This window comes from Homalodisca vitripennis, chromosome 1, assembly GCF_021130785.1.
Source record: "Homalodisca vitripennis isolate AUS2020 chromosome 1, UT_GWSS_2.1, whole genome shotgun sequence".
Taxonomy (NCBI): Eukaryota; Metazoa; Arthropoda; class Insecta; order Hemiptera; family Cicadellidae; genus Homalodisca; species Homalodisca vitripennis.
This window is the reverse complement of record NC_060207.1, coordinates 88,603,621-88,862,500: the sequence shown is the minus strand read 5'-3', so window position 1 is coordinate 88,862,500 and position 258,880 is coordinate 88,603,621. Positions and strand designations below refer to the sequence as shown.

Below are 258,880 nucleotides of genomic sequence, written 5' to 3'. Positions count from 1 at the left end.
GGATAGTCAATTTTAAAAGGAAAGTTATAAATACCTCAACAAAAGTTCATGTTGGGTACCTTTCTGTTTTAAATAATGAAAATTGTTCAACTGCAATGGCAAAATTCACTGCTAATCTATACAAAATGTTGTTTAATCTGCTATGTTCTCCATCAGTTACCGTAATACTGTTTTTCCACACTTTTTATACACGTTATGTTACTGTGAGGACTATTAATTTAAATTTGGGCACAGCGCTTTTTGCACATCTCTTCGTAACAATTTCAATTAATTAAGACCTTTCCCGTTTTTATCTTCAGAGATTCAAGTTTTTAGTCCTGTCAACAAAATACAAAGTTTTACTTATACTTAAGGTAAGATATATTAAGGAGCTTTCCTATGTATTTTAAAAATCTTAACGGAACAAAAACTACTAAAAATCATAACCTACAATCAACATCGATCACCATGATCATAGTCAATCAAGTGCTCTCTCATTCTGAATTATGCAATTTAAGAACAGTATTCATCTATTATGATTCGTTTAAACGATATCTACTAATTTGGGTAAGTTTGGTCGTAAAAATTAGTACTTTGTAGTACGCGACTGGTGTCATAAGTAGCATCTACGTTTTCCGGTTCACACAGACACATTGCTAACACAATTACATTCTTGATATACTGTATTTCAGCCTCGCTGTGGAGAGCCACCTTCAGTCAACAGATGTTAAGCCGAAACGTTGTAAACAATGTCTCGACGCTGTGATCTGGTTAGCTTAGTTATTTGATGGTACATATTTTGTAAGTCTTGTTATAAATTTTATTTTGTTTTTCTTTAAAGTTAAATGAAGTTAAATTAACGTTCTTTGAAGTAATTACAACCTTTGTTCGAGGGTAATGGTTTGGCGTTTATATTATATCGATTATGCGGGTTCAGGGGTGTTTCGCCAGAGAACTTTCTGCACATACGATGTGTGTTATAAACTCCTGTAATTATTTCATATGAATGCGTTTTCATTACTTGGTTTGAAAAGACAATTAAATACAATTTTGATGTATTTCGTACTCTTTTTAGTTCCTATATCGTGGCGCGGTAAATGGATATGTTGTAAATCTATTTGTATAGTGGCATAATTGTGAAGGATTAGGCTCTGTTAAACAGGTGTACATGTCACAGCAGTTACCGAGTAATGTCGCAATACTGTATATAGCGACAGAACCGCACCTGTAACATTTCTGTCTATTTAATACAAGGGCCTGAGTTCTGCAGAAACAGGTGATGGCTCTGAACCTCTGTGAGTATAGTTAGTCTGACATACTCGTATGCACGAGCAATGGCATGGCAGTAACCTCTCGCGCAGCGGTCTATATAACTGAGATTTACGCGACAGTAAGGTGCCATTGAACACTACGTGATACGTTCTCCTATCTACGTGGTGTGCTGTGAAATCTGGACCTGGTACTTTCACTGCTAAACCTGTGAACTCTTCGTCTCCTTGAAAAATACAATTTAAATCTTGAATTACTTTCTCCTCGCTGTGTTATAATCATCTTCAATCAGTAATGTTTTGGTTCAGCATCTTTTCACAGTAAGACCCAAAATATTTTTAGTTGCTCCCGACTTGAACATGATATCGTAAATAATAAAATTATATTGCTTATTTTTAGAGCTTTCCTACGCTAATTGTATGTTATCTTATGAAAAAAAAAAAAAATAGATTGATGTCAAATAATGCAGAGTTTTATTTTGATCACATTTAGTAAATATTTCGGTTTCCATGGTTATTTGATCATTATTATAATTATATTCTGCGGTAAGTTCTTAGTTGGAAAGAATTTCGATAATAATAATAATATGTTATGAGCCGAATAATATAATATACATAGCAGATACAATATTATAAACTCTTGGATAACTTTACGAAAAAAAAAAACAACGCCTAATTTTATCTGTACTTTTACTGCCTCCAGTATAAAAAATATTATATAATTTACAAAATGCTATTTTAACACTCCAATATTTATCTTTAATTATGAAGTTTGTTGATTAAATTTTATGTGTGTATGTAAAGTTGTAATTTTGAAATTAAAACGGCTTTTATGCATACTGGGGGCTGTTAGCAGTTACTATTATATTTAAAACAGTGATATTCTCTAACTTAATAAGGCGTTTTTCTTTGTAATTTTCAATAGATCGTTAGTGAAATATGTTTTTAATTCATTAAAAAATTTGGTTGTTTATTTGTTGTATTGTTATATTTTCTTTTTCACTTGGTTTAATAGTATATTATTTGTATATTTAGTATTTTATGTTGGTAAAATGCTGAATAAGTAATATATATCACTATAATGTACAACAGACCACCAAATGGCGGACTGCTGTCCGAATCCACACCGCCAACCTATTTTGTGCGGACCTTATGTTACCAATTCAAAACATTTTACATATATAACTTGAGTACGTTGTTTGATTTTCCTACCGTTCTTCCTACCGTAAGCGATTCAACAACGGATCGGTGCGGAGAGCGAGTAGTACGCACCGACGGACGTGACGACGCCACCCGCCTGCGCCTTCAGGCAGGCAATGTTTTGTTTTTATGTTGAGTAACGCAAGCCACGTGCGCTAAATACGTCTAACCTGGCTACGCTGGCTAACGTACCTTTTTTATGCAATGGAACTGATAAATAGTGGAAGTAGAAAATATACAGTTTTTTCCACAGTGAACCGATTGTATTGCTTCTCTGAACTGAGTTCAAGGAAAGTTATGATTTAGTTTTAACTACAATATACGAATAGGTATTTTCTAAAGCTTTATAGTACTACAGCAATAAGTACGTTAAAAAATTGAGAGTGAAGTCAGGCGACACTCACAGGAGTAAATGCATGCACATTAGTAGTCTAGCCTATCCTGGACTGGTAGCAGTTGTCATCTGTATGGTATTAACTTACCTCAGATACCGTGATGACTGTGGTACCCCATGATATCAGTGTCTAAGGGGTTCGGGCCTAGCCTCTGCTATAGGGTTGGCTTCGATCGTCTGAGAAGACGAGGAGTCATATAGATGACCAGTTGCATATTTGTCGCCATGTTTTATTTTAACACTTCAAGGTGTCATGGCAATTCTGAGTAAGAGCATAGTGTACAATTAAGATTGTTATCATAATCTAAATATATAGTGTGTTAATTAATACTATTTATTTGATTTGCTCACCCGAAATGAAACTGACACATCAACTGAATAGTTATAAAACAGTCATAAAAACCATAAATAATTAACCAATATAAATAAAAAGTTACGTATTTAATACAGCATGTCATATATAAATTAGTAGGCCTATTCATTTTATAAGATTCATCAGGAGGTATTCCGTAACAACACTTAAATTACAAGTATTGTTATTCTAAAATGTGGAAATTCAAAATACGCTTAAATCAGTATCATAAACAAATAAATGAATATGAAAAATAATAAAATGTTGGTATTTTGTATATATTCTGTATGTATTATATTATTTATTCCACAATATAAGATTATTTTTATAATTAGTATACAATAGCAACTTAAACAATTAGCAAACATTATATTGCAGATACACGTTGCTGCATTTCCCACAATATATATATGACGCAAGCCGAAGTTTAGAAAAGAATAAAATATACTATGTTAAAAATATTATACTCGTATTTATTTAATTTTGCATTATACATTATTGCTGTTTTCCATAAAGAACACAACCTTCTTGTAAGCTGTTATTTATTTACGAAAGTCATTACGTACTTGTAATATTTTAAAATCAAACAATATTATAAATCCACAAGCAAAGAGCAATTTTCATTGCACAAGCATACGAACTGGGTTTTCTTGAAATCGATAAAGAATTACATTCTCCCCTCAGAAAGAAATTGATCACGAGCCGCGCTAGGTTTTGTCCAGGTCGAAATGAAAGTGCATTAAAAGGGTAATGTATATAAAATGATAGTCTTTTCTCATATCATATTGTTTACTATAAACCAACCGTCAGCGACGTAATTGAACGTTTGATCAGCGTCAGCTAACCATACAAAGACCCCAAATGTGTCGACTTTTCAGTTTATTTATATACACTCCTCAAAACAATTAAAGGATCACTTTTTTAACAGAATGCACTCGGTTAACGGTTCGAAATTTTCTAATAATTTTTTTTTTTATTTCAAAGTCGGTGTTGAAAGTAAAATACATCGTATATGTTTTTTTATATGATATTTTATTTTAGGCTAGAACAGTAAACAAAGTTTAAAACCGCAAAATTAAAACGAAAACAACTCTCTTAATAAAGTACAAATGTAATAAGAAATGGTCTGGTCTTTTGAATCTCACTTTCAATACCTTGTATTGCCACCTCTAGCTGATATAACCGCAAGAACACGTTGTGGCATGGTTCTGATGAGTCGTCTGAGGCTATCTTGAGGTAACCGCTCCCATTCTTCTCGTAATGCCATTTCCAGCTCATCCAAAGTCCTGGGTTGGTTTGGGCGGCCCCGGATACTTCGTCCTAGTTGGTCCCAGACGTGCTCAATCGGGTTTAGGTCCGGACTGCAGGCTGGCCACTCCAGCAGTGGTATGTTGTGTTCGCCCAGGTACTCACGGACCAATCTTGCTGCATGTGGTCGAGCTCCGTCTTGCATAAATAAAAAAATTTTGACCTGCTTGCTCTGCTCTCGGACGAATATGAACGTCTAACACCTCGTCCACATAACGCTGGGCTGTCAAAGTACCGTTTCGGATTATGACAAGGTCTGTACGACCGTCCATTGTTATGCCACCCCACACTAATACTGAGCCCCCGCCAAACGGAACTCTGGGAGCTAGGCAACAGTTAATAAACCGTTCATTTCCTCTTCTCCACACTCGAACGCGGCCGTCATTACCAAAAATTGTAAATTTTGACTCGTCTGAGAACATTACCTTACGCCACTGTCTCAGCTGCCAACGCCTATGGTCTCTTGCAAACTGCAATCTGGCTCTCTTATGACGCACAGTCAATCTCGGCACTCGGGCAGGTCTCCTAGATCTCAATCCAGCTTCCCGGAGTCGATTTCTAACAGTCTGATCCGACACACGATTTTCCAGTCACCTGGCTTAGGTCGTTTTGAAGTTCTCTAGCAGTTAAAAATCGATTACGAAGTGCATTAACTCGTAAAAATCGATCTTCTATGTGCGTGGTAGATCTCGAGCGGCCTTGTCCTGGGCGTCTTTGAAGAGTTCCTAGCTCCTGATGTCGGTTCCATAATCTTGAAATTACTGATTGACTCACACCTAAGCGCCTACCCACTTCTCGTTGGGAAACTCCCACTTCTATCAAAAGTAACAGCTCTACTGACATCACTCTCAGACAAAAACCGTCTAACACCCGCCATAACAATAAAAACACACAGGCCTAACTATAGAAGTCTAATCCAGACTGAACGAGATCAACTTCTGACAAAACTGAGCCTGAACCTTTCCTTATCTCATTCTTGTTTGGACATGATATCGAAATAATCGCTCTTATCTTTTACTGAATTAGTCAGAAATAAACAAGAATTATTTATCTTTGCTACCGAGAGGTTCCTTTATCAGTGTGCAAAGTTCAAACATTCTTCTGTTATTAATACTTGTTTTACAAGACGCAATAAAAGTGATCCTTTAATTGTTTTGAGGTGTGTGTAGTTATCTGATGATGATATAACTATTCTTTGTGTCTGGCGGTTGGCTTTAAGAATATCAAAGGCGATAAAAAGTATGATTTGTGAAAAAAAAACTATCATTTCATATTTTTAACCCTTTTTATATCCTTTATTTTTGACATTCGCCAAAATTATTGCAGCTGATAATCAATTTCTTTCTTTAAAATATTCCTATATCGATTAAAAAACACACTTTGTGCGCTTATTCAGTGCGAATTGGCTCTCGGCTCCTAGTATATGGCAATGTATGATTTGATCTCTCTTCCTGTAATCCGATACTGTCCTATGGGAATTACAACTCTAATTAGACCTACATATTTACAAAAATTTGTATGAAATTTATAAAACCATCTTTTATGCATTTCTAATTAAATCTGTGAAAATATATATGTTACATATTTAAATATTTGGAAAAGTATGGAATAATCAACACTGAAAAATTTCTTTTAATGATTTACAACTGACTTTACTGTATGGTAAAAGTGAGATGAAAGCAATTTCAGAGAGATTTTGTAATTTTGGACTCGGTGGCAGTTTATAAACAGCGGAAAGCTTTTAGTGTGAACACCTAAGCGTACCAATGCAGCGTACTCTACTGGAATATTGATAAAACTCTGAAACTGTGGAACTGGGATTATGTAATGTTGGGTTCATATTTCAACTGTAGAGTAAAGGATATTTTATTTTATGTGACGTTGAACTAAAATGCATTAATATTGTGGTTAAGTTTTAATTGTCACCATTAAAGTCATCTGTAGATATTGGTACAGTAATCAAAATAAAAACAATTGGATGTGTTATCGTTTGAATAAGAAGATTTGTTTCTTCCAGCAAGCATAAATTATTATTCCTGTGATCTAAATTTAAAAATTGCTTAAATTAAGATATCCCATAACACCATGAAGTGTGGTGTGCCATATCACCGGATTTTCACGGAAATTGCCGGATTAGTAGGACAGAAAATTAGCTCCACGACATTTGTACTAAAAAATCTAAAAAATAACTAAAATTCTCCAACAAAATTGGTAATGAAATATTTTTATTGAAATCGTATTTGTGTAGCCTACAAAAATTATTTATATTTGACATTTAATTACTTCATATAATCATTGCTAAAGCTGAACCCACTCTTCATTTTCACTTTAAATGTTATTATTATTAGCCTTCTCTTTCGCTTTTTTTCGGCTGGGGACATCATTAGCTTCACGTATATTATATGTTGTTGAACGCTGATGTTGATGATGATGATACGAAGATTTACAACGGCAATCAAATAGACATGAGTAAACCAGCCGAATTGAGTACTATAGGAAGCGAACCGAGATGAAGTATTTAAGTATCTGTTCTGTAATCTGTGTTGTAAAAGGATGCAGCAAGTTCTTTACAACGGAAATTTAGCTTACGTTGTAAGGCTTAATGTTAAGTATGAATTATTTGTGACCATGGTAGGAGGCGAAGTAAAAGGCAAAAGTAACAGAATACAGCTGTGTTCATTAGGAAAGGCTCTAAATTTACATCAGCAGAAAGGGTTTGCTCAACAGATAAAAGAAAGTTTTAGAATAAAAGCATAGCCAGTTAAGAGCGTTTTATTTCTCAATTATAGTTTCAAAATATTTTCTGGTGAAGAATAATACGAATACCTTTTTTCATATAAAGTGTTTATCGCTTGACAACGTTTTCGCTCGTTTTTATTGGTTTATGTGACTTACAGTTAAAAACAAAACATAAAGTATTTCCTACAGAAATTTTAAGACTTATAGGCGTAATATTTGCTAACGATTTTATTTAATGTTTCAAAACGATTCTCAAGTACTTAATAAAAGTAGTACTTGGTTGCAGAGACAAGGTTCGAACCCCTTTAATCATTGAGTTCTTGGGATGGCACGTTATTTGAGGTAAGTTAATACCATAGATATATCAACTACTGCCATTTCAGGCTAAGAATGGACTACTATTGTGCATGCTTTTACTCTTGTGAATGTCACCCAACTTCTAGCTCATTTTCATTAATAGATTTCTCAACACAAAAAGAATTCTAATTCTAAGAAATCATGTAACCATTAGAAACATTTTATTTATATTTGTTAATTAATTATAACTGTTCACCATGTGTCTGTTTAATAACTGCTCAGTTATTGTATCACTTTCATTTCGGGTAGTTAAACAAAAAAGAGTAAAATAAATGGTATTAATACTAAACATATGGATTTTAAATTATTGAAAAATAGGAAAACGTTTTCTTTATCTTAACATCGAAAGAAAATTATTTTATAAACTTAAAAATACCAATACCTTAAAAACGTGATCAATACAATTATCCAATTAAGGCTAATCGTGTCACTAAAATGGCAAACTACGCTCTTACTCAAATATGCCATAACACAACGTACTCTCATCCATACCGGTCACCTGTATGACAAACACCTCGTCTTCTCAGACGCTCGAAACCTAGCCTGTTGCAGAGGCTAGGTCCGAACCCCTTAATCACTGAGATCATGGGGTGGCCCAGTCATCACGGTATCTGAGGTAAGTTAATACCATACAGATGACAATTACTACCAGTCCGGCCTAGGCTAGACTACTAATGTGCATGCATTTACTCCTGTGAGAGACGCTTGACTTCATCCTCAATTTTCTTAACGTACTTATTGATACAGTGTTATAAAGATTTTGCAAAATACGTACTCGTGTATAGTTGTTTAAACTAAATAAAATTGTTTATGAAATTCAGTTCAGAATCACTAAGTTATTAAATAAACTTTGCTTTACACATATTTGTTTGACGCCCGGGGCGGCACCTAGCGGACGAAAGGAGGCAACTTCGTCTTGGCCTGATAGTTCTTAATTTCTCCGATGGAGCGCTACAGTAAGTCACATGGACCGGCTGTTGCGGAGTTGTGTTTCAAACAAGTCGATGATTTAGAAAAGATAGATACGGTTGTAGAAATAGTACAAATCGTCTATATTAAATATATCATACAAATTATTCCTTTTTAAATATTGGTTCTAAGCCCAGGTATTTTTAGTTAGAGTGGCAGCTGAAGCCAAAACTTTTGAATTTTGAAAATTAATTTTAAGTTACCTAATATTTGTTACAGATAGTCAACACTTAATTGTATATTTATTATAAATATAATTTATATTGACTGTCTGGCGTTAGATTGTTTCTATAGCGGGAATCTATTGTCCGGATTAACATTAGTATGGCAGCTGAATCCAAAAGCTTTTGACGTTAAATTTTAATATAGGTAATATATAATTATTAATACACAAACCATACATCCAATAATTGTAAATAGACGTGTAGGGATTAAAAGAATTACCGCAACTAAAAATATTTTAAAATATCATTAACTTACTTAATAATCTTATATACGAGCGCAGAACTTTACTGATGTAGGCATTATATTGCATTTTTTGTTAATAATATATGTGATTTACTCTACGGTTGTATTGAATATAATATATTTGAATTTGGTAAATAAATAAAAAGATTTGTATAATTACATATCAGTAACATAGGTCTTAAAAATTGCTTACATTATTTTACAGCGATTTGAAAAGAAATATACTGATAACCATCTCCTAATTTATGGTTGTCACTGTTCTTGCAATATAAAAAATATGTAATAAATGTTTGTACAACAATTATAAACCGATGGTATTGGTAAATATGGGATAATATCTTCATGAAACGACTTCAGAATTTTCACTTTGACATTATTTCAGCATAATAATTTAAGTATTGGATCGGTCTGCCTTTCATTAAGGATCTAGAGGCTAGACCATATAGTTGGTTAGTGAAATAATGGAGCAGACCTCCTCATCACTGTTACAATTATTATTTGATTTAAAACTTGTAAATGCACTTCTCTTACTATCTAATAATCTTTTGTTTTAGATTATTATGCTTTCTTGTTTTGTGACCAACATTGATAATTGACCTACTTATCAGTCTTTCTGGCGAAATGGAGCTCTTTGTTAATGGTAACAGTTTTATCATAATATAAACATCTTGTAATAACCGATGAGAGGAATTAGTTCGTTCACATAAAAAATTGAAACTTCACATGCTAATTACGTTGTCATAAAAATTTAAATTATATATTATTACTGTCGCTGCAGATTTCAGTGAATAGTGAATAGTTTCATTAATTCATTCCAACATCGGAAATTTAAGTAAGAATCTGTTAAACAACAAATCTTCTAAAACCATATTATGAAGTGTCAGACCATTTACTTATTTTAAAACTCTTCATTTGAAACAGGAAGTTACGCATAAGAAGAGTTTGTTAAAGAAGTTCAGAATTACTTATATACAGAAAAAAAGGATAGTCTTGAAAGTGAAACCGAATTGTTGAACTAAACTTTATGAATAAATCATATTGATAAGAATAAATTGAAAGTTCCTCAACAAATAATTTTATTTTATTTTATTTAGGTATCCATACTATTGTGTCATAACCTTTCGTTACGTAAGACTCAAGCAATTTTAAAACATAAATTGTACATTGGACCATTTACAGTACCCTTTTGAAGTAATGAGTGAATGTATCTTCTTGAAATACGTACAATAAGGTAGAATTCAAATAGTTTTGCAATTATTTACTCTCATATTGTGAAAATAAGATTTTAAAAATTACAGATACTATTAAATGATCTAAATTAAATCTTATACATCAGAAACGTCATTGGAAATAATTGGCTTTCCGTAGGGTTCTAAGACTGGAAACAGTATTATTATGAGCTTGCTAAATATTCTAAATTATTCAAAACTTTGTCTTTGCTGATGACCCATCTGTTGAATGTCAAATACAACAAGACCAACTAAAAGTGGAAATATAACAAAATTAAAATTTACAAACTAAATCACAGTAATAGGCTTAACATAAAATATTACCAAACTAAAAGTACGGTAATTAAATGTTTTTGAGTGGTATGTATTCATACGTTTTGATTTATTATAGAGTTTATCAGTAAAAATTAATCTTTTGTTTGAACTATAATAGTCTGTGGCTCCAAGAAGAATGGAAATGTCTTAATAAAACAGGTTCTTATTTTATTACAAATTATTGAATACAGCAAAAAAATTTACCATTACAGTTCAAAATTTAATAAATTAAAAGTTTAAAAAGTTGATCTCATAGTTCTAAAAAATGGAATTTTACAAATAAAATTGTTATGAATTATTTTAATATACATTTTTGTTAAGGATTCGTCATTTAATAATTATCAACTACAAATATCAATCTAAATATTAAAATGTCAAGTCAAGCCAAAAATAAAAATTCAATACTTATCTTAAATACACTTAGACTAGAAGAAACAGCTTTATATCATCGAAATAAAATATTTACACTGAATAAATTAAATAGTTATTAAAACATGTATTGACAGCCCTAATTATCGGCATGGTACTGCCCGTCTATTTGAAAGTTTTCCTTTGTTGTGGATTTTTTACTGTTTGTTTGTATATATATATATATATATATATATATATATATATATATATATATATATATATATATAAAACCAATAACATAAAAAAAACTTATATAAAAACGTTGAACCTATCCAAATGCTTAAATATTCTGCTATAGCCAAATGTTCAAATACTTCAGTGAGTGGGTTTAAGACATAGGTACCATTGAAGTATATAGCCATGAATAGAAGTATTTTGTTATTCTAATACTCCGCTTTAAATAATTTAATTGTCAAGTGATTAGGAAATTTACATATTAATTGACCCTGTGGTTGTTTAATTACGGAAAAATCTATTAGCACATTTGCTTCCAGACCTAATGTTGTTCAGCTCAAGACTAGACCTGCGCATGTGTGTTATGATGCAATACTCTGATTAAAAAAAAAATATTTCTTTACAAGGGTGTGAAGTGCAAAAGTGTCACTAGAAGCTATTAAGATTATATCATTGAAACTAAGATTTACTTGTACTCGTGTGAATGCTGATCTAATCTTGCTTATCTTTTTGACCTTTATCGTGGAGCTTGCTGAGTTCGAGTGGATAAGGGTATCTTAAATCATACAGGAGGGAATAGCTACAGTATTGTAGAATGTATTCCTAAACTGTTACTAGCTCAGACAGGCCTTTGTAATCTATAAGGCTATATTCACAAACGAAATTACAGAATCATTAGAATATAGTATCGAACTACAAACATTTGGTTCGACATTCAATGTACAAACATTCAATGGTTGCCACGATTTAAAAAAAAAAAAATCAAAACCCCACCAAATTTGGTAAATTGGACATAAGATTTCATATAACCAAAGGTTTGGAAGCGAGCCAGGAATTCGTGACATCCTCACGATATTAGGACCTCCACAAATCAACGGTCCCAATGTCATTGTAAGACTGGGACAGTGCACTGTTGGGAGAGATGACGTGTTCAACCCACCACCTGATAACGACATTCTAGTCCGCCCACCTCTGTGCTGGTGCCCATGTCTGCGATCGTTGTCAGATATCAGGTACACGCAGATGAGCGCGCACAATTCGCCTCGACCTACCCCAACACAAAGAATGTCTCAAGAGGAATGTAAAACACACTCTCTTCCACCGAATAAGTCACCGGCTGTATCCGAGAATGGCAATTAATAACTACATTATTTCTAAATGCTATGCAAGTTGTCTTGATAATACTACCAGATTTAGATTGATAAGAAAAACTAAGCTAAGGGACACAAATTTCGAAACTTTATTAAGTACTATGATGTCCGATTCGACTATCAAGGGAATAAAATAAACAATATAGGCGAGGTTTTACGAGAAAATAAAAATAAAATGCAAGACATACAATTCAGCTTTTACACACCGTACCGATGACTCATACGGTATCGGATTATTGAGCGTGTCGGACAATAAATAGTCAACTACTGTATCAACCTGATTGTAGTTTACAATATCCTTGTTAAATACTCTGACACACTCGGACGTGTATGTAGCAACACTTGTCAGAGTAGCTAGATTACAATTTCACCACACGATGTGATGTTAGCAAGTTCATAATCACATTTGCAAGCACAGCGAGTCAAATACTGTATCGACCTGATTGTAATTTACAATATCCTTGTTGAATACTCTGACACACTCGGACGTGTATGTAGCAACACTTGTCAGAGTAGCTAGGTTACAATATCACCACACGATGTGATGTTAGCAAGTTCAGAATCACATTTGCAAGTACAGCGAGAGGGGAGGCGACCCGACACTAAGCCGCTTAGCTAATGGTGTCTCCGCATACTCCGGCATATCTTCAGCAACTCTCAGGGGCGAACCTGTCATCGGTCTTTGTAGTGCTTCCTTATCAAAGAGAATTTCAACCAACATTAAAGAACTCTTATAGTTGACTTGTCAGTTTAGCAGGATGCCAATCGGCTTTGTTTCGTTCCTCGGTTAGGCTGTTCTAAAAATGTCATTCTAAACTTGATGTTCAATTAACTACTTGTGTTTAGAAGGGCGTTGTGTGATCCCACTACAAGTTCGCGAAGAATATCTAAGCAACTTAATATCCAAACACTCGTGTTACACTTACACCGATTGTATCCATTTCATGTACAAAAAGTGCAACAACTTCAGCCAGGGGACCATGCTGCGCGTCTGCCATTCTGTGAATGGATTAAAACGCATCGCTGTATTATTTAAAGTATACTTTTTACTAACGAAGCTACATTTACTTGTGATGGTGTTAACAACACCAGGAGTTTCCATCAGTGGTCAGATAAGAATTCTCATGCTACAACGGACAATAATTTTCAGCGCAGATTTTCTGTCAATTTGTGACGCGGTATTGTAGATCAAGAACTAATTGGCCTTTTCATATTAGAGAACCGACTTGTAGCAGAAACATACATGGAATTTTTTAAGTAATGAATTGTTTACTTCTCTGGAAAATAAACCACTTTTAACACAAATGAATATACATTTTCAACACGATGGCGCACCACATACTGCTCATCGAGTTAGAGAATTTTTTAATGAACACTTTATATACAAACTGACTGGTACTGGAAGTTATTAACTGGCCACCAAGGTCTCCAGTCCTTACCCCACTAGACTATTGAACATGGGTTTGGATGAAAAGTGAAGTTTACAAAGTGAAAAGGTAATACACGAGATGAACTGATTACTTGAATCTTTGATGCTGCTTCCTTCATAAAGGAAAAGAAAGGTGTTATTACAACAGCGGCACGAATTATTCAGAAGCGTGTTAAGAAGTGTTTATAGACTGTAAAGGCGGAATTTTCGAACCTTATTGATAATATAATGAAATTAAGTATGTTTTAAGTATTATGATGGTAACTTTAACTTGTAGCCATTTATTTTCTTAAACGTTTATTATGATAATACAATATTGTTACTTTTTTTAGGGTAATGCAAATTTCATTATATCTGAAATTATTAATTTAGAAATTGTTTGCTTTGACTTTATTTACATAGATTTTCTTAGAATTAAATTGTCTACAAATTTGGTTCATGTATTTTATTTATTTTAACCATTTAATGAAATTAGAATACCTCAACTGTAAAAAACGTGTTTCTGATAGTACATATTTGTTTTTAAAGCAAATTGTTATACAAACTAAGTTACTTGCAGTTATGGTACTAGTTTATTAAAGTTTTTAGGTCAAAATTCATATGAAATGATCAAATATTTGTCTTAATTACCATTCTAATGGTTGAAGTCCGGTTTAAATAATTCCTCGTGCTAAGTGAAAATCTGGTCAAAATCTTTCGCTTAGCATTATCTCCCTAACGAAGCATTTTCAGACATACGTTTATACCAAATTTTTATCTTGTTTTTAATTCTACCATCACCTGTTAAAATTTTTTCCTTTTCTCCTGGACCACCCTGTATAGATTCTGGACAGATCTACATGCTTTAGAGGAAGGTAGGGAATGTTTCCTGACCTAATTATAACTATCACGTAAAACGAGATTCATTGTTACTGGCTAGTATGTAATATTAAAATATGTTCAAAAATGTTTCCTCAGTTCACTCTTCAACTTCTCAAGTGATATCTAATTTCTTACATTTGATGGTTCAACTTGAATAATCTTAGTTACTGTATAGTCTTGCATTTGCAGAAATATATATATATATATATATATATATATATATATATATATATATGTTTTTTAGTTCACAACGATACATCTGAATTATACTCTGTAAAAAGTTTAAAATAGTTCTGGTTTATAATATTTGTATTTGAAAAATTCAAAACCATAAAATAAACATCAAACGGATTTGATTCACTGACAACTTGTACCAATCGTTCCATGGGGGCTTGGACTATAGGCTTTAGTTGGGTCGTCTACAAAAGAGCACAAGTCACTGTACTTCCTGTGTCGTTGTCTGAGGTTCTGCACAATTCATTTCGAAGTAATGAGTAAACTCATTGAGTTCGATGATATATTTTGCGATCCTTCAAGGATTTTAAGGCGAATATTTGCTCCCTTGTATTATATTAGTATAGTAACAGAGAGAAAAACTACTATTTGGTATTGTTATATTAATAGAAGTAAAAAACTGTACACGTATTAAAATAAATAAGTGCATAACGCATTTTTATTATTTTTTCTGTGCATGAGTGACGGAATAAACTTCAAGATTCTGGTCAAATTTTATTAACATCGACTATTTGTATTCTTTTTTACTTTCATACGTCTGCTTTCTTTTTCTTTTAGAATAAGTCATACATTAATTTACTAGTGTGTGAATTATAAGATCAAACGACCCAAAATTCTTTACAAAATATGTACTACACAAAACCAGCCTCCGCCGACGGAGAAATGTATATGTATGATTTTGGAGCGGATTAGACTAAACAAACGTTTAATAAGTTTATAGAACAATTAATGGGTTAGGTTCAATGTTGTGGTCTTATCGTAAGTTCCATATAACACACATTAACCTGTAAAATAAAGAGGAGTGTACGAGTATAGAATTCAAGTAGGATAACGCTATCTTGTCCAGAAGAGGCAATGGCACAAATACTCATAAGTCCACCGATAACGAAAATTTGTGTAGCATCTACGTAGAACTAGACTACAACACAAAAGGTCGAGCTATAGTGAAACACTGTATAGCGACCATGTTAATAACACGGTCTTGGCTAGAATTGGCTACACTAAACAATTCTACTTATATTGTAACAGATAGTAAACTGCAGTTTTACCGAGGAGTTGCTATGATTTAAAATTATCGAAGTTGCTATGATTTTCAAACTGCTCTGATAGATTACCGTCAATAATACGAGGAAATTTTTTAATACTTATACCGAAGTACTTGTTCGTAATTAGCCTAGTACCTACTCTGATTTGCAAAGTATATATCAGTATTAGAGTTTGATTAGAAGTGTGATCGGTTATTACGTCGTGATCTCTTTGTATAGTTCATTGTACGAGTTGCTATCAAAGACTGCATTTCTCACTACGTTGAAATATTGTTAAAAAATTAAAATCTAGAGACTTATGGTCATATTAGTCGTTGATTGCTTAAGCATCAGTCAATTATGATACAAATCATACCACCCTTAGGTGTATAAGCAGAATTGCATAACTGGCAGTATCGATTTAGCATATTATGGCCCCTAACAGTGAGATCAAGAAGTTAACAATGTTTTTCAGTGTAAACGTGTATTGTAGTTACGGCGCCGGCCACGTGAGTTTTAAAAGTTTACGTATTTTGTTATTCCACCACAATCAAAATACGTAATATGAATAGCTAAATTACGCAGCCAGCTTCATATACAGTTTAAAACTGAAAACATATACAACATGCAATGATCGTTGGTTTTCATTTGACTTCAGTTCATATAACTATAGTGTATAATTACAAGGATAATGTTTAATTTAAAATATTTATATACTAGGTTATTATAAAAAATACAATTACGGAATCTTTCCGTCATTACTGATCTTGCCGCTATTGTCAGTTATTGTGGCTGGAACAATACTCGAGAACAATAGAAAACCGGGTGGAACAAAGCCTTTGTTCTTGTGTTTTCCAGCCAATTACCTCGAACAGAACTCTAGTTAAAGTTTGTGCATGTATAATTTCTTGCGCAGTTTTTCACTTCAATAACCTAGAAAGATTTAGTTCCTGTCTTAATCATTTTAAATTCAAATAACTTTTAAACTCTCTTATTACTTTGAACAGAACGTTGATACTAATATTGAAAACGGGTTGATTTAGTTTACGATTTCATACGTTTACGAATCAAACCTAATCGACATTTAGACGATAATATATGAAAAACCGATACATTAATTTCACTTTTTAATTTATCAAAGAAACTGAGCAGAGGAAATACTATTCAAACAGCATATTTCCATACTATTCTTGGATTTTCAACATTTATTATTTTTTTGTAATATACATTTAATTTAAAGCGTGTGAAACAGAATATGGTGGTAGCTAACAACACATACACTTTGAGTTTCATTAGGACATACGGTGTTCTGGGGATTCGTAAATGAACAATAAAATAGCGTTTTATTTGGATTACAATCAGTCTTTCACCTCTTTTGTTAACTTACATAACAGTATATTTTTTAACTTGCTTCTACAAAAACATACATGTTTCATAGTTATAAGTAATTTATTCAACAATCACACTTTGAATATGTTCTGTTCACTAACAATCATTAACAAGTTACTTAACTAAAAATCTGTACAGTAGCTGTACTTGACTGAGGGTTTATTTTTACGGCGCATTCTTTAGTGTAGGACCCCACGATATTCTCCGTTTGGGAGTTTCTCACTATGGTATTATTTCTCGTAATATTCTTGTCTGTAAAAAACATATCTACGATACTTCTCGTTGTGGAGATTCTAGTAGTTGTTATGATTTAGGTAAAAAAAAATACTATCTACTATTCTCGTTATCAATAAGGAGGCATATGTTAAACTTCGACTTGATACTCTATTGGCATTGGACATAATTTTGGCTGTCCGCATACTGTCTTTGGCGCTACCAACACATCAAGTGTATCACAAGCCTTTTTTTGTGAAAATCTAATTAATTTTTAAAGTGTCCTTCGTTCCAAAGTAAATTTTAGCCATTAACTCCTATGAAGCACAGAGCCATCACTCCCAAGGATAAATTATTTTCATCTTTTTTATAGTATATTATGTAAGTAAATTAAATTTAAAACGGTTATAATCAAAAGGATTTTAGAACAGCTTAATATTTTACAATATATTATGATGTACTTCTTCTATCTGTATCGATTTAGTTATTTTTGACTAAAATAATAATAACATTGGAGTGTAACTTGTATAGTAGATGTGACGTATATGACTAGTTCCACCAACTTCGTACGTTTAATGTGATGAAATATATTAAATGGTTTCTTGTGCACGATGTTAAAATCCTTGAAATGCGCTAGTTATTATTTAAAACGATGCAACTGGATCGTTTTTTATAGTTTTAACAGTTGTAACTAGAGCCCAGTAATATCGTACAAGTATTAAATTGTTGATACTTGTTGTAACGGAAGTACTGGGATAATTTTGTGAGAATTGGATGGTTGAAGAGAAGAATGTTCTTCAAAGAGCTTTATTGAGAAGATATTGAAAGCTTATCAAATATCTTACGGCCAGTCAGACTTGCGATGTAGCGGTTCCTAGGCAAGCTGGAATTCATCTGATCTGTGTGGGAGCAGTAGCAGGAGTTCTTGGTTCTCTGATTGGTACATATGACCATCCGGAGTGATTTAATAAAATTTGAAAATTAATAAAAAGTATAAGGAAGTTTGAGATTTAATAAAGTTTAAAATAATACAATAATATTGAAAATAAATTGAATTTTGAGAAGGTTACAGTTTTTATTTGAATATTATAATGTAGTTTCAAGTTGAATTTTATTATTTAAGAAAGAATCTCCCAAATTTTAGGACCAGTTAGTGGCTGTGAGCTTTCTGTGGCCTAGAGCTTGGAGAAAAATAAGTAAAAAGGGCAAAAACACTTGTTATGATTTTCTCAAGTAGTTAACAATGTAGACATTGGTTTACGTATTAATAATCTTCATTCCTCATTTTCTTGGAGGTTCAGTTTTGGAAAATATGAGTAGTTAGTATACTAAAGTTTGGTATACAACAATTGAGAAAATGTGTTTCAACAAGTCTAAAGGGGGTAAACGCAAACGAGACTCATAATACCCTTGTCTGGTCGAAGTATAGACCGGGCTAAGTTGACACTAAGGAGCTTAACTAATGGCAACTTGAGCTGCTACTGACTTACCGATTCTGTCACCAAGTCCACATAGCATCATCTTTACTGGCTTTATTAAGTTGGATACTTTGTATAACATAGCAGTCGGTTCGGTTATGACTATCTTACTTGCTGCGCTCCCTTTGTATGGTGGCTTTAGTCTGGAAATGCACTGTCTATGTAATTATAAGTTATAAATTCACGATATTCCATGAGTCGATTTAAGCAACGTAGTCTATCAGTGTAACAAAGTATTTGATCCAGTGAGAGCTGCTAATTCACTATTGGTTGGTGAAAAAGGAGAATAATACTTAGGTTGATTATTATTAGTGGCCATTTATACCAATAATTAAATACAAATCCATTCAGTTCAAAGTTTGTTCCAAGGAAGATAGTAGAAAGTTCTAGATGATCTCAGATGTCAGTATTATTTAGAAATTCGTAAGCTGGAGGAACCATAAAACCTAAAATATAATCATAAACTGTACGTTTTTTTGCTGAAATCATGATATATGTTTTCTTTACAGTAGCATGAATCAGATTTCTGTTACCTTTGACAATACATGCTACAAACTTTAAAGACCTTGTTGCTAAACCTATATAGAGGACAGAAAAGAGGAAACGTATTTTATGTAAGATAAACACGTCTTACAATTTTGTAAATATAAAATGACTGTGAGCAATTTTTCTCCCGTATTGATTGGCATTTTTCTATCGTTTGCTTTTTACTCTTTTCTCTCAAAAGTGTATTTTTTTTTATTTCGGGCTGGTATTCCACAAAAGAATCACAATTTTAGTGTTGCCTATTGGTAGCTATCAATACGTTAAACTAGCTACTTAGTTGTTTATCCCTTCAGTCGACGTGGTGATAATATAATACTTTTACCAAGAAACCTTTTAAAATAAGCAATAAATCACTTCTAAATATAAAAAGTTATAATGAGAAGTGCAATAAAATATTTGAGCCGGTTAGTTTAACAATAGCTCACAAAAACATCTGTATATAGTTCACAGTTACAACTATAGTAAAAAAAATCTAATATGCTTTAGTTGGCTTTCAGGTCTCAGCAACAATGTGAATAAAGAAAACAACTAGTGAGTAAGAATTACTAATCACTCGTCGCAATCAGATCAATCAATGGCTTGGAACCAAAATTAGTAAGCAGCATTAAATTTGGATTCTGTTTTTATTTATTTATAATTACTTTACAGTTTTAAAAGCATGTCTATGTTGTATACCTTCCTTATTTGCAAAGATTTTTCAACTCCTGTTGAGATAGTTACTTTGAAAATTATTTTTATCCGTCGTTGACGTACAAATACAATACAATAACGATAAACAATTATGATTCTGATGGTTTATAAGCCATATCACACGTCCATAGCGACAATAAATCAACCCCATCGTATAAAATTTACGAACGTATTCAAATTTGTGTCCTGATATTTACGTTATCTGATAGCTCTTCCACGGAGTACAATGATTTTTCGGCGCACTGAATTATTTCTTTCGCTGATTAATAATGATGAATTAAATGATAACTTATCTAGACTTCAATTAATAAATATAACCTAAAGGTTAGCGACTTTACAGTTTTCTTGTGATGTAATGCGTTATTCTAAACCCATGGAGTTCTGCTGCATCGTGCTTATAAAATCTCTTCGTGTGTCCGCAGTAAATGGAGCCCTTTGGAGGCTCTTAACGTCACGTTCGTTAACCTAAATCATTCCCAGTGGATACTCTTTGGTTTTACAAGAGAAACCCTGGTTACATAAAATGCTGTTTACGGTGCTAGGGAGCTTAGTAACTATCCAGAATCAACAACATCCATTTCTTGGACCTTTCAGATAGAGGAAACTTTGATTCATCTCAATGGGTGACTTGACATACCTACTCTGTTGGGTTGTTGTATTATCTTGTTTGAGTGGATATATGCAGTGGGCTTCGACTCTCTTGGCGTTTGGGAAGCATCGTGACACAGAGATCCCTTACTCTGACAGGACATGCGTGTTATCAGTCCGGCTGGTTGAGAAGCGAATTAAGGCACTGTAAATGAACTCATGGATTGCTGATGATGAAATTCTTTGCAGGTAAGGCTGGTGATAGTTTATTGACTCTATGACCAAACCTATCGTTCTATTTCTTATCTGCCACAAGTAGCAGCAACAGTACCGATTGTCTATCTGTTGGGGATTGAATGTTCTTTGCGGTGACAATACAAAGTCCAGAACTGGAGACATGCTTTTCAAGATATACGTGGCTCCCTCCTTAATCCTTATCCTCCTCAATCATCTAAGTTAAATTACTGATAATGCGAACGAATTTATTTTGCAACGCTAAAATATTTGAAAATATGAATTAGTTCAACTACTTATAGTATAATCACGTACCTACGAAATTTGAGGGGATGGGTTTATAGGATATTCCCGGAATATATTTAGTGTTACATTTTTGAAGATTTATAGGTTAAATATACTAGAGGGAAATTTAAACATATATATATATATATATATATATATATTTTAATATAATGGATCCAAGAACAAGAGTAAATTCTTGGAATATTTAGAATCATCGGACTTAACTTTGAATCTTTTACAAAATGTTTGTAATGTGGAGGCAACCATAATCATCATTAAAATAGCATATGGAAGGTTAGTCGATGAACTTGTAACTTGTAACGCAAGGAGAATCCACTTGTCCTGGAGAGAGATAAGAGCTGGCTATGTGGGCGAGACAGTTCCCAGTTATCTCGAAGAGGTCCTGATCTCACATGACACGGTCTGAGTGGGTAGACTATACCACAAGATGGAGAGTTATGTCACTTTAGTTAAGGCGGAGGTACAGTTACATGTTGCATAAAGGAACCATCAGAGAATTAAAAAATTCTTAAACTTTAAATGGACTTGCTTAAACTAATTTTTGCGTAAAACCACCTAAAATTAACATTTTATAGACACAATTGTGTTTAGTGAACAAGAAAGAGCTGAGGCTTGAAATTCGATTAAGCGGCAAAAATGGGCTTGTAGTCCTTCTAGATTATTTTTTATTGGCGTTGAATTTTTTTATCAGGATAAAAATGTTTTTACGTAAAGGTAACAGAATTTTTCGTCTACCTGAAATAGCTCTGCGACAGAAAAATCAATATCTCTAAGAAATACTCGAGAAAAACTTGTTTTTTTAAGATTATTTTTCCATCGTCAAACTTTAAACAAAGAGACCCCAGCGTAATCACTAACTATTGTGTGTATAGAGCTACCTGTGTTCACTTTGTCAGTTACATGAGCCAGATTTGAACTGTATATACTTGATGATTTTCGTGGCTCCTTAAATAATGTAATAGTATTTTTTTTAGCTTTGACTTTAAATTGTTGCAATAACAATAACTCAATGACGTTAGGTCAAGATCTACCAGTTGTAAATTATATGCAATATATTAAGAATAAAATTTAACATATTAATAACTCCTTTAATATAGCATGAACTCGACATTCTTATCTCTCCACTTTTACTGATTACGAAATAACCCTGACTTCCTTTAAACTTAAAAAAAGAACTAATTAATTAGCTGTTTACAATCTTCCAAGTGTCTGATAACAATCATTTGAACAACAATCATATCGACTTCTAAATGTGTCCTGAACGGTAAAGTAACAAATGTTGATTGACAAATGATGATTTTACCCTCATCTTAGCAAAAACATAACTTGGTACCATTTAAATTGTTAGGCTGATTTTTAAGTAATATAAAACAAAATTTAAAATTCCAGGAGGAGTAGAGAATTGAGAAAGCATATTCTATTTCTCAATATCCTCATATGCAAAGCATATTTTAAAATCTCTATAAAATAAGATAACATTTTTTAAAATATATTTAATTGACAACTTTAGCCACATCATCAATCGACCAATCTGTGCATTAATCTTTTATTTGTTGTCTTCGTCTACTGAAGAATATTTATTCAAATTTCTGTTCCATTTATCCAGTAGTCAAATTCATGTTCTAGCGTAGTTTCGTTATAGTTTGTTGGGCATATTATAATTCTTCTGTTAGTAAAAATATTGTTTCTTTCATTTGGTAAATATTTCTTAAGAGCTTTATAATAAAAGTGTTATTAGTCATATAAAAGTATTAAAATGTCATTTCACTTGCAAAAATATCCACTTCTTGAAAAGAATTTTCTCTGTAGGAAACTTGACAAAAAATCATGCATCGCGTCGCATTGTCTAAATTGTTTGTGCAACCAATTAACTAAATTATTACAACCTGGCCTAATCGTATTATTCTACGTGGCAAGGCAATGCTCGACAATGGCAGCTACTGTAGTAGTACACAAAGAATTTAAATTCCATTAAGAAGTAAAAGAAAAAAACACATCTTTTCTGTCTATTCTTACACAATAATAATAATAATAGTAACTTAGTACACTTTAAAGTGCACTCACTACACTAACTTTTACATGGAATACGTAGAAAAATATCACTCCCTAGAGAAAGAACAATGTCTACTTTAAATGGCTATCCAACCAAATATAACCAATCAGAAAGACAACAACACGGAGTTGCTCAAGGAATTTGCGCAATAATGGTTATAATAGCCGAAATTAGAAAGGAAAAACGATGAATAAAGTTCACCATGGAGGTAGAAACTGAAAAAGTTACGAAAAACAGAAAACAGTACTGAACAACTCTTTAATTTTCTCTAAATGTAGTTGGAAGACCTAACCTTCCAGCTTAACTCACGTCATGTTGATATCAGTGTTATCCCCTCCTCTTAACCTACCCCTTCTTAGTTTGATATTCCCCCAACCAGAAACCCCGATTCCTCCCGGTCCTCTAATTAGACTAATTGAGATATACCTAACCAAAAATTGAAAGACATTTTATGAAATACATGGTTTACGACACTCTAAACCTTATATTTGGATATAAAAATAGCCTATTTTAAGAAATTGTTAAGTGGTTTTGGATAGTTTAAAGTACGTTGGAAAAATAAACAAGCACAATGCAAGCAGCCCCGCTTTAGTAAGATAGTGGTGTGACTGTACTCTCGACGCCAACTTTCAGCTAGTCTACTGCGCATCCTCTCAGTGAGTAGGCCTACTACCGTACCGTCTAGTTCTAGCTCTAACACGTACATAGTGCATTGAGTTACGTGTTTGTTTTATTTGCTCTAGACTTTCGGAGAGTTGCGTCATTGTTTGTATTTCAGCTGTTCGTGAAGTGCCCTTTTACGTACTTGCTGTTCTTTGGGCGTTTTCGTGTTTAATAGTCAAATTGCGTCTTTACAGCGCAACTGATCATGCTTGACGTGCTCTGTTACGTATTTGGCTCCGTTCTCTTCTAATGTCAAATGGTCCAGTCAAATTAACAGTGTGCTGCACTTCAGGCTAGAGGAGCTTTTATATTGCATGACAGTGTCACCAGGGAGGTAGGTACTCATAACAACTGACTGTGTATATTAGCAGTCAAGTTATAGGTTGGCACTATGGGATAAGTGTAAGGTATTTCGCAATTATGGGGTCACCTCTGTGATAAAGGGCAATACGATTAAACTATTGTATTTCTGCAGATACACTCTGTAAGACATATATATATATATATACACATACACTATTTTACACCATAATAATCGCTCATTGTACTCTAAGCTATTAGATAGATTTAACATCTACAAAGATAGATGTATATTCATCAGCGCTCAAAAGAGCTTTAGTTATCAGGGCTTAAGCTATTAACTACACTTCCATTTAGCATAAGGTGTATGCCCTCTTCCAAGCTTAAGTGTAAAATTCAAAGGTATGACTGTATCGTAACCTTTTACATATATAGGATGTGTGCAATATAATTCATTTTAATCAATATACATTATATTTTACTTATTGACTTTGGAATTCACAATTCTGTTAATTGTCTGTCAAAAAATGAATCTTGATTCTGTTAATTTGGGTCTTTTTGATTTTTAAGATCAACCAATAAAGACCAGCAAAGTTCTGTTGGGTACTTAGCTACTATGTTGAATTGGTTTATTTTTAACGTAATACATGAGTTACATATTCCTTGTGTAACTCGCATTTGTGCTTCTTATAACTGGTCTTCATGCCACACTTATTTATATATGAATCTGTACAATGCTGGTTTTTGTTTTTGTTTACACTGTTAATGTTATGTTCAAGTTACAATGTTCTGTGCAGTTCTTTAGTGCTGTCATTTTTTAATATCTGTATTTGTAACAATGCATGGTTTTTATTTTTATAATTTGATTATCTATACAAAACACTAGCTTTTCATTAAATCTAAGAGTTGAACACTAATGTTTAGATTTTTTAACCCTTTCCGGGCCAGGCGGCAATATATTGCCGCCACAGATCGTGTCTGATAAGTGCCAGGCGGCAATATATTGCCGTCGGTGACATACGCGAAAAGCGCCAGGCCTTGATATTCGTCGTTTTCTTAAATAAATACGACGTCAAATGATTAAAGTTTTATGTTTTTTTATTCCCTGGTATATTTGTAGATAATTAATATGAATATAATTTTTATTTTGGAGGTCTATGCATTTTTATTTCGTATTTGTCACGTGACATTATCACCTGACTCGATCTATTGTTGTAAATTCTTTATGCTTTAGTGTAATCGTACTACTGTATTCTGGATTCTCCTTTATTATTTTATTTTGTGGTTGTAAATATTAGTAGTGTTAGTAGTTACGTGCTTAGCTATTGTGTGTAGTAGTTACAATGACTGACAATTTGCGATCTCACGGGAGTGAAATTGTAAGTAGCATATTTGTAAATAGAAAAAGTGTAAATAAATTTCAAGTAAAATTGTGTAAATATTTCTTGGTAAATAGTGTTTTAACTGTATTGAAACTGTTTATGGATCCTACAATCATCTGTTTACCGGTAAATCCATAATGTGAATATTTATTTTAAGTTTCTTGCAGTGTAAGAGTCAGTTGCTTTATCACTTGTTGCGAAGTACAATTATGCGTATTTATACAAAATGTGTCATAAAAAATTTATTTATGAGAGAAATAACACAAAATTTTGTATGGTTGTTCCTTTCTAAATGTACAATATAATAAAATAGCTTCCCACAGCAAAATTATTTTTCCTTTTTTAGTTTTTTACAAAAAAAAATAAAAAATAAAAAAATTTATGTAATCTATTAAAACACTATTTTTTTTTAAAATTTTAAATTACTTAAAACTACATCTATATATTTCTTGTTGATAGTATACATCTATACGAGTAATTTGGTGCAACTTTTAGGTCATTCTCTAATTGTTATGAAAAGTTATAAATTTTAATCTTAGAGACTGCAAAATCGCCAATTTTAGCCTGGCACTTTTGACTAGTCACAGGGGATATAACATGTGAAAAAATTTTGCAACATCTCATATTTGGTCCTGGCCCTGAAAGGGTTAAAGTATATTTTTATAATCTGAGAGATGTTATGGTAGGAAAGTTTGGTGCATGGGATAAATGAATTGTGGCAATCTATGAACATTGATTTTCTTTAATCAACATTTCGCTTAAGAAGAAGTCTACAAAATGTACACATGGCATACAATGTACAAGATACAATACAAACTACCCTATATCACAGATGTTTAGACTAAGAGTCACCAGATGATTAGAGACAGAAGGCAGAGACCAATCTTGGGTCTTTGGAAGCATAGTACGTGACAACCACGGAAAGCCAGGTCATCAACCTAAAACATTCTTACAGTCTCAACCCATCTTCGTTGACACTTTTTCACTGGATTTTTATGGAAAGGCCCCTTTTAATAATAATTTTAAAAGCACACATTTTATTTTTTTATTAATTTAAAAATCTCTGAACATGTTCATAGAAGCTTGAAGAAATTTAAAGAAGTTTACACTTTACTAAATGTTTTTATGAATATAATGGATTTGTATTCTACATTAAACAAATAAGTAAAAATAGTGTTAATCAGAATGTGTTGAAGGGGTCAATTAAACTAGGTTCTCACATAGAAAAATTTAGAGATGAAGGCTTTTAATCTTTAGACTATGATTTTTTGAATTGTATTTAAAATATTAAGAAATGAATAAATGAAATTAAAGCAGCTTTGGTGTATAGCTTTGTTAGCAAATATTAGATAAATTTAAGTTACTACTGTGTTTATGAGAGAAATTACTTCAGCTCTTTCAGTTCTTCTTTTAAATGTGAATGAAGAAAATGTCTTGTTTTACAAATTGTATTACTGGTCAAAAGTAGAGACAGATACCTGTGTCATTAATAATATGATCAATTCATTGCTATGTTTGGTGCAATATACATACTGAGTAGATACACCTGATCTTTTACATGGTAAACTAAAAAATATTTGACAGCTAAAATCTCAGAATAATAATGGCCTTCAGAAAAATAATAAATAACAATTATTTATTTCTAGAATTGTTTTTTTTTAAATCAATTTAAAAATAAAATATTCTTTACATTACAAATTATATTTTTATAATATTAGGAATTAAATTTTAATATTATCCACACAATAGTAAAAATAAAAATTTACTAGTCCTTTCCGTTTCATGCATATAATAATTTACATACATCTCTAAATAGTTTATTTATTATACTTATTTATAAACATTCTACTTATTCATAAGCTAAAAGGATTTCAGTTAAAACATTACTTATAATATTATTTGATATCCTAAAGCACACGTTTACCATCAGCACAGGTGGTACTACGGTAGTACATTTAATTTATTTACACTATCAGTTAATTATGTACAACAGATAATTACTGCAATTTCATTGGTTTAAAGTGTTATCAGAACAGTCTAAAAAACCAAATTTAGCATATTTGTATAACAAAAATAAATTTGAAATCGTTCTTCTGAAATTTAACGATAACTTTCCTTAAAATAATACATATAAAATATTTATTCCATGTTTTCCAATAAATAATCATCTGTAAAATGTTAATGTTAAATATTTACACTTGGTCATTTAAACTTTCAGCAAATACATTCTACAACCAAATTTTCCTACAAAATATATTGCAAGTATTACATTAAAATACTAGACAAAATAAGTAAATTTGAGTCACTCTATTTTTTCCAGCTTTTCTTTCTTGTTCCGTCATTTATTCAATGTATCTGGTGTAATACTGATAAGAACAGAATTTTAAACATAGTAAAATTCAAAATATTTAATCTATATTAATTAAACAATTTAAAGAAATTTGATGTGAGAAATACTTATATAAGCAAAATATAATTTTGCTGATTGTCAAGCACAAAAATACAATAGAAATCACAACAAACACAACAATATTAAATGTTGTGTAAAATTCAAATTTGTAAGGCGTTTTACTTTTTATCTGAATTAAAAAAAAGAAAAATTTGATTGGAAATAAAATAGAGCGTATGATTTACCTAAAGGTTATCACCCAAAGGTTTTTTCGTATAACCCTTGAATATTTGTACAAATGCAGTGAGTCCTAGCGTCTATTAAATCACGAGAGCGGTGCGTAGCCTAGAGTCTTCCGTTGCAGGAATAGATGGATTTCACGAAACGAGGGACGTTCTGCAGCCGTCCGCCTCCAGCACTCGGAGAGTAGGTCTGTGACATCCTTGGTAGTTGGGGGAGTGGGGGGACGAGGCAGGAAGCTGAAGGCCCCGGTATCCTGGTAAAGCTGCTCTAGATTCTCTACAACCTCTGAGTCTGTCAGAGTGTCGTAAGGTCGCTTCTGTGCTAGATGTAATATCTCCCACAGTGTAACACCAAATGACCAGACATCGCTCTTTGTTGTGTATTTGCCCTGAAACAAATTACTATATGTAAACCAAGACTGGAAATAAGCAATTAGGACGATTCTTAGTATATATTATATAGCTTATCATTTTGTTTAACACAAGCTACAGCTAGTCAGTTATACTTAGAGTACTGGCTATTATTTGGCATATAAATAGACTAGCTACCTCCATGGGATATCCAACATAGGAAATGGTAAATAATTTTGACAAGTTACGCAGACTTATGGTTAAGGGTACATAGAAGTGACAATAATTTGTTGCTGGACCATTGATTGTCACTGTACTGTTTTTTGGTCTTATTGAAAAAAACACAAAACTATTTTACAAAACAACAAACAATGACAGCAATATATTCAGATAACAATAAATACAAATGTCAGTATTAATAAAACTAAACTATCAACTTATACTTAAAGAAATTAATACACAAACATAGCTGTATAGCATAAGATAATTATTATATTGAATTGATTGTTACATAGCTTATTACTAACCCATTAAAAAAAAGAAGTAATGTTTACAACACATGTGCAAAGTGTTGTTTCACAGTAGGTCAACTAGTTGACAAAAGGCAGGTAATAGTTGATGTTTAATGAATCCTGTGACCTTGTATTCAATTCTTCCTCAGTCTATGGTTTTGTTTTACAAACTCTGTTTATAAGATGCCCCAGATAAAGAATTATAAAGTCAACAAGACAAGAATGAGAAAATTCAGTCTTATTTCTACTTTCGATCCATCTGTGTGGGTACTTAACAATTAAATAACAGTTATAACAGGATGAATTTGATTTATTTTGATTGTATAAATGTTTACTGATAAAAAAAATACAATAATTTGATCTCTTATGGTTCCAGCTCAAACATTATTAAGACCCTTTCCATCTGTTGGATGTGCAAATTAATCTCAACCCAGTACTGAAAATTGTATTTGAATTTGTTTAAAAATTGTATGGATTTTACATAATCTGAAAATACCATATATCTTGTTCAACATGGTATGTTGAAAAACGCACAACACTCATTGAATTTTCATTGTAGTGTCACTTTGTATGCTTTAAAACCACTTTTATATAAAGCGGTTTGCACAGTTTGATGAACAACACAATATTTTAATGTATATGATCTCACCATTACATTAGGATATTTAAAAAATAACTGAATACCTTCCATACAGATATCTTCATTTGTTTTAGTGAGTGGACAGCGATTCTAGGAGTATCAGACACGGTTACATGTATAAGAAAACTTACAACTGTAGATTTCAAAAACCATATTTAGGTTATGAAATGGATCATTGGATATGTTACAGGTTTCCTTGTACAACCTCATTAAGCCTCTCAAACTACAAATCCTCCAGATGATAATCTCTAATGTTCACTAAGCACAATAACAAAGTCAATTAAGCGAAGAACATGGTGAAAACCACAATAGCTGCAAATTACCTGAATGCTGTATTATGTGTGTCCACTGAAAAGTTAAAGAGCCTACAATTAATTACAGGTATCACAAATATATAACATCAAATTATAAAAAACCCACAATTAATGTTTAAAAAACTGTCTTTCTTATTCCTGTTGTGTTTGATGTGATTCCCTTTCTTTGGTTTATTTTGGAATTTGTTGATAACTTTTAAAATTTATTTATGCTACTACAGGATTTAATTCTAAAACTTTTTGTTTTTCTGTGCCAGCTCCATTAGAGTATTCCTGCATTCCCATACTACCCTTGACTCTAAAGAGTAAGTATTAAACATGTATTTAGGCATTCAGCAACTTATATTACATATTAATTATTTTTATCTCAAGCTAATCATTGATAATAGCTACTTTTCCATTTATTTTATAATGATTTTGGAAAGAAGTGAGAAAACTAAACTAGTACAACATAATTGCAAAACTAGTTTGGCAGTAGAAGTAACTAATAAATACTACTGGTAGAAGTAATGACTTCTTACTTTCTTCTGAAGAGTTATCAAAGCTACTTCTCCATATATGAATACCAGTCTCCTTTAATATTTGAAATACCATTTAAAGTTATTGCTTACCATATATATGGACTCCCACGCCATCCAACGGACTGGGAGTGCCATTCCTCCATCAAGCCTATAGTAGTCGTTGGTGTAAAGTTCATTGTCCGTACCAAAGTCAGATATTTTGATGAGGTACCCTTTTCCCACCAAACAGTTCCTGGGTAACAATAACAGAATTATACATGCATAATTAGAAAAAATAAAAACAAAAGTTACACATAAGTTTAAAACTTTCTAGCAATATTTTACTTGTATTCTATAGTAATTAAATAATGTACAAATTTATCTTATATTGACTAATAAAAATTTTAAATATAAATTTCAGAGATTTACTGAAACTGGAATAACACTGCTAAATTATAAATAAATTACAATTCTCCCGTTTTACTTTCAAATAAATTAAATTATTTTTAAGAATAAACTTGGAAAAATTAATATAATTTGAAATACAAGCACAAAATAAATAAACAATTATATTTAATTCAATACGCTCACAAATACACTAAAGCAAATTAAAATTACTAAAAACCTAAAAGAGTAAACTATTTCTTAATAGCATAGTAAATTAATGCTGTGTTATATTATAGCTCATTGACCAAACAAAAGAACCAGAGATTTCTAAATATAGCTGGACATTGAATATTATAAATAAAGTCTTATAACTAAATTAGTAGATTATGAAAGCAAGAAAATGGTTTTATTAATAGAAAAGAAATATTTATTAGGATCCTTTCAGTAGGATGTTGGCTCTGAAAGGGTTAATATGACTTTTATTATTAAAGCTAAAAACTGTAATTTTATGGAGAAGTTAATTTTAATCCATCTTCATGTTGTGTATACTTACATTTCTTGACTTACTGGAGTTTAAATGAGCAAGTCAGGTCAATAAAACGTGTGGATAGAGGTATATCCCATAAGCTAATCAATAACCTTGCTGTTACCATTTCTAAACTCACTCTTACTTCAATATTCACTACACACTTGATAAACAAAGGTTTAGTTACATAAACCAGCCCACAAGTCACCACTGAGTTATTTGTCACTGTTGTAAAACTTTGTATTTGTTATCACTCTGTGGCAGCTGTAATATAAACGACAAGCTGTACATTTGCCCAAATGTTATTGTATGTAAATGAATCAAAAAAAGGAAACTGGCAATAATTCACTACTGCATTAATGATGCATGACATTCCATTTGTTTCAGTATTCCATTTGGCAGGTTTAGAATGTCTGTGGGTGTCTGTTCAACTAATTAAGGAAGTGGGTTAGTTTTCTTTTTGTTTTATATAATATACTGAGTGAATATCATATTCATGTGGCATGCTAAAGCAGTGCAAAACTTAGTTACACGATTCATTGGTCATTAAAATTATCAATTAAAAGTAGTGTAATTTTTTTACAGATTTTTAGAAAGCATTCAAAAATTATGGCAAAATCCTGGGTAGAAACCAATTCTTCAACAAACATTATGTTACAATTTTATTTTACATTTGTTTTCTAGAGACAAGAAATCAGTTTTATTAATGTTGTTATATTGTGGAGAGTACAGACAGAGTAAAAAGGATTTGTTGTATTTTAATCATCTAGATTATTAGTTTGACTGATTAATTATCTGCCGGGAAGACAGTTATTGAATATCATTTTTGTTGAGTTTCAACAACTTCAACCACAGCATAACAATTCGAATATAATCCAATGTTTCTAATTTTATCTTATTTTTAAAGTTTCTTAAAACAAAGTAAATTTTATTACCTTGTTGCTAGATCTCTGTGCACAAAGTTGAGGGATTCCAAATATCTCATCCCAGAAGCTATCTGGCCAGCCATGTACAGCAGGCAGTTGTAGCTGTAATACACAGTTAATCAATTTAAAAAAATTTATCACCTTGTTTCAAATAAATGTATTATATTATAAGTGTTTGGGTTTTTGTTTAAAGTAACTACAAATTTAATTAACAATTGAATTCTTTACTTAAGAAATACTGTAATGTATGTTTACACATGTTGTTGAAGATTCAATTTTTTAAACTTATTTTCCATACTTAATGATCTATGGTTATGATTAAGTAATAATATAAGGACAAAATTACATATGTCTTTAATAGATGTATATAGAGTATTAATGAATATAATACTGAGTGGTGACCCTTATATACATCAGCACACTACAATCTCAAGTGCCAAAAGCGGGAATCAACCCAGTAATGGATTTCTAGCACTGTGCCTTTACTGTATTTGTCAAACCATTTCTGTAAAATACCACATAATAACCTGACTATCTTTCACAACTCTTAGTGGTGTGAAATTAGTATATATTATTATTGAATGTAAAATCCTATCTTGCTATCAGTAAAATACAATATTAGTGAATATATAAGTAGGGTATCATAATAATACTTATATTCAAAATTTTTTAGGCACTTATATACTTACTGCAGAATATTTGTTCATGGTAATCTTAGACATATTTAACTAAATTATAAAGTTTTATAAAACAATAATTTTTTAATCAGCAAATTAATGTGAAGAATGATTGTGAATACTTAAAGATAACTTATAAAGTTAGTTATAATCTCAGCCAATAATTTATGAGATAAAAAAGATTTGTGTATTTGGTGAAGTGAGGTCTTACAGACCCTGAAAAAGATATTTCTAAACCATGAGATTCAATATTAAATATAAATTTTAGTAAATAATGTGTTTAGATGTATTTTAGCTTTTAATTTTCTAAAAATAATAATTTTTGTTTGTTTTTGAGCACTTTTTGTAATACATTTTTGAAGGTACAGCTTAAAAAATACATATAGTCAAAAAAGCAATAATATACTTTTGTGTAGCTGAAATTAAACTCTATCTGTTCTATGGCACAGAAAATAGCTTTAAATCATTCTTTGAAAATAACAAAAGCTTTCACACCTATTAAGCTATGTACATATAATTGCATATTGTAATTTTCTGTGAGGCAGCATCTGTTTTCAATTATTATGTCTAATGAGTGTTATCTAAATGATTGTAAATGTAACTTTTCAAATGTAACACTTTATATTTTGCAACTAAGTTTCTCTACTGACATTCTTCTTAACTCAGTACTTTATTTGCGAATGACGTTTTGGCTGAAACTGCAGTAATAAATGTATAAGATTTGAGATTTTTTTTACAGAATATTAGTTTAATAAAGTTAACACTTTTCTTGTGTTATTCAATCTTATTAATGGACATGACTTAGCCATTAGCATTCTAAAATATCACCTGTTCACAATAAATTGATCGCACAGACAGTTTGAGAAATGAATTTGAAGCATTCAGAAACAGAATTATTCAAGGCATTAGCTTTTATTCAGTGATAAAGTAATTCAGTCCTATTTTTGAAGCACTAACTTTTTAAATCCTTCTTAATGAATGGGTGAAACTAACCAAATTCAGTCTGAACAGTCTGACCATTACTGGAATTATACCTATACAATAATTATTTATAACCTATTACAATTAAATAATTTTACGTTGGAAATAAAATCTAAAATATTAATTAATAAAAAAATGCATAGTACTATGTATTTTATATTGTACTGCATTGTCTTCCAACTACATTAATTCACATAATTTTTATCAATTTAAAATGTTTGATTGAGATGAGTCCAAAGATGTTAGGTAATATTTTATTTGGAAATGTGAGTAGCCTAACTATAGCTAGCTACCTTAGAGTTTTGATTCCTGGCAGACCAGTGGTGGGAGGTTCTGCCAGCCCGTGGTTCTGCAGGAACTGACAAAGATCTCCGTGGTCCAGATACTCCATGATGACACACAGAGGCTCTTCTTGTGAGCACAGACCCAGGACACGAGCCAAGTTATGATCTTCTAGAGCTGACAGGATACGCACATCTCGCTGGAAGTCCAATCTGTAAATAACAAAAATCATTGAGTAAATGAAAACCAACTGTTAAGTTTCCACCGTCTCTTTTCCATATAAAAAAAAATTTGTTTGACCACAACATTTTGCTAGGTTTAGTTGAAACAATTATTTACAATGATAAACATAAGGATTACAGACATTTAAACTGCTGTAAATCATATAGTATCTGAATTGTATTAGTGGTGTTTCCTTCAGAGGCGTCCATACGGGCTCTGATGCAGAATACCTGCCTATCAGTACAGACAGAAAAATATAAAAACCATAAATTATATTTATTTAATAAACTAACTATAAAATTAAAATAGAGTGAATTAAACCTAACAAAATCTCATTATTAAAACATTTGAAGTCAGTGCTTCCTTCACAGTTTTTTGCAGATGCTGTCAGAGTCACCCCAAAAAGGCTTTAATGTATGTCTAATGCCACGAGATCTCGAACAATAAGGATAAGGCAGCCACTATGCTGCTATCTATGTGAATGGAACTATGTGAGCGATTAGGTATAAACATCACAATAGTTGGTGTTAGTCCCTTAGTAGTAAAGTAAACTTCATGCCTAAACGCCTAAAATATAGTTTTTAATGACTTATTAAAACACTTCTCTCAATTCACACTTACAAGCTGCGTGTGAAAACCAAAGTACTGTTTTCAGAAATTATGCTTTTACAAACAAACCTTTGCTATGTATCTCTTTGGCTCTTTTAACACCATGTTCTTCTTAATGATAACATTGTTTCGTGCTTAACTTAGTGTTTAATAGTATGACACCAGAAGCTGAAAACAGATACTAATTCTTGAAGTGTCTTGCATTTTTTGACAACATATGATGACATAAAATACGTGATTCTCTAATCCTTTATAAGAGCAATGAATGCTTTATAAGAGTTGCTCTGACTTTCTAATGTTAACGTTTCATCCTATGGATGTTACTCTACAATCAGTTTATAGAAATCTGTCTATTGGAATCAACCACATTCAACATTTCTGGCAGATTTTTTGTATTTTCTCCAATCATGATTCCCAGTATCCAAAACTACCATAATCCAAAAATGTATATATAAGTATGTATGTGTGTGTATCTATGTAATATAACGGAAGCTTGTGAACACAATAACTGCCATACTTTTTAAATATCCAGTTTAAACTTGGGATAAAGGCAGAACTTGCACGTAGCTTGGATGAGTTCAATAGTCAATCTTAAACAATAAAGTTTTTAAGGTTCACATTCACATTCAAGCAAATATATTAACTTAACTAATTCCCAACCTAAACCCAAAATAATAAATTCTATAAGCACATTACATAATAATAGGTTACTTGTAATGTAACCAGGAATAGCAACAAATTAAATATTCCTCCCCATGCAACCTCTTTTTTCAAACATCACTGTTTTTATAATGCTGTAATTTTTTATAATTCTCTTCCTGTGGACCTTAAGAATGTAATTGATGTAATGGTCTTTAAGAGAACACTGAAGGCTTTTTTAATAGAAAAATGTTTCTACACCCTCAGTGAATTTATTGGAAATAAATAGTCTGTATGTATAAATATAAACTGTACTTGTATTTTTCTAATATTTATGACGCAATCCAATGCATGTTATATGTCTGATGGAAATAAAGGATATTTGATTTGACTTGTATTTTTAGCCAGTCTTAACCAAATAACATATTTCAAGATGGCGGCAATTCGCATTCAAGAAAAAATGTTAACTTGACTTATTCCCAATATAAGCCCAAAACAATAGGTATTTTTAATATACTTCGATTTTTAGATAAACAACTTACATTCTTTCACTTTTTTCATTATCTCGTATGTTGAAGAGATCACCATTCAATATTTGGAAAATGAATGTTAACATATCAGTTAATATACATTATAGGGCAATATAAAAAGTGTTTTGGAACTCTCGTCATTTATAATAAGGTTTGATTTTATAAGATTTTTATGTCTTGTAAGTTTAAAAGATAATGAGTGTAAAGTTTTTAAGTAGTATACAACACTGCAGGAATAATTGTGAGCTTGATAACTACCATGGTTTTTAATAGATTCAGACTTTACATGTTGTAGAGACAGTATTTTTACATAGCATTGTTGTGTTGAGCCAATCTCAACCTATAAAATGTATAAAAATGGTCAGAGTGGAGTCATTCACATTTGGGAAAATGTTTAACTCAACAAATTCCCATCATAAACCCAGAACAATAAATGTTTTAAATATTTTAAATGACTATAAACAACTTTTATCCTTGCAATTTTTTATATCTCTTAAGGTTCCAAGATGGTGGTTGTTATAAATAATAAGGGAAAATGTTTACAGCATAGTTTCAGAATAATTATTGTAACTATATACATTATTACAAAGAAATTTACATGATTAAAACAATTTTGTCTTTTAAGGTATTTAAGGTATTAAAGAAAACTGGGAAGAAGGGAAGAAGAGGCAATGGATAGAGAGATCTGGAGGCAGTGTGTTGGCGAGGCGAAGTACCACCTTGGGTACCAAGAGCCACGGCAGTAAGTAAGTAAGTAAGGTATTTAAGGTAGATTTTGAAGTTTCTAAATGTTTGAAAGTGTTACGAATATACTAACATTCCTTTGTTTGAAGTTTAAAAAAAAATTAAATCAAAGATTTAATCTGTAAGTTGAATATCTTACTTCTCTTTCTCAGTAGCATTGTGCAAGAGGAACTTGACAGCTACCAGGCGATTCCCCAGAGTGGTAGTGCTGCCATATTCTGATATACCATCTGCTTCTGCTATGTACACCTGCAACACCAATCCCAAGTAAGGCAGCTGACAACATGTATCTCAGTAACTAAGAAGTAAGCACATAAAATATCATTTCCAAATTATAATATTTAAAGGATCCATTAGTTCTCTTGACTCCTGATAGCAAAGAATTCATGAATGATAAGATAACCCTAGTGAATTTGGGTTAACACACATTAAGACACACAAAATCACAATTTTTCTGAAATGGATATAATGCATTTCTGGATGGGAAAATTTTATTTTAAATTTAATGCCCTTTAATATAACTTCCCTGAAGACAGAAAGAGTTTAAAAAATGATTTTGATCCTTCACATGGAATAACAGGCATTTAATTTAGGAAATATGGAAAAATTGTAATCAGGTCAAAATGAAAACGGTTAAAGATAAAATGTAAAATCTCCGCAGTACTGAATATATATGTACATGAGTAATAGCTCCAGGGAGTGAAATGTATTTAATAATTTTTTCATAAGGAAAAAAATTGTATTCTGGTTATAACATGTCTAGAAATTCTGTTTCAAATTCCTACTTCTCTTTGTGGAATAATCAAACAATTTATTTTCTCTTTTGCCTGTCTTCAGAAATGGTATTTTAAATTGATGTAACCAAAATTAAAGCTACCAAAACGTAAAAAGAAATATTTCAATTTAAAACCAAATACACATACAATGACAAGCTGTAGACTACTCATATTCGTTTAATTTCAAGTATGTATAAAACATTACTTTTTGAAGCTAAACAACATAAAGTGCAAATAGTTGACAAAATTAATAATGTCGAAAAAAAAGTTATTTTTTCTGTTGGTACTTTTACTTGTATAAGAGACCCGTAACATTAAGCTGTTAGGGGTAACGATAAAATGTGTATGGAAGGATGATATGGGTTGTGTACTCACTGTGCCGAAAGCTCCATCCCCAAGCTTAGAGAGCATTCGCAACCTATGACGTGGAAACTGCGGTACAGAGGAGTTCTGGAGGCGGCGTCGCAGAGCGGTCAGCACATCAGGAGCTGGAGCAGGGACGGGTGCGGGAGGTGATGGCTGCAAGAGTACAAATAGTATTAATATCAATATAAGGTACAGCTAAAATTTATGAAAACCAACAGAATAAAAATAACAGTAATAAACAAATCATCCAACAATGATAACACATATTGAATCTTTAAAAAGTTTTATTTAGCAAAAATATTTCTCTTCATACATTAAATGTTGCAGATATTACATTGTAAGATTTTTATTTTTAAATTTTTGAAAAACTAATGATTTTATTCTAAATATGAAGTCATTTTAGTTAATCCAAATAAATCAATGTAGTCTATTTATTGAAATCTCCCAAGTATTCAGAGCCAAAGACTGGGGTATTAATGGAGTACCAAACATGTACATGATCTTGATCATCTTTTAAGTACTAAAAAATATTGTATATATTTATGCTACATTTATTAATCGATTTTCGTTATTTAAAACAAATTCAAAAGGTAATTATTTGGCAAATTCCAAATAATCAATGGCTGTTTTGGAATTATTTTAAACACTTTATTAAAATTATTGTCAAGATGTTTGGTGAGTTTTGCTTGATTAATTTGTTCTTATCAGTTCTAAAGATACAAAATATGAAGAGTTCAAGAACTAGTTTGTTACTGATTCTCGGACTAGAGTCGATAAAAATAGTTTTTTTAATCACAGTGATCAATCGAAAGACCCCTCAGTCAATGAATGTTTCATTAGGGATTAATGTCCTAAAGCATTGTCAGAGCAGACTGTCCTGAGGGCTCCGGACGAGGGGCTAGGATAGGTCGTTCTGACTGACAGCTAGAGCTCTTGGCGACCCGAGCAAACACAAATAATGTTAGCAGTAGGCTACGGCCCGGCAGCTGCTCACACAGAGGGTGTACATTGCCTCTGTACAAACATTAAACGATGGCAGGTACAGGTAAAACACCCATCAACGTCCGTCCGTCCTTCTCGCGGCTTAGAGCTACTAGAGTAGAATATACAAAACAGTTTTATCTGAATCTCTGGACACTGGCAAAGAATTGGAAAGTCACAAACACGATGGTGTGCCTAGGATTTGGCAAATGAGGAATTATTGCCGGTGAAGAGCATAAAAACAGATTTCAGTGAGGTACAAGTAAAGGTCTGGCTAGAGGTTAAGTTAAAACAGCTATTGTGTAGCGAGTAGTGCAGAGCTATAATTTTAAAACTATTAAAACAGAAAGGTATGGAAAATCGAGAATAATTACTCTATAAGTACTACATATTGTAGTCTATATTTTTTTAAAACCAGAGTATCACTACATTTATATCATCACAAGATAAACCGAAACAAAACAACTTTAAAAGTTTTAAAGTGCTTTGTGATGTAATCTGTGATGAAATGTAGTCTTGTGAAATCCTCATTGCACTAGTTCATAGTTAGTTATCATTGTTGTTTGTTGTGAATAAATCTTTCATTCTACGTAAGGATCGAATTCAGGTTGAACAAAATACACTTGTACGTGTATTTTCAATCGATTTACTGGTTGCAGCCTACCAAAAGAAATTAAAAGTATTAAAAAAGGAAATCTTTATAAAACTACCTTCTCTGAACTAACTTAAAAATAAAAATAAACAGTTTTACTACACTTGAATAATATAGTAAACTTTTGGCATTGCAACGATCCAAAAAAGCTACTACAAGCAAATCGTATTGAATATGCATACAGTGAAACTTGTACACTACCGTAGTTACAGTTAAAGACTGCTTAATGAAACTAACGGGTTTGTAAGCCAATTATTACTATAAATAGATACAGATCCAAGGGTGATATCTTACACGAGATAAGGGAAAATGTTAAACAAAAAGCTCGCGTTGAGGAAAGACACAAAATAATACTATTGTATGAGCTCCTCTCTCCGACAACGCGAGACAGCGGAGAGAGGTCGGGGTGTCACGTCGCTATCGAGTCGTCTGCATGCCGCATGCCGTGTCGAGATGCAACCAATTTGTACCAATCAGTCGTCTCTTTTTGGCGGTGACGTTGGGGGGGGGGGGAGGAGAGGGGCTCTATTTCAATCTGTCTATTTCAGCCTCCCCTCTTCTTTCCCCGTCTCTATCACACACACACGTTCAGCGGTTGTATCGTCTCATCCGTCATTTCTTTGATAAACACCGTCCGTCAGCATGTTTCATTTTAAACTCCCCTCGGTTTCCAATGAAATAACGCCGTCAAACAAAGCCAGGCCGGTTTATTTGTGTCGTGGCAGCCGTGCCTAGTGACAACACCACGGAGACGACAGCAGCACGCGTGTATACTCGCGGGACCGCGGCAGTGAGTCTGAGTGCTGAGCAGGGATTTGTCATTAACCCGTTAAGAACAGTGATAGTTACCGATGTCTTGAGTGGAGTACTCCGAATGTGGGCATGTTGGTGTTACAGCTTCCATACCTGGTGCCACGGACACAATGATATACAGGGATTTGTCATTAACCCGTTAAGAACAGTGATAGTTACCGATGTCTTGAGTGGAGTACTCCGAATGTGGGCATGTTGGTGTTACAGCTTCCATACCTGGTGCCACGGACACAATGATATACAGGGATTTGTCATTAACCCGTTAAGAACAGTGATAGTTACCGATGTCTTGAGTGGAGTACTCCGAATGTGGGCATGTTGGTGTTACAGCTTCCATACCTGGTGCCACGGACACAATGATATACAGGGATTTGTCATTAACCCGTTAAGAACAGTGATAGTTACCGATGTCTTGAGTGGAGTACTCCGAATGTGGGCATGTTGGTGTTACAGCTTCCATACCTGGTGCCACGGACACAATGATATACAGGGATTTGTCATTAACCCGTTAAGAACAGTGATAGTTACCGATGTCTTGAGTGGAGTACTCCGAATGTGGGCATGTTGGTGTTACAGCTTCCATACCTGGTGCCACGGACACAATGATATACAGGGATTTGTCATTAACCCGTTAAGAACAGTGATAGTTACCGATGTCTTGAGTGGAGTACTCCGAATGTGGGCATGTTGGTGTTACAGCTTCCATACCTGGTGCCACGGACACAATGATATACAGGGATTTGTCTCAGTTATTTAGTTCAATGATACTTACCGAAATTATTCCGTACAACAAAGTGTTCAAAAGTTATATCCGTTGACAGTTTAAGAGATTTCTAATCCTAGTTGAGGGGAATAGGAGAATATGCATATAAAGAAACTCTATTTTGGGATATCCTGAATACGAGCTACAAGATACCTATTTGGTATCTTTGGTAACTTCGACGGTAAAACGTTTAAGTACCAAAAGATAGTCGTAATGAATGCCGCATAAATAATGGTACACTTGCATATTTTAGTATGGAAAAGTACGTGCTATACGAGATTATCATCTAATCTAGTGCATTATGAATGGTAAAACCAATAATAATATATTAACAACTTTAGACTTTCAATTATGTCTAAGCATAGCTTAACCAAAATCAAACCTAGAAAATTGCACTTACTTTCTTGTTGGTCTTACAGTCGTCCTTGATGTTCCTCACCAGACCGATGGCGTAAAGGTTTTCCGCAGGGACCACTGGGGGGTGGGGTATCACGGTGGGTGTAGGCGAAGACTTGCCCAAGGGTAGGGTTCCCACTTCTGGCACTGCGTAATCGTGAGAGGCATCTAAACAGAGATAACAACGGTTGTTTAAGGTATCAGGAGAATATGGACGAACCGAGGAGAGACTGCGGGTCCACAGTAAGTGTGGGCGAGAACTTGGCCAGTGATATGGTTTCTACCTAAGGAACTGTGTCTTTTAGACAAAAGTAATATAGGTATAGGTTGTTTAAGGTATCACGAGTGTATGCATAATGTTTATCTGCTAGTTGATTATATTTTTAAATTTATCTATTTATACAATGTTACAATAAATTATTATAACATAAGTAATCTCGCCCAGTAGCCTATAATATAAACGAAGTCAGCCGTCGTTTTCAGGTATCCCACTCAGTGATCTCATGCTTATGGCAAAGATACCGAGAAACGGGAAACTACACAAGAAGACCCGGGAAAGGTCGTTGCAGAAGCATTACTTGAATGAGGATCGATTCATACGCTTGTAAGAATACAAACTTCGTCAAACTGCAGCATCTGCAATACGTGCTGCTTGTGCCACGATTTGTAACAGTTTGGTTGAAGTTGGACTGTATTCCAGATACCCTGTAAGAGTAACATGATTGAAAAGGAGACGTAAAATTTCCAGAAATGCATTTTAAATCTAAACTATAGGCAAATAGTGTTCTTCAAATTCACTCTATACACAAGTGATGATGGTAGAAATAGGGTGTGGAGACGTGTTAACGAGAAATTTGGCTCCTGTACACCCTTATGTCTCTTTTGGAGGTGGGTCACTCATGGTGTGTAAAGGAATTGCTTCCGTGAGAATAGTGCACTGGATGTTATAGAGCACGTGCTGGAGGTAGAGAATTCATTTTGATGTAGGATGGAGGACGCCCTCATATCGTGAATGTGGTTCATAACGATGATGTCAGCTGACTTGAACTGCCTTGTGTAGCTCAGATTTGAATGTCATTCAACAATTATGGGACCTGCTGGGACAAAAGCATAAAGATGCAACCTATTATATCTCAAGGTATATAGGAGCTGGAAATAGAAATAAGAGAAGAATGAGATATCATTCCACAACAAAACATTGCACGCCTCACAAGGAGTATAATTATACAAAATACGAAAATGTTAAATTTGTCACACAAAACATTTAACAAAACAAACATATTTTTCTCGTTTCTCGTTTTTTATTCAATTTTCTCTTCAGTTTAATTATTATGTTTTTAAAATAGCCTGATTTTGCTTTATGTGCTTTCTATTCCGCTTTCCCCCACGCGTTCAGGGAATAGATAAATTAATATAAGTAAATCAGGTTAATACAAGCACATAAGGTAGAATTCAGTCGTTCTTCTATTGTTTTTGGCCTTGTGTATGTTGTAAAAATGTTCGTTTAGCAAAAATTAAATTTTTGCGTCCCTCATTACCTGGCCGAGAATGGGAATAGAACTGGAATGGAAGGTGTAGAGTGAGACGGAGTAAATAAAATGAAAAGTCTGCGCGAACGCAAATGTTTGTGAAAAGAGATAATGGACGGTGATGAATGGGTTTATTTACTCTAACGAGACACTTGAATTAATGAGTTTTTTACGTTTTCACTTTTTCACTAGTGACATTTTCCAGCACTATCCCATCTTTCGTTGTATGTCTTGGCTGTGGCTGAAGTAAGGCGATGTTTTTCAACTAACCATTAGTTGAGTCTCTTTTGAATGATCAAATAAATCTAACAAATAGATCTAACAGGATGTGTAAGATATTGAACAATAATTTGTTTCTGCTTTTAAATTACACATAAACGCTAATTTAAATACCGATATTCGTTTTAATAGGTGGTAATAACTGAAATAATCAAAATTAATTAATCGTGATTCAAAATGACCTGATATAGATCAATATTTGTAAGAGTTTCATGACATAGTTGAATACAAAGTTTTGCTTTACAGCAAATAATAAGATAAGACTGAGATGTCCACACATATTTTTCGCTGTATTTATAATTATAGAGTTGTAAATTAAATGTGCCACAGATGAGGAGGAGGTACCGCAAATATTTATTAATTTATTATATAATCTAATTAGTCACATTATGAAACTATCAGGACTGGGAATTTGAAATAAAATGGTAATACATTTTATGAATTAAAATCAAACAAACATAGATAGTTTTGATAATTTTATGTTACTAAATTTGAAATAAACGCAAAAATAGAGATTATACATATTTTTTCAACTACCTGTTGGCAGAAGAACATAGACCATCTTGAACTTTTCAAGAGAAAGATGGCTTTGGGAATGAATACGAAGCTATTAACTTGTATTACGTGGTAATATGATACTTGTCACTGCTGTGCAAGATAAGATATCGCAATGGTCTGCTAAAGAAGTGAAAGGCGGTGTGTCCTTAACGATGTCTCTGGAGTAATTTCTAATTTTGGCTCCAAAAGCTTAAACAATTTTATAAAACAGAAATTTCTATAATTATAATATTAAGGACATTGTACTATTATAATATTGTCTACTTTTCCGATCTAAAGGTAACATTTGGAACGTTGATTTAACACCAACGCTTAAGGTATAATTTTTTTACTACGAATGTGAGTAGACGAAATGTAAACTTGAACTGACCAGTAGGTAGTCCCTTGACAGAGTCGACGACGACGGCGGAGTAGCTGTAGTAGGGCGCGTATCGCAGCGCCTGGTAGGGCTCCTGATATCCCGAGTCTACCAGCAGTGCTGTGTCTATCCCCTGATGACTGCGGTCAGCGGTACCACAACTGCTGTCTGACCCCGGCAGAGCCGCCTTGGCTGCCAGTGGGCTCGCGAACCCCTTGCGCTGCCTGTGTCTGCTCACTATCAGGAATATAGCGACTGCTAGCAGGATGATTACTGCCAGTAGCGCCCCAACAGTTACTGCCATCAGCGAGTTTTCTTCCGGCTTTGCTGTGAATACTGGTTAACAGACAAGAAAGGTTAGATCCTAGTACTAGTACATTAAAAAACGTACAAGTTCAAAAACAAATAAGACATAAATGAAGATTGTACTGGATGTCCGTCTATGATACAACACAATTCACACAATGCTTATGTCGAATGAAAACACGCAACATCAGACTCTAGTCTGGAAGCCAGCAGTGTTATCTAATTCAAATGAATAGAACTTTTATTTACGATTTCCCTTATTTTCCTTTATGTCTGTATAACAAAATGTTAGTATTTATAAGGTGGTTTACAAACCATGTGCCAGTCTTCTGTTTTCTAATATCCTTGTTGTTGGTTTGCCGTGGTTTCAAACATAGTCTTGGTTTATTATTATAGATCATAGCCTGTTATTGTTCCATCATTGGGTTTAAAGGAATTTTAAAGTTTTAGTTCTTAGACTTACGTGGCCGATGTCATGATTAACATGAGTTTTCGGGTTCACATAACGACGAAAAAGGTTGTTTACACATTTATCAAACTGAACATCTGTTGACTGATGATGACTCTCCACAGGAAAGCCCTAATAATTCAGGAATTTAATTGTGTAAGCAGTGCGTCGACGAGGTGTGAAACTTAGATGCTAGTCATTTTAAAAGTTAAAACTTTGTCGAATTCAGTTATGGAACAATAAAATGCCCCGAGACCTGACTATGAACCAACTATATGTTCAAACCCGTAGTAATCCAGCAAAAAGGAAACAAGAACAGAAGACTGATATTTAATTTCTTTTAGCATAGGAAATTTCAGACATCCAGATTCCACGCATCGAAATTATGTACGAGGCAGCAAGATAATCTAACTGTCTAATGTTCCCTACGTAGTACAGTGCTGTTAGATATATCTTCACAGCGACCCCTAAAGGGCCCCATACACCTGCGAGTCTGGCTCGCGAGCCTGGCTCACCGAGCCTAGCTCGCGAGCCGGACCCGCTGATTATTCACCATACACCTACGTATCTTGCTCGCCCAGTTGCAAACATGAGTTTTTTCGAAGAATGTTGCAGCTGCGGTTATAGTGTTAGATGAGCTAGGTGTATTTAAGAAGAAACGGAAGAAAAGGGTAATGTGGTCACTAAAGAATTGGTTACTAAATAGAAAGAGAATTAGCCACATGAATTTATTGAATTTTGTTAGGAATGATAGTCGCCAAGACTATCAGAACTATTTAAGGATGTCAGCTGAAAGTTTTGACATATTATTGGACAAGGTTCAACCGCTTATAACAAAAAAGACACTATACTGCGAAACGCTATATCACCAGAGGAACGCCTCACTGCTACTCTCCGTTTTCTGGCTACCGGACGGTCTACATAATAAATGCTATCGGCAAATTTCGATACTCTTCAATAAATGTTGTTAAAAAATCAGGGCTCATAAATAACTTGGAGTCAGCCATGTTAACTCAAAACAAACAAAACACCTTACCCTTGGCCGAACGAGTAGTGCGTAACGTTTGGCCTACAGTAGTGAAAACGGAATGAACAGATTTTTCGGTGGTGGGGGCACGAGTCCCCATACACTGGCGAACTGATACTCGAGCCGAGCCGAGCCGAGCCGCACGGCAAGCAGTGGCGGATCCGGCTCGGCTCGCCTGAATTTGACTCGGGTCGGCTCTTTATTGTCCATACACTGACGGATTTGGTCCATTTCTAGGCGAGTCGAGCCAGGCTCGCGAGCCAGACTCGCAGGTGTATGGGGCCCTTAACATTTTCAGTGCCAGTGGTGTCCACGTCCATACGGACAAGAAGGGTTTTCTACATCCTTCATCAAACAACTTATTAAAGTTGACTCTGAGATGTAAATTTTGTTGGCAATTTATATTACCTCCTATTTGTATTCTATTCATAACCTACAGACTTACCAGGCTTGTTGATGTTGGGGCGCACCTCCTTCTCCAGGTGGACATCGCTCTGGACCTGGATGTCGGGAACAGGGTCCGTTTCGGGAGTGAAGTTTCCAGATGCAATATCTGTGACAAAAGTGAGAATAAAACGTTTACACATGTTCAAATATTAAATTTTAGAGAATTTCACAATGTCACAAACATTCCTAAACCCACATATGCAATTTATTGTCGGTGCCTATATTAGTCAACAACATTAACATTGCTGCGTTTATTATAAGACCAGGCTCATTGTCAGCTTCATTTTCTACAATAACGGTTCTTGGCGTTATTAACGTTATATGTTTTATTTTCTATTACTTATGTAATATAACTTTTGTGTTTGAATAGTTATTTATCCCAAATATTTCGCATAACAAATTAATTTAGTTAATTAGTGTTAACATGGGATTCATATTCGTATCTACGCTCCTGATATTTTAAAATGCTCCGAATGAATAAAATGAATTTTTTAATAATTCCGATAATTTTAAGTTAGTTTGTAAAGGATATGCATTTTTAAAACATTATTAAATTGAAAAAAAAAAATCCGATTTGCGTTGTTAAATTTCTTGGACAACAAGTTATAGGCTAACGCTTGTAATTTTCTATTGTATCTTGCATTTATTATTTTTCAAATTCGTCTAAATTTTATCATCCTCATGGAAATTCGTAGTATTTGTATTTAGCTATGCTGTATGATATTAAAAATGGAACATTTATCGGACATCCATGCGTCCATGTCCGAGCAATATTATCGCCCATGCATCATACTCGAGGGGGATACCTGACGACATACCTGTGCGAACTGTACGTTGGTAATGTATGCACCCCTTCATAGCCACCCGTCCGGATACCGACACACGTCACGTTCCCGGTACCGCTATTGCCGAATATTGGTACCGCCATGCAAGTACAGTCTGTTCTCGTGTTACAGTATACGCTTCAATATTGACGGCGGATTGACGATATATAGTGTACAACAGCGGGATCAGGGGTAGACTGTGTTTGGTCTCCGGGGCTCGTGACTGTAGCTTAGAACATTCTTAAATTATCGGTATGAATACTGATGGTGAATAATAATGTGGTAATGTATTTATTCGTATAACTTAATAACAGAAACATGTCTGTACTCGCACTCCCGTGTATAGCGAACATGGTGAAGGTGATGTTTTGTTTTATTCAGGTTTACCAACTTTACAATATATAACAAATTAATTAAAGTTGTGAAATTACCTTATTGCTATTGATATCCTCGAGTCCTTTTTATTAGTATAAATCGATCCATTCTTCACTGTTAGAGAGGTTAATGTAAGAAAATTAAAAAAAAAAAAAAATATACTAGCTGTTAACCGCGGTTTCAAACACAATTATCAAAATCGAAGGGCTGAGCCTTCTTAGTGAGAGCATTCGATGTAATATGAGCCCTATGCCTTTTTCAAACAGAAGTATACATATCAGGTACATATATTTCGGCATCCATGCATGGTTGAGACTTTAAAAAGTTAAATAAAGTTTGACTGGTTCTGGTTTGCGTTTTGTTGTATGAACATAAAGTTTATATATACGACTCGAAAACCTAATTTGATCCAAAAGTGCCAACTTCCGTCGATTTAAATTCACTTTCTGTATAAGGTATTTCTAACTCCCATATTTAAGTTTACCTTATATTATATACTCCATAGTTGTTAAAAAAAAACCCAACCTCGATCAAAAAGCGCCTACTTTTATTAACAATACGTAAACCGATTATGCTCATGTGGCATTGATCTAATGAATAATTATCTGACTGTTGTAGTAATTTTAGGATTATAAATGTTGTAAATATGCAATTTTACATAAAGGGTTTATACGATGGTTGTGATGAAGTAAGCAAATTTGTAAAAGAGATAACTAACTGAACATGGTGGTGTACATTAGATATCGGCATGTCGAGTGGGGTGGCGCGGCGGCGCGGCGCGCGGCGGAACTGTCAATATTAGCAGAGAATGTGCACGTTCATGTGGGTGTGTGTACGTGTATGTGGATGAGCATGTTTGCCCCGACAGAACAATGCCCGACTGGCCAGGTATGCGGGGATATTACACATTCCAAAAGCAGAGTCCCGGAGATGACAGAATTGCTGCCCCTTCAACCATGTTACCCAAAAGTACTCTATCTACACAAGGGCGCATTCCGCTAAAATGACAACTTTGTACCGACACATTCCATTGTGCTTTTAAACGCCATTTCAACGCGGTTCCTAAAGGGTTTAAACAGGTATCTGTTATATTTTTGTATTGAAGCAATATTGGTTATTTAATACTGATAGTATACAATTCCTAGTTTTTATCAAGGGGACATTCCGTTGATTATTTCGTAATGTTGTAAAGTTTTGTAAACCAGGTCGATTATAAATTTTGTTTATTGTTTCCTTGTCGATACTGTACTATCCTCATTATACTCGTTCGTTACATTATACAATATTCAATACAGTATTTTACAGACACACGGTAATTCACGATAAACTTTATAAAACTCTATACTTTTATTTTATAACTACTGATTTTTCTCGATCTATACAGAATATTCTATAAGATATTTACTTCTTTAAATGTTACTTTTTTTAATAATACACAACTGTCATGTCAAAGTACGATGCTCAGAAAATTATGTACATATGTATGTATATATATATATATATATATACTATTTATATATATATATATATATATATATATATATATATTATATATACAGGGTGTATATTATGTCTGGAAACAACCCAAATATATCCTTTAATAATTTAAATATAAATTTGAAACCTCTTACAATCGTGATAGAGATTGGGCATCTACTTTTTGGAAAACAATGTTTTGTTATGTCACACCAACGGGGGACGTCCTGCCGAGGGTATCGTGAATATTCTTAATGGAAGCCTATACCTTGTGATACATAATTTTAAAGGTAATAGCTTACTGAATTTGAATGCCACAAACCGCATCTAAGGAATTATTCTATCAGAAAATAGAGCATTTTTAGTATTGAGAATTTACTGATGTTCAACAATGTAATTTTAAAACATGGTTCTTGCCACAAAATGTGTTACACTAATTTTTTAGCATTTTTTTAAATTTGTTCAATTAAATAAAACAAAAAATTTCATTTTAAGCTGGTTCTATTAGCACAAATTTGCCAGTTTTTATTACAGTACAATTATGGAAATACTTATGTTATTGATTTCTTATTACAAATAAAAAATAATGTATGCTGTTAGAAAAGTCTTACAACAAACATTTTACCTGCATTTGGTGTCAAAGCAATTGTTCGAACTGTGTTCCTTCTACGGTTTGACAATGAGCCAATCTTGTGTAAAATGATTCGACAGAGTTGCCTAACATTTCTTCAGTTATCAAAGCAATCTCCTCTATAATCCTGTTTCTTAGGTCTTCCAAATTATGAGGCTTTCTTCTATAAACATTGGATTTTAAATGACCCCCATAGGAAATAATCGATTGTTGACAAATCCGGAGATCTTAGGAGGCCATTCGATTTCTCCTCTTCGGCCAATCCATTTATGAGGAAAACTTAAATCTAAATACTCTCTTACCTGTCTCCCATAATGGGGTGGAGCACCATCCTGCTGAAACCATACATTATCAAAGTATTCTCCTGATGCAATTTGAATATAGCTGGGAATTATTTCATTTTGGAGCATATTGTAGTAAAGTTCGGCATTTAAATTTCCATTGATGAAAAAGGGGTCTCCAAACAATTTTGTTACCTAAAATTCCACACCATACGTTCAGTTTTTGTGGTTGCTGTGAATGGGACTCAGTAATCCAATGTGGGTTTTCACTAGCCCAGTAACGGCAATTGTGCCTGTTAACATTTGCCATTTAGGAAAAAAGTTGCCTCATCAGAAAATAGTATGTTGGTCAGAAAATCTCTATTGTCATCACATTTGCGCATCACAAGTTCACAAAAACTCAACTCTTCTGTCGTAATCATCCTCACTTAACTGTTGGGAATAAATGAACTTTAAATGGTTTGTATTTATTAATTTTCAAAAATCTTACTCACAGACATAGGGTGCATATCATGTTGCTGTGCAGCTTTTCTGAGCGATTGTATCCACGTCTTCAATAAATGTTTGCAAAAACATCTAGTGCATGTTCTTCATCTGTTGCAGATTGTATCCTACCCGTACTTTGGCCGATTACGTACACTCCCTGTCATTTCAAAACGCTCAATAGTTTTTGATATTGTTGAAAACACTTATGGGATTGCTTTCTGGGAAAGTGTCATTAAAACAAATTACAAACTTCCCGATAAGATCTTTGACGATCGCCATATCCTCGCATCATCAACAGAGTAATTCGTTCTCTTTCAGACAATTCCATTAAAATGCCAAATAAAAACTGAACTACTGTAATTAGATAACTTGTTGACAGCAATGCTTCAGAGACACTGATTAACTCGACAGGAATGATATGACCTTTGTCCATTTGTAATTCCCAAGCTTAGACCTGTCTAGTGAAAGCTCCATGCTCAACAAACTGAAACCTGTAGACCAGATGATTAATAACACAATAATGTTTCTCATAGGCTAGTGACCTTTGTCTCTTTCAACCTTCCTGCTGACTGGGAAAACACCAAGTACAGATTCATAAGTAATCAGAGAAAGTGACTCATAAGTTTTATTCATTGTAATAAAAAAACTGGTAAATTTGTTTACTAATGAAACCAGCTTAAAAATAAATTGTTTATTTTATTATAATTGAACATTTAAAAAATGCTAAAAAATTAGTGTAACACATTTTGTGGCAAGAACCATGTTAAAATTACATTGTTGAACATCAGTAAATTTTCAATACTAAAAATGCTCTATTTTCTGATAGAATAATTCCTTTGAGATGCGGATTGTGGCATTCAATTCAGTAAGCTATTACCTTTAAAATTATGTATCACAAGGTATAGGCTTCCATTAAGAATATTCACGATACCCTCGGCAGGACGTCCCCCGTTGGTGTGACATAACAAAACATTGTTTCCAAAAAAGTAGATGCCCAATCTCTATCACGATTGTAAGAGGTTTCAAATTTATATTTAAATTATTAAATGATATATTTGGGTGTTTCCAGGAAATAATATACACCCTGTATATATATATATATATATATATTGGTTATATTGGTTTTTCTGAATTAAATGACTACATTGAAAAAAACTGACCTTTTGAACCTCGTCCTATAGAAATAATATAAAACCTCTACTGGAATTGCTTATTAACTACGTATATTAAAAAAAGACCAAGTGATAGATTTTCCGTTATTTATTTGAGCGTCTCTTCTAGCATAATTAAGTAACATATGATTGTTAGATTATTGAGTTTTCCTCTGAAAGGGGATGGTTATAACCAATCCCAGTTATTCAAGAATATAACTTGAATAAAAGAACTATAAAAATGACCTACATTTTATAATTCTTTTATTCAAATTATATTCTTGAATAATTGGGATTGGTTATAACCATCCCCTTTCAGAGGAAAACTCAATAATCTAACAATCATATGTTACTTAATTATGCTAGAAGAGACGCTCAAATAAATAACGGAAAATCTATCACCTGATCTTTTTTTTTAATAAGCGTAATAATCTTATTTTACAGACACACAGTAATTCACGATACACTTGATAAAACTCTATCCTTTTATTTTATAACTACTGAATTTTCTCGATCTATACAGAATATTCTATAAGTATTTACTTATTTAAATGTTTTTTTTTTTTTTAATAATACACAGCTGTCATGTCAAAGTATGATGTTCAGAAAATTATGTACATATGTATATATATATATATATATATATATATATATATATATATATATTGGTTATATTGGTTTTTCTGAATTAAATGACTACATTGAAAATCACAAGAACCAATGTCGATGAAATAAACTTTTGATTTTAGGAAACCTTTCAATATCAAGGCTATCTTCTTCAGACAAATCACACACAATTGACTTGTCTAATGGCCTTCTATTAGAGGTAAGAATTTGTAGGTCCACTATAATTTAGATTCGACTCCCGGTGCTCATGTGAATGACTAATTTTAATTTTATAGACGAACTAAGCTCATGTCCATGACTTTCACCATGCCTATTTCGAAGTCTGTTGGTCTGTAAAGCGATTGCTCATTAAGATTGGGTCGAGAAACGAATCGTTCGGGTTCAAAGTGTCCGGGACAGCGGACCACAACTTTTTACCAAATACACGAGGGAGAAGTCGTAAGCTTGAGAACTTCAAATTTTGACGGACGGTTTTAAACTTAAGAATAGTTCAAATGATGCTTGATTGAATGGAATTTGCTTCTCTTTAATTTCTAGTTTAGGACTATGTTAATTCGTTCGTTTTAAAACCAGTAACTTCCTCGCAACAAGAATACGAAAGGTAGACGTCACAATGCCCAATGCTGAGTAGTCATAGATTGTTGTTGTTTAAGTACAGTGATGAAACCGAATTAAAATTACTCAAATATTTTGATGCAGTATGCTTTGGCGGATCCGTCTTTATATACGAGCCTGAACATGATCTGTAAAAGAGAGAATGGCCATATCATTTGAAGAAACTAACTCAAGAGTTATTAGAAATCCTACATTGAGTAGTTATATGCAGAGAACTGGCCATGAACAAATATCGTGTTGATGTTTGCTATAAGGTGGATGCATCGTTATAGAAGAGGGCGAAGAAATCTAAAATGGGTTTAAAAAGAGAATACGACATTATCATAGAAACTCAGGACGTATTGGAGGTCCTATGGAGGATAATTTATATGCAGAGAAAGTGGCAATGTACAAATATCGTGCCTTTGTTAGCTATATGGTCGATGTGACTTTATAGAAGAGACTAAAGAAGTCAAACGTGATTTGTAAAAGAGAAAATAATTGTGTCATCGACATTCGGTAGATATTGGAGATCCTGTGTAGTTTAGTTTACATGCAGTAAAATTGGCTAAGTACAAATGTAACCAGGGACTTTTAGGTTCAGCTGGTGGCATACATATGGCATCCTTACAAGTTTGTAACATATTACTAAGAAGATGTTCGCTACGGCAATGATAATCAACGATTAACGTATTGTCAAACGTGAGTAATATTCGTAGATACTGAACCACGCACTTTAAACTTGCGGTGGAAGTATCAGATACAGGTATGTAGCAAGTGAACACACCTGGTGCGAAAGTGAAACTGAGTGCAGATGCCCCGCTGACCAAAACACGAGAATTAATGCCTGAAAGGGACCAGTCGCAAATTACCTGTCAGATTGAGATAATATCACGTGACCACAGTGATTTGGCCAGATGTGAAATGCGGCTGGGAAATGATATTAGACTGAACGAGTATTGCCATATAACCCTGTCTGGGCTTGGTTTCTGACGACGGCTATACGTACCACATATAGCATCATACCACTTCGTCATATTTTGTGATACATATGGTTGCCTCGATCATAACTGCCTTGTAGCCTGCCACCTATTATTACCGAAGTATTCCAGAAACTTAGTTACTTCGATTACTTACCAGTAAACTGTCACGTGACTCTATCCTATGTATTGAAGAAATGCTCTTTCTTCTTCATACACACTCATTTCGAATAGTAGTCATTCACATTGCATGACGTCATACAAATGACGAAAGAACAATAGCGAGACGTGTCAGTATCTCAGAGTAAGTAACAATATAACCAATATCGTCGAGTGTAAGAGGGCGGGGGAGATACGATTAAAGCATCTGGTGGCTGGATGAGAGGGTGCATTTTTAACAACGAAGACGATGAAGATAAGCACGGCGCGGCGTCAGCAGTCGGCACCAGTACTGCATTATACATCACGAGGTCGCGGCCACGTGCTGCTGAGTTACCATCCACCAATCAGCAGTCTATAGTGTTGATTATTGGATCTCATTTTCTACTGATTAAAATGTATCGAATGTTTTTAATTTATCTTAGTAAGAAATCTTGTTATTGAAAGTGATTGTCTATATATTTTTAACATTTTGTTACAAATCAGTATAAAAGTGTGTGTACGTAGGCTTCAAGAACTCCGTATGGGATATTATGGATCTGTCCTGAAACCAGCTTTTTAATGTTCTTGTATTGTTATGTAATTTATAGAAATCTGCCTATTAAAATCACCCTCATAATAAATTACCGGAAGATTGTTTTTGCCGATTACGACTCTCAGGCCAAAAAACCACTATGACTAAATATCCCTTCCTGTGCATTCAGAAGAAATTTTCACAATATTTGGATGTATTTCCAAACATTAAATAGAAGATGCATTGTTATTATTAAAGGTTAATTTGTTCAACGCTTATGGTTCGATTAGTCTTAAATGAAAGGAACACAGAATTTTGGAAATTATTTTATTATCTGTCGCATAGGTAGGACACTACATGGGAGAAGTCGAACCTACTATAAAGTCTTCAGGTATAAAACTTAATAAATAAGGTCAAGCAAGCACGAATGAATATTTGGCGATGAACTGGTTATTCGCACCACACAAGGTGAGATACTGGATTTTACACCTGAAGAAGAGGTTAAAGTCCAATCCTAGAAACGTAGTGTTCTGTCCTTGTATCATATAACAATGGTAAGTGTCCGAAATCTTGTTTCCTTCAAAAATAGCCAACGCCAATAATAACGCTTACTCTGTAGTGATTAAAATGTTAATAGAATATTTTCAAACGTTATAATTATAATTATGAACATATCGGTTGCTTCTAAAAATAGACTTAATTTAATTGTAATTATTTATAAATAATGATTATAAATTTAATGTATTTCCTTCTATTGCTCCAATGTTGTTGTATAATCCTCAAACCGTTGTAGAATGCAGAAATTACGTAATGTAATATATAGTTATAATGACATGGACAAAAACTGAAAAGTGCTTTAGGAATCTCAGTTATTAATACAGTCAATAACGTTGAGCAAAAATATAACAAATAATTAATAATTCAATGACGAAGTCGAGTAAGGGAAATATTAAACCGTTATTATATTTATTCCACTCTCGATTTGAAGGAAGATTTCGGTCTCTAAATAAAAGATATTCTAAACTGCCTAATCCAACGATCAAGATGTTTACGTCAAGAGGAGGTACGAGACGAGGGTAGTGAGAAGTTGATCCAGAGCGGACACAAGTCTGGAGTCGCTGTAGCCTGTCACTGGAGTGTAGCTGGAGCTGGAGCTAGAGATTGTAGGGATTACCCTGTCAACGCAAGGGAAGAGTTGCAGATTGCACGTCACAGCGTCAGCCAGGATTATATCGTGTGGCCGTGGCAGGGTCGTCTCCAATTCTCCAATATGTACGAGTACACCTCAGTTATACGCTGTTGTACTCGACAAAATAATTACACATTTTCGTTAGATAACACATTCCTGTGTCAGAATACACAGCACGATATAGGAATATGGTACAACTTGTTAAACTCCAACCTCTGACAAAATGGAATATTTACGGAATGTTCTTTTCGCTGTTTCACTGAGTGGATTGTAAAATTAGAAGTGTGTATCATCACAGTGACAATTCAAAATCCTATGGAAGTATGGAAATAAAAGGACAAATTTTTCTACACTTATAAATTCCCTTTCGGTGAACTTTAATCCTTTAAATACCAAGCTATTATACTTAACCATATTTACATATGGCTATTTGTCTAAACATGCAATTTCCCCAGATTGGAGTAAACAATACATATAATATCAGTCTCAGTAATAACGTTTTAGCTATTTCTTCTCATGACCATCAGGCAATTTCTAGTATTTATATAGCGATTGTGATGGGGCCCTGATGTCTTCTTTAGCTAGTAACATCTTGATGGGTAGACTGCGATTTAATTACCAAGAATAGTACTTAGTTTGTATGAATGTACGATTCGGTATCTCACGTATCCGTTTCAAGCGGTAAACGGCGCTCTAATGTATTTCACAACAGACTTACATAATACATATCAGTGAACGCAGCCAGACAACCCTCTCACGGTAAAGAGTGTCAACTCCAAGGCTCGAAATGTCACTCACCCTTCCATGGCTTTCAACGCGTGTACAACCCCCAATAATCCACACTGACGGAATACTTTATCAGAGGAGTATGTTATGAGCAAACAAAAATTCTCCGAGCGCACGCAGGTGAGACATCCCCTCCGTTCCACGGCCGAAGTGATTAAAGCACCTGCTTGCTCAAGCGAGGGGTGCATTTTTAACAACGATGAAGATAGTAGCAAGCGTCAACGGAAGGGCTTGCATTATACATCAGCAAGCCACGTGCTGCTCTGATTGCTGCTGATTGCCACCATTGTCTAATTACCCGGCTCAGCTTCTGACAGCAAAGAGAATCGCAGCGCTGAAGACAGGTAATTATAAATCCCCTGCCGCCAAGAATAAGAAACATACTTACATTGTGTTTTCAGTGAACCCTCTGTAATGTCTGCCATATAGCTTAGATCAATGTTTTAAGTTTGTTAGAGCTTTCATCCTTAAGAAACGAAATCTTTTAATCAATAGCTTTAAGTAAATAGACCTTTTGAAATAACGTTTTCAATAATTCGATAGGTATTGCGTTAAAATAAGTACAATTCATACAATTTGTATATGCATTTTGTTTCTTTTAGAAAAAAAGTTAAATATCTATAACAGTAACGGTAATTTAAAACCAAGGTAATATTTAGTTTCGATATTTAAAATCGACGATAAAATAGCAATTTATGTACAAAATATTTGAGAAAAGTTTGTAGGATAAGTGTTTATACAAATTGTATCGTATATCTGATTGATATAATAAATACGTAACAATGGGTTAAAACTTTCTTCGCTGTTCGTGCTTTGGAAATAATGGAATCATTTAATGATATACGACTATTAGTTAGTGAATTATTAATTTTCATTGAAGTAATAATTTTAAAATTTGGTATAATTTGCCGAATGAAATCTTTTAAAATGTGCCGGGGACTAGTGGGCTGTCTTGTTGAACCTACTAACGGTTTATGGACTAAATTATTACCGATTATCCTCTCAGGCTGAACAATCGTAAGTAAAATTAGTTTACTGAGGAAGTAAAGGAATTGTTGAAAGAAAAGTCTTATCTTCATAAAAACAACTAATTAACAAAATGAACGTTATTATCGTTATCTTAATGCTTGTACGGTTTCACCATACAGACGCATGAAGAAGGTTTTAATATTATATCGTCAATCATAACACAGCGTGCACGAAAATGTAGCTTGAACTTCACGAAACGACAAATGTGGTTGTAAATCTTCAATGTTCTCTGGCTAGCTACTACTGTTACACAATGTCAAAGATACTCACCAGATTCGAAGGTAACCTCGCTGATCATGATCCAGCGGGCAGCAAAATGCAGCTGTAGTTTCACGAAGCGACCGATGCGGTGGTGAAGCTTCACCGTGACGTTGCGGGAGTTCTCGAAGATACGATCCTCCATGTACGTATAGGTTATGGGATCTCCGACGTAGTGACGCCCTCCTACGCTAAACATAACCACCGCCTCGTCGAACACCTAGAACCGAAAAGAGATTACATAATGTATGTTCAAGGTACGACATCCTTCACTAGTGCTGTAAGATACGCGTAATTACTAGAACTCAAAACCACTTTCACTACTGCTAAAATAGCTTGTGTACAAATGCTTCACAAGAACAGGTTATATAGTTTATCTTTAAGTTCTATTTTACAAATTTGAGCGCCGACGTTTACATAGCTCATATGGTTGAAATGTTGTTCGGTTATATTGAATTTAGACCTAATTGAAATAAATGTCATTATCTTTACGATGAACTTAAAAGGAAATATTCATTGTTGTAAGCAGATTCAGCTCGACGGATTGTATTGACCGGGTGAGGTGGAGACAGGATGTCTAGGACGGGTCGGTGCGTGACGGGCATCTATATCTCAGGAGGAATCGTACTGAGCCCCACAACAAAAACATTACTGTCCCAGTACAGACCATCCGTCATTCACGAAGCAAACGTTACTGCCGCATTCACGATGATGTTACAAGAAATAATATTAGTTTGTTCACAAATTCAACTTTTAACGCTATTGTCACTGGGTTCGTACTGTCTTCTGGTATCATAAAAGTATAGAATAAATATAAATGAACCGGCTACTGTAGTGTTTGTTGAACTATACTGCGTTGTTACAGATACAGTACGAACAAACTTTTCAAAAATGAAAAAACATCTTTTCAGACCAAATGTGAATGAAAGGGGGGGGGTATTCTCAATTTAGAAAACACATTTTTAAGATAATTTTACTTTTACATGAAACAGTTTTTCTTTAACTGTTTTTCAACATATTCTCCCCCATTGTTCAGGCTCTTGTAACGGGTGACCAGCTTATCTAATCCTCCCGTAAACGCAGTCATATCTATTACATTTGAAGCGTAGTCAACATATTTTGAAGAACTTACCGCTAAGTTAACGTATCATATTCGGAAACAGATGGTATTCAGAGGATGCTAGGTCTGGCCTGTAAATCAGGAAAGTGAACTATTCCCACCTGACTGTTCAATTAGCTTTTGAGAATTTTTGGAACGTGTGAGAGCATTTTAGCATTCAGCGAGAACACAACTTGTACATAAACAGTTCATATAATCTCATTCATGGTTTCGCAATTTCTGAAACTTGTGAAGATCCACGTGAAAGCTTTTTACTGTGTTAATGTGTTTGTCTTCTTAGATTTTCTCATTTGCTCTCCTAAATAAATCATCATCATTCACAACAGAAGACCTCTAGCTTCGAATTTCGTCGTGGATATTTGCCGGGTTGTACTGACCAACACATTTCGCATTCCATCATTGCACTTTATCTATAAATATCCGTCCGATAAATTTGGGTTCCGACGATAAAACTTGGATCCAAAAGCAGTCTGCAAGATTGTCAAGATACCGAATCTGATGGAAACTATAACAAACACTATCTACCTGCAGATTCTTATTAACTTTAGAGGACCTCCAGCTTCGAGTTTCGTCAAGAACATTTGCCGGGTTGTACTGACCAACACATTTCGCATTCCATCATTGCACTTTATCTATAAATATCCGTCCGATAAATTTGGGTTCCGACGATAAAACTTGGATCCAAAAGCAGTCTGCAAGATTGTCAAGATACCGAATCTGATGGAAACTATAACAAACACTATCTACCTGCAGATTCTTATTAACTTTAGAGGACCTCCAGCTTCGAGTTTCGTCATGGACATTTGCCGGGTTGAACTGCCCAACACATTTCGCATTCCATCATTGCACTTTCTCTATAAATGTCCGTCCGATAAATCTGGGTTCCCTCGATAAAACTTGGATCCAAAAACAGTCTGCAAGATTGTCAAGATACCGAACCTGGTGGAAACTATAACAAACACTATCTACCTGCAGATTCTTATTAACTTCAAGTAAGAAGAAATACCACGACAACTTGTCTGATTTTAACATAACAGAAGACATCAACGTTATCTTTGATAGTTTTAAAGCAAAGAAGTTTGTAGATAAAATTTCGTTCCTCTTGCTAACGCTAAACGATGTTTGTAAGTTCAAGACAACTTGTTTACGAAGTCTTCTATCTCTTTAAACTTGTCTAACTTTCCTCCAGTAAACGATAGACTGTCTTTAGGGAATCACACATTGTAACACTCCGTAGTTAGAATATGTTTTCAGTCCGTTACACAAGTCATGAATAACTAACTAAATGTGCTATAACATAACATAATATAACTAAACAAAATTGTAATAGGACCTTTTTAACAGAAGCCACTCAACAAAGTAATCAGAATTTCTATTTTAGAAATGTTGGCAATAATAATGTTAAACTGGTTTTACTGCAATTTGTCGAAAAATAAACTTTAAATAAAGTTTTAACACGGTTGAGGCAATTTTACTTTAAAATGTCGAGTGTTATTTAAAGGGATTAAATACACGAATCTTGACGCTCTTTGATAGTAAGCAACACATCACATTAAGGTAGCTAATGTATTTGTAAGGTAAACATACAGATCAAATCAAAGTGCCACTTAAGAAGTTAGAAGCGCCACAAGTTAAGATGTTTTCGCCGGTTCAAAGTTCGAGACTAGAAGCGTAAACAGCCTTGATGTCTCTACAGAGCGAGCTGACTATCGTCGTACCCTTTACTTTCTCACAGGTTAGTGAATCTTGTGTGTTATTTTTTCGTACACTTTGATGAATATAACGAGTCATTTAAAAGAATTACTGTTTGTACACAAGATATTAAAAGGATGTAATGATATCTTTATATTTATTATATCTCTATGTATATCGTCTGAGCTGGAGCGATGTGAAAACACAAGAAAGTATCAATAATAGAATCCATCATTAACCAAAAATTTAAATCCAGAAATAATTTTCAATTTATCATTATTGCCTGATCCTTAGGGAAGGGGACAGACCATATCTTGAGAGGCTAGAAAATTCCATTCTTCTCTATCTGTGTGGCTGTTTATTTATGTGATACATCTAGAAATAACCTACAGATACAATCTGCATAAATCTTCATTTGATATTCATGCAAACAACATCGGATTCGATGATGATGCATGCCACCCCATGGGATTTGACTGAGCATTAGCAAACATATTAACACTGAAGAGTAATCATGATGGCTAACAAAATATCGCAGAATAAATAAATTTATACACAAATTGAGTACAATTATAAACCTTTAACATGTGACATAGTAACACATTTACCCTAACTATTCGTAAGATATCTCGAGAAAGCTGTGACCTGCAGAATTTAATTTGAATGAAACTTCATTTTTTCATAGACAAGAATGAGTTCTGTGATGGTGGATGTCCAACCATGGGATTTGGCTGAGCGTCATTGAAGTCTATCACTCAAAACCAATTTATTTTTGTTTGCCTAGTGTCATCTCGTGTTTGTTGTCTCGTGTCGCTATGAAATTTCCGAGGAAAGTCTGTAGCGACACGTGGTGTGGCATGTTCCTACCAGGTGTTATGTTTTCTATGAAATTTCCGAGGAAAGTCTGTAGCGACACGTGGTGTGGCATGTTCCTACCAGGTGTTATGTTTTAATGATACGAGAATGAAGTCACATAATCAGGTCAGATGGCATTGCTCGTGTAATACTTCACACTAATTTATATCACTAACCCAGAATGGATTAGTTTATCTTTAGTAAAGTATTCAAAAATAGGTTAACCTTTTGCGTATTTTCCGAGTAATCGCCAGTAAGCTTACTTCGTTCGTAATCCTTCCTGATTTGCGACCTCGTATACCCTTTATTGACAAACATAAATTTAGCACCGCGATTCTAATCTTTACTGTCCTGAATCAGAAGTTAACAGACTTTTCATCTCATTCAAGCAAACCAAGAATGTGTGTACAATTATATAATAAACCAAACAAAATTACGATCTTAAAATGTTGATTCTAACATGAAAACAAGAAATTAGTCAGTTGCTTTATTTTTCGTGTAACATATAATATGAGAAGATTAATAGACTTTTTCCCTTACCTGGACATCTCTGAGGAATTGGTTGTTACAGAAGATATGGACCGCCGTGAACTCTCGGACTTGGTCGAACTCGAACTTTATCTCGACCGGCTGTCCGTTCCTCGTGTCATTTCTCCAGCCGACCCATCCCTGGCCTGGAACATAGGATCGAACCATCAGCTGATTGGGGAAACAAGTCATCGTCATCCTAGAGTGCCTGGGAGGGGTCGAGATCACCCCTCCGGGCGTAATGAAATGGGCTGCGGGAGGTGAGCAGCACCGCGCCGGGCAGTTATGCTAATGAAAAGGTGCAGAGGGTCAATAAATGGACGCAGCGACCCTGGGGATGAAAGCAGGGGCAAAGTAATTAATTACTTTTAGAAAATACAAAGTATCTGTCCAGGATGTGGAGTTTAAATATTCCTTCCAAACGCTGAAATGAATATTTCCTTCGTTTGAAAGACCGTAGTCGTTTATTAATTAACTATCATTAATCGCATTTTTATTATTTAATCAAAATCGGCTTAAAAATAGGCACTGTTAGTAATATTTATTCCGTCCAAAAATAAACTTGATTAAAGCACTTTGTCTTTTACTAGGTGAAATGTGATAAGAAATAAGGAGATACCCTTAGGAAAATAATTTAATTATTTAATTAGCCTTGTATACAATTTTGCTTTACAACGTGGGTAATAAACTTTTGTAGTCGTAGTGTCATTCCATTTAGACTTCTCTGAAACCTAGGCACATGATTCTGCAAAGAGGAAAAACAAGAACAAGATTTTAAATCCTTTTCTTTAAAACTTTGGAGATCCAGCATATATTCAGAAAAAGTAATACAGCTCAAATCACCTCTCTCATAATCGTAGAAGCCCATCTTAAAGTTGTCCGGACCGACTCTGCCGTCAGTAAGCTGCCCCAGACCGCGCTCTAGCTCCCCGTCCCAGTGACCATCGTACGTAGCGTCGTAGAACTCCCAGGTCGTGCCCCTCTTGTCACCCTGGGGCATGGAGTAGCTCACCACTCCGTCTGCAACGTGAAAGGAATGTCAAAATTACTCACATTTGCATCTATTATATCGGTGAATTGCTCTATAATATTAACATTAAAGAATATAAAAAAGGGACGATAATAACCAGTAAAAAGGTTCATTGACAAAATCAAATAAAAGTAGAATATTGTAATATGTATCTAAAACTATTTGAGAGTAAAATACCTTTCCAATAACATCCGTAGATCTCGACCCTCATGCACACGGTACGCCGGTGATAACTGTACGGCAGAAAGCGGATTCGGGACGCCCAAATAGGAGGGTCGAGTTCCCGCCTTGCTTCTAAGTAGGTGTTACTGTTGCCTTCGATCACCTGTGAACAAAAGTCGGATATCTTTGCATGAAAATAAGTCGGAAGAAATTAACCATTAATATTCAGTTGGGCTTGTAATTGACACAAAAAGATAGTACGCCTTGTAAGAAATAGTAAATTTAATGTAAGAGTTGTCTGTAAAGCTAAATAGACCCCTCACGTGTTCCTCAAAGACAGTAATCGTAGTATACGATAAAATTTAATAAGCGATATTGAGTATTCGGGCTTATTTACTATGTGGGCAAAATAATACAAAGGGCAATTTTTTTATAGATATGTTCGATTGTGATATAAATATTTACAAAATTAATTTTATTACAAATTATTTTATGGGAGGAATTAAACCAAACGTATGTACAGATAATAACAATTACGATTAGGATAGATTTCGGAATAGGAAGTCTCAGTTGCTGTAACATTCCTACGGTACAGGAGGTGTGAGCTAGGGTACGTACATTAGATGACAAATACATGATGTCCGGCGTGTACAATTGTTGGCACGCCTATTCACTATTCAGCCTAGTGAAAGGTGCATTGAGCTCAACTTTTGAGGATAAAAGCCTCATTATTATCTGAACACGCCGACATAAAGGGCTCGCTCGCTATAGACTAGGAATATGAACCGAGTTTCCGCTCCTTAACCCTTCCGCAGCCGCTTTCAACCCTTTGTGCCGTCTTGAGTTCCTTGGGAATATTGAGGGAGGGAAAGAATTGTGGGCGGAGTGTCATAAACGATTCACGTATCTGTGAAGAACACACTGGTGTCTCTTTATCAACACTAAGCCACACACACACACACACACATATGAACAACAAACAATATATCAAACACATGAACTTTTGTTGATGTCCAAATACATGTTGATAAAACTACTTTAATTTTATTGTTTTAATGTATTTATTTAGGAAACTAAGTTTCAAACCTCACTCACATTCAAGGTTGTTGAATTCGTCAGGGAAGAGTAACATTTAATAATAACATAAATACATCTTTATAGCAACATTAAAACAAGGGCCTTGTCTGAAAATATTATATCGTAACAAACATTACATACTCTTTATAAAATGGGCAGTGGTTAAATACCAGCCTATGGGGATATGTGTTGTCAAAGTAGGTTTCTGTAAATTGTTCAAACGATCTAAGTAAAGCAAAATTTTGATGAACAAATTGAAATGTGGTTTATTACCGGAGAATGGATGTAAATGCATTTTTTTTTTGAACTAGATATTTGTCAATTGTTTAACAAACATAGCATTAAGGATTCAAGTTTCCTTGTAAATGATGAATAAAATATAAAAAATATAATTAACGATTTGTGAATATTATTTTCAACTACTCTAAAAATTGCTTCAATATTTTTAACTACTAGTACAATAATCTCAACTAATGACCGCTAGCAACACAATTCTTAATTAAATGCTACCATTTCTTGGCACAACATATTCAACATTTTAAAATATTCAATATTTCTTCAACCGCTCACTCACAATTTTCAGTAAAGATATTGTTAGAACCATAATTAATTACTATAATACAATAGTTTAACAGTCACTAACACTGTAAAAATAAAGACAATGCTCACAGTTGTTTTGAATTTTCTGAAACAACAATATGCTACCGTATTGGACAATAGACATAGCACCTTAAAATGAATTCTAAATTACTTTATAAAAAACGTGTTGTTGACTTTTTATGGTCTTTTTATCTATATCTACTTTGTTTACCATTAATTCTTTAAAATAATTCTAATAATGTGATAAAAGTTGTACATTAGTATTCGTGAGTTTCTTGTCGAGCTATGTAACGGTAAAGTGTTGTAATTTAGGCGCGGTCATGTCATTATACTCCTAATATAAACGACGTAATATATGTATAACATTTGCTATGGAGTATTTACCCTAGCCTATTTGATTATTCGGATTAAACTTTAAAAATTTTCTAAATAATATGTAATAATACAGAATTTTTATTTATATTTAGTTAATTTTCAGTCTACGTAATGTATTCCATTAAATGTGCTTTAAACTGTTTTTTAAGGTCGTTCAACTGGATGCCAATAACTGTAGTTCTGTAAATTATGTATGCCACTTTAATTAAACAGTACATAAATTTGAATTGCACTGTAAGGATTATTATGAACTTGTTAGCAGCAACTCGAAGCCTGATAACTGGGACAGATTTAGTTATTTTACTGACCTCCTCCCCCTTGAGGTCCCGGTAGCGCACCCATTTGCCCAACTTGGGCCGCCAGTACTCCAGTAGGTAGGCTTCGGCAAACTCCTGGCCCTGCCCGTTCCCGAATCGACCTTGGGTCTCCACAGCAGTAAGAACATGGACCTTGTGTAGATCTATCTCCAGCCATTCCGTGGGCTCGGTCGTCACTTGGTGTTTGGGGCACCACGCACCGCCGTGACTGTCTGTCCGCACCCTGCACATACATGGACAGTGGAACAAGGTGGAGCAACAATACCGTGAGTTTAGCAGTCACTTTGCAATTGAAGCACCACGCACCGCCGTAACTGTCTGTCCGCACCCTGCACATACATGGACAGTGAAACAAGTTGGAGCAACAATACCCTGAGTTCAGCATTCACTTCGCGATTGAAGCACCACGCACCACCGTGACTGTCTGTCCGCACCCTGCACATACATGGACAGTGGAACAAGGTGGAGCAACAATACCGTGAGTTCAGCTGTCACTTTGCGATTGAAGCACCACGCACCGCCGCGCGCCGTGACTGTAACCGCAAACTGCACATACTCACACACATGGGCAGTGGGCAGAAGAGGCAATTGTAGGAGTCATTTACTTCAGCTAAGACTAAAATTTATGAATTTTTAACCGGATAAAAATGTTCAGCTGAGTTATTTTGAGACGAAAACGTGATAAATAATTAAAGAAACCGAGGTATGAAAAGAAATATACATGAGATCAGCATTGCTGCAACATCATTAAAATTTATATACATTCAGTTCTTGTGAAACCCTTTCGTTTCGAGTGGAGGAATCGTGCATTTAACGTGGAATTAATGTAAAAATCTGCCGTGAGATCATCGCAGAGAAAGAGAGAGGCAGGAAATTAAAAAGGCAGATAGAATACGGACAGCATCTCTCGGCGTCTTCACATTTCTCATTCAATAAACGCGCCAAGACAATCTTTCTGATCTGATTATAAAAACTCTCCTTAACGTTCGGGTTATCAATAAAAGAAAGAGTTAAACTTATCTGCCACCTCTTAGCTGCGTATTATGTATTCAGTGCTACCCTCGGAGCTGTGATTTATTTTTACTTTAACACTTCCTCTTGTTCGAAAATAGCTAAGGACATTTATTATTACAATAGCTTTCTTACATTCATTCTTTTATTGTAATTGGCCATTGCGTCTTAAGGATAACATGGACAATTTTCACTAGACCATAATAGATACGTGAGTGACAATAGCGTTATCGCATACTTTTTATAATTAACTAGCTGACCCGGCGAACTTTGTCCCGCCTTAAAGGCAATATCACATGATCACATTTTTTTACTTTTTAAATTAGGATAATTGTAAATAAAAAAATATAATTATTCAATGATTCTTTATTTGCCATTTATTGTAGCACCTTGTGATAAACTACATTTTTTGTTTTTTTATTAGGCGCGAAAACAAATAACGCGTATGGTCTTCCGACCCGTGGACATGCCACATTTAATTGGCCATGGGAAAAACATGGATGTTTGAGATTAAGACCACAAACTTTCAACGATTGGCCTTGTGACTTATTTACAGTCATGACGGATCGGAAATTGAAACCGTTTAAACTCAAATGGCATGTCGGGTGGGATCATCGGGATCCTCGGAATGAGAATTTCCTCACCTTTGAGTATTGTGGTGTAAATCAAATTGTTCATCAATTTACTTACCACCAAACTTGTTCCGTTGCACAGTTTTGGTTCGAAGCATGATTACTACAGAACCAATATTTAGTTGTAAATTGTGCCAGGTACATCCAAGGAGTTTAAATATTCAATTGGATAGTTGGTGGCATCATCTTCATTTGTTACACAGTCAACAGATTTGAAAGAATGCAGTGTACCAATGATCTCATTCTGAATTATGTAGTTTAATTCATCTACATCTTTATTCTTAGCTGCCAAAATTGCTCGCTCACTCAACCATTCATTATTTTTGAGGTTAGTAATGATGTTTGGGAATACTTTGTTGATGAGTTCGTCTTTCGATGAGACAAAGTTACAGATATTCCGAGGAAATGAAATCAATCCGCTCGATTCGTCGACAGGTACTCGACCATTACCGATAGTCAACAATTATTCAGAGAAATCTTCAACAGAAACAACAAGCAACTGAAACTGCAATGTTGGATCTTGCACGAACAGTGGCTAAAACTACTGACATGAGGAATGTCTTACCAGTTCCACCATGTAAATATAAACCACTGTTTCCATCATCAATTGCCTTCATTAATGTATCATAAACTTCCTTTTGTTGGGGGTTCATCAGGGGCACATTTGTTTGAACTACTAAATCTAATTCCTGGTGATCATATTCACGTTCCCATTCCAATTCTCGATTAAATGCGTCATTCATTTTACGATTTGGCGCTGGCATTCCTAACCTGACTAATAAACTACCACACATGAGATAACTCATGTCTTCGATCAAGAGTAAGGCCCGATTATGTATCTCCTCATTCATTTTAAGATCGGAATTTATTGAACTGACACGAATTTGATGTAAAATATCTTCTGCCATATTATCCTTGTATTTGTGCCACAGGTTAGATGGATCGATGGAAAGCATGTCGAAATGATGATAGCAAATAATGTACGTATCTGACTTGGAGATGCAGAGATAACTGCTTTGAATTGTAAAAAATTAAAATTTGATTTGTATTATCTGGATAGTAAAGTCTATGCTTAACAGTGATTGCAGAAACAGTAGAAACAAAATTTGCTGTTTTTCTTAAGCTTACTCTATGCTTTAAAACTATAAATGTAAAGAAATTTAAAATGGTAATTAAATGATATAAACATATATTTCTTTTGTTGCATTATATATGTTTACAAAGAACAGCTGATTCAATTTGAACAGGCCGTTTCACTTAATAACATATGTTTGCTGTAATGCATTTCTTACGGGTATTTCCGTAACTTTTAGAGACCAGTGGGGCGGAATCCTGAATCGGGAACGGGATAAAAAGTATCCTATGTGTTTCTCCCAGTTCTTAGCTACCTCCCTACAAATTTTCAGCCAAATCGGATCAGCCGTTCTTGACTTATAAATAGTGTAACTAACACGACTTTCTTTTATATATATAGATATCAGAAATGAAACGTGAAAAGAAATATAAAACCAAACCTATTTAAAATTAAAGTAAAATTTATATAGCTGTAACAGTTCCAAACACACTTGAAACTGGAAAACAACTAGTGGCTTTTATAATAAAATATATTTAACTGGTTAGAACTTAAAAAGGCTAAATATTCCTAAGTCTTTAGTATTACTAGAGACTAAGTTATTCTCTCGAGTGCTGGAGCGGGAGATTTTTATTTAAATAAAAGTTACTTGTTGCAAGTATTGTGTACAATTGTCTCTCTGTATCAGAGGAGGTGACAATTTCATTACAAAAAACTCTGACTTTGCAGGATCTGTAAGTCTTACCTGCCGAACTGAGGGCCGACGTTACCGGAGTCGAAGGAGCTGCTGGCGGAGATGTCGGAGTTGGGAATCGCCCCGGACTCCATGCCTAGTGGCTGGATACATTGAGCTGGAACACAACCATTCCTAATGTCAGTAGAATATACACGGAAGTTCTCTGTTATCTTTAACAATGTGTTACTTAAGTGAGCCAGATGTGTTGCTAACAATTGGTGAGAGATCGTACTCAAAAAAGAGAACAGTTTTACCTAATAAATAATGTGCCTCTTATTAAATGGTACTAAACATGATGTAATAACGTGGTTTAAGGGAAGTCGGAAATAATCTTTATTTTCTTATTTTCGCTTCAGCGTTTCTTCGTTCCATAATTCTAAGTTACTTAGTTATATAAACCACCATAAAAGCGACTGCCAGAAACCAAGAGCCGCCTGTACAAGAGGCCGTTTTCATTTTAGTTCCATAAGAAACTTTAAGCACATTTAATCTCTAATTTTGTAGTTGTAGAATAATGGGAAATGGCTCAATTACGTATAAATAAACTTAATATATCCAAAACATTTTAGCTGTTTTCTTAATTATTTAAGAACATATTATATCGATTTATGTCGACTATTCAGAATTTTTTAAACTAAACGCCTATCTTAGATATATTAAAAAAATGTAAATAAGGAAGATTTGACCTCACAAGTGAAGAGATAAGAAAAGGATACAACCCGCACTGTAAGGAAAGGGTGACAAAGACTACAGCTGTGGACAAGGACGGGATCACGTTTGACTCCAACAATAACAATAAAAGTCCTTGATTACGAACAATGGTTCATTATTAAAGAGAGGCCTGAAGAGAATATTAATCTGATGTCAAACGGGGATGTATTATTTAGAAGAAATGTTAAAATAACACAGTTAATGTATTGATTATATTATCGTACCGTCTTCACACAAAACATATATAATAAGGTAAACATTTACTCATATACTTTTCTTCATGTACCTTTTTTTAAACTTTCTACTTTGTAAAACTTGCATTTTCCACAATTTAAAAAAGTTAAGGTAAGGATATCTCTTGGTTTGGTTGCCTTTTTATTTCTTGTACACTAAAAACAAAATTTATTATACCTACTACGTTTTTAAATGTGTATTTGGTCAAAATATAGCGTAATATTGAATTTGAGAATAAGTGAAGACATGTTTTAAGAATAATGCTATCTTTACTTCACAGCATTTCTAGAATACGATCGTACCAACAGACAGAAAAAGGTGAGGTTCACTAACATTTTAAATAATATATATACACTATTTTTAAATAAGCCCATTAATATTAAGTATATGTAAAGATAACCATTCCTAAAAGGAAATGTTGTAAAAAATATCCGTTACTTTTAGTGTACAGGATAATAAAGATCTATTAGACATAGAATTTATCAAATTTGCTTTCAATGTCTCTATATATGTTAGTAAATGTTTATTCCATTAACATATTGAAATATATCAATGAACTGTGCTGAAAATATAATAACGTCGAAATAAAACAATAACTCAAACAATAATACTTAGTACAGTAAATAAAAAAAGAAACGAGAACTGACGGATCAGTAGAACCATTATGTAAGTAAGATACTAAGATTTTGCCATTGCCTGTCAATACAAATAAATAAGAGATACAGATACATTCAACGAATAGTAAATAGCAAACCAGTAGGACAGGAGGAGGAAGTACCAGCATTATGTATGTCCATCTCGTTATTAAGTTTACTTCGTAGGATGTTAACAAAAATCAAACATAATACAGTAACTATCAATCCTAAGTTCCAAGCATAATGTTGATTTCACCATAAACATATACTTTTAATTTACAATTCAGTATAATATAGAATACAAGGGACTTAGTCGAGATACAAATTAAGAATCACTAAGTTAAATAAACTCCAAATATATGAGTGATTAACAGTAGTTTTCTAACTATAAGATGGTAGATAACACGTTATTTTCGAAAACGTATTTCATTTGGATTTTTCAGTGTCGACTATATTATGTAATGAGAATACGATTACAACAGAGTGTAGAAACAAGTGACAGCTAGTAAACAGATCCGGCATTGGTGACGTCATCCAGGGACAACAACCGCCTCAACACATTAGGAACTGCGCCCGCACTGATTTGTGAGCTTTGAATTACATTTGGATTCGCGCCCAGATCTGAACATTAGGGTAAAGGCGACAGCGAGAGTCTTGGGCGTGCCGGGACACATCTCGAGCGCGCGTCATCACCCTCCCGCCGGGGCGCGGGCAACAGGTCGTGGGGTGTGCAGTAGCCCCTGAATAATAAACGACTTGAAAGTTTTCTTGTAGCAGATCATTTAAATGTAAAACTAAGACTGATTTTTCTGCTCAGATCATTTTCATTGTACAAACGGACAAGACATTTCAAACTTAGTTCCTTATTCTATGTTGTAATATTTTTGCTGTCAAACATAACAAAATAAAACTAGAAATAGCAACACAAGAGCTGACCATACAGCGCATCGTCTACTTACGCAATCCTGGTGTACTGCAAAAATCTTCATATGCTATTATTATGATGGCTACTGATTTATAACCAGTTTAACAAAATCTCCATCGCCAAAAACGAATTTTAAGCAAAGGGAAGTTACGTAGAATATATGAACATATGCATACCTTGAAAATAACCCTATGTCAAGTAAACAATATGTCTATGTTTTTCTTGTAGTTGTACTACGAAAATACAGTCAGTATATTATGCAGATTTATACTCGCATGTACCGATAGTTTGAGTCCAAAGCTGTCGAATATATATATATATATATATATATATATAATATATATATATATATATATATATATATTCAACATTGATTCAAAAATATCCATACATTCAAAAGCATACATATATTAAAAATATCCAATAGGAAACCGGTAGCAAAGGTTTCAACAGTAAGTATATTATTAGTTACATATATGTCTGTACTACTTATCAGGATGAATACATGTGTTTAATATTAATATGCATATGTTTATATTATTTGTTTAAGTCAATATAAAAAATCACATTACACATACAAGACATACACATACACTTTTATATTTGGTCATGAACTATGATATGTTTATAACTTTTTATATTGTTGGACTCAATTAAAACGCATTGATATGGAATAAAAAGAAAAAAAAATAATCCATTTTAATGTGATGTTCTGCATTACTCATGTTAAAATATCCAAGTTGTAACAGTGTTCCTTCGCTAAGTAATAAACGTTTAAGATCTCAGATGGTGTACGCCGGGAGATGATTTTGTCGGGGATAATCATCCTGAGATGATCATCAATTCCTATTTGGGAAGATTGACCATCTCCTTCAACGATTACTGAGAATTATTGTGCAAAATTCCCAATTAGGAGGTAAGTGGAAGACTCGAACCCGCGTCCTCTAACTAGGCCGGTTAATGAACAGCCAGGGAGCCGCGAGACACTCGTACTCCGCTATTACCACAGGTTAATGCCGGCAGGTGTGGCGCCCTGATAACGAGGTACTTTTCCCTCTTTTTACACCACAGTTGGCATAACTGGCCTGCTTAATATACGGACAGTCTCTCATTAAATAGTGGTTGCTTATCATCCGCATCTCCTTAGACGCTGTCAGATCTCTTTGTGGAGCTGCCGAGTTTCGGAACCGTTCTCAAACACGGTTCTTGTCTTCTGGCTGAACTCATTCCTTATGGGGAGTCTGGTTTATACAATACTTACGGAAATATCAGTATTAATAAGTGGACGGAAAGTTTTAATTAATGGCATTATCATTACATTAAGCCAAGCCGCTCATAGTGAAATACTCCTCCTCTGATAGGAGTTACTCCTTCCTATGTTTCATTGTTTCCTTTGCCACTGGGATTTAAGGAACGGTCAATCTGTTGCTCCTTTCTATGTTTCATTGTTTCCTTTATCACTGGGATTTAAGGAACGGTCAATCTGTTACTCCTTCCTATGTTTCGTTGTTTCCTTTGTCAATGGGATTTAAGGAACAATCAATCTGAGTTTATAGTGGGATAACAGGACACCTATCACAATTTTAAATAATTGTAGAAGTACAAGATGTAGCAGGATTTAAGGACTATAGTAATCAATCTGAGATCATAGCGGGACTACACAGGGCTCTTATATTCATTCTAAAATATTATGCATCTGATCATTGCCTGAGACATGAAGAAGTATAGGATGTAGCAAGATTTAAGGACTAGATTAATGAATCTGAGATCATAGTTGGACTGCAAATGATACTTAATTTCATTATATATAGACATTTTTCTTTACATTCATCTGATCATTGCCTGTAGTTTGAAAGTTTGGAAAAAGCAGCAGTATGAGGTATAGTTAATTTGAGATCATAGTAAGACTACACTGGGATCTCACACTATTTAACATAACTAGTTATCTGATCATTGCCTGTAGTTTGAAAGTTTGGAAAAAGCAGCAGTATGAGGAATAGTTAATTTGAGATCATAGTAAGACAACACTGGGATCTCACACTATTTAACATAAATAGTTATCTGATTATTGCCTGTAGTTTGAAAGTTTGGAAAAAGCAGCAGTATGAGGAATAGTTAATTTGAGATCATAGTAAGACTACACTGGGATCTCACACTATTTAACATAAATAGTTATCTGATTATTGCCTGTAGTTTGAAAGTTTGGAAAAAGCAGCAGTATGAGGAATAGTTAATTTGAGATCATAGTAAGACTACACTGGGATCTCACACTATTTAACATAAATAGTTATCTGCCAGTGTGTAAGGTGCTGCCAGTGTTAGCCTATTATCAAGTATCAAGCATGGGTTTTGATGGTAAAAACAAAGAATAACTTATTCTGAAAGTTTTTACAAACAGGTAAAATACCAAATTTCAATTAATATAATGAAGGTTTGTTTACCTGTATCAAGAGCTGCCGACTGCGTTGTCAAGACAAGGAAGAGCAGCGCAAGGGCTGACCACATGGCGCATCGTCTACACCATCCCGTCTGTAACAGAGGAACATTGTCAGAGGACTGGACAGAGGAACAGTGAAACAGTCTGATAAAGCTCAAATATAGTGTCACTAACATTATACAACGGAGAACAGCACAAGAGATCAACGAAGCTCTAATCATCTTTATTATACCGTCTTTAACAAGAGGAGTGGTCTGACTAACGAATGTCGGTGAAAGCGTTTGAAATATCACCAAGGGTACCATTGAAAATGTTATAATACGATAATTGAGATGCATAATTTACAAATATTGCTATTATGAAGACAGAACTTGTAAAATATATTATACAATTCAGTGACGATAACACATTTCTTAAACGCAGTATTATAATCGTGTTGTGTACGTGTTATCAATATGTTTATCGTAATGAAGAACAAGGATAAAGGGTTTACAGTGAAATCCAAAACTGTCTTTTAGAATAATATATGTTTAAAAAGAATAATTTAGATTGTTTGACTGTAAATAATGACAGATTATACTGTGAACCTAAGAAGAGAATTGCCTGAAGTTCAATATTTCTCTTGATGGAATAATGTTTCTTGGCGGGTTTCAGTATTATTACTTTAAAAAATATGCAATTGCTTCAAACCATTATAAAAACTTGATAAGTCCAACATTTTTAGTGATCTAGATATAAAACATTCATGCCCATGAAAAATATTGTTCACAAGAGATACCGGGTTAAATTTTAAATTAGTGTAAGACTACAGTATTGAAATATCCATGGTGTAAAAATTAATTTCCTAATTGCAATAAATATTGACATAAACTGAATTCTTTTATGGTACAACAGAAATCTTTAAAATCTCGTGAGCAATGAGCCCTACGTAACAGGACAAGTGTGATATGCTTCTAAAGGGTTACATCAATACCATCTACTAACACTACTAACAGACCGTTACACAATAACGAAATTCACTGTTCACTGATTAAATATTCTCTTTGTTACTATCCCTTGTTATTGTTGCTTTTTATTTTTTTTCTATGGCGTTTGCATTGACAAAGAATCTACTTAGAAGGACATTAGTAGGACATGTGTCTGCACAATATAAGGGACTAGATATTTACTGCCTCTATTTAATCATATAGTATTATTGCCCATTGCGATCAAAGAGTTAACAGAGCTTCTAATCCGTTAAATGCTTATGTAAGATTTTTGCAATTTGCGAAGTATGTTGTAGAATTATACTATTACTGTTGTGCAGAGTAAATTTTGTAGGTAAAAATAGTAAAATATTCCGTGGCCGAGGTTTTATGTGTGTACATACAAAATAATCCCACACACACATCAAATGTTTATTTAAGCTATATCCAATGGTCTGAACAAAAAAAAACATCATCAGTAACCGATAGTCCTGAAAGTAACACACGAAACAAAATGAAGGAAAGTATGTCGCGGAGATTGCTGATTCTCATCGGTGTAGAGACGAATTAGTCTGGTCTGGAATTTGCAAATTGGCGAGGATGGTCGGTGATTGCCGAGGATGTAATGAGGCAGATTAGAGACTAACCCCGCCACGAGGTGTCGCTGATAGCCGATCTTCATTAATGAGAGCACTCGTTATTTCGGTCCTCAGTCATTAAAAATTTGCATTAATCGCTTCTAAACATGCTGTTAATTTCAACGATAAAGGCGCAAACATATTGTTACTAGATTTGATCGCATGTTAAACGCATATGTTGCAAATAATTTATAAGGTATAAATATGTCAGTGTCTAGCCCTAGGCCTATTGAGCTGTGATGATGAAATTGTTTTTAAACATAATTGAGACGAAGGTTAATAATAATATTAAGTTAACTCTGTAGTGACACTCACGTGTTATTCGGTACTACCTAAAATTACACGTTTTATAGAAAAATTAATACTTAATGAAATAACATTGCTAGACGTACTTACTTTACTTTATTTAAGTTAATTTTCTTTAAACATTTTTTTGTACTTTTCATTGTGTGGTTAAATTATACAATAATACGACTATAGATTTATCAATAGACGTATACGTTTGTTTGGAGCAATTACTATCACTATAAATATTCCATTAAGTACTATATACCACATGTAATGAAATATACATATCAACAATTTTCCACGTCCTGTATTGAACTTGCTATCAAACTTGCCATATAAATTATGAATGGTGCAAACTGTATAAGCAATAAACCACTATTTATTATGGTAAAATAAAATAATTATTTTAGAAAATTTTACAAAAATTCTGGTCCTTATACTACGTTTGACATAATTTTGGTGCTCAACTACTGGCACTAAGTACTTTGGTGATGAGTCTCAGTTTGATAACGCAGGAATTAAAATTTAACTTAAACAACTAAAATAGAATAATCAGCCTTGTTTCAATGACATATGTAATATTCAGATAATGCATTTACATTGACGTAATTTTGAATAAATATCAACAGAAATTATTAACAATGCAAATTTACAAGTATGAACTAGCAAAGCATGCTCATAGATTATATGAACATCTAGTGAAAATATACTATTTCAAGTAATTCTAAACGGAGTGTTGAAGAAATAATAGTTTAACGAAATTGTGTTACAATATTATAACCGTTACACTGGGACCACCACAGGTAGTTCGGCGTCCACTGACGTCTCACAATCGATATAGGGCCAGGGCAAGGTCATAGGTCACGTCACTGAAGCTTGTGTTGCCATACTCATGTCCACAGTGTAGAGGCCTACTCCAGATAATCCTATAGATAAGCTTTTAAGATTAAATTAAGCATAATATAGCATTTATCTTATGTAAAAGATATATAAAGTTGATGGTTTTATCGTTCAGTGTGGTTCATATTACTCGTACATAAAGATAAGAACATACACGGTCAAACATCGGAAGCACATAACTGACAGCTCAGAGTGTTAGAATAATTGATTCCAGGTCGCCATTCACTCATTATCAATTTAATATGGTGTATAGATTAACTTCAACAAAAGCCTTATGATTTTTTAACACATTAACACAGGGCAGATTTAAACTTCTATTTCAGATTCAAAATGTCCATTTCACTTTTGGGCAAAATAACGATGGCAAATGTTTAAAATCCTGTTACTGTTTCAAACAGTTCATCACCAATCATAATGTTTAGACAATGAAATCAGTGGTGCAAGGTTAGGTAAAGTCATTCTCATAATCAGGGACTTGGACTTTTGTACAAAAAAATAAAATAAACACGTTTCAACTAATGCGACAAATTACAAAGTACCATTTTTACAGTAGTGTTTTTTTATAATTTAAATATTATGTTATACTTCATATTGAATTTTATCGACAAACCAAGTAGAAAAAAATTGAATTCGCAAAATTGTAGTATGGCATTTCTAACGTTTTAATACCATTTTCGTTATATTTATAGCACAATACTTTATTATTATTATAATAAAGTATTATATTCGTAGCGTAATAATACATTAATTATTACGCTACGAGTAGGCTATATTATTATTATCGCTTGATTAAACTACGAGCAAAGTATTTTTACTACCAATTAATATTTTTCTCACAAACCTTAAGTTAGACTATAAAACAAGCCTATACTTTCTGTAAGTAGTAATTCTGTTCTGTGTTATATAGTAAACCATTATTAAAATAATTGCACACGAAATTCTTATTAATTAAAATCATACAAAAAATGACTAAAATAATAATTACGTAAAATGTGTCAGAATGAAAATATCTATTTTCCTTATATGTATTATTCATACAGGAAATACGGTTAGGCGACTAATGCTAATACGGACCTGAGATGAAATATGGAGCCATATATTTGTTTGTGCGGGCGATATACAAGAGCGGGAGGAACAAACAAATACATAAACTGCACACTGGACCAATATCGTAATGTATCTATCCCAACACTCTCCGTTGTCTTTGACTTGCTGCTACCGCATTACTGGTTACATGCCTCCCCCCCCCCCTACACCCGCCTAGTGGTTGGATAGCATACTATATTCTTAGGAACAGTGTACCTATTATTGTTAAACATTTTACACCCAAGAAACTACCGATTTCTTTTCTCAATCAAATCCATCTCAGGCTATTAACTAAATATGATAATTTGGACCGAAATGAAAAAAAAAACGGGCTCTAGACGAAGAACAAACTAACACCATACATTTTTTTTTTAAATATATCGACTTTTACATTATTGCTAATTACAGTAGTGATATTTAAACCAACATTAGAAATCACTTAATGTCTGGCTTCCAATTTAGAGTTAAAAAATGGCTCAAATCTATAAATGAAAAAATTACACACCGTCCTTATTCAAGTTTTCAGTTACAACAACTGGACGTTCTAGGTTACTTACTTTCTTGGCACTGAAAGCTGATGTCTCACCAATAATGGTTCACCAAGGCATTATATTAAATTAGAATACAAATCAATTTTAAAATAGAAAATCTGTTTATTCTGCAATCAAATTACTAACAACAAAGAATAAACGCCATATCCAGAACATTCAGACTTGAAGTATTATAATTTTACTTCAAATCAGACTAACAATTCAAAATATAAATAACGAGTTCATGATAGTAAATTTGAATTTGCAAATAATGTTAAGCAAAAAGCACAGCCATATTTGCGTTCTGCAAAGATTTATGGGGGGAAGCTATAAAACAGATTTACAGCAGTTTCAAAGGGTTCGGTCGAAGCCAAAATATATTCTTATATATTCAGGTTTCACAGTTTGCTTTGAAGAAGAAAACATTTCCGTTCCCTCAGTGATTATCCAGTGAGTTATAATTAAAGGATAAATCAACGCCACGCGCGTGGGGTATGCCGGAACCTCAGCCGCCAAGAGCAACACTGTCAGCTTGAGTCGCGGCCAAAACCAACGGGTTGTCTTCTCAAGTAGCTCCTTTACAGAAACTAAATTAATAAGAACTTTCACAAATGTATTTAAGTTCTTTCACTCTTAACTGTTAATAATTTAATGTATTTATAGCCTCAACTTTCGTTACAAGTTTAATTCAAAACAATCTAGACATTGGAAAACTAATGAAACGACATTGACAACAGAATGTAGAGTTATGTAAATCATGTGGAGAACATATAAATACATCGGTTATATACGACTTCAAAGATTTCATGGTTTTTGATTTTGTTAGACTTTGGAAAATAGCATACTGTTAATACACAAGACATTAAAAATAAATATTTTCATATAAGATACAATCTTTTCTAAATCTGAAATACAATGAGTAGGCTTGACACGATTCTTTAATTTAAATCCATTGCAATTAAATTTTCAAGTTAGCACTTACATAATTTATTCTTTCCACTATTCTAGAAAATGAGTATGGTTAATTTATTCATGGGTTTCCATAATCATGAAAAGTAGTTCTGATGCTAATCCTTATATTAACCTGGGAATATTATAAGTATGGGAAAAAGCAAAAAGATGGTGAACCATAGAGAACAGGTTACAATGAGGTATAAGATTTACTTAAGTTATGCTTTCCAAACAATTGACTGAAGTATAGTCTCATATTCGGAGAGTATCACAAACCCCACTCCTCCAACCACCCCACCATCACCATCATCTTTGACGAGTGAATGTTTACGGGGAAGGTATAAGCGAGTCCTTTGGGAACGGCACTCTATATATATATTTATTTTCTTCCACCTTTCTTATTCTTTCAGAGTTCCTCAGTTTCGATAGGCTTCTCTGTCTGAGTTTCATATTGGTAATATTGGAAGTTTCATCCTATACCTTAAACTTATGTATAACCTATACAAATATGGCAGAGGAGAACTTATCAATCTGTATTATGCATGTATTGGAGTGATTACGAATGCCTTGTTTACTTTCGTTACCATATAGATTCAACAATCGTTTAATTAAGGTTAGGCCAATTACTAGATACATACAGTTTACCATTTAGGTACTGGTTGATGGTATTGACTAATAACCAATTTATGAGCTCAATTCTCAATTATCATTGTCACCGGTAATGCTTTACGGCGGTCAATGTTGCCTTAAAAAGATAAGAAAAAACGTTACGTATTATAGCCTCACATTTAGGATTTGCACAAAGAAAATGAGTAATGTACAAAGAACAACCAGTTCTTGTTCTGTGGAAAGAAAGTAGTACCAGAAGGTATAGGTAAATGTAGTTACTGATGAGGCCATTGCGTGTAAACAAGCTCTTCACCCCCTCCCCCACACCCCCCTCAACAGACATGAAGGGAAATGGAATCAAGCCCTTCCCGCCGCATGCGGTCGCTGTGTTTCTCCCTCTATCTTCAGGCCACCTGGGGAACCTACTTGTGGTGGAGAAATGAGAATTGAAATCATAATGGGATGAATGCTATAAACATATAATGGAACTTCATAATTAATTATTGGTTAACAGATAATTACACTATGTTTATAATGATTTTCATTACAATACAATGTTTCTGTGTGAATCTTATATGTACATGGATTAATTACTATTTAACAAATTTATGTAGAAAAAGACCGATTTCATATACAGATTTACATAATTATTTTATTACAGATTCACATAGCCAAAATATTGACGTAGTCTTCCTTATTTATCACTAATACTTTAATACCTTCCAGATAGAGTACAGGTCGCGGGCAGTGTAAATACTGAATTGGAAATCAGGAACTACACACAAAGTTATCGCTATAACTGTGTATGCGATAGGTTATAAAGTAAAAATAAATCCATTGTGTGTGTGTGTGTGTGTGTGTGTGTGTGTGTGTGTGTGTGTGTGTGTGTGTGTGTGTGTGTGTGTGTGTGTGTGTGTGTGTTGTGTGTTGGTGTGTGTGTGTGTGTGTGTGTGTGTGTGTGTGTGTGTGTGTGTGTGTGTGTGTGTGTGTGTGTGTGTGTGTGTGTGTGTGTGTGTGTGTGTGTGTGTGTGTGTGTAAAGGTTAAACTAATGTGCGTTTATAGGCTGGGCGTTTAGCGTAGCCTCCCCCGCGAGTTACTGATGAACGAAATCTCATCTTTGTCTGTCTGTACGCTTGCTTGATAAGTGTCAAACGAGTTGACAGAGAGGGTTGAAGTTTGGGTAAAACTCTACCTCTGCCAACTCTACATCGCTATTGAAAATGGCAAACATTGGTCGTGATCGGAGTCTTGATGTCTACTTGTTAAAAAGCAACTGATTACATTGTTCTTGTGGATAAGTAAGTTGGTAACGATAAAACACAGTACAAACAGTTTAGTAAACTGAGTATATTGTAAATTTTATTGTTTTTCTATAACTTATCAACACACTTGCACACGACACCTTCTTTGTTGGGCTAATTGATCTGATACAAGGCTTCACCAATTTAGTATAAGCTGCAACGCATCTTCATAGCAAGCTAAACAGAGAGTATGGTACGCATTTATTGTAATTCGTTACACTTCATTGGAATTATTGTATGAATTTATTTTTAATTAAAGTATGAATTTATATAAACACAAATCTGCTACAGGAACATGCAACCCAGTATCAAGTTCCATCAACCTTGGCTTTCCACATGAATGACACTGAAAGGCTCACATATACAAAAAAGAGACGAATCAGTGACTTAAATTAGAATTCAATAGTAATAAAGCCTAGTCAAGAAACCATTTGGGGGGGGGGGTTCAGACAGCTGATATTTTTTCCGTATTGGACAGAGAGTAAGGCCATTTTCTTCCTTAAGAAGTACAATCAACCCGTTAAAATTGGGACCCCTTTAACTTCGTCTCTGGCTATATCGATATCCTTGGTTATATCGATAAAATTTAGCAATTGCGCACATTACATACATTATATAAATACTATTTTTGAATGTATAATATTAACAAAATTAAAAGCATTGTCCTCGTTCTAGCAGTTTCAATAAACAACAATGGCTAAAAGAGGTGTGTTAAAAGGGAGGTTTAATGTACTGATACTCCCCTCCCCACACTGGTTTTGTTAACTCAGATCATGCTACAGAAAACAATAAACGTAGCAAACGTTGCCAAGAATTAACTTGCCTCCCTTTATAAAAACCTTCCCTTTGAAAGCATAAGGTGGAAAACTTATCGTTATACCATACTGTAGACCACAATCAGAACCAGAACCACAAGATGTTTATCATTAACAGTTTCCGTCGATAGATTTGATTGGATAACTAAAGTGATTAATAACTAAAGTTATAAACGAATAAAAACGAAATACAAAATAACATTGACATCTTTTATCAATCATGCCTTATTATATTAAGCGAATTGTATTCAACAAAATATACTAATGTATAAGACAGATATAAGGAAAATAAAGATTTGGGAAATATTAATTCAGGGCTGAATGCGATTTCTTGTAAAACTTAGTCCTTGAATTTTTTTACAAACCTATGATTTTGCACGCTGGCAGTTGCAAACATCCATCAGAATAATATTTTTACATTAACTATTGAAGGTTCCTCGTTATATCATAGTGTTTATTAAAGATCTATTCTATTGTTGTTAGTACGAATACATTTTCATCGCTAATTTAATCAGGAAAACAAATAAATTATATCAAATTCGTGTTTACACCAAAATGCAAGAGACTACTTTTAATATAAATATTGATGTTACGTATCGGCTTTCTTTTTACAATTCAATCTGCCGCGAGGGCAAATCATGAGATATGTCTTTGTTTCTCGGAATGTAACGGATTGAAGTTCTAAGATAATATGAGTAGTTTTTCTATCTGTCCTCAAAATCATGTTTACTAAAGACTTTAAAATCTTTGTTATTTTTATCTAACTGGTAACAAGTAAGCGTAATACTAAATTTTGTATTGTGTAATATAAATGACTGTAATTTAAATTTAACTTGATAAATTACCAGTAAACACTTTTATTTTATGCCTTGAAGCCATTCTTTAAGTTTGGTAACGAAAATTTTAGATAAAACTCGAAAGGTTGCATATATATCTATTGCACCACGAATCCCTGGTGGAAGCGTGATAATTAACTAATGACGGAAACTTCGACATCATCTTTGAAAGTAAAACGCCGTGGAATAATCCACCGTTTATTTTAAATTCGGGGATTTTGATATAAAACTTTACTCAAACTAGTTACATTCTAATTTTTGTTGAAAAGTTGCATCCAATTAAAATAAAGAATAATAATAAGTAAGTGCAGGAGATACAGCTATCATGGAAAACAGAATTTATACTTTATTATTTTAGATTGTTATAAAAGATAGCAGAATAAGAACGGAGTTGAGGCTAATGAGTCGAAACTCGCTGATCGAGAAATAATGAGCCTCGGTGACCTAGTTCCCTGCACCTTGATATAAACATAATGATTCCCCGGCAATATACTACAATGATCTGCTAGAAGAGTATTCAACAATTCACCTCTCTGCCGTATACAATAGATCTCGCTAATGAGCTACACCGATCAACCGAACCTGCGTCGTAATATTTAACTCATCTTGGGGCAATGTACAACCCCAAACATTGATTGATTACTTAGATGTAAGGTAATATTGGGATTCAGTAACTCACAATTGATGTGATATGATGGATTATACAAATCTTAATAATAAAATCAATGTCTAATATATAAAGAGATTAAAACATATTCCTTGAAATATTATGTTTAACTGTCAGCAAGCGTGACATTTTATGTACACTTCTAGCTGTACAAGTCAAATGTTATAATGTTTAACGTAAAACCTTTTAAATAACTTGCTCAGATTTTTTCCTTTTTTACTGATTCAAAGTACTCAATAGTGGTGAGTTTTGTAACGAATTACCTAACAAGCTTTTGGAAAATATTTTTAAAGACCTTTCAAATGATCTGATTTTTGAATACATGAAAATCACTTAAATGTGCAGAATATTACATGTACTCTATACCTTAGGTAACAAACGTACTTTAGGATGCTTAACAATTTCCCTGGGCTTAGAGTAAATTCATAGCATTTTCAGATTTAAAGTAACACAGGTTATTTTATACTCTACAAACCAACAACGGTTTAGGAAATTTACAGATTTTCTGGCTTTCAAATAAATAAATAAATAAATATATATATAATATATATATATATATATATATATATAAACTGCATATGTATAGCACCAAAGGCATGTTTATGCCGTACGTATGTACTATAAATAACAAAGAAAAACACTATGTTTACGGTTTTCTTTATAAAAGGTAGCTTATTGAGAACTAGAATAAAATAATAAGCTGTATAAACAAGTATGGTTTTAAGTAAAAATTGGAGATATTTAACTGGAATTTTAAAATTAAAGAAAATTATAGAATCTTAAAGTTTAACTAAATCATATACTCCCTGCACTATTTGTTTTAATATTTAATTTCACAGTCGAAAGAATTAGTGATTCATGATTCTATGAACTAAATGTAAAATGTATAATAGTTATAAACTCTTTCAGTTACTTTGATCGTTCACAGGGCATGCACATTGATTTTTTTACATCACGAATAGGCTGTAGAATACGATAATTGCCTTTCAATAATATGCTAAGGATGTGACTGGCCTGTATATTAAGCTTATATTACTCCTTGAGTTTACTATGGTAACTAGATCTTAAACAAGTACTAGCACGAGGAATTACTCTAACCTTTACACCAAAGGCCAACAAATACATAGTTATTTATGTTGAATATATTGTACGGTGAGCTCGAAGGAGGGGTTGTTCTTTTATAATCGAATAAAGAATTATTGTTGGAGCTGATACGTTTCGTGATATGATAATCGCGTGTAAATAAAGGCTTTCGCCTTACGTCGCGTCGCCAAGCGGGATAACTTCCCATTCCGTTGGGACACGACGTGTTATAGCGTCACGCTAACCTGGGCAGCTTATATAGGTTCATACCACAATGGCGTACTATTCCTTCTTATACAACTGTGTGGGGTATACAAAACTTAACATCTGTACCAAATACTAACATAATAGCCGTCATAATGCATTAAAATCTAACAAAATTATCCACACAATTGTAATGAAGGTATTAAAGGATTTAATCATTAACATATTTAAATCATAAATAAAAACATGTAATCAACACTAAAGGAGATGTAGGAAAATATAGTTTGGTGGAGATATGGCATGTACATATAATTTTTAAATACTTATAATGCACATTTTCTTTGTGAGAAAAGAAATATCTGTACTTAGTTTAACATTTAATATTGCTGTGATAAAATATAAATATCGTGTATACAACTTATATATGTACTACTTGTAATTATACATTCAACAGATTGGAACTAAAAACGCATTATATCTGCCTCATCTGAATATCAACAACAATGAATAGAGAGTCTCGTTTACTCACTTTATATAGATGACTTATTTGATTTATTTTACATTCCCGAATCTGGAAAAGGGCTCTGTTAAGTGAAACTTTTCGGTTTTAAGTTTAACCAATTCCCGTTGTTTATACGGATTATGGAAGAGAAGATTTAAGAGGGGCAGAGTTTGGCAGGGCGCCTGCCAGAGCGTATTGTTTTACTGAACTTCTGCGTTTCAAGTAACAAAACATGTTAGGGGGAGGTTGGAGGATTCTCCACCCCCTCACCTGACTCATAGACATATGATACAATAACATGTACCACCGCACCAACAATGTCAAAAATAACAGTTTTAATGATTTTATTTTGTACGTAGACAATTAGGTTGGGTTATGAAATATTTGTGTAGATGATAATTTAATAAACTACAAGATGTTTGTAAACTCTTTATATTTAAATTATACTTAAGTGCTAGTGTCATAAACATTTCCGAATAAGTAGTATCGAAAAGATACTAACATAGTAATCATTAATCAAGAAAGACCAATTCAGCAAAACTATATTCCAAAAGTATTTAGTATATATTCAATTCTTTCTGAAAACCACATGTACAACAAATATTGCAAAAGTTCTCCAGTTTTAATTACACACTAATATTCTCAATATATTTCCTTAAGGCAAGCATTTCCGGAAATACTCCAAAACGTTTTGTATCTTTCAGTACTAAATAATTTTCACAGTGCATTTTCACTTTTTCTTTAGGTCAGAAGTGTACGGAAAATATATTTTAAAATAATTTCTAGTTTTTTACCCCTCAGTAACGTTTCTATTATACTTTAACTTTGTCAGGAATTGCAGAATTAAGCATGTATTTAAAAATGTTTTTCAGCTCCCATATCTTAATATATTTTCGCTTTTCAGGAAAGGTACATCAATATTTACGGCAAATATTCTCAAAAGATCTCCAGCTTTCACCATTTACTAATGTTTTCAGTATTGTTTCACTTTTTCAGGAAAAGTAGAAAATTACAGCAAATATTTCAAAACGTTTTCAGTTCCATCACTCAGTAAGTTCTCAGTCAGTACATTTTAACTTCTTTCAGGAGGGGCTGAAGTTTACAACAAATAAATTCGTCCAACGCACAACAGAGGTGAAAGAATAATGTCCCTTTTGTCCGGAGTCCGTTTTAATTAAAAGGTGAATTAACAAGGCTGATAATGGCCAGAGAGATAGCGGCGGGGAGGGTTGCAATCTACACACAGATGGAAATGTTTCACGTTTATTTGTGAAAAACGTTCGAGTAATTAATACAATGGAGACCTTCTTTCGTGGGTATGCGTATATTCACCAAAATTCCTTGTTATTAAACCAACAACGTCGACGTTTTAATACCAAAGATATTACTTTTTAAACTAATTACCGCACTTGCATTACGTGCATAAAATAACAAATGTAAAATGTGATCTAACCATCACTAGACGACAAAAGTAATTACTTTACTTGCGTCGGAATTATGTTATTAAAGCAAGTTTTATCACATGTTACTTGATTAGCGAAATCCCGAGTATACCTGTATTACTATCACGGAGTAGAAATCAGGTTTATGTCAAGACAATTTTTAATGATCATGCCAATAGATGGTATAAGTGATTGTACGTTAAACAGTACAAACCTAATGCATCACAACTAAAATAATTACACTTGAAAGTTTAAAAATGTCCTACAGCCAAATCAGATGACAGTTTAAAATGCGAGACACAAGATACATGCATTGAAGTGAGAATGTTCAGTAATTTAACATGTTCATAAAGCTCCCTGAGTATTTATATTGTTGATGCTGACAATGCAGGACATCGTGGCAGTCATCGATCCAGGTTATAACTAAAACCTAATTTCCAGTTGACAACCGCGGCAATACGTTGCTCACATAATTAAATAGTTGAAATATTTCGGTCTCGCTGTGGTGAGCCATGTTTGGCCATCGGATTTATGTATTGATTTAACAATCAATACATAAATTATATTAAGCCAAATACGAAATACGAATTCAAGTGTTGAGTGTAAATAAAGCAGGCTACAAAATGAAGAAATATTTTTGATTCAGTTATAACAATAGAATTCATTTATTGACTTGAATACAATGATATCTGGATTAAAACTATAGAATCGGTCTACACTACAAGTGGTTGAGGGTTAAACATTGTACGCAATTATAACAACAAAATTGTAATTTAGATTAAAATATACGTTCACGGCTTTTTAGCAACAAATATCTCTCTCGGGGTCCGGTCCCGTGTTATGCAGTTGCTAAAGATTAAAAACTATCGAACTAGAGATAACTTCTAATTGTAGAAAAATTGTGATAAAGAAACCGTATTGATCACTGTTGGTCATTGATCGATGGTTGAGGAAGCTTCAGCCAATCACGATCACACTCTGGTCCTGTCGACTCACGTTTACAAACGGATGCGTATTATTGGCAGTTTCGGTTTAGGGTATATTGACTGAATATGGCTCTCCACAGTGTCACCAAGGCTGAAATATTTCAAGAATTCAACGTGTATTTAATACTTGGGCACATTGTTGAGGGGGGGGGGAGTAAAATTTGGTGTTAGTTAAATTACAATGTTATTCGGCTTAAGACAATTGGACTTGCTGAGGCAAGTATAATTGATCTTAACTATGTCTTCATTCGTTCATACAGCCTTTTGATAAGGAGTAGCCAACTAACATCCATAACGTAGATGTAGTGATACAGAAATATAATTCATTTCAGCTTAAATTTCAAGCAACGTAATACAAAGTTTAATGACAAACAAACATGTTTTCTCCGTCTGAATTAGAAGTTAGACGATTTTCGTCCCGCAAACGAAAATCCACCTCCCCTTGTAGTAGTTCGGGATTTAAGACCAGGGAAGCGGTGGGAATGTCTCAGGAGACGACGGAAGTGTAATAAATTTGACGCACAGACTCTACCTCTTGATATAGACTTACGCTATGGAAGCTGTAGAGGTAAACTCAACATGTTAAAAAAATTACTGCCTAACCGTAAATGAAAACATTACATAAATACACTTTGAAGCATGTTTTAGGTAAACTGAAAATCCAAAATAAGCAATCTCCTGATCTTTAAGACTAATTTACTCATAACACAATAAACTACAAAACTGTAATAATTGGAAATATTTAGTAATTGTTAGTTAAACAAAATGATGACAAAAGAAGATGGGTGGAATATGGCATTCTTTACAAACCAATGCTAACTATAACTAAGCTCATGCCTAAGAGATTGCTCGTAAGGAAATCTAAGCGTAATTTGAGAACAAATAATTAACTCACATTTAGTACATATGGAATTTACGCAAATGTCTATAGTAACGTTGAAATTTCTAAAAGACATGATGTTATTTTTTAAAATTCCTAAACATGATTAATCTAATTTCTAAAATACTTGTTTTTTAATTATAAATGATTAATTTTTTTAATTTTTTAGGTTTACGCAGGTGGTATCATGACTATGATTAAAACTTTTAGATTTAAAAATGTTAAAATATTGTAAACACAATTAATTACAATTTTTCAATGCTTTGGCCGGTTTGAATAAAGTTTTAATCACAATCAACTTCGTCTCTGGCCAGACTCATTGCGAACGGATATGTTGTAAATTACTGTATATTGTTAACATTATTTTCGTGTTAATTAGATATGGTAACGATATTGCCGTAGATTTATGAGAGAACCCTCATTTTAAATTTAGTATACTCAATAAGTATCGAAGATGTTTTTAGATTTTCATATTTGTATTGGTGGTTCAGAGAAAAATCTCATTATTTTTTAACTGTATAGTTTAATACTCAAAAAGTATACACTCTACAAGAAAAACTAAACAGAGTTTGGGTGCGTATTTGTCATACCTTTAAACTTAGACATCTTTTATAAGTATTTTATATACGACAAAAAAAGGGCGTAGACATGTTTGTAATTTAACACTGTTCTTACGTGGTATATAGCTCTGTATTCTCGTCCTGAACTCCCTTGGGTTCCTTATGATGTGAGATAGAGTATTAAACTACGTATTGCCAGTACTGGAAAATAGTCCTTCGTCCTCCTTAGTCCACAGTAAGGGATGTTTATATTTTGGTTCCAATGAGCATGGGTGTGCTCTTTTGGTGGATAGATAGTCTTCATGATCTTGACATGTAAAAAACTTAGATACACGTAATGACTCGTAATAGCTTAAGGCGGTTGTTATTCTTAATTATATTTTCTGCAGAAGATTTTTTTCTAAAAGATGAATTTTTAATGTCCTATCTTTTTAATGTCTAGTCATTCTTTGCATGTGAGAAAGATAGCCCAGTTTTGGACATTCGTCAATTTTTGTTGAGTGAAAAGTTAGGAATACGTCAATCTATATTTCAGACGTTGAAGTGAAGACCAGATCTGACCCAATATAAAAGATTAAGGAGATTTTAAGTTGCAGTTCCCATGAATCACTTAATAGATTCCTTGAGACAAAACAAAGCGAGTTAATCATTGGCGTGATTGAACTGAAACCTAATAAATCAACGAACCACTGAGAATCACGATTGCTACTGGGTGTCCCCACCCCGTCCCCAGATGTCCAAGATGAGACTGACGCCGACCCCAGACAACCAGGACGGCACTGGGGTGAGGGTGGGTGTGAGTGTGGTGCCACCGCTACTAGTCAACAGTAAGCACCGTATTTATGGACCATACCGTCTGCAGCTCAGCACTTCCTTTAATTGGTGCACTCATCACTAATTTCACTCTTTCGATAGTACAGCACGACCACAACACTAAAAAACGTGCTGAGAAGTTCTAAACAGTCGCAGCCTATATTGCACGTTACCAAGCTGTTTTAATATTACGATAAAAAACAATTAATATTATTCATAAGACTCACTGCTTCGCAAGAATGCGCGTGATCCGTCTTACCTGTAACAGAAATTGTTAAATGAATTATGATATTAAATTCCTGGCGTCAGGGGGACGAACACAATGAGAACAATGTTAACACTAATTCCAGTGACGACATTAAATCTCGTCATACGCATATTATATTGTTAATTTTGAAATCAATTAAAACTGAAGTAAATATATTTGTATGAGAACTTATGAATGGATATCTAAAGTAACTGTTTGTAAGAGAAGCCACCCCATATAAAAGAATTCAATTTTGAGGGTGATAAATAATAGGCGGCCCTTTCTCTCACCCCGTATGTCATATGTTCAGCTGTCAAGGGTCACACACGGCTTGTCCGGACGCACAGAAGGGGAAACTTTTGTATCACACCCCGTCACTCAAGAATGAATTCCAGACATATCTTGGGATTAGATTTCGATTGTACCCACTGGAAGCGATGATGGAATAAAAATAATGTTACGTTCATCCTTTTGATATGCACTTAGTTCGCATGTGCCGACGGTACACTACACTAGTGGATATATATTTTCAAAACTAATCTTTATCTTTCCCCCATTTCCTAGGCTGAATACAATTTTAAGTCCTACGAAAACAGTTACTGTTTTTATACTCTTCACTATTAGATGGTATCCACGGTTTTTAGTCTACCACAACCCTATTTTATTCAACTCCTCAATTTTCACACGCAGTGACAGCAAGCTCCATATACGGCATTAGTTAAAACTTTTGTGAGTAATATTTGAAATAGTAATTGTTTTTTTAATTGTGGTAATTTTAACCATCAATTTTTCCTTTGCTGTAAATTTAGTACGAGGTCTAAAATTGTGTCAACTTGAAAACAAAAAAATGTATTAATTTATATGTATAAATTTATGACACATGCTAAGAACTGTACACAAAAAACTATCTGAACTCGTATTACATCAAATTTACTTTGAAAACGTTTGAGTACCAAGTCTGTTTTATCCTGTTGAGACGCAGAAACTATGTCAGACATGGAACACAGTATGGCGGTATCCAGATACACCCCCTGCATACCTCCACGTGTCTGAGTGGCAGGACTCATCCCAGGACCTCCTCGGCTGACAGGAATAAATATGACATTTGAGCCGACATCCCTGTCTGCCCGCATGGAGCTGTGCCACAGCCTGTCAGCCGTTCAACAGGATATGCATAAAGCATATTATAGGGATTATTTACCATACAATATAACAGGTTAATAGCGATCTCTTTGTTACAAGAGCTACAATTTTTGAAACTATCTGATATGACAAAGCTGATTGCCCAACAGAAGCCTACTTTGCAATTTTGAGTTATTAACCATTTAGTAAAAATCACTAAATTTACTATAGGCTAAACAACAATAATTATATTACATTTACACTTTATATTATTTAGCGCAAATAATTACCATAAAAAATATAACTTGCGTAGGGACAAGCACCATGGATTCAAATTTCTAGTGTCTTAATAGGTCAAATTCCTTCTTGTACATTTTCGTTTTACGTCCATCATTACAAAATTTGAAAAATAGACATTTATTCTTATTCAATATATAAAAGAATACACCGTTTTCTATTACCAAACAAATAATAATAAACAAGTGCAAATTATAATAGAACAGGTACTAACTAAAAATAGTATCATTTTATAAAGATATAATTTTGTCAAAGATACAATTTATTTGTTAAAAGATACCATTAATATTTTTATATTTTTCTGTTATATTCTTTAAGAAAATGATTTTAAAGGAAATGCTCAGTTTCCTAGAATTGTAGCCTATTTAGTAATTAGCGACCGACCAATCAAGCTGATACAATTAAACAACTTTAGGATTTCGTGCCTTAAATATTACCTATAAAATTTAAAGAACCAGGTTTCATTGTAAGTTCTTTTGTTTTTTCCTCTCAAATAGCGGAATGGTGTTTGTGTTCTACCGTGAAAGGGCTCTAAACTTAAAGCCGGGTTACTAATTACATATTCATATGAACTTTTACTAACACATCTCCTTCCTCATGTTACGGGCCAAGGTCATGACTTATATCCGTAGGGAATAGTCCTAACATGCGGTCCCCGATCTAATTATGGCATAATTAATAGGACACGACCTCAAGTCCTATCTAGAAACCATGTAGTAGACACATTTTAGTGTACGGCGTGAACACAGCGGACTAAACGAAGGTGAAATGGAGCTGAACTCAACATTCGCATCGAAAGAGAATGTAATAGTGCTAATTTGTGTCATAAGTATACTTTACCTTAGTTGTTAAATTATTTTACGTAATTGCAATTTGAGAACGAACTTATATCGCAGAGTAAAATGTTATAATATATAAAGATAGTTAAACATTCGATTGAACCACTGCTGACTTTATATATTCCAAACTCAATTAACTTGTATACTGTAATTTTGAATGTATTTGAAAAGTATTTCCATTTAAGACGTGTCTGTGTTTCTCTCACGTAAATTTTGAAAAGAATATTCTTAATAGTCTTACGCAATAATCAAAATAGTAACTAACTAATATAAACGATTTGTTAAAGAAATCTCGATGGTTGGTGATAACCAAGGACGTCTCATAAATACGTAGCTTTTAGCAACGAAGATTTTAAAGCGGAAGTTTATTTGTTTATAAAAGTAAACAAGCATGAAATTTATGGCTATAAAATAGTTTAGAGATCAATGTATATCGAATTCAACAGAGAATGTATCACATGAAATCAACAAGTTTCTTCGCAGCCAAATTCAGTAAGCGGCATCATGAAAACGACCTGAGTTTGATTGTCAGTGAGTTTGATCGAGGAATTGTGAGTGAGTACATGGGCGTTGGGCCCTTTGTTATTGTAACATTGTACGGTGACAAAGGTTTGATTTGCATTTATTATTAGTTGCAAGGGGTGCAGTACAAAGAGACCTCCTGGGATTTTCATTGGGAGTCAGAATCAGGAGTTAACCCTCGGGGTTACATCTAGCAAAGCGGTATCGCTGTAACCGACTGTGATTGGGTGTTATTTATAAACAATGTTTAGCGTAGACCTAAACTAAGTGATGTTTACTCATCCGTAACATGTTCTTTATTCTGCAATCGCAGCGTGTTTAATTTTTATCCTTTACAGTCTCCAGCACATAATGGTTGCTTTTATTTAGGTCGTAACATAAGTGTCAAAAGGTCTTAAGACGCAAAGTTAAGCGTACACAAAAAAATTAAAGACTAAAATGTAGGACGATGAGCATAGTCTAATTCGAAAACAACAAATTATACGACAAAACCAACCATATATCTGTAAGTCAAAACTAGCGAAAATTAACCCAATCAATGTCCCAAGGAACCTACATAATACATGTCGCACAAAAGTAAGAGACAGAGTGTTAAATGTTTATGACGTACAACGGTGGAAAATATCCTTTCAAATTAACAAAATTTAAACAGAGGATGGAGGTAATATCAGATCCACCAAGATACCTGCGTGAGCTCGGTTCATTGAGCTACCGAGGTTAGACTTACTTAACGCACTCTGAAACAGCTAACTCAAGCCTTCGTGTGAGTATTAGAACAGTTCATTAGTGTGGCTAAGTTTATAGATTATGTGTGACGGCTTTGATATAGATAAGCCCACTAAAATAGATAAAGATAAGCACCTCGCATAAACTGACTATATGGAGGGGAAACTCAAAATCTAGATCTACGAGTAACCGACGTGAAGAATCGGGGATGGATAGTTTTTGTGGTTCCAACAGAAGACCAGTTTGTAAAATATGTGGCACCAGTTATAAATATCCCGCCCTCGACTCACCCCAATACGTCACGTCAGTCTAGATGAGGGGTGACTTATCTTTCACATCTAACACATAATCAACATAACAATTTGTGGCATCAGGGGTTTAATTGCACAGCTTTTTCTTTTGAATTTGGTATTAATTCAGTAGAAATCATAATTCAAGGTAAGTTACAAATGTCTTTTATCTTATAAGGTATGAGTTTTTTGAATAAGTTAAAACTCATTGAAATTACTAGTAGTTATAGAACCGGTATGTATGGGTTTAGATTAAATCGTAAAAACTAGAATAAGCTAGACTGATATTTATTTACTACAATCTTAAATATCTTTTAGTCCAATTTATTTTTTTACTATCATATTTCTGATGTAAAGAGTACAGTACATAAATACAAATAAAAGGTGAGAGATATACTAATTAACGGTAAAACTCACGCACTGGGCTCTAGGATTTATAAATTTTAATTCGTATTTATACGAGGTAGGAAGGAATACGCCACACCACGTTTCGCGTAACAGGCTTCGTTGAGGTTTCTTGCAAACTTTCAAACATAGATAATTTCATTCTCGAGATGTCCTGGGGGCAGATAGCAAGTGATACAATCATACAGAAAGAACACTTTTATATCTCTGCTATACAACAATGTTGCCTATTTAGTGATAGATGCAGCTCAACCTAATTCCAAGGTTAAACATGCACCATCATAGAACTCACTCTTGTCTATGTAGAAATTAAGTAAAGTTGATGCAGGATTTAAAGTCTACGGATAAAATCTTTCTCGAGATATCTACCACACGATACATTCACATTTTTTTCATTAAGTTAGATATCTTAGTTGTGTTTAAATAATTAGAGTTGTGGTGACCTAGGAAGGGTACTACAACGCAAGAGTGTGCTGAAATCAAATTTTCTCCCTGATTTGTAACATTTGCTTTCTACTTTATTATTTTTTCTTTTTTACTTTATGAATAAAAATTTCACATGCTAAAATCTTACACGATTGTATTCAGTTTTTTACAAATGTTTTATGCTGCTATTTCCCCGTTTCCACCATGGTTGCCTAAAAAGACCAATTAAAAATACTCGCTAACGATAAGCCCAAACATTTAAAAATTTTAATTGCGTATTAAGTGTTGGTCGATATAAAATAGTAATTATCAAAGGATAAAAGGTTTCCGCCAATTTTCCATCGTTAATGTTACACAATACACACGTAGAACACTACTTTTCGACGATTCGAATCCATCCCCTTCTTCAGGTTCTAAAACATCTCGTAAACAAAGCGCAAGGTTAAGTATAACCAAAAATTAAAAATTCAATCTGGATCTTTAGGTATATGCTTGAGTATTGTATGTAAAACTTGTTCTGTTGTCAAATACGACTTGTTTAAGTTCATCACCACATATTGACTATTTACAATTTTTATTTGTGCTAACAATATATTTTTGGACTCCTGAAGAATATTCCACCCTCGAAACGTAGCGATCTATTTTAGTAAAATTACAGATGGCAAATGTCCAAAAACCTGTTATCCTTTATAATCATCCATCATTAACAATAAAATTCAAACAAAGAAGTATTTACCAGTTTTCATACAACAAATGAATAACAAATAATATTAAATTAGAAAGGCAGAAACTAATACGAATATATAATTAAGGTTGTAGAACACGACGAGATAAAGCTTGAAGACAACGCAGGACAGAAGTCTATAACTCCGTGTGGGGTCTGTTTCAAATTGATCCAATTGATCCAACTGTTCCAATCGGATAAAGACAATGCAGTCTCTGAGCTTTAAATCCTCCCCCATGCTTTATCCCGTTACCCTTCGCTTAATCTGTCTGCATCCTATTTGTTTCTTTCTTCTAGGTAACGCGATTAACTTTACAATTGAGCTCTAAATAATTATTCGATAAACACGCAGTACAATGATATATGTAAGAACTGCTGCCTGTGACGGAGTCTAATACGACTACAAATACTACCGTATCACAATGCTCATCCACTGATGAATACACTCACATCACACACATTAAAAATTAAAGCCTTGGAAGTATCCTAAATGTGGTAGGCGAGCCTTTTATGCTCAACCAAAATATAAATAGGTCATTACAAGCTGAATAGAGAACCCCCTAAACGTATGTGTAAGACTAATTGTATTTAGCTGTATCATGAATATAAAACTGCGAAAATTAAAATTGAAACCCCTAAAAAGAGCATTTACTTTCAACTTTAGTGGTGAAAGAATCCTGTGAACTTTTGTGTAGAGTTGAAATTATCAATAATAACTAGACCACGAGCTTCGAAGGGTGTATATGATATTTAAGATGATTTTAACGACAGTCGTAACCATTTACAATTGCCGAGAACTAAACGTCCTGCTATGATATTTTGCATGAAATTTCATGTATATATAGGAAACATACAAATAGCGCTGTGTAGCGGGTACAACGGTTCTCGTAAGATATCCAGATCAAGCAACGTCAAGCGTGGCTGCTGCTTGGATGGGTGACCGCTGAGCGATCCTGTCCTTGCAAGCAGCCCGCCTGCCCGGCCATTGGTGGTGGTTCGGAAATCACCTTTAAACCATTTTTCCCCAGGTTAAGTGCTAGAGAGGGCTTCTTAGCCCTAACTTCGCCTGGTAAAATAAGACATCTTTACTTTACAACATCGAGTTCGATGACGGATGATGGCGCATGTTCCTCAACGGGATCGTCAGTGAAGCCGTAAAATATCTCTAAAACAGAAAAAGTTAGGCTAGAATGCATAACCTTGCATGCATAACCTGAACTCACTGAATATCCGTCTGTGTGGTTTAGCTGAACGTTTGCGAATACTATTATGAACGTCATTCTATGCTATTAGTCAGGTAAATGACTCTACAACGAATAGAGCTAGAGGCTTGAAATTTGGATGAAACATCATTTCTACACAGTCATTACCGATGTCCCTTCAGTGGATGTCACTGATCTGGTCAGGATGTCATTGAGGATGCACTCATTGTCTTAACAGTAGGTAGCCAGGGAACTGAAGAATAGAACTTTTAGTTTGTAGTAAAATCAAGACAGCTTTTCGGACAATGGGATGAACATTAGCACAACCTTGTACGTAACAAGTGGTTGGCGTACTCCTATCTTTTCATTACTAGAAATTGATAATGGGTTGACTAGAGAGTTTATGCCTTAATCAGGTTCGTGTGTTGTAATACACTTCCAATAATTGTGTAAAAATATCACAAACACAAACGGCCGGTACAGTGCCACATACGTGTTCTATGTGGAGCTGTTCACTCACGGTCTGATTGAAAACAGACTGAAGTAGAAAACAGGTTACATTTGCATTTATCGTTGGTCTCAAACAGGATCCTGCAAGCAAGGGTAGAATTATCCCTCACTGTTGCGCGCTTACCTAGCAAGGGGAGAGAGGGGCAACGATTAGTTATTGTTCTCGATGTTCAAGAAGGTTTACAGACGTGAGTCTCATGTAAATGTATTTCTTATTGTACATTAGAATATTTACCAAGTTATAACATTCGAGTTGAGTGGTTCTTTTCCACGATTTGATATTTATATAAATCAATGCACGCCAGTCTAGAAAATGATACTATTTATATCAACGTTTTTTTAAAGGCTGAGAAGCGGAGCAGTTAATTTCGCACTTTATGACCCATAGTTTTAATGGACATTACGGTACTACTTAATGACGCTAAGGTTCAGTCTACTGTAAATACACACTGATTCTATTACCCATTTATCTCATGTACAGTGTCTCGGGTGTATCCCTATAATGGTTTTACATATCCCGTCAACTCGGGTGGAATCTCCGCTCTCCTATCTCGTTACAGAACTCAGCCACAACAGTTATATTAACCAATTTCATAATCACTAATCTTGACCTCACTAAAATTTAACCAAGAAAAGAAGAATGTTAGAGACAATTTCAAATACTAAACTGCCACTATTAAGTCTACATTGTATTGTATCATTACTCGTTAACTATCAAAGATGTCGTTCACTAAATATATTATAATATATTATATTATTACACACGTTGATTAAAGGAAGGGTGTCTAGTTAAACAGGGAAGGGAACCACTGTAAGATACCCAGGGTCCAGGTGACAACCGCTGGACTGTCACATTGACTCGGCATAAAGTACGTTACTTCATAATTCTTGTAAAAACTAGGCCGAGATTCTTATTTCTGCATTCACTTCTAGATTATTCACTACATTCCAATTAATGCCTCAATAGACTTTACTAGAGCAGCCCCAGTTTTAGACAGTTCATCTTTCTCTTGTACAGGCTAAACACCAGATATTCACAGAACATATTCCTCGGAATTTAAATTCGTATAAGTCAACATTATTATTTATTTAGTTTGTGTACTAATGGCAAGTGATCGCTCATCAATAACAACAATAACTAGTCATTAATAACATTTGTATTTGCTAAAAATTATTGAAAATCATACATTATTGGTTTATTTTTATCTTTTATATACAATTAACCAATTTGCTCAGACTATAAAGTATTTCTCAGCTTTAAGAAATTCATACACAATATTAGTTTGTGCTGCACATTGAGAAGATATCTGACACAATATTACGAGAACTTGAATTAAGCTTAAAAGAGATTTAAGATGTGGAAGGTTTTGAAGAAACGTGAACCCAAACGAACCAAACTCGGGGGGGCAGTGGGATCCAGGTCTTGTTACCCAAGACCTTACTTAAGCTTTAAGGCTGTCCCACGGGAACAGAGGGGAAGTCGGGATATAAATTTGATTATCCCTTCCGCACCGCAGACCTCAAGAAAACTATGTCTCTAACACTACGGTGAGCTTTGATAATACTGTTGTAGTTGGTTGACTTTTTGGTTCAGTTGTTTGGGTTAATATGTATACATTAACCCAAACAATTGAACCAAATGAAATACCATCATGAAACCATAATGAAAAATTAATATATGTAAACTTTATTTATAATCAGAAAACGTGTCGTTTTAGCACAGAAACGGTAGATTGTATCATGAACAGTGATAATTAAAAAGACATAATGATAACGTTCTGACGATTCTTGACAGTTGTGAATGACCGTTTTATCAGATAACTTCTGAAGGCTGCACTAATAAATTAAGACTTACTCGTTTAATGCCTTTCGTGTTTTGGTAGAATTGTTTTACTCACCTGAAACAAAAAAACGCACTTTAGTATCATGTACAAGTAACATGTTAAAGCTCAATGAAAGAAAAGCATCACATTAAACGCCATGTATTGAACAGCAACGCAGTATCACGGGCAGAAGAAAGGTCACGTCTCCTCTAGTCCTTAAAACAATCTAATCAGTAAATCTGATAAGACGGAGAACAACCGGCCGAGAAGGTCGATCGTGACCGTGGTAGCAAATAACGGATCTACAGCTCTCGTCCGTTCTGTTCCGAATATATGCGTTAAAACATGTAAGTTCTTAGATAGTGTTATTTAATAATTTCAAACGATATTTATTTATAGGATTGAGTCAAACCATTTAATGCTTAAGTTAATGTTTATTATTTACAATGTATGGTTTGAAAACGAGTTTACGGACAGTCGCAGTTTGTCCAAAATGTTATAAACACACCAAAACTGGATTAGAGAAAACAAAATACCAGGGAAGTGACCAACTGCAGAACATACAAAATGCACAAAATTATTTACATAAACATTCATTACAAAAATCACATTTCATCCGTAACACAGTATGTTTTTATACCAGTGCTGTAATAGTGATTCTTACAGCAATACAATATTGTTAAAGATGATTGCAGAACAAAATATTCTGCCTCACTCCATATTTGAAAAATAATGCCTTTTATTGATATAAATAATACCGGATTATGTTACTTTATGCAGACACAAAGTAACTTTGCCTCTTTAAGGAACAATACACAACCAGTGTTGTGCAATTATGACTATTAGAAAAGATTGTAGCTGTTAAAGCTGTAGTAGAAATAATTATTATAACCAACGAATGTGTATTTAGAATATAGGCAAAGATGAGTGAAATTTATATAGAAATATAGGATTCTCGTGACCTTTGTGCATAGGGTGCTTTGTGCAGTCCAACTTCTCTCCTAGGGTGAACAAGGGCGACAATATTTTCGCTTGATATATACACATTTAAGATGTTATGTTGATGATAAGGAAGATGAATGTTATAGTAAAAATATACAGGGCTTGTAGGATTGAAAATATGTTAGTCGCTCTACTTGGAAGCTTTCTGAAAAAAAGATGGGGTTTAAATGACAGAACCAAAGTTAAAAGGTTCAAATTTAGATTTTTATCAGCAATAAAATCTTTCAGTGAGATTAAGTAAGGTAAATTATATTAAATTAAATGATGTAAGTTACATTACACACCTTCTGAGTTAGAGTACCAGAGTCAATATATTAAAAGGTTCGATTGGGGCAAAGAGAATCTCGTTGATTCATTTGTGCTTTTGATCAATTCGATCACTAATTTAGACAATGAAGCTGAGTTAGTCTAATTAAGAATCAAACCTAATCTACGTAGCGTGTTTCATATCTGTAGTCTCACAATGTGATGTTCTCGAGAAACATGTTGTATTATTTTCTAAGTGGTAATCAATGTTATTTAACATAACATATGCGCCAATAATTCTTCGACCAGTAACTCTGCAATGTGCGTTAGATCCCAAGGAGTTGTAAAAGGAAACATATACCGACATACCGCGCATTAGGCCACTGTTTGTTTTCCCCTACCTTAGCACAGGTATCAGGTAAAACAATAACTGTCTTGGAAAACGTATAAAGTACGGAGTTTTCCCCTAAAAAGTGAGGTGTAGATCTCATTTCCCCAGTGTCGTAACTTCGGTGTTGGAACGACCTCGAGATCCGAGACCAGAGCAAGACGTCCCCTGGGGCTAGGAGGGTAAGAGAGGGTGAGGAGCGGGGTAACGAGTTTTATAAACAGACAACTATTCAGTTAATATTGGATACATTAAAACATACTTGTGATTAAATCTAATGAAGACAAAAACGATAGAGCGTGTGCTGTCATGGCTAAAAGAAGATAATACATTATTCGATCTTTACGTTAAAGAATTATTTTAATGTATTTTCATGACCATTGAACCTACAGTTAAGAAGTATTTCGGATTAGTTTGATTTTTAAATAAAATCCTAGCCAACTTCCAGTTTATATGATCATTGTCATATTGCGAGCATAAAGCTAGGGGTTAACAAACTATTAACATAAACTACAACTATATTTTAGTAAATGTCGTAAACACACAGTACAGTAGTAAAAAGGTAGAGATGGAAATAACAGGCGCTTTTCACACATTGAGTCAAAAAATGTTGTTTAATTTATCCTGGAGAAGATAGGTCGTTTCGTCTTATTTGGCTGAAAGTTATGGTGTAAAGTGATGCAACCAGCAAATAATAGTATTATTACATTACACAGAATAATAAAATCTTAGAGTTCTGATAAGGGAAGCTTTCCCCATAATTAGTAAAAATGTGTTTCTCAATATCCACCCAAACATTTCCCAAACGTTTTAAATAGCAATAATTTAAAATCTCGTCACGCCACCAACTGGTGCTCGGTAATCATCGTGATTTTCAGAACCTCACATACGGGTGAAAGTAAATGACAGGTATCAGGCCGCATCATCATTGTCGGAAAGATATTCACTTCTCGTCACGTCTCACGCAAGTTTCTAGACAATCGAATCCCGAATCTGATAAGAATCACAAAATAGAGTTCAGCGAGTGAGGGGCTCGTGACCTGGTGTCGTGACGTCACATGAATCGATATCAATCAACTCCTGCAGACCCGCCTCTGGTAAAAATACTCTCATTTACTGCAAGAGGAAATTTTAGTAAACTTCTGAAAAACAATAAATTCAAAATTAATTAGAAATTGCATAGTCTGGCAAATATAATTATTTACTGCCATAGATTCGTACGCTTTATTTATGAGTTAGTACTTTAGTATATAGTAAAGTTAGGCAGTTAGCAGCTTCAAACTCATTTCTTAATAGAATTAAACTATAACATGGGAGTTCGGTAATCCTTCATAAAAAAATATTCCTAGCGTACATGATACCTAGGAATAGCGTAATGGTATTTCATGTGGGGTTTCCTAGGATCTTAATAGTAAATTGTGCATTTTAGTGAATTAGAATCAAGGCGTACCGTTACAGTTTCAGACTAACCGAGCAAGAAGTAACATAAGCGTCATGTTTCTTTATATTATGTACTTCTGAGATTTCAGAAAATGTAATAAAAACCTACATTCAACAGTTAGATCACAATTTCAAAATGAACGTATAATTAATTCCAGACCCATTAGTTTTTTACCGCATTTAAAATAATATTTTATTAAATGTATATACAAAGATCGTTACTCGATCTATTAAATCCACCAAAAAGTAACGGAAGACAGATATAGAAAAGAACTTTCCCATTATACTAGCACTAATAGGATTAAGAGGTGTTCTATCACAAGCTACCAATTCCTTCATATTTACTAATGCCTCAAATCAATTTTTTAGCTCATCATAATTTACCGGATTGATTCTTTAAAACCAAAGTAGTTAAGAGTAAAAGGTATTTATTATTCAGAGGTTCGAAACCCGGCTCAGTAACGCAGCGTGGCGCCGCGCCCGACTCGATGCCTCCCCTCAACCAATAATACATGCAAATCCCAAATCATATTGCTGTCTCAGCACTCCGTACCCTCCCCTGATCAAAAGGGCCCAGACAACTCTCAACTGTGGTATGCTACTACTGTCGCGCAGCCAATCATATATATCCCCCCCCCCCTAGTAGCGAACTGTTCCTATCGATACTTATACTATTGATGGCGTAGTAAAACCGGAAAAATCCGCAAAGTAAAGGTTGAGAAATATTATAGGTCTGAAGAATGACACTTTTCGTTTCACACGTAGGGGCATATCAGAGTTTCTGGTGTTGCCGATAACAACAAGCGCATAAACATCCAACCACTGCAAGAACACAGCGATACGAGTTTATCTTGTTTGGTCAAAAATGCGACAAGAATTTGTACAGCTACGATTGACAGTTATTACCACACTACTGGTTGGTTACCCACGTCCTGCTAGGGTGCCACAACCCTGCCGCCTCATACATCATAATGTGTCCTCATCAATTAGCCTCTTGCCTCGTCCCTACCTGATACCTTTAACTTCACCCCTTCTCGCTCAATCTACCCTTTCGGGCTTCCCTCCCATCTCCAGAAATCCACTGTTCACATTTCTTGGAGGTAAACTACAAACTAGCCACTGGAATTATTGACTTATCTTCAGTTGTTAAAACCAAGAGGGTATCTTACTGTACATAATTTGCCCTATAAAGAGTTTCGATTCTTCTTTTTTAATATAAACCGGTATTTAATTAGAAGTGAATAGGAAATGAGTTCTATTTATCTCTATTGAATATTGTAATATGTTAACTAGTTAGAAGACTATGAAGGTCAACACGACTCTAACTTATTAACTTTACCGATATGTAGAAAATATAAAAAAGTCCTACACAGTGCACGCTTATTTCCATTATGAAAATAATTGAAATTGAAATAATTTAGTTTACTGAGGGGCCAAGGCAAGTTAGTAAGCGATAGAAGAGGCGTGGCTTAACACATGGACATCAGTACACGTGCCCCAAGTTACCACACAAATGTTTTCGCGAGGTTGATCCACACGTGTTCAGAAAGAAACAGGACCGCCGAGGTAGGGGGTACTCACGATACTAAACGAGACGCGTTTTTAGGGACCTTTCATTTGGCAGAGAGGTCTCACAGATGCTTAAAATTAGTTACTTATTGCGTACAGAGAGTAACGAAAGAATATGTTATAAAACAAGTAGAAACTAAATATTACTATAAAATAATTTTTTATTGAATTATATAGTTTATAACTATACTAGTGTTCCATTCCAAGAATAAAATTGTATTTTGATGTAAAATCAAATCACGAAAGGAAACTTCGTTGTTAGATAATTTATTAAGAATATTTTTATAACGGATATCAAAATAAGAGTACCGAATATGAACGGGCATCGAACTAGTGGTCATTTTTATGAGTGTTGTGGAACATTTATTTATTTTCATGCAAGAGGTTACAAGATAATTAATTTTAACGTAAATTTATACAATTACAAATGTATTCAGTTAAATTATAGCAGTTCAGGAAGCTCAATAAACTTTCTTAATACAGTTATGTGTTTATCATGCACTGTAGCAATATTGCAGTCCCAATCTCTTCCAGAAAACAAATAAAAACGATGTAATTGTAATAAACATTTGAAAAGCATCGCGAAGGTAATTTTCTGAGATGGTGAAGTCTGGACGCGGAATACCGCAAACGACAGTTGCAGACCCCTTCATGTTCCCTCTGCAATAACTTGGATTATCATTATTTATATCCACCTGCCAGCTTCTATGATAGAACTACTTTTCTTAAACGTCACCAAAAGGGCATCTTGAAATATTAATCCACCAAGGCTGTCTAAATAATACTTGTTATCTCAGCAGTTTAGTCTTAAATATCTTGTATTTTTACGTATTGAAGTGTTTGAGAGTTATCCTTAAGAGATACTGGATACCGATCCTACAGTCGGTAATAAGTGAGATGACATTTCAATGTATATATAAATAATATGTAATTTTTTATTCTCACTACCAAAATGGTTTACTTTTTTCTACTTAGAATTTTTGTCACCATTACTAGTACGAAGCAAACAGAACGAATTGAGCTTCAGACAATGTTTCACCTAGTTTAATGATATTGTAAATAAGATACATAACGTTTTCTCCATTTATGCCATATTTTAATACTCTTCCGCAGCTGTCCGATTGAGCAAAAGTTGTTGTGAAAAAAATTTCTAACAACCATTTACAACTAAATTTTTGTTAGCAGTAACTCACATATGAGAGTAGATTTTATGAACGCTGAAACTGAAAGTTTTGTGAGTGAAATTTCGTTCGTTTTTTTATCTTGCTACTTAAATAATATAAAGAATTTATTATTTTTTATATAAAACCAAACCAAAATTATTAACGGAATTTTTGCATTTTAAAATTCCTATTTTAAACATTAGAGGATAACTTTAACATGGGTAAAATAAAATTATCATTTTTATTTCTGAGAATTAAATCAATTCATAATGCTTTCACAAACAAGTATTGGGCTTCAAATTAAGAACTTAAAAAACCATTACATTCTTTTAAAGAGATGGGGCCTAATTTAAATAAAGTGTATAAATAGGTGTATATTTTTCTAAAACGTAAGTTCCTTCTTTTATGTACAATATTGGTATTTAATATACAACATTCAAATTAAATATCGGAGTATTCAAACTAATGGAATAATTAATATCGTACTTTTTAGATTTCAACTGGCTTAGAGATGAACTAGCCATTATTCTATACATCAATTGTAGAAACATTATGTTAAGGTGAAACGTTTTAAACAGAAGGTTCTTAACTTCCAAGCAGTTTTTATAGCTTCATTAAAACACTTTTTGGAACGAAAATAAATTAATGATCGCTACGACAGGCTTTGAGTCACAAGTGGCAAAAAGAGTGAGAGGTGAGAAATGAAACGTTAAAAACGTAATAACCAGGGAGGATGAATAAAGCGTGAGCCTAAATAGACACGCGAGAGACGGCGAGCCGAGCCCAACTTCAAACAACTCTCCCCATTTATCACGGGTACAAACAATATTCCCACTGTTTGTCGGTTTGTGTCACTCTGGAATTATTTTTGTTTTAGCCACTTCGAGCGCACCTGCAACGTTCATTTTGGTTTTGCCTCAGAAACTTTCTACTTTCCTTATGTTCTTCGGTTGTAATCCATTAATAAGCACGTCACACGATCGAGCTTCACACAGTAGAAGAAAACTTTCATCACAGCTTTTTACACGTGCTCGTGAGTTTTGCTAGTTGCGTTTTTATGAGTAGTCTTCACAGTAATGTATATCCAAGCTTTGATCTTTAAGGATGTATTATTTAGATCTGTACTTAAATACACCACCAGCCTCCGTAAAAATTTACCATATAAGCTGAAAATAGAATATGATTATTTATAAATGTACTTTGAATATATAAGATGATCTCAGATGTACTCATATGAATTTTAAGTCAAAAAGAATAACTGTAGCACGTTTTCTTCCAATCTACTTTTTATTACTATAATGTACCTGTTCGAGTAAGAAACCTTGTTCCTTTAGGGCTTTATAACATTCATTTATTTAAACAAATACGATAACTTATGTAAATAATACAAATAAATAGTTAGAAACTTTCTTGAGTTAAAATTTTCAGAAAGAATGCCATAATAGTACTAATCTGTAAAGTGAAATAATTATTGGATACGCATATTGCGCATTCCAAGGGATATACTTTATGCTAGATCTTACAAACGCATAGTTGTGCTCCCTGTTGTAGTACGTGCTTAATGGAGGCTGGGGCAGTACATTCAGTACTTGTATTACATAATATTTTAACAGCCCTGTTGGAACGATTTACTAACGGACGGTGACAATAAATAATGAATATAAGTAAATACTGGATATCAGATGGTCCAGGAATGTCGGCCCACTATGAAATATAACTTCTTTTCGCTAAATATTTTGACTTCTTATAAAAAATACCATAAATAAAGATTACATAAACTTTTGTTCCAAAACTTATTTAAGGTGGATAAAGCTTGTTTTTCACCTTTAGAAAAATGTTTTAAAAAATTCTAGTTTTATTTTAGGTTAAGAATGTTTTTATAGTACATTGTTAAAAGTACTAAAAAGTTAAATAACGTGTTAGTTAAGAAAACTAGTTTAATATACAACTGTCCTGTCTGCAGGACCTCATACTATAAGAAAGGAAATATACACGAATTCTTACAGGTAAGTTTTATGTTAGACATAGGGTGTTTGGCTCTGTTGTTAGAATTCTAATTTAACTACGAATAAGTTTGCCTTTATTAAGTTTCTCTATTTTTGAATAGACAGTTAAAATATAGATTATCTGGCACAAGTACAAAGAGTTTACAGAAAACTTCGTCATGATTCGTCATGGTGTGGCGCCGACAGCGTGGCTAACTGAACAGTTAAAGCATACAACAAAGGAAGGAGAGATAATGAGCAAAAATAGTGGGAAATAAAACTATTTCTCAGAAAGAGGCTAGGATTTGAAAACATAAAAGATTAGATGTTCTTTAAGTAAAGGTGTATTTATACATTGTTCGTTTTTATCGAGAGTAAATTAATTTTGAAAAGTGTACTAATACCTTGGATATTCTTGACATAGCTTGCTTTTACATGACACTTGGTTGGTTTTCACTATAAATGTTAATTCTCCGCATGTAGTATGTAGTACTTGACTACACGCACACGTCTGTGTTCAATTCTTAGTCTGATTCTTTTTATTTATTGACAGTAATGAATTCTATTTTTCCTTTGAATTTTGTTAATACTTGCCATTACAGTTATCTCTTTTATACTATGTTATCAGTACTATATTAGAAGTGTGGATATTAATTCTTCCTGTATTATAACATTTTGTAAGTTTTGGTTGAAAAATAACACGAATGATATATCCCGGTAAGGAAACTGAATATCTGTACAGTTATTCTATATAATAGTATAATAGTGAATAGCTCGTGAAGAATCGTGTCACAGCTCACGACATAAGACGGGAAGCACAAGGGGATGTTTTCGCCCTTATAACCAATAATGGATGCAAATCCAATCATACAATGCCGCCGCGCGCTCAACAAATAGGGTCGCCTCGTATTCAGATGTACTCCCCTTATAGGCTCTCAACGTGGCGAAAAATATCGTCAAAAATAAAACAGTAGTAAACATGTAAGCATCCCAACTGGACGAATTCCCCAATAAAATAATTGTGAAAATATAAACGACAATTCCGATCATTAATTTTGAATTTATAAAAAATGAAAAAAAAAATATTTTTACTTGATCAACATATGATGAACTGTCATATACACGGGTGGGAAATGTACCATCTATGCACATCCGAAAACCGGATTCAACGCGAATCTCACATACAAGGTGAAAGATTTGGTAGTTAACTAACATCTCAAGGCAGATTTATATTTTGTGCACAGTTCAGACCACTGCTGTCGAGTTGTTAAATATAGGTCCCAAGTAAAGGTACCGTACTCAAGAACACATTTGTCCGTTTAGCTGCATATGAAACCTTACGTATCTGTATGGACTTTTGATCTACCGGCACTTTTAAGTTCTTCCGAGCACAAGAGATTGTCAAAGACCCAATGACAACTTAGAAGTGCTAGTGCTAGTGTATACTGTTTCTCCAATACGACGAGGAAGGCATAATTTTTCACATGGGCAAAGCCTACCGTCTTCTATTCAGATATTTCCTGAATCGTTCTTTAAATTTTTCAAATCGATATTACACTAGCATACACGGACCTATTAGTTTTATTGTACATTTATGTACTATTTGCAGTTAAACCGATTGCTTTCGTTGTTAGAGCTTGCGTGGGAAATACGCAAATTAATACATGCTTGTTATTAACTATTAAGAAATGTTGAATAAATCTCAACAGTTCTTTTAAAATATTAATTTGTTGAGAAAAGTTTGTTTATAGAAAATATATAAATAAACAACAAACCGTAATTAACAAAAACATATTCATCATTTTCCACAACAAGTATGAAATGTCTGTCAGATTCTGTTACTAATTTCAAACATAAACAATAATTAGTAAACAATAACCTTTATATAGGATAAAAATTTCAGATTCGCTCCAAAATTTCACTTCAGGATACAATCTCATTACGAAATACAAAATAATTGCATGTAATCCTTATAGTATCAATGGTAAATACGGATATTTCATTCTTTTTAGGGTAGATAAAACAAATGAAAAAGTAATCTTGTACGTAAAACGAAGGGTATAGCCACTGACGAGAAGGAACAAACGATACCCAATACATTTCATAATAACTCACACAATTAATCTCACATCTAAACAACACATAACATGCTTGGTTGCTTGTGTCCACCGTGTTCTGTCTCACCACCTGCTACCCTACTCCCACTAGTAGCAGACACACTGCTTACATACGAGTTGTCTCACATGAGTGTAAAAGTAATCTTGTACGTAAAACGAAGGGTATGGTCACTGACGAGAAGGAGCAAACGATACCCAACACGTTTTAGAATAGCTCACACCATTAATCTCACATCTAAACAACACATAACATGCTTGGTTGCTTGTGTCCACCGTGTTCTGTCTCACCACCTGCTACCCTACTCCCACTAGTAGCAGACACACTGCTTACATACGAGTTGTCTCACATGAGTGTAAAAGTAATCTTGTACGTAAAACGAAGGGTATGGTCACTGACGAGAAGGAGCAAACGATACCCAACACGTTTTAGAATAGCTCACACCATTAATCTCACATCTAAACAACACATAACATGCTTGGTTGCTTGTGTCCACCGTGTTCTGTCTCACCACCTGCTACCCTACTCCCACTAGTAGCAGACACACTGCTTACATACGAGTTGTCTCACATGAGTGTAAAAGTAATCTTGTACGTAAAACGAAGGGTATGGTCACTGACGAGAAGGAGCAAACGATACCCAACACGTTTTAGAATAGCTCACACCATTAATCTCACATCTAAACAACACATAACATGCTTGGTTGCTTGTGTCAACCGTGTACTGTCTCACCACCTGCTACCCTACTCCCACTAGTAGCAGACACACTGCTTACGCAACATCATACGTAGTGATCATTGTGACTTTTACAGTACATACATGAATTATAGCTAGTATATAACTAGTATATTATGATATAATACATATTTTAGTTTAAGGGAGTAACTTTGTTATAATTATTTACTGTATGAATTAATGCATGTCTGTGTTATAGTGAAATACATTTACAATTACATGATTTTTAAGTTATTCATAAGAAAATTATTTTTATTAATAACAAAATGTTCCATTCATTATAGTCATTTTTATGTACACTGTACATCCTTATATTCAATCGCCTTTGTTTTGTCCTGATCATAACACACGATTAAATAGATTGAAAGTGTTTCCATTTATTTTATAAACATTTTGTATAGTTTTCCTTCCTTCGGAAGGGATATCTTAATGTACTATAATACAAATTTAGTTTTAAAATATGAAAAATATGTCAACCGAAAATCGATTATAACTGTATAAAGTTCATGATTTATCACATATTTGAAAAGTGCATAGGTATACATGAAAAATATATATATATAAGCTATAAAGGTTTATAAATAAGATAATCAAGAAAATTGATTTATTACCTCATGTTTAGCCATAAAAATATTCTTGCCAATAAATTAAATATTGTTTAATAAACTGAAATACTTTAATTGATGAGGGAACTCCTATATATCTTTTTATTACAGTGAACCAAGAATAAGTTTCATAATGTTTTAAAACATAATAATATTATTAGGAAAGTTTAAAAACTACAAAAGGAATAAACATTTATGGCGGTTCGAAACATGTACCTGAATATTATTAGATTCTTGAAGTGATAAGATGTTAAAATCTTTTGAAATGTATTCGTTCTGAAATCTTAATTTTCTTATTTGAGGAAATATATATACTCAATCTGCTTTAATATCCTAAGTAGAAATAAGAATAACGAAAATACTTACTAAAATTAGAAAAAATATGAGATGACTTAGTTGTCTTTTGATTACTCAAATAAAAGTGAATTTTCCTAAAATATCCTTAAAGAAGATCAACGGAGTCTTAATTATTCATCAATATTATAATTTCTACTATTGGTGGATGGTGGAAGGGGGTTAAATTAATATTTCATAAAACAAACTTTGGAAAGGAATAATTAATCTCGAAATGAATCACCTTTTGTGGGGTGAGAGATAAATAGCGCTGGAGCAGGCTAGGCAGGGGGAGGGTGGGAGGTTCAGAAGACGGAATGTAAGGGTTGGAAGAGAGGGCCCATGGTGAGTTAGAGGGAAAACGTGACCGCTGAGCGAGCTAGGTGAGGCGATTGTTTATTGAATTATATCGGTGTGACAGTCCCACCTAGTGATTAGTTAGGTGGACTTACAACCGGGTCGGAGCCCATTCATAACGGCGACGTCTATGAGTCGCCATTCCATTATTGCAGGACAAGGGTTCCAAGAAACAATTTATTGGTGATATATTACAAGGTTCTTTCTGTCGTTATTTGTACCCATACATCTGAATATCCTTTTATTTAATTAATGCTAATTAATCTAACACAATCTTATCAATAGGTGCTTCATAAAAGTTGAAACATACTATATGTTGTGTAATAAACATGTGGAAGATTATATTTAGGCATTTTATAGATTTCATCCTTTCCTTCAAAATTGAAGACTTTGTAGTTTAAATTTAAAATGTCGGTTCATAAAATTAGTGTGTGTCAACAAAAATGGCCAAAATGATACACAATAACAACATGCACCTGTGTATTACGTATGATTGGTTATCCACTTTATGTGTGAAATATGGATTTTACTTCTTGCAGTTGAAGCCTCAAGGTTTATTTGAGAGCAAAACTCAAAGGCCAACAAAGGCGGCCGATGTGAAGGCTTACTTCACACAGCCTGAGGCTGAGCCTTGATTGTGTACTTTGAACCCCCCCCCCCTCCCACTCACTTCGCCCTTATCCACAACGCTGCTAACTTTGAATACAAACACTGCCAAATACCACTTCACTCCTCGGTGATTTACTTGGGGGAAATAATAACATGGTGAAAATTTTCGATCTGAAACACGAATTGGCGTTTATTATAAACTAGCAGTTAACCGCGTCATTGCACGCGATGTATTATTAAACAAAAGGTACGTAATATGCATACCCTTTTTATTGCATATTACATTCATTCTTCCTGAAAATAAGTGAAGATCACTCGAAGATTTTTCTAATCTTCTGATCCATTCGAGAATAATTGAAATTCCAGGTCAAAGAATAATGTTTTGGAACCATGGAGTTAAGGAGTGAAATAGTTTTAATGGCTACAAATGAAATTCACAAATTTCTCCATAACATTCCATAGTATTTGAACGAATACAACAATTTCGATTATGATAATTCAAATTGCTTTAACAACACTTGAACTATTTTAGGCTACAATAGAGAAATTCTTATCTTATCCTTAGTAATCTTAGTAAGAGCACTTACGATATAATATGATGGAAATCTATGAGAATCAGAATATTATTTCGATGTTCATAGTTAAGGGAAGTTAAACAAAACTGCCAATGGTTCTTATTTAAGGTTTAGGGCGTGGATAAATTTCTTAATAAATAATATTAATTTCTGTCTGGATAAATAAAAATCTTATTTAAGCTTTCCCGATTTGAATAAATTATATTTCAAATGCTATAGTACAGGATGCTTTAGAAAGCCTATTTTATTAAGAAATTATCTAATTTTGGCCTTTGCTGTTAATGTTCCTAATAATTTTAAAACCTTCTTAATTTTGTCTGCACAGTAGACTGTTTTAAGCCCTTATCGTTAGTCTGACAATCAGTACAATATCCATTTAATTGACAGTTCAGCTGTCCAAGTAATGGAGTATATGTGTCACAGATGTAATAAAATCAGTTATAGATTTTAAGTTATAGAAACAACGGTAAATTGGCATATTTAATCATACACATAAGTAATTTTAGGCCTTTTGTAAAATCTTCAAAGTAGTTTTAGTCACTTTGTAGAATTACTCGAAGTCCTCCGTAAAACCTTGGCAGTTTATAAAAATCTCAAAATCTGTTCTACCTGGGATAAATTTTACCGAACCAATCCTTAACCTAAACAAGCTGATCCATCTAATTCTTAGTGAAATTAATATATCTCACTTATTCTAATCGACTTCACCCAAGATAACTTAATTAATTTTCCTTGATAATGGACAGTCTAAACAGAGGATACTTGGAATTATATGTTTTTTATAGGAAGGCAATCCACGTACTGCAACTTTTCACCTGAATATCAAACTGTAATATTAAGCATATAATGACAAAGTTTGGTTGAACAGTGAGCGTCGCACCTAATTACACCCGGATTTGATGCAATGGCTCTTCAAAGGGTTATCAATCCAATTGAGGTAGAGACAAGGCGGAGACATAAGCAGCTCGAGGACATCCAGAGGTACCAATTAGCCCGGACCTAACAGGGTTAGACAATTAGCCCTAGCCACCACCTGAGTCTACGTAGTGACGTCATCCCCTCCCCCTCGGCCTCCCAGGTGTGTCAACATCATCGCGTATACACTGTTCCAACGTAATTATTCATCCCCGGGAGAGCAAATTTACTTTTCACGAGAGAATGAGCTGTGTGCGGCTCACCGGTGTGAGATGGGGGATTGTGGTTGCCTTTAGACATTAAAGCTCTTATAGTCCACATTCATAGAAATTGCCAAAATACGAGCTTCAACATGTTACGTAATATTACACTAGTGGATGTCCTAGAGTACTAGAAAAACAATTATGGTACTCAATTTGAGACTTTCCTTGTATGAAAAACCTCAATATGTCATAATACTAGTGAATTTTTATGATTTATAAGAGCATTAGTATGAGAATATGTTACACATCCACTCAAAAAATATTTTAAGATTAAAACCTGATCATAGAATTCTCACTTTCTGAGTTCATAAACTTGCAATACTTAGTGTTTCTGCACAATATAGCACGAAATGTAAAATAATGCACGTATGTATCCCATATGAATGAAGTACAAGTGTAGAATGAACAATATATTCTGTAGACGTGTTATGGCCTGAGTACACAAGCCAACTAGGTAGGATTGCAAACTGAAAACGTACAGTCTAAAGAAGAATACATTTCATGTACTAAAAATTTGTTTTATTATATCTCTGAGAACGAATGATTTAAATTGGATTGGCAAAATATATGGACTTTAGTTCCGTAATGACTTTAGAACATGTAAAACTTTACATTTAAATAGACCAATACAATTTGTTTATGTAGCGTTGTGTAAATGGCTTAATACAGGCAAGTATGTATTAATCAGAAAATCGAACCCGAGACCTCACCGATCCTAACTATAATGACTGAGTGTATGATGGAGGGGAGACGGTAGCGAGAGACCTCCTCACGGTGATGGAAATAGGCCGGTGATTAATGTAGAGCTAATCAGGGTGACTGGAGCCGGAGTTTTGGTGACACTCGCCTCTCCACCCTCCAGCGGCCTTGCTGCGGCTAATGAGGGAATGACCGGGATAAATCAGCCGGCGACCAGACCGGAAGTGTAAATAAGCCGCGGTGGCTTGCGTCTCGGTGGGTCGACTGTCTGACCGGCCTTGTTATGCCAGTTCAACAAGCTGGAGTTCTGCCGGGGTCTGACGGCAAATTACTTAACTACAGATTTATGATAATTTAAGCGATGTGTCAGTTTTAAACTGGTAAGAGATAAGTATTATTATAAATCACGATTAGCATTTGTTTCCAAAAAGGTCATTTCCCTATAACCACGCGAACTTTTAGAATAAAGGAAAATACTTTTGATAGAAAGTGAGGTTACATTGACCACGACATCTAAAGAATTTTTGTCTAATGGACTTGAAATAAATGTCACGACGCAGTGTAATCTTTTAATAATAATATGCACGATTTGTTAAAAGTACATTTCTTGTACCAAGTTTACTACGCGTGTCTATGAAGGTTTGCAGATTTGGCAGCTGTTTGAGTTCCGAATTAGCGACCACAAAGGGTCGAAGTGCAGCACAATCAAGTCGCCCACGGCCACTACCTCATTGCTGTTACCGGCAGTTCGATCTGCCATTGCCTGTACAGTTATTTGAAGGTTTCAACAATAGGACAGCACGGTCTCCCAGTGTAAAAGTCTCAACCTGCCTTGTAACATTTGAAGGCTCTGCAGAAAGCTCTGCTGCTGTCTGTCAGTGCTCGTATTCCTGCTCGTAATGGTAGTCATGTTCTTTGTTCCATGGTAGTAACCTATGTTACGTTCAATTTCTATAAACAGGATAGCATGGTAAATTATGAATGAATCCTGCGTAAAAACCTTACAAATAGTCACTGTAATTGCTTTTTAAAATTTACTGTTTCGTTGTGTTGTCATCGGCTACTACACACGCCAGCTCAGACATAATAATAAAATAAAATAAAACTAGAAATAAACAGAACATAAATAAATTGTTGAAAATACAGAAGCAGTACGTTGATGTAATTCAACAGAATACGTGATTTCGGCAGAGAAACTGTTTAATCTCTGCTGAAATTACATTATTGATGATAGATAGTTTGAAAGATTAGTTGGATTATGGACATTTGACACGATTTTGTTTTAACTGAAATACAATGTTTCGAGATCTGGTATTCCTCTTTTCTTTGTGTATCAATTTCTAAAATAGAAAGTTCAAAATGTAAGAAATAAACAAGAAGTATGGTGAGAAATACAAAAAATGCACATCTAAAAACCAAATTTATACATAAGATCCTGCACCTTACGTCAGAAGCACAGATGATAAACCTCAAGACTCATGCGTACTGCTGCAGGTACATGATGAATCTCGGGTAGGCTCTGCAACGTTTTCATTGTCAACTTTGCTTGGTTTTTTACGTTATATATTTGTTTACGCTGCTTTTTTATTTGTCGAAACTTCATTTTTGGGATTTAAAATTAATATTTGGTCCTGAAAACGTCAATAAGTTTTGTAAACTAACTGTTTCAAATTGTCTGTATTCCTCCAAGTTTATTTAAACTTAATTTGGATATTGTATTTCCAAAGTAAGTAAATAAAATGTGTTCACCAACTATTTATTGAAAGTATAAATCATCGCGTTGGTTTAAAATATATTCCGGTATTTGACAATGCGGTATTTGAATACCGTACAAACAAGACACGGCTCATTGACTATTAGATATTTTGACTATTAGATATTGGAGAACGTGAGTGAAACAGTGATTCTACTATACTGAGTGATATAGGGATGAAATACGTCAATATGTTGTTAGTTACCGACACGCCCGAGTGAGTTACGTCAGGCCGGAGACCGAACATAAGACGCGACATGCATGTGAGTTACAACCTCGCTCTAGACACTACGGATGTCACGTTTAAGAAATTCGTCGTAATTTACTAGTTCAGTTCAACGTGGATAGGGTTGTTGTTGATAAGTGGTTTACTACAACTGAATGTAGTGTGCTGACTAACAAAAAAATATAATGCTCGGCTGCTAACTGAATATATTTTAACTCTCTGACATTCGGTTCGTACTCATATTGGTGTCATTCAATAAGTTTACCTAAGGTAATAAATATTGTAGTTGGGTAGTTTTGATTGCTTGAGGCCAGGTGTAAAGAGTAAATATAATTCATATATACTTTCTCATGTGGATCGAGAGTTAATTTTTTGCCTAGGAAAAGGATCTTGGAGCATGTTAAGTTACCTGGAGCATCGTCTATTCGGATTAGTGTAGTTGCTTTGTTTTTATAATTAAACCAACACCTTACTACTTTAAAATAAAACCTAGAAGAGAAATCAGTTAATTGCTTATAAATACTAATTTAAATTAAATATTAAATATTTATAAATTATGAACTGCGTTTTGTCTGTTAGTGACGACCGGTCGTGACTACTGTAAACTACACGCAAATGAGGAATAATACAACAACCGCTCTCCTAGGGAGGGTGGGGCAAAGAATATTTATCATCATTTGGGCAGTGAAGATTCACCATTGCCAGACAGTCAATACACAAAAGTTCAGTGAAACCGAAAATACCTTAGCGTGACCGTACTATAATCGTTAAATAGTAACAAGGCTACTCAGGGCCACTATTACTATTTGAACTCTGAGCAACACAATTATGAAATACAGTATAGTCTAATACTTATTTCATATGGAATTGTCTAAGCAAACTGATCAAATAGATAATCATTCAAAGTGACCAGGTACGACAGGTTCATTACGCGATTGAACGAAATCTGCGTTACATTAAGGCATTGCCACACACAGTTCTTGCTTGTGGCAGACTCAAGGAGACAATATTATATAACTATGAATATGGACAAAACATTCAACCACATCTTCTTTTTCTTCATACTATTTCTTCAGACAGTAAAATTAAAAATAGAAAAACATTATTAACTCCATTTTATCCCAAGTAAATAAATACATGCTTGTTTCAAATATCAATATTAGGACGGAAATATATTACTGAGACACAGGTGCATGCGAGTAAGGAAGTGACAGTGACAAATGCTAGTTTCCACTCAGGTTTAAGGAGTAAGTTAGTGTAACGCGCAAGAACACTGAAATTACAATAAGTTACAGCACTATAATTTCATTTGCCAGAACACCAACTTCATTTAAATATCATTATTTATTAATGAGGAATAATCTGGCTATAATTATTTGTCATGGAGTATCTACACCAGAGGATTCAGTAAATAAGTTATAAATGTATTTTATTAGTCCAACCATGGTACAAAATCAAACGAAGCCCACCAACAAAAGCATTAGTTCTTATGACTTTCAAATATACCCGGTTTATTTAATAATTTATTTATTATGTGTTTCTCTATTTGTAATCATGGTCACCAATAATACCAATGTACAGATGCGATGCAGTTTAAAACTTTGTTGACTCCAAAATCAATAGAGTGGTTCCTTACATAAGAGGAAGCTATATCCCACGTGTCAAGTCCCTAAGATCATTCTATCAATAGGTATTGTACAAACGGACAGATAACAACACGTGCTTAAGAAACACCGGTCTCGTTCTTAATAATACACAGATATTCTTTCAGAATGTTTAGTTTTCGTAAGGTAAAGATAACCGATGGTCACAAGTTCTGTTACAAATTAACCAATGGTAGTATCTAGAACCGTTCTAAGAAGAGTTTGTAGAGATACTGTATTGAGTAAACGTAGAGACAACGACACGATTATAATAAGGACCTCTCACTTCCTTATGAATGTATAAATAAAATTAAGATAGTTATAGAATAGTAACTGATTAGTAATGTAGTCGGGCTTGGCAAAAATGGAATGAATAGCTATTGCTACCTTGATACGATTCCCCAGTGTTCCGACGTGTAACGGGGGAGGAAATATGAAATTGCGTGGTACAGACACGGGAGGCTAATGGAAATAAATATGTGTATATAATAATAATAACTGATTAGTTAATATAGTCGTAGGCTTTAACGAGAATTGGAATTAATAGCTATTGCTAACCTTGATACGATCCCCAGTGTTCCGACGTGTAACGGGGGAGGAAATATGGAAATTGCGTGGTACAGACACGGGAGGATAATGGAAATAAATATGTATGTAGGATAATAACCGATTAGTAATTTAGTCTTAGGCTTAACGAGAATTGGAAATTAATAGCTATTGCTAACTTGATACGATCCCCCAGTGTTCCGACGTGTAACGGGGGAGGAAATATGGAATTGCGTGGTGTAGACACGGGAGGATAATGGAAATAAATATGTGTATATAATAATAATAACTGATTAGTTAATATAGTCGTAGGCTTAACGAGAATTGGAATTAATAGCTATTGCTACCTTAAAACGATCCCCCAGTGTTCCGACGTGTAACGGGGGAGGAAATATGGAATTGCGTGGTTTAGACACGGGAGGATAATGGAAATAAATATGTGTATATAATAATAATAACTGATTAGTTAATATAGTCGTAGGCTTAACGAGAATTGGAATTAATAGCTATTGCTACCTTGATACGATTCCCCAGTGTTCCGACGTGTAACGGGGGAGGAAATATGAAATTGCGTGGTGCAGACACGGGAGGCTAATGGAAATAAAGATGAAGGTGAGACGCAGACGAGGATGAGCTCTAATTGATGTGGCGCACATTATGATACATGAGGCAGGCGGCAGTTCCGCCCTCAGCCAATAATAAATGGTAATCCACTGGATGCTGCTGAAGCAATATCAAGGGTCCCATAAAGACCCTCTGTGGGACCCCAGATCTGTGTTTTATTGTAAACCTAACCTTAGTTTTGCGCTTTTATAATTGAGCTGTGTTTTATAAAAGCTCATATTTTATACATTTTAGCTGTTTTTAGTTGTTTTTATGGATATTAACAATAAAAAATAGTTAAGTAATTTCATTTTTATTAAGTACTACAATAATTGACGTTATATTATTATACAATTCAAGTGTCATAAAATATAATTACTGTTCTGTACAAGAACAAAACTGATTATTTTAATACTAGTTATTTGTTTGCTAAGTTTTTGGATGCGAGGTATTTTTTCTTGCATACCAAGTATTTTGAAAGACAAATAAAAATTCCATTGAATTCCAATTGAATGCTTAAAATTAATAAGCAAAGTATTACTAACGATAGTAAGCCGATGTCTATATCAATTGGATTGATATTTCTACTAAAAGTTGGTAGACATTTAATTTCCTCATAAAAAATAAAATCAACTATTTAGCTTTGGCTGTAAATTAATATTAACATGGTACAGAGTAGTAATTCCAATTCAAAATATTTATTTAAAACACACGTCTGATACTTAGAAAAAAATGGAGAGGTTAAAAATATTTTGAAGGTTTTACGCTTGTTGGTCCTAATGTGTTATTCACTGAATTCATTCTTATCGCGTAATCTTAAATCTTTCCTTGAAGGAACTAACAGTAGGGATGAGCATCGTATTTGTACAAAAGTGTCTATACAAGTGCGTTTAAACAACAAATCTAAAATAAATTAATTTATGAGGACTCAAAAATAAAGTCATGTTCATGCCCCAACCGATAATGTGTTACCTCTGCTCGAATATTCTATATACGCCACTGCTAGATAGTACCACATTTTGTGCTTTCATAGTTTAGCAGTTTATGGTTAATTTTTAATTAAGAAAACACGAGACATAAAGACGCCTTTAGAGGAAGTGAGAGGGAGGATAATGTTTAATATTTAAAATAATACAAATACTGTCCACAGTTTTCATATCTATGTTCTGTCTGTTGTGAGTTTCGTCCCAGAAATGAACTTAGTTGCTAATCTAACCTTCAGGGAAAGTTATACAAGTCTTTATTAGATATGTTTCATACACACTATACACAAGAGCACAGTTTGATTAATAAATGAAATTTCTAATTTCCACGTTAAAGTGTGCGAGTATTGTACAGTGTACACTCAGCTGCTCACGATGTTATTAGTCTCATTTCCTAAGTTTCGCGGCACCATCTGCATAATCTGACCATTTGTTACCGCCATTCGCTCGCTGGTGAGCGGCTCTCTGCTTTCTAGATCATGGAAATTAGCCTCATCACCTGTGCACATTCTCTTAACATCCTAAATCATCACCGAGGTTCGTTTTCCATCATATCCTTAAATTATCAATACCAAAAGACTTGACTTTGTTGTCAATACATACAACTAATAAAAGAACTCAGGAGTGAAAATTACAAATGATGTTTACGTACTCGTACTCTAAAGCAACGCTTTTAAAACGCTTTCGAGGAATGAAAATAAATCCAGGGAGTAAAAACTAACAGAACCGTATCTTTTATAGTCATCCTACTATTACGACTTTCTGCATGAAAATCAACACACTTGAAAAGCTGTAATGTTGCTTTATAACGCACTTTTAATAGCAATAAAGTGCTCATCTGAAACTCAAATATATCTACATTGAAATGTTGAAATCGAATTCTTATTATCTAACCTTAAAATAAAATAAAAAACATGAAGTTGCTTCAGAACACGTGTTAAGTAAAGGGCAAGCACGTGCTGAGAAAACAACCGAATTCTAAAGAGAATTCATGAAACTATTAATTAAACTCAGTCCAGAATGCTTTTACTCGAAATGTTCAGTGTTAGACGATCCAAGGTAAATTAAATCATCGTGATTGTCAATTCATTATGAGCTAACACGTTCATGGATTAAAAATGTAACAAAATTAAACAATACATTAAATCCAAGCACAACTTGCTAAGCAGTTACAAAACACAGATCTCCTTCGTAATAAAATGAACGGGTTAGGTTTTATAGAAATATGTAGTAATTGTTAAACCCTATAATAATCACAATAAACAATTAAATAAACATAAAGAACTCTTACATTTTGTTTTTTATGGTTATACTATTCGGTTGTTGTAGATTCACAATGTACATAAATGTAAATTGAGATAGCTTATATGGTTGTTGAAAATCACAAAAAGTCCTCAATTCATTTCTAGAAGTTCAAAGCAATATAAAGTAGGGAGTTGGAGTGGGCACGCTGAGTTTCCCGTATGGCCGCTTCAAGTTTCATTTCAAGTTGAGCTTTGTTATTGCGGGAGTCCTGCTTCCTCTCGCTCCCCCGACCCTTGTGGGCAAACACGGCCATCTGTTAGCTTTCCAGTCAGTCCAAGTCGTCTCTGGCAGCCGAATGGTATCGTTACAGTTTTGCACTAAGCGACTCGAGTTCGAATACTAGTTCTGGCATAGCATTATTATATGATATATCAGTAGTCTGGTGTTTTACAATGTCGGAATTAACACAAGTGTATAGAATTTGAGCTGCATTGAGTTTATATACAATGTAAGAGTTTATATTTATATGTTTACCAGCTATTAGATAATTTCAATAATACGAGTACTTCTTGTTCTCTCCTTGCATTTATCTCTGTACGGGGTCGCTCCCTTAAAAATATTTTGCCACTCATCGCAGTTTTGAGCCAATCTGGAGATAGCCCAACATCTTCATGCTATCGGCAATGGTTCTAACTCAGGAGAGAGTAAAATCAGCACTGCGATCTTTGTAATATCTGAATTAAAAAAGAAAAGAAAACATGTGCCTTACAATTTAACAGTGACAAATCAGTTTTAAGTACGCAGTTTAAGTTTAATAGAAAACTAACGAAAATAATGAAAATAATGACACTATTCCCGAGTGTTCCTTGAATTTCAACAGGAATGAGTAGATTTGTAAGCTAGAAACTACTGGCCGAGACATGATCGCCAGAGTTGCGTACAAGGAGGCGTTGTGTGGACGGGAATTATACACATCCGGTCAACTCGGTAGGCTGAGCAGTGTTAGTATATCTCTCGTCACCGTTCTTGCTCCGTGTACATTAATTGTTTGGTGAATGTGCAGAATGTTTGATGTGAACAACTCAACCCTGTACAACCGTCATATCGCCAGAGTTGCGTACAAGGAGGCGTTGTGTGGACGGGAATTATACACATCCGGTCAACTCGGTAGGCTGAGCAGTGTTAGTATATCTCTCGTCACCGTTCTTGCTCCGTGTACATTAAATTGTTTGGTGAATGTGCAGAATGTTTGATGTGAACAACTCAACCCTGTACAACCGTCATATCGCCAGAGTTGCGTACAAGGAGGCGTTGTGTGGACGGGAATTATACACATCCGGTCAACTCGGTAGGCTGAGCAGTGTTAGTATATCTCTCGTCACCGTTCTTGCTCCGTGTACATAAATTGTTTGGTGAATGTGCAGAATGTTTGATGTGAACAACTCAACCCTGTACAACCGTCATATCGCCAGAGTTGCGTACAAGGAGGCGTTGTGTGGACGGGAATTATACACATCCGGTCAACTCGGTAGGCTGAGCAGTGTTAGTATATCTCTCGTCACCGTTCTTGCTCCGTGTACATAAATTGTTTGGTGAATGTGCAGAATGTTTGATGTGAACAACTCAACCCTGTACAACCGTCATATCGCCAGAGTTGCGTACAAGGAGGCGTTGTGTGGACGGGAATTATACACATCCGGTCAACTCGGTAGGCTGAGCAGTGTTAGTATATCTCTCGTCACCGTTCTTGCTCCGTGTACATTAATTGTTTGGTGAATGTGCAGAATGTTTGATGTGAACAACTCAACCCTATACAACCGTCATATCGCCAGAGTTGCGTACAAGGAGGCGTTGTGTGGACGGGAATTATACACATCCGGTCAACTCGGTAGGCTGAGCAGTGTTAGTATATCTCTCGTCACCGTTCTTGCTCCGTGTACATTAATTGTTTGGTGAATGTGCAGAATGTTTGATGTGAACAACTCAACCCTATACAACCGTCATATCGCCAGAGTTGCGTACAAGGAGGCGTTGTGTGGACGGGAATTATACACATCCGGTCAACTCGGTAGGCTGAGCAGTGTTAGTATATCTCTCGTCACCGTTCTTGCTCCGTGTACATTAATTGTTTGGTGAATGTGCAGAATGTTTGATGTGAACAACTCAACCCTATACAACCGTCATATCGCCAGAGTTGCGTACAAGGAGGCGTTGTGTGGACGGGAATTATACACATCCGGTCAACTCGGTAGGCTGAGCAGTGTTAGTATATCTCTCGTCACCGTTCTTGCTCCGTGTACATTAATTGTTTGGTGAATGTGCAGAATGTTTGATGTGAACAACTCAACCCTATACAACCGTCATATCGCCAGAGTTGCGTACAAGGAGGCGTTGTGTGGACGGGAATTATACACATCCGGTCAACTCGGTAGGCTGAGCAGTGTTAGTATATCTCTCGTCACCGTTCTTGCTCCGTGTACATTAATTGTTTGGTGAATGTGCAGAATGTTTGATGTGAACAACTCAACCCTATACAACCGTCATATCGCCAGAGTTGCGTACAAGGAGGCGTTGTGTGGACGGGAATTATACACATCCGGTCAACTCGGTAGGCTGAGCAGTGTTAGTATATCTCTCGTCACCGTTCTTGCTCCGTGTACATTAATTGTTTGGTGAATGTGCAGAATGATTGATGTGAACAACTCAACCCTATACAACCGTCAGTCAATAGTTAGAGACTTTCCATTTGGTGTTCCAATGTTGTGTTAATACATAATTAAACGAATTTTTCGAGTGCTTTCTATGAGGAGAATCTGTGATGCTTACAAACTGAAAGGTGTAGGAAAATTGGAATTTGATTTAAATAGAAAACCATCTTAATTTTAAATTACTACATAATGATATAACCAAACTTATTTACATTGTCACATATATTACGTATACGTTGAATGAATCTTAGAAGCATCCAAAATGTTTACGCGAGGAATTGCGATCTATGAAAAAATCAACGCAATGTCGTGAATACATTTATCTTGACACCATCGAATCAGTTGTTGTAGGTTTAAAATTAACCGAAAGTAATAAATACGGTTATTACTGGTATACAAGTTAAATAACCGTCTTTATTGTCATGGAAATGTCTACTTACAGTACATTCTTGTCAAGGAACTTATCAGTATGTTGTGATTGTGACACAAATTTGAATTATTCTGCAGCAGTAGTAGATTTGGGGGCAAACGTTAATCATGTATTTGCTCAAATAATAACAGTTTATCTCAGGAGAGGAAATATTTAAAATGGTGTGTTTAATTACTAACAATTGTTACAAATTATATTGCGTTCGACAACGTCATTGACAAATACCGTCCAAGCGTTCGTCATGTGTTAGGCAAGGGTATCCCCTAGTGCTATTATCAAATTACACAGTCGAGTGCCGGTGACAAAGGTTTATTGTTTCCCGCGTCCGCGGCAGTCACCGCAACCTTTAACAATGGTCTCCCGCGCCTGCGGGCAACTCGCGCTGTGGTGCGGAGGGACCACGGGAGTCTGCCACTTATTGCGTTAAAGCAGTCAGATGTTGAGGGAACAATTGGATCATCTCCCCGCAAACCGGGGCCCGAGGCGATGCCCCGCAAGGCAGTGCTGCTGTGCGTTTACATCGCTTGTCAATTTCGACTAAATTGAATGATGTAGACGTTGTTTGTCAGATTGTTTAGATTTTACTGCTTATAATGAGAATTTAATTTTCATAACAATTTTACCCATTATTATTGTAAGTAATGTTCTAACATCTATACATAATTTGTTAAAACCGGTAAAGACTTATGGCGCTCTCTGCGTCCGTTTACAATAATGCCACGCGCATTTAATTAAATCCAAACAAATTACGGTTTTATCATGTGTATTCAGTTTATTCGTTTATTGATGGACTTTAGGAATAATAATAATACAAGTTGAATTATGTATATAAAGCAATAATAAAAAATCATTGTTCTTGTAGATGATACGATATTTTCTCAATATTTGTCAACTTTTACCAATTCCAAGGACAGCTCTTGAAAGACATACGCCTGCAATATAAACTGAAAGATCTAGCAAGACGAACCCCAAGCGGTAGTTTAATTTCGGCGGCTAAATTCGGCTCTGATGGCCGAGTGTTGACCGCACTTCCGCGGCTAGACGTGACTTCCGGTCTGTCCACGTCCAGGGGAGGGGGACGCTACTTGTCTCTCATCGTGTCAGACAGTTTTAGCAGCCAGGATGTCACATGTCACCGTGGTGATGGATTCTCGGTGATTGATACTCGGTGGTCCATTGTAAAGTGAGGAAGGATGCGAAATCTTACTAGAGAATATTGATTGGTCGTTGGTAGTTGTGGGGTGGTGATGTAAAACAGTTACTCCAAGGCCTCAGTGTCAGCAGATTCAAGGTGATGATAGTGGTCTGGTAAATTCTCAACATGCCATGAGTTAGACAAAGACACTATAAATGTCCAGATGGTAGAACGTGCCACGCAGTACACAATTGTTTCTCTGTTCAGTACACAATGGGAAACAAAATTGTTTCTCTCATGGCTCATTAGTTTGTTTAGCTGGAAGTTTTATTGAATCAATATTCTTGACTAAAACCAAATTAACGAGTAATGGCAGGCACTTACTGCAAAAATGTAACAAGCAAAAAATAGGGACAAATAAGCAAACATACGCGCAAACTGAGTTTTAATGAAATTTTGTTTATAAAATTCAGTCAAAAACTTAATTAGATGTAGCTCATTCCAGTTTTTTATATGAAATACACACAATTATACGTTCAGAAAAATAACGAGCTAATGGCACGCTATTTAGTTTCGCCTCTTTTCTTAATTAATTTTAGTAAAATAATTTATTTTACATTTACTATTCCATTTAAGGATTTGAATTGCAGTAATTAGTTGTGTACAGATACTACTGAACCATATAGCACTCTTAAACAGATTCTAGAACACATGTCAACCTTGAGTTATTTCACCAGGAATATCTAGAAGATGTGTTATTTCCATAAATATTTGGGAGTTAATTATTACTGCAACGAAAATCTGAGACATGTCTTTTAATGCTACGTATATATGAGGGTTTATGTGTGTCACTACTACGAATATCTAAGAGCGAATGTGTATTTAATTTATACGAATATACGAGAGAAAAGGTGCATGATTTCTAAGAAATCTTAAAAGTATGTATTACCATTTTTTAATAATACCTTGTGTGTATTTTCTATTAAGATTAAATTAAATACGAGTTCATAATAAGAGCATCATAATTTAATAAATGAAATGCAAACAAATGGGCAAAGTTTGACCAAACAAAAGTATACTTGTAGAACTACAAAGATCCTTGGAAGTCAGAGAGCATTATGTGGTGTATTACTTAAGAAGTCAGAACATAACACGTTTAGGATAGTCACTCCTCCCCTCACTCGTACAGCGTCGCGACGCCGGACATTAGGATAATGAGGGGGAGGGAGGGAGGTCAAAGGGTCCGCTACTATCTGCACCTCCCCCATCCCCCTACACTCCCAACACTTCACTTACAACACTAGGGTAGTGACCAAGATTCAATTTCCCGCCAACCGCTAATGTCATAACGAACAAGAACAGTCGACAGCTCGCTGGACCTTGAAGTAGCTCTCTTACCTGTTCTACCTCTCAAGGCGTGTTCCTACTAGATGTTCTTAGGACGTAAATCTCCTTCCCCAGTATAGATTTAATTAGAGTGGTAACAGAATTCAAAATAATTCTGTAAACATATGATCTAGTACTTAATACAGTTTATTAATTCACAACCTAACCGGTGGTGTGTATCTGTCTGTAAAATAAGAATTAGTGAGAAGATATTTTATCTTTAGTATCACACGAACAAGACACGATATGACGCAACGAATCGATCGAAACTCATTGTGTTTGCAATATACGTATACGAGTATAGTTCGCCGTGTAGCGAGATCTAATTGCAGTTATACTGTACATTAAAATGGCTACAGTAAAAAATGTTCCACTTCAAAAAAGCTTCTGACCCTAAAATAAATTTCGTATATAGCATTTCTTCTCTATCCCTTCAGTTTCCTGATTTTTATATTAGAAAGAGAGTGTACGTTGTAATCACCCAATGGTTTTACTGCAAGTGCGAAATAAAAGAATATAGTTTTACAACATTAAACACGCTGTAAAATACCAAAAAAGTACAAACAGTTATCTAAGTTCATTCAATATTATAAAGCTAAAGAATATCAATAAAAAGCAACAACACATAATGTATAAATTATGTGTAGCTAAATTATTAAGATACATTGAAACATTATAAAAGATTAAAACCTTACTAAAAGAGCTGTAACAAATATTAAATAGCCCAACTCAAGCTTGGCGATGAGCTTCTCCCTCATTTTGTAGCAATACTGTACAGTTCATGGAAATATGAAGAATATAAATTTTGTATTCAGGTCTTTTCCAATAAAGATTCCACTGCTAAAAACATCTTATCAAATGAACAATAACTTTCTCAGAATAGATTTTTTAATGATTAGTATTTACTGAAGTTTTGTTACAAATGTTAATGATTTATTCTACAAAAAAAACAAAAACAAACTAAACTTTCTAAAATCCTTTTCATTCTGCCAATATACTTCTGTAGACGAGTACCAAATTTCAGAATTGTATTACAACTGTGAGCTTTACAGCAAATATAATGAAACACGGCGAATCAAAATTGAATGCCAGTTTTTGGCATTTTGTTATGTAGTTTCACAAATATCAGGCGAGGTTCAGGTTCAACTCTATAATGGCTCTTATATCAATGTTTTCACATTCGCCCAATGTATTTATTTATTGGGTCTGTGGGTTGCATACAACAACCAAGCAATGTTATTTTTGGACGTAAGGGACATTAGAGGTTAGTTTCACCGAAGGGAGATTGTTATAGCACTCCAGGTATGGTGGCTGGTATTCAGGGGCTGGATACAAGCACTGAAAGGTAAAATAGCGGGACACTATAGAGGTTGGAATCATGGGAGGAAGCCTGTTACAGTATTTTTGGGAATCGTGATTGTTAAAGGGAACATACAATGAAGGAACGTTGAACTCTTTTTTTGGGCGATCGGGACATTAAGGGTTGGTATCCCGGAAGCGGCACTATCTGACAGGTTCCCGGGTATGGCTAACGTGGGGTGTTGTGTGGAAGCGCCGGGGAGGGGGTGGGGGAGATTCAATATCCCGTCAACATATCAGTTGACCGATAATATACAGGAGCGTTAGACGCTCCTAGGGCGTTATACTACATACAGTACTGTCACCTATAATACACTATACTATACTATACTATACTTTACTATCTCTACAACACGAATAGTAATTATTTGGGTACAACAATAGTTTTCAAAACTGAAATCCAAACTGTGTTGAAATTGTTGAAATAATTTGAAGTTGAAATTCATATTCAAATTCAAAATATTAATACGTAATAAAAAATATATTGTATTAATGGATGTAATATTTAATTCCTATACGTGCGCGCACACACACGCACGCACACACAACCAAAAATTAACTTTATCAAGAGAGAAATAATTTTTGTCATGGAAAAATTTAAGTTAAACAACAATGCATTTTGTTTCAAAGGTTCTAAATATTATATTTTCATTTTCAAATAAGCATTTTTATTCAACAATGTTCTCTATATTTTGTAAAATTATTTGAAATGCATCCTATGTTAACAAACAACTCCTTTATATCATGATAAAGTTCTTACGGTGTTTCGTACTTTTTTGTTATCATGATGTCTTTCTAGCTTTAGTTGCCAAAGAGACGTATAAAAGCTTAAATTATGAAAATTTTATATCTATTACTGTGAATATTTTTTATCATTCTAAATCGCCTCTGTCACTTTTACTGGCTAGCCAGAAAATACAAAAACACTGTTAAATTTTAAAAAGATATACTGAAATATTTTGTATATATAATATGATTTTCAATTCAAGCGGACATTAAACTTACAAAGCAAGGTGCATTTCCTTTTACTACTACGATGAATACTTTAATTTACATTACAACCAGTTGAATTATAGGGCCTTCAATTTCATCACTGATGTACTCAATGCGATCCATCTGGAGAATCAATGAACCTGGGAAGGTAAAAATACATAAAAGATTATTCGTAATTTCTTAACATTTACTCATAAACTGACGCAGGATGTCTTCCAATTGAATAGGAAGAGGAATATCGCAGTAATTATGTAAATTATATAAGGACGGTAATATCCCCTCATTCCCACCATTCACAATCATCGAGTTCTGGGATATACTGATTTGCCTAGTCAGGATCTGTCTTAAGTTTATGAATGTATGCGAATATTGAGTTAAGATTTATTTCACGTTCCGATCAATGCAGTGCCTCAAATCTGAAACCATTGTATATTTGCACTGTATCAACCAACCCTTTCTATCATAGCTACGTTAAATGTGTATATGTGTATTTAAGCTTAGTTATTTTAAAATGTGGAAGTAAAAATAACATACAAAAGAATTATCCGCTCAAAATAACACTCTTCGTATAAATGTGATATCAACAAAGTAATTTAATATTAAAATGTGTAATTTATAAAAAAATACACATTATGTATTATGCGTAACTGTGTTTCCACTTCAGGTCGTCTCTCATGAAGACTTCAAATAACTCTCCTTCCTTTCTTTTTGGGAGTTTTGCCCCCAAAATGTTTTTGTTTGACTTTAAAGACTCACGATTCGTCTGAAGGGTTCTCAAGAAGTTCAAGAAGAATGGAAAAGTTTCGGTTCCTGCCGTAGCTGTTCAGCTATAACGTGGTTAGCTGCCGCCCTATCGGTGGCGGTGTCGCAGGCAGCGCGTCGCGACGTCGTACATTAGTTGGGGAGTTGGCAGGGGAGGGGGACGTCAAAGGAAGTCCGGCCACTATCAGCGCCGCTGGTGAGAGGGGGTGGTGGGGGTCCAAATTCAATTTCCTGATTCAACCTCCCTCTAAACCCCCCTTACCGTTCCTGCTGGCCACTAATATGATAACATGGAGATTACCCAGAAGCTGTCGGTCCAGTTCTAGAAACGTTATTGTTGACAAAGAGCGGGAACGTGTTCTCATTAAATAGATTCTGGAACTCGTAAAATTTGTTTGCAACGATTTGAAGATTAAGAGTTATAATTCCTATTCAGAGCATTATAAATCATATTTGAACTCGGACAGGTATCATTACCACATTTTCATAAGAATCTCTCCTTTCCGATGAAAATTCCTTGAATAGAACATATCACGAGAAGAAGCTGGAACTCCAGACATAAACTTAAAACTATAAAATAGGAATTGTGGTATATTTGGAAAAAAGTGGAAATACGAATATATAGCGAAGGATTTAGGAGGGGAAAATACAACACTTCCTTTCCGTTAAAAAGAGAGCACTAATTTTCATGAATCTTGAAAAAAAAAATTTAATGAAATATACGATATTATTGTATTATTTGATTACAAAAAAATATAATACCTTAAGAATATTAAAAGAGAATGTTTCTTGAGCATTGCCTTTTTGGATTCTATTAATTCGGCAATGAACTTCAAATCAACGATTTTTGTACGCTAAGAAATAAAACTATGTTTTGCCAAAAGGTTAAAAAGACAATATAGAACACTCGTGAATACAAATTTCAATGATTTCTGTTGTCTTTAAATCTTTACTAATAAATCTTTGTTACCTATTCACATGTGAAAATTATGAACTACAGTTCTTATATATAAGCAATATTCATATTAAAGAAGAAGGTCATACTAGTTAAATTGGTGTATACTATAAGAAAACTGCTTGTGATACGTAGCATGACTGTACTCAGGGGGTAAGGTCCCGCGTATGAGAACATTGGCATAAATTAATTGAATGGCAATTTTAGAGATAAAAACAATACAAACAACAAAATACAATTTAGAATTGTTGAAGCTTTACGACCTTCCGCATCATCCAATTTGCGGAGTTACGATCTTCTTACACACACACAATGTTCGTCCTGTTACGGAAAGACCTATAATATTGATCTGAAATTAATTATGAAGAAAATAATTTGTTATGGAATCACTTCCTCATATTATCGACCACAAATGAAAACTGAAATGCTCAAACGAATTCTTTCTTTCTTTGTGTTTAATTAAAATTGATGTATAATGAAGGACTGGTTTATTTAGACAGCGTGAACCGTACAGAAGGGCCTAGACGTCGGGATATCTGTAATGAGGCGAGAAGCGGTCATCTTGGGACAAGGAAGGACTGATAGTAGAGGTCACCGGCTGCCTTATCTCCGGGACACGGCTGAAGACAGGCTGACACTAATCATTCCACTAATTAAATATAAAGCAGTCTGGCACTTTGTTGAAGCAAGCGTTGCTCATAACACGGAATTCCTCTATGTTTTCCTCCAATATCGGTAAATTACAACATCTTAGGATTTTGATCACGAAAACATTTAAAGAAATTATTTATTTAGAAACATTTTATATATATAGGTACAATATTACGCTGCTTCGTGAAAAAAACATAAAATGAGCTTAATGCTTAACAGATTAAATTATACATCACGAGGTTAATTCTTCGACTCCATAAAGGTTCATTATACACTATTGTTTATGACGGTTTTTTGAGATAATCATCACTACAGTCTGGTCCTTATGTGGAATTAGGGCTATTGACGAACAATATTGATAAAAACCAACTGTCAGAAATAAGTGAACCATCTGTGTATGCTACATTAAAGAAAATTAAAAAATTCCGAAAATGCCACCAGTAATTTTGAGATAGTTTACCATTTACCAGCGCAATAAAAAATACATATCTTGAATTCAAAATATTAATTCTTCAGTGACATTAGATCAGCCTTTCTTCTTAGATTCAACCGAAATTCATAGAAAACGAAAATTCAATGTATATATCTATCTATATAAAAATCTAGCTCGTGTCATCAACAATAAATTCTCTCTCCATTGTTGAGAAATCCTGCTTCAGGTCCTGAGCCGGAAGAAGTCCTGGTCTTCCTCTCACAAAGAACCAACAGGCAGAAACATGCCCACTTTGTGCCTATGATGTTTGTGCGGCTCAGACCAGTTCTGATGCTGTCCAGCTCTGAAGGAATCCATTGTTGAGAAATCCTGCTTCAGGTCCTGAGCCGGAAGAAGTCCTGGTCTTCCTCTCACAAAGAACCAACAGGCAGAAACATGCCCACTTTGTGCCTATGATGTTTGTGCGGCTCAGACCAGTTCTGATGCTGTCCAGCTCTGAAGGAATCCATTGTTGAGAAATCCTGCTTCAGGTCCTGAGCCGGAAGAAGTCCTGGTCTTCCTCTCACAAAGAACCAACAGGCAGAAACATGCCCACTTTGTGCCTATGATGTTTGTGCGGCTCAGACCAGTTCTGATGCTGTCCAGCTCTGAAGGAATCCATTGTTGAGAAATCCTGCTTCAGGTCCTGAGCCGGAAGAAGTCCTGGTCTTCCTCTCACAAAGAACCAACAGGCAGAAACATGCCCACTTTGTGCCTATGATGTTTGTGCGGCTCAGACCAGTTCTGATGCTGTCCAGCTCTGAAGGAATCCATTGTTGTTTTTTTTGCCACTTTCTCCCCCACTTAATGTGATTTACTTTGAAGGGCGCGGAAATAAGGGAGCCAACCTCCCATCGTACAGACGCTACCAATTCTCGACTCCGCACTTGTCAATCGAGGATGTTTGTCTCCTGGTGCGTGTAGAACATTCGTGATCGTGAAAATAATTTTAAGCCGAGTTTGAAAAATAGAATTTCAAGAGACACCCTGTGATTCAATTGACTCAACAAAACAAAAGAATTCAAAACAGTGAAAATACATGAGAAAAACACGTTTCATGATTCCATATGTTCTTGTAGTGGCTAGCCGTGTTTGCTAGCCATAGCATTCCATGGTTACCTGGGAGTATGGTATTATTTCAGGAGCATATCCAATTTGCATTGTTAAAGCATACAGCCTGGTTATTCTTGAAATAGACAGAGACATCTCAACTTTGAAAGAAATTGACCATCAGCCGTACTAGTTTAGACGGAAGTCGAAGTGAGAGAATCACATTCAGATCATATTTTTCTTAGCTTGACTCATTTAAAACCAACCGTCAGGGACGTAAACAAATGTTAAATCAATGCTAGTTAATCATATACATAGCATCTAGTTGTCTGAAATAGACGACTTACAGCATCTTTATATACTTGTCTGGCAGTGGTATAATTATTAATGTGTCTGTTGGTCGGTTTTAATTGTGTCGATTACAGAAAATATAATTTACGAAATAATTATATTTGCTTTTTTGAACCCTTTTGATACTCCTATTCGATACCCTCACAAAAACATTTGCTCGGTTAACGATAGATTTCTCTTTCTTGGCGAATCTCTATCAACTTCAAGAAACCCCAGGCTACGTGCTTATACAAAGCTAATCGGTTCTCGGCTCCCGCCTACATTGAATCCATCCAACAAGTAGCGTGAGAGTAAACCGAATTATTATCTAAATGCTATTAGACCAATAATTGCGTGGTTTAAAATCCTCGTTAAATTGTAATCTCTTAGTTACCCTGAGCGATGGGGCATTATCTTTTACCCTTCTAGTCAAGCAACTCCAGACTCTACCAATTAGGCTATCCAGTCACTACTACATGCAGTGCACTTTTCTGAAAGGCAATGTTCCTTTAAACAAATATTTTCAAACTGCTCTTTGTCGAGGGTGTGGAAGTAGTTAGTATGTACTCATTCGATGGCAGTGAATTCAATTACCAAACACCCACCACATTGTGGTAAGGTGGTTCAATATTTTTAATTACAGAAACGCTTACACAATCGCTATTACTTCAATTAATTTGTCCCCTGGTCACACCCTTCCCACTCAGCCAACGTGTATAACGCGTGGCACGCACGGCCCGCCTGTCTGCTCCATCATCATTTCTTCTAGAGTTAATTAGTGTAGACGAATTTGTACGCTTTTGAGATTAAAAAAGCTTCCAAGGGGCGTGAAGAGACATCGGTGGGCGTCATATTCGGGAACGGCAATTATCCCCCTCGGTACAAACCTGTGAATACAGTTGGCTACTTACAGCCTGTCTCAAACAGTTATCACAACCATCTTATACATCTTGTTGAATTATACTCCTAAAGTTTGACTTCAAACATTAACTACGACCATCCAATTATAACCTGATATTTTTTGTAATGAATAGTGGTCTTTTTAACATGTTACTAATAACTCAATATTAAATGAAATAGAATATTTCCAAAGTTTTGTAATCGTTCATTGATTCAAGAAAACAGCAACACTACATTTCGAGATCTGCAATCTGATCTCTTCCTCACGTGGAAAACTAAACTAACACATAACTACTATCTACACCATCTAGGATTATCTGTTTTAAATAAGTTTTGTGTTGACTTGTTAATATATATGAGAGTTCATATGACTTTTCCGGCCTCTAGCCCTTTAGACTTTACATGTGTTCAGAATCATTCGTGCAAACTCCAGAATAACAAACACCACACCGTCTACGCCGATTTAAAAAGTATGAAACAGCCTAATACTTCTATGACATGTCGATCTATGAAGTAAGGAATACATGAATAATCCTCAATTTGGCTGAATTGTCATTTAATTTTTATTATACATTCCTAAAATAAAAATTAAGCTAGTTTGAAAATTATTATTTTTTACCGTCTCAACAGAAAGATAGGCTATATTGAACAATGCTACGATCTGTAATGAAATGGTATGAAACATGAGCCTACTGATATTTAAAATAACTTAAAAAGTCTAAGATATAGAATTTACAATGGTCCTCAAAATTAAATCTGGCCTAACCGAAAGGGACATTTATTTTATGGCCATATATTAAAAATTAAGCAGTACCTAAGTCAATATTAAGATTCTAAATCTAGAATATCCCTAGATTATGGGCACTAAAAACAAACAAAAACAATTAGAAAAGTGGGAGGTTGAAATTTTAAATTCAATTTTGCAGGTAAAATAATTTGACTTTTTAGGCTACTGTACACGTATATATTAAAACCTTAAAATGTTTTAAATTACATATTACTACTAAAACTCTATTTATGGTATTATGTTTCTTTTAATTAATACTTTCACTACAGCCATGTACTGAGGCATATATTACCGACTATGAGACTTCCCGGGTATACTGGCGGCCATCTTGATTTTAATATATACTTAAGGACGATGTAAAACTTAACTTTTATGACCTTATTTTTAGCCGTAGAATTATGGAAGATATCTCCTTTTAAAGGTCGTTTTACTTCAGCCCGCTTGATGCGATCGCGTTCGTGTAAAATATTGTAGGTTACAACGAAAATAATAAGATTTTATGATTGTATGGATCTAACGGGACAATAACACAATTGTCATCAATCAATAAGGAAGCATGCAATTCTGGATACTGTGAAATAAAGATTTATCAATGACATCCATGCTGGTGAACTTTTGGCAGAAGAACAATAAAAGCAGACCGGTTGTATTAATCACTCTACGAGAGAAATGGGGGAAAAGACGAGGGAAAAAGTGTCAAGGTATACGTTACAAACAAACACATTCCCCACGCCACACAATAGCAGAGTTGCCAAACCCGGCTTTTTGTATGTCTGGGAGCCCGAAGGTAGAGGACGCCGCACATTTGATGGGACATTTGGCGTACGTCCAGCCCTTTCTCTTCCGTTGGCCTTTCGAAAGACAATATACCACATAAAAAGGCAAAATATCGTACACCGGCCGGATTCATCCTGGCCCTGGCTGAGAAATTACAAGGCTAGCGTTACAAGGGGACGGGTTTTCAGAATTTAAAATTATGAGCTGTATTACTCAAGCTCTCAAACGAAGCATGACATGGGTATGTATATACAAAGTTGTATGATTGAGTAGGAAATATGAAATCAAATAGGAAACAAATAGCAGTTAGGGGGCAAATACAATAGAAAATTCAGAAAAATCTAAAAGGGTTTTGTTTACAGGTTCATTGTGTGGATTTATTTGGTGTATGAGGTGTCTACGATGATGATTCCAGTAGTCATAATACATTTGAACTGTCAACATAAAGAAAGGAAACGAATTATCTTTAGCAAATATGTGTTTTCATTCTTATTTGCACGTAAAATCTCCACTTGATTAAGTAGGTGTTTCATGTCACTTGAATGTTATGATAATCAGATCTTCCTTGTAAATAAACTAATGCACTCTAATAATATAAATACCCTGAAAGCTAAGTTAAGAATCTATAATTTTATACATAAAGAAATAAAGTACAACGTGTAAAATTTTAAGCCTATATATATATATATATATATATATATATATATATATATATATATATATATATATATACACACACACATAACATATATATTTAAATGTAGCCACCAACCAAACATACGGTTTAATACCATTGTATTATAGTGCAAATATTACCAGATGATTATCATGTTACGTTATTTGTAATCGTTTAAATAAAGCACTTTTCTTCTTCTATAGGCCAATTTGTTTTCAACATAATCGTGCAGACAGTAAATAGGCTGAACCAGCCACCTTAATGAAAGGCTTTACCAGCGCTCAGGCAACATTGTATGTTATATTTTGAGAAGCGTTGTTATTACAACAAAACTTGGGGTTTTGTAGTGTTGCCGAACACAAATTATAAAATCCACGGTTGTGTTTGGTGTGAGAATAATACTTTCGCGGTTCACGGCTCAGACAACTTTATGATGAGGTGAAGCTGAAGAAGAGTTTTAGAGTCGGCTGTAGTGAAGTCTTACCTTATAAGACCAATGTTGAACCTCGATCACTTTTACGTCCTTATATTTGGTCATAAAATCATTGTTGATGAATCGTTTTTAACATATGATGAAATACACCCAAACGCCGTTTAATGTTTTTGTCAAATGTACACTTTGTTAGTGTTTAAACAATACAGTAGTAAAAAGTTAGAGTTTTTTTTTGTTTTTTATGAAAACTCCATAAATATATCGAACAATTTAAAAACGCGTTTGGATTCGTGTTCATTATATATTTAAAATGAGACATTTCCCTCATTTTATAACCAAAGAAAATTTTTTGAGGTTTAACATTAATATCTTATGGAACTTAAGTCAAGATGGCCGCTAGAACACCCGGCTCTTAAGCAATTATTCACAGGTTAAATATTAATATAGAGAATTACTACTGCATATTCAGAGTGATAACGTGTCTAATGCTGACACTGGATGATTGACTGGCAGGGGTGTACCTGCTTTTAATTTTAAATGTCATGTTTTCGTTCTCTGTTCCATCCGATAACAATAATAATTACCAAGCGAAACACAATTCCACGAAAACGCAAAGCTAACGTATCAGTATTCCAGTATTCTCGCCGTAATTCCTATCCACAAAGAGATTAATTTAAATAAACAAGTGAGTTTCGATTTTGTGGAGCACGCACCGCTCGCGACAGTGGTGCGGACACGCACTGCGTATAACACAATGCGTTGCCATGGCTACGATAAATAACAACGAACCCTGTATAGTGTCTGTGTACTGTGTGGTCGAATTCCAGGCAATACATTAAGTTTGCCTTCACCCTACTATTGTTAGTATTAGTTATTCTGGTGCAGCGAACGCTCTTGTTCCGTATTAGCATGGCAGACAAAACGCTAAAATCGTGTAGACGTTTATTACTAAACACTACAGATCATCACTATAGATTATCACTGAGGATGGGATCAAGTACACAGAACGCTCGTATTCGTTGTTATCGTGCCAGACGAAACACTGAAATCGTGTAGACGTTTAGTGATAAACACTACAGATAATCAATACAATATAGATTATCACTCAAGATGGGATCAAATACAGAGAACGCTCGTGTTTGTGGATATCATGCCAAATGAAACACTGGAATCATGTAGACGTTTAGGACTTGACACTACAGGCCATCAACACAACTTATTGGTTATCACTGAGGATGACTCTCCACAGTGAAACCGAAATATATCAGAGTTTGAATTCTTTAGCAATGTTTCGGCGCGATTGGAAAACTGATATGGTAGTCATGAAGCCGACGGCATATGCCAAAGAGCAAAGATGATCGACTTTGCCACATCGTTAGTTGAATACTCGGTCAGCTTCGGCAGAGTGATGCAATAAAAAACCATAAAACAAGGATTCCAAATGTTTTTAAATTTAAAGCGAAATTAAAGCGACACCAAAAGCCATACACAGGTCATAAGTCATATATATTGCCTGTAAGAGATGAGATATTTACCTGCAGTAAAACATAGATAGTTAAAGCCAAAAGAGTACTTATTTACCAAACAAAAATAGCGCTAAGATGTTTTCTCTATAATATCGAAAATTCAGCTAAGGAGTAGCTAACAACGTGCTTGACTTGATTATCTTGCAATAACCGCTACGCCAAGTAGATTACAACACTGGCCACCCAATATGGAGTAAATTGAAGTATAAAGTACGGAGTATATTAAAGTCTAAGTCTAAGAAATTCACAACAGAATAATAAGGCTAGCCAGAAAACTTGTCAATTCGTTATGATCTCGTGAGAACATACAAATTGTGTTTTACAACCGTATTACAATCTGAGTGACATCAGAAAACTTTCCAGACTTTGAAGCTACTAACTGATCTCGTAATATCATGTCCTCTGATTATTAATAAAATGGACATGTACCATTAGTTAAACAGAATCCATACATCTTGGTACCAAACTCTTCGTTTCTTATAGTTTTGCAGTTATTTCTTGACAATGTGCATCGTGAATGTTCAGTTTACTTCCATTTCACTTTCTCAGACGTAAATCTGATACTGTCACAGACTTGCGTCCTGGACCTTGAGGTCCACGTCCTTCTGAAGAGTTCCGGCAAGACTGTACCAGTAGAGTACGGTATTTACAATTATGTTTCAATTGTTGCTGTTAAATAAACCTGCATACTTGAATGTGTGATGAGCAAGGCGAGGCTGCCTGAAGGCCAAGGTGAGGAGCAAGTAACTCCCAACATCACATGATACCCATAATATTATCGAATATTTATAAAGAGGACGTTACCTTTTAATCTTTTTACATACAATCTGCATTGGTATGTTTGTTTCCCTGTTTCAGACATTCATACAAAATATTATCAAAGCGATGTTTTCTTGTTTTTATTAGATCTCCACACGTAAACCTATTACTTGACGAAGAAAAGAACAAGACTGATGGAGTGAAATGTTATCCTGTCTAATGTAAATTGCGAGATCACTCATGTCTTTAGAACCTGTGCACAATGTTGCTACGAATCGTGTATTGCTGAATTATCGGATTATTGCAGTTATATTTACCCCTTGTAGATGCACTAATATCATACCTATGTTTATTGAATTGTATACGCAATAAAATTGTAAGATTTACTATAGGTTTACTGGTCGCTCCTTATTAATTTAATCAATTCTCCTCGAAAACCATAGAGGTTACAAAAACATTTAATTTCTAATTAAAATATTATAGTTTTATTTTTTTTCTAAAATATAAAACACCGATTTAGGCTAATAGTGTGGCAGTGTAAAAACATTCGATTTTAGCGAAAGAGCTGTCGATATTAAAATAAGAAATTCCAACAGGTATTAGTTAATTACATTGTTCATTTTTATTATTACTCTTAATAACTCAAGGTGTACATAAACGGGAAGTACTGTGTCCTCAATGACTGCAGACAGACAATTTTGCTGAATTGAGTCAAAAATGTGTATACATCAACACCAACTGGGCTATAGCAAATTTAAAAAAAAAGATAATTTGCAATTAGGTTTAATAATTAAATACACATAGATTTTGAATGGTTTGAATTTGTTTAGCTTACTTAAGTTTAGCGAGTTTTAGTAGCAAAGACATAGAATACAACATTAAAACCCCTATTTATGTCAACCAGTAAAATGCTTTTGACTCGTGCATAATTTGGAATCAAATTCACATAGACTAGATTCGTAATCTTATTTTATTATTGTTACTTTGCTATGTATATGGTGTTTGGAAGACTAACGATCTAATACGATCTTCTAATATAAATACTTAAAGGCAGATCCTTTCAATGTTTTCCATGCAAATTACAATTCTCATTGTTATAATATTTGAGTGTCAACTAGGTAGCCTATATAACAAAGAAACTAGTACTTTATCATATTGTATTCCTATTATGTTTCCATTTGAAAAACCATAAAATACTTTAAAACACTAATATTTCCTCACTACAATATTTATTATTTATGTAAACCCAATAGTACAGATATATGTAATTAATGTTCAATGCTTGTACAGCAGGGTTACACGGACGGTATGCTGGCGCCGCCGCATCGTAACGCGTATACCGCAGTCGACGTCTTATAATTAAGCTTACTGTAAGATTTACTGATTTTAGCTTCATAAAGCTTTTACGACAAGACAAACATATAGATATCATTTGTTGTGTGCCTATTTTACATGCCAAACGATATAATGTGAAAGCGTGATTCAGTATAATGTTCGTCAATACATTCACTGTTTTTATTTCCTTATACGTGATGACAATTAAGGACATAATTAATTACTGGGTCATTACAAGGCCTTTGCGCATTTTTATCGGAGTAATTTCGTATGCTGTAGCATGCGATTCTTCTGTGGTTATATCTGAGGGGCAATATTGCAACTGACACTTTTAATGTCCAATCACTGAGTAAATTATTAATCAACTTTTCATTCGAAGAGAGTTATGTTAAAATGATATGTCGAATTATGAATATGCATTTATATATTAAGAGTGAACTCTACGTAAATGTACTTATCCAAAAGAGAAATTTGTAAACTCACCAAGAAACAAAAATCCTGAAGAAAGATCAATCCAGTTGATGACAGTGGAATCACAAAATAAAAACCAAACACAACGAGTTCCTTGACGTATTCGAGAAAACGTGACACAACCAAACACGACAACCCACCCGTGCGACGGCCGCGGCGCTACTGAAAATTTACATCAGGAGCGGAGAGGGAGCGGGAGCGGGTGTGTGCGTGTGCGTGTGTGGAGGGGCGGTGAAGAGGCAGGCTCTAGTTGTGGCGTGGGAGGGGGCAACAATAATCTCGCAAATCACATCAACCTATTCGGCAGACTCCATACACGACTAAAACAGTTACAGTAGTTATTGTGTTTCCCGACAGAGAGCACAATTCCAGAGCGCAATGTTTCGTGAATAATGAATTGCCTTTTCACTTTTCACCCTGAAAAGGTTTAATTAATTAATGCGTTTCGGCCGAAGTAATTGTTATCTCCCGTTTGTTGTGGTACGCTTTTGTGCAGGATTGCATTTTTCATTGCATGCAATCTATTTCACCCCCGTGATTTCAAAGCGTTGGTGAGCTTGATTTTAGATTTTTAATTAATTTCCCGTGTTATAGGAGTACACAGGTATTTAAACATGGAAACTTGTCTGGCTGTGTTAAGAGTTTAGCAGATTGCAATCTATTGATTAATATTAATATAGTGTAAGAAACAGTATCAATAGAACTGTATTTTATGAATTTATACTCAAAGACCCGAATGATTAATAGGTGAGACTCTGGAGAATCAAAAAAATTGCCCACATTTATAATTTGACGGGCCTCCGAGGTTGAAAGGTTATCACAACAGTTACAGACAACGGTTCAAGGTCAGCCCAACCACACCAAGCCTGTCAAAAATTCATTTTATATTAGTAGAAAAGAAGTTATGATTTTCAAAATATATCTTTCATCAAATTTTATAACGGAGTTCACTATGAAAATTAATATGCTCATATTTTAATCGAATTATGTAACCTCTAAGCTTATATATTTGAAGAAGCATTTACCTCTGATCTCGAAATCGGAAAAATAATACCAATTCATAAAAAGTGTCAGCTCCTATGCTTGTTTAGATCTGTGTGAAACATACTTTTGATGCAAAAGCGTTTTCTTTGGTATGTACAGTTTAGAAATTTTCTGTGACACGAATTAAGCTTTCGATGTGGTTGGCAGATCATCAAATTATTCTGTGCAAAATTATGAGAACACTAGTTCACGTTAAGGTACGCCGGAGTACCACAGGGCACAGTTTTCCGGCCACTTATATCTCACAGGAAAAATCTGTATATTTTATATTTATATTTGTAATATTAATTGATTACAATCGAAATCCTTCTTTTTTTTTTGAAAACATGTTATATAAACTTGTAGTCCTTAGCTGAAAGTTACTGGACTAAAACCTTATATAATGCTTGTACAGAAAGACTGTAAAAATTATAATTGTGTCAATAAATAGTTTTATTACTAAAGCGTTCACATCGCTAAATATTTGAACTTTGTTAACAAAACTAATTTTGAAATCAACGCTCACTTATAATGTCATGAAATAGTTGTACATTAATTAATGGATATTCCTTAATTAGTGGTCAGTTTAATACAGTTAACATTGAAACATGAAATTGATCATAAAGTTAATTAGTATTGCCAGACGAGTAAACGGTTCACGATACGCCTGATGGTACCACACAATGCGTAAGATGATTAATTTTCATAATACGCTACTATAACTGTATTTGTACCATCAGAGATGTAAGTCACCTTGTACAACTATGGAAGGCTCAAAAGACGAATTCTAGACGGATATATGATATAAAATTATTGAGCATTATTTTAGGTAGTGGTTCAGTTTTCAGGTGTTATTTTAACATTAGGTATGATTTTTCCTTCTAGGGACACAAATTGATACGTAATGTAAGGATAGTAACAGGAGATGTGAGGAACGAAGGGAAGGCTGTGTGGGAAGGACGATTATAATTCTGACCTGTGCAGAAACTGTAGCTGTGATAGAAATGTACTACACAAGAAATCTGTATAGTACAGTAAATACAAACTGTGACATAGCAGAACATGGAAAAAACTAAAAGCCAAGCAGTTGTCATATCTCTTGTATTTAGGGTACAGCTGCGGCGAGAAAGAATTCTGAGATGTAGGATGACAATTGTGTGGAAGTATCTGGAGTTTAATTCGTGGGTCTCTATGACACTGATAATCGTAGATGTCAAGTTTCCGGTACGTTTAAAGGACAGCTACGACAAAAAAGGGTTCTGAAATCCATTGTCACACTGTGTAGAAGTGTTCTTTGGTTCTCAATATAAGTATTTGATATCTTTTACATGGGTGATAACTTATTTCGTAAAATACTGCTGCATATAATTATATAAATTTTATTGAAATATTAAGATCAAAAGAATTGCATATTATATCTTTTCTTTAGTATACGTTACAAATGAAATGTATAAACGAATATAGTACGAACTAAAAATCTGAAAATAAGAATTGTTTCTAGTCAAATGTTTAAAGAATTAAATAAACTGGTTACAGGCTTAATTAACAACATGTAATAGGAAAAGGAGATAAATCATATGAATATGTTGACATTTCTTTTATATATGATACAGTAGCCTATTTATTCCCGAAATTGATGTCAATAATTGCATTTTAACATATGAAGATTTCCACTGTGGAAAATTTTGAAAGACTTTATAATCTGCAATTTAGATTGTCAAAGTCGCTAAAAATATTTCACTTTTATATCTCAATATATTTTATCATGTAACCATAGCCATATTAAATTATTAAACATATCTAAGGAAAATACATAAAATATGACATTCTTTACATTTAAAATTAACAATTAAAAAAAATCTGATCACTTTATTTGAACTATTATTATGCTGGACAAATTATGACATGGAATTCAATGATTAAGTTAACAAATCGAGGTTCATCGGTCCATGATAAAATGTATATTTCGTGATAACATTTTATCTAAATCGGAAACAGAAAAATAAATTAGTACAAATTCCATTTTAAGTCACAACATGAAATATCTGTTCTTCTGTCATATCTGAAGGTAGACATTTAACTCTATATTTAAAGGTCATGTGATTAAGAATGCGATAGTTACGTCTCTTTTTAATTTGTACATGGTTGCAAACCTCACTTAGAGGTTCTTTCACAGCCATATGTAGAATGAGACTCGCCCGATAGTCGTGCAAACAGTCCAGCAGGTGCGGCCAGACTTCATTAACAACAATATTGGCAAGGCGACTGTCTGGGCTACCCATATCTCACTGCCGGCATTCATTTTCTTAATGAACCCATTGGTTATTTAAAGGACAGAGACCATTTATTAGATAGGAATGGCAAATTGCTGTTTGGTTTCTTGTTACCCGGTCTAGATTCAATTGTCGAAACATCAAAATTGAAAAAAGTAATAAAACCTAGTTTTAGAAGCCTGGCGATGTATTTCTTTACTTTATTGTAACAAAACAGGACATTCACAATTACCATGTAACTGTACAAACTGTTAAAAAAACTAATTTGAGTCCTACTTTTTTCCGGTGTCCACACGCCAAAACCGCACAATACTGCTTGAAAAACTACAGAGAGTAAATAATCACAACAACTAATCTCTGAGGAAACCAATTGACAACAAACAATAATAAACATATAAAAGTCAACAATGAAACTTAGAAAACTATAATATGTCGATACCTATACAAATAATAAATAAAAATAATAGCAATTTAGATCCCAAATTTGTTAGAAAACAATAAATTTCACCTTTTTTAAAGGAACTATCTGCGATCTCAAAAAGGACATCACTATCAGACCCATCCAATAACATTAAATTGTATCACCACATCAGAGGGAAGAATGTGGTTGGCTATGTGCGTGAATACTAAAAGTGAAAAGGCACTTGTATCTACTACAAATGTTTGGAACACGATCACAGAGAGCCTCCAAACCAGACTCAACGTCCGCCTGACCCCACAGCAGGCTCCAAAGGTACATCTGATCCATTACTCATCTCCTCAGTACAAGATTCTCCGACCCAAACTTCTCCAACAACTTGCTACATGGAACCAAATAAGTATAAATATTGGAGCACATGCAATATAAGTACCCAGGAAAGCGCTTTTCAAACATTTCCTCATGTATTAAATGTACAGGACTCCACGCAATGATAGCACTTTCTAGCCTAGACTTGACTAAAGGTGTATACAATAAAACTTGAATATAAATGTTTTAGAAACTCGCCCCTTGTCTAATTAAAAAAAAACTCCAACATACGTCTTGCAGAGTTTATGGAAATTTCAATATGATTATTAAAAAGTAATTTATTATCACTAATAACACCTAAGTCTTTGACTGAGTTAGCTCTTTTCATATTTACCCATGGAAATGATAATTTTTTATTAGAATATTGTTTGACCTAGTAAAGATATCGCTTGACACTTTTTAGCCTTAAAGCTCATTTTATTACGACAAGAACAGTGATATACTTGATTGGATTGAGGTGTATCTGTATCATCCACATGCTAAATATGATAAAATAGCTTCAAGTCGTCCGCAAGTATTACAAATTTTACTGACTTCACATAATAACATAAGTCATTAATTATTTCAGTAAACAAAGGAGATCCCAAATTTAACCCTTATGGCACATCAGATTGCACTAAAAAAGGTGACGGTGAGGAACCCTTGAAAAAAAAAAACAAACCGTTTACGATCTACTTGATATGAATGGAAAAACTGTATTACATTATTTAATACAAAAACATTTTACTTTTTGTATTAAATTAAGTTATCTATTTCGCCAAATTCCTCATCCAGATCTAGTTATACATAATCCATTTGAATCTTCGAGTCCAACCTTGAAGAAACTTAATTAATACAATTGAATAAATTGGTATTGATAGAACATCCTGGTAAAAATCCATGGTGATTCAGAGAAACGCATTTTTTAATGTTGGTCCTGATAAATGAATGTGAATGATACTCTCAAATTTTTTACTGGTACGGATAAAACAGCAACTGGTCTGTGACTGATTAACCCTTAAGTACAAGCGTGGTTATTTAGCACACCATGACTGGCGCGGGGGTCTGCCAGACCCCCATTTTGGTATATTTTTAATAAATATACCAAAATATTTTGTTTATTATTAATGTGATTACTTATAATGTACAGTAGGTTGTATTTAATTTTTGCATCTCTGTTTGAGGTTTTTGTACCAGATTTTACCAGCAATCTTTCCAATTATTAAAAGTTTGTATAAAAAAGTAATAGTTTTTAATAAACTGATTTAGAAAATGAAGATAATAGACCTACCATGGAAGCTTTTCAACGTTATAAAAATGTAAAGTAACATTGAGTATTTGAATTTAATAATATTTGAAATGTGTTTTCTTTTTGTTTATAATGGTACATTTCTTATTTTATTTACTTACAATTATCATACTTTTGGGAACTTAAAATATACCTTCGTTGTTTTAGGAAACATAACACGCATTTAATTTACCAAATTCACTACTTGTAATTAAGAGCAAAATACAAAAATACGCAGAATTATCGGTGAAAATTATGAATTACTAATGCATTAAATTTATACAATTAGACCTCATTATGATTCAGCTTCGGGTTTCAAGCTTTTAATGTGCTTTATCGTCATCGGTTTACTGTAGTATTTTGTACAGGAAATACTTGTTTTATGTCCCTGTTCCTAGAGCACACTAAGCATTAAGTTTTTTTCAAATGTTCTCTGTTTATGTTTCCTTTCTCCAATGGAACTTGAGCAATCTTCTTCGCAGACTACCGGATATATTTCGGAATATGAACAATGGCAGGTTACTTCACAGTTTATGGTTTTACTACTTTAAATCCAATTTCCTTCCTCATTGTCATCTTCCTTACAGCTTGTGGTTTTACCATTGCAAATCCAATTTCCTTTCTCATTGTAATCTTTCTTAAAGCTTGTGGTTTTACTACTCCAAATCCAATTTCCTTCCTCATTGTCATCTTCCTTACAGCTTGTGGTTTTACTACTCTAAATCCAATTTCCTTCGTCATTGTCATCTTCCTTACAGCTTGTGGTTTTACTATTGCAAATCCAATTTCCTTCCTCATTGTTATCTGTCTTAGTTAGAAGCAGTGATATAGTTCCCTTCATTATGATCGATTTAAGACGTTCTTAATAAGAACGTTACCAACTTCATTCCATACCTTTGAGAAATTGCCTAATTCTGGCTTAATGTCTCCCTCTACTGAATCCATTATTAAAACTGTAAACTGTAAAGAAAGTAGAAAAACAAATAACACTACAATCGCTTTACAATGATAATTAATTACATGGAGAAGTTCGTGGGGTCAAAAGATACCCCACGCCATTTCTAGCCGTTTCTTCATTCCAGCAGAATGACGTGAACTGACGAAAACCATGTTAACAGACCATGTATCAGTTACCTTCGAACTACTGAGAAGCGCAACATAGCAGCTAACCCTTTCTAATTGTTGTCTATAAATTTTCCAAGGTGGGAGGGGGGTCTGAAAACACTCCGCGCCTGTACTTATGGGTTAAATACCATATGTTTGCCACTTTTAAAAATAGGAATTATTTAGTTAGGAACAGGAGATTTAGTAGATTTTAACGTTTTACGAGGATTGGTGATGCTGTATAATTGCGATGAATAATCTTTCACAAAAATAATCTAGTATAAAGTTTGTGTCTTCTTGAGATAAAGCTAAGCCCAGAAAATTACTGTTAAACCACACTACATCTGCAGGAATTCAGCCTGTCAGTAACAATAGCCTGGATCGTTAAATGACCTTGTTCTGAAAGATTGCTGGCCTGAAACAACAGACATCATCTCTTTCGCCGGATGATAAGGATCGTCCTCAACTAGTGAGTCAATGCATTTGTTTATATGTGCACCATCAATATTGGAGATAATTGAATCCAAAGTTTTGTTTGCTAAAAATCTAATTTTTAACGACAGATTGTATGTTTTTATAATATTTAAAAATAATTAAATTCTTTACAAAAACTATAAGTCAGTAAATTAGGATTCTTCCCAAAAACTTAATTCATTCAAGTTACAGTAAACTATAATAATGTGTTTGAAATATTATTGAAGGAGTTTGAGGCCTGATGTACACAACACACCCATATATTGTTTTGCCCTCTATATTTATCATCTTAAACAAAATTCATTCAAGTTACAGTAAACTATAATAATGTGTTTGAAATATTATTAAAGGGGTTTGAGGCCTGGTGTACACAACACACCCATATATTGTTTTGCCCTCTATATTTATCATCTTAAACAAAATTCATTCAAGTTACAGTAAACTATAATAATGTGTTTGAAATATTATTAAAGGGGTTTGAGGCCTGATGTACACAACACACCCAGATATTGTTTTGCCCTCTATATTTATAATCTTAAACAAAATTCATTCAAGTTACAGTAAACTATAATAATGTGTTTGAAATATTATTAAAGGGGTTTGAGGCCTGATGTACACAACACACCCAGATATTGTTTTGCCCTCTATATTTATCATCTTAAACAAAATTCATTCACAGTGAGGAACTTTTGGAATGACTATACATCTATGGCCTTGCTTTACGCGATTCCTCATACCGCAAACGTATAGTTGTGCGATAAGCCGTGCAAGCCTATATATGGGCAATGCTAAATAGTCACAAAACATATTAATTCTTAAAAAAAATATTTTTCTTATAAAATTATCATACAAAATTATGACAGTAAAACTGTTGAAGTCTCAAGGAGTTCATATAGGATAGTTGTACTTCTCATATTTGTAAAAACCCATATTAATGCAAGGCACATAATCCCTGCACATAAGTTAAATATAGACAACTTTAAGGTGGATTTAACCCAAATTTCCTTTAAATACCACACTTCAAAAATATTAAAGACAAAACCACCCCAATATTAAATTAATTAAATAACTCATCGAGTTTAACTTTATAGAAGTTCGAAAGGTATATACGAGTTGATGTACGTTGAGGTTCTATTTCTCAGTTATACTCGTATATACATGTGCCTCTTTAGTTGCTTACGTTAAAATAAAATGCTTCTGATATATTAAATGAAATGTTCTAAATATCTCCGATATTCTCCAGCATTTAACTTCTGAGGACTGATTTGAAATTGTCATAAAAATATCTCTTCTCCTCAGGGATCACAAACCGTCAGAGGCGCTCCCGAGTATCCTTCACATTTGTTAGCAGTGCTATTGTGATAAGAAGAATGTAAGTTATGACAATATCCCTTGAAATCCAAGATGGTTGTGATACGGTGAAGCCTTTCTCAAAATGATTATCTTTTGTCATTTTACGACCGCATTTCATCACTGTCCGTCTCCCCTGATATTCTTGTTCCAAAGTTGCGCGATGCCCATTTCGCCGTTCTTATCCTCATTTATTTAGAGAGTCTGACACCGCTACGGTTCTCCACCTTCTCCCCTTTACACTGCAGCATGTATGACATTTGCGGTACATTTGAAGATAAAAAATGTCTCTTTTTGTATGCGCTTGGAGGGTGAATCAACATAACTGCAGATCTAAAGTGGAAGTCTCATGGAAACGTTACGCAACTTTAATAATTCTCGTATTTTTACAATTCCCTCAGTCTTGAGGGAAACGTTATGTACATACTTAAAGACCACTCTGTGTGAAAGATTTTGTTCAATTATGTAGAGAATGCTGTACTAATACGTTTTATCTTTGTGTACTATACTGTTCAGATTGTAATCTTAGAATAACTATTTCAAGTAAGAAGTGGGTTTTAGGAGTAGATAAATACGTGACTCGTGGTAAACGTACATTCCCTTAATGAGAATACTGCTGACCGTGACGTAATAATGATAAAGTGAAAAATATACACATGTTTGTATTACTTTGTCTCTATTTTGTGCCTCTGATTGGGACTCTTCGTTTGTCTTATTATTACAGAATGCAATAAGACTGATATAAATAAGACATCAGGAGAGAAAAGCATCATATTGCAAAGCAAACGTTCCATTGATACAATGAGGAAGGTAAAAACGTACGTTGACGTGGCACAGTGTTGTAGTGTTGATTCTGACGAACAGATCAGTACTCGATGCATTGCTAAAGAATTTTGAGCAATACATGAGATGACACGTCAGCTGTATATATTCAATCCAGTGATATAGATATTTGGTTGATGAGAGAAGACAGGTGAGCAAAATATAGCATCAGGAGAATATTTGGCATCTAGCTACGAATAAACCGCTTTATTGTTTGGCAAAGGTTTCAGACTCTTAGATTCAGGGATAAAATACAAAAATTCACGAATTATTGAAAATGAAACATTTCAACCTTATAATACATTCGTCTGGTGAAATCCTTCGGTTAAAATATGATATCATCTACCTACATTAAAACTAGGATCAAATTGAGTTTTAATTAAGTTCATAAAACTATATAGTTATTCTATCACGCACCTAGTATCATATTCAGATTCTTTTGCCTAAGTAATGAGGAAAATAGATTAATCATCGTCTCCCCCTGAGGAATGTAAAATGAATATTCTTCTAGTAATAAACCCCAACTAATCAAGTAACCTCGTAATTATTTAGCACCTTGCTTTGTTTATTTAATCAATAAAATAAACTTCTTTGGTAACCTAAACCACTTTTAAGCTTAATCATTTGGTTAATTCATCCTCATTTTTAATTTCTTATCATTTCAGCCACTTCAAATCCTTACTTATTTTTTCTTTATTATAACTAATTTCCTGATCACCTTTAAAACCTAGTGAAATCTTAGTGGATTATTCTTTAAAACCTGTATTAATTCAATCCCTTTACTACTTTAAGAATGTTAGACGCAGCACAGATCTAGTAGTTGACTAAAAAAGATAAGTAATCCCTAAATTTGATTGATAATCTGTTTTGGTTTACCTTTTAGTTTTGTAAATCGAAATACTTCATTAATGACATTGTCTAACTTTCTCTAAATGTAATAAAATGAAAATAAAATTGCCAGAAAACTTCATCTTATTCCCTCATTAGATCAATAAACTAAATTGACAATACAAACTAGTTCCTGAAACTGGAAGATATATACAGTTTAGACTGGACCCAAGTTGATGCAAAGCATTAAAAAAACCGTTGTCTCGGGCTTTCCGTTAGACTAAAAAAATTTACAATACTAATACTAATATCACATAATTCATTTTCTGGAAATACTCCAACTAAAAGCAAATGCTAGCCCAATAATCTTCAACCAGGCAACGCAATCGTTAAACAAATAGTTTTTGACTTTAACAAATATTACAGTCTAGTCTGGGATAAAGCAGCAGCCAAGATCAAGACTTTTGCAAGTACACGTTGTTATGACGGCAAATACACGTATAATCAACGTGATATCTGGTGAAATATAAAACACCCACAATACTAATGTCACGGCAAACCTTCTCTGGAAGTGATAGAAGTAAAAGCAAATGCTAGCCCAATAATCTTCAACCAGGCAACGCAATCGTTAAACAAATAGTTTTTGACTTTAACAAATATTACAGTCTAGTCTGAGATAAAGCAGCAGCCAAGATCACGACTTTTGCAAGTACACGTTGTTATGATGGCAAATATACGTATAATCAACGTGATATCTGGTGAAATATAAAACACCCACAATACTAATGTCACGGCAATTCTTCTCTGGAAGTGATCGAACTAAAAGCAAATGCTAGCCCAATAATCTTCAACCAGGCAACGCAATCGTTAAACAAATAGTTTTTGACTTTAACAAATATTACAGTCTAGTCTGAGATAAAGCAGCAGCCAAGATCACGACTTTTGCAAGTACACGTTGTTATGATGGCAAATATATGTATAATCAACGTGATATCTGGTGAAATATAAAACACCCACAATACTAATGTCACGGCAATTCTTCTCTGGAAGTGATCGAACTAAAAGCAAATGCTAGCCCAATAATCTTCAACCAGGCAACGCAATCGTTAAACAAATAGTTTTTGACTTTAACAAATATTACAGTCTAGTCTGAGATAAAGCAGCAGCCAAGATCACGACTTTTGCAAGTACACGTTGTTATGATGGCAAATATACGAGACGTGATATCTGGTGAAATATAAAACACCCACAATACTAATGTCACGGCAATTCCTTCTCTGGAAGTGATCGAACTAAAAGCAAATGCTAGCCCAATAATCTTCAACCAGGCAACGCAATCGTTAAACAAATAGTTTTTGACTTTAACAAATATTACAGTCTAGTCTGAGATAAAGCAGCAGCCAAGATCACGACTTTTGCAAGTACACGTTGTTATGATGGCAAATATATGTATAATCAACGTGATATCTGGTGAAATATAAAACACCCACAATACTAATGTCACGGCAATTCTTCTCTGGAAGTGATCGAACTAAAAGCAAATGCTAGCCCTATAATCTTCAACTATTCAACGCATTCCTTAAACAAATAGCTTTTAGACTTTAACAAATACTACAGTCTAGACTGAGATAAAGCTTCAGCCAAGACCATATCTGCTGCAAGCAGACGTTGCTATGATGGCAAGTACACATATAAACAACGTGATCTCTGGTGAACTATAAAACGTCCACAATACTAATACCACGGCAATCCTTTTCTGGAAGTGCTCCAACTTAAAGCAAATGCTAGCTCAAAAATCTATTGCCATAATCATAATTTTTTACCCAGTCAACGCATTCGTTAAACAAATAGCTCTTGACAGTTACTAAATACTAGAATCTAGACTGGGTCGAAGCTGCAGCCAAGACCACACCTGCTACAAGTTCATGTTGTAAAATAAACTATAAAACGACCACAATACTAATGTCACACTAATCATTCTCTGGAAGTGCTCCAACTTAAAGCAATTGCCGGCCAAAAATCTACAGCTATAATCCGTCAACCAGTCAACGCTTTTGTTAAACATAGCTCTTGACATTAACAAATACTAGCATGCAGAGAGTCCAGAAGCTGCAGCCAAGACCACATCTGCTGGACAAATACACTGTCGTATACAGATATCCGTATAGCATATCTGGAGTTGTTGAGGCACCTCCCGTTATAATATCCAGACAGAAGTAGGTTACACCTTTGAATATAAACTGAAAGTAATGGTTATCGATTCATATTTGATTTCCCTGATACCAAGATAATTGATTCTGTTTGAAAGAATCACCCAGTATTAGCTACAGTGCTAATATGCTACGCATTGCAATCACATTCTTATGATAACTATAAGAAATGTACTTTTAAAGTAAGCAACTATTGTAAATATAAACCTTTAGGTCTTCTCACTAGTTTACCTCAATTGCTATTCGCAGACCCTGTCTGGCCGACCAATTACAGATCTACACACATCGTTATCAACAATATTAGTTCTGATATCTGACTATTATTGTGACTACGAGTATTATGATATTTGTAAACAAGTTGTTTCTATCAAAAAACAAAAAGTGTTATCAATTTTCTAACAATATAGGGTATATAATAGAATAAATGGAACATATATGTACGCTAAAACTAGTAAGTAAAAACGAATTTTTATTTTCTAGAAGGATCTTTTTACAGCAGTATGAAACGTCAATAGTAAAAATATTGAACATTACACTCTTTAATGTAATAAAAACAGGTAAACATGACATGAGATTTTCAATATAATACGCTTCGCAGCTTGGAATATATGAGATTATCTGGATACCCTATTTAATTGTATATAATATAATACTAGACTAGACATTAGATACTAGAATACTTAAGCTAAAGAAACAAATAGATAGGCTACTATGGGTTTGTTGATTTACAATAATTAATGCGTATTTTCTTTCATTTTTATTTCTGATACCAAATTATAAATTTGGTTGAAGGATAAAAAGTCAAAATTACAGTGTTGAGGGTTTTGATACAATATTGAAATATAGGAATAGAGAATTCGAAAATTTAGTTAAGTATAGAATTAAATTACATTCCATTGGATGATGTTCCAACTAGTAGGTTGAACAGGAAGATCTTAGGGATCGTAGACCGTGCCGGATATTTTTTGATTTTATAATAAATTAATTAAAGTTTAAGAATTGTGTAATTTGTATAAACTGGATTAATTCAAATGTATGTCTTTTTTATCTGAAAAGTAAAATTTTGGACTACTGATAATCTTCTTGAAAACTATGAGTGAAAAATTTGGAAGTCTATAGGTGTAAAGTTCTAATAAAGCAATAAATTGATTGTCGCAGAAATATACTCTTCACCTCAGAGATTTTATCAAAAGAGTTTTTAAAAGCGGTACGCTAACTCTGTAAGTTCTTGCAGCCTAATAACATTTAGACTGTTGGTGTCCAAGCACTGGTTTTATGCGAAATAAAACAAATTTTGGGTTAGTGCTCAAATGTAAGGAAGGGTACAGGTGAAGAAGGGGGAATGTCAAAAAAATTTTTGTTTTGTTTTGTTGATCTATTATATAGGTTATGTGCTGTAGTTTTAAGTGCATAAACAAGACTGGTTAAAAATGGGTAATGTCGTTAGATAAAAATATAAATAAAATACCCATACAGGTGAAAAAAGGGGAATGTCAGGACATTACCGCCTAAGAAGGAGGAATTTCAGCTGTGAGTCATGCAGACACGAGTAAACACGTTTTGATTGTTACTTCAATGTGATGTCTTGTGTAAGTTAGAGGTTAGTTTGTTTATGTTACGTACATAAAGTGTTTCACGATGAAAAGTAACGAAGAAATAAGTGATATAGAGAGTGATTGTGATGTGCGTAGTGCAGTGAATGTAAATCATTCTCAGGCAAAGAAAAGAAAGACATTTGGCCGCATAACTGACGTGAGTAAGAAACTTAGGTTACAAAGCCATTTCCCAGGACCTAACTGTCATTGCAAAAGATTGCTTTGTTTTTAAAATGTTCCTGAATGCTCTAGGAACAATATTTTGAAGCAGTTAAATTTAATGTCTTCTGTTGATGAACAGAACTCATATTTATGTGGCCTAATTAGCGTATAGAAAATTCAAAACCGACGTTCACGTCAAGATGAAGAAAACGCTAAATTTAAAGATGCAGTATATTCTTATAGTTATTCCAAGGCATTCTTATATTCTTTCCAAGGCAAAGTTTGATGACGTTGTGCACCTATCCAGATTCTGCACAAAGAATGCCGAAGAGTTCTTTAAAGCTTTACCTCATGCTGAATGAGGGCCTGGAGCACTGTAGTCTTAACCAAGTAACATTGTAACTCAATAATGTTCTCATTTTATCAATTAAATTCAATCTGTATTAAAACAAGTTTTGATTTAACTCATGACATTCCCCCTTTTTAACCAGTAAAAGTGTATTATTGACATAATTCTTTAAACAAAGCGTTCTAGTGAATTTCAAATGTCATGACAACCTACAAACCATATGGTAAACATATCAAAGATATGCTTTTAAAATTAATATTACATAATATAATTCAACATACCATTCATATCAGTCTTAAAACTTTAAAAATGTTCCCCTGTAAAATTAGTTAAAAGTGACATTCCCCCTTCTTCCCCTGTACCCTTCTATTAAAAAGTATATTCACTTAGTCTAGTCAAATTAAGAAGAAGGGTTATAGCTGGCAAGAAACACAAGTGGTTGTTCTCAACACTGTTGTTTTTCACAGCCTTCTTGTTTTGTTGTGTTTTTTACTTCTCAACACTCATTACTATATTCGTTAAAGAGAATTTTGATAATAACATATTGAAAAGGCATTATTAACTTTGTTTGAACGACTTTCAACATTGTGAAAGAGTGAAATAAGTTTAGGTCTTAAATGATATTTAGATTTTAAGTTTAATAGATTAAAATTAGAATGGAATTATGAGGTGGTTGAACACAACAACAATTTAACTTAAACATAATTACCGAACAATAAACTATCTTAACATTAATTACCAGAAATAATCTAAAATTGTTCTATAATATTAAGTGATTTATATCATATTTATAATAAGCGACAGATAAGTGATTTATGAAATGTCACATTCTAAAAATATTCCGTGAGTGGTGCATCACGCTTTGATATTCTGCTAATAGTGACCATGTGTTGATGTTATTCTTGGGCTCTGCTCACACATACATGTCCTTTGACACTTCCTGCGGATCTACACTCGACTTCTATTGAGGTTATCCACTCCTTAACATAGTACACTTTAGTAAATTGTAGTGAGTGCGTGTTAAAACATACGAAGGAATAGTATTTTGGAACTGAAATAACAAAGGTAGTCTACGGATTAACATTGTTTTGGGGAGTATACAAGATGATAACAGTACGTGGTTCACATTCTTGCGGAATGATAAAATTACGTTTTGAAAAGGATAATGTTAATCTCTCATTCCACGATTGTATGACGTCTGTCAGAAAACAGGGCCAGAAGAATACCGTTAGACGCCCCTTAGTTTATTTTAGATATACAGTCATTATCTACAACACCGGAGTTTTGTGTCGAATGATTTCTGATACAAGTCATTGAGGCAGGAAACTGACATCTGGTGTTCATCGTTAAGTATTATTTCATAAATATTTATAGTGGTTTTACATAATATACATATATTAAGTATAGAAACGTACTAAGGTGTGTTTTGACACACACACACACACACACACACACACACACACACACACACACACACACACACACACACACACACACACACACACACACACACACACACACACACACACACACACACACACACACACACACACACACACACACACACACACACACACACACACACACACACACACACACACACACACACACACACACACACACACACACACACACACACACACACACACACACACACACACACACACACACACACACACACACACACACACACACACACACACACAAGTTATTAAACATAAATCAATATTGGTTTCGATGCAGAAAACATTTTTAATCGATAAAATGGAAAACATTTACATACGAGTGTCGTCCATGAGTTGAGATGGAGCAGTCGTATTGCATCTGTTCATTTTTGGGGGACCTCAGGCACAATTGTGTGAAAAACCACTCTGTGGGTAGACATATTTCCTTATTGACCTAATATAATACATTTGTGTTCGGATGGAGGTCTTATTGTGGACATGACATCGAGTGAATGGTAATCTCTGTCACAGACACCCCTCACCACCCCTCACTCACGTCTATCCTTGTCGGCTTATCTCTTTACAGTGATAAATGTCACAGGGGTCAATTCATTATCACTTTGATGAGGGCTACTCTAGATTCCATCAATGGAGTCTTTCAGACATAATTGCTACACACAAGAAAGAATATCTTCATTGATGACCCCTTTATGAGTTTGAATGATAATTGAGATTTTCTAATATGAGTAAGGCTATCATTGCTTGGTTTCTGCTGTTTCACCAAACTGTACTCAAGAATAATTCAATGGATCCTATTCTTACAGTGAAACGTTATTTATAATGAATACATGTGCTTAGATTGCCGCGATTGTAACTCGGATCTGATTGTTAGGTCAGATTTGATATTGACGATTATTATATGCTAAAAACCTGTTTTCGTCAATTCACCTCAATCCAGATCATGAAAAGATAAAGGTAAACATATTGAGGTAAACAATTTTACAAAACATTTAAAAACAAAATATAAAAACATTTTGAATGTCAATTTTCCAGTCGATTAGAGGTAGGAGATATTTCATGAAACCTGCTCCCGTTTGCATATTTATTTAATGAAGACCATGTTATGATTAACGGTAAATATATTTATATATTTAAGGCATTTAAGAAAAATCCTTTAACAAATTAGAGGTTGGTGATCTTCCTTGAAACCTGTTCTTGTCAGTTGACATATCAATAAAGACCATTTTAAGAATAACTGTAAAAGTATTGTCATATTTAAGACATTAAAAAGCATGTAATCGGCTATCGTCTGAACAATTAGGGATTGGTGTTCTTCCTTGAAACCTGTTCATATCAGTTGATTTATCAATTCAGACCATTTTAAGAATAACGGTAAAAGTATTATCTTATTTAAGCCATTAAAAAAGCTTGTAATCGGCTATCGTCTGAACAATAAGAGATTGGTGATCTTTCTTGAAACTCTTGTCAGTTTACTTATCAATTCAGACGATGTTGAGAGTAATGGTAAAACTATTGATTTTTAAGTCATTAAAAATACTTGCGATCGGCTATCCTCTTGAGGATCAGAGGTTCGTGCTTCATTGGAACTGGCTAGAGGTAGAATTTTTCTCCAGTTTAAACGAAAAAGTATTCAATATAAAATAATTGAAACGAATGCCAGTGTACTGAATGACCAGATTTTTGTTGATATTGAAAATATTGTATAAATTGTTGACTGATGTGGGAAGCCTGAAGACAGGCGGTGACATTTTCATTGTTTGAGCTGAAAGGTCGAACCTGCACACTGGCACCTCCCTCCGTGCCACTGCCGCCAGTTTAACTCGCAGGTCTTGGCTACGTTATGACAACTCTATTTATACCCCCTCACCTGTCTCCGCCCGCCGCTGCTGTCACAACTGGGCTGGTTTCGTCTCTTTTCGGGACGGGTCAAACACCTTCCGCCGATGTTGCCAAAACGGACCAAGTTTTGGCCGGTTCTCGTTGGCAAGAAGTCTAGAGCCCTGGAAGTCTGGCACCACAACTCGGTACACGTGTTTGGTCATTTAGAGATGTGAGATAATCCTACCGTGCTTACAGGATATGAAAATCTCTCTGCACATTAAATTTGAGACTAATATCTATCTTCTAATTTTTACTTATTACATTCATAAGGAGGACCTTGAACATACGTTGGAAAATCTTAATCATAGGCAGAGGTTAAGGTTCATATAATGTATTTGAGTTAAGTCTAAAGGATCAAAGAATAACAATTAATATATATCAGAAAAAAAACACAACCTTCTTTAGGATAGTTTATAATTGATTAACTACTTTTTAACAATCAAATTAGAAAGCTTGATATCTAAACAAGGTAAATCATTCATCAAGTAACACACAAGTTAAAATTAAGACAGCACACCAAATTAGTACATTAAAAACATAGGTGTTATGAATGGTGAACTTTAGAATACATTTTTCATTCAGATAAAAATATAAAGTCGAAAAGAAAATAAAAAATTTTATTTTGTAAAACTTTTGCTTGTACATTAATGCTATTTTTTAAAACCTTGAGAATCGAACACCTGTTATTTAGTACGGTCTTTTTAAATTATATCTTTTTAGTCATTCTTCCTGCCTATATAAGTACAGAGAGTAAGTATATTTTTTCCAATTTGTACTCCCTGTTCTTGGGGATTTATTCTTTTAAAGAGGCGAAAGAGTAGTTCTAATCTGAAGTGAAAGATAAAATTGTCCTTCATATATCTTTATAAAAGAAGAAAACACGACAACGACATCAACTGTGTGGTATTGTCCAGGTTGTTTATTTAAAGCTAACAGTTTTTTTCTGGAACAACACATTTTAACCATTATCCCGTACTAATGTTTTTACTGTCTGTAATTAATGATAATTAGGCCTAACAAATAGTTTCTTTGATGAATGATGATTCATCATCATGTATTTTGCAAACACTATAACCCAAATATATATATATATATATATATATATATATATATATATATATATATATACATATGTATATATTTGGGTTATAGTCTTTGCAAAATACATAATGATATATATATATATATATATATATATATATATATATATATATATATATATATATATATATATATATATATATACATGATGTGATTCCTAAAAATTTATATTGGCAGGTCTAAGTAACAAATTTACAAACATAAATTAAGGTTAATAACCTCTATAATAGAAATTTAAGGATCTGTACAAGAGGCATTACATCATTAGGATACTTCCCATCTGGTAGTATGTATAGGTATTTAATTTAAAATTTACTTTTAATAAAAGAGTTTTAGTTGCTATTCTCTAAATATTACGAATATTAGTTTAACTAAACCCCAATGTACAAATATAATGAAAATAAATGCTTCCAGAGGTTGCATTGAGATTGCTAATAAGCTGATGGCATCGCTGGTCCTCCCCTTTTTCGGTTTAGCTGGTAGAGATAACAGTTGAGTAAGGATGGCTCTCAACATCGAGGCTGTTGTTTTAGCAATTTGTAGGTGCATTGTCATTGATAATGTTAATTATATTCATGACAATGACACTGTAAGCCTAAGAACTCAGATAATGACAGATGATTTCAAAGTTTGACGTCAAATTCCAACATTAAAAAATATAGAAAACAAACTTTTTGCATATGTTTCCTTAAGATCACTTAAAACATAAAGGGAAATCAAACGGAAATTAATTGGTGTTATGCAAACACGCTTAAGATAATTGAAATTTGACTTAGAGATTGTATGAACAGTGAGAAAGTATTTTCATTAATTATAATAACTATACTATACAGGGTGTTAAAAAATAGGAAATATTTTTGGATATGGTTTAATAGGTAAAAAAGAACAAAAGGCATAATGGTCTATTTCATTTCGTTTAGTGTCTGTCTGTGTGTTTTCAATTTAAAAGTCAAAACACAGTTACAATTTAAATTACGACGTTTTTTATTTTTCGTGTTTGTATGTGTAATTGGGATATTACTTACTGATGAAGGAGAAAAATATATCGTTATTACTTAAAAATGGCGGCCTTTTAAAATTTAATGAAAGGATCTATAAAAGGAGCTGAAACTGTAGAGAGGAAAAAATCCTCACAGAGGAATAAAGATCCATAAAAGTGAACTTGTAAAAGACAAAAATTTTGTTACCGTAAATGTTAAGAACAGATAGCGAAATATATGCATGTTTGATATTCTCGTGCGAACTGTAATACATTGACTAAAGTGGACGAAGCGTAGTAGTCTATAGTGTTAGAGGAATTCTTTTGTTTATTTCTACCAACCTATCGTGGTTTAACCGATGTTACCATATATGCAACAGTAACAACAGAATGGTTACATGTCCAGAGATGTAGCATCAAGCCCACTGTACAGTGGTATCCCGCAAGTACCGTTGTGAAAGCATTTCCTTGTTGTAATAATACTCCGGTAGTTAATGACGCTAGGGAGATATTTGGGGCTACGCGGTGCAGTTATGCGGGGAGAATGATGGAATTAATCAACCCCTTCGTCATTACCCTGGCGGAACTTGTGCGTGTATTCGTTATACGCCTCATTACCTGCAGATGAGTGGGACCAACTTTTAGAGGAAATTGAGTAAAGTTGTACGTAAGAATTTGGGAGGTGTGTCGTAAGGGATAAAGTCAATGCTTCACTCACACTATTAACTCAATGTTGTATTAAATAATGGCTACGCCCGACCACGAAACAATATTAGTATAATAAAATACCTCAATTTACTAACCAATATCTTATCTCTAAATTAGTTACACATTTGTTATTTTTATTATTTTTAGTATAATGAAATTTAAAATGTTCATGTTAAATAAATGTTAAAATAAAATCTCTTTCTTATAATATGTAGGATGTTTTGTGAGAGCATCACAAATTATTGGTCGAAGATTTTTAAAGCGATTACTGAGAAAAATTGAAACAACGCAATTGTACTATAGGATTCAATTTCTTGTCTGATTTTTGGATTTTAGACAGAAATTATTAAATACGTACTGACACAGCAGAGGTAAATAGAGATGGAAAAGTAACAGCATTTTCACAATGGTAATTACCGATCAACATCTACAAATATGAAAAGAATATACGAATTGTCTTGCAATTTAAATAATTCCTCAAACACCTTCTTTAAATTTCCCAAAAGAAGAAACCATACACAAGTATGGAAAACAAATAGACTAAATAAACCATTATAAAAATTTCTTCATTCATGAAAGAATACAAATTTATAGTGAACGGAAGGGTGTATTCAGTCTGAGAACTCCATTTGAACTCACTATCAAAATTCAATATGATAAAGCTTACAGGTCCACCCAACCTTGAGATTGTAACGTCCCAGAACGAGGTAGTAATCTCGTACTCACTGTTGTCGATTTATAGATGTATATGATAATTCTTAGCCCTTTCTGGTAACCTCCCTGAATACAGAAAAATTAAAAAAAAATTATTGTCACTTCATATCAAATACCTTACCTCAAATATTGATATTTTTTATCTCTTTGCGTAAAATTACAGGAATGTATGACTGAACGATAAAGTAGGCCTTTTTAGGCAGTTGTGTAATCAGATCAGACACAACGGTGGAAGATACATAGTATAAAAGTCTTACAGTATGTACAACAATTGCAGCTTCAATGAGTGACTTATTTTTAATCGTTTATGACTTAATGACACCATATCTGTTTTAATAAATGTAATTTCATAAAATAACATGTTTTTAAATATTTGTATCGTAATAAATTGAATTGTTTCATAAACAAAAACATGTTATGTCACATCGTACACATGACGTTGCTTTATTTTGTGTTGTAGTACCATATAATGTATATTTTGTTAGGTCGTGTGAATGGTGTTTTATCATACTATTTACAATTCAATAAATCATGCATTTGAGTCATATTACAAACAATATATATTACATACAAGTTCAGAGTTAAAACGGGTTTTTAATCTACATTCACAGTTAATATACGCTTTTATAATAGTTGCAAAACAAAATTAACAATAGTTTTTAAATGTTAGGAAAAATATTACGTAGATGGTGGATTTAGCTTCGTTCAACTTAAAATATGACATATCAGACAATAATTTATCAGTTATTTAGCCTAAGAATTAAAATATTTCTAAGAATTACAAATTAATTGAAATAAATAATAAAATTATTGACAAACTTGGAAACAGGGGAAATTATCTTTGTAATGGAACAGAAAGTTTTATTAAAACATCTGAATTATTGATTAAGGAACTCTTAATATAGTAATGTGTAATATAGTAGAATATATAGTATAATATAGTAGAAGTGTAATGTAAATAATTTTGAATTTATAGATATTGAATTTGTTTTTAAATTTTAAGTCTGATTGATATCACCACCATGAAGAGTTAATCGGTGGACTGAGTACTGCAGATTTCTCTCTCTAAGTTGGTAGTTATTTTTAAATTTGTGTTTCAGAAATTTTGACTGATTTGATTTTCACAAGTAAAGTTTTAAAACATGTATGAAGAAGTCAATGTCATGCTATTAAAACTAAAGAAATACTACCTGGCAGGTTAGTCTACACCTCAGCTGAAATATTATTCCAACAATTCTTTTGGTAAAATGTTACAGTCCACAGATTTCACCCCAGACGCCTAGTAAATGACACTAATATCAAAATAGTATCCATCCTACGATCAAAGAGGCCATAACGTATCTGAGAGCTTTATGATCTAGCCCATCGACAAGTCGCGCCCATTTGCCAATTTCAACACCTGGCAATAGCTAACAAGTGGCATACTTTCCACCCGGTGGATGTTATGTTGCCTTTGATCAGGTCAAGTATCAACTACCGGTGACGAATGGTCTAGACGGCAACCGGTGGATCGGCTCCAACTGGTGTTGGCATTCCGCTGTAAATATCTGCAGACAAACAGTCTGGACAGGTCCAAGTGTCTCGATGAAATTGATTCACGCACCACTATCTACAATGTATTACAAGATCTTTTTAATTTTATGAGGCTGGTGTTATTACTATTCTCTAAGTTTTCCAGTGCATACCACGTCGTAAAACTGCTAGCACAACTACAATCTTGAGTTATCTTTATGTCTAGAAAAAAATATCTTCAACCAATACACGTTAACACAACCAACTAGGAGAACCAATAAAGCACATCCACAGATGAGTTAAGGGAGCGAAACTGCTGAAGATTAATTAATAAGAGATCAATACGTCTTATTGTTTACAACCTCCAGGTTTTCGATAATCTAATGCAGTCGTTTCGTTGAAGTTATTTTACTTCTTGATTACATCTCAAGTGTCAGATGTATAATTAGTTTTGAAGCAATAGCTATGTTGATAAGACTGATTAAAAAAAATATAATTATGTTTTTGTAAGTCTAATGTATTCATGAACTCATGTAGATTTTATAAATTTTGTTTCACAATGTAAGTGAAGCACACCTACAGACTGAAGAACTGTGTGAGACGTATGAAGAGGAAATTCCTCTATGTACACTTGGATACTACACAATCCCATGTAGTTGTATCTTCAACAAAGAAACATCATCCACAGTGGAATATCAGGCGTCAACGGTATGGACAATTGGGCCTTATGACTCATGCCAGCTGATTATACTATCATAATGTTATTTAGCTAAGAGTTAAAAATAAATTTGATAAGTGCTAAGTGACAATGTTCCAAGTACTCTTTGGGCACTGGTATTGACAATGTATGTGACTCAAAACTGATAGTATCAAAGGTTATCTAATTTTAAATTATACATGAATAGTAATTTTCCTACTCTCAGACTACAGTTATTATCTGCATAAATTTGAACAAGTTGTCGATTTTTAGTCCAATTTTATTTTTATTCCATCAATTGTTTTTTTATATTCTATCCCTTCGAATTGATATAGAACGTGTTGAATGGTTGCATTTATGTCTACAGGCCGACCATGGAGGTGCCAGAATGCTAACTAACGGAGTTATGAATGAAGTATATTAAATTATAATACTCAGCCTCATAAAATTATGATAAATATATCGACGCGAAGTTATAAAGACTCTGAATTATTAAATAAGGCTTGGTTAACAAGTCACTTACTCATCTAACTTACACGATAGTTAAGACATACGTTTAGAGTTCAAAAATTAAATAAGGCATTATCTTAACTTGATAATACATTTAGGAAAGCTTTCACGAGTATATCACTTGTTTCTTTTTAATATAGACTACTCTTGTTTTTTACGTCTAAGGATTGTTTCATGTCTACATTGTATGTATATGATATTGACATAACAATAATGATAGTTGATGCAATCAAAATCGATTATTGTATGTTTATTTGTGAACTGAATTAAAGAAACTGATTCTGATCACATTGAGGATTCAGAAAACTGCACCATCAGCCCTCCCTTCTAATTCCCGAGTTTTTGCTTCTCGGACTCAGCTGGAGGCACTCGGCGAGTGTCAGGCAGATTGATGGCGCGGACCCTCCTCAGGACCTTCCCTCAGAGAATACCCGGATAATGTCCTTTCAGAGCCTTGCATGTCCTGCCCAGGAGATGAGGGTATTGTAAAAACATCATGGACACAAAGCCCAGTCTGAACATGATGATTAGGGAGCTCCCCAGTGACTTCGTGATTCGCCTGGGACCTGACTTTTTGTACTGTAGTTCTAGTTTCTACATTTCTGGTCATTGTTGATAATACAGTTAATTTCTATTTTAAACTGTTTAAAATACCAACAAGAGATGGGTATTTTAGTTGTACCTCGTAAGTAGTAATTTATCATTCTCAATGAGAATTGAGAAACTGAAACAACACCTGAGTCTATCATTGTTTTCTATGTCTTATTGCTGTACATTGATAGTTCGTTGATAGCGATTGATTCTATTGAAGATCAACATGCGTGCTCAATTCTGCTGTCTAATTTAAATGTAAAGGTTTTTAATTGCTTTAAATTGAAAATAACAACTGGGTAAATGTCTATATAGCTCATTCAGCCCATATGTAAATAGCAAATGATAAAAATATATTATTGTGTTAATTAGTTGTTGATTTAATATTACAAAGTTAGTAACTACTTAATAGTTTCGTAACAGTTTCATTTTATGAGTACTTTCAACGGAAGTATTATTTTGACTCGTTTTACATATCTTTCAACCTCAATTGTACAGAAATTTAAAATAAAATGTAATAGTAAGAGAATAAATTAATATTATTTATGCAACTTAACGATATTTTTACAAGTTTCTTGTTTATGATGAAACTGCATACAATCTAAATTTAATACACAAACCATGATAATATTATCTTCTATGTATCATAAATAATATGGATCTGATAAACGTGAGATTGAAAATGTATTGCATACGAAAGGATAAAGAGAATAATGTATACGATTTTGTTATGATGTTTGTTATAGATGTTATAGATCGATCGTACATGGTGTAAGAAAGAAACAGCGAAAATGTAACTATTTTTAATATCTTAAAAAAGTGAACAAAATAATATGTATAATAAGTAATTAATATCAAAGATGTCATCATTAGTAATTAGGTTTGGAATGAGATTTTATTAAATAATTTAAAGAAAACACAAAAAGATAGCAGACAGATTGAGAATATTTTTTTTCAATAATTTAATCAAAATGAACTTCATCATCTTCCACAAATCAACCTATCCAAAAAGGATTATCACCAAATATGTTATCAATCAGATGAACATAAATGGTCATAGGATTGCGTGCTACTTAAGTAGTTAATAGCTCACGCCATACAATATTCCTTGTAAAGTTAGTATTCTTAGTATTGCTTAGAATGTGAGCATCTGTTTTTTACTATCAAATCACTATTCTGTGTCTTCCCTACGACAAAGGTATACCAGCTAATGAAAATCCAAGTCTTGGCTCTGACTCGTTTCTCGATGCATGTATGAGTGTGCAAGAGTACATTGGTTTATATTCGGTAAAGACCTCTTGTAATGCCTACAACATATTGAGCTGAAACCAACATTTGCCGCACCATCTACACGACAACTACAATTATGAAATTTTGTTGTTTAAAACGACACGAATAATGACAGTGAACGATATCCAGTCGTAGAAACAGTGTCTGGCACAGCACAGGTGCCAACCGCCACTTCCTCCGCCTTGATGTCACGTCACGTCTCATATCTGTCGTGCTGTGTCGTTAGTTGGCAACACTGCATATCGAGCGGCACACTTCACAAGTTCCGCCTCCTCCATCAGCCCGCGGTCTGGTCATCGTTCTGGTCTAATCTGGAGCTTTTACTAGGAAACGAATGGAGAGACTCAGGCATTTCTCGTATTTGATTTCATATACAAGGTAAAAGTTTGAAACTAAATTTACTCTCATACCTTCTCAATATTAAAAAAAAACAAAAAAAACACAAGACGAAATTTAATTTTTTGACACCAGTAGAAACTGGTTGTGATAATACCTCTAAAGGCTATCAATTATTAACCATTTAGAGGGTCCCAAAACAATCAGGTTGCGTTATGGGATTCTAAATTTAAGAAATGCCTTAGTTCGGTCAAGCATAATCTTAAACCCCTCACATATTATTGTTAGTATCTAATAATTTCTCTACTAATTATGTACATTACTGCAGTACCATAACAACAGTAATTCATAATTATGGTTGTTTGTATTCCTGTTAATGCTTATAGTATAATATGTATATTGTAACATTTTTAGAGGAGAAATGAAAATTTGGCTCTATTTTGTTAGCCCACCGCTCTCTTTCAGTCTCATATAAACGAAATTGCCATCCTGTAATAGTAATTAATGATTGTATATATTTAGTGTATTCTTAAATTTGCCTTGTTTTACAATAATGGGAGTCAGCTAACGCTTTTATCTTATCTTACTTACAAATACCTCCGGTTATCGGTGTGGCGAAAGAATAAACATCCGTCGAGATAGTGCCTATCATGTAGGTAATAAATACTTAAGGGTCTGATTGGAAGTGCCTGAGAGAGCAAACTAATATTACAATTTAGCAAACCTATATCAAAGTTAGAGTTGTTTGTTGATGGCTAACAAAAACCCCTTATTTAGTGTACAACGAGTATAAAGGCTACTGATTCTTAGGTACGATTAGACTTAATGAAGTAGTTATAAAGATTATAACACATTGCCTTCCTTGAACTCTAGAAATTTATACAATTCTAGACTTAAAACACTTCAGCCGCTGGTTGTCAATTCGGATCTATTTAACATGGATTATAAACTATTTAGCTTTTGATTTGGTTATACTAAAAATTAAATCAAATACTGACTTGCAAGTGATCAGTAATGCCACCCCGCCTGTAAAGAGTTTTAACACATCAGACTTTTGTATTAACCGAAAACAGCAGGCACATATTAGTTATTTAGAACGATTATGTCATGTCAATCCTCATCTCTTGAATTAATCAAATATTAGGCTTGTGCTAATCAATTCATGTTTGGTATCCATTGTAACGGCCGAATCACAAATTCCTGTAACCATTCTATGCTAGGCGTGCTTACTAGTAAAGGCGGGAACATTTTGAATTTTGAATCAGTTAAACACAACTAAATGTGAACGAAGAAAGCCTATTCTCGCCTACCGGGAGGTCGTCACGGCATGTGAGCAGAAGTCACGGCCCGAACTTCCCGCAAATCGCATGTCCGGGAACACATTGTGGGCTGAAGGGTTTACGATCTCCCTGTCCCCAGAGGTTCGCCCAGCTGGTAACCGTGTCCCGGCAGCTTCTGGGTATTACCTGAAGCTCGAACACCCTGAAGAGTGAAAGAAATCCATCAATCCTAGTGACGGAATGTTCTGTGGGACTCTCAGTTAGCGGTTTTAGTTACTCGTGTGTCTTGACATTTCCGATCGTAGACGAAACGTTTACTGACGAATCAAAAATAATTTCCTATTCAACCTCAATTTACATTCAGTGGTGCTTGTGTCATAACTGTGCTAAAGCTGTACATCTGTGTTGTATGATGTGTTACATGCACCATATGACGTTGCTGAGGTACCTATGTTGTGTCACTTGGTGCATGCTTCATATTTGTTTACAATTGAGTTACATGTGTTGCTTTATGTCGTGCATGCATCATGCCGTGTTAGAGCATTACTTGTGTTGTGTCATGCTTTTTCACTTCTGACTTTAGCGCAGATCTCAGTTTGTGTTTTTGACTTACAGCTTCATAATTGTCAAATTGACAACTGACGTGTTCAAGGACATGATTTATTAATTGTTCATCAACTTTATATTTTAGAATTTAGACTACAGTATCAAGTTTCTATTGTAATGCATAACGATAGCACATGTCTGTAATCCTATTATTTATCATTAATAATGCACTTTAAATAATCGAGCTAGTTGGGATGGGATATGGAGAGGGTATCCTACCACTAAACTATCCTTTACAAAATTTACCTCTTGTGGAAAGAACAAGCTAAATCCTAGATTTGATGTTTTCTGAAACCTATGAGTGAATAAACCAAAACATATTAGTCGCTGGGTTTCCAAAGACAACGTCAGCTGAATTACTCTATAATAATTAATTATTGAGAAACAGCGAGTTTTTAACAATAGAGGAATAGCGGCAAGGCCTTGTTCAGTCCGAGATTAAACACCTACAGAATGACACGAATAACATATGTTACAACACCACAGGGAAGCGTTGCCAACTGTTCCAGCTTGACACTACACGCGTGCCAACTTATACTTATTCACCAGTGTTGTGCGATGTGCAGGTGTACCAACTGTCTACAACTTACAGTGTTCTTGCATTCTCTATGTCCTTTCTTAGCACGTACTTATCTAAAAGTTTCTCTGAATTTACTGTCCGTAACTTTTGAATGAACGTCTGAGAATTTATTTAAATTTAAAACTATTTAAATCGTATAATGGTTATGGAATAAGTAAACTTGATTTCGATATATTACGGCAGTAGGTCAAACGTTGGATTATTATAGCTGTGAAATATTCGATGGTTTATTAGATAAGAACTCAGTTAGTTATTTAGTAAACAAATGAAACGAAATGAAGAAAGAAAAGAAAAATGCCTTTATTAATGAGGTGGAGTTAGGGCTATCAAACCCTCTCTACCACTTAACCTCCTATTGTATACAGTAAATTTACAATACTTTAATACAATTTTGATAAATTATTAACTTATTATTGAAATGGAAAAAAAAACAAAAATGCTGTAGTAAGCCAACTAATAAATAAGGCTTTAATGTGTAAATCTACTAAAGAAAGAACTTATTTAACCAGCCAATGTGCATGATCCAATGATATTACAATCGGGTACGTCAGATTGTAAACACTATATATATATAAAAAAATTGTGAATATAAGAGAATGGATACTTTTCCAACTTTTTTAAATGATAATTTTTGAGAAGCGAAAGGGTTCCAGTTCTTTGTAAAAACGAAACATAAATTGATTATTTTCAACCCTTAGCATATAAATAAATTTTATATTTTGATGCCGACACATCACGTTTAATTTTGAGTAATCGTAAAACATGAACTTATTTAAAATGTACTTTAAAAAAATGTTTTTCGTATCGTTAACGAATTTTTTTTTTATTTCTGAAGTGTCTTCGAAATCTGTAAAAAACATACGTTACAATCATCGGAAATAAAAAATAATATATATATATATATATATATATATATATATATATATATGTATTTAAAATATTCTTAAGGGATATCAAATGTACTTCCGTAAATATAAATATATTTTCAAGTAAAACATGATTTCCAGAGTCTAAAAATACAAACATATTCCCAATACTCCAGTCATTGGATTACAAATGAAAATTACTACTTTAGATATTACATACTTTTAGTCTCCGGAGCACAGGTGAGGAAAACGATAGGCTGACAAAACTGCTCATAACACCAAAAGGATGGAATGATTGGATGCAATTCTTGCTTGAATACGTAAGGAACTTACTATTTCATTTGTGATACACAAATATTTTTATCATAGTTATACTATCTAGACCGTGAATTAACTTTATATGAAAGCACAGATACCCAATATTATATACCTCGAGTTGTAAGCTTAACACAGTGTTGATAGTTCAATATCGTACTGCTTGGAAGGGTTGCCTCTACAAGTCTGAGGCCACATCATCAAGTCTGCGCTGCGGAGGGCAGGAAGGGTGGCCCAAGGTGACACTGAAGAATGAGTTGCGATCTTTAACCGCCAAATTGTAGAAGGGCGCCTCCCTCGCCATCAGTCATCCGAGTAGCGGAGCAGCAGATGAACATTCCTCAGTCAAATGGAACCGAGGAACAATTCGCAGAATGTTAAACAATCACATTCACTCCAAACGATCACAGTCTGGTTCTCAAGCACTCATTTGCTGGAGTTGATGTCGTCACTGTTTCTGCTAACTCCTGAAATGGTACCATGTTTCGGGACGCACTGAACACTCCAAAGTCATTGGATTACGAAGAATTATTGCCCGTCACTAACTTTTCATGTGTTTTACTTAATTGGATTCTTTTAAGGTGTCCAACTTATTGTTACGCAGAGAGCAACTAATATCGAGGTTTTTAATTTAATTCAACTCATCTGGACTGGATAACGGACTTGAAATTGTATCTTTACGAGGCTAGGGATCTCAATTCCCAAAACTATTTTTATGTTATAATATAGTTAGAAATTACTGTATACCTCCTTACTTAATATGGCGACCTTATTATAATCTTTTGTTATTATAAAATAAGATCCAATAGTGTAAGGCAAGTAGGTAACGAATGCTATTACATAACATAATAATAACTATGTTTTTTACATTAATGTTCTTGTTAAAGGCATTACAAATGTTTAACAAAATGCTTTCACCCTAATGAACGTTATTAATTATCCTTGTTCCAGTTATGTTTATCTGTAGAAGTATTATTGTATAAATAATAATAATAACAATTAAATAACTACAATACCTATAAAATAATAATATTACTAGAATAATTAATATTTAATAATATAGGTAGGTGCATAACATTAACATTATTACTATAATGTATTAATATAATTTAATAATTATTCATAGAAGCTTCATGTTATTTTAAAATTTAGTATAATATTACAGTATTGAGTGAGTGATAAAATGTGGATATTTCGTTTGAATATGCCAAGAACGGTTTGAAATGCTTTTGCTCCTGAATGAGTGAATGAGCTGAATGAGTATATTACTTAGTATGAATGCAAACTTTTTCTTCAAAAGATAACTATTCCTGAGAATGTTTCAGTGGGAATGTGTTTATTTAACGTTGTAGTCGTTGTTCCCGTTCCCATTTCGCTGAGGAATGCTCATCACCACCCAACGCGTTTCTCCTCTTCCCAACCATCATCAACGCCCATTGAATAAGAACATCAGATTTGTAGTAAATACGGGAAGCGTTATTCTTATAATGTGGTCAGAAACGTATTCTACAGTGGAAATAAATTTCACCACCATTTACTATTTGTCAACAAGAATTTGGTTTATAATATAATTGTACTATAATATAATAGATATATTATAAGTTTATGCTAAATAATGGTTAAGAGGTTATCAGTTGATGCGTGGTTAATCATGGTAGATAAAATATTTAGCCTTCAATGAGCACCCTGGGGGGAAATTTTGGACCAAATTAATTTTATTTGGCATCACTAGGCTTCAAGCTCCACCTCCACTTCCTACTTACTAGCTGCCAGGTGAGTAATAAATAATTTTATTTATCTTGGAATCCAGTGGACCATGTGTGCCATTTAAGGTTGTGTTTTCCTCATTGCCTATTTTTTATTTACATAATTTCCCTTATTAACCAAAGGCAATTTTTAATCAAAAAATTATACAACATTATAAAACCAGTGTTTTGAATTATATAACCTATATTTTTAATTTCAAAATTTGCTTACGCTGTGCAAGATATAATTGAGATGGAATAAATACATGCATACATTTTTCTACATATAATAAAGTGTTAGCTGCTATATAATTTTGGATCTAAAACTTTAATAAAATTATACTCATAGCTACAATCAAAGAGTTAACATTTCCCCCTCAAAGTTACATAATTTTATGAGAAGATATCTAATTGCTATACCAATATATTACAACTCGCACACACTAATCTAGTAAAAGGAAACAAACAAGTATGCAAGTACACAAGTGTACAAGTATGTATGCAATTTATTTACGTTTATAATTTATAAGCGTGTTTTTAAAATGAGGTCCAGTAGACTCCAGTGTGCCTGTAGAAGGAAATAAAAATATGTATGCCTTTTGAAGTTTAACCTTCTAATATTCAATAATAATCTGTTAGTTTATATGAGAAGTAAATAACAAACACAAAGCAAAACATTGAACGTTATTTTTTACTGTTGTTGGTCACAGTTTTAACTGTTGTTGGATTTAATCAAACGTGAAAATAGGCACAGTGGGAATTAGTAGCGGTTATGGACTAAGAAATATCCTGATAAAAAAGTGACCGGAACGTGGCATGATAGCGCTTGTCATCTAGCAGCCACAAGATATAGCTCTTCATACAGCAAACACAGGATGGCTCTTCTCATCCAGCTATCACAGGATGGCGCTTGTCATCCAGAAACCACAAGATATAGCTCTTCATACAGCAAACACAGGATGGCTCTCCTCATCCAGCTATCACAGGATGGCGCTTGTCATCCAGAAACCACAAGATATAGCTCTTCATACAGCAAACACAGGATGGCTCTCCTCATCCAGCTATCATACGATGGCGCTTGTCATCCAGCAGCCACAAGATAGAGCTCTTTATACATCAAACACAGGATGGCTCTCCTCATCCAGCTATCACAGGACGGCACTTGTCATCTAACAGCCACATGATAGAGCTCTTCATACAGCTACTACAGGACAACACTTGTCATCCAGAAACCACAAGATATAGCTCTTCATACAGCAAACACAGGATGGCTCTCCTCATCCAGCTATCACAGGATGGCGCTTGTCATCCAGCAGCCACAAGATATAGCTCTTTATAGAGCAAACACAGGATGGCTCTTCTCATCCAGCTATCACAGGATGGCGCTTGTCATCCAGAAGCCACAAGATATAGCTCTTCATACAGCAAACACAGGATGGCTCTCCTCATCCAGCTATCACAGGATGGCGCTTGTCATCCAGAAACCACAAGATATAGCTCTTCATACAGCAAACACAAGATGGCTCTCCCCATCCAGCTATCACAGGATGGCGCTTGTCATCCAGCAGCCACATGATAGAGCTCTTCATACAGCAAACATAGGTTGGCTCTCCTCATCCAGCTATCACAGGATGGCGCTTGTCATCCAGAAGCCACAAGATATAGCTCTTTATACAGCAAATACAGGATGGCTCTCCTCATCCAGCTACCACGGGACGGCACTTGTCATCCAGCAGCCACATGACAGAGCTCTTCATACAGCAAACACAGGATGGCTCTCCCCATCCAGCTATCACAGGATGGCGCTTGTCATCCAGAAACCACAAGATATAGCTCTTCATACAGCAAACACAGGATGGCTCTCCTCATCCAGCTATCACACGATGGCGCTTGTCATCCAGCAGCCACAAGATAGAGCTCTTTATACAGCAAACACAGGATGGCTCTCCTCATCCAACTGTCACAGGATGGCGCTTGTCATCCAGCAGCCACATGATAGAGCTCTTCATACATCAAACACATGATGGCTCTCCTCATCCAGCTATCACAGGACGGCACTTGTCATCTAACAGCCACATGATAGAGCTCTTCATACAGCTACTACAGGACAACACTTGTTATCCAGCAGCCACAATATAGAGTTTTTCATACAGTAAACACAGTATGGCACTCGGCTACCATAAAATGATAGTCGTCATTCAGCAGGTACAGGGGAGCTTTGTCATCCACCAGCCAAAGGACTGCGCTTGTTATACCGTCACGGTCCAAACATTGAACACTCTTTTGGTTACGAATCGTTGCGCGTCAGTGGCTTTCCTGTTTTGCTGCTGGTGAAGAAAACACTGACTGTGGTCAGCAACTAGAAAATACACGTGGTATAAAAGAAGAACAATAGTTCTCCAGGTCTGGGCCTTTATATCTACCCAAATTTGTTTATTAGTATCAGTTTCAGTATGATTTTAAAACGTATTATTAGCTATTATTATTACCTAACTTTTTTGCTTATCTGCTAAATATAGATTTTTATTACTAACTCGTTTGTATATTAACTATTTAATATTGTTATCTATTTTATACTGAGTTCCATATGAGCTAGTGCTTTGAAAATATAAACTGTGTTTCTATTTGTATTGTTTTGTTATCTATTAATTTTTGTATCTGTATTATGAAATATTCCTTAAATATTGGACTCAGAGTGAAGGACTATAGAAACAACTGCCAGAAGAATCATGACTGTCGTACCTTAAGATGTAAATGGGGAATTTTGTAAATTTGTTGTAACATTCTAATAAATAGATTTTTCTGATTTCTAAATTTGTTTTAGTATTTAAATAGTTTTGATTTATTGTGTAACTGTACACACATTATACAAATATAAAAATTTTAATAAGCAGGTGGGCGTAAATTTGTTAATTACACAAAGATTCATTGTACTGTATATAGTGAGTGTCTTTACAAGTGGGAGGGGTGAGTTAGTCTGCCCGTTAAGTATGTGTAGTGATTATAACAAGTCACTATTCTCTCTTCCCCGTAATTTGAGAACCAGGGAATTCGTAGAAGCAAATGTTAACATTAACAGTGTTTAAACTGTTTATAAATAATTAGTTACTTGCTTGTTTGTACAATAGGTTTTAGATTAGTAACATGTTTCAAGCGCTGAGCGTTAGTAAAGAGGGGCTCGGCAAAATTCACTTCTGAATGACTGTCCATCTGATGGATGTCTATATGTCTGTCTGTCCGCACGATATCTCGAAAACGAACTGATCTATAGACTTAAAATTATATATGAATCTCCATTTCTATATGGCAAACACTGAGATCGATTATGGCACATGTAAATTTTAGGATGTGGGTGAGCGTTAGCGAATATTTTTATATTTGTATTATGGGAAATCAAGGTGACAACGACAAAATAGCAGAACAAACAAATGTGTAAATAAGTTAAGTATTCTCGTAAGAGAGAACATTAATACATGCACCCTAACTATCCCAATAGATGCAACATCATTTTATGGTCACTTGGTGTCAAGAATTATTATTTAAACACTGATGTGAAGCGCAATTTAACTAACAAAATGATAAATGTATCATGTGGCTAGATATCTCGAGATAGATTTCATCTGTAGACTTGAAATTATACATGAAACTTCGTTTCTACATAGACAAGAGTGAGTTATACTGTGTTAATGTTCAACTAAGGAATTTGGCTGAGCATTGTTGAAGGCTTTCACTCACTCTACTGACATATTTTCTGTTTCGTTTGCCGAGGAATGTAAACATTTCTTTATCATATGATTTCCTGTCGTTCTCTCTGTAAATAATTGAATGAGCTTAAAATTTTGCATTGCACCTAAAGAAAGCGTATTACGAAAGACGTGGCGTATTTCAACCTTATTATATTTGAAATAATTAATAAATAATAATAATAATGACTTTCCCTGTAGCTTACAGATGAGCCTACGGTTGTAATGGGGTAAGGTTAAGGTTGTGTGTTCGATTCCCGGGGATATAAATAAATATGGGGACAAAAAACGTTTAATGCAATCAATTAACATATCATTAACATACACAACCCCATTTAAAATTAAGAAATTAAACACACAAACTTATTTACAAAAACGTTATTAAAACTCAAATCCAATCGCATGCATACTTACACACTCTGGTCTCAAAAGAGATGATCTTTGATTACAAAAGAGTAAGCTTACCATCCCTAAGCTATATTAGCACAAGCCATGTCTCAAGTCGCACAAGTCCTCTATTTTCCATCTTTACGGTTCCCGGCAGGCGGCGGCACCTTTGCCCGCCCTGTAATTGATTTAGGGACCTGCCCATAGCAAGGTTACACATTACTGTTTTTTCTGGTAATAGATTGTTGGTTCCTACAGGGTCCTCCGTGTGAACACGCCTACAACTTTCACGGGACTGCCCGCGGCGTAAATTAAATAGTGTTCTCGTACCGCAGAGTCGAAGTGGTTATTGATGAATTCTGTTTTTAGGAAACAGTAACTAATTAAAAACTGAATACTTACTTATTAAAAATAAAATGTAATGGCTACGGATATCACTACCATAGAACTCGATAGGCTGAACCAAGGGAGGATAATACGAGGCACACACATACTCGTGTTATTGACAAAATGGTTGCGATGTTATTATAAATATACAACGTACAGTACGTCGCGTAACGCTTCACTGAGGTGGCAAGCAGAACTTTCAACCTAATTTGTTTCTCGGGTTGTCTTGCTGTTGGTCTTGCTTAGGGACAAACTTTCCCTACGAGAAAGAGAAAAGGCGTTTAGAGATGGACAGTTCTTTTCAATTTCAGGATCAAGCCTTTTTAGAAAAAGATGAGTTAGAAAGTAAGATTAAGGCACTTAACGAGGAACTACAGTTATCACGGGTGGCATTTGAAAATCTTTCATCCGAAAATAGACTTTTAAATTAAAAAAATTGTAAACTTAGTCTAGAACAAACATCTGATAAGAATAAAATAATAGAACTAACATCTTGTAGAGACAAACTTGTAAAACAGGTGGAAAGTTCTAAATCCAGGAACCAAGTTCTGAGTGGTCCAAATCGAGATGGGTTGATGGTGATACGATTCAATTTTATGTAGACGCATGTGAGCGTGATCTCTGTGGGAGGAAAGATGTTGTGGTTATGGGACCCTCTGTTTCCCATGCCGCAAAACTCAGTGACCCTGTAGAGACCATAGCAATCCTGGAGAAAACTTTATTTACGGGACAAGGATTTCGTTTTGTGCTGTGTAAATGACAGTGGAAAAGGACTGACTGACGACAGTGGCTCACACTGGAGCCTGTTGTTAATTGACAACAGGTTCAAACAAGCTTTTCATTTGGATTCGATAAAAGGGTATAACTCTCGCCACGCCCGTGAACTATGTGTTAAGCTTGGTATACCTGATAAGGACTTCAATGAACTTCCTTGTACACAACAAAAGAACAATTTCGAGTGCGGTTTGAGTGTGATGGTTCACTTAAAAATTATAGTGGGCTGTTACATTCAACCTAATACTAAAGCATCTTTCCTTGACTGGTATTTGAGTATATTTAACTATCCAAGCGAATCTCAAACTTGTAAGAGGCCTGAGTTGAGCACTCTCCATTCACAACCTCTTTCGAATAAAAACTCGAGTTCAACTCGGCATCACGTGCAATCAAGTAAAACAGAAAAGATGCCCAGCATTCCTAGCTTGAAATTGAAGAGAGGTGGGGGACAGTGAGTGGAGAGTGGTTAGCCCAAAGCACAGTGCCAGACACAGACCGGTAGCGTCATTCAACGTAAGTCTTGAAAATTCATACGATATTCTCGTATCTGAGAAAAGTAATGTTCCTCCTTATGTTGATCGGAAAAATTACCAACACTAGTAAAGTTCCTAAACAAAAAAAAATCAAACTATGGTAATACAACTAAGAGCAATGCAAGGTTGCTGCCTTCCAAACCTGCTCATGCACCTGACATTACTGTAAGTCAGCATAAAAGCAACAACAAAAAAGGTGTTGTCCTTTTATTAAGTGACTCGCATGGACGTGATATTCCAGAAAAACTTGACAAATTGCTAGAGCCTAAGCTTAAAGTAAAATATAGTGTTAAGCCTGGTGCTACAATGGAGAATGTACTGGAGGGCAGCAAACCTGGCCGGAATGAGCTTACAAGAGTGACGTTCTCGTGTTGTTTGCTGGCACTAAACAATGTCCCTGACAACTGTGGTGGTATTCTTTCATCATTAAGTAAATCATTGAAAGAGTCAGTCAACCACCAATGTTATCGTTTTGGGTATACCTCTGAGGTATGATAATAGGGCCCTGAATAATAAAATCGGACAATTAAACAATGAGATCAAAAACTTAGTCAAATCCGACGATCACGTCACCTTCTTGCCTATAGAATCCATTCCAAAACACCACTACACGAGACGGGGGCTGCACTTTAACAATCGGGGAAAGAGCCTCATAGCTACCATAATTTCTGATGCTATCTTGTCTCGTGCGGAGTACCGTAAGTCCCACGCCTTGTGTCATGAGATCCAGGAGAGAGTCAAAAGACGTGGAAGTGGTAAACCGTTCAATGATCCCCCACGGGGTATACCGTACAAGAATATGGTATAAACTCTCGGTTTGGCTCGGGCGCTTTCGGTGCGGAGAGTTCACCGCGAGAAACTCCTGAAGGTTCTGCCCGGCGAGAGGGTTGTGGGTCAACTCGGGAGTTGAGGCCAGCCATTTTTTGTACGGGGGTCGAGTCCGACAGCCAAGGGGATAGCACCATCATCCAGCTCTTTCTCGGCGGCAGGGTCGGGAAAAATGTTCTTAAATGTATTTCACCAGAACATTTGTGGAATACGTTCCAATATTGACCTACTCCAAATTCATCTGGAATGCGAGCCGCCGGATATCTTGTGTCTTTCCGAACACAATCTTACGCAAGCGCAGTTCGAAGTTTTTCACTTGCCAGGTTACACAAGCGTTTCTGCTTTTTGCTGCAATTTCAGGCAGAAGGGAGGAGTTTGCATTCTGATGGATAGTAAACTGCAAGGTGATCATGTCGATGTTTCCCGATTTTGCTCTGAGGACGATTGTCAGATGGCCGCAGCAAGAATACGTCTTCAACATGAGGATCCCCTTTTTGTACTGGCGGTATATAGAAGCCCGGGATATGACTGCGAAGCCTTTTTTAACTCAATCAGCCAATGTCTTGAAAAACTGCTGAGTAAATCTCGAAAAATCATAGTGCTCGGAGACTTCAACATAGATGTTTTGAGTTCAAGGCCTTCAAGTAGAAACTTTATACATATAATGGGATCCTACGGTCTCAGGTGTACAATTTCATCGTACACAAGAGAGTTCAAAAACTCCAGAACCGCAATCGATAACATTTTTTACTAACATTGATACACACGGGATAAGCAGCAAAGTTGTTGTCACTGCCTTGTCAGACCACCACGGCCAGGAAGCCTTAGTAAGGTTGTCACCAGTTGTCCTCGATAGCTCTCAGTATAAGTGGTCTCGCCGTTTCTCGCCACAGAATGTCCAGACATTTAGACATTACTTAAGTAATGAAAATGTGGGCTGACATGCTTAGCACAGAGAATGTCAACGACAAATTTGAGGAGTTCTTCAGGGTCATCAATCACTACTTTGAGGTTTGTTTCCCTTTGGTAAAATCTAGGATTTGTCCTAGAAAGTCTGCCGGTTGCTCTGTCACAAACCCTGAGATCTTACATATTGCGGGATAGGTTGCAGTTTTTTGCACTCAATAACAAAGGATTTCGATTCATCCCATCCCTCACGAGTATTGTATAGGAATGAGAGACGAGATTACAGGAAGGCTATTCGGAAAATCAAATCAGATCAAGTACTGACCAAGATGCCAACTCCTCTAATAAAAGCAAAGCAGTGTGGGAAATCATAAACAAATCCAAAAGTCTTCAAATTCCAAGAAGAACTTGAACATTCAATTATTGGACGAAAATAATACCCATATTACAGATCCTACAACAGTTGCCAATATATTCAATAAATATTTTGCTGTTGTGGGACAAACACAATCAGATGTGACTTGTGGTAACACTGCTGCTATACAACTTATCTTCAACTAGTATGCAGGCAATAATGAACTCCTTCTTCCTTTCACAAACGTCGGCAGAGGAAATATCACGCGTCATCCTTGCTATGAAATCCAAGCCATCTTGCGGATCTGATGGTATTTCTTCTAAACTCTTGAAACAGATCCATGACTTGATATCACCACTGCTGGCCTTTTCTTGTGAATGAATCTTTTCAAGAAGGCGTTTTTCCGGATGTTTTGAAGCATTCTATCATTCGACCACTGCACAAAAAGGGTTTAAAAGGGAGGATTGCAGTAATTATCGCCCGATTTCCCTCTTGTCAACCTTCTCCAAGGTAATTGAAAAGATTTTTCTCGAGAGATTCTTGTCCTTTATAGACAAGAATAATTGTCCTTTCTCCTCAACAATTTGGTTTCATCAGAGGAAAATCCCACGATGGATGCCGTGAACTTTGTTGTGTCATCTCTGGCTCAAGCCATGACTCAGGAGATCCGGCCTTAGGTTTGTTTTTCGACCTTACTAAGGCATTTGACATGGTCAATCATGGCTTAACTGATGGAGAAGCTTGACAGACTTGGAGTAAGAGGAGTACCACATTCCTGGATCTCATCATACTTAACAGGGAGGAATCAGTCTGTTCAGATACGGTACTCGGATGTCTTTGGGTGTCGTAGGTCAGCCAACTCAATCTCAGCTGGTGTTCTTAGGGGCGTTCCACAGGGCTCAGTTTTTGGGTCCTGTCCTCTTTTTGCTCTTCATCAACGACCTCCCGAGGATTGTGTCTGGTGTCAATGCCAGGATTTGCTTGTTTGCGGATGACACATCACTCACGGTAAGAGCTCCGAATCAGTTAAGTCTTCGGACCTTGACATCGGAGAAGGTTTGTGAGATTGTGCATTGGTTTGAACAAAATGAGCTCAAACTGAATGGCTCCAAAACAAATCTCATGGAATTTTCCATAAGTGGTTCGGTGAGTTCCGAGCCGCTTGCAATATCTGTGGGGATAGTGACGAGATCTCTCCGTGTGCCGTGAGCAAATTCCTCGGCGTTCATATTGACAACAGGCTCAAATTCCCATGACCACATTGAGTTCGTTTGCAGAAAGCTTAGTTCGGCTATTTTCGTAATACGGAATCTCTCAAAGATCGCTGACACTCGAGTGACACTGGCTGCATATTACGGGTTAGTTTATCCGTACTTGTCATATGCAGTCGGATTTGGGGTGGTGAAAGCACGCGCACGGGGTTTTATTTTTAAACTTCAAAAGAGGGCATTGAGAGCTGTCTTCAGCAAACCTAGCCGATCATCCTGCAGACCTCTTTTCAAGGAACACAAAATCCTCACATTTCCATCAATTTACATCCATAGTTGTCTCACTTATATCCATAAAAATCCCCTCCTGTTCAGAAAATCCCACAACTCCAACACTTACCATCTCAGACATTCCAATAACCTTCAGATCCCTCCACACAAGACCAGTTTCTTTGAAAGGCAATTGCGGTTTAGTGGTATATACGGTTGTTCAATGCTCTTCCCGAAACCCTTAAGGCAGAAGGTGACGGGAAATCGTTTGCTAAAGGGGTAAAGAACTTGTTGGAGGTGAAGTGCCACTACAGAGTCAGGGACTTCCTCAACGATAGTAGTAGTCTAAGGTGAAAGGTCACCTATGATCATGTTTAAGTTATTGTTATGGTCATGTACCGTACCTTGTTGTTCTTAAAATATGACTACTTTAGTATTATTTTTTATTTGTTGAATGGAACCAATCCTATTTTGTACATGACGCCATTGTATGACACCATATTGTGTTTTGTCAATAAAGAAATTTGAGTTTTTGAGTTTTGAGTTTTTGTCCTGCTGACAGATAGACAGGCAGATAATCTATAAAGAAACAAAATTATATCCCTCTGATAGACAAAGGAGAACTTTTGTCAGCCTACTGACTGAAAGGGCTCCTAAAACGCTTAACCAAATTCCATGGTGGCACAAGCACCATAATAGAACTCAACCATGTCTCTGGAGATGGTTTCATGCAAGGTTTAAAGTCTTCGTATGATTTTTTTCGTACCACATGGTACATTGACATTTTTTCAATTGAGTTAGGTTTCATAGCAAAGTTTATTTAAGTAATAACAGTTTCGATGAGCTAAGGAGTTGGATACCACAACGCTGGATTGCACTGAAATTAAATCAAATATTGTTACCAACTTGTCATTGACTTTCGACTCTATTATTGATTATTTTTAATGCATGAATAAGCTTCTTGTGTTAATGTGTGGCACGTTAAAACCTCACACGATTTTACTCAGCTTGTTTACTCATTTATTTATTCTGCTATTTTCTCGATGCCCTCGTGGTTACCCATAAGACCATCGTTATCGATCAGTCAAATCCCATGGAGTTCACAGTTCAAATACGTTTATTTATTAAAAATTAGTTATTTCATACACGATTCCATGTCCCTCACACGGCACTTGCGTTATTAATACCCGTTTTTGAATGGTTACCAAATACTGCAATATAGTTCTCCTCTTTTATGCCTGGAAAAAGTGCACTCTAAAATTAACATACTTTTTAGGACTAATAATATGATAATAACAACTTTAAAATAGTCAATAAACCATTTCAAAATAAAACTATATGCAAATAATAGTCAATAAACAACAATACATTGTCTTAGTAAAATCTTCTTTAAGTGACTCCAGTGCATGAAAGCACTCCTACCAGTGAACACTTAAATGCGTTAGACTCAGTGAATATATACAGACGTGAAGCTTCATGCAACATTTTAAGTCTCTAGGTCAGTCTGTTCTTGATATATCGTACATTGGGGTCATAAAAATTAAATTTATACAATCCCACGAGGGCTAACGTTCAGACAATCACAAGTTATAAGTCAAGTTTAAAGTTTAATTAATAATGGATCTGATTCGAAAGCACGCTAAAGTAATTTGCCTATTATAATATTTCATTGTGAACTTATACATTACCTATCCGCTCAAAGTAAAACAAAAACAAACAAACAAACAAAAAACAGATTAATTTAATACATTTCGTAAACAAAATATTAACTATTTTCTTTTAATATTGATATGTACATCCTTGATCAAAGTCACATGTCCACACCAAGTCATGTGCTATAGTTAGTGCAAAATATAAGATATCCGAAAAAAAAAACAGTATGTTGATAACGGGAATATTCACTACCTGCTTTATTTATATTTACAGTAAATAATAAAAAATTTTGAATATTAATTTATAATAATATAATAAATGTGGTGGGCCTTACCAATCATTAGTTAACCATTACTATGTACACAGTTTGAATCGTAGAGATTGCTACATTATTAAGCATGATTTTGTTTATTTTTATCAGAGAAAGTCAGAAGGTTTTCAAGTACCCAGATGAAATAATTGAATCAGATGGTTCCTGACGCATCCTGAACAGGATGTCCTGTTTTAAACTTATTTGTTGAAACTACATTGAGACAGTTAAATTTATAATTTAATTAAGATCTTCTAACCTCAGTGTCAATTATGTATACATTTCCTAATACACTCTAAGGATCTGTTATTTTTGCTGGGTTAGGTCAAACTAAAACAATGGTACACCTAACCCAATTCAACTCGAGTATAAAACGAGTTGAATGAATAACATTGGTAGAGAGAATGTACCAGCGTATTAAATTATGCCCTTTGCGTCATCAAAACCTTTAACTGCATGATGTTTGATAAACCGGAGAGTTTAACTGTACGATGTACGATAGGTAGACGTACGATTATTTTATCGTAAATCTTTGTACTTATTACTTGTCTCAGGTTGAAGTATTTTATAAAGGAATCGACAGTTTATATATTATTACTCAAAAGAATTTAAATTGAGTATTAAACAACGAGGTCACATTTCTCATTACCAAGTACTGACTTATTCAAATCATTATTACTTTATAGCGTGACTTGCATATCACGCAACAACCAGAGTTATACTTGCATGAAGGGTAATTTTTTATATGTCTTTGATTATTGCCCTTTTGTGTATATGTTTGTATTATACAAGAATTTGAGAGAATAACAAACTAATCAGAATTGTTAGTTAGTCAATTAATTGATAATCCGTCTTTCGGTTTGTCTAACGTTTTTCATCTACATGTTTCAATATTACACTGATTCTGTTCTGTAACAGGAAGGAACAAAAACATTGTCTGCCTGAATACTCAAATAAATGTCAACAGCAAATACAGCAGACATGGTATCATATCGTACTTTTGCTTCATATAACATACTTTACTAAAGTACGTTAACTACTGAAGTTTAATTGACGTTTTTCATCTACATGTTTCAATATTACACTGATTCTGTTCTGTAACAGGAAGGAACAAAAACATTGTCTGCCTGAATACTCAAATGAATGTCAACAGCAAATACAGCAGACATGGTATCATATCGTACTTTTGCTTCATATAACATACTTTACTAAAGTACATTAACTACTGAAGTTTAATTGACGTTTTTCATCTACATGTTTCAATATTACACTGATTCTGTTCTGTTCTGTAACAGGAAGCAACAAAAACATTGTCTGCCTGAATACTTAAATGAATGTCAACAGCAAATACAGCAGACACGGTATCATATCGTACTTTTGCTTTATATAACATACTTTACTAAAGTACGTTAACTACTTGACGTTTAATTGACGTTTTTTATCTAAACAACAAGACATATTGTATATGGTACGTAATATTAATTCATCGTAGAAATAAAAATTTGTTTGAACTGCAATATTGTCTTGAGTGTCATTGAAAAATTAGACATACCCCCAGTATGTAATCGAATTAAAATCATGCCTTTGGATCCCATTACAGTTTAAACAAGTTTTACCCAAAATTCAATTAGACATACAAATTTGAGTTTTTGTGAAAATAAAAATGTAATTTTGTTAATTATTTAACAGGCTATTAATGAAAAACATTCATTAAAATTGTTAAATTGTTGTGAAGTAATTAAAAATCGTTTTTGTTGAAAATATAACACAGCTAATAAAACAAACTACACATGAGCCAGATTTATAGATAACAGACTAATGAGTGGGTAGTTATTGACTATGGTAGTGGTCGGTGGGTACTCACACGCGCATACAAAATAGGTTTTCGTAAAATCCACTTTAGGTATTAGGCAGCCCTAAAACAAATGTCAGATAGATTCTTTGTATAAGCACGGTGTTTTGGACATATAGTTTACTAGGTAGAAAGTATATTTGCTCCCACGAAAAAAATTATTTATAAAGAGTAGCGCACACTATTGCCTCGGCAACTGTAGTAGCCTACGAGTGCGTATGAGCGTGGACACATCAGAACAGGTGTGGCAATGTAAAACGTGAGGAAGTAAGTTAAATTATATTTTTGTTATTATGAATCTTTACATCGGTCAACTTACAAACCGGTTGAGGCCAACAGCACACTTAGCTGTGATTTGCACACTTATATTGGGACCAAGCTGCATTTGTTAACATGTAAAATAAATACAGCTATACACCCATCCACGCTGCAAAAACGTAGAGAAATTTAACTTGAGATTCATTACATTAATACTTTGACCTTTAATGGCTTACATGTTTATGTCACTTAAAATAAATAATGAATCCATCATAAACTTGAAAGCTATTATATTCATACCTTGACCTTTACTGTCTTACCTCATACGTTTGTGGCGATGGAAATAAAAAAAGATAAATCATTGACTTGAGAGCCATTACATTAATACCTTGTCCTTACATAGACTGACGTTGCTGTAGATCAAGGAAGCATGCGTCAACCGCCAATAATCAACAGCTGTTTGAAGCTAGTATTGTTTCTGTACGCAACAACCGTTAGTCAGAGCCCACGTCGCATTAATATTGTTGTATCGCGGGCAAATGTTTTTGAATGGTTTAAGTGTTTTAAAGATTACCGAGAAGACATTGAACATGATTAGCTGCCAAGTCGCCCTTACACGTCAAAAACGGATGAGAATGTTCAAAAAGTCGGTAATTTCATACGATGTGATTGACGATTAAGTATTCGTGCAATTGGTGAAACTGTACGCATTGATCAATAATGTGTACGGGAGAGTTTTACATGACAACTTTAACGTGTGGAAAGTGTGTGCTAAAATGTTGCATTAAATTCTAAGGTAAGACAAACAAGAAGCTTCCAAAAATGTTTGTACTGACACTTTGTACGCCATCGAAAAAGTAGATTTTTCAGTTAAGATCGAACAAAGCTTAAATCCATGCTCTGAAAGAGCCCAACTTAACTGAGAGCGAAAAAGGCTCGAATGAGCAAGTCAGAATTTAAAACAATGATGATTGTTTTTTTTTTTTATAAATCCATAGGATTGATTACCTTCACTGGGTTCCTGAAGGTCAAACTATTAATATAATATCAATCAATATACCTTAAGGTAGTAGAAAGTAAAACCCGCCCTGAATTATGTAAGGACAAATCATGGGTACACCAGCAAAACAATGGGCCAGCACTTTCCGCGTTATCTGTCAAGAGATTCCTAACAAGTACAGCATCCCAGTGTTAGAACATCCACTTTATTCACCAGATCTTGCAACCATGTAACTTCTACCTGTTCCTTAAGGCTAAATCTGCATTAAAAGGGTCAAGATTTGAGTCTCTGGAAATCTACATTAAAAGAGAATGTGGCACATGTGATGAAGGAGCTAACACAAGATGACTTCCAACACTGTTTCCAAGAATGGAAAATACGTATGGAAGACAACGCGCAGGGATAGAAAGGGATATTGAAGGTGACAATAACTGATTATGTATGAAATAGAAATAAAATTTTTTACAACGCCACTCTCGTTGTTTCAAGTCTCTCCTCGTATCTTATCTCACGTTTATATCACTTCAAATCAAAATTTGCCGATCAGTTTAAGTAAAAATTCTGAATAATACTCACCACGTTGTATTTGTACCACTACCCTATGTACTGTACACAAACGTAAATCGGGATGTTTGGCTTCACTGCAAACGTCCCATCCTAAGGAAAACGAGATGACACGTAATGCCTGGCCAGCTTTTGTACGTGGATTTCTGGAAGTCTTATCTATCAGGAATTGCTAAATATAAATAAGTGCTAAGTATAAATCGGCGTTAAATAGTTAAACTTACGTTAAATAGTTACGCTGCCCAAACACTGCATCTTTCATAAACAAAAAGGAGTTTATACCGTTCCATTATAACATGATATTTAAATTGAGACTGAAGATGAAAAATAGTGCGTATTTAAAACCTGATGATTGATCCTTGGGATTGTGAACTATTTTAACTAAGGAGCATTTGGATAAAGAAGATCTTATAATAAATTCACGTGGATTGTTGAACCATGAAACAAAACAAAGAGTAATAAATGGGATAAAAACTGGTTCCCTAGGCGACGAGGGAGTACCTACAGTCATCCGAAACCAATTAGTCCTGATGAATCAGGAGGAAGGAGCAGCGGCAGGATGTAAATTGGTGAGGCACGTGACCTTAACTGATCATTTTGATTCTCATCCGAGCGTGCGCGTGCATGTGTATGCGAGTACGCCAGTCGTCGGATTACAACTTTACCAGATTTAGTGTGAGTCATCGGTATTACTTATTCTACTCCCTGTAGAGATTGGATTGTTATTGCATTTTTACCAGGGAATTCCAAACCACGACTCTAGACAACTTAAAACATTGTAAAGACATCTAGAAAGACCAATGTTTTATTTTTAAAACATAAAAATTGAAAGCAAAACTTACGCTTATAATAAAAATAGCTGGTTAAACTTCAATTACTCCAATTATAAGTGATAACTTAAATTGTTTTCATCTTTGTAAAATATAAATGTAATTGTTAATTTAATTAACCAATTTTTCTTAAGATTCTATAGTATAACGTTTTGTTTATTACCAATCAAAATTAGATTTAAAACAGTATTTATAAATATTTTATTTTATACATACATCAATAAACGTATTCAAAATATTACAGTGAACTGTAAACAGAGACAAATGAAGGCCAATCAAGAATTGTTATTTGAGCAAACATACTGCGTATCAATATATCTTTGTTTTTCACAATTCACCGCTTGTCAAGCCAAATTGGATCACCGCGATCGTTTGATTCTACCTCTCCCCCTGCCACCACACCAACAACTCCAGGACCTGAACACGCGATAGTGAACACGACATCCTTTGCTTTCGCTTAATGTTGAGGAGTTTCCACAATTCACCGCTTGTCAAGCCAAATTGGATCACCGCGATCGTTTGATTCTACCTCTCCCCCTGCCACCACACCAACAACTCCAGGACCTGAACACGCGATAGTGAACATGACATCCTTGCTCTCGCTTAATGTTGAGGAGTTTCCACAATTCACCGCTTGTCAAGCCAAATTGGATCACCGCGATCGTTTGATTCTACCTCTCCCCCTGCCACCACACCAACAACTCCAGGACCTGAACACGCGATAGTGAACACGACATCCTTTGCTTTCGCTTAATGTTGAGGAGTTTCCACAATTCACCGCTTGTCAAGCCAAATTGGATCACCGCGATCGTTTGATTCTACCTCTCCCCCTGCCACCACACCAACAACTCCAGGACCTGAACACGCGATAGTGAACACGACATCCTTTGCTTTCGCTTAATGTTGAGGAGTTTCCACAATTCGCCGCTTGTCAAGCCAAATTAGATCACCGCGATCGTTTAATTCTACCTCTCCCCCTGCCTCCACACCAACAACTCCAGGACCTAAACACGCGATAGTGAACATGACATCCTTTGCTTTCGCTTAATGTTGAGGAGTTTCCACAATTCACCGCTTTTCAAGCTAAACTGGATCACCGCAACAGTTTGATTCTCTCTCCTTACCACCCCCTCACAAAAACTACTGGACCTACACACTCGATAGTGACACAACATCCTTGTTCTCTTTGTGTGATTTAAACTGGACACTTATCTGTATTTGATGATTTTATCGTATGATTTGGATAAAAGAAAGAGAGCCTACAATACTTCCTATCCGTCTCGGATTATACCAGTGTAATTAATATTTTCGATAAAAATCCATTTCAAATACAATAATAATAATCTTAGTTCAGATTGAGCAACACGTATTGCACTGGTAACTGTTTGTAGGTTAGGAAGGGACGCCACTAAAACTGAAATAATCGAGGATATGCTATATAGAATACAATTTTCCTGAAGATGTGTAACCTTTGTCGATTAGGAGTAACGCCTTTTAAATTTAAATAACCAAAGAAAATATAGGTAAAATATAATGTTTATAGTCTTAGTCTCGGAAGATCCAGAAGTATTCCTGAAGAGATGTAACACTTTGTCGATTAGGAGTGATGCCATTGAAACTGACATAAGCAAGGAAAATATATGCAAAATACAATGAAAATAATCTTATTTTAAGTCACACGTCACAGTATAAAATTATTTTATTTTAATTAATTTTAAGAGTGTGTCGGTAAGCAGTGACGTTACTGTAGTTGAATTTTTTAAGGAAAACCTACACGAATAAAATGCTAATAATTGTAGCACAAGAAAAGTCACAGGTATTCCTGAACTCCTGAAACAGTATAACGGCTGCCTATAAGCTTTAATTGACATTCACAAGGCAAATCAATATAAAATACGATATGAGAAATCATGGTTCCAGAAGAAGAACAGGTATTTCTAAAGTTGTGCAACAGTATAATAGTTGTCTGTAACCATGACGTTACTGCAAATAATTGACATTCTCAGGGAAAATCTATGCAAAATCAATATCAGTATTCTTAGTTTAGGAAGTGTGGGTTATTTCTGAAGAGATGCAACAGTGTAACAGTTTGTCGGTAAGGAGTGACGTCACTGCCACTACAGCCATTACTGCTCTCAATCAACTGATTTCCCCTGAGTGTGATTGTGACGAGCTCAGGTGTCAGATGGTCTTCTCTCTTCATCCCCACCACCCACTTCTTCCCCCTCTTTGACACTAAAACTTGCACGTCATGTTCCTTTCAATGCCGGGTTGATTATTTACTTCAGTCGGAAGTTGCATGTGTGGATGAGGTGTTTGAAAAAAAATAATGATAATGTTCTATTTCAATTATTATATTTATTCTATGGTTGTCCCTTCAAATTAGTTCGTTTGGGTAGCTATAAATAAACAAGATCTTTGAATTAAATGTTCGCAGCAATTCCGTACAGGAAACCTTCTACTGCAAGCTTTTTGAGCTTATTGTTTTAGCTTCGTGGTGTATTACAACATTACCTAGTTCAAGACCATTCAGTTACACGGACGAAGATCATGTGAGATGGGAAGCTAGGGAGTCACAGGGTTCCAATTTCATCAAAACGAATATGGCTATGAGATAATACAGAGTAAATTTCCTGGTGAGGTCACCAGTTGTCTGGGCTGGGGAGTCACAGGGTTCCAATTTCATCAAAACGAAGATGGCTATGACATATTACAGAGTACATTTCCTGGGGAGGTCACCAGTTGTATGGTCTGGTGAGTCACAGGTTTCCAATTTCATCAAAACGAATATGGCTATGAGATATTACAGCGTAAATTTCCTGGTGAGGTCACCAGTTGTCTGGTCTGGGGAGTCACAGGGTTCCAATTTCATCAAAACGAATATGGCTATGAGATATTACAGAGTAAATTTCCTGGTGAGGTCACCAGTTGTCTGGTCTGGGGAGTCACAGGTTTCCAATTTCATCAAAACGAATATGGCTATGAGATATTACAGAGTAAATTTCCTGGTGAGGTCACCAGTTGTCTGGTCTGGGGAGTCACAGGGTTCCAATTTCATCAAAACGAAGATGGCTATGAGATATTACAGAGTACATTTCCTGGGGAGGTCACCAGTTGTCTGGTCTGGGGAGTCACAGGTTTCCAATTTCATCAAAACGAATATGGCTATGATATATTACAGAGTAAATTTCCTGGTGAGGTCACCAGTTGTCTGGTCTGGGGAGTCACAGGGTTCCAATTTCATCAAAACGAATATGGCTATGAGATATTACAGCGTAAATTTCCTGGTGAGGTCACCAGTTGTCTGGTCTGGGGAGTCACAGGGTTCCAATTTCATCAAAACGAAGATGGCTATGAGATATTACAGAGTACATTTCCTGGTGGAACCAAGGGGTGTTTTGGTCTGGGGAGTCAAAGGGTTCCAATTCCATCAAAAACGAAGAAGACTGTGTGATATTACAGATGATTATATAGTCATGATGGAACCACTGGTTGTCTAGTCTGGGGAGTCAAAGGGATAACATTTCTTCAAAACGATGATGGCTCTGTGCCACTACAGAGTATATAGTCATGGTGGAGCCACCAGTGATGTCTGTAATGTCTGATTTGAATAAATGTACTTGTTTTAATCTTTGAATGAATTCCTAGTAAAATATATGACAGGTAGTTTGTCCTGCATTTTTTGTGACCGACATCTCTTATGTGATTGTAATACTCATAGATGAATACATTTTTAATTTCACATTGTCAGTTTTAGAAGTTGAAGAACTCCCAGAACTTGTATAGCCTTGAACTGTCTATACTTCTTAACTATTTCCCAATAATTTATGCTAAAATAATTTGATATTAAAAGACGTTTTTCATATGATTATTGTACCTTCACATAAGTTAAATTTGTATATTCAACAAGTTTAGCAATACAATTTTATATCATACCCTTATTCCATGTTTCGCACTACTATTTTTTAGACCAATGTTACCAAAGATGAATAAATTAGTTACGTTATACAAAGTTGCGTAATTTTATCGACAAAATTGAAACGTACACATGACCTCTACGTGACTCTAATGTTATAATTAATGTTTATGTTAATATGTTAAACATTGGAATAAGAAATTAGTAGTTACAGAAAGGTGTTTAAAAGTTATTCGTAGAATATTTTGTTCACTCTTTGAGTAACTTGTATAATAAAAGATTCAATGTGGTTGGACTGCCCATGAATAAATTGATATCAATAAATAATGAGTTACTTCTTGTTTAGTATTTATTACATAGCAAAAACAAAAATAAATTTTACGACTAAACAATAAATAAACTAACATTCAAATTCATTAAATTAATTTATCCTTATTAGATTAACAGTAAAATAAAAATGAATTGATATTTCTTTGGCGTGTATTTTTATGTGTTTAATAAAGGTAAGGATTAATTTGTAGTTGTGTAAACTAATAAACCGATGTGTTAATTATATCTATATTTTTGGGGCTAAATGAAATCAACCCAAAGTTGTTTATTGATAAATAAATTTTACAAATGTTGGAGAGTAATATGAGACTTTAGGAAAAGATGTGACTACTTCACTTCAAAATTTGAACGTATAGTGGTGAATATGCTCCAGGCAGTGGTGAAGCATTTTCTGGCAGGGTACCGACCGTTTTTATTGGAACAAACTGTTGAAGATTTATGTAAAGGCGCTACTACTCTACTACTTCAAGGATGGCCTTGCATTATTCTAACTGTTTGGAGAGCAATGTGAATGGCCATGTGCTGACTCAGCAACAGTCAGGCGGCCGGCGATGTTGAGGAGGCCCAGAGTCGTGTCTTGTCCGCCTGATTGGGCTTTATTGTCCATCAGCGGCCGTCGGTCCGCTTCCAACCAATGCGCTGATTGTTCCACTTTCAAATTCGTCAACTGTCAATTCACCCATCAAGGATATGGTTTCACGTTCTCTAGTAAGTTCTGATTATGGAAGAAGTGTTTCTGTACAATTGGGCAATGACTAACTTACGAAAGTAATCAGTAGTAGAATTTGTTGTGAAAAAGTGACAGCAATCGAAAAATGTGATAAACCACTACATAGCTACAACATCTTTATAGCTTCGTATCTCAATGTGTTATATTTTTATTGCTGTTACAAATCCAAGAAGAGGCATTCATAAAATTCCGAATGAAATTAATTATTCACGATATTTACAAGAACACCGTATTGTGTTTTCACTAAAATAAGTTTAACTGTAGAACAACAGTGGTGATTTATCCTGTTTTATAATTCTAACAACTCTTGTTACTATTAACAATAAATTTATTTATTTTTATAAGGAATCCAAATATTGAAAGTCTACATGAAAAGGGTCTATCAAAAAACCATACTTTTGACAAAAAAGGCTGTTATACAGAGGCTGAAATGAAAATAATTAATTACTGGCGACTTGACATCTCTCCTGATTGATTCAAAGCTGGCTGGGTGTACCAAGAAGCTGAATCTGTACAGGAAGAGGGTTTAAATGAATTCTAAAGTCTGTTATATGCGGCATAATTTATAAACTCTCTAATCTGTTACAAACTATTTCTCTTAAATGTACAGAATACTTACCGTAACAGATGATATTTATTGGCAGTTTGAAATGACAGATTGAGGAACAAGATTAAGCAACGACTGTTGGCTGACGGTGATCATTTTCCTCCGGCACGTGCAATGACTTCACGTGATTGAGGGTCAGCAGCGAGTAATATCGATAAAGATATACAATTTGGTGTTCTGACCGTTTTGTCAGCAGTCGGTGGCTCGGCTGAAGAGAATTCCCCAAGATTAGCTCTGAGCAATCATTTCAGGAGAAGCAGGTCAATATGCCGACAGACTGGCTGTGCGTGACTCTTGCCACTCCCCGGGGCACGCTTCTCCCGATGTTGACGTTCTGTGTACTGTAGACATGAGCAAATAGCTCTATAAAAAGCGAGTATTACGTATGACCTGTTATTCCATCAGTATATTCAGTGTAGGCTAATATTGTTTCAGGATAAGAATAGTTGTTAATAGACGAGTTGAGTGGTAACAATGGAACTGTAGATTGTAACTTCATCGTTGACTCAGAACGTGACGTTTCTATTAAACAATCACCCGTTTGAGTTTTTCATTTGACTCATGCCTTGACAAGCAAATTGTTCTTCATTTAAATGAGTCACTCTATTGTGGACCACTTTAGAAGCGAGGATGTCTCATCACAATCTGTAAGATACTTTATTATTTTTAACCTGTACTTTAATAAAACATCAGTTATATACATTAGAAATTATACAAAATAAACTATTATAATTATAAATAAAATAAGATATTTATATGTGTATCGGTAGTTCTATACGTAAAGAAGAATGTAAATCGTAAATTAGGAGTCTAAAATAAAACTAATCATGTTGAGCCACCTTAAGATATAATTTTACTTAAGCTACACGGATATCATGTGTAAGCACTTTAAAGAAGGTTGTGACTAGCTCAATGTGGTCATTCTATGAACTAGTTGAAATAAGATTCTGTTCTTCTTTTTCCTGTCAGGGACGTCCTATTGCCATGCACTTAAGCCTCGAGAGCTCTTTGCACACCCTGGCAGTATACCTTGATGCCAGCTAATTTCTATGAACTGCCGAAAACCACTGATCAGGTCCTCCTGGGGAAATTCACCATCCTTGTCCAAACTACCGAATATGGCTACTGATCCCTTGCTATTGCAGGTTTATTAAAGAGTAGATTTTCAACAATTTCTTCTGTCCGTAACACAATCTACATGGCGGATCCTTCCGAAAATGCCAACTATGTGAAGACGTTTTCTTTATAAACCTTTATAAACCCATAACCTGAGAAGATACCGAGGAGAGAAGATCAGTCTCCCTCCCTGTGGGAAGGCGACTGCAGAACCAATGTACACATCTACAGACCCCGATGTGGAAGAGGTTTTGTCCTCTAACCAAAATTTCCAAGGAGATTTACAATCCTGAAGATTTGTTGAAGAAAAATGTTTTAGTCACTTCAGAGATTATGTGCCAAACGCACTTACGAATCAGGATGCTGATTTTGCATTGTCATTGGCTAACCAAACCCCTACTGCTGCAGACAATAGGCACTCTTGGCCATAGCCTGAATGATAATGTTCGGGGGGACAAGTTGAGACAGCAGTTTACAACTGCGGCTGGTACACTTGGAAAGGCCTGAGTGATAGACAGGGAGACCTTCTTGATCTCCGTTTTAGGCCACCAGATGATAGCCTCAAACACTAATACAGGCCTAACCACGAAGACGTAAAGCCAATACAAAAACCTCGGCTTAATTCTCCAAGACCCGTCTATACCACGTCTGCATTGCATCAAGAACCATTTCCCTTTTGCGAAAACAGTTCAGAACGCTAACAAATTTGACGCCCAGGTAAATAAACAATACCTGTATAGTCATGACAACCATAATCATGACATGGAGATACCCGTGGGTGGTCGTACTCCTTGCATGGAGCTGCTGTGAGAAAAACTAAAACTACACATGTACAGTACCTCAAGACCATAAAAATCTGCTGGTGTGTCCTAACACGGCAACCACATGGCACGTGCCATGGCAACGTGCTAATAACGATACTATACACGTGGCAGAATATTGAAAATCAGAAATATGATGAGACCTCTGTTTCCGTATAAAGTCTCGTTCTTTCTTAATAAAATACGTGAGATCAGTGCATTTCGACATATCATTATGAATGGTCATTCATAAATTGTCCAGGAAACAGATTCAAAGCATGGTAGAATTGTTTTGGTCAATGTTGATTTTCAGTTTTAGTCCATACTGATTCGGTCCTGTTGTCAACCTGGCCATTCTATAGTTCTCTAAAAGTTTGCCATTGATTGAGAATAACAATACCGAGACCGAACCTAAATATTTCAAAAACAACATAACGGCGCTACTCGTATGGGAGTGGACCTCGAAAGAATCACTTTCGAAAAAATACGATTGAAATGAAATTAACTCTATTTGCATTACCATAATCGATACTATAACTGATGGTCTGGACCGGACTAATGTTCTCGCAGTCTGCCTTGACGACAAATGAGTGGCGAGCTTCCACCCCGACACTCTTGTGCTAGCAGTGGGAGGGGGAGGGGGCAATATCTTAGTGGGAGCTGGAGACTGACTCAACTGCACGCAATATATGTCTCTGCCTCCCCTACAAGCAATCAAACACCCTTGATGAAACACGGTAAAGCTCCCATCCTAAAGGCCTGCTATTTAACATAGGTATGTTTTATACTTTTGTTAATGTTAGTGTTGTATTTCAAAAGCATTTACAATCATTTAGCATGGGTCCATTCGATCAACTCTATATTTGTACACGTGTAAAATTTAGTACATACAGGAAAATCAGTATAAAAAAATACAAAATGTATCAGTATATCTTGAATTTTCTTATTCTCTTCTATCAAACTGGATGAAAATTACTTCTTATTATGATTGAGAATTGTTGTTATGATTAAAATTGTATTGCCTGAACGATTTCTATTTCTATACATAAATCAGGATATTTATACGTTCCCAAAATATAAAAACGTTATAAATATGGTATGTGTATAATAATTTCTTTAAATAAATTAGATATAGATCAAAACTGATGTGAAAACATAAGTTTTATTAGTTATATGTACCTCACTTCAAAAGCAGTTTTCCTTTTCTTCTCGCAAATATTGGTCGTTTCTCAAATGTTGTGGTAGGATGCGCTCGCTCTGACTACTGTATATATGAAATAATAAGTTTATTCCTATGTAATTCAACAAATTTCCTTATTTTAAATTAAGTCAATACTGATGGAATAAAAGCCATTTACAACCATAAACATTTTACATAAGTTTAAACAGGACTGACACCAGCTATTACTCATATAGATTTTCTTTTGATGAAAACTAATTCAAAATTTACCTAAATTGAATGTAAGCTCTTTTGTGCATTACACAAGAAACTCTTTAAGTTTGTTAATCGACCTCACGGGTTCCAATTTTTAATAAATTACTGTACATGATTCTGTTATTTACTAGATTATTGTAGTTTATTAACGGATTTATTTCCCGAACATCTGTTTCACTGTTTTTTTTTTCTTTTAGTTTTTTTTTTAATAGAAATAATTTGATACGAAGCACGCTTATGAAACTTACACTTCAGGCTCTCTTGGATTTAAACTAAGCAGAAAAGAAAACATTGAAATAATAATAATTATATAATGTAACTAATGTTGAACTACAATGTTTTATGTTAAGTTATACTGTTATTAATACTAAGCGTTATGTTCAGAGTTCTAAAATATAAATGGGCATTTTAACTTCTTCTATCCTCAGTTTGTAAAATAAAAAATCAGATTAATTCTATGTACTTCAAGTCTCAGAAATAAACTCACAACAAAATTACATACGAGAAATATTTGAAAACAGGCCAATTACCAACAACATTATTGACAAAAAAATTGGAAGTAGATTGCGTTATCCATCAATCTTATGCCAAGACTGCAATCATTGCAGTACCGGCTTTGTACAATCACCCTCGGCTATCTTACATGCTCTGCTACTTTGCTTTCAAATGTAATGTCAGCCCAGTAAGATAAATATGTTTCATGGCGTTGACTTTGAATGCACCTACGTAGTAACTAGACATTATGCCTATTCAAAATTACCAGTCACGTTGTCTCTAACAGAACAGTCCAAAGATACGAGTATAATGTACGAGTAGACTATTATTTAAATGAAAGTAATAAGGACACTCAACGAACTAACAATTTTTATGTAGTAACTGCTACAAGCTATAAATGTTTACCTTTGTTGTTTAATAACGTTCAAAAAATAAATAAAAAGTCATATTATTACTAAAAAGTTATCAATTTCCCTTCAAAAAGAGTTGAACGTCATTTCTCATTTGAATAATAAGCCTCATACTTTTAGTTGTTAATGAAATGTGACAATTATTTTGAAACATTACATTATTTATCTCCTCGGTATCTTTAAAAGAAATAAATTAAATTGATATTTTACAGTTTTATTTTCTGAGTTTGATTGAGCTTGTTGTCAGGTCTATTTTATACAGTTTATTCCATTCTTCTCATTTTTGTTTGTATTAAATTTATTATTGTTACTATTGCTATATATATTTATTATTATTATGGTACACTTTGTTATCTGTTTATGTTACAGTAATTTTTTTAATATGCCAGTTTTATTTATTATGTTTATAGTTTAATGTTAGTTACATGATTATTGTGTACTTATTAGAACTCATACTCTATTCATAATTATTTTTCACTACTGTTTTACCATGTTAAGTTACTATTGTAAATTGCAAAATGGTTATACAGTGAAAATTTAAATAAATAAACAAATAAAAATCAATTCAAGTAGTGGACAAGCCGTATTTTATTTTGTCACAAGATATAACAATTAATGTGAAACTTACACTATTTATCTCTTTGGTTTCTTTTCGAGATACAGATCAAATCAAAATATTAACGCTAAATTAAAGTACTAGTCAAGCTCTACTGTAATTTCTGTTGCTAATGAAACGTGAAAAATAATCTTCAACATTTCACTATTTATCTCCTTGGTTTCTTCAAAGAGGACAAATTTAAATATAATGACAGTCAAATTAAAGTACTAGACATGCATTATGATTTTGTTTATATATGTTAATGAGACTTAACAATTGTTGTAAAACATTATACTATTCATTTCTTCGGCGTCTTTATGGCATAAAAATTACATTAAAATTTAACTAGCTAACAATGAAAATTAACAATAATTAACAACTAACATTCCGGTCCGCACAACGCGATATATTGTTTTTACGTACAATTCTTAAAGTACCTGGCTTTCACTGCAGAGAACCATATTCAGTCAGCAAGTGTCAACTGAAAGGGCCAATAATAAGCATTGTCTGTACAACTGTAACATTTAGCAAATAAAGAGTATAAATGCCACGAAATAGGATTCACTGAAGTTTCATGCTAAGTTTCAAATTGTAGCCAATTTTGTTTTCATAATATCCTTCAGACAAATAAAATCAGAAGATACATTTTGCATTCTCACTGTCGTTCAGCACAATCCTATGTAAGAACATTTACGATCAAGTTTTATGCCAGAAATACAGCGTACAGTTTTTCTTGAGATACCGTGCAGAAGACACCCAGATAGATAAACAAAGAGACGAGAAGAGAAAGAACATTTCTCCTTTCCTCAGTAATAGCAACATTTCAATGTAGCCTATAGGTCAAAAAGTTTTTGAGATAACCTGAGAAAACTTAGATAACGTAGGCGGATTTGGACCATCACCAACATGATCTTTCCTGTGTAGAGATCATTCATAGTTTTAATTCTGTAGCTCAATTACTTCTGTAAGATTTAATGGCAGATATCTAGAAAGAATATTTTGACAGTTACAAGAATATCGTTCCTAGATATCCTGAGAAAGCTTTAAGCTTCGCTAACGCTCAGCCAAATCGCGTGGTGGGTAACGCACCATTATTGAACTCAATGTTGCCTATATAGAAATAAAGTGCCATGCACTTTTCAAGTCCATACCTCAAATATGTTTAAATATCGAACGGACAGACACAAAGAAGTAATTTTTGTTTCTTGCTATCTGAGTGATTTATTTATTAGCCATGAAATGAGGTATATTTTTTATTACTAAACTTAAAGATATATGACAGTAAAATACTTGATTTAGTCTGTGACATCAAAAATAAAAATTTTAGATTTCATAATAACAATTTCAGTTAGGTTACAGTAAATTATCTCTGAATGAGATAACTAAATTATTAATATCAACATATATTTTGACTCTGAGACTGGTTTTTACTTAAAAGTGAGAGATGTAGCAAAATGTTTATTGCATTTTACTAACTCTATTAGTATAATAGTATTTTAACTTAGTCGGGTTTCAGAAAAACGGTTACACTCCTACTTTTTACTCACCACTATTTACAGATGATTTAGAGTTCAAAATTAAAATTCTCTATTTTTAGTAGGCTATTTTTCCATATAAATCATGTATATTTAATATTATTAGTTTTTCGCTTAAATTGTTTGTTGTGTTACGTATACATTCCCACAAACTCCTTTTTCAAATTGAAGTGAGTTAGAAGTTTCCTGGTTGGTTTAACTCTAAGGGTAAAATATTGTCCGAATTTCTAGTTTTCACCCGTCTACAAGTGCCTAAATATCTCCAGACTATTCTACAAGATGGGTGTGAGAAAAGGATAATCTTCTTAATAGGAATTACATATACGAAATGAAAATGTTATGTTTTTTACTCAGAGTACGGAAAGGTTTATGCCAAATTTCGGGTTTGTTATGTACTATGTCGTTGTTTCTACGATACTGTCAAAACCCTTAGTTACTGTCAGTAAGCCTAACTTTATTTAAGGTTTACAATACACTGTATATTTATACAGTTAAAATTATAATATGTTCGAGGCCTGCCTTTGAGTTTTATGTTTGTAAGTTACATTATTATATCTGCAGTTTCATGTTTATGTGAGTATGTATATTCGTGCTTCAAGAATTGTCTGAATGATGCCACTTTAATATTTACCCCAACTGCAAACTCGTTGCGTGCCCATAGTTATTATTTGAGTTTAGCTTTAATCTGAGAGTTAAATATACAAATTGGATATACATGATGCAAGAACTCAATATGACTCGTAATTACTTTGGTGGCCCTACACCCCACACTACCATATCTTGTTACTGACCCTGAAGCTACATCTACCCTCATTAAACAATACCGCTGTGGCCTTTAATGATTACTTAACGTGGCGTACTCCCAGCTGAGGGACATGATGTAATATTGATAAGCTACTAATAATGTGGATAATAAACAAAGAAGTATCGAAGAAACATCCAACCAATCCAACGAAGTAACTTCATGACGTGTTACTACGCAACACCATAATAATGCCATTTGATTGTACAGTAAACAAACTGCAAACAGAAATTGATTATTCAGCGACATTATCGTTGCCAACATTGGGTATTTCAAGACTAACATAATTATGTAAGTCCAATATAAGATTTATTTTTACCTTTAATTTTGATGTCGTGACTCTAAGAGTTATTACATTGTTTTTAAAACTTTAGACATAATTTTAAGAATGATTTGTCTGGCTATAGTTTACAACTGGCTGAGCTTTAGGAAAGCTTGACACTCGAGAGTTTGGAAGATTTCATCTCTGTCTGTCTGTCCGCACGACATTTCAATAACGAAATGACCTATAAGCTTAACATTTTATATTAATCTTCATTTCAATATAGTAACCTAACCTGAGTTCGTTGATGGTGCATGTTATTCTTTGAGATTTGGCTGAGTGTTAGGGCATATGTTTACATTCGTCTCAAGGGTAACCTTAACAGCAAAGACAAAATAGCAAAATAAATAAATTTATAAGAAACTGCGTACAGTGATATATAATTTTAGCATGACAAATGTTCATTCATAGGGTAAAATAAAAATGTAATAGACTGGAAATGCAATGTCAAAGTTTGTTTTCAGCGCAATGTATTCCAAGGAGACACTCACTAGCTCACCGGAACTGTTATTATTGGAACATTTGCTATAAGACTTAAATTAATAAAGGCAATAATTTAATGTATCATGTGGCAACAATAACGAGAAAGATTTCAGCTGTTTTACATGAAACTTCATTTCTAAATAGATGAGAAAAAATGGCGCATGTCCAACCATTGGAATTTGACTGAAAGTAATCTTTATCTCGATTTCGTCTCCGTATGATTGTCGGTCTGTACATCTGCCCTCAGGACATCCCGATAATAAAATTAGTCATAGATTAGAAATTTTGCATGAAAATACAGCGATGTCTGTTACACGACACGTGGTGTTGCGTACTCCTATCTTGTAATAATAGGGAGAAGCCAAAAATATTTATATATATATATATATATACAGTATATAAATACACTCTGTGTGTGTGTTTTACAATATCTATTACATTACACTAGATGGATGAGTGTTCTTATGGGATTATTTATACACCTCTGGAAAATTGTATTTTAGATGTACATATACAGTATTTTTGTAATTACTAAGTTAAGTAGTTATGCTTAACAAATATAAAATTGACATTTCTTTTAACAAAACGGCCACACTTTGGAGCCAGCGTATTAGTGTGGGGCTGTTACATGAACAACGCAATTTATTGCCCATTTTAATTACACGCGCAGTTAATCCTAAAGCGGGATTTACTCAGTCACATATGATCGTTTCAATAAAAGATTTATAATTATGTTTCATCAAGTTCAGAGATCATCGAAAATTCTGAAAAATTATTTCTCAGTATCATTTCACAATGTTTTTAATGTTAGTTTTTCCGTTATTTAACGCGCAACCCTTGACCAAAATAATACAGCCTAATACTACATAAATATCCACCGCCGGTATTTACAAACATTTATGCTATGGAACACAATTTTGTAATGTTTTATTGAAGATACTGATTATTTTAGAAACTAAATATAAAACTTGGACAAACTGCATGGTTCATCTATTTTTATATGTAATTAATGAGGATGCTATTTTATAATTTGTGAACTCACACAATACTGAACAAAATATTGCTTGAAATATATACAAATGTTCTTTCTGTTTTAACGGTGATTCACTTTTTTCAGTATATAAACCAGGATATGGCATTACGTTTTACTAGTTGCTATAATGGCAACAAAATAATAACGTTTTGAAGAGGAAATACTAAATCCATGGACAAAAACTTCATGGTATTGTTATACTTTTGAAAAAGTATTACACACATATTTCAACTTCTAAGTTGTTCTTGATGGTGGATTCAAGAACACAATATAAAATCTTTAGCAATACATTTAAACAAGGAAATTATATTGGTGGGATTTAGCTGAGAATAAATACTAAATTCTCGTATATACTATGGTTTATATGGAAAGAGGCATTGCAAATAAACTATACCGCATAAAAATACAATAATTCAACTGACAAAGAATAAGTGTTACATTCAAAGCATTTTTCTTCGTAGGTACAAAAAACTCAATCGAATATTAATTAGATTGTTGGTACAAGAATCTGTACAGCTAAAACTACAAAATTTTCATTTACAAATAAGGATGAATTACACTCAAACACATAAGTTTTCGGATTGTTCATACCAAAATTATTTCATATATACAATTTAAATACATAAGGACGAATATGTCATCCTAAAATACAAGAAAGAATTGCTTTTGGATGCAAGAAACAATATCTAAGATCAAAATTACACTTTTAAACTTTTAACTTTTCAAATTACGTTATCCAAAACACTTTATACTTAGTCATTATAATTGATTATACACAGATGTTTTTGAAACATCTTACACAACGGATTCATTATTCCGTGAATGTCAATATCCACTCGTTCTATTGGATATCCAGAACAAAGTGATTTACATAAGATATCTGTATATACCTTTGATGCATAATTCATCTTTACAGAAGATATAACGTAAATCTCCGTAATACCGTTGACAGGGTATACTCGTATGTTATAAAGAAACACTCTATCTTTTATCAAACCAAGACTTTATATTATTACAGAGTATAACCGCTTTGTTAGTGTTAAGTTTTAAAATAGCACTGAGTATTTAGTGGTTACATGCATAAACTGAGTGTTACATTTTTGGGAGGAATAAATAGAATTATTCATCCCCGGTAAAGGAATTTTCAAGTAAGTAATTCTAAGTTTTGCTTGCAACAATACCTTGATTTATTTAAACCCAATGAAAAATAATATACTTAATACTACGTAACAACAATCCATTTTGTAGCATATATTTTAATAGAACAAATCACATCAACCTTCTAATCGTATCTTACTTAATTGGTGAGAATTATTTAGTACACATTCTAATAAGTAAATTACGTTACGTTCAGATTAAAATTCAAACAAACAGTCCAATGTAAGTATAAAGGGATAAGTTGTCTGGATATATCTCCCCATACTAATATTATTGTCAAAGACCAAACGGAATACTCGATTGTTTGCTGGCTCCGGGGGTGTTGGGGTGATATCGGTGTTGGTGAGGGCGGGGGCGAGTGGAGGGTCTTCTTTGATCCAATTTAGGTTAACAAGCGCTGCATTTGGGAAATGGCGAGAGTTCGCGATGTTGGGAATCGGAGATGAAGGTGGAGTCACTAACAACGCTCCTGGCGAATATCAGCTGGGGTAAGTATTTGTCACAGTTTTCTGTAATCAGATTTGAAGGCGTTCCAAAAACTAAGTAATCACTGCCTTCACGATCGATTTATTAACTTATTAATGTGTGTGTATAGCTCGTTAGATTCCTCATGAAATAGCAAACTGCATTTATTTATAAATCATCATTTGAAAGTACTCAAAGATTTCATTGTATTATTGCAAAAATTAATGAAACTAATATTTTAATAGATACAATGTGGATGTGTTAGTTTCTATACAACTTTGAATTAATATCTTGTTTATGAAAACCTCCGGATAAATACATTGAATTTTTTTTAATTATAAAGGATTTAGAAATCTTTATCGAAATTTCATCACTTATTTATTTTTAAGTTCACTAAATGGTTTAAATGCCATTAATCACACAACTGTTTCTAAAACAAATTTATTACTTATTTCTTCATTTATTTGGAAAAACGGAATTGTACAATTGTAAGGACCTAATATACGTCATATTGTACTACCTAAGACCTTTTAAGTAAGGTGCAGTATTTAATACTTAAATTTTAAATTTTGTGTTGGATTTTTATATTTTCCAACATAACTTTTCAATCGGGATGGCATAAATAATCAAACCAAACCTTTTAATTAAAACAATATTTGGTTGTTGAATTGTAATTTACATTATATATATTGTTTTAATTAAGAGGTTTGGTTTGGCTATTTACGCCATCCCGCTTGAAAGGGCTTGCTGCAGTCATTCATTTCAAGATAGAAACAACAAAACTCCGAAGTAAAGTGGTGTTATACTTCAGAGGTTTACTCAACAGTTACATAAAGTATTCAGTGTACTGCTGGTGTTATATTTATGGAAGATGGAATTGCATCCTGCGCCCTAATAAGGAAATGTGGCCCCTCAGGGGGTTGATCCTTAATCAGCGACAGCGATCCTTGAACAATGATGGTTAACGGACCTGCAAATAAGATATGAGTCACACCACGTTCAGCCATTCATTGACAATATGCGGTAAGAGTAAAGGACATGTGACGGTTTCTTTTACAAGAGACCGCCTTGGTTAATTACATGGGTTGTTCAAAAACAGTATAACAGGTTTTTATTGATGCTACAGCACCTCTTGGGACACCCTTGTTAAGTCAATGGAAAATCTTAAATGTATGAAAGCTTTCATAAAATGGAAATGTCATTTGGACGATCATTACTAAAAATTGCAGGATTTTTGGTGGAGGTTAGTTGTAATATTTATATGATCTTGTATTTATTGAAAAGCCAGAAATTCAATTAAAATGAATTGGGTTCAAGAAATAATTATTAAATAAGAATTGGGTTCAAGAAATAATTATTAAATAAGAATTGGGTGAAGCTTATTAACTATATTATAGATATGTTTCTATTTTACTAGGTTTTGATCAAAAGAAACCCAAATTCTACAATAGTTAAGGATATTATAATCACAATCCAACAATGTAATGCTATAATCAGTGAATTAGAGCAGCAACAATGAAAATAGCTGATTGTTGTATGTTGTAGCTCACTAGCAGTGCATGACATAATGCTAGCTGATATAGTCCAGTTGTATTACCTGATTGAAAAAATAAATGTTTTCTTACAGCAAACTAATGGCACAATTTACTCAAATACGTCATAAATAAATAAAAAAAACCATTCCGAACCAAAATCGTCTATTAGGGGGTATAGGAGGGGTGGTTTTTAGGGGTGAAAATGGTTTTTTTGCAATTTGTGAGTAAACAATGGATCCTATTGAAAACAGTCAAATATAAAAGTTGTCGGAAATGAAAAAATCTACAACTTATAGAGTAACCCCAAAAATTTCCCCAAAAAATTCAAAAAACAGTTTTTTTGGGTTTTAATTTTTTTCTTTTACAAAAATAGTTCGATTGAGCTGAAAGTTTGATCAAATATACTTTGTGCTATTCTAAAAATACTGTATTTTTTCATTAAGAAATATTCAGCCGTTATAATAAAATTTCACTTTAAAAAAATATTTTGATAATTTTCAATTACCATTTTGAAACATTTTTTTATCAAGGTTGACGGCTCATTATTTTCGTTTTGTTGTCTATTTTGAAGAAATGAAATAAAAAATATGTAGTTTAATTGAAAAAACTGCAGAAAAATTGAAAATAAACAAAATATTGACATTTTTCATTATACATTGAATTATTTATATTTACGTGGAAAAATTGTTATTATTTATTTAAATTATAAATAATAATAATTATAATTATAAGTGCTATTTGTATGCATTAAGCAAAATAATAATAAATCATGCATATTTAACAATTACGTGGAAATTTAAAAAAAAGTTTTAAAAACTTCATCTGATTCTTTGAGAAAATTCAGTCTAACTAACAGACTTTTATAAATGATTCTGAAACATCTCTTCCCTTTAAAGTTGATTAAATTTTTCTTTAGTCTCAACCTTCTGCATGCCGCGAAACGCTCTATTTTGGTTACAAGGTTCTTCACAAAAAACACAATGATGCTCAAAATCAGAATCACGTGCTTCTTTCATTATCTTCTTCCCAATAGATTTTTTTTCTTGTTTGTTCTTTGGAAGCTGTAACAATTTATCGAGGTCTATTGTATGCCGATCGACAAGGATCATGAATGTGTGCTTCAGTCAATTTCTGAAATGTTTTGTACCGCTGATCATTGCTTTGTTTACTTGACGAAATAAGAGTATCTATCCCTCCACTTTTTATTTTCACCAAATCTCCATCGCGGCTTTTACAAATGGTACAAGAAGGTACCTTTTCCACCATTTACATGAATCTATAAAATGCAGAAAGCACGATAAAATTAGTATACTGAAAATACGTAAAAATTACTAGATAAATAGCACGCGTAAAATTGTATGTACGGAGACAAAGTTTTATGATCTGTATTATTTTTAATAATTTTTATTGAATAATTTGTATAAAATTTTTTTTCGCAAAATTTTAAAGTTTTACTTACGATTTGTATTTTATATTGATAAAAATCTTGTAAATTGCTAATCACGAGGATTATTTCACGACACTACTCCAATATAACTTGACTGACGACAAAGCAGCTGCTTATTGAATGCTTAGAAACATACTGAGACCCGTATAATAGAAGAATAGGATTGACCCCGCCCTTTTGCTTCAAGGACACTATTATATACCTGTAATCCAACTTTCACATTCAACAATGTTTCTAAACTTTTTAAAATATTCGAAAATTCTTCAACATTAAAAAAAATTATAATTTAAATAAATAATAACAATTTTTCCACGTAAATAATACAATGTATAATGAAAAATGCCAATATTTTGTTTATTTTCAATTTTTCTGCAGTTTTTTCAATTAAACTACATATTTTTTATTTCTTATGATAAAAACTACATATAATGAGCCGTCAGAGAACCTTTTTTGATTAAAAAAATGTTTCAAAATGGTGATTGAAAATTATCAAAAATTGTTTTTAAAGTATAATTTTACTATAACGGCTGAATATTTCTTAATGAAAAAAATACAGTAATTTTATAATACCACAAAGTATATTTGATCAAACTTTCAGCTCAATCGGACCATTTTTGTAAAAGAAAAAAATTAAAAACCAAAAACAAGGTTTTTTGGATTTTTTGGGGAAATTTTTGAGGTTATAGCAAAAATGATTACTATATAAGTTGTAGATTTTTTCATTTCCAACAACTTTTACATTTGACTGTTTTCAATAGGATCCATTGTTTACTCACAAATTGCAAAAAACCATTTTCACCCCTAAAAACCACCCCTCCTATACCCCCTAATAGACGATTTTGGTTCGGAATGGTTTTTTTTTAATTTATTTATGATGTATTTGAGTAAATTGTGCCATTAGTTTGCTGTAAGAAAACATTTATTTATTTGACCATTTTTAACTGCTATTTCTCCTGGACTAATATTGTTCAGTGCTCGGCTTTTTAAAAGCTAATTCTCTTCCTTATTTATCAACTAACTTTCTTAAAATTAATATCGTTGGAATTATAATTAAATCGTCTAACTAAAATCTTTGTAACATGAACTTCTTTGTTATGTGTTGTTTTAAAGATGTTTACCGTAAAAAAAATTATAAACAGCTATTTTATAAATATAGCTTATTAAATATGTTTATTTTTCCGTAATTAGGCCTTTAGGTTATAAAGCTGTATACGGAATCCCAACATGTTACAACAAACCGTTTATAATACAAGTTGGTAGATAGCTCTGGGACACCTTTAAAATACCACCACTCAATGTGCAATTTCCTTAAAAACCGGATATTTCTGCATTACAAATAACATATCAATAATGTAAAACAGAAAGTATGTTGTGTAGGCCTACGTCAAAGTTTATAGTAAATATATAAACTTGATATGAAAAAATAATATACAACACCCTAGTAATTTCTTTGACTATTACCGCTACTGAAACATTTCTCTTCATCAGACTGCCAATTCGAGCTTTTAACCCTATGTATGCTGACTGGATTGACCTGTACATAATTGATAAGTAAAGGTGTATCAACAAAAAGATACTTTTTGATTGTTTATTAAATGGCCTGACTTAATCCAGAACTCTCAAATATTTTATATTTGCAAATCGATTGTAAAATCACATTTGTATATGAAATTCATCATAATGTTCATAACATAATTTGTTTCAGTATACGATAACAGAAGTTATATCCTATAAATATTTATTACAACCTATTCATAGTATTAACACTTATTTCTGTGATTGTAAGTAATATATGAACATATAGAAATTTCTGTGCAATTTGTTACTAAATTTCCAATTATTTAATGATAACTAGAGCCTAGAAATAACCAATTAAATCAATTACCTCATATAAACATCGAATTCTTAGAACACAAAACAGGAAATATTACAAAAAAATAAAATAAACTGGAAAAGAAAATATTATTTTAGTTTGCGTTAGTACTATGTACAGTATAGTGGCAAATCCCAGTAAAATACCAATTTACAAACAAACATAGAAAATACAATTCTTATATAAGAACTTTTCATCCCAGTAATCGTTAAAATAAACATTTCTTGTGGCTTGCTAAATTTAATTAAATTTTCTTTTATTAAAATTACTTGTTTGGATTTTGTGATTTTAAGTAACATTTATAAGTTCTAGATTTCTTCTACAACGTCTTCAAAAAAGTATTTATTTGTAATTGAAACTGTTCTTGTAGTAGGGTTCATATACTCGAACGATTTTTAATATTTAAAGAGACAATTTAGTATTGCTTCAAATTTAGTTGTAATAAAATATGTACCTTCAATTAAGTATTTTTATTCCAATTAGTTACTTGGTCGATTAAAATATTAAATACGTGTAATATTAGTTATTGCTCTAGTTTAAAAATTGCTTTATAATGGTCTAAAAAGCTAGATTGAAGCCTAATTTGTGTTAATATATGTTTATTTCTCTTATTTTAATAGCTCTTCTTTCAGACTTAAAAATTATTATATTAACATACATTCATTGGTGTATATTTTGCTTGTGCTCTGCGAAATAACAAACCATCAGTGACAGTCAGTGTGAATTGACGTTTCTATGAATTTAGTCGCGTCATGCGTTTAACAAGCATTTCTCAATTCTGTACGTACTAGTACATTTGTTGGAAACAAGTTACATATGACAATAATATTCTTTACTAACATGTTACGGGAAGAACGATTTCCCTTTTTTTTGTTATAACTGTTAATTTTGCAGTATAGCTAGTTAAACACAATTCAACCATCTAGTTGAGTATAAGAAGTTTAGGCAATAAACAATTCATAGCTTGATATCGAAGATATTAAATATGTGATCTGGCTATCCACTTTACGTTAACACACAAAAATGTTTGATTCTTCAATTTAAATTTGGATGTATATAATTTTTTACATTGTGTTCTGTAGAACAATTATTGTGTTTTAAACGATTAACTGTGTAATATAGTAAGTAGAAAGCGAGATATACGTAATGTTAAAATATGTATAATATTCACTGATGTGAAACAACCTGTGCGGATATAATCCGGTTTACTCTTCGTAATCATTTACAACGGATTACTTCCATGAGTGAAATTCTAAAAGTATGTGCAGATCGGAACACGTGAAGGGCCAACATTACATACAATATCCCTCTCGACGTGCAACACTGTAACACTGTAACCCCCCGTGGGATAAAATCATCGAAATGCATTCAAATACACAAATCATCAATATGGTAACACATTCAGATAGCCAATCACGATTCCATTTCATTTGTTTCATTTGAGTTCTGGGTTATATTTAGAGCGATTTATAAACGGAACAAGAGCACTGAAACCTCGCACAATTTACCGAAATTTAGCGGTTAATATCCCACCGTCCTTATAATGATTAATACTTGTATATCGCAGTTTAATAGGAAACCTCAATACTAATCTCAAATGTTATTGTTATCGGTTGGAGAAACCCTATTCACTGCAAGCTTGGACATATTAAATATTATAAAGTAAAACTGTACAGTAGTGTGGAGCAATCTGGCTCTACTGACTTTTATACAAAGAGTAAAATGTGCTGTAATACGTGAGTTGTGAATCATTATGCTCAGTGATAACTGACAAAGCCTCAGTTTTGAATGTATCCATCGAAATGTACCCATCTAAGTGTTACCATATACATGTAATCATTTCAGCATCACCATACGAGTGTAACCTTCTAAATGTAACCACCTGAGTGTAACCATCTCCATGTACAAACTCAATGTTACTATCTGTGTGTAACCATCTGAGAGTAACCACTGCCAACCGTCGATATCATGGTCAACTTGATTCAGACTAGCCCACTCTTTGACTGTGAAAAACACACATTCTCTCAAATCTCCCCATGCCTGGTCGACAACAATATACCGCATGTTGTTTGGTGTATACTCATGTCACTACTGTGACGTAAGCTCTAAAATATTACCTATTTAGTAATCTGAAGGAGTATCTTATGCGTAAGTAGCCAAACGTCATACACCACTATCACTAGTGGATATCGTACGGTAGCAATCACGAATACTGTATTGTTTCATTAAAATACTTATCTCCAATATCATGCACGAGGAACATTTATTTCTAAAGGTGACCTCTGAGGCTTGTATATGTCTCTTATACAAATTTCGTCTTAATTTAATTAAAAGTTTCTGAATTAGGATTTTAAAGTTGCAGTGTGGTTCAAAACTCTAAAACCGGTATCCTTTTGTTGTTACCAACATTAAAACTGGAAGTTATTGTTTTTAAATTATTTACTTTATATTTCTAAATATGTTTAAACGCAGATATAATCCAGCTAAGATTTAATGTAACTCCTTTTAATTACTTATTTGCGTTGTACATAAAATCACATAAACAGCTACAATGAACATAAGATGAATGTCCCAGCTTGATTATATCTCATCTTATGAAGAGAGCAAGATCTTATCTAAACATAAATAGTGAATTTTAGGAGTTTTTGAAAATGTACAACCCAAAAACCAACTGCCAAAAATTATTTCGGAAACTGATCTGTTAGTCTCTGCCATACTTATGACAATACCAAATTTAGCAAAAATCTAAGGACTGTAGGCAGTCTTATAGTACGCAAAATATAAAAATAATGTACAAAAGGTACTGGAGAACAAAATATCGAGCACGAAGAGATATCAGGATTGTTTCGGGAACGTTCGACATCTGTCATTTGATCTGCTCATATCATCTGATATCAAACTAATATCTAGATTATAAACAAACAATACCCAAGACTTTTTTAATACGCATACATTAGTAATCACATCAAACATGTTGTGTTTTAAAACCATGCACACTATCTGTAAGGAATGCCATCATAAAACAAACACTAATTATTATAAACCGAACTATACAATACAGGTTACAATAGGTCTGCATGCGATAACCAAAAAGTGACCTTGCCTATGCTATGTATTGGATTCTTACATTTACTACAAATGACTATGCTTTAATATTAAAATATTACAAACAGAATCTTTTCTAATAATTAAGAGGCATATAAAAAGTATATTATACGCGTAAGCAGATATTATGTTTAACTAATTAGGAAGCTAATGAAAGCGAGTGCAATGTTTATGAAAGTTCACTTTGCCGGCAAGGCATCACACGAACTGACTAGTAATAGCTGCTGTCAATCAGCTGACTAGTCTAGACGGCGTTTCAGCTCATTATCAGCTCACAATAGATAATCACTCAGGCGAATCATGCTTCACTCCTTCATCACTCATTTGGAACTTCGAACCTCATTACAACTACTTCGTTGCTGAGTGTGACGTAGTAATAACTGATGTATGTTTGTTCAATAACAAAATTAACCCAGTGAACTAATTAACATAGTCTAGACTCTAGACAATGATTCAGTTCATTATAAGCTCACAAGAGAGGGTCACATTGGAGAATCGTTCTTCGCGACTTTATAATTCGTTTTGAACTGCGAACCTCATTAAAAATACTTTGCTGCTATGAGTGACGTAGTAGTAATTAATTTCTGTTTATCAATAACAAAATTAGTCTAGACGGCGATGTGTAGTTCAGTAATAGACGATCATCTTGGCGAACCATACTTCGCTCCATCCATCACTCATTAGGAACTTAGAACCTCATTATAAATACCTCGTTACTACAGATTACATAGTAAGGATTGATTTTTCTTTATTCAGTAAGATATTTAAGTATAATAGGCAGAGTGTAAGGTCATTAACAACTCAAAATAGATAGTTGCTCTAACGAATCTACAATAAATATTGTAACACTTTGGTAAAGAGTCTTTCTTTTTATTTTATACATAACTGTTCTAACTCAAAAAGCTCACCCTTGGAATAAATTGTGGAGGCGTTTGTAAAGGCAAAGGTTTTATCGGTACAACTGGAAGCTAACTTATATATCATTCTTATATAACTTTTATAAATGTAACCTATTGTCTAGTTCTAATAGTACAACCTTGACGCTTGGGACCCAAGTTCAGTGTAGGGACCCGACACGTAACCATACTCTGAGAGTGAACCGAGGTAATGTCCTGTGACGCGCGACCTCGGCTACTGGCAGCAGGACCAGGATCAGATCGTGGGAACGCGACAAGGAGTCGCACTTATCCTTGCATGAGCGGTGCCATTATCCGGCGATATCGACATTAAAGTTCCCCTTTATGACCGACTGCCCCGGGCTCGGTGGCGCGCCGAGCGGAACAAGTGGGCATTAAATATCGCGGCCGATCTCCGCCAATCCGGAAACCTTTCATTCAAACTCCACCTGAATAGGTTTCCTTCAAGCGTGCGTCTGACCTGCGAATCCACTTTCGCCCTAATGAAATGATCGAGCAAATTTGTAGAAGCGAATCAACACAGGGAGTATTAGAGGCTTGGAGATATCTTGGTGAATGGTTATTATTAGTTTTAATATTTTTATAACAGTCTTAATGCACAATATCTTGAGCTCAATTAAACGCGATTAATAATCTTCAAAAACGTTTCCTTTTATTGGAAACCACACTTTGATTACTATTTTAATAAATTTACCAAAAACCAGGGGACATCCCGAACTGATATTTCATAAAAGGCCTCTGCTATGTAGATATGTTCATTTAAGGCCAATGCATAATTAAATCAAGCAATAATATTACACTTAATGCTGTTCACTAACTTTTAAATGATTTATCGGAACCTATGAAATATTGTACAAGGTATTTCTACAAGGTACAAACTAGTCAAGAAACTTCGATGTAGTGGCCGTTTTCACGGAAGAAGTGTGGAATAAATTTTTCAGACTAAGACAGATTCTACATCGTTATGCGATACAATAAATCAGTATTTTCCTCTTAGTATATAAAGGCAAAGTATTTCATTGTATTTTTCTTTCTACAGACGCCTTAATAACAAGTTCAGTGATTTATCTACAATGATATTGACGTTTTTAAAGTTTGATTTTTGACTATCAACTTTTGTGATGGTAACAGGAATTTTACAGACATTTTGCATCGTTCAGTGGCACAAAAATCGGTGACACTTCGTTTCGAGATTTCCAATCTGATCTCTTCCTCGGGTCAACAAGAACAAACATTTTGCCTTTGATCACTAAAACACGGACTTAGTAAAAGCAAGACTGATGATTGTAAAATGAATTAAATAATACAGATCACAATAGGTCTCCTCACAATAAACAATCACATACAATTGACAAGTGGCGAATAGTAAATAGCGATCGCCACAGCGGCAAATTAGTGAAACATGTGATGATCTAATTTCTTCGATAATCCTTGCACTAAAGCGATTGATATATAGGGAATTTTTGTATATCCTCAGTTTTGATCTCAAAATCTACTGCAATTGACTGATTGTATTCTTTCTGTCTAAGATCAAATTTTACTTTCTTAATTAAATCTTTAAATTCATATAAGCACAGGTTCATTGCTATATAAAATAACAAGTAGGCAAGTCATCCTTTGCGAAATTGTTATGGTTTGGTTGATAGTACTTTCCTGTATGTATTAAGAAAATTCCTATTTCAGTGTACACGCGCACTAAAAAACGAGGCTTGTGGGAAGAAACACTGTTAATATGATACAAAAAATGGATCACTCTTCCTGAGTTAAACCGACAGAGATATCATCATTTATTTATAAAAAAACCTTAGGATTTAACTAAGCTTAAGCCGAGGCATTTGCTCAAATTCCTCATTAAATACATTTCCAAAAATAGACGATCGTACTCTTTAATGCGAATTTCGCCATATATTAAGGCGAAGGTTACGATTTTAAAGTAGAAGAAGGCCATTAAATTTAGTGTGAAACGTTGGTCTGTAATGTAAAACAAAAGCAGCTTGATAATTAAGTCTATCTAAGTATTGTGACAACAGCATTGAAATAAGGAAATACAAAATCACAAAACATAAAGTTTTTATTATTTTATGGTTGAAATACATCAACATGGTAGTTAACCCTCAGTACAACCTCTGTTACTTCACGAAAACAAATAAAAACGCACAATTTATTTAGGGTAAATAGTTTTAAAATACATCAAGTAATAATTAATAGTCTTGTTTCAAAATATATCCTCGTGTTAAATCCGATATACTGAAGCGTACCCCTAATCAGAACATAGACGATATAAAACCTATGAGCTTACAGATTGAGCTATCTTCTATCTTCGATAAACACAATCCTACACCTGTGTCTCGTGAAGGTAACAGGCAAGCCAAGGATGTAAAATTGTTAATTAAAACGCCCGACTTGTTCTCGAGATCGACAAATCGTGATTATACTGGCGGAGTGTGCGAGAACGTTGAGGGGGGAATAAATAATATTTAACGATCGCAGCTCAGGTATGATGAAATGTCCAGTGCGTGCAGTGCGCTGCTCCCCTCCATATTTCTTCTGTGTTTACAGACCAGACACACGCACCTGTCTCTCCCACGACCACGGCCCAGACACGTGCCAGGACCTGCTTCATCTTGGGTTTAGTTTCAGATATTTATATATACATGGTGGGAGTATGCTACACCATGTTTCGCGTAAGAGGCTTCGCTGAAGTTGCTTGCAACATTTCAGATCTATATCTCATATTCTTGAGGTGTATTGCGGACAAATATCTATTTTTAGGCTATCATACAGAAAAGAAGGTTTTGCATCTTCCCGACGAAAAAAAAGAAATTGTGTTAGCCTCCTGAGTGATAGGCTTCTATAACGCTCAGACAAATTCCTTGGTTAGTCGTGCACCACCATCGAACTCATTCTTGTCTATGTAAAAATGGAGTTTTATGCAAAATTAAAAGTTACTGATGAAATCTTTCTCAAGATATCTTACCACATAATACATTCACGTTTTTGTTAATTAAGTTAGGCTTCATACCAGTATTCAAATAACACAAGTTTCGGAAAGGTAGGAAGAGACAACGCAAGAGTGCGCAAATCACTAAGTTATAACACTGATTATCCACTATAACATACCTATACGATTAACACTGATTAACCTATACGAATACAACGTTGCTTTGCAGTCACATGTTGAAACCTCGTATGATTGTATCTAGTTTGTTTATAAATTTATTTGTTCTGCTATTTTCTCGTTGCCATAATGGTTACCCATAAGACCAACGTAAATACATTCGTTAACGCTCAGCCAAATCCCATGGAGTGACATCAACAAACTCAGTGTTTCAAAACTATATGTCAGTTCGCGCTCGAGATATCGTGCGGACAGACAGACGGAAATTAAATTTCCAGCTTCTCAAGTAATAGGCTTCGCTAACGCTCAGCCAATTAAATGTTTATGTGGTTGATATACTTTACATTTATTTGATGAATTTATATATTTACATAAAGAAATTAATTTCTTAATTTCATCTCATTCTTTAGATGTTGGCTTTAGATCTTATTTTATCCATGGATGTTAGAACATTGTTCTCAAAAAATAGTTACTGGGTTACATTTACAACAAACTTCAAATTAGAGGTAAAATGAGGTGTGACTTGAGACTCAATGAGGAACCAAGTTATTCTAAATGTTCATCTCAGTACCATACAAACTACGAAAGGGAGTCTGAGTTGCTGGGTTACATAACGAAGAAACTATAAATTAGAGGTAAAATGAGGTGTGACTTGAGACTCAATGAGGAACCAAGTTATTCTAAATGTTCATCTCAGTACCATACAAACTACGAAAGGGAGTCTGAGTTGCTGGGTTACATAACGAAGAAACTATAAATTAGAGGTAAAATGAGGTGTGACTTGAGACTCAATGAGGAACCAAGTTACTCGTATTCTAAATGTTCATCTCAGTACCATACAAACTACGAAAGGGAGTCTGAGTTGCTGGGTTACATAACGAAGAAACTATAAATTAGAGGTAAAATGAGGTGTGACTTGAGACTCAATGAGGAACCAAGTTACTCGTATTCTAAATGTTCATCTCAGTACCATACAAACTAAGAAAGGGAGTCTGAGTTGCTGGGTTACATAACGAAGAAACTATAAATTAGAGGTAAAATGAGGTGTGACTTGAGACTCAATGAGGAATCAAGTTATTCTAAATGTTCATCTCAGTACCATACAAACTACGAAAGGGAGTCTGAGTTGCTGGGTTACATAACGAAGAAACTATAAATTAGAGGTAAAATGAGGTGTGACTTGAGACTCAATGAGGAACCAAGTTATTCTAAACGTTCATCTCAGTACCATACAAACTACGAAAGGAGTCTGAGTTGCTGGGTTACATAACAAAGAAACTATAAATTAGAGGTAAAATGAGGTGTGACTTGAGACTCAATGAGGAACCATGTTATTCTAAATGTTCATCTCAGTACCATACAAACTAAGAAAGGGAGTCTGAGTTGCTGGGTTACATAACGAAGAAACTATAAATTAGAGGTAAAATAAAGTGTGACTTGAGACTCCTTCTGTTTTAGGATTCAGGTGGATACTCACTCTGAGACTCAATGAGCAATCAAGTTCTGCTCAATGCGCGGGTCCAGTATCACACAGTAAATCTATCTGTCCGGTCTGGTTAATTGTAGGCCACTAACAAGAACATATACTGTAGTACTCGTTATTTATGGGCCGTATTATCCGTAATGATGAACAGTGCCCGTCCAGTACTCGCAGTCTCCGGTCGCTGTTCTACCAGTGAGGAGCGAACAGGTTGTAATTTCCGATTTATCACTTCCGGCCTGGTCGCGATAGGAGCGCGTACTCCGCCGGTCGCATCGATCCTGCTGATGTACATAAGTAACTCCTAGGACAACACCGATTTTTCTCGAGTTGTCCATTTTTGGATAATCTCAGAATTGTGAGTTGAAACCACTCAGAGTCATATGAAGTCATAAGTACAAATTTGGCATAGTTTCAATGTTGCATTGTCCAATTTTGCAATTCAATAACTTCACTTAAAACCATTGCATGTTATAAGCGCCCAATGCAATATATGAAATCGCTCTCACGGAGAACGTAATAAACGTCTCGCGGATCGTACAGAACGAGAGGAGACGCGCTCCCACAAATATGCCGATGATTATGGTCTAGTGGTGGCGAGGGTGGACTCCCCGATCAGAAGACCGACCAATTCATCATCCCACAATAACGGTAGGGCCCGGCCGTGTGATCGGGAGAGTGCAGCAGCGCGCATTCGATCTTGGACTAATCGTCCTTTTGTCGCCGCACTGCAATCTACATTAGGCCCAGGACGACAAAGGACATATGATTGATGCTGGGGGGTTGCGGGACTGTCATGCCGCGCCGTGCCGCGCTAGCGCTGATACTCGCACTAACAAAGCGTGGTCTATCTCGGTTACAAGGCCACTCGCCTCTACTTTACCCTGTTTAACTATAATCCATCTGCCACAGAATTAGAATTAAGAATTACTTAAGAAAGCCAAATAATACATCACTGGAAAATCTAAGAAATAAATATAGTAGTTTTGTTTACGTGTCATGATAAATATTGTATCCTGCTCGTTTTTTTGAGAATTATTTAAGAAAGCTAAATAATCACTGGAAAACGTTTAAGAAATAAAAATATTAGTTTTGTTTACGTCTCATGATAAGTTGTATCATGTTCGTTCTTTTGTTAAAGTAGTAATATTCAAATGTTATGTTCGCAGTTTTATTTTAAAAATGGAGAACAATTCTTTTATTTTAAGTTAAACGTTGTTTTATAAAACTACTTCATCTATACAATACTTGTATGCCATTACATTTTCATGATTAAAAAATACGAGGATTCATATTTAAAAACCATAGTAAGAGATTGATTAGGTTTTGCTTGACGTGGTTGAAGGTGAACACTGATACTGTTAGCAAATAACATAGCACTGAACGTGTCTCAGAACTTGTGTTTACATGTGTGAAATCCTCTGAAACAATGTTCAAGTACAACAAAACATTATGTTATTTTTAGTTTTATTGCTTTGGAGAAGATAGTTGAGTGTATGGTGGACTATAGCGATGTAGGAACTCGATACTCAACGATTAATACCATCCCAAGTAGCCTATTGTTAGATATTGTCATTATTCTATAGCACTTAGTAGTGTTTCCCTAATGTGAACAAAGCAAAATGTTCAATCTCTTTGCTACAAAGTTTAAAAGTTGCCAACCATTTGATGTAGAAATTTGAAGAGGGTTTAGTGTGACAGATGAAGGCCTGCGAATATCATTTGTGCTGTATTAATATGTGGAAATATGTTAACTGCGCTAAAACACGAAAATAAATCTAGAATTTTCCGACAAATGAAAGTGTGGTATCACTGTAATTCACTGTAGGCTACGACTACCTAACACTCCACACAGTTGACCAACGTGAATGGACAAAATACAATTTTGGAACGAGAAATTTAAACGTTGTAGAGCGCGTGCCTCCACAACTCTGATCACATCCACTACATTGCCCTGCCCGGCCACAATAGTGTTATTTATACAAGCGCCATTACCCACCCACTCCTGCGGCTCTTGAGCGTTTAATTTCCACAAGATTGTTTCTCTTTCACTCCCGTAGTCGTATCCCGAGAAATTAACGACCCCTGTTCCTGGCAACCAAATTAAAATGCAGTTTGTTCCTGTAACGCGTTATTGCTACCTCGGAAGGAAATCTTATTCAAGTGTTTCTAACAGCACCATCATTCTTAGTTGTAGCTTTGCTAATCTTGGCAATTAGGACTAATTAATTTATAACTCTGTTGTAGTTGATTTGTAAAACGGTTGTAGACTGAAATCCACTCTTGCATAGAGAACTAATTTTGTTGTAACTTTATGTAATTCATTATAAACGAACTACATCGAAGTTGTACTATTTTCTTTTCTGTTTTGGTTTATAACTAACCAGAAATCTAAGCGTATTGAGTGATGTCAAATTCTTAAAAAACTAGAATGCCCTCCTTTTGTAAAATATTGTATGCCTTGTTATATACATATCTCAGTAATCTATAAAAGTTTGTAATTGGTATAATCAGTATATAGAGGAAGCTCTAATCAAGGTAACAACTTGTAGAAACGTGTCGGTGAGTTATAATCCAGTTGTCTCTAGAGATCACCTTAGCGTTATGTATAATAACATTCGGTGTATGAGATGTTGGTAATGTCCTTAAAGTTATGTTATGTATATGTAAATAATCTGTTCTGCAGGCAGTGTTAAATACCACAGACGACGAATAAAGCCAGCCATATAACAAACATTGACATCGTTGACGGATTACAATAGTATATTAGTGTATACAGTACAGGATCACTTTACTAAGAGTTATTCACTATTTATCTTTATACTGTTCTTACAATTATTCGTCCATATTACCTGTAGATAAATATATGGCTATGTGTAACATATTAACGGTTTATTAACGGTGCTCCAAATAGTTTGTGTTCAAAGATAAATAGATCGAAAACGATCAAGAGGTTGCCGGCTGATATTTTGATTTCCATGTTTGCACTAAAAATCTTCTGAAGGATCCCTAGGTCACTAGCACAAGATTTCTCAAAATTACGGGGTGCAGCGACTAAGTTGATCCACATTAGTCGATTCGCGCATGCACACTGCTGTTCATAGGCCGCACATCAAGTAGCAGAAGTCACTTCAAGTTCAATTTTACAAGTGGTAAAGTGGACGGACGAGCACCATCTTGTCGAATTATAGAAAATCGTGGAGAAGCCATAACACATAACACAACACATTCATGGACAAACATTGTATCTGGTTAAATTACCATATTAGTATAATGTTTTTTTTTTCGTAAACATTACAGAAATTACAACACTTTGTTTTCGGGCTGTCCACTCTCCTAAAAAGTAAGTCTGAAAACTTTGCCCTTAGTTTTATTTCTATAAAGCTAAATATACGTTATCTGGCATCACAACGGACCGCCCAACTATATATTCGCATTAGAACCCACAAAGTGTAGTATCCAAAAAGAGAAGGGATGCATCACCTGCACCATTGCACAAGCAGTTTTATGTAGTTGTTTTACGTATAAAAGAGCAATTACACAATTTTTAGACGAAGTACATCCTAAGTATTGAACTCAGACTGTTAAGATTAACAACAATATAAATTTAAAGCTTCACGTTTACTCATCAAATCTTGAAAATGCTGTTTTAAAATTTACAAAAAGAATTAAATTACTAAGAAATGGAAGTTGTAACAAAAACTTGTCATGAACCGAATTAAGGAAGGCAAAAAGTGTTCATTATTGCGTCCCAGAGATGAGTGGTCAGCATTTAGGGGCGTGACCTTTACTAAACATAGAGTAGAATTTGAAAAGTATTCATAATTTATAATGTTTAGCATCCTTAATTTAGACCAACCTGTTTTCTACCATTTCCACGCGTAGGTTTGACTGTGGATATCTTTTCCCAAGATTCTGAATGTTTTGTCAAAAGTTGTTATATTGTTATTAAAATTTAATACTTGATGCACGTAACATTTATTAGTAATACACGAATTTTAAATCTCTTTAACGATTTTTCTATTTCCTGTGCTATTTAATGTCCCCCTGCTGTATCTAGTTGTTTTTTGTATGGATTTCAGTAAAATTGTTTCATTTATTGGTTTATAGTGTCATTAGAAACTAACTGCTATCAAGTGGATTTGTAGCACTAAACACCATTAGACATTTTTGTGGGGTCACTTGAAATCAGCAGTTTTTAAAACACTGGTGTCCAAGACTTGAAAAACAGGATCACTGCTGAGTGCAGACGCTTAACCGGAGAAACCTTTAGAAAGGTTAGGCAAGAATTTGAATATATAGGTTATTTTTTGCTTGAACAACAATGGTTACCATTTTGAAAATTTGATTTGAAGTTTACAAATATTTTCAACAGTATGCAGTGTGTAATTTTGTTATTATTAGCAGTAGTACAGTAGTTTGTAGACTAATAATTGTTGTGTAAGAAATTACATTATTGGCTGCAGAAACCAAACGGCTTAGCCGATTTAAAAGTTTTTACCAAAATACAGAATTTTTATGAGCTTCTATTAGATATGTCACAAGGTATTAGTTACCATTTCAAAGTTTTGGCTCTGGGTACGAGGGGGGGGGGGACGTGGAGGTGAACACCCCCGTTTTGAAAATATATTTTTGTTCTCCTAATTAGTACTATACACTCCCGTTTACATAATTCTGATACTTGGGCTATACGTCTTTTAATACGAGTTTGAAGTTTTCAAATGAACACCCTGTGTATATATATATATATATATATATATATATATGTGTGTGTGTGTGTGTGTGTGTGTGTGTGTGTGTGTGTGTGTGTGTGTGTGTGTGTGTGTGTGTGTATTTTTTTTAGAATACAAATTTCTTGACATACAAGTACCACAAAATAGTAAAATTTTACTGAGAGATTCAAATTTACTTCTTAATGATGTTTTACACTTATAGCCGATTTATGAGTGTTAAAATCCAACAATTTATACAAAATGTGCCGCTTTCCTTGACGAGTCTGCCTTTATAAACGATACATATTGAGACTTCCATTCAGACAAGTAGTTGTATCAGTCCTCAAAAAGTAAACCCTTAAAAGTAAACACTTGTCCACAGGAGTCAGTTGCCTTTTTAATCCGCTCCCCAAGTGAACACCGCACCACAACCCTTGAGTGTCACACTCAGCAGTAGGATGCATGTCACCCGACGTCACGAGCCATTGTTGTCACGATTGCTTCACAATGCTCCGTGTGCCTCAATTTCACGAGCCATCAGTCCCGAAGCGGTTTTTGCCGTCACTGTCAGCCAGCCACACTCTCGGGGGACGACGGCGGAGGCGGGCAGCTGGGGTCTCCGCTAGTTCCCAGCTGCAGGAAACGCTTTCAGTACTCGTTCATTTCTCGCTCGTGCTGACGCGCGGACGTACGGATTATGCAGAACAATCTCGGGTTTCTTCGTTTCCTGTGTTTTTGTTGTCCAGAAGCTTCATTGACGTTACCTCCACAATGATTGCACCAGAGGCCGTTGGTAGACGTGTAATCCGAGACGACGGAAGAAGACAATACTGTCAGCCATGGAAGCGTTATAACGGAGATAGATTTATAACTAGCTTTGGAGAAAATTACAACAACTAAAGAAAAGTTTTTATTGTTTAAGAATTTTAAAAGGGTTTGTGATTTATTTAAAAGCCTCTTGAGGTTCAACTTGATATATCAGTAAAAACGAAATTCTTTAGATCGCTTTCGAGTATGTTTTAGGTATACACTAGACTATGTGAAGAATTTATATAATATGTGCTTATGTAATGTAATGCGGGTTTGCCAACACGTTAACTACCAAATTGATAATTGATTGAAACTAACCTTGGTACGGTCATATTTCTTGTGTACTGGACTATCGGGGAGTATGTTTTAGCCGTAAACCCTGCCTTGCCGATTATAAGTAGCTAGCTTTTAGTGTATTTCAACAATACTATAGGCTCATGCGTTTATTCTAGAAGCGTTTTAAATCTGGGTTCAGGTAAATTTAGCGCAGTACCTCTCGATGGCCTTAGGTTTAGTCCCATATCACCAATGTTAATTTTTACTCGTTATTTCGTTTCCTCTTGAATCTATTGATTACCTTTCCCAAAGAGTGCACAAAAAACTATTAATCGCAATGTCGTAAAAATGTTGTTTCTTAAAATTATTTCGTTTGGGAAGGTCAAGAGGAGTGTTTGAAGATGTATTCAATTGTCACTGACTGGTGCCTGGTAGCCGAAGGTGAAACTAATTGGAAAACTCACTATATAGATAATCTTATGGCGCGAAGTTTAAAGTGTCTTAATACTATCTCGTTTAAAGCACATTGCATCAACTATGTTTCACAATATGTGTGTGTGTGTGTGTATAGAACCGCAAAAAGTACTTGCTCCGCCGGGAGTCGAACCCGGATCTCTCACTTGCCGGGTGAATGTGCTACCATTACACCACAGAGCGCTTACTTTTTCCGATTCAATTATTTTGTATTTGGCTGTATCTGTCACATATGCGTTTAAATAAGCAAACTAACATATGATCGGAAGACCAAACACCTGTCAAACGACTTTTATTTACGTTAAATTGTATCAATGGCAATAGCCTTATTTAATTTCAATAAACATTGAATCGCAAAAAGTACTTGCTCCGCCGGGAGTCGAACCCGGATCTCTCACTTGCCGGGTGAATGTGCTACCATTACACCACAGAGCGCTTACTTTTTCCGATTCAATTATTTTGTATTTGGCCGTATCTGTCACATATGCGTTTAAATAAGCAAACTAACATATGATCGGAAGACCAAACACCTGTCAATAATATATATATATATATATATATATATATATATATATATTATATATATAATATATATAAAAATATATATATATATATATATATATATATATAATATGATGAACGTATTTTAAAATAATATATTTAGAATAATCATAAAACGCATATTGAATTAAAAAACACGGCAAAGTTTAGGCAAAGTAAAGAGCTTGGCCTAGCTGTACAATAATTATCATCCGAGAAATGTAAACGAAAAGTGTTTATTTTTCGGCTTTGACAACAGGAGTATGATCACAAACACGCACACGCACGCACGCACGCAAGCATGCAAGTACGCAGGCAAATGTCACGTGCGTATGACGTGCATGAAGCGCAGTGAACTTGATTCCTCCAAACCTCGCTCCCTCGCTCGAGTGACAGGTGATCTGCGCTACGACAGCAGGAGTGTAATAATCAAGGATCTTTACCCGCCAATATGTCCTTTGACAACCACGGGGTTAGAGTATGTTTACATGGTAATATTTGGACTCTGTGTTTTGATTTAAATATGGGTAGAAAAAACAACACGGCACGAAATAAATGGACAAGAACAATATCTAGTTGAATGGATTGAGCTAAATAAACATAAACTGAAAGCGGTTTACAGTAAAATATTGTAACATTATTTATATATGATTTTTTGATGAGTAGGCTAATTCAAGGTCATCACAATATCACAACCCCCGGAGAGTGTAGTTTTTATAACCTTATGTTAAAAAAAAGCAGTAGTACCTGGTCCAAAATATATTTTTGCGTATGAAATGTGTTATTTAGAAAATGCCGTAGCCAATAAAAACTACAGAATTTGGTCTTCGACACATATGTGTGGCTGGAGCGATGGGTTCGATAATCTTGTAAATCCGGTGGCACCCAGATTGATCTTGATTCATTTGAAACATTTTACAATAACTTTTTTATATTTCACGTAAATGAAACCGTAGTGAAACTGATCGAGATGGTTGTAAAGGGTTAAATAATCAAAGCGATCTAAAGCAGAATTCTCAAGGGATTGTAATATAAACCAATAAGTCGATTAGTCGATCTTCGGCAGTTATATAACCATTCAGAGGACTCCTATACTGTCCATTTTAGTCAAACTGTTTGAGTCATTATTCTCATTTAATTAAAAAAGTCTTATAGTTTTTATTTAATCGCAAATTATTCTTGAAAACACTGGAAGATCACCAATTGAAACTGGTCACACACATATATAAGTTAAATCACTTCATCGACGATGAATATATAATACCTGCAGTTGATTAGATGTGGTAAATTGTAAGGAAATTAGATATGGCCGTACCGGGGTGCCTCTGAACATCAACAAATAGACGTCAGTTGGCGGGAACATTAGCACCGTGGCGGGAAGACAAGAGCGATGGCGGGAACGTGCGCAATATCGCCTTGTTAGTTCAACACGACAAGATGGGATGAATGGATCTCATTTGGCGGTGTGAAAGACGGGGACGATTTGTAAATGCGGTTGTCCAGACGGACGGGCGATATGTCAGCGGGCATGACCAGCGTGCAGATGTCAGGCAGAGCACCTGTCTGAGATACTGCGGGCAATCGAGATATATCAGGATCGCGTTGCGTTGCATGTGTGTGGGGAACACAAGAGTATGCCATACAAGTGATCATGCTTTAACATATATGATATTGTACAAATGATTACTAAGGTGTCTGGAAAATCAAGCGCAATTTTGAATTTTTTCTTTTCTATCTCATAATATTTAAAATAAAGAGGTTCTCAGGCAACTGTAGAAACTTCCTAATCAAAATGTAATATTCCCTCCCCGAATATCTTAAGACTTCAGTTTGTCATGTCGTTCGATGTTTCGTATAAATTTGTAACTATACAAAGAGCCAACAACAAGAGCCCTATACTAACAACCAATAATATATCAGGTAAACAGTGTGGTTACTGGAGATCAATTCTACCAGTGACACTAAACATATGTTCAGTTTAATTTAATTTTTTAGAGATTTGGATTGACATCAGCACGAATTGAATTATATCTGAACCCAACAAATACTTTTGGTGTGAAATAATAAAAAAATATCTTAAATAGATCGGAATAGTTTAATATTAGAGGTAAATAGAAAACATAAATAAAAAATAATGTAAAACTGTGTATTTCTTACAATAAATGTTTATAACATTTCTCAGCTGAAGGTTATGTTGTTCTGTAATTGTTTAGCTGTACAGATAATGTGGATGATACGTGAGTGATATGTCTCTAATACTAACTGGCCTACAGACTGGAAATTTGGCATGACCCTTCATTTCTATATTTGCAACGCTGAGTTCGATGATGCAGTGTATCACTCCTTGGGTGTTCGCTCAGCTGAAAGACTTGTTCAGTTTCTTCAAAATATGCTCGTTAATATCCCGAGGAATAAACAGTTAAAGTTTAGTCTAACATTTAAATGGAGTTGTGACAGAAGCTCCGGACATTCTGCATACAAACAAAGATTCGTTTCAGATGAGGAGAGCGATACGTTTTTATTTTTTGTAAGCCTTGTGCCTCTACTACTGAAACATAGTAATGATGATACCATTATTTGGTGAAATCCTAGGCCGAGCTCTACACGATTTTGTAGACAAATTAAAATTATTTTAAGCAAGAGAGTAAGGAACTCATTTCAAAAGAAGTGGGGAACGTCACAAATCAGATCGCTGAACTAACACCTACAGTCATTAATTTTAAAGGGGAGTTGTTTCTGTATGCTACGATGTCCACCTTACAATGGTTGATGGCAATACTTTCGGAGCCATTCCAGATACATCTACACAGTCTTGTGTGGAAATTGTGGTTCAAGATAATCAGAGATGATCAGATTAAAAGGCGTCAAAAACCGCAAAATTGACGTAACTCGTTACAAGTTCGGACTTCCAACACTCCACGCTCACATTCAATGTTTGGAGTGCTTCTTACATGTGTCATATCGTATAGACGTTAAGAATTGGCAGATTAGAAACCAACAGGAGAAATAAAAGTGTATGAAAAGACAGAAATATATTCAAGATCAACTAAAAAGTCAGATGGTATTGTTGGTTGATGTTCCAAAGACTGGATATGGCACTACAAACGACGTAAATGCAGATAGATGATTTTTAATTCACTATGAATTAGCACCGACAATCACCAGGATAGATTCAAATCTAATCAAGCGTTTTGGTGTGGTACTACAACCTTTATCTGGTATGTACTTGATTCGAAGGCACTTGAAATCTACGCTTTGAGTATAGCTAAATCGTTTGTAACACTTTACCCTTGGTGCAATATGCCTTCTAGCGTACATAGATTATTAGTACACGGGACGTAGATCAGTGAAGCGGCAACATTGCTCATTGGAATATTTTCAGTAGAAGCTCTTGAGGCTAGAAACAAAGCTATCAGAAGATTTTGGAAACACAACACAAGGAAAAAACTCGAGTTTGTGAATTTTAACGAAGTGTCAAAACGAAAACATATGAATTCAATTTTCGACGAAGATAACAAAAAGCTATTACTTGTCCAAGCAGGTCAACAATCGACTGACGAATCTTGTAACGAATAAGAACTTTCAACATTCATAAACTAAATATTTTATATTCTATATTTTATTATATACTATTTTTATTCTTGTGTGCGTGTTGATTAAATTATGTGGTTCTCAAAGACATTGTAGTAAGCCTCAGAACTTTCTGTGAACGTGTTGATTAGGATTTTAATATCATTAATATAGTAGTATATAAGTAATTTTAATTATTGTAGGACATTAAATAATATGCAATAACTGAAATTATAAAATAAAGTACTATAGATTTAAAATAGTAAATGTGTGTAAATTAAGATTAAATTTAGCTAGGTAAAAGAAGATGTAACTCTTGTTTTTGTTTACTGGCGATAACATCACAAATAATATTATTGATTTTCTGTTAAAGCGTTAAATATTCCATCTACTTTACCTTTTAGGCTCGAGTATATGAATAAAGTATGTACAAGTAGCCTACACAACGCAACAGTTTCCATAATAATCGCTATTTAAATTAATGATGTGTTTTTAAAAGTGTAAATATTTTGTCCGCAACTTTTCAGTTATATTATTCGCTGAATTATAACTTTACATACTATTTATGAGATAATTGTCAATTACATAAGGTAAAAAAACTTAGTATAATTCATTAAAACCTTTAAAATTCCCCAACATACTAAACAATGTATTATTATATTAACCTTGTTTTCCCAGTAAAGAAGGTCAAGTATAGTAAAATGAAATCCGTCACAAAGATCGTTCTGCATCAGGAAATATTACAGCTGCGTGATCGTATGTTGTCTTTGTATGCCCAAACAAAACACCTAGACTCAGCTCATGTCTTGCGTCAAATGTACCGCAAAGTCAAACTACAATTTCGAGCAAGTGTTCAATCCGCCAAGGCTACTCAGTTCTGAAACATTTAACGGAAGCTCAAAATAAGGGTAAAGCGGTTTGGAGTATCATAAATGATATCCATAACAATAAGAGCCCAAAAGCTTTCTCTCAACTGTCTTTGAAGGCTGAAGATGGTTCACTTATTGTTGATCCCACGGATGTCTCGCACAAATTCAATTGTTATTTCTCTGAGATAGGCCAGGGCGTGGGTAATAACAGATCTCAGAATGCACGATATCCTTCTTATACTTTACAGGACATATCTTCATCATTGTATCTCACACCTACCAACGAATTCGAGGTAATCTCAATAATAAGATCTTTGAAACCAAGTCGTTCTGCAGGGACCGATGGCATTTCTTCAAACCTCTTGAAAGGCATTGAAGAACAGCTCTCTGCGCCCTTGGTTTATATTGCAAACTCCTCTTTCAGGGAAGGTAAATTCCCTTCCATGCTCAGACTGGCGATAGTCAAACCAGTACTCAAGAAGGGGAGCCCTAAGGAAGTTGAGAACTACCGGCCTATTTCAATCCTGTCTACTTTTTCGAAATTATTGGAAAAACTGTTTCTTAATAGGCAGTTACCTTTTCTCGATGCACACAATGTTCTCTTTTTGAAACAGTTTAGCTTCAGGAGAAATTCTTCCACTCTTGATGCTATGTTTCACTTTGTCTCCAATGTAACTAAGGCCCTTGACCAAAAACATCATTCATTTGGGATTTTCTTAGACCTTAGTAAGGCCTTTGATGTGGTCAACCATGACATATTGTTACACAAACTACAGCATTATGGAGTCAGGGGAATTGCTTATGATTGGATATCGTCTTTCCTTTTGGGTCGCACTCAGTTGGTAGAGTTACCTTTTGTTGATGACTTGGGCTGCCTTCGTAGTCAGGCTTCATCTACATTGTCGGTGGGGGCAGGCGTGCCCCAGGGTTTTGTCCTGGGGCCTGTTCTGTTCTTACTGTATGTAAATGATATTTATAGTAGCATAAGTAATGGTAACATTTGCCTGTTTGCCGTTGATACCTCGCTCAGCCTATCTCATAAGAACTGAGAATGTCTTGAAATAGATGCATTCATTCAGGGTGGTTCCCTTTTGCAGTGGCTAGAAGATAACCTTCTTGCAGTCAATGCAACAAAAACCAAATTCATTGACTTTCGCATACGTGATTGTGATGATTTCGCACATGCGAATTCCTGTGTTATGATATGAGACTCAGAAATCTCATCATCTGAGTCAACAGATTTTTTGGGGCTGGTCATCGATTGTAATCTCAAATACCATCACCATATAGACAAGGTATGTGGAAAAGTGAGTAGTGGAATTTTTCTATTGCGTCGACTCTCTCACTTTTCTAATAGGGAAATGCTTTTTGCAGCATATTTTGGTTGTATCTAGCCCAATCTAACCTACGGTCTGCCAATTTGGGAGGCTGAATCTACTAGGACTCAGTACGTATTCCGCTTAAAAAAAGGCAGTGAGGGTAATTCTTGGCCTCAAAACATCACAATCGTGCAAAGGTTTATTTTGTGCAAACAACCTTCTGCAATTTCCCAGTATGTTCATTTTAGAAACCACGTCCTTCATGAAATGAAACTCTCAACTCTTTAGTTCCTACACACAACCCGGTTACTCTCTGCGGGATCTCTTCCGCTTCCCAAATCCTCAGCATCGGACAACATTTTTTGAAAAACAAATTTTTGGCTCAGCGATTAAACTATTTAATCACTTTAATACCTAAGGTCTAAACAGAGTACACCTGTGTTCCGGAAAAATTTGAAAAGGTTTCTTTTAAACAAAAATATTATTCTATTAATGCTTTCTTATCTGAGAGGAATGTAGTATAATTAAGTAAGTTTAGTATATTAATTTTATTATGTTAATTCTGACGTTTGTCATGCAGTTTTATTGTCAATGACAAATAAACGATTTGATTTGATTTACAATAACAATTACATCTTTTGGAGCTAATCAGTAAGTAGAATTTCAGTGTATAAAACTTAAAACATTATTATTTGTTATTCTTAATGATATTTAGTGACAAAAAGTGCATTATACAAATCCTATTTTATAATTAAGACTTTTGCACTCCTAGAATAGAGTTTTGCCTCACTGTGCGACGTATTGTTTATACTCAGTTTCAAAAATTTTCGGTTTAGGGGTTTTTCGGTGACTAACACTTGCAACAACACAGACAGCAAGTTATGAGTAACTTGAATAACCCTTCCGCTGAGTCAAAACACTACCTGCTCTTCAATATTTTTAACATCTGAATTTATAATTACAGCATTCACTAAATATTCTTTTTAATATTTCTGAAAACGTAATGCAGTGTGGTCCAACCGCACGTCCAATTGCATATGATCGAAATACTATAAATTGAAAACGTTTCTACGGTAGCAAATACCATGTCACAAAACCCAACCTAAGAAAGAAATAACAAACACAAAGACGTGTGAACAGTCAAAATTGACACAGCTGATTGAGAAGAAAACTACAAGTTATTGATTTATTTATGTTGGTGCATACTGTATTTGTATACCTTCTTTGCTCACGATTACCCATGAATTCTTTAACGCTTCAACAGCCAGAGAGTGTATAGGATTCTTTAATATTTTGCTTATTTGTGAAGTAAGCTCAAATAATTATTTTATTAAATAAACTATAGCATGAATATTCCACAAAATTATACGTTACAGTTTATTAATTTTGTTAAAATGTAAATACATGATTTACAAAGATACATTCTGTATAAAATTAATCCAATTATTAAGGGATACAACAAGGCATAGCACAGTCCTCGAAGTCCAGTAGTTTGATTCTATAACAGTTGTAATATTATAGAAAATAAAATCGATTGACATTTTGAGGAGTATACGATAATTTCTAAATTGTAATTTTGGATCAGTAGATTGAGAAACATAGTTTCAATAAATACGCAAAACAGTTCTAGGCGATATCATTACGACGTCTGCAAAACAGCAATTATGCCATATATGTAGACTATCCCCTGGGATAAGCCAGGTCAGTCTCCATCAGCCAACTCCAAAATTGAATTCATATGAGTTTCGAACAACAGCGACTGCAGCCTGCAGGTACTGCCCGACCGCCACCATTGTCCTCTTCACACAATAGTACAGCAGATGTATTCTATACTGCACGCATGATGGATGTGGAACATCCGCCGTACCAACAGCTCACTAGCCAAACCCCTGCACTGTGACTAATAAGTACACACCCCTGGGGGAGAAGAAAAATCCGTAGCGGCAAAAAAACTATTGAAGAGTAATCCTCCCCCCTCCCCCGACCCCCAAGGACTCTGATGACTAATAGTATTAATAAAGTCACATGAAGTTAAACCGGTCGCCAGCATCGTTATTGTAGGATTACCTTCCCGCTGGATTACCGGGGGTCCGAGAGAAAAAACGGACATAAATTAAAAGGGAAGGCGAGACGCCATCAAAGGCATTATTAGCATCGGTTGTCGTCCTAGTCACCTGGTGTAAAGTGATCGATCTAAATTAGTTAAACTGTGTTTATCACTTTGCTGGCTTTCTTTTTATTACATTCAAGGACTCTTGATACCATTCATATTAATTTTACAAATATTTGTTAGAATTTCCAGGTTTTTATTAATAATAATAATATGCTTTTTTGCGTAGCAACAATTAAAAATTGCATGGAATGTGTCAGCAGAATAAATTAAGAAAATAAACCATTTAAATTGTGTTTTTTCAAGATAAAAACATACGATGCCTGTTCTATTTCATAACCAAGAGTTTTCGTTACTGCTAATGGTTTCTAAAAATTTTAATTCATAACAATATCTCTACATATGCATGACGTTGAAGATTATAGACATTTCTTCTGGGTGACGACAATATACTTGGTACTTGTAAAATAACCCATTTAGAACATTGTGACCCAGTCCAGGTACGTTATATTCCTCCGGGAAGAATATCATGCTGTATAATAACGATTGAAACATTCAGACGCAACTCGAGAGTCCCCCAGAACACACACCCCGAAAGAAACATCCCGCGATAGCCTACAGGATCCATTAAGTTATCAAACGAACGTTTCAGACCCCGAATGTCACATGTGGCCAGAGAGCGTCCTTTCAATTCCCTAATCCGGGATTCCACGTCTCAGTCAAAACTACGGATCCCATCTGGACCGAGAACGAACATATCAATAACGGCAGTAAAGGACACATGTGCGGCCCACGGGTGGGCCGGCTATGATCAAATTTCAATCATCCCTCCCCCCTCCTCTTCAGCACCCTACCAAGACACGCTTCTGGGTGTAGACACCGATCTCTAATGAAATTAAAAGTCAACACTGGCATGTGGTAGTCCCTTGTCTAGCACCGCCGATTTTCCGCTAAGTCTACTACAGTGCGGGAGGGGGGGCACAATACAGTTATTCTATTAAGGATTGTTGTGTTTGCTAGCCAGTAATGCCCTAATTTAATCAGTGGCTGCCCTGGATGTAGGACATGTGGTCGTACTTGACTGTGTTGACTTTACTCTGGAGTCGGTGAGGACCAGTTGTTTGTGTGTAAACAAAGCCGAAAGGCGGGCACGCAATCTGGATCCATAACTGAATGAATTATTGTACAGCAAGGAGGACAATATTTGTTCTATAAATAATCTGAAAACTAATTCCCTTTTAGCCAAAGGAGTTTGTTTATTAAATTAAGTATACCTTGTTACAAGTTGATGTTTTTGTTTTGTTAAACACATTTTTAGTAAGGCTTTGCACAAAATAATTAACATTCTATAACATGTTAATTATTATAATAATTATAACGGTGTTAATAATATGATATTGCTTTCAATAAGTGAATTATTCATATTTCTATCTATTTCTACATGTATAGATAAGTGAATAAGATTTTAGCACAATAAGTGCATAATAGCAGAAATATAATTGTGTATCAGCAGAAATAAGATTCAGAGAAGCCTATCTATCACTCGAAGTTCTGAAAAATTTTAATTTATATTTGTCTATCAGTCCACAAGATATATCGAAAATAAACTTATCTATAGACTTCAAATATTGAATAAAGCTTTATTTCTCTATATTGGTGGAGTTTTATCTTCTCAGTGCGGTTCAAATATGCTTGTCACTCCATGGTATTTGGCTCAGCGTTAGCAGCAACGAGAAAATAGCAGAATAAATAGATTTATAAACACGCAGAGTATAATCATATGAGATTATAGCATGTAACATATCAACAAATATGCGTAGCTTATAACGCAGTATAAAGAAAATATAATAAAGCGGAAAGTCTATATTAAAAGTTGGTGACAAGATGTGTTGTTAGTGCACTCTTGTGTTTTAATACCCTCCCTAGCTTACCGGAACTTTGATTGTTTAAACACCTATGGAATCCAAATAAATGAACAACATTGCGAATTTATCATGTGCCAAGATATCTCGAGAAAGTTTTCATTTTGTGACTTAACATTTTGAATGATACTTGCAATTGGGCTGACTGCCATCACCCAGTAGGCTGACACAATTTCTGCCGGGTAGATGTAAATGGCATATACGTTCAAAAGCATTAAATATTATATTGTATCAGTTGTTACCCGCGACTCCATACGCAATTTTGTGTTGAAAAACACCATGAGCACATTCTTTTGATATATTTATGACCATTGTAATTTATTCCAGTCTTAATACGTTTTGGCCCTTGGTAGACTTTGCCCTGTTTCCTATATCTACGATATATATACAGGGTGATTCATAAAAGGTGTGCAATATTTCAGGACTTGATACAGGTCATCAAAACAAGGAAAAAACTCCATTGCACATGGGTCCGGGTTATGATGGTTTACAAGAAAAACACAAACAGACAGACAGACAGTAAACGGTACGTTTCCGGACCCATGTGCAATGGAGTTTTTTCCTTGTTTTGATGACCTGTATCAAGTCCTGAAATATTGCACACCTTTTATGAATCACCCTGTATATATATATACATAAACAATAGAAGAAAAAGACTTCATATAAATCCTTTAATATTTCGACTATATTGTCGTTTTCAAAAAGGTACAAAAAGTGTGTATAATGTAAGAATTAAAAGTAAACATATGAATTTTTATAATCAGCTGAAATGTTCTATTCTGATTTATAGTGTAATTTTATAAACTCCTTGGTATATTATACTAAAAAGGGCTTTATATTAAAATTAAAATTTAGATTAATAATATAAAAAGGCGTTCTAACAGCATAACATTAAATTAAATATTAACAATTTTGTAGTTTTGTAGTTGTACATTCATAAAAAATTAATAAAATTAATTAATATATAGACAATACATTGTTTTAGATTTGCTAGATTAATTTAGACTATTTTAACAGATCATTTCTTATTTAATCCAAAAGGTAATTTTGACTTAGTGACTAATTGATGTGCTTGTTCTAAATTTTCTAATTGAATTTTTTGTAGATCTTCTGATACTTTACAAATCCCTTTTAATGTGTAACAATTATTAAATATTTCGTTATGAGCCAATGCATGTTGCGAAACCAATTTGTCGTCTTTTCTGTTGGATGAAGACCGATGGTTATTCATCCTAATATGTAAGGGATTTGTCGTTAAACCAATATAGTCCTTGGGACAAAGTTTGCAAGACAGCTGATAGATTATATTCTTCGATTTACAGTTAATGTTATTTGAAATTTGATATGTTTTATTAGTTGTGCTACTTGTAAAAGTTTTAGAAGGATTTAGAATTTTGCATGTAGCACAATGCTTGTCTTCGCAAGAATGGCAACCTAAAAACTTTTTATCAGCATCTGAATTTGGAATTTGGTTAGGCAATAATTTAGGTCTTACCAGAAGGTTCTTCAGATTAGGGGCTTTACTAAAAATAATTCTCGGGGGTTTTAAAAACAAACTATTTGTCAAGGGGGATGATTCTAAAATGTTGTAGGCCGTTTTTAATATATTGTTAGTTTTATGTAGCCCCGGGAAATATTGCGTAATAAATTTAGGATCATCTGTATAATTTTTCTTGTTCATGCTGCTGTTGTTATTTATTTTAGATTTGTGAATTTGATTTCTAATAATCTTGGTAGGGTAGTTCCTAGCAGTAAATGCTTTAGATAATGTTTCTATATAATGATGGTAATCCGAGTTGTTTGAACATAAATGTTTTGCTCGGATTGATATGCTTTTTGGTATGGACTTTTTAATGTGAACAGGATGGCAACTGTTATAGTGTAGGTAATGCATGGTATTAGTTTCCTTTACATGAATTTTTGTCTTTAGATAGCCGTGTTGTATAAAAATGTCTAAGTCCAAAAAGGTTACAGTTTTAAAAGACAAATTCCAAGTAAATTTTAAAAATGAAAATAAATTGAGTTGTTTTAAAAAAGTTTCCAATAAAGTTTTACCATGTTCCCAGATCACAAAAATATCATCTATAAATCTCAGCCAAACGAGAGGTTTGTGTGGCTGAGATTTCAGAAAATCCTCACGTTCGCTCCCAGCTGGTTTATATATATATATATATATATATATATATATATATATATATATATATATATATATATATATATATATATGCCGACCAGGAGAAATCTATACACCACTGTCCAGAAGAGAACTGTAATTAGACCACTAAGTATGACCACGACTCTTCTCACAGACCAAAATTAAAACTTGTTCAAAACATATATGTTTAAAAAAAAATGCTGATTTGTTCACAGTACAATTAAATATATCAATAAATTTGAATGTTTCATTAGGTTTTCATAGTGGCACATATCATATATATGTCCTTGCATGCTCTGCAAAGATAGAAGCTAGTTTTCCTCCCATATTTTGGTAATTCTGCAATGCAGGAATCTAAGTCTTTATTCGAGCGTCAAGGAAGATGTGATTCAGTTGAGGGACATGTTTTAGGTCGTTTTAAAGCAATTGCTCGAGGAATCGGCTGCACTTGGAGGTAACTCTGTATTATTGAGTCTCTGAAGAGCAAGTAAGTAATTTTACTGCCTTCATGGCAAAGCTTCTTGGTACAGGTACATGCTATCCATAAGATGGAAGAATACTTTTATGTACCATCGTAAGTTCTGGGCGTTGAGTAATAGCTGATCATCTGATCGCTTCTGTCAATTCCACTCATGGACTTGTTGTAGGCTACATGTGACTGTAAAAGTGACATGAGACTGACAGCAGTGCTACCAATTCAAAACAATAAATTTACACGGCACGTCTGCATATCCAAAAACCAAGTAGCTCTCAGTTGTGCCTCACATATCTACAGATTACATGCAAAGATTCAGGTTTAAAGTATACACCGTACAGAAATTATTTCATGTTATGTTCAACAGTGACAGTACTCATATTTCTAATTCTCTAATTGGTCTAATTGAAGTCTTTGGTTTAGGAACGACGATTCACTGCATATTTAATATTTGCCAAAACGTACAGTTAAAATTACGTTTTTTTTAAAAACATAATTCACTAATTTGGATAAAGACTGTGCTCAACAACGATTCCAGAATAAATTGAAATAAGAGGCTTTGTTACTATTAAGCTTACTCTTAGCTTTATATACTATAAATTAATTAAGCACATGGTTGCATTGTCATAAAATTATTAAAACAATATTTACACAGAACAGTTTATTACATGTAAAAACCAAAAAGTTGTTTTAAAAGCTACAGCCAACTAAATTATTAAAAAATTACAAGTTTTTACATGTTTAAAACCGTTGTATGAGTAATTTCAAATACTACAAAAAAGCGAATGACATTTTTACTAAGTGAACTATTAGTATCCTGTCCAGGCTCAGTAGTTAAAGTAATTCATAAATTTACAAAATTATTATAAAAAGTGAATATTACTCAAATGACTATCGTTGCTGACAACCAAGTCACGTCGAATCGGAAGGGCTTTATATATTTTGAATCATTGCAAATAAAGCAGTAACAACGTATCAACACTGTATAGGAATATCTACTTTTGATGCATATATCTTACTTACATGATATCAGAGGACAGTTAACAAGGGTTCAAAAGTAAGTCTTAAATGAGAGCATCATCCGCCTAGCATTACACCAACATTATAAGTCTCTATTAGGAAAATACAATGCTACAAATATCACGTCAAACGGTACAAAATGGCGACATTTATTGTTCCTCGTGTTAAGTGTGGATTGTCGGGGTTTTGCTATTACCAGAATAATAACCAATGACAGACAAACTCACTTTTGTATCTTTAAACCGCTGCCATTTTTTATAACTTGTACAGTTTGAAATACGTGGTTATGGTACATTTAAGATGGACACTCTGTATGTCGATGATGACCAAAACTAAAACATTGGCGTTTTCATCTAAATCTTAAAACTTGTAACAGTACCCCGTCCATTATACGTCTATATTCCATGTCTCTGACTTTCTGATGACGTACGGCCAAGACCAACTCACCGTGCACCCCCGCCATCGTAACTCATACTTCGCTGCGGTGCTCGCAACACTCGCGGCTCAACGTCCACCCGATTTAACGGTTGTTCGCCGCACTCGGAATACATTATTTGCTTCATTTTCGGACTCAGCATGTTCAATTAGAGCAGTTCCGTCGTTGTCACATAATACGTTTTTTACTTGTGTAACATTCATACTATTTTAATTTTTGTGACAGCCATTCCCTTCAGAAACTAAAATAATATCATTTGATGTTCTTGTCAGCTCGGAATCAGCGAGTGATAGTTACTCGTGATGCAGGTGTCTGTCTGTCCGCACGGTGTCTCGAAAATAATCTGGCCTATAAACATGAAATTTGGTATTGATATTTATTTATATATTAGCAACACAGAATTCATTGTGGTGCACGTCATTCTATGGGACTTGGCTGAGCGTTAGCAAATATTTATACATTGGTCTTATAGATAACCATGGTAGCAACAAGATAAAAACAAAAAAAATAAATTTTTAAACAAGCTGAGAACAATCATATCATATTCTAAGTTGTATATTTATATATGTAAATTATTCATACAGGAAAAAAAAACAAAATTATTAAGTTAAAATAACAGTTGGTCACAAGATTTGATTTCAGCGTAATCTTGTGTTGTAGTTTTACCCTCTTTATCTCATTGGAACTTTTACTTAATTAAACACTGATAAGCAATCTAACTCAATCAACAAAATGTAAATTTATCAAGTAGCAAGATATCTCAATAAAGATACATACACAAAAATAAGTTCTATACTAGCACAAGCCCAACCATGGAATTGGTTGAATGTCATTAAAGCCATCACTGAGTAAAAACTGCTTCTCTATATGACTGTCTGTCTGTCTAACTGCCCGCAAGACATCTCGAGAATGAAATGAGCTTGGATTTTTTACACAACCTAAGCGAAGTCTGTTACGCTACACGTGGTGTGGCGTACTCCTACCTTTTTGTTAGTTAGTACATGTGTTATTGTAACAGAAGGACTAATAAAAACAGTCACTACTTACATTTATTAAATTTAGATCACTAATGTATTTTTAAGTAAAATTTTATATTACATTTTATGAAATTTGAACTGTTCTTTATATAGAATAGCAAACAAGTTCCTTGATGTAAATATGATTATGATCAAAATGACGAGTATTTAAAATCTACCAACATTCTATAGAAGCATTTTGAGCTTCAAATAATTAATATGGAGTCCATACCAATGCTTATTGTACTTGTTGGTTGTTGTACATCGTATTAAATCAGTCATATATTTTCAAAACCTTTTCGTGATTGTAAGTATAATACAATATCAGCTTCACCAGTTTAATTCCTAAAGTACGATGAATGTTTTGGTGTTTCATAGTGAAGGGCCTGTTTCATTACTGAGGTCTAGGTGAATCAGTTAGATTTAGAGGTACAATTGATATCATATTTTAAAGATAAAAAATATTACCAATTTTGGTGTGGCACGTGTTGGATACTGTTTTTTAAACATATAAACGAAATAGAGATACTTCATTAAAATATTTTTTTATAAAACTATTTTACCAATAACAATTATAAATGAGCTATTTTTAGTAATTTAGCGACACTAAACATCTATTCAAGCTACAAAGCAAATCCTAGAGAAAGTCCTGGAAGGGTATAAAGGAAGTGTTCGACCTCATAAATCACGTGACGACGACCTTTACATCCACCCACTGGCCTACAACCCAACACATGTCTGAGATAATATCGGGCCTGACCTTTCTTGTTCGTTCAGCCGTCCTCCGAACCGCTCGCTGCAGCTGCACTTCAACAGGAGGAAGCTTGATTGAAATGCAATAAAAATCCACAAACATGATTAACCTTTATTTATTGATTCTTAATTATCTACTATGCCTTTGGGAAATACGGTAGTGGAGGCAAGATAGTGGTATAGAAGATCTCATTAGAATTTCATCTCAGGAGAATGATGTTCTGTGCAGATTGCTGTATAAGATAACATCTTGGGTACCCTCTAAGTGGACTATTGCGTACTATCTGTGTTGTGCAATAAAAGTTTTAGAACTAACTTGTATTTGCAATGTTTTGAATAATATATTATGTCATAGAAATATTTATTCTACTTTAATAATTGTCTAATGAAGAAAAGTAAAATGGGCTTAAGAATCAGAAAAGCTTTAATAGTTTTTTTTTTCAGTTAAGCTAATTTCTTCGTATGCATAATATTTTATTTGTGAAGTAATTTTAAACTTTTTCATCTTTCATCTATACCTACACTTTAACTTGATTCAGCCCAATATTAATTTTCAGCTGATAATTCGAATCTGATATGAACGTTATGTATACGGAATTGCATTTTATAATACTTGCTACAAAAGTCTTAGAGTGATTTGAGTGCCAAGTAGAAAAACTTAAAGAAATAAGGAATAGTTTGGGAACATATTACTTTCCCAGTAACTGCACGGTCACTCGTCTGTCCCTGACACCTACACAAATACATTTTACTATTTCCCAATATTCCAAAGTGGAAAACATACAAAAAAGAAAATGAGAAATCGTCCAGTGTAAACCTTGTAGTTTTGGCAACCGACGTAAACAAACGACGATTTGTCAAGTAAAAATGTTTACAAGTGACAGGTCAACATTTGTTCCTGTCGAGATTTTGCTGATGGATAGTTTCAACGCTTTGTTCTACCTTTTGTCAACAAATTTTATTTTTGGCAACAAAAAGACATTCTACTTTGTTGTAAAATTATTCTTTGTTTCTATTACACACAGGGGCGTTGTGTTATGCTGGCGCAAGAAACTGATATTGGCACTTTGGAATGTGCAATATTCTAATCAATTAATCACCGGAATGATTTGATAAATGAAGAGCATAACAGCCTCCCACCAAAAACCCTTAGATAACATATATTATAGAATACCGTCATGTCAAACAACCCCAATCGATTTACACAGAAAACCTCCTTTGAAAATTACTCACTATGGATGATTCGGCATATACAGCATTCAGTTGTTTCCAATCCTCTGAAAATTATATGCATGGATAATCTGAATTCGAGAATATAACGTTATTTTTATTAAAATTTAGTCCGTTTTGTTTTACTGATTGTACAAGAAGTTCTACTACCTGTGACTAGGGGTGACTATGGGCCACAGACTGGAAATGAGTTGGCAATTATTGTAGAGCAAGCTCTGCGACGAGACTACGTCATCTGGAATAAATTTGCATTCATTTCATTTTTTCCGTAACTTAAAACCGTATATTTTAACTAGTTTAGAATATTATGTTAAACCTATTTTAGGTAAATGAGTACTTGTAACTTTAGATAAGATCGGCGATGTATCCCGTAATAGTCAACGAAACCGTATTCGTTCTTATATATAGTAACCAACTATAACAATATAGCTTACTAAATGTACTTCGAGCAGGTACAAATTAAGAATTAATTATTGTGTAAGTTTCTACTTAAAGTCTATATGTGCTCGACTGGCACTTCGCTAGCCTAGACAATTAAATACTCCTTTTCCTGAAGAATGAACATTTTCAATCTTTGGTAAGAATTAGATACTAATTATTGTAAAAATTTCAACTCGAAATTCATATGTGCCAGGCCAGTGACATGCACCTTGTACCCTTGAGGTAGTATTTTTCTGATCTTAAACAATCTTGGTGAGTGGTTTTAAACCATAATCTTTACCTACATCTTGGTAAGAATAAAACCATCCACGTCACGTCTCAAGGAACCAATTGAGATGTAACTGCCATGCTTGATGACAAAGAAATTCTTGAGTGTATTTCTGTTTGTTTTCTTGGAGTAAATCCTAACACCAAATTTTGCTGTAACAATCATATCAATAATTTATTCAAATATCGACAAATAAAATAAATTAGCATTACCTCAAGTTTTTTTAAACATTGAAGTATTAAAGATATTTTATTACAGTTAATTCCTTCCAACGTTGACTATGGATTAATGTTTTAGGGCATTGTGGAAAGTTCCACTTTTTAAGTGTATTTAGACTGTAAAAGAGAGCTACCTGAATATTTTTTTTATTTAATTAAAGAGAGGAGAAAGCTGAAGAGAAATGTTTCACAGAGTGGTTATGTGAACGTTACCATATCTGTACATATTTTACAAGTGTACATTTACATTTAAACATTAAATTGACATCCTACTACACAGGGGCATTTTAGTGGTGCCAATACAACACAGCGATCTGTTCCGTGGCTGTGTTCCATACCTAGGTTCCAAATACTCATATTTTAACGTCCGTTCTGAAAATATAAATACTAGTCATTCATTATAAGGTCTTAAAAGAAATCTTCATGTTTTTTTAGATCAAAATGTTGTCTCCAATGAGTAATTTTTCAATGGCGACCCATAACATTTTGTAGTAAATTGAAGATTGGTCATTGTCTACTTACATATATTATCAATGTGAAACGTTTATCTTATTTGCATGCATATTATTTACATGTATACTCGTATGATGCATTGTTTTGCAACCAGGATGTGTTTTGCGAGAAATTCTAAGCTACTCCACAGATTTTTTCCTTTTTAAATAAGTCCCTAGCAATACGCCTTAAATTTTCACATATACTCATTTACTTAATTAATTTACACTTACTTTGTTTTAGTTGGAGGTTAGTTTATAATTTACGTTTCTTATCTGATAAACTCCTAGGTGTTACATATTACTCTGCTAATTATGCAACTTAGCAGGTGCAACATTGGTTCGTAATTTAAATTTTGTTCGTAAGGCATTTTTCTCATGAATACACATTTGTTCTACGTCCCTAACGGTCCACGAGTCTAGCTCTGATTTAAGGTGAAATCCCTAGTTTTATTATATTGGTAAGTTCTTTCCCGGACCTGTAACACATTAGCAGGCGGGCACTTTGCTTGACACTGTCAATATACGAGCGTAATCAAACATCCATACAGTTTGTGTCACTTACTTATAATTTCCGTTTGTTTTTTACCTGTCTCGTTTGGCTTACATAAGTATTAAATCACAATCAAAATATTTTTAATCTTGAAAACAAAAGGAAGGATATGACGGAGTAGAAATCCATCTCGACCTGTAGGTGGTGCACTCAAAGCTATACGTTTAACAACTGAACATATCTCGACTTAAAATTAAAACGGGGTGATTTAGGGAAGACGGACTAAGGTGAGTAGAACACAAACAGAAGGAAAGTACAAGTGACGTGTGTTTGAATAATACGCAAACATCCGAATCAGCTGCTCTTTCCTTGATCTACCTCGGACCCGTACGGTCCATGAAGTCCACCACCTGTCTGTGCGTCTACCTGCACTAAACTCACAAGATCTGAAAAATTCATTCCAATAATCTTTACTTTTAAATAAGACATATTTGTAACATTCTCCCGAACTGCTTATTTTATTTTAAAGGAGCCTGATGTCCCTGTTATTATGATTAGAGTATAATGAAACCGATACATATTAATAAAAAATTTCAAACTCATTTCTAAGCTAAGCTACTAAATTAATGTTAATCCAGTCCTAAGCAAAACACATAAAATTCAAAGTAGTTTGAAAATAGTGCCCAATTTCACCGTGTTTGAGACAATCCGCCTAAACAAGCCATATTATTTTTTTTTTAAACCATGATGTGATATCTATGTATCTGTTATTTTACTACTTACAAAGCCAATGATTTCGGAAAACTAAATCTTACTGATCTTTTTTAGATATTAAAACAATTATAACAACTTGATTTGCAGTAAACTATTAACATAACTCCAAACCCGGATAAAATAACATTTCAAGTGAAAAGATGTACTTGAAAGTCTACCTGTTTATTCTGAGTTCATAGAGTACAATACTAGCTTCGTTATCAGTTTTTATTAGTAAATAAACCTAAAACATCATGAAATATTTTATTACAAGCTACACTTGTATGTGTACGTTGTATGTGCACAAAAGTTTCCCTTTAGAGTGTTCCACAATCACGAGTAGACCGGAACAGTTTTTTGCATTAGCAAATACTCAAATAATTAAAAACGTCTACACAAAAATAAAAAACTAACTACGCATTAATCAAACATATCTCTAAACGGAGATATCTCTCACTATTCAAAGACCATAAATTAGGGAGTAAACGTGTTTGAAGTTTAACATTGTTCTCATGTGGTTAAAATCAAGATGGAATTACATCCGGATCTTAGATACTTAGAGATAAAGAACATGTTTTTGTATTTCATTCTCTAACTTTATATGCATAAATTATTATTTGTCATTGAAACAGATGAAAAATATATTTCTATACTGTCACACATAAGAGTAACGGTGGCCGAGGGGTCTAAAATATTTTTCGATCTGAATTGTAAATAGTGCAGGTCCAAATCCTATCTCAGACCATAGTACTTTTGATTAGTACTATCGACCTTGTACTATCCCCTTTATTCTGCTTGATGATCTTAGTACAGTTCAGTAGCCCATGAAGACGGAAAAAACAAAGGGATTGACCTCTCCTTTTCTGTTTTCAAAAGGAAATTTCTTACTTATAATGGTTTTATAATATTCAATAATAAAAATAAAAACAGTTTTTCTTTACAGTAATTTATTTTATAACTACCTGATGTTTTATTGAATGAGAACGAAGCTATGAATATATCAATAGAGTTTTTGTAAAATATATAGGAAAACTCAATGATTCTCATCGTTTGCAAGACGAACCTCTCCAGCCGAAATAAGGTAGGCCTAAGCCTGCGTTCTCAGTGGAACATAACTACAATGCGTCAAGACCGAATCAAAACTGAAGCGTGAATTTCTTTCAGGCCCTTTTATAAATCGTTCAAAGCCTTTGTGTTGTTTGAAAGACTGGAGCCGCACCACGGCCTATGTTCCCGACCACCCCTAACCCCAGGTGCCAGGTACCCTCATCTCTATGCGATATTTATCACCGGAGACCCGGTTTAGCGAGTCCAGAGATCGCTTACCTGCTACACCTCGGTCCTAATTTACTCGCCTCGATCTTTGGCCCGATCAAAGGCGCTTCCTTCTCCTCCGTCTCGCAGTTAGTTATTGCCTCCGGAGCCTAGCGCAGACCGCCGGTTCCCGGGGGGGTGACGACAAGTCGGCGGGGGTCCAGATACCCATCGACAAATGTCTGGGCAACCAGAACAACAGGAAACACGGACTACAAAGTGGAACAGACCTACACAACTTATGGTGACGACATTTTGTTTTTGTTTGTCGTGTCTCCCAGGTTTGTTTGTTTTTGGAGAGGCGGGTCACTATATATACGACCGGATGATATTTGATGTGATCTGCTAGAAATTTGTCTGATTGAGTGATTGAACTTGGCCGTTTGGTGTTATAATCAAGACTTAACTAACGATTTAAATCATTGAAATTACGACACGATATTCTCGCCTTAATAACATTAAAACTAATAATATTTTGAAACTATGAGATGTGTAATAACAGTTTATACACTTAATTACTAACATATTTATGCATAAAAACATAAAAATCCGTAAAAAACCCAAGCACATGTAAGTTTTAACTTTTGTGTGTTTTGAAGGCATTAAACAGTTTTTATTGTTTGCATGTGTATGTTATCAATAACCGTGCACTACAACAGCTTCGTAATATCTATATAATGTATTGGCCGATTTTTGTGATCTAGGTGTAAACATTGTTATATTTACATTTAGCAAATTGGATTATACTTTTAAACCTTTCATAATCTTATTAGGTTTTACGGTATTAAGCTAAAATATTCAATTCTTCGCCATCTTGAAACGTTATATTATAATATAATATTAATTTTGCCTTGAGAGTGCAAAAACGATATTTTTCGCAAATTTGAGTTTTTGTTTACCTTAACTGGTTCTGAAATAAGACATATAAACTAAAAACACATGCACACATACAGGCACATAAACTAACCAATTCTGACCCACGTTTATCGTATATTACCTTTTTTATTTCTTTAAAACGAAAGAACAAATTCACAACATATTATAATGCAGATATTACCGGAGTGTTCGTAAATACTTTGTTTGTTTGTCATAGTATCAGAAAAAGGGTTTGATTAATTTGTTAATTAATAATTACTCACATTCAGTGATTATATTGTTATTGATGCTAACAAACATTAAATAACGCCCGATACTACACTTATTATGGCATGTTACGTTACCTACAGAAAGGTATAAAGAAATTACAATTCAAATTAAAGAAAAAATAAATTTACTATGGAAATTTTATAAATAGACAACTCAGAATGCAGTTAAACGAATTGGAAGTTGTAATGGCATGTGATGTCAATCATATACGATCTAAATACCTTCAGTCATTCATTATCCAAGAAAATTTTAAATTAATTAAACGATATTTCCTGGTCGTTTAAAATATTCGTAGACTGACCATTCCTTAAATAAACATCAAAAATAAATATGATAACTATTACTATTTTTCTTTACTGCACAGTGTAGAAAAATTTAAAATATAATATAATAAAATAAAATACACAAATAAATTGAAAAAGGCAAAATGTGTAGTGATTACTATTTTTGACTGTGCCCTTCAAAGATATTGCGTGCACGATCTTAGTTCTTAGGTGTACGCAGTAAATGAATAGGCCTACTGACGTTGTCTTGGCAATCTGGCGTTCAGGGAGGAGATGCTGGCCGCGGTAAATTAACAAAACCTTTTAATTAAATCTGTGTTAAAATTTAAACTTTTTAAATACTGGTGTACAAAATTATACGCCCAATATAATTAAATAACATGATCAATATATATGTATTTAGACCGCCCGTTTAAGACAAATAAAGATAACCTACAAAAAAAACTCTCTGTCTGTCTTGTGTGTCTCTCTCTGTTATATACAACAAGACTTTTGTATACATTTCTAAAATTGCATACTAAACTTGAATAATACTTGTATAAAAATTGGGTCTGGGTCGGAACACAAATTTCTGTGTTTCTGTGTTCTGTGGTTCAAAGTTGCAATTTGTTTGAAAAGCGCCAAAAAGCCGCATCATATTTTTTTCTTTTGTTAACATACAAACTGGAAGTTATTGTTTGTAAATTATTCGCTTTATATGTCTAAACGTATAAATAAGCAAGCTATTTATTACTCAGATTATTGTAGTGTTGTTATAACTAAACCTGAAATAGGACCGGCTCCACCATAAAGCTTTGTTCTTTTGTAACCAAAATGTTGGACAAAAACGAAGTGTTCCCCACAAAACGACTAGTCTAGATTTACATCGAACATCCGAGCTACAGCTAGCTACATGGTGTGAACACGCCCAGCAGCAGAGCAAATTACTCATTTTGCAGGGGAGGAAACTAATAACAAAAACTGTTTACAACCGCAATGAATGATCGACGCTGCCGATATTAATATCGACCCCTACAACGGATTATTCCGACATGCGTCAGCTCCGTTTACAGCGCGCGCTCCGTTTACTACAAAGGCTGGGAATTTCAGAATTCGACGAATGCTATATTGGCCATTTCGCCACGAACAAAAGGGGGTTCACATAATACAGCTACTTAGTCGGCAGCTGCCAAAATATGGGCCCCGGCTTCGGGTCTATGAGCCCATTATAGATTATATGAAAAGGTGTGACGTTCTAATCTGGAGCGGGAGGGAGCAGCTGCATACCCCGCCCACTCCCCCGCCCCTGGACGGCCAGATTTACATGAGAATGCGGGCCAACAATCGCGAGTACTCTAGACTGATGTGTGCGCGTCTAATTATTACTGCGCTGGTTGACGGGCGAGAGGTGGCCGCAGGTGCTGGCCCCTTGCTTGCCGATGCTCACATAATTTTATTACACACGAGTATGATTGTTGGGAATATTTGTCTAGTGCCCTTATGTTTCAATTAGCTGACAGCTCATATCACTGTTGTACCCAGAGCAGCATACTCTGGTTCCAGTTCCGGAAAGAGTCAAATAAATGTAAATTCCCTTTATTTATGATTGTTAAGGATGTTAAATATAAATGAGAGTAGATAAATCATTTATCCTCGCAAATGTTTCCTTCTTTACTGGAAGGACAAACTTGGATCTTCAAAAAATGTTCAGTGTTTCAGTGGATATCCGATATATAGGGAGTTGGTTATTTTAGCATAAACCTTAACGTCCAACATGTAGGTAATTGGGAATGTCAGCATAAACGGAGAAATCGAGTTTTGTACACATAATGTTGTGGGTGAAAAGGGTTCATTCAATGTGAATGTAGTGGAGTTAAGCTCAGACTTGGCTCCTGGAATATGAAGTCTACGTCCGTCCGAGGAGATCCATACTCTTTGCACCGTGTCGACATTAGAAACTTCAAACAAGTCTGTCTGGTATACCCAGCAACTATCCTGTGTAATCTAAACGAAGAGATGTTCTCATTGTCTCATCAGGTGCACAAATGAGTGCATTACCATGTTTTATACCTGATCTCAAAGCACGGAGGAGGTAATAAAAAAACCTATCTTGTCTAGATTACATTGGATAGCGGGTGGGTGTACTAGACAGACCTCTTCAGGACCTTAGCTGTATTTGATGTAATTAAACGTTTTTGTCATCGACTTTTTTGGACCTCTTAAAACGTACAGGGGCAAACAGATTCCGGGAGTCAAGTCTGACAGTGTCAGATTCCAGACGCTGCACTAAGCGAAAGGTGAAATAGAGCTAAACTCAACATTCGCATTAGCATAAACCCAAACTTCCTACATGTAGGAAATTGGAAGTGTTAGCAAGAACTTAAAGATCCTAGATGTAAGGAGTTTGGCATGTTAGCATAAACCCAAACGTCCTGCATGAAAGAAGTTGGGAATATTACGATAATACCAAACGTCCTACATGTAGGAAGTTGGGAGTGTTTGCATAAACTCATTCGTTCTATACCTATGTCTCCGGTATCTTTAGCGAAAGATTAAACCTCTCACAACTCAACGCGAATGTACCCAATGCGCAGTTTTAAAAGCGAAGACTGAAACATATGCATAGTATAATCCTATTAGAGTACTCTAACGTTTATTCGATGTATACGATGTACGATGTATAGCTCGTAGACAAGATGTATAATATTTCAGTAACTCAATAAGTTGTACATTTAATGCTGGTTTTAATTCATTACCTCACGTCATTATGTAATGAAAATATGAAAACATTCGTATGAAAACAGTATAACGTTCAGTATTCTACTCACTAATATTACACATGTTAGTGCCACTTACAACGTGTGAGCACACAACCTTGTTTTCGAGTAATTAAGAGAGGAAACTGTCCTTAAGTAAGATCGCTAGCCGCATTAGTTGTGTTAGATTTTGAAATGTAAGGTTATTAAAATAAATAAACGTATCAATAAATAATTTTTAACAGATCATATTTTTAACCTTTACACGTTTAAAACTAACTGTCAAAAAGCAAATAAAAACTACATCTGAGCCAACTAAATATTATAAAGACGTGCTATTTAGCCGAAAATTGTGATTTTCAGTCTCACGCAGTGTATTCTTTGGATTACAATTTTGTATTTGTTTGCGTCTGTGTACAACATTGGTGAGCTGAAATGAATTGGCCAATCATCATTTTACAAGTGCAATAATAGGTTTAGAAGATGTAAATATTCACAAGTAAGACAATAAATTAGCCAGTCTTCATATTTTACAATTCGGCTTCTACTGTGTTTCTTACGCTTACGGGTTTGATTGAATGAAACTCGGCGAATATCGAATCCACTAAATGTTTATTAATCTTACAAAATAAATATAAATATAATATCTATTTAAATATAGGCTGGCATTACTAATTTATTCTCTCCCAATTCATTCTTAACTAAATTGAATATCTAATTACACACGTGTCTATTTCACACTGACACAGTCAATAAATATTAACACAAGTCCAGCTGTCACGAGTATTATCACTAGTTATGTCTTCACAAGTTCACTTCTGGAGCTCAACTCCACTCGCTGTGTCGCTACAGCTCCTTATAAGGCCACGGGCGCTTTCAGGACATTCAAGAGGAGAAGTCCAGAACCAACTGGAAGAGTGGAGAAGGGTCACAGCGCCCATCCACAGCTCAGAAAAGGGACTGGGACCGCCGGATTCAAAGTAAACCGACTCAACCCACTGACCGCTCTCCTTCCAACAACGCTATTATCCCTTTGGATCGGGGGTTGGTCCGTTTATATGGAACATTCCCCCACACTCTCGTAACATTATTATACACTTAAGGTCTAAAATATATGTGTTTTCCTCCGTTTAATAAAATTGAAACACATTAGTAACAGTGCCTGTAGCGCCTACACAGATTCTGTGGATAGTTCCTGCCCAGGAGTTTACTATATACATCGTATACTGAGTATTGTATCATTTAATGTGATACAGGTGTTCTGTAGATAGTCCGAAAAGTATAATAACTGCATATAGTCCCTACTCTGAATTTGAATAACAATGGAAACTACCCATTTCATAGAGTAAGTACTTTCTAACTATTTCAGAGATCAAATCCGTCTTTACAACTGTGGCGTGCTCCACTGGAACTTATTAATCAAATTACTCTCCAACCACAATCAGTCACGAGTAAAGGCACTCGATCAATCACCATTAGAGAAAATATTAACTACTTGAGGAATAATATGCGTATTTGTCCACAGCAATAATTCAAAGTAAGCACATTCAGAAACTCCATGTGTTCCCTGTCCGTCACCCCTCCCCCCCCTCTAACCATGTCGATTAGCATGAGAATGTGAACATTGTTTGGTCCAACAATCGCGGGAGTCACTACCGGTCAGCGGGGTGTGCGGGTTGTGACAGAGAGGGGTAGAGCAGGTGTGGGGTTGTGACTGTTTGAGTGTCGCAGTTGTCACAGTGTAATACTAACATGTGTTCCAGGGAGACAACAGTGTATTTAGGTTCCAAGTGGGTCTTCAGTTACATTGTACGATAACTTATTACGTGATGGAACTTAATTATGTCTACATGATTAAATTATTCATGAATTAAAAGTTTATTGTGTCTAGACTTAGTATTGAAAGAGTCATATTATCAATTCTTATGTTACATGTAATACTATTAAGGACTATTAATCAGTCTAAAAATAAAAACATCTAGCAATAAATATCTTTTCTCGGTCAATGTGAAGTTCAGGATAGTGTACTTAAATGTTGTTATGAATAAGTACCAAAAGGCAATTTAAATTAATATAAAATCATTAAATAAAAAACTGAGTATTAAAAGTATATATAAACAATCTAGTTTTGTTGGCTAAACAAGATAAATAATATAGAAGTAACTGAACATGTTTTGTATCATTTAAATATCTAGATTATTCGTCTTGACTAAATACGTTAGATTAGGGACCTTAACATGTTATCTAAACTCTGTCCGTTGAAAGTTACTGATAATCAAACATTTATCAGTATACACTCACTTTTCATTAAATCGTTATGAATGTATAAATGTGTCGGAATTACATAATATTACTTTTATATTGGTCGAAACCACTAATGAAGAGACTGTGTGAGATAGCTAAATAAAACATACAATATAGGGTAGTGTTGCAGTTGGTTCTAATGACGAGACACATGTAATTATCATAACTTACAAAATGTTGGTTATTATGCTGATTAAGATCATTCTAAGCAGGAGGAATATCAGTGCGGTAATTATGAAACCTTGAGGAACTCCTGGATTGGTTGGTAGAATGGTTGAAAAGTATGTGTACAACAAGGCTATTCTTCAAAATAATTAATCTCTCTAAACATTGTTTTAAGAAAATTTCTAAACAGCTGTGAAACTATTTACAATGAATTTATCATAATTAACAGCATAATTCCTGAACGTATGGAACTACACCCAGAATATACAAAACAACTCAGAATAAATACCTATCAGTCAGATGCAAGATTCTTAACTCTTTATCGATCAGCGGACAAGTGGGGTGAAAAGCTTTTAAGAGAGAACAGTCGGTTTATTTGTTGGAAACTTTGAAGCGGCGGACCGTCATGTTAATTTGAAACTTGTACATTAGGTAGGGGTGGATGGTTGTGACAGGTCCCAGTCAAAGAATGAAGGCCCGTCAGGATACTATCAGATAGAGGCCAGCTGGGAGAAGAAGAGATGAAGAAGGCTCATGGATCCTTTGTTGCAGTCAGCTCAAGGTAAATAATGAGGTAAACAAGTTCACCGCACGGTATTATTTATTACCGTGGCGAGCGTGATAAATATGATAATTCAATGGGAATTCAGTGAAACGACTTTTCTTTTTCAAGGTTACAATGCAGGCAGCTTGTTATACATTTTAGGGAGGAGATGATTTATTTGATTTGATCCATACGTATAAATTAACAAAACAAATATCCCCTGATTGTACAGACACGCGTGCAGGAATTGTCGTGGGAAAGCATTAGTTCCGATAAAAACATTTCAATTGTACAGAGATGATTTAGGCAGTAGAAAATTTATCTGATTTTATATCAACATTTAAAAACAAATATCCGTTTTTTTGTTACTTTGAATGATGAAGTTCGTAAATTTTGATTTTTTCGATACTCAATTTTGAGAACTTTCTAGTATATCTTATCATGATTATAACAAAATCAAAGGTCTCGTGATATAGGCATTTCTTAGGGAGAGGGTTTACAATTAACTAGCACCTCCTGTAATAAGCATCCCTTAGTCTTGCTTAGGGGTGTTCATTTAGCGAACGCATGTACGAGTACAACGCTCGAGTTGGCAACTCATTCTGCTGGAGGCGGAACAGCAACTACTCACCACAAGAACACAGTCATAGTACTGAATTAACACCTCCGTATTTAATGTAGGTGTTTACACAGCACACTAACACAGGCATGGCGCTCTATTACACATTCAGAAATAAGGTAGAGTAGTAGATAAGATATAATAGATAAGAGAGAGAGAGGTAAGTAGAGGGAGTGTCAAATCAACACCATAAACATACACATGCACTGAATTTAACGCTTTCAATTGTGATTTAAACATTCATACGTATTTAAATATGCTGCATTCCATGCTATGTAACAATTTCGTGTATAACTCAATTCCTTCTCTATATTTGTTACTAACTTTCAGCAAAATCTCATGGATGGTCATGCACATTCATCAAACTCAATATTCCCTACACAAATTAAGATTAAAGTAAACGTTTATAACTCTATTCATTTTGTAAGTAACCATCGGACAGTTATGTTTCTCTAACGCTCAACAAAATCGTTGATGTATATAATGAAACTTCATTCAAAAGTTCAGGTCTGTAGCTTAATTTGTTCTCGATATGTGCTGTGGACAGACAGACATATTCATTATCATAAATGTAATACCGTTAGTAATAAATGTACTTATACGTCTACGTTTACTTGATAGGTAATAGACAATTTCTTTAATCGCACACAAATAAAATCACTGGAGATAAAAAGGTAAAATTTTACATTACGTACATGGGTTATACTCGTATATTCAGGGAGTAACATATTTGTATTTTTCTATGACTTAAGAACTCCTCATGGAATGATGAAATTTTTTAAAATATTTTTTCTGTATTCAGTAATGGTATCTCAAAGGTCACGTTTTTAATTATAAAAATTATTCCAACCGGAAACAGATTAAATTTCTCTCGTGAATAAAATTTTGCAAATCACGGTATTAATTTATCTATTCATTGTGTTTACATATTTCCTTTTACCTCTTTATATATGTCCTTTATCAATATACGCTTTATTCTTAACATACCTGCAATTAATTACAGGAGACGACATAATTTAAAATTGAATACTTAAGCCTAGTGTACTTTAACAATTTTACAGGGAATATTAAACCTGGGATTTTTCAAAATTCATCCACCAAATACGACAATCTATTGAGTACACGATGTAAAGAAAGCTAATTGAGTTATAGGTGTAAGGAATGATCAAAGATCACTCTTAGGAACCTCGTTGCGTTCTTCATGACCCGTGGTTGTAGGCTTACAGCGGCTCTCTATATAAGTGCCCTCAAAGGCTACCTTCGAGTAGTAGGACTACGTTACTCCGCAACCAGTTCCAACCGCAGTCCGCAGAAGTCAGTAGCGGCAGGAAGACTGGCCGGCAAGAACACAATGACCAATTACTCTGGACAGCGGTGAGTTGCTCTGTTTCCTCCCCAAGACACATGTGTGGCCTGTGAGTGATTCACAGACTCTAGATCACATGTGCGTGGGCTGCGGCTCTGGCGGCAGCAGCGGCATTGTTGCGTGTGCTAATGAGCTTCTGGGTGGACATCTGTCGCCAGCTCTAGCCTCGGCCTCCTACACTGACCATGCCGACACTCTACTGCCTTGGGTCCAATCACATTTTAGTATAGTATTTTAGCATTTTCTATAATAGTTTTAAGCGTTAATGGCATTTTTATAGAAGGCAGGATTATGCTTATTCATTTGCTATAACTCGCTGAGTTACATTTGATTTTCATCGTTATGTGCTGTTTTTTACAATCATATCTAACCATAATTATTAAACTTCTATTAAATATATTTTTAAGGGACGCTTAGCTAATTTTTTCCCCTTAAAATATATTCTATTGGCTTTTTATTTACAACATGTTCTTCCAATACAGACAGCCTTAATACCTATTGATTTTGAGATTCTAACAACATTAAGAAGGTGTTAAAATACTGTGGTGTAATGGTTACTAAGAGAAATTTGATTCTAGATATTCATTAGACGCTCACTTAAAAGCGTTTCATGATGCAAAACTTAAACATTTATACTTTTTATGTCTATGTTGATCTCAGTTTGCAGCCCTACCCACCAGCGGATGTTATGGGCTAAATGAAATAGTAGAAATTAAAACAATGCAACACGTGTAAGGAGGAAAGACGATCTGTATTGTGAGCCATAAGGGAGATCTACTACTACCCACAAATATACGCTATGTGCTATACGAAAGGGAAATGGAAGTAAGTCTTCACGTGAAAAATAAAAATAAAATCTGTATGAAGCAGTGCGGGAGATCTACTTCTACCCACAAGTATACGCTATGTGCTATACGAAAGGGAAATGGAAGTAAGTCTTCACGTGAAAAATAAAAATAAAATCTGTATGGAGTAGTGCGGGAGACCTACGACTACCCACCAATAGACGTTATGTGCAAAACGAATGGGAAATGAAAGCAAGGCTACACATGTAAGGATGAACGACAATCTGTATGCAGACAGACGAGAGATCTACTCCTACTCACCAGTAGACGTTATGTACAAAACGAAAGGGAAATGAAAGCAAGGCTACACATGTAAGGATGAACGACAATCTGTATGCAGACAGACGAGAGATCTACTCCTACTCACCAGTTGTCCGCGGTCAGGCGGTAAAACATAGGACATGATTGCATCAGTTGTCCTCTAATTGGTAGCTGACTCAGACTTCCCACATGTGCAAGGTTAGTGTAGTACGAATGTCTTGTGGGCACTGGCTTGATCCATTGTAGAACTTGCTTTACCAGATTTAAGTCGGGCCCAAGAAACCCTGATAAGTTTCACACGAATGACTTTGGTATTAAATAAAATTGTACATTTTAAAACAAAGAAAATTTAACAAACCCCTAACATTTGTTTTATAAAGGAAAGTAGACAGTCTCTTCCACTCAATCCCCGACTCCAATACGGACGAAACTCCGATTTGTTAAGCGGAACGGCATGTATGGTGTTCGACCGGTTCGTGTGTCCGACTAGTGAATAGATTCTTTACAAAGTTAACAGATATGTTTACATATTGCAAGTACATATTGCATATGTGTTTGATATTTTGTTTAATGGAATTGTTAAAATTGTATAATGTAAAATTGAAGACATTTGTGTTGTTAAAGTAAGGAATTTAGGAAATTTTGTAAACGACTGAAATGAATAATGTGAAATTCTTATAGTATGTACGTACATGAGATGAGCTTTAGGGTATGTCGTTAATTTTATTCATTTTTTATTTTTTTGTATTACGTTTATTATTTTAATAACATTTAAGAAATTAAAAATGAATTTTGGACCTAATTTGGAATAGTCTCAAAATTTGTATTCGAATACCCACCATTCCTCGTGAAATTAAAAAGAAAATTTCTGATTTTTCTGTGTTTAGAAATGGATGTAATAAATATTTTCTTTAAAAGATTCTACAAAATTATTATAATCGGATACCGATTACATAACTACACACTATTTGCGTAAAGAAAACTTTAATACTTTAAAATTAAAGACTGTTAATAAACTAGTGAGTGTTAACAGTTGAGGTAGGACAGGAGCCTTTAGTACTACTCCCTGATTGGTAGCTGGGGTATCATTTTTCCCCGAGTGGGGAAAATGATACCCCTATGTCTCAGGGAAATATTGTCCACCGGTGAAAGTAATGAGTGTAGAGATGTTAAAAACAAAAAATGAATTATACACATCCCTCAGTTTAATTTATTTATTACTTATGGATTTTCTTCTAGAAGTAACCAAACAAATAGGAATAAAAATAAGTATTATATTAGTTTTTATACTCACCATATTTTGCAATGTTTAACTGATGCTGTGCCAAATAGTTTAATATTATTACAATAAGGGGGGGTCGATACAGTCGTATAAATAGACGCGAATGCAAACGATTAAGATGTTTGTTTGCGGAAGTAGACAAAAAATAATTTAAAGTGACAGGGGTTGTAACGGTTTGTTACGAAACACATGTAGACTTTCGGAGTCAAATTTGATACCGACCACACATCTGTCACAACATCTCAACTTCCTGTTCCTGTAGAGATAGATCCTCATGGACCCTCAGTGGTTCACACACCGATAGTCTTTCTGCCAGGCAAATATACCACCGTCCTTCCGGATGATATCTTAAACAACCGTGACGAAAACTACATCCTCGTATATGATGTGACGAAAACAACTGTGCCTTGTTCTTTCTTCTTGCCTATTGGATAGACTTGGACACAAAACATCACACATTGGTTACTGTAGGAGAACCAAATGTTCTGATTCTAGCAAATTTGACTATTTTGTCTGCTTCCCTATCGTGTACAGAACTGTGCCTTGTTCTTTCTTCTTGCCTATTGGCTACACTTCGACACAAAACATCATACATTGCTTGTAGTTTGAAGAAGATCCTTCAATAGAACTTCAATTAACACGTTTGGTCCTATGTGAAGATTCCAGTCAGGACATTGTTAATTGTTGCAGACTAACATAAAGAACTGGGACTGAAAATAATAATTATAATAAACCGATAAAAGGGATACAACGGCGTATCGAAGGACCCGATAGACGTGATTAAATTTATTACACAGACAAATAGACGGTCGGACGTCTATATGACCTTTTTACGCCTCCTTTGAGTAAGAGGAACAAATATACAAAGTTTCAAGTCTCTAGAATCATTCTGTCAAGAGTTATTTCACATACAGTTCCCGGATGGATTTCCATTTGACCTTTTTATCCCAAAAACAAAACCGTTCTTTCTTTGGCTAAGAGAAACAAATGTGTACAGTTTCAAGTCTCTACGATCGCTCCATCAAGAAGGCCTTGTCGGGTCTTAATAATAAACGCTTCTGTTTTAAATATATGAAGAATGAGTGTTGATAACAAGTATAGTCTGATCAAACTACAAATGATTGAAAAATGATAAGCTTATACTGAAAGATATAGCTGATCGTGATATAGTCAGCCTTAGTACCTTAAATTAGCATGGCCTGAGTAGC

At 34.4% G+C, this 258,880-nt stretch overlaps 2 protein-coding genes and 1 long non-coding RNA gene across 3 annotated transcripts; 2 read left to right on the top strand and 1 right to left on the bottom strand.

Moving 5' to 3' along the window:
• Positions 1-26,429: 26,429 nt before the first annotated feature.
• Positions 26,430-141,618, bottom strand: LOC124366234 (discoidin domain-containing receptor 2-like). The gene is made up of 17 exons (XM_046822630.1): positions 141,480-141,618; positions 74,389-74,476; positions 69,452-69,557; positions 65,983-66,214; positions 63,638-63,785; positions 63,274-63,450; positions 62,443-62,576; positions 58,248-58,455; positions 46,874-46,981; positions 44,660-44,983; positions 41,928-42,091; positions 38,328-38,471; positions 37,316-37,425; positions 34,444-34,644; positions 32,502-32,594; positions 30,765-30,906; positions 26,430-28,725 (listed from the first exon to the last, which is right to left on the bottom strand). The coding sequence occupies exons 2-17, from the start codon at positions 74,450-74,452 to the stop codon at positions 28,420-28,422; spliced, it is 2,661 nt and encodes an 886-aa protein (XP_046678586.1). The 5' UTR covers positions 74,453-74,476; positions 141,480-141,618; the 3' UTR covers positions 26,430-28,419.
• Positions 31,959-34,694, top strand: LOC124366243. Its single transcript, XR_006922792.1, has 2 exons — positions 31,959-32,013; positions 34,467-34,694. It is a non-coding gene; the product is annotated as an uncharacterized LOC124366243 (long non-coding RNA).
• Positions 141,619-181,632: 40,014 nt separating the features above from the next.
• On the top strand, positions 181,633-182,010 carry LOC124369059. Its single transcript, XM_046826805.1, has one exon. It carries the CDS (start codon positions 181,633-181,635, stop codon positions 182,008-182,010), a length of 378 nt encoding a protein of 125 aa, XP_046682761.1.
• Positions 182,011-258,880: the final 76,870 nt, after the last annotated feature.

Coding starts and splice junctions, on each gene's coding strand:
- LOC124366234 (XM_046822630.1), bottom strand. CDS start 74,452: ATGTGGTCAGCCCTTGCGCTGCTCTTCCTTGTCTTGACAACGCAGTCG. Junction 42,092..44,659: donor TGTCAAGGGACTACCTACTG/GTCAGTTCAAGT, acceptor ATCTCTGTTTAG/ATGCCTCTCACGATTACGCA. Junction 37,426..38,327: donor GGGATGGAGCTTTCGGCACA/GTGAGTACACAA, acceptor TTGGTGTTGCAG/GTGTACATAGCAGAAGCAGA.
- LOC124369059 (XM_046826805.1), top strand. CDS start 181,633: ATGTCTTTGGGTGTCGTAGGTCAGCCAACTCAATCTCAGCTGGTGTTC.